At 38.6% G+C, this 222,622-nt stretch overlaps 2 protein-coding genes and 1 long non-coding RNA gene across 7 annotated transcripts; all 3 read left to right on the forward strand.

Moving 5' to 3' along the window:
* Positions 1 to 59,587: 59,587 nt before the first annotated feature.
* LOC127434268 (uncharacterized) lies at positions 59,588 to 130,245 on the forward strand. The gene is made up of 3 exons (XR_007896011.1): positions 59,588 to 59,833; positions 62,914 to 63,042; positions 129,910 to 130,245. It is a non-coding gene; the product is annotated as an uncharacterized LOC127434268 (long non-coding RNA).
* A 107-nt stretch (positions 130,246 to 130,352) lies between these two features.
* On the forward strand, positions 130,353 to 215,107 carry LOC127434263 (phospholipid scramblase 2-like). 5 transcript variants are annotated; one of them, XM_051686867.1, is made up of 13 exons: positions 130,353 to 130,565; positions 191,028 to 191,199; positions 191,332 to 191,509; positions 191,608 to 191,683; positions 196,386 to 196,558; positions 204,454 to 204,574; positions 204,660 to 204,736; positions 211,770 to 211,858; positions 212,170 to 212,212; positions 212,360 to 212,580; positions 213,035 to 213,196; positions 214,210 to 214,368; positions 214,714 to 215,107. In XM_051686867.1, the coding sequence occupies exons 8-13, from the start codon at positions 211,781 to 211,783 to the stop codon at positions 214,741 to 214,743; spliced, it is 693 nt and encodes a 230-aa protein (XP_051542827.1). In that variant the 5' UTR covers positions 130,353 to 130,565; positions 191,028 to 191,199; positions 191,332 to 191,509; positions 191,608 to 191,683; positions 196,386 to 196,558; positions 204,454 to 204,574; positions 204,660 to 204,736; positions 211,770 to 211,780; the 3' UTR covers positions 214,744 to 215,107. The 5 variants fall into 5 exon arrangements, with proteins under 5 accessions (XP_051542827.1, XP_051542828.1, XP_051542826.1 ...); XM_051686868.1 differs by lacking the exons at positions 130,353 to 130,565; positions 191,028 to 191,199; positions 191,332 to 191,509; positions 191,608 to 191,683; positions 196,386 to 196,558 and having other exon boundaries at positions 202,853 to 204,574; XM_051686866.1 differs by lacking the exons at positions 130,353 to 130,565; positions 191,028 to 191,199; positions 191,332 to 191,509; ... (2 more) ...; positions 204,454 to 204,574; positions 204,660 to 204,736 and adding an exon at positions 211,064 to 211,127.
* Positions 207,715 to 208,092, forward strand: LOC127434211 (octapeptide-repeat protein T2-like). Its single transcript, XM_051686775.1, has one exon. It carries the CDS (start codon positions 207,715 to 207,717, stop codon positions 208,090 to 208,092), a length of 378 nt encoding a protein of 125 aa, XP_051542735.1.
* Positions 215,108 to 222,622: the final 7,515 nt, after the last annotated feature.

Consider the following 222,622-nt stretch of genomic DNA (forward strand, 5'->3'; position numbering starts at 1 on the left):
AAAAAAAAAAATATATTTTTTTTTTTCAAAACTATAAAAACTATCATTGAAGACAGTCATTCCACACCCTGGAAAATGACTCTCAATACACATTTGTGCAATGGTGGAAAAGAATACATTACATCAGATCATTTGATTTTATTTATCCATTTGTGGCCTCAACGCAACTTAATGTTGCATTTGTGTCACTCATTTAATGAGTGAGAGGAGACGAGAAAGAAGGACAGAGCGGGAGAAATGATGAGATGGGGATGTAGCGAGCAGCTGTAGGGGAGATGAGACCTTCCCACAGAGCTGTCCCTGTCCAATCAAACGGACACACACTCATACACACACACACACACACACACACACACACACACACACACACACACTGGATGGTGTCCCTCTCAAATGGTCCCCTCTTTTTCCACACCCACTCTCTCTCTCTCACACACACCACACACACGCACACAAACACACACACAGTATCTTGTGAAGGTGGTGGTCGTCGCTTTGAAGTATCACTTCAATTACGGGGTTTAACCCCACAGGTCAGCCCTTGATTATTTACACAAAGCCGGTGTAATTCTGTTGGAAAGTGTCGCTTTCAGGGTCATTACAAAGCAGGGCCGAGCACTGGTGGAATAAGTGTCACAACTCTCCTCTTCTGCTTTTGACCTGTTTGTGATAGGGTTAGACTGCATCTGAAAAGCTGCGACCTGCTAAGGCACACACATACCAATTACACCCATAACATGTGTACGTTAATAAAATAAACCTTAGTAAACAGACAATACTCATGTTGATTGGTGTAAACCATGAGTATAAAGGTTTTGTGTACAAAGGGAATTGCAAATGCATTATCCAAGCATCCAGGTCTGCATTTGCATATTTGCATTCAAGGTGCAAGGAAAGTATTTTAATAACTTTTACTTGATGGTTACACCACATGACATATTTTAAAGTAATTTAATCACTTTTTTAGTTTTTGTTTTTGTTTTTACTTTTGTGAAACCAACATGGAGTCAAAGATTACATTTCTACAAACTTTACATGTGTTTTAAACAAGATTTATAAAATATTTATACATTTTATTACTTTGGCCACTCTTATTTGTCAATGACCCCTACCATTAGAAAAAAAGTTTGGGGCTTTTCACCGGTAGTGGTGAACCTGCAGCAAGCATTTAGCGACAATGAAGAGTTTGCCATAAAGCACCTTTGCACGTGAAAATTAATAAGTGGTGAATTTGCGGCAAGTTTGCATCAAGTTTGTGGCATCTCTAGATTTTTTTGTAAGTGATTACAATTTTGATTTCATGAGAACACATTCTTGCTGAGCAAGTTAGCTAAATGTAGTTAAATTATTGTTATGTTTATAGCTATCTACTTAACTACCTTCAAGCTGCTGAGTAAGCTTAAGTTAGTAAACAGTGTCGGTATGCTTATAGCTTGCTACTTAGCAGTCTTCTATTTACGCAAGCTTGATTTCATGGGTCATTGTTGTGTGAAATGTGTTCAAAGTTAGTTAAACTATCAGCATGTTAATAGCTAGCTACCTGAATAATAATACAGCTGGTGTAATGTCACAGATATGAGTACTGAGGTTTACTGTGTATACAAAGGGACTGTATGGTTGCCATGAATTGACCAAGCTTCTATACAAGGCTGATTTCATGGGAATCTTGCTAAGCAAGGAAGGTAAAATTAGTTGAAAATGTTTATAGCTAGCTACCAAGCTACCTTCTAACACAAGCTTGATTTCATGCATCAATGAGTTCTGAAATGTATTAGAATGCACGTGAAATATGTTTTTTTTTAGCTACCAAGCTGCCTACTAGCTGTATAAGCTTGACTGCATGAAAATCTTGCTGAGAAAGATAGCCAAGGTTAGTTTAACTGTCAGTATGTTTTAGCTCCCTTCTAGCTTCACAAGCTCCTTTTCATAAGAATCTTGCTGAGTGAGTTTGTTATGTACCGTAACGCATTAACTAGGCTGCAATACTATTCCAATCCACTAGGGAACACTGTGCAGCGTAAATATAGCCTGTCTGCAAGAGAGCAAGAGTTGAAGTGCTAGAAGAAGTGTGATGGAGTGAATAAACGTGCAGACGATGTTTAACCAGGAGTCTTCTACTTTTATTCATTTGACGGGTTAAACATTACAAAATTGGCGATGATGTCTGCTTCCATACCCATGCCTGCATCCTTTCTTCCAACGGTAGGAGAACCTGCAATACCATTTACATAGAAGAAAATCTTCCAAAATAACTTGCTAGTCATAGGAGCACATGATGACGCATGTACTGACAACAGACTATGGGCAGTTCTTTTACATTGCCTTGGAACGAAGAGCCAGAGACTTTTCTATACTCTGCCAAACAGAGGTACGACATATGATGAGGCCATGGCGGCTCTTGAAGCTTACTTTATGCCCAAAGTTAATGTTGTTGCCACTTGACATAAATTCAGACAGCGAGCACAGCGCTCTGATGAAATCGTAAACCAGTACTTAGCGGAATTACGTCAACTAGCTGTTGATTGTCAGTTCAGAGGAATGGAGGCTGAAATGCTGCGGGACCAATTAATTGAACACGCTTTTCTCACTGTTGTGAGAGACAAACTGTTACTTGAGCCTGAACTTACATTGGAACGTGCCTCTACATTAGCACTTCAAGTTGAATCGGTGGTAAAAAATGCCACACTTCTTTCGGATGCTAGTTCATCTTCTGTTCCTGTTCAAGCCATTACGAGGACAAAGACAAATTACAAATGAGGTAAACAAAGATATGAAAGAATGCCAGCGCAAAATGTGAAACCACAGACTTCAAACAAAAGACGTTGTTTTCGCTGTAGATCTACAACTCACTTGGCCAATGCACAAAACTGCCCTGCTGCATTAGCCACATGTAATCACTGTGGAAAGAGAGGACATTTTGTGAAGGTATGTAAATCTTTATCCGTCAAAAAGTGAAAGAAATCGTTGTGCCTGAACTGACTGTGCTATTTGTAAATCAGTCTCATGACAAAATTCGTTGCTGAGTTGAGATGGAAGCACCAAAATGAAATGTAATACCTGTTGAATTGATTGTTGATACAGGATCAAGCTTGTCCATACTGCCAGAGACACTGTACATGAAACATTTTGTGAACTGTGAAATGACGGAGCCTCAGATTAGGTTAGTCACTTATTCACGAGAACACTTACCAGTATTAGGGTGTTTTACTGCCTCCGTGTCGCATGATGGTGCTACAACAGGTGCAACATTCTATGTAGTCAAAACAGGATCACCTTTATTGGGAATGGACTTAATCAAAGCCTTGAACTCTCACATTGTTGGTGATAGTGTCATCACATCATCGTCCCCTACTATTTCACCTGTGTTAGAATGCTCAGTACAGTAGTCAGCCCTTCAGGATGTGTAAAGGGGTTTGTGCATAAAGTACAAATTGATAACTCAGTCAAACTAGTACAACAAAAGATACACAGATTACCACTGAGCATACGTGAGGAGGTTTCTAAAGAAATCAGTCGCTTACTGAAAGACGGAATAATTTAAAAGATAGATGCTTCGCCATGGGTGTCACCCATCGTTGTAACCAGAAAGAAATCTGGAGAAATTCACATATGTGTGGACTTGAGAGAGTCAAACCATGCAGTAATTATAGACTGTTACCCATTGCCTCATATGGACGATCTTTTTTTTACTGAACTTAGAGGTGCTACATTGTTTTCTCAAATTGATTTGCATGTGCATATCACCAACTTCCCTTACATGAGGAGAGTCGAAAACCTGATCGCATTCATCACTCACGATGGGTTATTCAGATTTACGAATGTTCCTTTCGGGTTAGCTTCAGCACACTCAGCTTTTCCAAAAATTATGAAAACAGTACTTGAGGGCTTACCAGGAGTACAAAATTACTTGGATGACCTCATTGTGTATGGACAGGATAAAACCACTCATGATTCCAATTTACATGCAGTTCTGAGCCAGCTCACTAACATTGGTCTGAAACTAAACATGCAGAATAGCAAATTCGTCCAGAGTAGGATTCTTTATCTAGGCCATGACATTTCAAAAGACGGATTGCACTCTAACCCTGATTCAGTTGAAGCCATTGCAAATGCTCCTGCACCAACAAACATGCTTGCACTATGGTCTTTCTTAGGCCTTGCATCTTGGTTTAGCAAGTTTATTCCAAATTATGCAATGGTTGTAGAACCCCTGCGTGAGCTCCTTAGAACATCACAGCATGTGTTATTCACATGGACTGAAGCAGCTGATGCAAGTTTTCAAATGCTGAAACAGCTGTTACTCCACAGCTCAGTCTTGGCTCTGTTTGACCCTTCCTTACCTATGTACGTGTCTACTGATGCTTCAGATTATGGCATTGGACTAGACAGAATGTCCGATCTCGTACAAACTAAAAGGAAATACAGTACAGTTGAGAAAGAAGCATTAGCTTGTGTCTGGACAGTAGAACGTTGGAGAATTTACCTCTAGGGAAGAAGGTTTACCTTGAGAACTGACCAAGCACTGACCACACTACTGGCCACTAGAGGAATTAATAGAGCAGAAATGAGAATAGCTCGTTGGTCAGCCAGATTGTTTATCACGTTTGCCGCTGCCCATTTCTGGTGCTGACCATGAAGATGAACCAGGGCTTATTGCAGAGATCTCAACAGACCTTTCAAGAGCCATTCCTGTTAAGGAGCTCATTGAGACCTGTGAATCTTGCCCAGAACTGTCGAAGCTATGTGCTCAAATCAGGCAGGGATGGCCTCAAATTAAAAAAAAAAGAAAAAAGTTGATTCGAGCATTATGGCTTACTTTCAGGTGAGATATGAGTTTAGCTGTAGATGACACATATATCATGAGAGGTCAGAAACTGGTTGTGCCAGTTGCTTTGCACCCTAAGTTTGTTCACTTGGCACATGAAGGGCACCAGGGAATGGCAAGGACCAAACAATGCTTAAAAGTACTGTACTGGCGGCCACGTATAGACTCTGATGTGCATTTGATTATTTCATCTTGTACTGCCTGCCAGTCCTGTGATAAAACTGCCCGAACTTGCCCCGTTCCATTACAGCCAGTGGATTTGCCAGACAGTCCATTTCAGAAAATCGCAATAGACATTGTTGGACCTTTTGAGAAAGCCACATATGATTGCCACTTTGCCATCACAATGGTGGATTATTATAACAAGTGGCCTGAGGTTGCATTCAACTCAAATGTTACATGTTGTGGGAGAAGGAAACCCACTTAATTTTGTTAGTGATAATGGTCCTCAGATGACTTCTAAAGCATTTGCTGATAGAAGATTTTGCTGAAAGAGGAATAAAACACATTGATTCAAGTGTTTACTGGTCCCAAGCGAATGGTGCTGTGGAACGATGGAATTGTGTTTTGAAGAACTGTATCCAAGTAGCTTAAACAAAACAAATTCCTTGGACAAAAGCAGTCACGGATTTCCTCCAGAATTATAGAGCTACCCCACACACAACAAAGGAAGTTTCACCATTTGAGCTGATGAAAGGAAGGAAAATGTGTACAAAGTTGAACATCACACCTGTTACACCTGTGCCTTGTGAGAATGTGAAAATGGGCATACGTGACCATGTTCAAATGTGGAGATCGTGTACGTGTAAGAAAACCCATGCATGTACCAAAAGCTGGAATGAAATTGGCTGCTCCCTTGTCAGTGTATAAGAAACTCGGACCAAGCACTTATGTGTTGAGCGATGGTAAGAAGTGGAATGCAGCCCACTTGCCTCTTGTTCCAGAGAACACACAAAATGCATTGGAGGATGTTCAGGTTAGCTCAGGAACTGAGAATGTCTTGCCTGAACCAGTTAGGAGTACACGGGCTAGACAGCCTCCTGTGTGGATAAAAGACTATGTTACTAATTGAAAAACTTTCGGATATTAATATTATAACAATCACGGTTGAAGTAAGCTTGTTTAAAACGTTATTGTGTTGAATTCTTGTTATTGAGTGTACGCACAGGATTCATTATGTTGATATACAATAGTACATGCTAGGAAAGTACATTTATAATGATGTCACTGAAGTTATAATTCAACAATAGGTTGATGTTGAGTTAAACTGAAAGATTATTTTACTATGAGTAGAACTCTTTAAAAGTAAAATGGGAATGTTATGTTCTGTAAGGTATTTCCTAGGCTGCAATACCATTCCAGTCCACTAGGGAACACTATGCAGGGTAAATATAGCCTGTCTGCAAGTGCTCGAAGAAGTGTGATGGAGTGAATAAAGTGCAGATGATGTTTAACCGGGAGTCTTCTGTTTTATTCATTTGACTGGGGTTAAACATTACAGAGTTATCTAAAGTTAGTTGAACTGTCGGTATGTTTATAGCTAGCTACCTAGATACATTTTAGCTGCGCAAGCTTGATTTCACACGTTGTTTAGGAATATGTCAGAACATTATTCATAAAGCTATACAAGGATGTGTTGCATTCTCAATGTTACCACAAGGGGGTGCTATAGCAGATAACAGCAAAAACAGTTTTTTTCTATGGTCAGTTTGCTCCTTCAGGTCAGCTACAGTCAGAGTAATGCAATAGTTTGCAGAGAATCATGCTGAGCAAGTTAGTTAAGGTAAAACAAATAATAATTACACATCCAGTTTTTTGGCACTGCCATTTTAAAGGAACAGTATCACCCGCTTGAGTACCGAGGTTACTGAGATAGGAGATGAGAATGACCACAAGGATGTGTGCATGCAAGGATGCATGCTATGTACAACAGGGCAGCGTTCTTGCAACGAGTTGACCAATCATTCACATCTGTGTTTGCCCACTCGCATATTGTATGTTTCTGGCTTAATCCGCATTCAGTGAGTTTTTTTTTTTTTTTTTTATCAGTCCAGTACTCTTTAAAATTGATCTAGTGCACTGGTATTGAATAATGGACCAGGTTGGTGTGTACTTACCCTATCTATAATATCTGAACATCTCCTCACAGCTGGGGACAACCTATTTACCACTTTTATTTTTCATGAGGGCAAGAGAGAACTACTATAATACACAAAAAAGAAAATAAACGACTTTCTCTGTTAGTTTATTCTGTGCTAGTTCACCTGTATCAAATCGAGATGCGAGACAAACAAATGGACGCCGTCATCAAGCAGAGGGATCTGTCTTTCTCCCTCATCTCTCCTTTTCTTTATCTATCTCTCTCTTCCCCATTCATCTCTTTCACTCCCTCTTGAATGCTTTCATAGCCACGGAAGTTGTAAGTGGCAGCTCAGGTGGAAAAATGTTTTTGGAGTAAAAAATGTATTCAATAAATAGAGGGAGCAGCATGGGGTTGGCCCAAGTGTGCATGAAACGGTAGTTTGGAGATTGGAATAATGGAACCAGGAAGGGTGATGGAGCATGAGTGTACATTAAACAGTGGAGCTCCGTGCCCGTGACAGCCAGGCCTCCGCTGGGAATACAGCCACTAACTATCTTCATATTCTTTCAATTTCAAATAACGGCCTCCACTTTCATCAGGGTGCTTTTTTTTCTCCCCTCACTCTCATCTCTTTCACTTTGTTCAATTGTATTGATGTGAATATTGAGAGAAAGTCTTGTTGTCATCATGAAATCGGAATGGCTCCGTGCTGCTCTGGGTTATTCATGTTTCATGACCCCTGTTACAGTGTTGTGATGTGTTCAATGTTCTTCTCCATTGTGGAAGTAAAACACAGTACTGATATCATTAAGACTGTGCATGCAAACAGAGCAACACAACGAAACCATATCTCACACATTATAATTCAGAAAGCCATTTACACTGCAAATGCCCAGTGCGTTTTGACATATGGTTTGAATGCACCATTATTTGACAGATGCCACATTCTTATTTTTGTTGCACTGTACATCTACTGCTGCCATGTTTTTTCAATACCAAAATTGGACACAAAGAAACCCATGATCCCAACCTACTATTTTTTGTCTAACCACATGTATCAGCAGTTATAGGTAATATTCTGTGTAAAATTGTGTCTGTATTCTAATAGTACTAGCAAAGTCCAACTGAATATCAAAATAAAGTAGGAAATAAAGTCTATGTTCCATTGTAATGGACTAGACTTGAGCTTACAGCTGATTGGTCCTTGGTTAGTAACCATTCTGAGGTGATATGCCATGACGTTGCATCGTATGTCATTCATTGTTGTCTTGTACCTCTCTACAACGTTTATGAAAAATAATGGAAAAATTAAATGAAAAATGTGTTAATAAAAAATATGAAAAGTATGATTTTGCAAATTGAAAAGTTAAATAGCAATTAGATTATATTCTGGGTTCCTATTTGTAACAAAACATGCAATGTTCTGGGAACGTTTGTTTATGTTTAAAAAACTCTAAAACCTAAAAATAAATATTAGTTACATTGTTTATATATGTTATATAAGGAATAATGTACAGTCAGATGGTTGTTATCACAAAACAAACCCAGACAGGGCGAAGCAAAGAAGGGGTTTATTTTGCGGAAACAACCGGCTGACTGTACACTATCACACTTATGGCTACTAACCAAATAAATAACTACATGAACATAAAATATTGATTCACATTGAAATTATGTAGTTATGCAAACAGACATAAATCACTGAAGAGCTGAAATCCACTTCCAGTTTGCGCCAAAGTTCTGCTGGTGTTTATTTTGTAATTAACAACTGTCTGACTGCTCATTATGAATTTTATTGCAAGACTGCTTGCCAAATAAAGTAATAAATGCACATGAAACATTGATTTGAGTTTAAATGATTTTATTAGCTTTCTTGTAGAGATCGCACAGTGATCCGAGAAGCAGGAACGTTGGCTCGCAATTCCCAGATGAGCAGATATTGCTCAGTAACATCTGCACATCCACGTGTCAGACCACTAGATGGTGCCATTGACCAAACCAGTTCACTATTAATATGGTGGAGGGAGAGGGTTTATCCACTTTGCTACAGCAATCGTGAAGCCGCATTTACATGATTTGCTGCTTTGAACTCCACATGAAAAGCACTTTCAGATAACATCTTGTTTTGCTTTTAGCACTGGCACTGCTCACATCAATAGCTGGGTTTCCATCCAACTATTTTTATGCACATTTTGAAATTGCATGTAAGAAATCCTGTGGGAAACGCTTGATAAACTTTCTAAATTAGCATTTAATAAACTTAATAAAATGACATTGGCCTACTTGCTCCAATCTTGCAAATAAAACTCTCCCTGAAGCAAGGAGGTCATTCAGCTGCTCCATCGTGATAAGGTCGGCCCCCTCATGATAATGCGCATTACGTAGTGGTTGGAAACGCACATCAATTCGTATTTTCTTAAGTCTAATTTTTAGAAATGCGCTTAAAAAATGCTAAACATTTCAATGGAAACCAAGCTAATGATACTTCATCCGAATTGTCTGGAACGCGATGCTGGGGAAATGGTGATGCTTCTTTCCAGCGGGTCATGTGAATGCGGCTTATCACAAGTCCCATCTGAGATTGTTTTGTACAAAAAAAAATATGGTTAAGAGGTCCTTTCTCCATCCCCAGATAACTGGCATAAAATTGCTGTTGTGTGTGTTTGTAGCGTGTGTGTCAGTGTAATGTCCCCGGACACATCGCAGAGGTTCAGCCCTACCCCAACCACTCTGTTCAGCACTCACACGGAGATTATTAAAATGTCAGAATCTAATATAAAAAATTGTAAATGCATTAATCGTTATTAAGAAAAATTAACACAAAAAACATTTCAAATGAATCACGTGTTAACACGTTAATTTTGATGGCTCTATTAAATATGCAGCCCTGTTGACTGTATTACATCATTTAAAACTAAAATGACGAGTTGACTACAACTCGCTTTTGGCACCACTCTATGGATATTTCACCCTGAAACTGGAGTTTGCACATGCCCATTCGTTCTACAACACTTCCACCTTTGGCCTCTGGGGGCAGTGGTTTGAATTTCAGTGAGCACAGACCAATTTCAGCTGAAGAACTTTTGACCTTCTGTCACTAAATTCACAGTGATATCAGTTTGGACGAACAACTATTTTTGTCACGCTACACAAGTAAAACAGTTTAGTTTCTCTGTCCATATAAATATCATATGTGTAAACAGATTATAATACATATAGAAATAATTTCTGACTATTACATTAAAGCCAGCTTTTTACTTTGATGTTAAAATATGTTCTCAAATCTCGGGTTAAGGCTTGTAAACTAATACCACGATCCACAATTTTAGTTTGTGGGCAAGAAATGTAGTAATGTAATAAGTTATGTTGTCGTTCGGCTCTAAAAACAGTGAAAACGTGGGCCAGATCTGACAGAGGTCCACAGATCCCATGGCCAAAGCAGTACATTTTGGTGATAATGCACTAAGGGTAAACATGGTCATGTGCTTTCCTCTACAATAGACAGTAATTCAATTAGATATGCAGCGTACATGCATATTTTAGAACAGTGTTTCCTAAACTGGGGTATGCGTACCCCTGGGTGTACGTGAGGTGACAATGGGGGTACGAGAATAAAATTCATTTTCATTTCATCACAGTCTAAAATAACATTCAAACCCAGTTCATGTATTTCTCACTGGCAAAAATAATTGTGTGTGCGCTCTAGTGTAGAAACACCAAAATGGTTGTGTCATAAAGGTCAGATAAATATGCAATGAATAACCCTATCTTTTGTGGTTAAAAAAAAAAAATGCATCTACTCATGTTTTACCAGACTCACACATGTTAGTCGTCCACAATTTATTTTGTCTATTTTTTTTTTTTTTTTCGCAGTTTAAAATGTAATTTGTATTTAAGGTTAGATGCATAGGTAGTTTTTATTCTGATGGTATAAGTTCAAAAGCTTTGATGACAGGTGTCAGACATGAGGTGTGGCCAGATAATTTCCCACGTTCACATGCAGTAATTAACACTCACATAGAGACCTGTTTTTCCATTGTTGCATGATGTTTTTCAGCAAATGAGCTCAACCTTTCTAACAGTGTCAAATGTGACATAAAAAAGCACCTTGAGCAGACCGCGCAATTGCACAGATACTTACCCACAATGCTCGAATTCGGCCGGCAATGCCGTACCAACAATAATGCGCAAGTCTAGGCACAGAACCGAACGCTAATCTTGCGTACTGCAACATGATGAGGGGGGAGTTTTCAAGTTATGCAGTTATATCATATCTAGCATTCCCATCTCAGTCGGTATATGATTAATATAACATGTATAAAACATACAAATATAACATATTTAATATAAGGGAGATGTTTACAAAGATAATTGTGTTAAATATACATATTTTCAAAATACCTTGTGTGAATGTTGTCTATGCGTTAGAGAGGGGGTACGTCAAAGGATGTTGAATGTTTGGAGGGGTGCCACTGTAGAGATTAGAGAAACATTATGTCAGACATCTCTCCTTTGCAGTGACATGCACACATGCAAGCCAAGCATTCATTTAACACCTTCAAACAGAACATATCTGCTGTCTTACCCCCTCTCACATTCTGAATGTTTATGCATAATTGAAAATCATTATGTAAAACATTTAGCATGTTCTAGAGCGGCCTTTGTATGTCTTGGGGAAGAAACACTTGAGTGTTGAACGCTTGAACGCATGAGTCCTTCATTTAATCATCCATCCTCTGTGGTCCTCACACTCTGTAATCTGAATGACACAATAAAGGACATTTAGCCTTTACAAAGGCCTACCAGTCAGAACGCCTGCCCTGCCTCCTTATCTCTCAAGTGCAGCCATTAGCATTGCCTCTTCTTATTGGACAGGACGCATCGTATCAAGAGCATAAGTGTAGGATCGTCTGGTACACAAAGCACTGCCTTTTCACCTCGTCAATGTTCTATTTACCTTTGAGGGTCAGAAGATGTGACCTCCAACCCCCATTTATCTTTCTCACCTTCTCTGGAAAGGTGACTATTTCAGGATGAATTTACAACTTACAACAACATCCATGATGAATAAGGCCTTCCCGCTCAGGGAAACACAACAAAGCTTTTCAATTTGCCGCATCTGCACCGTTTCAATAATTCATGGCGTTTGGTGGCATTTTAATGTTTTATAAGTAAATTGTGTACTCTTATGGAACATGGAATGGCATTTAATTTACAGCTGTTGGATGTTCACTTTATCTTTCATAAACAAGCTAAACACGGATGCTGCCGTAATATGCTTTTCCACAGCCTGTTAACCCTTCATTTTGCCCGCCTGACAACTAAATGTCTTTAGTTGCTTCGGTGCATTGCTTTATAAGAAATTGTTTCTAACCATTTGAGTTGGCATTCTCAGTTGGTCTCCACTCAGGGGCGATTTATTATTATTGGGGGGCATAAGAGGGGCCACAATTTAAAAAGAGGGGCCAACCTTATGTTGTGTATTTTTATACAAATCTAGATACCCAAATACTTTGTAGTTCAGTGCGCTTTAAAATCAACAATAAACAGTGAAACATCTAATCATCTTGACCATTTGTATTATTATTATTATTATTATTATTATTATTAATTCAAGGTGCTGTGGGAAATCAAACATAGTTATTTAATGATTTAAGCCATCTCTATGAATATCTAAGGGAAAAGAGGGCCAGTTTGTTTACTAATATGAAACCTTAATAGAACAGAACATATATTACACAGGTCAATTTTGTCCATCATTTGCCCATACTACTTCGATGTCCAGACTTTAAAGCCCTTTATTCTGCTTGCCTTTTTATTTACCATAATTCTTCAGTTTTCTCATGGGCAGCTATTTTCTATGGATAGAAGAGGCATAAGAGTACAGCCCCTGTCATGTGAGAAGTCACATGACAGGAAGGAAGTGAGTAGGACTGGATAAAAAGGAGTCAACATGGCATAAGTGGTATTACCTATCCCTGGGATGTGCTTGGACTCTGGAGTATTTCTGTGGATTATACCCTGTGGATTTACTTACCTTTGCCAATACTATTCACAATGTGGATTATGTTCACCTCTAATCCAGACTCTATTGGATTGTAAATACACTGGTGAGCTAACATTGGGACTTCAGACACTAACCCAAAACAAAAGACTGTTCTTCGTATATACTTAAGCTGTATATCCTCGGTGTTCATTTTAACAGTCTGTGGATACATTTTAAAATTGTGAAGTGTTTGTTGTATGTTGTTTATACTTTTATAAATACACCTTCAACTGGTATTTCTCTTGTCTCTTTTGTTTTCACATAAGCACACTCGGTTCAATCAGGATCCTCATTTTAGTTTGTGTAACACGGTCGAGAGGCTGATCGTTACAACATTGCAGGGTAAACTTTGATAACCGTGAATGAGAGACCACGCCAAATATAATTTACTTACCCATTTGCTCCAACATCAAAAGAAAAATGCCACTATTGCATTTCCAAAATTTTCCAAATTAAGAAAAAAATATAGAGAGTGACTGACGACGACAGTTGTATTAGAAACCTCATCGCATCCGTGGTAATTCAATTTTAAATCTAATTCCAGGGTAATTTAATAAAAAGTATAATGTTACAAATGTACACTAAATAATAATAAAAAAGCAAGTGTATATAAAAAAAAAAAATCTATATTTATGCTGTTATATAAGGCGGAAACATGAAGTCTGTGAAAGGGGTCCATTATGATCAAAGAAGATTTTTCAAATCAGCAGTAAAATCTGACAACAACGGTATCATAAATTGTCTTTCTTTAGCTCAAATCACACTAGAAAACACGATTATTCAGGCTGGTCTGGCTACCCTTACAAAAAAATCTAGAGATGCCGCAAAATAGCTGCAAACTTTTCACCAATTCGGCACTTATTTTCACATACAATGAACTTGTTATTCACCGCGAATGTTTGCCAGAAGTTTGCAGCTCTTCACTGGTAGTGGTGAACCTGCAGCAAACCTTTGGGGACAATAAAGAATGCTGCAAAGCTAGTTCGCTTGTGAAAATTACTGAGTGGCAAATTTGTGGAAAGTTTGCAGCAATTCTGAAACAACTGTAGTTTTTTTTTTTTTTTTTTTTAGGGTAGTGCACAGGCTTGTTCTCAAGTTGACTGAGAGGCAATGTCTGTTTCTAAAAGGTGATTGGCCCTTTTACCTGAAAGATAAGACTTCCTTTTGTTCATCTGCCATATTGTGTGTTCTGATTTCTCCCATTCATTTTAATTCAAGTGCTCTGTCTCGGGCTAAATAGTCTCCAATTATGCATTCTGCGCTATCCTGTCTCACGTATCGGAGGTAGTTTTGATGCGCGAGCATCTGCCAGAGAAAGGATAGAGCAGAGCGAATTACTTGTGTGAGTGGTTCTACTCGCTTGAAACCAGGTTTCAGTTGTGACGTGCAGATGCGCATTTCAGACCAGAGGCATATTTCCAAACGTCAGACAAATATCATTCATTTTGTTTTGGTGGCCTGTATTTTCACTCGGGTGGCTGCCGAAAACATCACCAGCAAACTGCTAGCTACAGACTGAAAGACAGTATACCAAAGTCTAGCGACAACAACAGGAAACATTTTGAAAATAATGAAATGACAGTGAACTTGATGTTTGAATTGGTGAGTGAAAATCTAGGGAAGGGAGGTGGGTATTTATTTATTTATTTTTATTTTTTTTTTGGCAAGTTTCTTAGTGGCTACTAGTTACAAATCAAAAAGGGACATGAAAAATTCACACAGTAGTTGCACTGGGGTCTCGATAAGGAACTGGCTTTTATTACTGTAGTTTAAGGGCGTTTTCACACCTGGCTCGTTTGGAGCATTTATTTCGGAACCTGGCGCGTTTTCTCCCTTAGTTTGATTCGTTTAGGCATATATGAACACAACAATCACACTTGGATCCGCACTGAAACCGACCGATTGCAAACGAACTCTAAAGCGGTTCTTTTGTGGTGAGAATGCAAACCGAACCAAACAATATCCCTATAAAAACCATGAACATAACTGAGGGATCTTTGGAGAACACATCTGTAGATCAGCACTTCTCTGTAATTCAGCAAAACTTGGATAGATGCCAAAAGGCTGTATATTAGATACAATTGCATGTTTAAAATAGGAGCTGTGTTATAATTCCTGAGGTAATTTTAGTATGATTGTTTCTCTCTTTTGGATAGCGGCAGAACACTGGTAGGAAGGCGTTAGCAACTTTTTGACAAATTAAAAACATATTTACGCTGATTTACTCTGCTGTGTGTGTGTGTGTGTGTGTGTGTGTGTGTACGTGCAAGAGAGGGAGAGAGAGAGAGATCTGTGAGAACAGACACAACAAAAGATAATGCATCTATGCAAACTTCTGCAGTTAATCCAGGATGGGCTTCAAAGACATTAGTCATTAATATTACAGTTCATAAATCTTTTTCTTTTTAAACCACTGGACCTTAATTCTTACTTAATTTACAAATTTAAAACCATGACTTGCACTGCACACAAATTAATAATTCTGGCATTATATTCATGTTGTTTAGCCAGAGGGGAACTGGCCCCCACAGTGAGCCTGGTTTCTCTCAAGGTTATTTTTCTCCATTAACCAACATCTTATGGAATTTGGTTTTCCTTGACACAGTCACCTTTGGCTTGCTCATTTATCTACTTATCTACTTATTTATTTTTATATACATTTTACAATCATATTTAATCAAACTACACTATGATGACTAAGACTTTATAGATATTACAGTTTCATTTTCTGTTAATGCATGATTTTCTGTAAAACTGCTTTGAAATGATGTGTGTTGTGAAAATAGTTATACAAATAAAAATGACTTGATTGAGGCACGTTTCAATGGAGAAATAATGTAAAAGCAACTAATGACGGATAAAAACAACCATGACAGAAACTTTACAACTCACCATCTGAGTGATGGATAATTTGTATTTGGAGCACAACCTCTAATTAGCGATGCTTGAAAATTCTGTAGAATTTGTAATGGTTGACACTTTTTTTTTTTTACAGGCATATAATTTTAACTGGTATATCAATGAATGAGCTTAATCCTGGAACAGCGAACAAACATAGTGACCAATAAAGGGACAGCTTGCTCACATGTGACTTTTATTGACATAGTTTGGGTCCATTTTGAAATGTTGCCTTGTGAAAGTAAACTGAACCAAAAAGAAAATGCAACATTGTAATAATTTAGTCCCCGTTTTGGAACAAAGCAAACGGTCTACAGGTCTGAAAATGCCCTAAGACTAACATAATTTAAAGTGAATTTAATATTTAGATTTTTTTTTTTTTTTTATAGCAAAATCTTATAAATTGATGTAAGTATAGCACCTAGGCACACTCAAAAGTGCCAGCATACGCTCAAACTAAAGTAGTGAAATTACTTAAAATCCACTCCTGAGCCTATTTAACTGTGAAACTGTAATAAAATAAATTATAGTATAATTTTCTTCATTAAAAAGTGAATTTACTATGTCATCCAATATATTAAGACATACAATGCGGATGTGAAAATGTACTGCATTTTAGGAATGACCCAGCTGGGCTCCAGAGATCTCTCAGCATTTGCCTACTGTGGCGGTGGGCACTGGTGATCTCATTCTTGACACAAGGCCAGACTTTAGTGAGATGAGCAACTCCATATTAATGCAACGATTAGCTACTATCTCACATGATTTTAATAACTTATCATTTAGGATGTTGTTGAAGATAAAAAAGCCATGTATATAACCGAGGGCACAATGTCTGTATCTCATTCTTTGCGTTTCACGATTCCATCATTTGTGTTTGTGTTCAGCTCAGTGACTGATTATCATTACCTTTTCTTGCAAATATCTGGCTCATTATGACTAGCTTGCTGCCAATGCGAGCGCACCAAGCCCATCTCTCTGGGAGAGGAGGAGAGATAGGCCCAGCCTAGCCTCCTGCATTTGGCTATTAAACACAATGAATGCGCTGCTTTGTTATTAACATCTGTTCATCAGGGATGGAGGCTGGATAATCACCCCTCACACCTTCTGTTTCTGCTCTCCAACTCCAGCAATCAAGACCATCATTTGGCAGCTGGTTGAAGCCACTAATGCTTCTCTCTGTTCCCTATGTTCCCTCATTTCTCTCTCTCTCTCTCTCTCTCTCTCTCTCTCTCTCCCTCTCATTTCCTACAGCGCAGTTTTTTACCCTTCCCATCCCTCTTTGTGCTCTGCTGTTCTGTTTACATGCACAGATTTTTGTAAATATGATTGCAGATTCCCAAAATACTGTTTATATCTACCCTTATACAGTTCTCAACTCGTTTTGCTTTAGGACTAATATTTTACATTGGACCTCAAGTGGCGCCCAACACAGTACCAGAATTGTTATTGTAAAAAAGCAAACTGTCCCTAAAATCTAACATTGTAATGTATTAATATTATCACAATCTGCAAAGGTCAAACAATGTGAAAAATAAAATTATTAACATGACATAACAACAGTGCTATGTATAGCAAAATTGACAATTTACCAACATAATCGCACAGGACTTCGTCATGTTAAGACCAAATGTCCAGTACCCTGACATCGGCCACCACTATACCAGGTTACTGACAGTCTCCCATCAGACATTTTGTCATCAGTTCAAGGATATTTACTTCTCTTGCGGAGTGACTGAGAGCATGTTGCATCAGCAATGTGGGAGACCTGGGTTTTTGTCCCATGTTGAAACCAGGAAGTAATCGCGTTTGCATAACCAGTAACGAGCACAATTCAGAGGTTCTGTTTTCCCTCTAAGATTACATTTTTACTCCACTGACGGTTAGGTCTACCCTTACAAAAAATCAAGAGTTATGGCAAACTTGCCATGGTGCGAAAGTTGCGAGGCGTGAGCGGAAGGTGAAACTGCGAGTGCAAGGTGATCGTCTGTGTTCCACAACTGCTGCTGAGTCCTTGAATAATGTATAACGTGCAAGTAAGGGCAGACAGTGGACTTTCTGGTGCCCCCCAAGGTATTTGGTGCCCTATGCAGTCTGCGTTATATGGGGCAGCGGTACTGACCAAAGCAAATTGTGTTTTCGCACCACCCACCATCCTTCAAATATGACAAAAGTAAAATTCACTTTTAAAATGTATAATCTTTCTCTTTTTGGAAAACTATTGATGACTTATCTTGCACTCAAGGGCATTTCCAGAGTTTTTGTCCAATATAATTATAAATTATATATGGCAAAGGGAAGTAACATATCATGGTTTACGGCTGTGATGTAAACTAAAGGCTATTGGCTATTTAAAAAAGGGATGAAAAATATGTCCCACCCCAGTTGCCTGTTTCAGTAAGAAATATGTCAGCGCAGGAAACTGTGCTTGTCAATGTCTAGTGATTTCATGGGGCCTACAACTTAGTAATTATGTTACATATAACCTACTGTCTCACAAAAATATGTGCAAATTTTGTATGAACAAATCGTAGGCCATCTCTGTTCTGTAGCCCCTGTGTGTCAAATTTTTTAGAGCACTGAATCGAAAAACAAACTAATATATGACACATGCACAATCCCTTCTTACAGAAGTTTTATGATTAGAATTGTTTACTCGTCGTGACATTTCAATTTAATTTTGGATTGCGTCAAGATTTGAGTCATGCATTCTTTGGCAGTAACCGGGGGCAGACTGGGACCAAAAAGTGGCCCAGGACTTTCTGGCCCAGAGCGGCCCACCACCCTCGGCCCACAACAAGCCACATCATAACACACCAGCTCATTGATGTATAGAAATTTTTTTAAAACCACTTTCTAGCATAAAAATGTAGCACAATTCAGAAACATAAATGCTTCTAAATTAACACTGAACAGATATCAAGTCTTTTTTAGACACAAAGGCAAAGAGAACAGTGTAACAAAGAACATTTGTAATTTAAAAAGACAGCATGGTCACTAGTCAGGGGGCATTATCTGGGTGCAATGTAGGAGAGCTGCACCACTCAGTTGTACCACTCCTGATTCAGGACTGAAACTTTATATTTAGCACTATAACATGGATTCACAGATGAATACTATCATCATGACATTAAACTTGCCTATGATCATGTCTGCAGGGTTCAGGGCATCTTCTGGGAGCAGGTTGAGAGAGAGAGAGAGAGAGAGAGAGAGAGAGTATGAAAGGATTCCTGTGGAGGAGACAGAAAAACATAGATTAGTGATTATTCAACATTATCTTCAAAAAGATATTTGTTAGTGAAAAGAAAACAAGACAATAAAGAAGGTTAATCATAATGACTACCTTTTTTGTTAATTAGATAAGCATTTTCTGTAGTTCTTCACTTCTCTCAGTAATGCCATCTATGATCAGATCACTATCCAAGCCCTTAAAATATCTCTTTCAGAGGCCATGAGCATGAAAGTATCAAGATGCTGTTGTGAGAGAGAACTCCTGTGCCTACTCTTGATGAATTTTAGAGTGGAGAAGCTCCATTCGCAAGCTACTTGGGTGACTGACAGTGTAAGAAAGAACTTGTAAGCAAGTCCCAAAATTTTATATGCATTGGTCAATAGGTTGTATTGACTAAGAATATGGTAACACCAAACTGGACAGTTCTTGCAAGATGAACAGCTCTTGTTCACTATCTCCACCTCAATGTCTCCTTCAGGCACATCCTCTGTTGTCCTGGTAGTGTATTCATCAAATGTTGATCTTTTCAATCTAGGCCACTGTTCAGCCAGACTTGAGCTCACTTTGTAAATTGGTCACTGTTGCTGAACTGTCAGACTTTAGCAAGCATTTGCTTAGTTCTTGAAGTGCTGTCTGTGGAAGACCACTGGTGTTGGATGTGATCTGGTTAAAGTTTTTTGGGTCCAGTAGAGCCAAGTCAGCATAAAAAGTGCCATTACTCAAAAATCGTCGATGGAGGCTCTCAATAATTGATAATTAAATTATACAATCCTGTATGCACTCTCTGCATCAGTAAAGGTTTCATGTTCAGCCATCTCTCCAGGCATAGTTTTCTTCCACCATATCCTTTTTGATGGCAAAGTGCCCTGAAGCTCTAGCTCTGTTTCTGCATCCCACTCCAGTGTCTTCCTGTTGGCCCACTGAACAAATGTGTCTGCAGCTGCTTTGACACATTCAAAATCCATGCCATTCTTTTCAGCTGTTCCTCTGTGGAGACAATCATACGATGGGCAGAGAGGATATCCATGCCACTTGTCTACAGGTATTTAGACACTGGAGAGGTTACATCAAATATCCTCAGGAAGATCTGGGCTGTGAGGATATTCTCATATTTCAGGAGCCCTTCGATAAAGCCTTGTGCCTTGACCCGTGCATTTGTGTTGAAATTTGTCTGGTCTTTATGGCTGAAAGGGTGAAGAGGAGATCAACATACATTGCAGTGTCTGGCTTACCAAAATGTCCAAATACCTTCCTCAACATGCTGTCTTCGGACCACCACCGTTGGCCCCTCAAGTGGGGGTGAGGCGTCTGTGTTTCGGGTCATTACTTTTCCTTCTCCCAGATGTTCATCCTCTGGTATGATTCTCAAAGGAACACAGCAGTGTTATTCAAAAGGGAAAAAAGTGATCCACTTTCCAACACACTCTCTGTAGTGTCTGCCTAAACCAGATTCAACATGTGAGCATAGCACCATACATGCACCTAATTAGAAGATTTTGCAGAAAGCAGGGCAGAGAAGCCCTTATGCTGCCCCTGCATACTTGCAGCTTCATCAGTAGAGTTGCCGATCCATGTGTTCAAGTCTAGCTTCATCTTCTCCAGAACATCAGTCAACACCTGGATGAAGTGCTGCCCTGTGGATGCCTCACATTTCACTACTGCCACACGCATCTCTTGGATGTTGTCATTGACATATCTGACAATAACAGAACACTGGTCTTGTGTTGTAATGTCCTGTGTTGTGTCAATCTGCACAGAAAACATGCCTGCTTTCTTAATTTGACTGGCTATGGTGGTTTGCATTGTCTGATGGATTGTGGTAATGATGGTATGGTAGTTTTGGACAACAATGTGATGAGAGCATCTCTGCCCCCTCTTGACACAGACTTGTGGAGTGCTTGGCTTTTCTGTATACAGTCAACAAGATGCTCATTCATACAAATTTCATATTTTCCCAACAGGATGATCATCTCTAAAAAGTTGCCATGGTCAAGATTGCTGTCACCAAGGGTGCACACTGCTTCAGAATTAGTGCCTCTGTAACTTAGACCTCTTTTGCCAGTGACTTTAATAACATAAATTCGCTCTAGCACTTGCCTTCTACGTACTTTGTTCTCTGTGAGCTGATAACTGACTCCCCATCAGTAGGCCCTCAAGGTTACTTTTGGAGGCCACCAGAAAATAAGCCTCAGCACAACCTCTTTGCATTTTGCTTTTCTCATGCTCTTCTATTCTTTGATGCACATGTTTCCATTCTACCATTCCAGATATAAAGGGGCTGGTGACTGTTGGCTTTGCAAATGCCATACAAATGAAGCAGAATAAAGCATTACTGTCCTCACTGTATGACAAACACCTTCTGTTGGTGCCATCTTTACAGCAGAAAACCTTCTGAACCAAAGCTTTGCTTGAATTTTGTTAGGGTGGAACTTAAAAAAAATATATCTAGGTTGTCTGATTTTGGTTCCTTAAAGAAATCAAAGCTGGGTATGGCTCTGGCTCAATCTGTCTTAATAAATCTGAATGAATAATTAGTATAACAAATAAAATAAAAATGTCTGGCATTAATTATTTTTTAATTTTAATTAATTTTGTCATTACTGACATTTCTAGCTACATAACAGGGTAGGCTATAGTGTTTATTTGTTTGTTTCCTTTACATGGGGGCAATTTACAATATAGGCCTATCTATGTGTTGGAACAGTGTTAGCTAGGCCTAGAATGCAAAAGGGGGTCAAATTGTATCATATTCATAAAATCTTCCCAAAAGCCACATGGACAAAAAGGTGTAAACTTATGTAAGATGTGCTGGCCCTATCTGCAATGATCATAGCCACAAATCTACAAAAGGTGCTAGCAAATTGAACTTTCTTTCTTAAACGCACATTAGTTATAGTTAGTTACATTGAGTTTAATTTTATATATTCAATGAAAGTGAGCAAATTAACATATTTTAAACATTAAAACATTAGTGTATCATCAAAATCTTAAATTATGTCATAAGTGAAAGATAAATATAAAACAAGGTACCCATTTTTGGAAGAAAACAATGAAATTCAATAGGGGTTATTTTATTTTTTATACCTTATGCATTCACATGCGTTTTTTGGGTCATGCATTCTAGGCAGGGTCTCTGCAGGTTTGAAAGAATGAATTGTAAGACTTCAAGACTATTTAATGCCAAATCAAAATAAAAAGGGGGGTCACGTGATGCCATGCAAGAAGCAGATGTGTGAGCGACGAGCTCTGCGCACTTTGCTAATTTTTTTATTATTTTCATGTTATAATCCGGTGAAATTTGATACACCCAGTTACACATTTGCTCTGTGAGGCAAAACATGGCAAAGAAGTCAAAATCCTCGGGCTCTGGAGACATTAAAAGACACTTACGTGTTCAGGATGAAAGCCCCAACACGCCTACAGACCGGGGACTCGATTTGGATGGCGTGGCGGGACAGGAGATCCAGCGTCAGTTGTCCAACATGTCGGTGATGTTGACGAAGGTTCTTGCTGCCTTGGAGGATCTCGTTGTAATACGTCGATCGATTATGGCAATGGAAATAAAATTCTCTGATTTAGTTACAAGAGTGACTGATGTTGAGAGACAAATCGATTGTCTGGAATCTTCGGAGAGGGAAATAACCGCTAATCCGCCCACGACCAAAGTTGATTTGGAACATCTCCTTGAAAAGCTTGAAGATCTTGAGAATAGAAGCCGCAGGAATAACGTTCAAATTGTTCAAACGTTCAAATTGCATGAGGAGGGCAGAGATATAGTGAAATTCCTAGACGAGCTTTTCCCGAGTCTGCTCGACATAACAGGCCACAATGCAGAAATCAAGCGAGCTCACAGAGACCCAGCTCACAGATTTGCTGAGGGAGATAGGCCCGATCGATTCTGGCCAGATTTCTGAGATCATCCGATAAAGATCTTGTGGTGTGCCAGGCGAGGAGCAAGGGGAAGCTTTCTTGGAAGAACCATAATATTTTCTTGTTCCGGACTTTGCGAGTTCGATGAGAGAGAGACGCGATCGGTTCAAGGAATGTAAAAAACTCTTACATCAGCGAAAGATCACTTTTGCTCTGATGTTTCTGGCCAAACTGAGAATAGAAACGAAGGACGGTCACAAAGTATTTACATGTCCCAATCAGGCATTGTCTTTTATTGAATCAATGGGAGAGTAAACCATTGGGTGTTTCTCATGTGAGAGGGTCGACTCGCTGTACTTACTCTGGCTTTTAAGGAAGTTGGGCATCATTTTGGTTTCTTTGATCTTTTTGCATTGGCTCCGCCGAGCGCCTGGAGTTTGTTTTGTGAATAACACTTTTCCTTAAAGAAACTTTTGCATTGAAGTTCCTGGCCAGTTTCAGAGTGGACACTACGGTTGACCACAAAATATCTACATGCTCACACAAAGTATGTCTTTTATAAAGTTGACGGATTGTGTAAATCATGGTATATACTTTTATGCGGCCTTCGAGTGAATTGACTCGACCATCCAGGGAACCAGGATGCCGGTTTTGTTTCTTTTTGTATTGGTTCTGCCTAGCGGCTGGAGCTTGTACTATTGAATAACACTCCTTTGGAACAGCTGTGGATTAATTTGTTCGTTCTTCAGGCTTATTCCTCCTACTGGCTGGAGTTTGTTTTGTTGAGTATTTTTACAGGACATTGGAATGTTTATGTCATCCGCTGAACTCATAACAGCTGGCTCACTGAAAATTCGTTTGTCTGTACGAGGAATCTGAACGGTTTTATATCGGCTGGAATTTTTTTTGTGGAAGATCACACCTTTGAGACAGTTCTGTGAATGAATCTACACGTTCTTTGTGTTCATTCTTCCTATTGGCTGGGGTTTATTTTACAAAGTATTTTCTGTTATGTAATTAAATTGAGCAATCCGATGGTAAAGTTATCGTGGGGGCTCGTGGGCGTTCATGGACCTTTTGAATTTAGAGGGATTGATGCCAGTTGGTGCTGTTCTGCGCGGGGTTAAAGCGCACGTTTTTCTTTTTTCTGTTTGTTTTAGAAAACAATTTACTATTCAGGGGGAAGTTCGGGTTTTGATTGTTTCACTAATGTTGTTTTTGACACACAATTTATTTTTTCTACTATATCAAAATGTCAAATGTTAATATGAGTGTACTATCTCTCTCCACATGGAATGTGAATGGGTAAAAAGAAGGAAGGTTATTTCTTTTCTTAAACGTAAGAAATATGATATAGTGTTTCTTCAAGAAACACATCTTTCCCCGCAGGAAGCTGAAAATGTGGGAAGATATGGGGTGGACTTTTTTTTTTTAGTGCTGGCTCAAGTAAGAGCAAGGGAGTCATTATATTGGTAAATAAACATTTACAATTCAAATGTCTCAAACAGACTAAAGATAAACTAGTGAGAGTCATTATTGTTTTAGCTGAAATTCAAGGGCAAAGGTTGATTTTGGTTAATAATTATGCACCTAACGCTGATGATCAGGGCTTTTTTATAGATCTTGAAGGGATGCTGCAAACCGCTGGCACCCCTCATGATATAATATTGGGAAGAGACTTTAATCTTTTGATGGACTCAGTCCTTGATCACAGTGAAGCAAAAGTGTGTAAACCCCCTAGAGCAGCACGTTTCACAGGATGTGTTAAAATCTTGGTCTTACGGATATATTTTGAGACTTTTGAACCCATCTGGTAGGTACTATAATTTTTTTTCATCAGTCCATAAGATTTATTCTAGAATAGATTTTTTTTTTTTTATATCCAAATCCCTCATTTCATCTGTTGTTGATTGCTCAATTTGAAATATCTTAGTCTCAGATCATGCCCTGGTGAGTTTAGAGGTGTTGCCATATACAGAGAAAAAGAAATCATATAGTTGGCGCCTTAATGTGTCCCTTTTGCAAAATCCTGATTTCCAACAAATGTTAAAGACTGAAATCAATATTTATTTGGAGACCAATTGGTCCTCAGTATCCTCTGTGGGCGTGGCTTGGGAGGCACTTAAGGTGGTTCTTAGGGGTCGGATCATACAGTATGCCTCATTCACCAAACAATCCAAAGCACAAGAACTTGTGGAGTTGGAAGGAAATATTAAAAGTGCTGAGGCTGAGCTGAAGCGCCATATGTCATCGGATGGCCTCAGAGAATTGACCCGATTGAAATATAGAAATAATACTATTTTGTCACAGAAAGTGGAGTTTTGGTTATTCAGGGCAAGACAGTCATACTTTGAGTCGGGGAACAAAGCAGGAAAACATTTGGCTAGATATATAAAGCAGAGAGAGAGTCTTTTTCTACCATTCCCTCAGTGAAATCTGCTAGTGGTGAAATATTTACCTCAGCCATTGATATTAATAATGCTTTTAAAGAATTCTACTTTGATCTCTAGAGTTCCACGTCTTTGTTTACTGATGAAGATATTAGGAACTTTTTGGAACAATTAGATCTCCCTAAACTGACGACTGAGCAAAAAAATTCTCTTGAATCTGAGATAACCTTGGAGGAGCTTGATGAGGTAATTAAGGCCTTGCCTACAGGCAAGGCTCCAGGGCCTGATGGCTTTTCCTCTGAGTTTTTCAAATCTTATGCTACAGAACTGGCTCCACTTTTGTTAGAAGTTTATACGGAATCATTAAAGAACGGAAAACTTAATCCAACCATGACGCAAGCTCGGATCAGTCTAATTCTTAAAAAGGACAAAGATCCAAGCGAGTGTAAAAGTTACCGCCCAATTTCCCTGATCTAGTTAGATGTAAAAATTTTGTCCAAAATTCTGGCTAATCAATTAAGTAAAGTTATGACATCACTTATACATATAGATCTTCTGATAATATTAGGCATCTCATCAGTATCATGTGGTCAGTAGCAAATGATCAATCTCTGGTCGCTGCCATCTCACTTGACGCAGAAAAGGCATTTGATATGGTAGAATGGGATTATCTTTTTAAGATTTTGGAAATGTATGGGTTCAGGAGTACATTTATTGGTTGGATTAAGTTACTTTATCGACACCTTATAGCAGCGGTACAAACAAATGGGTTAATTTCAGATTATTTTACTCTGGATAGGGGCACCCAGCAGGGTTGCCCTCTTTCCCCATTATTGTTCTGTCTTGCCTTGGAACCATTAGCAGCCGTGATAAGAAAGGAGGATGATTTTCCAGGGGTGATTGCGGGAGGTGTGGCACATAAGCTTCTGCTTTACGCAGATTATATTTTATTATTTGTCTCCGACCCTACTAGATCTATGCCTTGCCTCCACAGAATTATTAACTCCTTTTCCAAATTCTCAGGACACAAAGTAAATTGGTCTAAATACGAAACTTTGGTTTGACAGCATACTGTCCAGTAACGGCCTTCCAGCCGGGTGCCTTCCAGTGGCCCAAACATGGAATTAAGTATTTGGGAATTTTATTCCCAGCAAATTTGTCTGCTGTAGTCAGAGTTAATTTTGATTCCTTAATAAAAAGGTTTTCGAATGATGTGGAGAGGTGGGCTTCATTACACTTATTGATGATTGGGAAGGTTAATGTTATTAAAATGAATTGTATTCCAAAATTCAACTACCTGCAACAGTCTCTGTCTACAGTCTACAGGTGGAGTGGTGGTGGCATAGTGGGCTAAAGCACATAACTGGTTCAGTCCCCCACAGCCACCACCATTGTGTCCTTGAGCAAGACACTTAACTCCAGGTTGTTCCAGGGGTATTGTCCCTGTAATAAGTACACTGTAGGTCACTTTGGATAAAAGTGTCTGCCAAATGCATAAATGTAAATGTCTCTCCCTGTAGATGTCCCCCTCTCTTATTTAAAGCAATTTGATAGCATAGCGAAGTCCTTCATTTGGAATGGTAAGCGCCCCAGGTTAAATTTCAATAAGTTACATAGGCCGATTGACAAAGGTGGGTTAGGCCTACCCAAGATTTTGTTTTATTATTATGCATTTGGTCTTAGACATTTGGCTTATTGGTCACTTCCACCTGAGAGAGCCCCTCCCTGGTTTTGTATTGAAAAGGAAGTTCTTGCCCCTATTTTGCCACTGCAAAGTCTTTCGATTAAACTAGCCGGAGAGGTTAAGTCATACCCCGTTATTTAGCATTCGATATGGACAAAAGTGTCCGGAGTGTTTAATTCTGATATTTATTTAAATGTAGCCTCGAGCATATGGCTGAACCCTAAACTATGTATTAATAAGTCCCCTTTCTGTTGGTCAGACTGGATTGTGAGGGGGGTTAATACACTTGGTGACCTATATGAGAGTGGAGTATTGAGATCTTTTGAAAACTTGATTCAACATTTTGGGATTCGCAGATCTCAATTTTATAAGTATTTACAGCTGCTTCACCTGCTCTGCACTGTTTTTGGGAGTAGCACGTACCCCCCAGAGCAGCAGATACTCTGGGAGTGGTGATTGCTGCTTTTGGGAAGGGTCATGAAGAATCAGTGTATTACTCCCTGCTAATTCAGAGTCTGGGGGATGGAGCTTTAAATTCTCTCAAAAGATTATGGGAGGAAGATTTAAATTTGTTATTGGAGGAGGGAGTGTGGGCTAGGATTCTAAAAAAACATCAAGTCTGCATCTAGAGATGCAAGGGTTCGCCTTATGCAATTTAAGATTTTACATAGATTTCACTGGACCCCCTCTAGATTGTATAGGCTTAGTCTTAAGAACACACCCATCTGCTGGCGATGCCATTCTGAAGATGGAGACACCACCCATTTTTTGGGGGATGTCATAAGATCCAAGAATTTTGGCTGAAGGTGAAAAGTCCTGTGTGTGATGTGTTGTGCACTCAGGTCTCGTTCTGCCCCAGATTCTGTATTTTTGGAGATGGGGAGGTCATGGATTTGGAAGATAAGTACATGAAGCACTGGGTTTTGCCCAGTGTGATGATTGGTAGGCAGGTTATTTTGAGGAGCTGGAAGTCGGATGAAGCACCCTCGTTCCCGGAGTGGTGTGCGGAGATGGGGAGGGTGGCTGCCTTCAAGGAGGGGTCGAGCATAAGGATGGGAGTTAGGGATTCTTACAATAAGAAATGGGGCAATTACTTAGCATTTTTGGGGGAATTTCGAGGAGGGGCGGTGGAGGGAGTAATTTAGAGTATAGTTTTTTTTTATTTTTTTTTATTTTATTATACTTGATTATTATATTTAATTTTTTGTTGTTGTTTTAGTTTTGTGTTTTTTTCTGTGTGTATGTATATTCTACTGACCACAGGGGTGTTCGTGGGGGGGTCAGGGTGGGGTGGGAGTTTGGTAGGGGGAGGGGATATAGTGGGGGTTTAATGTTTAAAGTGATTGATTCAATATATATATATATATATATATATATATATATATATATATATATATATATATATATATATATATATGCTGTTGTATTTTTTGTGTTACTTTATGAATCAATAAAAATGTTAATAACAAAAAAAAAAAAAAAAAAGACTTTTGGACACTAACAAATTCTTTAAAAACACATAAAATAATTAATTAGCAGGTCAATACAAAACCACAGAAGTTCATTAGATGTCTGTTCTTGGCAGATACCTTAAATACTTTAACAGGTATGTTAAAAAGGTGACTGACACTAACATTCTAACAAACATCTTTTGAGTTTTAATGAAAAAAAGTCAAGTCATGTAGGTTTGCAGCAGCATGAAGGTGAGTGTATGATGAAATAATTTTCAGTTTTGGGTGAACTACTACAAGTCAATAGCTACTCACCATTTACATTAAAAAATGTCAGTTTCATTTTGATAAAATATGTTAAAAAAAAAAATGCTAACAGAAAATCATGAAAGAGAACCTTGCTGCATAATCAGTTATGATGTATATTGAAAACAGATACTATACTATACAGTTTAAGATAGATAATAATACATTTTCATATTTATGCAGTTTTATGATTATTTTTGTATATTATTACATATTAAAATTGACTAATTTACATGGTAGAGAAAATACCTGTACATCAGATGGACCTCTAGAGAGATTAAAGATGTGACAGTTGTTTAAACTTTTCTTTACCCTGGCAGCCAGCAGCTGAATAATTCTGGTATCTTTACAATTCTGTCTTTCTTTTCAAAGATGCTATATTATATGGCACCACGATGTGAAAGGCGGCAAAACGAGAGACCTCACGCGCATTATAAATAAGTAACTAGTAACTAACTTACAGGATAAGTAAGTTGTGGCTTCACACTTTACTAGTGTGAAGCCACAAGCTAAGGCTAGTACTGATTTCACATAAGCTTACTGGTTCTGACTGATTGCAATGCTCCTCAATAGGCTCAGGTAGGGAGGAGGAGAGATGTCGGTCATCATCAGCAGATTCTGAATCATCACTGACACTGTTCATTGGCCCAGCCTTGCTGTCCTTGGCTGTAATGCTCGGGCCATCAGTGCCTGCGGAACTGGAATTTGCCTTCACACAAAATCTGTTAATTTAAAGCATCTCACAGCATCTGCCTCTAATGCCTTTAACTTTTTTTGCAGAGCTTTTCAGCTCCACCTTTTTGTTTCTCCCCTTTTTCATCCATGGAAAATTGTTTGTTAAATTACTCTTGCAGCGCTGTTTGAATGTACTGAGAACAGATCAGTATTACTATCTGTGTGAATTTGATGGGAAAGGGGGCGTGTTTCAAGATACGCAATGGAGTGGACCAAACTACAATATGAGCGAGGCGAGGTCAGGTGATATTTGGGCAATAGATAAAAGGATTTTGAGGGAGATGGGACAAACAACACCCAAACACCCCCCATCTTTGAATTTGAGAAAAGGTGTTGAGCACGGAGGGGTGATGTTTCGCTGGCCACTTTCGGCATATCATGGCACCATTTTGCGGCCTGCTTCAGCTTATTGCGACCACCTTCATCGCATCATGGCCCGGTTTGGCGGCCGGCCCACTGGGAAAAGTCCCGGTTCTCCCCATGGCCAGTCCGCCCTTGGCGGTAACGCTTACACACAAACACACGTTAGCAGTTCACACAGTTGGCTTGACTAAGAAACTTGTCTTTCTGATGGTGGTAAGCTGTTAGTTTTACTGATGGGGTCTCTGCACTTCTCACTGGGTGGTGCAGCAAAACTTGCTCCGCTGTATCAGGCGCAGATGTTGTGAGGAGCAAAGCAGCTACAGGCATGTGTGCAGCGTTCAGAAATGGAGAGCGATCCCCTCTGAGATGCCAGATGACATTCAGGTCAATTTAGCAGTTAAATAAGAGTGAGTCCTCAGAGGGAAGCTTGTTACAGTTATTTCTGAGGTACTTTTAACAACATTTCTCTGTGCACTTCCAAGGTCAGTTAAAGCATCACTGCGCATTGAGCTATGAAACTCCTCGAAATTAAATCATCATGGGTTTGTACATGCTTCAACACTGCTAATGTTTTAGAATTTAGACCAAATCCATGACAATTTTGCGAGATGAACCTCTGACGGAAGGTCTATTCACACCGAGTCCATAAAAAAATGAAACACCTTTAACGCTAGAACCCAGAGCCTCTACTGCAAAGGCCGAGACAGCTACCAGTAGACCACACAGTCAGATGTTTAACATCAGAACTGATTGATGTACTTCTCCACACACCAACATCTCATGACCGATAGTAGCAGATGTAGAGATTAAGTTGGAATAATGTACATTAAGAAGAACAGTTGGCATACAATAGGATGCATAATATTAAATAATATTAATAATATTAAAACAGAAATGTTACTGGGTGAGTTTAGTGCTAATCCAGGGTTTGTTTATCCAAGTTTTATTTTAATTTGAGTTGTGTTGCACCACTTAATTTTAAATGCGGTTTAACAAATCAGAGATCAAACTTTTAACCCGTGATTAAAATGGTCACCTGCAATTAATTTTGTCCGCCATGATGGATTCTCAAGTTAGCAGCTGTAGATTGTTAGTACACAGGGCCAATCAAGGAGTCTAAGAAAATGTCACAGCAGTGTGTACAATGTCACAAGCTTTAAAATATGGCCTCATAATTTAAGAAAAAAGGACCACACGGGTCTTGGATCGACTGCCTCCCCTCGTCAGCGCCACTATTTTGACCAGAAATTAACAGCCCATGCTGCCGACTAAAACGAGTATAAGAGAGGAGGGGAGCAATAACAATCACCTGTCGCTTGTAACGGCTCTCATTAAATGCTGAAATCACGTTCTACTCTCGCTTCTCCTCGAGAGACCCATCTCTGTCCGGCGTCTCCGCATGTAAAGGATGGGGAAGCGGGTAATCGCGCCAAGAAGAACCACCGCACTCGCACATCGAATTTGAAAGCACACATTGTGGCCAATGGCCCAACATTTCGGACCACAATAAACATAAATAATATGATAAACGTCTCGCAGAGGGCTGACTGCATATCCACTGTTCGTTTACCTAGTCATTCATGTTAAATTTTAGGTCTGTTTAGACCTACAATTTAAGTCACCTCAGCTGCAAGTTTAAAGTGAATTCCTAACTGAGATTTAAATAAGAGTTTAAAGTATTGGAGCAACAGGATTAAAGTTAATTCAGATTTACTGTAAAATTTAAATCAGGATTAAATTGATGGTTAAAATGTAACTCTGATTATTTTTAAACAAGGTTTAAAGTCTGGTGCAACAAAATTATCAGATAAACCTTGATTTAATCTAAATCTAAGATTAATCCTTGTTGGTGCAACCCACCCACTGAGTGCACCTTTAAAGACCATGGTATTTACATGGTACATATAAATTATTATTATTTTTTTTAATTTTTTTTAAATGGTATGACCATCCTTGCTGTATACAGTATATGCAATGATATATGCTATTTCAAAACATCATATTTCTTATCATGTCCACTTATAATGTCAATTTCCACAAATATGGACCTCACGTTTATCAGCACACCGACACGTGAAAAATGAATTATTTTTTAAAGCGGCATATCAGATGAAACTAGAGATGCTACTCTTTACAACCAAACAGATTTCAGTGAAACAAATTTAGAGAGGTTTCTTACCAGAGTCACTTGTGTTGGCTCTGTGCCCATAGAAGCACTTCACGGAAATCGACGTCATGCTGTTGTGTCACATGATGTGGTGCGGCAGAAGTTTAACCCTTAAATGACAGTGTAGAGTGTTGTGAACAGTATTCAGTGGGTTTAAATTTATTTAAATTAAGTGTTGCGTATAATGAAGTCAAAATACATTATCAATGTATGTGGACACGGGGTCGCACAAGGTTATAGTACATTACTGTTCCATTCAAATAAAGTGGTATATGAATATGGTAATCAAACGGTACCATGGTATACAGTATGCAAAAATATTATGGTATTACATCTGATACCATCACCGAACAATAGTAACACCACTGTAATTTTGTATCTGCACGTTTTATCAGTCTGTGGTTTTGTCACACGGCACAGTGTTTTCGTATTGAGCTTTTGCAAAAACATATGATATGTTTCATGCCAGTGCTCTCACATCGCGGGCAGGTCTGAATATCGCCAAACGTCAGCTCCAGCCTGCCTGCTTGGCGCTCTGCTCTTCCTTCTGTTGTACACAGGAAGAGCTTGACTCCGACATCTGTGTCTCTGTTCATTATGTCTAAATCAGCACTCTGCGCTCTGACAGAGGAGAGGAGAGGAACAGACTATGACGTCTTCTCCCTTTGTTTGGGGCCGCCGCGGCCCAGCACCGTCACTGCCACGCGTGGGGGACCGGGAGAGTAAAGCCGTTCTCTCAAGGACGTCTTCAAACACCTGTCAGATCTTTCCACCAGCACTCCTGAAACCTATGCCATGCACCATGCTGATTTGTCACTCAAAATGGCTGACATGGCTCCTGTTATTGTATGAAAGGTTGATTTTTCTCATCTCTCTCTCCTTTTTGACTGTTTTATTTTTATTTATTTTTTTTTTGCTGGTATTACATTGCACCAGCCTGGCAGGGAGAGGGAAAGTGTGCATGAATCTCATAGGTGACCATATGCAGGATGACTGCAGTGTTTTACCATATGCTCATGGCATGCACATGTGTGAGGGGGCTGGGGCAGTGCTGTATGGTGGAATATGGAGCGGATCTAGCGAGTTTTAAATGTATATATCAGGATGTTGTAATAATTAGGACAAGATGGTGAAATTGCAAGAAATCGTACAAGTTAGTTTGTACAGAAATGTATGACTTTTACTCCATTAGAGAAAACTAAACGAACAATGTTTGAAATGTTTGTGTTATTTTAATTACAAGTTTAACCCCTAACCCAGTCCTAAACCTAACCATAAAATCTAACCCCTAATGCTAAACCTAACCATGATTTTAATTAGGGCTGTCGATTTAACCCGTACATTTACTGCAACTAATTATATTTGTAAAATAAACCGTTAAAAAATTAAGCAATTAATGATGCCTCTGTTTCATAATTAAAGTTCATATTTTCCTACCATCTAAGCAATTCAAGCTGTAAGGACTTCAGGTTTTTATGAATCGCATCGGCAGGAGTGGTCAGTGCGCCTCAACAAAACTCTCATGCAGCGCAGCCACATAATGAGAATCAGGACATGTTCGTAACAGCTAAGCTAGTATTGACGCTGACTACCACCCCTGGAGTTGCAAGTTCGAATCCAGGGCATGCTGAGTGACTCCAGCCAGGTCTCCTAAGCAACCAAATTGGCTCGGTTGCTAGGGAGGATGGAGTCACGTAGGGTAACCTCCTTGTGGTCGCTATAATGTGTGGTTCTCGCTCTCGGTGGGGCGCGTGGTGAGTTGTGCGTGGATGCCGTGGAGAATAGCATGGGCCTCCACCAGGGTTGGGGAGTAACGGAATACATGTAATGGGATTACGTATTTAAAATACAAAATATAAGTAACTGTATTCCAATACAGATATACATTTAAATCATTGGTATTTAGAATACAGTTACATTCAAAAAGTATTTTGATTACTGAAGAGGTTACTTTGCATTTTATTGTCATTTGTTTCATTTAATATTTAGTCCTTTCAGATGGAAAACATTTATCCATATAAATGATGTGATCCAAAGTGGATTTGAACAGCGGTGAAACACTTTCTTATGATGTGTTACATTCATACGAGCAGACAGAGAAGTAAGTTTGAAGCAAGTTTGGAGCAGAAGAAATAGAAATAAACCTTGTGTAAATTGTCAGCTTTATGCTAAGCTAAAATGCTATTTCTAGCCATTTTACATGCACATGTAAGGCACGATCATATTTTTTTTATCAAGAAAATTCACGTTAGATCATAATTTCTTTTTTCTAGTAAGACCTTTGATATTAGGGCAAAAATCCTTAAAACAAGATACATTTGATTTATCTTGTTTTAGAAACACTTCATAAGATATTTAGGTTTATCAGAGAATGTATTTTTAATGTGTATTTTGTTTTACTGTACTGAATGAGTTTTTATAGTCAAAACAAGTGAAAAAATCTACCAGTGCTGAAGAAGTAATCCAAAGTATTTAGAATACATTACTGACCTTGAGTAATCTAACGAAATACGTTACAAATTACATTTTACAGCACGTATTCTGTAATCTGTAGTGGAATACATTTCAGAAGTAACCCTCCCAACCCTGGCCTGCACACGTGCTACATCTCCGTGGTAACATGCTCAACAAGCCACGTGATAAGATGCACGGATTGATGGTCTGAGATGTGGAGGCAACTGAGATTCATCCTCCGCCACCCGGATTGAGGCAAGTTACAACACCACTATGAAGACTTTAGGAATTGGGGATTCCAAATTGGGGAGAAAAAAAAAATAGATTTTCAAAGTTTCTAATACTTTTAACATGACACAGCATCCTTAAAACACAGCACTGATGATGCTGAAAACCAGTGAGATGCTTCAGAAGTGTCTGTCTAATGCATTTGGATATAGACCTACAACATTATTAGAAAAAGTGCTGAGGGAACGCAAGAATGTGTCCTGTGAGTACAGGACAGATTCACAAACTCAGTTGCAAAATGAATTGCTGTGAACTGTAAACTTGTTCAATGGTATGGGAATTAAACAATATATTGATTTCTAAAGCCACTTTTTGCATTGTCTATTCAATCATTTAACCGTCTGCCAAAATAATGCAATCTTATTCAGTATGAATTTCTAATTTATATGTTACAGGCTATTTATAATTATTTGAAATAATATTATTTAAATTGAATTATTTTTATTTGGGGGCCTTTTTCAGCTAATGTTGATATGCGATTAATTTCGCCATGTAAAAAAACTTTTGTGTGCCACAAAAGAAAGAAAAGATCAGGTTTGGAATGAGATAATGGAAGTGTATGATATTGACATACATCAGTCATTTGTATTACATTAATAATATAGTATTAGCAACTAAATTTGATCACAGATGTTTTCTCTCTTAAAGTAAAGTGTTGGATAGGAGGCTAGCTCAAATCTGATGCCTGTATCTTATCGATTTTGTATTCTGTTTATTTATTGGTTGGTCTCTGTGCAAATACAAGTCAAAACTTTTCATACAAGTCAAGTTGTATGACATCATACAATTTTACCATCTCATATAAGTTGTCAAGAGACTATGTTGTAAGATTCCTACCAAAAAAATCAGGCACTGGTGAAACTAAACATCAACACATCAATATATTGACATTTTTGCATTTTATATGTTTCTTACCTTATGGTGTAGTTACGGCATCTACCAGCTAACCAGCCAAAACTTGCCTTCTTGGTTAACATACTAATGAGACTGAGTATGCTTGACGGTGAGAAAAATCCCAAACTATAAAATCTTGTTGATCTGAAAATTGCTTGTGTGAAGGAAAGAGAATGAAACAAAATTAATTACGGAAACTTGGAAAGTCATACTATGAATTAGGTATTCAGCCCAAGCAGACTTGGATTTTAAAACTCCAATATCTTGTGTTAGTCTGACAAAGGAGCTAGTAAATTGTCTTTGTTAGAGAAATAGCCAACCCACATGATTTGTAATGCAAATGTTACTCAGAAGAAACTAAATGCGCTACTTTCCATAAAAAGTAACAATAAAACATAATCAGTCACATTTACTAGAAGCTTCCTGTAATTTCACTAAGTACAACATGTTCCTGGATCAACATTCTTGATGTTCCTAGAACAAGACTCCAATCAATCAGATTTTAGAGAGAGGAAAAGGGTTGAAGTTGGGACTTTAACAACATTCCATTCAACGATCATTTTCCTCTCTAGTAGCTTGACTGGAATGTTGTTCCAGGACCATCAAAAGATGTTGATCCAGGAACACATCCTACTTGGCAAAATCATAATGTGGCATGTTACTTTTTCAAGTTTTCCCAACACTGAGAACAATTAGCCATCAAACATGATGAAATCACTCTCAACACTCCAACACATTCTCTTCTTCTTCTTCTTGGATGGAGCAACATTCAAATTTCCGCTAATGACAGCATTGTCTAGGCATGAAGCATTCATTTTTAAATTAAGTCCTTATGGTTATTTTTGCTTTTCCAAACTTGTAGGTGAAAGAATTTGTGTATGCACATTGTTTGAGTGTGTTTGTGTGTGTGCATATGTCTTACCCCCCTTGTTTGTTTGTGTTCATTTTTTAATTGAAAAATGCTGATTCAAATTGTCTCCATCTGTTTTGTGAAAAGCAGCGTGACCACAAATAATTATGACCTTTTGGAAAATCATTTATTGGCACTGACTAACTATAACCAAATAGCACATTTTACTTCAAAAGTTTGTCAGATGTTAAATAACTGTAGGAGTATTTTTTTCTTTTTCTGACTATAATCAGAAAAAGGCTTTATAGGGTTGAAGTTCAAATGTATTTTTAAATGTATTATTAAAATATATATTCATACTGGATATTCATATGTACTTTTAACCATAGATATACATACAGTTCGTAGATGCCTCACTCATGCTGGTTCGCATACGTCAACAAGTAGAGCTGTTTAAATGCAAATGAATGGAGAAGAAGCCTCAGACCGCTGCATAAACTGCTTTTGTGTGGAAACACAAATCAACATGTAATAAAATGACTGACTGGATGCTAATTTTCAGTATGTTTGCCATGATAAATTTATTTGAAGAGGACTTTATTTGCAGTTTGCTATGAAAAAAATAAATAAATAAATATGTCAGGAATGTATCATCTAAAATACTGCCCAATGTTTATGGAAAATCATATAATCTGAAAGTTGGCTGGAAAAGACTCCAGACTGTTACAGACCGTATCTGTCAGTTACCATCACCATGTTCCAATATGGTGGACACGCTGATGTATCGTGGCCCATAGAAACAGCTGCTAATGAGGTATATACTGTACATATATATCTGTTTTTAACACATTAAAACTATTTGAATGTTAACATAAGCTGCATAGACCCAACACTGTGCAGAAGTATTAACATGACATATGTTGAAAAGGAATATTAACCATTTTAAAATGGATAAACTACTGCAGAAATGTTATTTTGGCAGCCTAACACAACAAAACAGCAACCACTGGTCCACATATTTATTTATTTATTTTGTATTTTTTTGTATTAGCCAACATAAGTGAATTTGTTGCAAAATACTGTAGTTTGATTGGACGAATCAACAACAACAGATATGTTCCACATTTTCTCCTACCTTTTTAAAGTTAATATCCCTCTTTATTTTGCTATCCTGCAGATGCAAATGATAAGTTTAATTGTGGTATTTGCATTTAGCATTGTTTTCCCCAGCTATCCGCGATATATCAAAACAGGCCCGTGACCCATTTTTGGGTTGCAACCCACCAGGTGGGATCCTGCTCTAAACAGTGATATCAGTAGACCTTTTCGCTCCTGTGTTAGGCAACATTTTAACATCCTCAGTAAATTGACTTCCACGCTGCTCTGCATTTCCATAAACACGCCGCTCACGTTTGACTTTTACCTCCAAATAGCCGTTTTTCTTTTAACATGCTTCACAAGCCGCACATTTACCTCCACTTGCCTAGGCTGTAAATTAGATTGTTTAAAAGTCGTTCTGCCCCACCTTAATTGACATCGTTTCCCTCACATCTTGACCTAACTGCCCATGGCATTGTTCATTACCTCCGTCTCCCTCGCTTTCGCTCACAGCCACTGCATTTCACATGTATTCACCTCACATCACCTGTGAGATGGCGAAAAAGAGAGAAAACCTCTCCATTACTTCTACATCTCATCTCAGTCTTAATGGACAGCATTCAGCTATTCTTTCTCCATAACATTAACATTCGCCTGCCTGATACGAATGGTAAAATAAAACAAGAACGGTCCATTTTCTTAAGAGAGTGTGAGTGGTGCTTTACAGGCCTTTAGTGGTACTTTAAAAAATTGGCGGTTTATTGATCAATCCATTGCATTTTTTGTAAACCACGGTTGTTTGATCTGGTATATATATTCCGTCTTTATTTAGTAAAAAAAAAAAAAAAAACATTCGAACATAGCCCTTGACATTCGGAAGTGTTCAACACAAAGCTGGATGTTAAAGTGGGTCCTCTCAATCAAATAGTTTAAAGCATAGCATTTCCAGGTATATAGAGGCTGGCAGCGTATGGGCATATAACCTTTGTTCTGCAGCGCCTCCTAGCAACATTTAATACAATGATGTACAATTGCTTAAATACCCAATACTCCAAATAAAACCCTCCCCAAAGCAAGGAGGTCATCCAGTTGCTCCATTATAACCAGTGTTAGGTGTAATACATTACTAAGTAATTAATTACTGTAATTAAATTACTTTTTCATTGAAAAAGGTAAAGTAAGGAATTACTCTTAATTTTAAGTAATTGAATTTGTTATTTCTGATGTAATTGTGTTAAATACTGTATAGACTATAGAACAATTCTATATAAGACAATTGTGAATTTAAAATCGAAATTTAATGGCTTATGTTAAAAAGTATATTTTCTGATTTAATGCAGCCCCCTTAAATTCTTTGGCCAGTTCATTAATAATTTATTTGATTTTATATGATTTATTTGAAAGAATTAAAAGAACAATTTCATGTCTATCCTTGTATTTTTCATCTGGTCGAGGTTTATAAAGGTTTTAGAAAGTAATTAGTAATAAGTAATGCAGTTACTTTTTAGAAAGAGTAATTAGTAGAGTAATTTAATTACACTGTAGAAGATGCAATTAGTAGTTAGTAATTAATTACTTTTTTAGAGTAACTTACCCAACACAGCGGGCTCCCTCAAAAGAATGCGCATAACATAGTGGATGGAAACGTGCAATGATTCGTATATTCTAAAGTCCAATTTTTAGACATGCGTTTAAAAATTGCAAAACATTTGGATGGAAACCTAGCTTATGATATGCTGATCTGATCCCTAGAACTGACCCTTCTGATCCTTTTCCAATGCAAGTCAAATTTATTTATTTTATTTTTCTCTCTGCCATTTTTAGGCAAACTTAGTAAGTCAGATTGCTTAGGAAAGTCCTACACTGCAAAAAAAATTGGAAGCACAATGACATAAGATTATAAGTCTTGTTTTCAGTGAAATTTTGTGGGGTTTAAAAAAGAAAAAAACTATTTGCCATTAGGGTAAGAAAATTATTTTTTTATTCCTTCGAATTGTTTGACTTTTTTTTTTTTTTTTTATCCCATTGGCAAATAATTTGTTTGTGTCCTAAACAACCACTGGGATGTGCCACGATCAGGAGCGCATTAACACACAGGCTGACATGGGCTGAAGCCCAGGGGGCCACAACTCCCTTGGGGCCCAGCTTGCGGTGTCCGTCGTCTCATTTTCCTCTATCGTTGTTCACGGGAGGAGCGCGTCTAAACGCTTTCAGTGGTAGAAGCAGTTGTTGACACGGAGACGGTGCGCAACCGTGAAATGCATCCATGTAGCACATGTTCAATGCACAGCTACCATCAGGCTTAACTTGTGCAGCTTTTGGCTGTCATAAAACTCAAAGGCATTAACACAACTAACCTCTGGCCATCACTTCATTTCATCTACCCACTCCTTAGAGGGATAGTTCACACAAAAATGAAAATTCTCTCATCATTTACTCACCCTCATGCCATCCCAGATGTGTATAACTTTCTTTCTTCTGCAGAACACAAATTATGATTTTTAGAAGAATGTTTCGGCTCTGTAGGTCCATACAATGCAAGTGAATTGGTGCGAGAAAAAAAAAGCACATAAAGGCGTCAAAAAGTAATCCATAACTCTCCAGTGTTTTAATCTATATCTTTAGAATTGATATGATAGGTGTGGGTCAGAAATAGATCAATATTTAAGTCCTTTTTCCCTGCACAGTAGGGGGCGATATGCATGAAGAATGTGAACCACCAAAAACATAAGTGGAAGACCGTGAAAATGAAAGTTAAAGTGGAGATTGACTGAGCAGGGTGGAAAATTTACAGTAAAAAAGTATTTATATATTGATCCGTTTCTCACGGATATATATATATCTTATTTACATTGGGACAATGAGAAATAAACAATCCAATTTGGAATGCCCAATTCTCAATGTGCTTTTAAGTCCTCGTGGTCGCGTAGTGATTTGCCTCAGTCCGTGTGGCGGAGGACAAATCCCAGTTGCCTCTGCGTCTGAGACCGTCAACCCACGTATCTTATCACATGGCTTGTTGAGCGCATTGCCACGAAGACATAGCGTGCTTGGAGGCTTCACGCCATCCACCGTGGCAACCACACTCAACTCACCACGAGCCCCACCAAGAACGAACCACATTATAGCGATTACGAGGATGTTACCCCATGTGACTCTACCCTCCATAGCAACCTGGCCAATTTGGTTGCTTAGGAGACCTGGCTGGAGTCACTCAGCACGCCCTGGGATTCGAACTAGCGAACTAGCGAACTCCAGGGGTGGTAGCCGTAAATAGCAGGATTTTTTTTTAAATACAGCCATGTCATAATTATTCAACCCCTATTGCATGTAGCTGTTTCTTAAATATGTAAGGCTACACAAGTAATTGTTTTAAAACAAAATTAAGTCACCAATCTGCAATGGCACTTATTTAAGTTTTAAAATGTAAGTTTAGCGTTGTAAGCAAAAATGTATTGCTATGCAAAAAAATGCAATTAAAAATAAGCTGTCTCAAAAGTTAATAGAGGAGATTATTTCATTACACAAGAAAGGTCATGGCTAAAAGTACATTTCTAAGGCACTTCAATTTCCAATAGACAAAGTTGGCAGCACCATTCATAAAATTCTTTTAAATATGGTACAACAGCAGCCTTATTGGGGTGTGGAAGAAAGCAAAACTTCACCAAAGGGAAATGTTGACTTGAATATTCAAGAAGTAATTAGGAAAGACCTGTGGAGTCCTGGAAGAAGGTTTTATAGACATATGACACTAAACTGAAAATGAGTTTTAGTCCCATGGGTCAGCAGTACGTCTGGAGTAAGATGACAAGGTGATGACAAGAATGACACCATCCCCACAGTCAAGCATGGAGGTGGGTCAGACCTGTTATGGGGTGTTTTGCGGCTGCAGGAAACGGCTATCCTGACTATGTGACTGACACCATGGATTCTTTCAGGTATCAGGCCATTTTGGCATGAAAAATGTGATGCCTTCAGTGTGTAAATTGAAGCTCGGTGATCACAGGACTTTCCAGCTAGACAATAACATCAAGGATACATCCAAGTTGTCCAAAATCTGGTTCAGGGATAGGTCATGGAATGTCCTTAAATGGCCCTTTCAGTCCATCATTAAAATCTCATTGCAAACCTTTGTTGGGATTTCAAGGAAGCAGTGGCAGCACAGAAACCAAAGAATGACAATGAGCTGGAAGCTTTTGCTCATGAGAGTGTAAAAATTCTAATAGAGAGGTGTCCGAAGCTTGAGAACACTTACCTGAAATATTTATTTGCTGTTATTAAGGATAAAAGATGCTCCACAAATGATTGACTTTGGGGGTTGAATATTTTTGGCATGACATTGTGGAGATAATTAGTTATTTTTATTTTAAAATTTGGGTAAACTGAACTCTTTGTTCTCAAAATCACTCAAATGTGTATTAAAAACTTACTTTGACTGTTTACTGAGGTTTTAGTTGATGTGTTTTAATTCACATCACCAAAATGTATTGCTGGTCAGGGGGGTTGAATAATTTTGATTGCAACTGATGTAGTACAGTGTAGTACACATCTGCTCAACAAGCTGCACAATGTAAGGTATCATTCTATCTGTAGCCGAAACAGTGCGGGACGAGTTTGTCTAGAATTAAGAACAATAATATGTATGTAATAACAGGGATGCTTGCCCTAGCAAAGACAGAAGTTTTGGTTTGCCTGTAGTGCTGCACTAAGGTGTTAAAGTGATGCCCTTATATGCTTGGCTCCTACTACCAAGAGGAAACACGGGCAAAGCCTAAAACACATACTTAGTCTGCCCTTTTCCGGTGTCACACGGATAAACAAGGCCGTATCAGCGAGATGGATAACAGGGACCAGATAGATTTACCTCAGGCACTACAGTGACCTGCTAAACTCAGGAGGGGTTCTAAAGAGTACGTCCTGTCTTCGCCTAACCTGAGAACAGCGAGGGGCTAAACATGTTCCACCTCAGCGCTTTCAGCGTGCTAAGAGAGCCATTAGAGTCAAGACACGAGCGTGGGCTAAAGAGAATAGAGACAGGACCTCAGGCTTGCGCTGGTACAAGCCGGCACTCGCCCAGAGCGGCAGACGTGGAGACTAAGAGACTTCATGGCCTGCTGGAGTTGACCCCACCGCGGGAGGCCGCGTAACGGGGGGCTGCAAGTCCACTACATGTCATCAAAGAGAATGAGAGAAAATGAATACCTCAGCTGAAAACGTACTTACACTCACACACTCTAAGACATGTTATATTTTAACACACATGTTGAATGAATGTTAGTGTGGGTGTTTGTCCATGAGCGATGGCTTCCTCTTCGCAGGGCGTCAGCATGGGGCCAAATTCTGTTGTCTGTTTGGATGTGATAGATGACTCCCTCCTAACAGGAAACAGGAAATAAAGCACAGCACATTATGGCCAATCATACCAAACATGCAGCTCCTCTCAGAAAACACAGGGGTCATTATGTCAAAACGGATGCCTTTTCCATTTTGAAAAGGAGATTTTTGAAGTCAATTTTAAAGTAAATGTTAAATTTTTAAGACTTACATTGCATCTCAAACTAAATAAAAATATTTTAACATTCATTCAGAAAGGTAACAGGGTTGATAGTCTTAAAATACAGTAAGGGGCCTTTAACACTGGCAGTTTAGTCTGAAACGGAGTATGGTTCACATGAAAAATTGGGAAAATTAAAGCAGTTTTTTGGACCGAGGAGCGGACCACAGTACTGAACTCAAGACTACCTGTTGGAGGTCTTAGTTCAGTTGCAATTGAACTGTGACACGGTTCTCATGAGTATGAACGCAAACTGTACTAACCTGTACGCATGCGTTTTTGCTGATTTAAGCATGACGACACCATTCGTTGCACAAAGACAAAATTCCATGCACCATGAGTGGCAGAGGAACATAAGCAGGGCTGCAACCAGCTGTCTCATTTGCATGCAGTAGATAGTCACCTTCTCCTGGACATGCACATACACTGAATTACAGCATGCAAGTGTCGTTCACGATATGGCACCAAATTTTTGTAATTATTTTTTTTTAAATGAATAAATATGGCGACCGGCGTTGTCTTCCCCATTTGTTAGAATTTTGTCAAACACAAACAATTTGTTTAACTGTCTAACAGTCCCTTAGAAATAGTAAATGCGTCCCTTCTTTCAGGCACTTTTCCGAAGTCCCTGAAAACCGTAGTTGTTTAGCACCTCCTAAAAAAGTGCAATCTGGAAAACTCCATATTAAACACAAGGCTCAAAGTCCCACAAGGCTCAATTCTTGCACTGCTCCTGTTCAACCTGTATATGCTCCCACTAGGCCAAATTGTGAAAAAGAACCAAATTGTGTACCATAGCTATGCAGATGACTCCCAGATCTACCTAGCCCTGTTACCAAATGACTACAGCCCCATAGAGTCTCTTCGCCAGTGCATTGACAAAATTAACAGTTGGATGTGCCGAAACTTCCTTCAGTTAAACAACACAAGACAGAGGTCATTATTAGGGGTGTGCAGCAAAGTCATTATCTGTATCTGTATTTGTATTTGTTCATATGACACAATTATCTGTATTTGTCGGGTGTGGACGGGGCTTAAACCGGAAGTGCATTAAAACTAAATTAAACGCCCATTTTTAAATGTTACTCTTACGTTTATAGTTTATATTAATAAAATATGCCTTGTGTATGCCTTTTCATAATAATAGCCTAATAATAATAATAATAATAATAATAATAATAATAATAATAATTATTATTATTATTATTATTATTTTACAATTATAATTTAATTAAATTATAATTTATTTATTTTTTCTTACCAGATAAAGCTGAATTTGTAGGCTACATTAACTGTGGAATATGTTGTTAACTTTGGTTTCTCCTGGTATTTCTGATATTAATATCTGCCTGAAACAGAATTTCCGTTTGTCTGTGCATGTATTCTGTACATTATTCTGGAGGCAGGAGGTATCAAGCAAAATGTGAAATGTCAAGCACACATTTTGCAGTGAATATATAAATACAAATTCAAGCATTAAAAGAAATATAATAAATCAATATATTCTATAAACAGGTGAAAGTCCCTTAAGTCTATCAGAAATGTTTACGATAGGACACCATTATTTAGTTAAATAATAATAATAGGTAACATTTTATAATAACTACATGGTATAAAGTATTTGTAAAGCATTAGCTTATAGTCAATTGATCATTTATAAATGATTGTTCCTACATTAATAAGCTGCATACAAATAGTTTGTTATTTGTTTATATTCAATTTATCAAATTATTTATTATTGTTCATTTATAGTTCATTTATAGGCAATTTGATAAAGTTTTTTTTTTTGTTTGTTAGTTTTTTTACATGAACAAGGCATGAATTCATAGTAAATAAAGAAATTATATATGTACTTAATTTGATTTACATTTAAATGTAATTGATGTATTTGTTACTGTTTTAGTAACACTTACTATTAACTTAATATATAGGTCGTAATAAAGCATTGACTAATTGCTAACTAAGCATTTTGCATGACCTAATCTAAAGTGAGAACTGTATATGCCTAATTAAACATTTATTAATGATCCTTTAGTCTGAAAATAACCATCTCCACAGCATCTCAATCACAAATGCTCAAAACAGACACTAAAGCTTAAAAAAAACAGACACAACACAAAAGAACAGGAACAATAGTGAGAGAGGAAAATCAACAGTTTATTAAAAGAGATCCTCTAACTGCTCAAACACCACTGTAGTTTTTTCCATCCTATTAAGCTAAGCAGACTTGTTCTCATTATTGCCCATTAAAATTACTGTTTAATTCAGTTTCACCAGTGGACCTATAATAAATATTTCATTACATTTAATCCAATTCCAGAAGGAAAGTCCAAAAATCCCACTACAGTCTGTGCTCTGGAAACAGCCAGCGTGTCACCACGGTCACATGACAGTGCAAAAAAAAAAAAAAAAAAAAAAAAAAAAAGACATAGGAAAGTGTATGTAACGTTATTGACTTTAAAAGACATTTTGCCAATTCAGTGCCTATTAAACTTCATTAGAGAAAGTTTCCTTACTATGCTGCTGAAGTGTACAAGCGATGTCACGCCGTACATGTTACCTTTCTCAGCGCTGGGCCGGATGGATCAAAACAGTAGTTTGTGGTTACTGTCCTTAGATTTGAATGCTGATCAACAAAGAATTCAGCTTTCAGGATTCAGGCCGGGAGGTGACCCCTTCAGGAAGACACATTTGTCTCGCTAAGATTTTTTTTTTTTTTTTTTTTTTTTAGCTAAATCACCACTTTGATGACAAGTTTCAATGAGCAAAATTAGATATTCAATACATCAACCACTTTTATTCAAATAAAAGGCAAATGTTTAAGTTTGCAAGGCATAAAAAATAAGACCCGATGAAGTATTTTTTTCCTAATTCTGCTTGTTTTCCCAAATTCTGTTTTCCATTCTGTTTTTTTTTTGAATCCATGTTTAAAAGATTAATTATTATCATTTTTTACCAAAAATATGACTAATCAAATGAATTCATAAAGAGTTCATCAAATGAAATTATTTTATCATATAAAGTGTTTGATGAATCTAAAACAGTTATTTTTTGACAAATAACATGAGCACAACAAATAATCACTGTATAAATTAAAAACTTACAGTACATTCAGTACAACAGCACACTTGATGGAGAAATTTGCTAAAGTATAATTATTCCTGATATTATATTAATAATAATAATAATAATTATTATTATAATTATTAAAATGAACATTACATTTTACTATACAGAAGTAATATATTTTTTGTTATAATTTCTTCAATTTCACGCATACATTTAAACAGAACTTTTATTTTGATGAATCACTATGTCAGTCTCTATATCTGTTTGACGGAAGTTTCACACTTCTGGATAAGCAGTGTAGTCCTTAAGAGGCTGCAATTTCATTAAATAAATAGTCTGGAATGTGCTGCACACTTCGCATTAAATGAGCGTTTCGCTCTCTGTAATCTAATATACAGACTACAGAAGTCATAATGTGATGTTTTTAGCAGTTTCCACGCCTTCACACATCACTACTATCAAACTGCCTATATATAAACTTATTAAACAATAATAAATAATTAGCTAAAGTGAACAGAAACAAATAACATACTATTTATATGTAGCTTATTAATGTATTAATAATGTAGGAACAATCATTTATAAATGATTAATTTACTATAAACTAATGCCTTACAAATATTTTTTTACCATGTAGTTATTACAAAGTGTTACCTAATAATAATAATAATAATAATAATAATAATAATAATAATAATAATAATGTTAAATTTATACAGCGCCTTTTCAGAGCTCAAGAACACTTAAACTTCTCAAATTTAGCACAGTTTAAAGCAGAACAAGAAGAAAAAAGACGGAGCAAGTTTCAGTTTCTTTGTTTTACATAAGCAGGAACAATACTAATAGATGAATACTCTTTGGAGCATTAAACCTTTATGGAGCATTTGAACTTTTTTCGGAATAAAGTCTTAACCAGTTAATTATCTTAATCACTGATGTGGACATAAATGTGGTCAACTTTAAGAGACGGAAAGACGAGCTCAGACATAAAATCATCACTTCAGGTCATGAATTGAACATTGCACACAGGTTTAAGCCATAAATAAATTCATGAGAATCACGCGTGAATCGTGTGATACATTAACACAGACATTTCAAGAAGTGGAAAGCGTATATGATGTGGTATCTTAGTTAATGTTACAGTTGACAAGCTACAGATACGCACAATTTACAAAGACCGCAAACGGAGCCGACACCGCGGCCATCCGATCTGAAATCACACCGTGCGCATTTTCATTCATAAGGTTTACACTTTAGAAATATTGGCTGCACAGATTCATAAATTCATTGTAATTTAGAATATGTAGATTTTTTTAAATGTTGCTTTATGCTTGTGTTTCTTGGATAATCAGTCAAACAAATATTTTTTTAGATTATTCGGATGAATCAGTTATTCATTTTGAAGTCATTATTCGTGCCTTTCCGAATAGGGTATTCGGTTTCGGGCACATCCTTAGTCATTATATTTGGCAACAAAGGGGAAATTCCCAGGTGAACACATACCTTGACTCCAGGGGTCTAAAGACAAAATATCAGGTCAGGAATCAGGTGTCATTTTGGAGTCAGACCTTAGTTTCAGTAGTCAAATCAAAGCAATAGCTAAATCAGCCTATTATTATCAAAATATAGCGAGAATTAGATGTTTTGTATCCAGTCAAGACTTAGAGAAACTTGTTCATGCATTCATCACCACTGAGTTGGACTACTGCAATGGACTCCTCACCGGCCTTCCCAAAAATACCATTAGACACTTGCAGCTCATTCAGAATGCTGCTGCCAGGATTCTGAACTGAACTAAAAAATCTGAGCAGTCCTCAGGCCAACTTGAAAAAAAAAAAAAAAAAAATTATAAATAAATAAATAAAGTACAATGTGCAAATGTGAATGTATATTGTGATAAATATCGATATCGAATGATTTGAAAAATAAGATCATGATAAAATTTTTGGCCATAATGCCCAGCCCTATGAAAAGGTGATACTTAAGATAAAATTCTAACCTTAAATAATGACTTTCTATTAGGCAATTTAATAATGTTTCTGCAATGTCTACTTTTTAGTAATTGTTCCTTTACTATTCAAAAGGCAACAGGGTTGACATTTTAAGCTGTAAAAACAGTCACTCATGAATGCTCACTGGGAGCCAAAGCAGATCACTTGTGCAGTGAGGAAAAATACAAAATAATAGAAAACATGTTCTACAGTTGTTTTTTCCTAGGCTTACTGTCCTGAATGTGGTGCTGTAGTGTTGACACACCAAAGGTCAGCTTTTAAAAAACGTATAAAAAACCCTGTGAGCACAAAGAGCTCCCTGATACTGTGTTGTTGACTTTAACACACATCGGCCCCTGGCTCCTGAACCCGCTGGCCTTGAAGGAGGAGCCCAACAATGTTTCTTGAGTGAAGTTCTCTCAGCAGGTGGAACTTCAAACAGGTCTCTGACCAGGGCCACCTCTGGAGGCCAGCCAGGGATCGAATGGCTGCAGTGGGGGCTGTCCTCAGTTTGACCTGCTTGGGAAAAAAAAGCAAGGCTTGTTCCACACAATTGCAGCTCCCTACGTAAAAATAACATAACGTCTGGGAGGGTGCACCCTGAATCACTAGTACCCCCCCACCACACACACACACAAATGCCCCGCTTCATTGGTTCCCTCCTTTGAAATAGAAATGCTTGAGCTGTATCTGAATGTGTTGGAAAATATGTAGACCAGCGTGTGAAAGTGATGTTTGTGACGTCAAAGGTGTGAGATAATGACAGTGAGACAGTGTGTTTGATCCTAAAGGTTGTGTTTGTGGAAAGAGGAGGTGACATGAGTTAATAATCTGAGATGTCGAAATTGTACAAGTTAGCTTGTACAAAAACGTGCAACTTTTACTCCCATATGTTATTATGATTTTTTTGAAGTTTAACCCCTAACCCAAACCTAAACCTAGCCATAAAGTCTACCCCCTTTACCCAAACCTTTCTATGATTTTAAAAAGAAAATCACAGTTTTGTACCTTAGAAGAAAGAGAAACACTGGGGTCTGGAATGAGAAAAGTGAAGTGTATAACAGGTTATTGACATACATCAGTCATTTGTATTGCATAAATAAATATGATTTGATTAATCACATTTATGCACAGACATTGCCTATCCTAAAATAAAGTGTTGAATAGAAAGGTAGCTAAAATTTGATGCCTGTCTTGCATTAATATTTGAAATTCTGTTTGTTGATTGGTTGGTGTCTATGTAAATAAAAGTCATACCTTTTTGTACAAGCAAAGTTGTATGATATCTTAAGTTTTTGTCATCTCGTATAAATTATTACGAGTTGTCTTGAGACTATGTTGGTCTATGTTGGTCAAATCAAACTCTACAGTATTTTGGTACAAATTCACTTGATTGAAACTTGCCAAATTAGGCAGATGCAAATGTAAACAGGTTGTTTGACATGTCCCCATCTTCAAAAACCATGAACAAAACTATGCAATGTAAGAGAAAATACGATCCAGACTACATAAAATATAATACAATAAACAATTTTGGTACTGTGTTGGGTTGCCACATACAAAACACAGTTAAGAAATACTGATTTTGTTCAGTTTAGCATCAATATTTTCATGTTAGGTAAAAAAACAAAACAAAACACAAACAAACTTCATAACCATAAGGCACATATTTAAGATGGCCATCTTAAAAGAGCCCATCTGTCTTCTTGGATTCACGACCCAAACTTGACCCTCCATCTCTGACAAAGTCATCAGAATGAAAACATCCTGCAGAGGGGATAGCTGTTCAATGCCTGAAACATGCTCAGGAACAAGTCTTTCCATCTCATTGGCTGAGTTTCAAAAGGCCCAGCGGAATGCAAAACATGTCTTCAATGTGCTGAGCAGACTCCAGACCAGAGCCTACATTACTCACTAACTCATCACTGCTGGATCTTCTGAAGAGAGATGGATGAGTGGATGCATGCTTGAATAAAGTGACAATGTGATCTTAAATATAGTAACGAATGAGTCAGTGGTAAAATGGGTTAATTTGGGCATGTCCACTCCTGAAGTAACTGCATCAGTTGATTAGTTAACTGGCCATTTAACAGCTTTAGTAGATTCAACACATGACAACTCATAATAATTAGTACCAGATTGCGAAATCATAAGATATCGGACGACTTAGATACAATACAACTTTTACCGACCGAACAATAAACAGAATTTAAAATCAATATAATACAGGCATCAACTTTTAGTTAGCCTCCTATCCAACACTTAATCATTTTAAGAAAGATACGTCTGAGAAATTTGTTTTTTCCATAAAAAATATTTATTTATGTAATACAAATGACTGATGTATGTCAGTAGTAATATGCCTCATTTGTCTCGTTCCAAACCCCGATGTTTTCTATCTTCTGTGTTAGACAGAAGTGATTTTCCTATTAAAATAATTGTTAGGTTCAGAGTTTTGCTTAGGGGTTCAACTTTAGATTTAGGTGTAGGTCTGTGTTAGGGGTTAAACTTTGGGGGAAAAAAACTCATAACATTGTTCGTTGGTTTGTTTGTTTTACTCTTTGGAAGTAAAAGCCATAAATTATTATTTTGTTTTTTTTGGAGGATTTTCTCCCCTTTTTCTCCCAATTTGGAATGCCCAATTCCCAATGTGCTCTAAGGCCTCGTGGTGGCATAGTGACTCGCCTCAATCCGGGTGGAGAAAGACGAATCTCAGTTGCCTCCGTGTCTGAGACCGTCAACCCGCGCATCTTATCACGTGGCTTGTTGAGCGCATTACCGCGGAGACATAGCGCATGTGAAGGCTTCACACCATCCATCGCGGCAACCATGCACAGCTCACCATGCGCCCCACCATGAGCGAACCACATTATAGTGACCACGAGGTGGATACCCCATGTGACTCTACCCTCCCTAGCAACTGGTCCAATTTAGTTGCTTAGGAGACCTGACTGGAGTCACTCAGCACGCCCTGGGATTTGAACTAGCGAACTCCAGGGGTGGTAGTCAGCGTCTTTACCACTGAGCTACCCAGGCCCTAAAGCCATACATTTTTGAACGAGCCAACTCTTCACCATTTTGTACTATTGTTACAACCTCAAATTACCTCTTAAGTTTATGGATCAAATAATATATATTTTTAATTGAATAATTAATGTAGAAAAAAAAACATCAACAACTGAGAGATGTGTCTAAATTATGTTATCTAGTAATCCACATTATGACACAATTTAGTTGATAGCATAACTTGTATAGAACCTGGAACAGTCCTTTAATGTGCACATAAAAGTTGGTAGATGCATTAATGTCTGTGCATACTTTTTGTACTGCATACTGTGCATGTTCAAGCTACAGTTCTGTAGACTCTATCACAGCTGTGTTTGGTGTATTATTATGATGTAGGCTTATAGAAATGCCATTGAACGTTTCGTTGTCTAATTTCTTTCTAATTCAGCCATTTGCACTCTACTTATTCTGCAAGAGTCCTGTGTGTGTGTGTGTGTGTGTGTGTGTGTGTGTGTGTGTGTGTGTGTGTGTGCGGCACGCGTGTGTGCGCGTGTGTGTGTGTTTTCGGAAACACAATATCCATTTAAAAGTGTGCTGATATCAAAGGCCTTGTACAAATGTTCTCATCAATGTCGGCAGACAAAGAGCAAGAGACACCAGCGTCCTGGCTGTGATAGTGAGTTTCATCAATACAGCAAAAGATGAAAAAAAGACGCAGATCCACAAACACTCATACATGCCCCGTCTTTATGTTAGCAAATTGCATATTTTCTAGGAAAAAGGAATATGAAGAGAGATAATGACTGTGCATAACTTGTATAGAACCTGGAACAATCCTTTAATGTGCACATAAAAGTTGGTAGACGCATTAATGTCTGTGCATACTTTTTTGTACTGCATACTGTGCATGTTCAAGCTACAGTTGTGTAGACCTTATCACAGCTGTGTATGGTGTTTTATTATGATGTAGGCTTATAGAAACACCACTGAACGTTCCGTTGTCTAATTTATTTCTAATTCAGCCATTTGCAATCTACTTATTATTCTGCAAGAGTCCTGTGTGTGTATGTGTGTGTGTGTGTGTGTGTGTGTGTGTGTGTGTGTATGTGTGTCGGCGTGCGTGTGTGCATACATGTGTGTGTGTGTGTGTGTTTCAGAAATTCAAAATCCATTTAAAAGTGTACTGATATCAAAGGACTTGTACAAGTGTCCTCATCAATGTCGGCAGACAAAGAGCAAGAGACACCAGCGTCCTGGCTGTGATAGTGAGTTTCATCAATACAGCAAAAGAGGAAAAAAAAACGCAGACCCACAAACACTCGTACATGCCCTGTCATTATGTTAGCAAATTGCATATTTTCTTGGAAAAAGGAATATGAAGCGAGATAATGACTGTGAAGAATAAAGACTCAATAAAAGGCCATTTCATCGTGATCGACAAGGAACCTATTTGAGATGATGCAGTGTGGAATTGAGGAAAGCGAGTGAATGCTATTTGATCTGATGCTGATTATCCAGCAATTTGAATTGGTGATATGAACTCACGATAATCTTCTGGGCGGCTATTTGACACAGAGGAGAGGGGTCATAGTCCCCAATGAAAAATGTCTGGGTTTCAAAGAACCACAGCAGGTACGAAGGTCACCCTGACGACCATCTCCGGTCCTGAAAGGCCTTGGCATTGTGAAGGACACCAGTTAGCGAGCAAAGCACTGGTGATTAGAGTCTGCCTTTCTTATCCAATCCTGGAATACTCACCAGGCCAGCTCCGGTCTAGGTTGTCATTTGAGCTCCCATTCCTGAACACCGGAGTTCCCAGGGGCTGAATTGGCCAAAATTGCTCCTCTGGTGACTCCCATTTTCTGAGCATAGTTGATTTTAGATTCTGTTAGAGCTTCAAGGTCAGTTTACTGCAGTGGTGACTGCTTTTTTTTCTTTCTTTTTTTTTTTTTTTTAAATGTGAAGCATTCCCTGCTGAAAAGACCAGCATAAATTTCCAGGTGAGTCCAGGTTAGTTACTACTGGTTTGGTACTTGTCTAGGGTTTGGGTAGTCTTGCATAACCACAACTTTGACTACAATGGCAAAGGTCTAGACCATACAGCAACTTAAATTATTCAAGAACTGCCAACTTAAGGCTGAAACATACTATACGCAAGTATGTACATGCGGTACTCAAGGGGACAATAGAGTTACCTTCAAACTTCTTATTCAGGTAAGTTACTATACACATACTGACTTTAACTTACTTGCTCAGCAATATTCTCTGCCATGACAGTAGCTGAGGTAAAAAAGAAAACTCACCATAGAAGCTGATAGTTCAGACTAATCTTGCTATAGCACCCCTTGCGGCAGTGTTGAGAATGCAACTTGTGTAATGTGAGCCAGCTGGAAGGTGAAAGCTGTGCAGTGTGTGTAAACCTCACTCCCCTGGCCTCAAGTGACGGACTAGTGACTGACGCTAGAGGCTGTAGCCTTTAGCCTCCTCATTAGTGCGTCCGCCTTCCATGCCGGCTGACGCCATTTCGAATTCTGCTTGTAGTGGGTCGAGAAGGACCGGTTACAGTGGTGCCATGACCCGGATGAGAGTGAGGTTTAGGGGGTGAGTGTAACGGGAGCCATCTGGTACATGATAGCTGTACAGTGTGTGTAAACCTCACTCCCCTAGCCTCAAGTGGCGCTCAACCGACTGATGCTAGCAGCTGTAGCCTTTAGCCTCTTTGTTAGCATGCCCGCCTCCCATGATGTCAATGTTGGTTTGAATTCCACTCGGAGCGGGGTCGAGTGGATACGGTTACACTTGCAATTGCTTTACTTGCTGCTACATGCCTCAAAAGAAACTCTGAATATCTTTAAAGGATTTGATGTCACAAACCTGGCAAACTTTGGTTAATCCAGTGGCAATCTCATCTTTAAAAGTGTTTGTTTTATCAACCCGGAACTTGTCAACACAACTGTTTCCAGGTGGACTGATAAAAAGGAAGGTCCATCAAAGCAGCCAATCAAACTGCTGCATATTAGATAGAGAAAGTCTGTTCACTTTGTGTGCCATGTGCATCAGACAGTTAGTGCATGGACTGTAGGTGGTCCAGGTGATTGAAAAAAAAAAAACTGTATGCAGATCTGAGTGCCTATGAGCAAATATGTCAGATTTCAATTAGTGTTCTTCTGAAAGGTCCTGCAATTCTAATGCCTTGCTAATAGCCTTGCTGTTCACCAGCACAACATAACTGGTAAAGCTAGTCAACCAAATATGTTCTTTCTGCTGAAGCTGGTTGACAAATGAAGTCTTGCTGGTTCAGCTAATTAAACCTAATGGGGATACCAGCATCCATTCCTTTCTGCAGGGTTGTTCCATAACCCCAAAATCTGGCAAGGACCTCCATCATCACACTTGTAGTCTCCCCTAATCCATAAAACCTTAGTTGTGGTAGAAGATACTGCAGCCCACAATGAGCCTGAAGCTCCTGTGAAGCAATGCAAGAAAGCACAGTAACCTCAGGAGGCAAAATGCTTCTGTTATCTGTCCAAAAAATGAGTAGCTGATGGTATGCAAATACGGTCACCATGTTGTTGTGTCCTATGGTTTTTGCCACCCTGGTGAGTGTTTATGGCTTTGCAGTTCTGCAGTGCTAGTTAACTAGCCCGCTTCATCTGTTTCCTCAAGCCAAGAAAAGATGATGTTCATAAGGGCAGTAGTCTGATTATTTTTGCAAGGTATCTGGTGTTGGAACCAATCAAATGTGTCAGACAAAGATAATGCTACATCCTCACCTTTCCATCATGTGGCTAGCACAAAGAAAATGCAAGATTATTACTTTCAATTGGAAAATCCCATTTTAAAAGATTGGTGAAACTCATTCTCGTGTGAAATTAGGATGTTGGATTTTAGCTAACACCCACACTGACTTAAAAAAGGAGCTGTCAGGCTCACATTACTTTACCCATCCATAAATTCAGGAGGAGAATTATCACTTGATAGCAAGCATGTGGCGATTGAGGGACAGTGCTCTTTTATATTGCGCGGCAGAACAAGCAGTCCATAAAGATGTCAAGACATTGTTAAATATTCATGGAGACAAATGAAGTAATGAATTAATGGACACATGAGTAATGGTTGGCTAATGTGATTAGACCAGACAAGTAATGCCCTTTACAAGATCAATCTAGCTCAGAGCATTAACCTGCAATGCATCTTCAACTTCTGCCTCACTGTGATTTATACTGTGCTCTGAGCGTTTGAAAAGTCTACTGAGGAACAATTCAATTTTTTCTGCTAAAAGGTGTTGTGTCAAATATGCTATTACTTACTAAGCGTTGTATTACTTCTATTACTTAAGTTGCATGGTAAAAAGAGCTAATACAAACTATAATGTAGGTTTTTCTTTAATTTGGGCACTGTGGATTTCTAAAAAGTCTGGTTAAAACATTTTTCACACTCAATAATTATTTAAATTTGTCTACCAGTGATTGAACAGGCATCACAGGAGATTTATATAGTTTTTGTCAAAATTGTTTAGTGTGTTGAAAATGACGCCACAATTGACTGACAGTTGTATTTTTTTCAAAACATAATTTTAACACTTTAAAATTTTAAATATTGAAATAGTTTACTTATATCCAGAAGTGGGTAGAGTAGCCAAAAACTGCACTCAAGTAGAAGTAAAAGTACTAACATAAATAATTACTTAAGAAAATATCCAATTAAAAGGGTACTCAAGTAGTGCGTAACTCATTACTTACATTTATGCATTTGACAGATGCTTTTGTCCAAAGTGACTTACAGTGCCCTTATTACAGGGACAATCCACATGGAGCAACCTGGAGTTTAGTGTCTTGCTCAAGGACACAATGGTGGTGGCTGGGGGGATTGAACCAACAACCTTCTGCTTACCTGTTCGGTGCTTTAGTCCACTACGCCACTAATGTCTACATAACAGACATTAACTCCTCTGTATTCCATTAGATAATACACATTTAACATGCATTACAGAATTATTATTAATGGAAATTCTGTCATCATTATCCATCATGCTGTTCCAAACCCGTATGACTTTCTTCCATGCAACACAATAAGGAGATATTAGACAGAATGTCTAATAGTCACTATTTACTTTCAGTGAATGTTTTTTTTTTTTTCTCCATATTTTGAAAGTGAATGGTGACCGAGACTGTCAGTCCCTATCATTCTGTCTAACATATTTTGTGTTCCACATATTACAAAGGGTCACACGGATTTGGAACAACATGAGGGTAGGGAAATGATGACAGAATATTACATTATGGCTGAGCTATCACTTTAAAGGGATAGTTCACCCAAAAATGAAAATTCTCTCATCATTTACTCACTGTCATGCCATCTCAGATGTGTATGACTTCCTTTCTTCTGCAGAACATAAATTAAGATTTTTAGAAGAATGTTTTAGAAAATTGTGATGCTCCAAAAAGCACACAAAGGCAGCATAAGAGTAATCCATAAGACTCTAGTAGTTAAATCCATGTCTTCAGAAGTGATATGATAGGTGTGGGTGAGAAACAGATCAATATTTGTCATTTTTTGCTAGACATTCTTCTCCCTATGGTGATATGCAGAGAAGAATGTGAATCACCAATACACAAGAAGAAGAATGTGAAGGTGATCTGTTTCTCTGTTTCTCATCCACACCTATCACATTGCTTCTGAAGATACTGATTTAACCACTGGAGTCTTATGGATTACTTTTATGCTGACTTATGTTATTTTGTTTAGCTTTAAAATGTTGTCACCCATTCAGTTGCATTGTATGGACCTACAAAGCTCAGAAATTCTTCTAAAAATCTTCATTTGAGTTCAGCAGATGAAAGAAATGAGGGTGAGTAAATAATGAGAATTTACATTTTTGGGTGAACTATCCCTTTAAGGGCTTTTGTCAGATCTGGATGAATTTGTCAATAAGAGAGGTTTGGAAACATTTCTAGTAATTATTACGGTGAAAATGTCCCTCAAGGACATTATATATAATGCTGAAATATAAACGAAAGCAAGATAATGCTTTATTAATGCCTACTTTCGCTATATCATAGATTTTAAAGTCCTGTGTGGATTCTTATTTCAGTGTAGTTAACAGTTTTCAGTGTTGTAAGTATTTAGATCATTAGTTCTGTACAGCAGTACCTCTGCTCTCTAAATGCAGTGTACGCAGCCTGCGCAGGGCACCAACCCTGGTCGTGGAACACTCGCTGTGTCTGAAACTGTGCCCTCTCCACATATAGTGCACTATTTCGGGTGTCTGCCATTTTGTAGGAGTGTCTGAATTCTGAGTGAGCCACTCACTTCCTACTTTTGTTCACTCATTCTTAACCACAATGAACTCTAATTTCAAGTGTACATTTGATGTACATAATCCACCACGGTGAAGACGTACAAGCTTGGAGTTTACTGCTTCCTTCACTCCTGCAATGTTTTATTTCATGCTGAATGTATTAAATTACTTTTTGACAAATTATTACTTGATTAAAATAACATAGTAACATATAGAGAGGCAAAACATACAGATACATTTTAAAATGTACTCCTTATTTGATAAAACGTGTTTACTCTTATATTAACACACAGTATATATTAAGAATGAAGATTTATTGTATTAATATATTATTTAATAAGAATAACAAGTAAGACCCAAGTATTTTAAAAGTTCATATGTGATGTTGTTTCTGCGACAGCCCCAGAGCTCCGACACAGTGTATACGTCAGCATCCGAATTCAATCAGTCATTTCATTCACTCACAGCTGAGATATAGTGCACTCACTGCCATTCACTATATAGGAAATAGTGAAAAAGTGAATTATTTCAGACACTTTGCCATATGATTGCCTCACGCCCGCACATCTTTCACTGTGCGGAGTGAAGAAAGTGTTTCACTTTGAAGAGCTTGATGCTGCAGCAGTGATCAAGTGACAGTCTGTGACAGCACGCACAGCTGTGTGAACTTCCACTTTCGTAAAAGTCCCATTCAATAATCTCTCAATAAATTACACATTAACTAAAATTAAACCCAGTAATGTAACGACAGGAATGCTGCCCATTGTAAAAAGATTAAAAAGTACCCACTTTTAAACCTACTCTAAAATATTGTTTTTAAATATATATATATATATATATATATATATATATATTTTTTTTTTATGTAACGGAGTAAATGTAGCGCGTTACTACCCACCTCTGCTTATATTTAACTTTTTGTTTAGTTGATCATAGTTTTAAACATGCAACAATTCATATTTTTATAATGTATTCATACTTTAATATTAAAAGTCTGGGTCTGGAACAAAAGCTAAAGCAGTAATCTATACATAAAAGACATTTAAAAAATACCAAAAATAAATGATGAAGGCATGGTGAAAAGTTTCCTATTTAGTAAAAAAATTAATATATATATATTTTTTAATGTTTGTTTTAATAAAAATCAACCCCTGTGCATGATTGCATCCGCTACAACTTTTCTAAGCGATTGAACTTGATTGTTGTCTGGTGGATGAAAAAACATTAGAAAAAGTTTTTGAAAAATGTAAAAATCTGTTTATAAGCTCTGTTGTGTAGAAAATTCAATGGAGGGCCATAGATATTCCAGATCTTTGCAGGTGATGGTAATGTAAATATAATGTTCAAATACATCCATTAGAGTGTTCTATTATTGTATGTTTGATCCTTTAGAGAATAACTGCATTTAAATTATTAATAAATACACATTTATATATTGTAATTTATATACATATTTATGTATTTGTTTTTATACTTTTTTCCTGTTGGAATGTGTGTAAAGAACCTTCATTCCACAGTGTGATCAAAGTGCTGCTCTCATACGCACTCTAGAAGTCAACAGTGGTATTGCAGAGCAATATTTTTCCTTGACAATCTATCCCCTAATGCAACAAAGGGGGTTGGACCACAATGCCATAGGGTTACTAGTGTTTATGTGTTTATGGTATGCTCAGAGGGCCAAAATAAGGTGAAAGTGTTATGATACATGATGAGTATTGCATTAGATTATTACAATACAACTAATAAATATAAATCAAGATAAGATGTACTGTAAATAATCATGATAGCTGTTTGGCAACATTGTGTTTAATTAGCGAGTGTCTATGGCTTGTAGTGTTTCTGAGGCTGTCTCTTGGTTTAAACTCCCCTGTTCCCCTGTAGCTTTATTAAGCCGGACAGCTGAGCTCTGTCTATTCCTCAAACAGACCTCAGCACCCCCCACCCTCCTCACACACACACACACACTGAGCAGCTGCACACACTATCTCAGTTATGCCCCTTGCTTTGAAGTTCACTTTGTGTCGTGCAATGATCAGGGGCCACAGGGAAAATATCAACTCCAGTAATGACACAAGAGAGTTTATTTACATGGGTAGAGGGAAAAGACACTTGTTTGAAGGCTTCAGAGAAAACAACATCCTTGCATTTGGACACAGCGGGGTTCCCGTCTGATTGACTGAGTGGACAAAGTTCTCGTAGTCCTCTTATTGTTCGACGGCTTTTGAAATTCTCCCGGTCTGGGAATGAAACGCCTGTGGCAGAGGATGATAAATTAGAGGTACATACATTTTCCAAAAATCAGTCGGTGCATGGCTCTGTATGACATGATATTCTGCAATTTTATAAAGACAGATGTCTCAGATTAATTTCCAAAAAAAATTAAAGGACAATAAAAGTGTCACGCTCCAGAATCATATATTCATTGGCACAACTGTGTGCTATTGATATAGTTCATCCTGTCTGCATCTGCAGCATAATACACAGCTTTATTTCAGTCAAACTAACCCATCAGTGAAGTAATTCAGGAGAAAATACTTTTTTAAAACACATTAAAAAAGTGTCTTGTGTTATACTGGGTCATAAACAATACAAGTAAATATGCAGCTTTATGTTCCTCTTATTGAAAAAAGCAATCATACTCAATATGCATTTCCTGTATTCAATATAATCATATCACCCTGATGTTGGAGCTAAATCAAGAATATTGTCACATTTGTGCTGCTACATGAAATGTAAATGAAAATGCAACATTATTCAAATGAAGCCACTTTAATATGCTTAAATCTAAATTACCAGAGCGATCAGTTTCTAAAATGCTGTCATCACTATATAAATGGCTCATAAAATTCAAAATATACCTCAATACTTTTTGATATTTGTTTACCTCATTTTATCTTCCCAAATGAAACAGTTTCAGTGACAACATTTAGATGTAATCATGTGTAAATATCAATACATTACCTTTCATTTAATATTCTATTATAAAAATATATTGCAAACATCACTATAAATATTACCCAAACTTTGTGTTGGCGATCTGAACAAACCCCTAACTTTATTTTAAGGGCCAGGGTGTTATTACTTTCCTAAGAAAGATGAGATGGATGTGTAAAAATTCCTTTTTTTTTTACCCTAAAAGCGGACCATATGAATCATTCACTACATACATGTTTTGAAGCAATATGAAAGATTTGTGTGGGAAAAGACTGAAATCAAAGTCTTTATTCATTTAAAATCTTTCCATTTGTTGTAGCCCTCAATCAAATAAAATGTATGCTTGCTTGCACATCAAGAGGTGTTTCACCAGGTTTGACATTTATTTATTTTAAATAATAATATTTTTTGTTTCTTTTTATTTCTGTAGTTTTTTTTTTTTTTTTTTTTTTTTAGCTCAACAGCCCCAGTCCCCATGGATATTCAGCAAAATATCTTATTTTTGTGTTCCATTCAGGTAAATCATTTTATGTTATTTTATGTAATTACTTTTGATTTGTAAGGAACAATTAAAGGAATAGTTCACCCAAAAATGAAAAGTGTCTCATCATTTACTCACCCTCATGTCATCCCAGATGTGTATGACTTTCGTTCTTCTGCAGAACACAAATGAAGATTTTTAGAAGAATATCTCAGCTCTGTAGGTCCATACAATGGGTGCCAAAATGTTGACACTGCAAAACGCACATAAAAGTAAACCATATGACTCCAGTGTTTTAATCCATATTTTCAGAAGTGATACTGTATGATAGGTGTGTGTGAGAAACAGATCAATATTTAATGTATTTTTTGCTAGAAATTCTTCTCCCTGCCTAGTAAGGGGCGATGTGCATGAAGAATATGAATCACCAAAAACACAAGAAGAAGAATGTGAAAGTGATCTGTTTCTCTGTTTCTCACCTGCACCTATCACATCACTTCTGAAGATATTGATTTAACCACTGGAGTCGTATGGATTACTTTTATGCTGACTTATGTGATTTTTTGGAGCTTCAACATTTTGGCACCCATTGACTTGCATTGCATGGACCTACAGAGATGAAATATTCTTCTAAAAATGCTGAAGAAAGAAAGCCAGACACATCTGGGATGGCATGAGGGTGAGTAAATGATGAGAGAATTTTCATTTTTTTGGTGAACTATTCCTTTAAGGTTGAATAGATTCTAGAAAGGTGCACTCTGTACTTTTTTCTCATTATAAAAGTGTTTACCCTTCAAAATATTTAAGGTACTTTTGAAACACGTTTATAATCATTTACACACACATGAGATGCAGACTCCATTTGCATCATTCTTTAAAATGTCCGGTCTCTTTATTCTCCATAAGGGTGATATCAGCTAACATGCTGAGATCACTTGACCAACACTATATCGCTTACTTTAATTCAGTAACCCCTGTTTACAAGCTACTAACAGATTTTGCAAAGATGTGTCACAAATACGCCTGCGAGGGTATTACTACGACGTTTGCCGAAAACTTTTGCTAATGTGTGCTGCAGCCACACAAAAAAGTCACTAGAGACCAAGACTGTGATATGCTCGAAGAATGTGAATCGCCAAAAACAAAAGAAGTATGTGAAAGTGAAAGGGGAAATTGATAGTAAAAAGAGACTTAAATATTGATCTGTTTCTCACCCACATCTGTCATATCGCTTCAGAAGATATGTATTAAACCACTGGAGTCATATGGATTACTTTTATGCTGTCTTTATAAATTGTGGTACCTATTCACTTGCTGACCTACTGACCTACAGAGCTGAAATATTCTTCTAAAAATCTTTGTTTGCGTTCACCAGAAGAAAGAAAGTCATACACATCTGGGATGGCATGATGGTGAGGAAATGATGAGAGAATCTTTATTTTTGGGTGAACTATTATTTGAATAATTTAACTGAAAATAGATCCAGGCCAAAATGTCTCATCATATCATTTGCATAATTCAGACATGCATAAAAGATATACAGTATACCTAAACCTTGCAATCATCATCAGTACATCATATCTACTTCTTATTTCAAAAATAACATAATTTAAAATTTTTCAGCAAAGACCCAGAACTTTGAACTATGGATGTAATTGATTAAAATTTGTAATCAGATTATGACATGCAGATTAATTAATCAAATTAATTGTAATTAATTGGATGTCAATATTTTCTGAGAAAGGCCCCCCAAATAAACATAATTCTATATAAATAATACATAACTCAAACTATTATAAATAAACAAATATCTATTTTTAATTGTCAGTCTATATATATATATATATATATATATATATATATATATATAGATATATATGCATCAAAAGGACACTTTTGGAGCATCTCGCTGGTTTTTAACATCATAAACGTTGTGTTTTTAGGATGCTGCGTCAAAATTGAAACTTTGACAATTGCATCTGGAGATCCCTGCATTCTGTTGCGCTTTGTCCTGCTGTCAAGAACACTTCCGGCATGAGCGGCTCTCATTCAATGGCTGTGCTGCTTGTGAGGTTTGTTGAGGCACGCTGACTGCCCCCTGCTGACATGGCTCATAAAAACACAAAATTACATGTATTTCATGCTTGAATTGCTGGAATGGTCGAAAAATACTTATATATATATATATATATATAAATATTATAGTATATATATGTATATATTCATTTCCGTGCGGGTCACGAGGCATAATTAATTGCATGATTGTTTTAGCACATTATTTTTTATAGAATTAAACGCACTAGATTAATGCATTAAATCAACAGCCCTACTTTAAACATGTATCTCTTTAGTTTTCTTGGCATTTTTTTTTTACAATTTGAAATTCTTCCCGAATTTGGTATCAATGAACACTTTCCAAAGACATGCAACTGCCCATGTGATCTGCACATGTACCTCTAGTCTTCATGTCCTGCGGCAGAAGGACAAATGCTTTGAAAAACATCTCATCTTCAGAGTTGAACTTGCAGCCCTTGCTCAAGCAATCCTCCGCCTGGGCCTAATGGCTTTTATCATAAATATCAAAGCTGGAAAGGTTATGTTTAGATGGATTCTTCTTTTTGTCCTTTTTAGCCGTGTGCAGAGTGCGTTTGACTGATACTGTGCTCAGGCTAATAGACGCCGCCTGATGGAGGAGGTTTTGGTGCGACTGCGTTAACAAGCAGGTTACATGTGGAGGTAATTCACTGCACGTGAAATATCAGTGCTCATGTAAAGGTTACTTCAATATAACTTTCCTCTAATGCAGCTTTGTCTTTTTGAGAGAGTGTGTCTCGCTGTTATTTTATCGGGTAAAAGAGTGCAGTCGGATACATGTGGATTTTATGTGTACACTTGTACTTTTAGTTAGGGCAAGGTGACTATTTTAACATCACATGCTGATCTATTACATGTCATAAAATCATTGATAATCCATTATTAAGACTTCATTGCCTTAGCATGATACCCATCGTTGCTGCAGTATGCCTGTCAAACCCAGTGCTACATAATTACATTATTCCATAGCAATACTAAAGCAAGCCGTTCCCTCAGGGAAGCTCTCCAGATTAAATCAATATTTGACCCCGTGACCATTATTCACCATGACCAAGCTCACTCCAACCAGCCATAACAGCGATCCACAGAAATTCACACTGAAACAACCACTGGGCGTGTCTTGAGAAGCGGATCGCGCAGTGGCCATTTTTTGCAGGTTGAATTGCCATCACACAAAAACAGTACCTTTCCTTGCATTCCAGCTGCCAGGTGCCCATTAGCAGAGACCTTTAGGGACATAGTAAAGTCTCCTGGGCAGGCCTTTCCACCGCATGGAGTAAATGGGTCATTAGAAATGACACTAAAGCATGATGCTGATTACCGGCCGCACTCTTCTCTGCCCACCGATCCTGACCACATGACATCTGACCTCTCCACCACTCCGGCTGCATTAGGGGTAAATGATGAGGAAAAAGACGTGACCTTTCCGTGTTCGGCAGAGACTGATGATGTCGAGGTGACGAAGTATAAGATGACTGTGTATGCTGGACGATGAGTGACACGTCCACACACTTTGATCCTTAACTTTTGAATATGTTTTGCTGTGGAATAATGATATTGCTTAATATCAGAGTTTTAAGTTAACTTTCAACATTTTGTTAAAAATTTTAACACAGGTTGTTTTTTTATTGTTTTTTTTGTTTTTACCTCATAAAAATGTTGTGACTGTGGTGACATTTTAGCAAAATGACATTATGTGGTTCCTAACGCGTATCGCTGCAGTTTTAAGGTGAAATGTCTACTGTGTGGCACTAAAGAGAGTTAAATGTTCTCCCAAACAGATGAGGTTTTGAAATGGGTCATGAAATGCTCTTTTTATAGTTTCATTATCTTCCCTGAGGTCCACTGATAATGTTAATAAAGTTTTTTTCTCACCAAAACAGTTATAATTTTGTAATATATGATCATTTTCCACCCTGTCTCTGACCATCTTTCTGAAAAGCTCGAGTTTTGCCTCAGCTCCTCCTTTAAACTTAAATGTAAATGCCCTCTGTTATGATTGGCTAACAGCGTGCTGCCCCTCAAATTCAGCCATTTTTTAAACTCAATCAGAAAAGAATGAACAAGCACCTCAAACAGGTGTCCCTTTCCATTTTGTGTTGGTGCTACTACTGCCAACAACACAAAGAAACGTTTCAGAAAGTTTGTGTTGACGCACCCAGTGTAGACAGCCTCAAGCCACTGCATCGTGACAACGGACGCGCCCGGTGTAGACAGCATGTCAGCATCATAAACAATCATGACATTTGAAATATTAATGAATGGAACTGTTTACTTATGTTTTTGATCGAGTCGAGTAGTGTTAACTGTCCCATATCCTTCAGTGAAAATTCCTTCGTTTTATGACTGCTTCACAAGACACACACATCCAGTTTGTCATCCTGCATTGAGGTGCACATCACCGTAAACAAATCAAAACGGTCAAAGACGTCCATCTAGTGCATGTTGACATACACCAACAATTAAAAATAGCGCTGATAGGCGAAAGAACAGTTTGTTGAGCAGTTTAAGCAACAAAACAACAGCTGATGAAACACATCTTCTCTTCAGAGTTGAAACTTGACACTGTGTCTTTCAGAAGCATGCCAGAGAGATGACAACAGTCAAAGATGTCTGTGTAGTAAATGTTTGTATAGTAAAATAATTCAAAATAGTCCAGATGGGTCCCTTTTCATGTTCAATAGTTAGGTCACAGACAGTAGGCCTTTTGTCCTTCTCTCTGTCTCTGTTTACGAGCCAAGTGAGCACCAGTGGGCGGGGCCATGGGTGAGATGATTTTAAAATAGGTGTTGATGTGGTGGCTGTAGAGGCCGTCTTGAATTAATGAGTACCCCAAGTGATGTAGGGTTGTCACGGAAGTAAAGAATGAGGCGTTTTGGCTGCTTGGTTTCAATAAATGCTTTTATTGCAATGGGTTTTACGTTTTGAGTTCTGGAATTTACAGTATTTGTTTATAGTAGAATGACCTCTTATATGTCAAAATATCAAGGAAAATTTGATTCCTCATGACATGACCACTTTATTATTGAGTTAAATCAACAAAACCAATCTCCCTACCCTAAACCTTAAACCTAAACCTAACCGATAGTGCCATAAAAGCTAATGTGAAAGGAAAAACACAATCATGTGTAATTGTTAAGTGCTTTTTTAGACTGATCTTACAGTGAAATCGGAAACAGTAGGTTGACTTTTTTTCAGCTAAAATTGGTCTGTGTTTACCGAAATGTGAAACTCTGCCCCCACTGGCCAAAGTGGCAAGTGTTATTGGGCTTATGGGCACATTTAAGCTCCATTTTCCGGGTGTAATGTCCATGCCAAATACAGTGAAGAGGAATGCATGTTTTATAAACTGGAGCCCCCAAACCTACATTTAACCATCAGTGGTGTGAAAATCTCATGTTAGAGGGAAAAATGCATCCTCCAAATCCCACTCGCCACTAGTTATGCATGCATGATTATGTCTTGATTAAAATGTAATTTATGACAAAAAACATTTGCTCTCACCCGGAGCTTATAGAAACCAATACTGACAACATGAGGGTAATGCACAGACATAAGCTCTAAGTCTACATAGAGGCTATCACATTTTTATCATTTCACATGTTATAAAAACAATTGGTAAAAGTTTGCTTTTTATCAAATGTGCTCTGTCAGTGTTCAGAGATTTCACACTCATGGTCTGATAAGCTTCCGTGTTTCTCGCACCACTTAATATTTTTTTCCACCATAAAAGCAGATCTTCTTCTGTTGGTTTGCATTACTCCAAGAATAATCAAATACCAATGGAGTAGAATTCAATAAGAATCTAAATATTACAAGTATTGACACATTTGGCTTTGCTTTCAAAAGCACAGACACCATGATATATTTTTCTGTCATCCAACACCTTGATGACACACAACCACAGCACCCCCAGTGGATTCAAATGTAACTGCAGGATTTGGTGGGAGATTCAAAGGGAAAGGACAATGTAATTCATCTTTGCTTATGGCAGGCAAATGTGGAAAGGAAAATCAATTTGTAATATTTAAATAGTATATTTTATATTAGACTAGCTGGTGCAGAAAGATTACTCGATTAGTTGAGTAAGATCCTTAACTTCAGTGCGGGATTCGTACCTGGGTCTCTCACGCTGCTGACTCAGTGCACTTTCAGTCGCACCAGAGGGGAAGGTAAACATACTGGAGCCGATGCAAAACTGTCTTATAGGAGATTGCGCTTGTCAGTGAGTCAGCATAATGTGGCCGACCCTATACCGGAACTCTCTGAAACAACATGCCGACTTCCCGTGTGATCATGTTCCCGACTTCAGTTCAAATGTCAGCTTGTGTGCAGTTTTGGACTCGTACCCCAGTCCTTCACCTTGCAAGTGCCACGCACTTGATCATGCTTGATTAAGCTTGTAAATGTAGTTGGTTATGTAATACAAACATTAAAATGTATCGCCTATCAAGTCATGTACAATAGTAAAAGTGTTTTGATGTCACAAGATAGAATTGTGTGAGATACAGGGTGTAAAGTAAATGTTTATGAACTGATAATTTGCCTTTTTACTCATGATATGTGTGAAAATGAATAGAAGTCTTTGTTGTGCAAAACTGCTGCGATACGCACAACGAGCCACATTATAATAATTTTGCAAACATTTTGTTATAGTAACGTGATTTCTTGAGACCAGGTTGTTTTTGTGTGAGGTGTGTGTATCTGAAGTGGTTTCTGTTGATGCTTGTCACACTAACCGTGCAGTGGGTCCCTTGAACTGGGTGTGTGTGCACTTGTGTGTTTGTGTGAATAAGTGTGTATCTGTCTGTCAGGAGAATGGAGTCAGACAGGTGATGTGGGTGAGTGTTCCATTAAGCTGATACTGAATGCCTTCCCAGCATGCTTCTGCCTGCGTTCCAGGGCCAGGCCTGTCATAGCCAGGGGCCAGAGTGATGGAACGCTCCCACTATGATGCATGCCGCCCTGGTTCTCACCCGTACCACTGGTGCACCACCACTGGAGACCAACGGACATCATAATGTAGTCCAGATGTACACATATTGTATATGTGTGTGCATGTATACAAGGATCACAAAATTATTCTAGTTTCTACCTTTGAGTCAGGGGAGTGGTTGAAAGCGATTATGATATTTCCCTTCTGTCCTTGACTGTCAGTCTCTTGGGTTCACCCTGTTTCCATTACAGCTACAGCACTTACGCCAATTTTTCAAGCCTGTCAGGCAGTTACATGTTGTGGTCGATGACCGGCCAAAACTGGCCCAGTGGACGCTCGGACTGACCACTCAGCATAAAGAAACACTGCAGAGCAAGACATCAAATCCTAATGGATGAGTTTGGTTGTAGTTTTTATATGCACTGTGCACTTGCAAATCACTATGGCTATAAATGTACACATCAAGGTTACTGTAATAAGAAACTAAATACAAAAACAAATGCCATATGAGCGAAAGAAAAAAAAATTTGTTAACAGAAAAAAAAAAAAAAGGAGTTTGCAAAAGAACATAAATTAAACCGAAGCTTTACATTTGCACTAAAATATGAATGGAAACTCAATACAGGGAAAATGACTTGTGTAAAACTGGTAACCTGCAATTTTTTGTTGGTGTTACCTATTTTATTTTTCAGGTCGTTTTAGTTATTTTAACCAATATTTTTCACTAGAATTAAACCAGTTAATTTTTAAAACTATAATAACCCTGGTACATCGCTCCAAACGTTTTATTGAAATACGAAGTGTATTTTGCTTTTGTGAGTTTTAAAGCTCCCATGTTTATTTTGTGCAATTACTGTGATATTAGTATGAGCATTTCCCTACTAAATGAGGTGGAGCAGTTTTGTTTATGCTAAGGGAGAAATATTAATCTTTAATACTTCGCATGGGATGGGGTTGGCAGATTGACCCAGTAAGAGTCGTGTTCGGGTGGGGATGGGGGGTCTCCATGAGAGATAGAGCTGTGCTTTCTGACAGATGTAATAGTTGAAGTGATTTAGCCGCTAAGAAGACAACACACTCATTAGAGAGCCATCCCTCGAGACCGATTAGATCAAGAGAGACACAATAGCAACTTCAGTAATTGATACCAAGTTTGAGCTATGACACTTATTTAATGATTTTCCAGACAGTTATAAAAAAACAAAAAACACACACACACACAAAAAGCAGGTATAAAATGAAGAGCACAGTGAGATGTTTTTACACAGATGTTTAGAAATGAATTTTATGTAATTAATACTATAAAAGCGATTGTCTGATCAGAGGGGTGTACCCTGGGATAATATTGCATCTTAAAAATCATATTAGCCCCATTGTTAGTCTCATATTTGCATAGTGCTGATTAAATGAGCAGGAAACAGACAAGCTGTCATCTTCAGATTTTACAATTTCCTTTTATGATGTGGTAGACAAGATACAAGAATATGAGATGGATTCAAGCTCTGAAGCAAGACACCTTGGATTCGCTGATTCATTGCATGTATTTGATATATGATGGTGTTGGTCACATTTTATGTTGGTATTCATGTTAACATGTAATTATATATCAAGAACTGAGTAACAACTGAGGAATAAACTGCAGATTCTAATTAGCTAACCCATTTCATTTTTTTTTTTTTTTTTTTTTTAAAGTAATGAGTTTGTATGTTTTCTAAGTAAACGCACTTATTTGTCTCAAGTTAAACTATTTAAGTGCAGTTTGCTAGTTGCAAGTAGACTAAACTCATATCTGTGATTAAAGTGTCAATGTTTTAGTTTTATTTCATTTTATTTAATTAAAAGTCATAGAGAACATTCTTCTCAGTCCTTCGTGGGCCACACAAATCTGCACTTTAAAGTATTTTATACAATTTATTAATTTATCATTTTTTCAAGCGGAAAGGCTTATGGGTATTATGCACAGTTGCAATTTTGTACTTGCTAATTTTGTTTTAGTAAAGCATGAAGCCAACGTTTAAGGAACATATACATTTCATCGCTGTCTGATGAAAAACACGTATCTCCAAAAAACACATTTTTCAAGAGCATGGAAAAACTTTTTTTCTCATAAACAATATACTTGTTAAACAGACAGCCTGATTAAACATCTTTTCATTGATCATTTAGATGCACAATTCAAACAGTAGGAAGAAGGGTCGGATTGGCCACAGGGAGAACCGGGACTTTTTCCGGTGGGCTAGCCGCGAAACGGGGCAGAACAGGTCCGAATAGGCTGTGATAAGCTGAAACGGGCCTCCACGTTATGCCTAAATGGGCAGCGACAAGCTGAACAGGGCAGCAAAATGGCGCCGCGATATGCCGAAGAGGGCCACGAAATGCATAAAAGGACAGCAACACCCCTCCCCAACCACCCCACCCCGCTCAACAACTTTTGGACCAGTTTCTATGTAAATTCGATGGCCGATTTCTCTTCCCAGTCCGCCCCCGGTAGGAAGACATAATTCGGCGCATTCTGTCTATGGTAAAAAGTCAACATTTCCAAAAGTGGACATATTTGGGTTTTTTCATCGGACAGCGACGATTTGATGTATTATGATTCTAAAATGTGACATGTCAACAATGTTTAATTAGGACCACTTTATTGTGTTTATTAATGACAACTTGTGTAATGGTAACTTGACTAGTAACCTGACTCAAACTAAAACTAGTGAGAATAGTGAAACAATTAAGCTTAAGTTGTCTATTTATTTATTTATTTATTTATTCAAATTTGAGATAACAATTAGTATTTCCAGTGTACTAATGAATATTGTGTAGTTCATATACTGCAGCTGCTTGTAATGACATCTAGTTATTGCTATTGTAATTTATTATATTTACGTATATGTATTATCTGAAACATGGAAACTGAGTCTTACTATGATGTCAGTGTGTGAATGATTTAAAACAACATTTATAACAGTCATCACCAACAAAAAGTAACCATGGTTTTTGGACATGTATCAAGGAAATTCCGTTAAGTTCTTTGAATTACCTTGGAGTTCCATGTAAATGGGTTGCACATGAATTTGGTAATCCTTCATGCTAAAGGTAGACCGATTTATCGGTTTTACTGATTAATCGGTGCCGATAGTTGCTTTTTGGAACTATCGTCATCTGTAAAAATCTATGCCGATAGTTGCCGATATTTTTTATTTTATTTATTTATTTTTTTTCATCATTTTGTCATTTCAAAAAATTTGTTCCCAGTCTGTTTTGGGATTGTTTATACTTAAAAGTCCCGCGTTATGCACCAAATCTTCATTTTTGATTGGGATTTTGTTTGAACAATAAACTGCATCTGTGATTTTATTCATTTAGGACTCTTTGTCTGTGCCCATCATTGTAAGGAAATAATAAGAAATGTTTTTGATATTATATAAATACATTTTAAATGAATCGGTTATTGGCCTTTCCCACCATCTTAGTTATTGGAAAAATCCACGATCGGTCGATCTCTGCTTCATGCTATATCAAAGTAGCCTACCATGGTATTACCATTCTATATAAACACTGCATAATATTACCACAGTACATGTTTTGCAATGGACTGTACTCTGAATAGCTAAATAAAAGCACTCTTTTTTTACGTTAAAAATTAGACCTTAAGTTGTAGAGATTACCTAGTAAATGTATGATATATCAAGCCTGCTTCATGTTTTTATTTTACATTTCAGATGGAGATGTGCTCATATTTTTTGTAGCATCACAGTCTGTTTACTGTAGCTGTTAGTTGTGTTTGGGTCAGGGTGACCAGAAATCTTAGTAGGTTACATCTGTGTATTATGAAAGTAGCTTGAGGACAAAAAGGGTGGAAAAATGCAACAGTTACAGACTTATTATTTTACAGTAGAAGTAGATCTATAAGCATCTACATGGACTGATGTTTTCATGCAAGAAGTCCTTTAGCATTCTGATGCTTATATCAAAAGTGAGTTGCAGTTATTACAGAGATAATCAATAGTAGCATTGCTTCTTTTAGTTAACTACTACCCAAAACTGTTTGAGAGATTACTTAGCACAACACTATGATTGTCCTTGTGAGTAGTCACTGGATACTATGCTTATCATTCAGACAACCTTCCTTCCTGTGCCAAAAGTGAGCTCATCCTGCAATATGCCATTCTCTATGTAAATAAATATTTTAATATGTGTGTTTTCCAAAATAAACGCTAGCCACATTACCATGTGTTCCCCTGGCAGGGTAAGTCTTTGAGCTTATGCATTGGGATTTGGGTTTGGTACAGTTCTCACCGCAGCAGGAGACTGTGGCAATCCGGCTGGGTGGGTAATGATATCAGATGCCTCTCTTCACAACAACAGGTGCCTTGGCATGGCCACTGTCCACCTCCACGCTGGGGTAATGACATCAGCAGCAAGCACTGTTTAATTATAGTCCTCTAAAGCTGAACACTATAGCACTCTGATATCTCAAAGATCAGCTATATGGCTTTTAGCATGTGCTACAGCATTAGCATGTCCATATACAACGTCCAGAACATGCTAATTTCATTTCCCCTTAAATCCAATATTCTCTAGCTATTGCTAAATTAAACCAGGCTAATTAAACAAAATCAAGCCTTTTGAAAAAAAAAAAAAAAAGAAGTTACCAGCAAAGGAACAACAGTAGCTACACTACACATTTTTACCAAAAAAAAAAAAAAACAAAAAGAAAAAAAAAATAGTTGCAGCTTTTAGCATGTGCTTAAGTTTTAGCATGTCCATATACTTCATGTCCAGAACATGCTAATTGCATGCTATAAGCTACTTGAAATATTTGAAGTGTAATTACAGTAAAGATCCAGTACATAAGTTACTAACATGTAAGGGATAATCCACGGCTAGGTGTGTGTGAAATTATATTTTTTTGGGGGGGGGGGGATTTTCTCCCCTTTTCTCCAATTTGGAATGCCCAGTTCCCAATGCGCTCTAAGTCCTTGTGGTGGTATAGTGACTCGCCTCAATCCGGATGGCAGAGGACGAATCTCAGTTGCCTTTGCGTCTGAGACAGTCAATCCACGCATCTTATCACGTGGCTTGTTGAGCATGTTACCACGGCGATGTAGCGCGTGTGGAGGCTTCACGCTATTCTCCGCGGCATACACGCACAAGTCACCATGTGCCCCACCAAGAGCAAGAACAACATTATAGTGACCACGAGGAGGTTAACCCAACGTGACTCTACCCACCCTAGCAACCGGGCCAATTGGTTGCTTAGGAAGCCTGAATGGAGTCACTCAGCATGCCCTAGATTCAAACTTGTGACTCCAGGCGTGGTAGTCAGCGTCTTTACTTGCTGAGCTACCCAGGTCCCCACGTGAAATGATTTGAATGCATGACGTGGAGGTGAAGAGGGGATTATTCCATTTATACCATGGTCACATGCCAGCATCAATTAATTAATGCTGACATTGATTTTTACAGATAGATAAAAGTTAACTTTATCCACATAAGAGTTCTGTCCTAGAGTTCTGCCCATTCAAAATCAGACACAGCGATAAAGTAATGCGATAATATTACATTTATTTGATTTAATTAAATAAAAAGCTGTATGAATAATTGGAAAAATGGACATGAGTTTTTTAGAGACCACACGCTCTGTAAAAACTCAAAATTTAAATGCACAGTCCAGAAATAATAATAGCCAAATAATGCAGAAGGGTTGGCACTCTTAAGAACATCTAACATTAAATTTATATTCTTTGTCATTTTCACATAAATCAGGAAAAAATGGCGTTACAGACATATTAGTTGCAAAAGTCGCACTTACTGTACATGATGGGGGAAAAACATCCACAAACTTTGACCTCTGAGACATCGGTACCCTGATAGCACATGTACATCTCCCAGACGTCTATTTGATGTGTGTTTACATCTGGAAGACGTATTTTTTTTTTACGTTGTTTGCTCATCTGCAATATGTCTATAGGACGTTTCCTCTCAGATGTCAATAAGATCTTGTCCTTAAGACATTTATGATTTAGAATGTTTGTAAATCTGATCTTTTTAAGATGTTTAGAAGATTTTAATTAGATTGAGATGCTTTCCAGATGAAAAGATCTAAAACAGACATCTCGGAAATGTACGTGTACTATCTGGGTATGGTATCCATTAAGGCTGCACGATTTATTGAATTAAGATTAAATCGCCATATGGCCTTGCATGATTGCTAAATCGTAATGGCTGTTTTAAATTGTCTGCATTCAGTGCTTCAGTCGGCAATGTTGTAATCACTGGCGCTCTCTAGCGGGTGTGTCCTGAGCAATGCAGCAATACTAGATGATGTTTATCATATTACAATTCAAATTGTCTTGCCTCGTTTTGCTGGACTGTGAAAGATGCCTTTGATGTGTCCCGGTTTTCTTCTGTCCTCCTCCATGCAAAACATTGCTGTATGTCAAACCATACTTTCCTTACAAACCATATGGGTGTGAGGAAATTGCAGGTGCATTCTGAATTATCTCTAGGACACATAATACAGTATAACGTTATATTAGCCTTCTTTGATAAGCATAATTGTAATGGCAATAGAAAGACGATATGTTCTTATTAAACAAATTATTTAAAAAGACATGAGTAATATAATGTGACCATGCAGTTTAAAACTTAAATAAATATGCCTAATAAATGTTTAAAATTTGGTTAGAGGAGATTAGAGTAAGACTGTGCCTCCTTCCTCCAATGGATGTTTCAAATCTGCTCGCCGATAGTCTTTTTAAATGGCAGTAACAAATAGCATGATGCATAACGGCAGTAAGGCTACAAGTACACAGTGCCTTGAACTTTAACCAGATGATTTATTAATACGCTATATGGCCAAAAGTTTGTGAACACCATATATGCTTGATGAACATTTGATTCAAAACCTTAGGCATCAATTTCCCATTTTGCTGTAATAACAGCTTTCAGACACAAGGCTATCAGTGAAGTCAGGAACTGATGTTGGGCAATGGGGCCTGACTTACAGTTGTTGTTCCAGTTCACCCCAAAAGTGATCAGTGGGGTTCAGGTCTACCCTCGAGAGCCGTACTTTTAATTTTTATGATTATATATTTATATAGTTAACGGGATAGTTCACCTAAAAATGAAAATTCTCTCATCATTTACTCACCTTCGTGCCATCCCAGATGTGTATGACATTCTTTCTTCTGCTGAAGACAAATCATGATTATATCTAAAAAAAATATCTCAGCTCAGTGGATGAGAGACAGATCAATATTTAAGTCCTTTTTTTACTATAAATCTCCACTTTCACTTTCAGATGTGACAGTGAAACTAAAAAGTGGCCACATGTGACTACAGATGTGAAAGTGAAAGTGGAGATTTATAGTAAAAAAGGACTTAAATCTTTGTCTGTTTCTCACCCACACCTATCATCTCGCTTCTGAAGATATAGATTCAACCACTTGAGTCTTATGGATTACTTTTTTGCTGCCTATATGTGCTTTTTGGAGCTTCAAAGTTCTGGTCACCTTTCACTTGCATTGTTTGGACCTACAGAGATGAGATATTCTTCTAAAATCTTAATTTATGTTTTGCAGAAGAAAGAAAATCATACACATCTGGGATGGCATGAGAGTAAATAATGAGAGTATTCTTATTTTTGGGTCAAATCCCTTTTAGTCATTATTTTAAACATAAGGGGTGCTACAGTTTGATTTTCTGATATAGATCAGTTCTGTTGTCACTGTGATTGTCAACTAACAAACACCATGAGTGTTCAACATCACATACACTAGAGATGTATTCATAAACAAGAGCAATATATCCAAAAATAGCACCAAAAGTCCTTCAGTAACAAGTCATAAAGATTTGTTCACCTCCCTTACCGTTTTGCACCGAAGTAAATCACTAAAAAGCACCGTAACTGTTGTTTTTTTCCTGTAAATAATGTTGTCATGACAAGTACATAGTATATCTGATGAGCTATTTAATAGATTGGACGGATTCACGCCGTGTTGAGTAAGTGAGATTGCGAGCGCGCATGTTTAATTGACAAACCGCACATGAGCGCACATGTACTGTGTATGAACGCATCCAGACCGACCGCCACTCTCATAAAAACAGCCATGCTCAGATATTATTTGTTGTTTTTATTTATTATTTGTAACATCCTCTTGCAGCTGAATTCCCTCTCTAATGTGATTCAGTAATGTTGAGAACTAGCATAAATCCTCATGAAAACGGACACCTCACAATTCATCTAGATTTGATAGGCTGCTGATAAACATATTCCTGATGATGATATCATAACGCGGGCCGCAAAAGATCGCTCGAGGGCTGCATGTGGCCCATGGGCTGCGTGTTGAGCAGCGCTGTTTTAGTGTGTGATAAATGCCCAGAACATACAGTATGCCCAGAACATGCTAATAGCTAATATGTCCAGAGCATGCTAACAGCGCCCATCCACATTTTCAGCCACCTTGCTTCCAGAAATGTTTTTAACTTAGGGATTTAATAAAATCCTTCATTAACGAGTTCTCCACCTGTCGTTGAGATTTATTTTTAAGTCACAGCAAAAGGGAAGAAGAGACTAGAATGTCTCATTCTGAGTATACATCCAAATTCAGAAGAGAATCACATTTTCTATACATATAAAATGAGCGAGTCACTGTCATAGAAATATGCCCAACAATCATCAAGGACACAGTTAATGCACATTTTCTATTCTTCTAATTCTTTGCATACAGTACATTTACACTACCAACTTCTTATGAATGTGCTGTCTTTGTTTATATCGCTGGTGCTTGACAGGGTATGGACTATATAATAGGATGCAGGCGGTGGAAATCCCAGAGAAGAACTTTGGAATTCAGTTGCACTTAATCCAGCTCATTTGCGCATTGCACGGTCGATTTCACCAACCCTACTTGCGCCTAGACTTAGTGAATGCTTGCACGAAAACACTAAAATTTCATGGCCATGCCCACTGATTTTGCACTTATGATTTATGGCATAACGCTGCACTTAATGCACGCACTCTTAAAATAGTCTTCAAAATTGATCAAAATAATTTTTAGCACGCAGATATACACATTTAAAATTTACAGTCTTTCTGTTCACTCATCTTGTACCCATGGGGGTATAAAAATGTCTCTCTTATAAAATGCATTTTAAATTAGAATGTCCCTCTAAATTATAAATTTAACCTGCCATGAAGTAGCAAATCATTGTTTATGGCTATAATGCAAACTAAAGCCTGGGGACATTAAATCAAATATTTTCTAAAAAAGCAAAAAATATGTTTTATATGTTTGACCTGAACACAGTTTTTGATTCCAAACCAAATATGGCCATCTTCAATCTCGGCCATTTAATCTGCTGTTCATGCCCCCTGTCTACTCTGTCTCCATTTTGTTTCTCCATTTTCCCTCTGATATTGGCTGGGAAAGCAGGAGGTTGTTGTCCAGATGCACAGGGGGTTGTGTGACTGTGTCTGTCTCCGTGCTGATGGCTGCTAATCCCTTCAAACAGGCCGGCATGGGCCAGACATAGCTGAGGGCTACAACAGAGCCATAATTACACACGACCTTCCATTATTGCAGCAGTGCAGGAAATTACAGTAGCTGTGCCTTTTTACATGCAAAAGAGCTCAAATGAGGGACACAATGACAGTGGATGAGATGGGCTAACTGCAAGGCTGGACTGTAGCCATGCCATGAGTTCAAGTTTCAGATTTATGGATTTTAAAATCTGGGTTAATATAAGCAGGCATTTCAGTTTGAGGAGAGAATATCATATTAAATACGGTTAGTTCAGATTCTAAATTATGTTTGGAGCCAAATTTGAAGTAAATGTTAAACGCACACATTATGTATGTTAATGGCCCAAGTTGCTATGTTGCTTAACAACTGTAAACAGGTAGGCTAATGAGCTAAATCATTCTGCATAAAATTGTTTATTTCTGTTATTAAAATTAACACATATTTATTGAACAGTTTAGTGTTTCATGCTGTTGCTGACGTTTTATTTAATGCCGCCTCCGGCATCACATCATTCGGTACAGTGAATTTAACATAGTTAAGGCAACCCAGTCAACAAGTCATGATAATAGTATGAGATGGTGAAATCATAAGAAATCATACAGGTTGGGGGGCCTGGGTAGCTCAGCAAGTAAAGACGCTGACTACCACCCCTGGAGTCGTGAGTTCAAATCCAAGGTGCTGAGTGACTCCAGCTAGGTCTCCTAAGCAACCAAATTGGCCTGGTTGCTAGGGAGGGTAGAGTCACATGGGGTAACCTCCTCATGGTTCGCTCTCAGTGGGGCACGTGGTGAGTTGTGCATGGATGCCGTGGAGAAGAGCGTGAAGCCTCCACAAGCCACGTGGTAAGATGCCCAGATTGATGGTCTCAGACGCGGAGGCAACTAAGATTCATCCTCCGCCACCCAGATTGAGGCGAGTCACTACACCACCATGAGGACTTAGAGCGCATTGGGAATTGGGCATTCCAAACTGGGGAGAAAAAGGGGAGAAAAAAAAAGAAATTAGGTTGGCTCATAAGGAAAGGTATGATTTGTTCTCCCATTGAGAAAAATATACGAACCAATTACCATTTTCCCTAAGTTTAACCCCAAAACTAAACCTAAACCTGACCATTAGATGTAACCCCATACCCAAAACCTAAACCAAAAACATTATTTCAATAGGAAAATCACTGTTGTGCACCACGGAAGAAAGAAAACATCGGGTTTGGAACGAGACGAGGGAAGCATAAGGTTATTGGCATACATAAGTCATTTGTGTTGCATAAATAAATATGGAATGAGTCTCCGAATTATTTCACAGACAATGTTCCTTTCTTAAAATGATGTTTTGAATTGGAGGTTAGGTAAAATCTGATGCCTGTATTACAGTATAGATATTTGAAATTCTGTTTGTTGATTGGGAGTTCTCGTGAGACTATGTGGGTCAGGGCGGCTTTGGAACTTGTTAACTTATGGCCTCGAGTGGCTTATTGCTTTATTAACCTACTTCTTCTTGGTTGTTTTCGTTTGTTTTTTTTTCTGCAAGTGAGAACAAAGCAAATTTCCTCTGTATTAAAACTGTGAGTTTACATAAAGAGGTATTACTGAGAAGCAAAATGACTTGATTTAGTAAATTTGCTGCATTGAGGAGGGAAGCGTGCGCATGTCTGTGTGTGTTTATGTGCATGTGCAAGCTTGTGTGTGTATGTTCGTGTGCGTGTGTATTTAGGCACAGCATTTGGATGACCATATGGAACTCTTTGTGGCGCCAGGAGACCATGCGGCTTGGAAACCTGATCACCATCTCCCTGGTGACAGCTGGAGTCTTTACACCATCAGAACATTTGTAGACTTCTAATTTGTCATAACCACCTCCTGTGGCAAAGAAATATGCTGCAGAATTAGGTAAGGCTGAAATTTAGAGCAGAAAGAAGGGTTCAGCTGGAGAAAGAAAAGTTTGACAGGCATAAGTGTGTTGCAGGGGAAAGATAATGCAAATGTCATATGTGGACAGGAATAGTTTTACATGAGGAGGTTAGCTAAATTCATGTTTCACTGACGTACTTTATGCACTTAATCTAGTCTGAATCTAACACTGTTTTTCTTACATAACAACTACATTTACATGCTTATTCTAGGGCTATCAAATTGTGTTGTAGCTCAACTGATAGAGTGTTGCACTTGTAATGCAAAGGACTGGGGTACGAGTCTTGAAGAGCATTTGAGTTGACACGAAAATGATGTGGTTACTACTGCAATTATGTTATTAATCTAATTTTTCTTTATATATTAACCTATCGGTTAGGTTTAGGTTTAAGGTTTAGTTTAAGGAGGTCAGTTTTGTTGATTTAAATCTCGATAGAACATTAACCTTTAAAACCTCATCTGTATGGGAGAATCTTTTACTTTTAGTGCCACACAGTGGACATTTCACCTCTGAACTGCCCCATTACATTTAATTGACCACGTTGTTTGCCAAAAATGTTGCCACAGTCAAATCATTTTTGTGAGAATAGGCTGAATATACCACATCTATAAGTCTGGTTTATTTCAAATTCTTCTCAGTAATAACTACAGAGATCTCAGTCCTGTTCGAATCAGTACATGAAATCACAGACATTCTCTGTTAATAATTGTAACTCAAACATGCTTTAAAAAAAGTTGTCCTCCTCGAATCCCATACTAATATCAAAGAACTGGAGAGATATAGCTACTTTAGTTATTCAGTTTCTCTTCTGTCCAAGTACAAGCATCAAGAACATCTCTCTGAAAATAAGCGCTAAAAGATCAAATCAATTATTTAGACACAGATACAAGGGAACAAGAAACAAAAAATTCACTGAAATCTAAAACATGTCAGCATACCGAATGCCAAACAAAAGGCAAGCCGTGCAGTGTCCTCTAGAGAAAGACATTTCTCAACGGAACACACCCTCACCTTTTTGCCAGCTAGAATATTAAGACAAAAAGAAGGTCCTGGTCTGGTCATAGTTTTATCCCGATGCTTCTGAAAAATGTCCCTCCATTCACACACACTTTTTTTTGGTATACTTCAATCACATGTAAGCGTTCTCCTGGTGCCCCTAAGAATGTTTTGAGAGAACATGTCTGTGAGTAAATATCAGATTAATATTTCATGCCTGTATGTTTTTTCGGCCTCTTTTTCCCACATGTATCATCTGGTTATTGCCCTTCCATTTGTCTGAATAGAGCGTGTAGCTTTTATGCTCTTCGGCCAAAACACGTCTACCTACTTCAGGTCTCAAACCCCTGAAAGTCTGGGACACAATGTTAACGGCATTGTTTTAAAGCTAGTGTGAGACAAATAACTCTGGCTATGTTTGAAATGGAGTACAAGCTTACTTGCTGAATAGTGTGAAGTATACCGTGTACTGCCTAATATTTTAAAAATAGAGTGCATTATGCATGTTACAAACAATTGTATGCTACAGTGTTGTTATATGACCTCGTTACATTGCTTGTTAAATTCAGAGAAAGGCTTCCAATTTTCATCTTGGAAATAAAAACAGAATGAGTCAAGATAGATATTGCATTAAAAATCATGACTGATATTGCTGATTCATCACACTGGAAATGCAAGAATTTGTTGGGCATCAAGATATTCTGTGCATACAGAAAATGTGCATACAATACACAGTATACCAACATGACCTCATGAGTATATATATATATATATATATATATATATATATATATATATATATATTATATAAATGTACACACACAACAGTTAGTTCCGGTCCTCAAATCTGATTGGACGAGAGACATTTCATGAGTACTGATGGTCTCACACCATCAGCACATGGACGCTTCACTGTTTGTATCATTCCACTTGTGTTCGTGCCATTCTAAACTAAGTGTAAGTGTAGTGCAGATGTGTTATCTGTCTCTTTAAATTGAATTTTGTGACACTACATATTTTAGCCAGCAGGTGGAGGCAAAAGACCATTTTTGTGTGTAAAATGAGCCAGTTAGTGACGTGAAGTCAGTCAGGATCACTCAGTGTTTACATTCAACAACACTCTGTGATCGCTCTTATTACTACTACACTTCTAAAGCTAGGAAATAGCTTTAAACGGCTTTAAAATAACAACTTCAGCATTAAGGCTCTGATTAATTACACAAACTCAAGGTGCTTACCTCTTACTGGAGTTTCCACATTGGAGAGGACATACTGTTCAAAATGGCGGAGATTTTGGTTTTTATAGTGAATGACTCTTGTGCACTGGCTACCGCGAAATAGGGAGGAATACCCCCACTTGGACGGCTATTTTTCCACTGAGAAAATAGGATGAATTTCACCAAAATGACATTATCTTAAAAAAGCTGACTAACAGAATACAGCATCATCAACAGGTGATCGCACACGCTCGATCTCTCTCTCTCTCTCTCTCTCTCTCTCCCTCTCCCTCACACACACACACACACACACACACACACACACACACATACATCCTTGTTTCTTCAATAACATGTTGGAAACAGCCCAAGCAGTGATACTAGTAGTTCTAAAGTGATGTTTTTTGAGAGGCTTGGACACATCATTTGTTTTGAACCAGCAATGTCAGATTCTGATCCATGGCGTAAGAAAGTAGTTCCATGCACAAACGTGTTTTTTTATGACCGTACTCGGTATTTCCTAATTTTAAAAAATTTACTTGTTCATTGAACTTTATTATTAAATTGTTTTACATTATAGAATAATAGTAAAGTCATCTTAACTATGGACGAACAGAAATGGAACTATAGGAATTGTGTTGTGACTAAAAAAATCTAAAATAAATCAAAACTATGTTATATTTTAGCATCTTCAAAGTAGCCAGCCTTTGCATAGAATTTGCAGAAATGTACTCTTGACATTTTCTCAACCAACTTCTTGAGGTATCACCTTGGGATGCTTTTTAAACATTATTGAAGGAGTTCCCATCTATATGCTGGGCACTTAGTAGCTGCTTTTCTTAATTATTCGGTCCAAGTCATCCATTTCAAAAACTTTTTTTTTTTTTTTTTTAAATAAAATTTTAGTTTTGTAATTAAATAAATTATTATGTTGGCACAATTATATTTTTGCCTACAAAACAAATTTCAAACATTTAAGCATATGCCATCAAATCAAAATGTTTTTAAGATCATGAGAAACATTTCATTCAAGTGACCACAAACTTCTGAATGGCACTGTGTGTGTATATATATATATATATATATATATATATATATATATATATATATATATATATATATATATATATATTTAAGCAACATCACACTTGCTACATGGCCCTAAATCACAGCAGTGATGATGTAGGGCCATATCGCACTCTTGCTCGTGTGATGTTGCTTAAATATATATAGAACAGTTCAATTAACAAGTACATTTTTTTAAATGAGTTAAAACTGAGTATATATTGTAGCGGGGTGAGCAAGAGACAGACACAGTGGGCATGGCGTCAAGCCTCAGAGAGGCAATAAATGAAAATAATAATAAACATAAAAATGTCCATAAAAGGAGAAAAAAAAGTGTCCAGGGGGAATGATGTTCAAAATCAAGGGGGAATCTGGCATCCTCGCCATGAGTCGGGGCTCCGTGAAGTGCTGGGATGTGTCCGTGGAATGGCCCAGGCATGAGTGGGGTCTGACCACTGCACGCGCTCCCCTCCTGGATCCGTGGAGCATGGGGCGGCGGCGTAATAAGCGGCCTGTCTTCCCAGGCCCACGGCAGGTGAGAGGGGAAGGTGGCCCGGCATCTAGCACGTCGGCCGTGATGCGTGCTGTTCTCCCCCAGCAACACAACTAACTCGCGCCAGGGGTCTGAGGAGCGGGTTCAGTGATGCATCTAACTCAGCCAAACCCTCCCCGCTCTGATCCTGGGCCTGCGAGGATTCCAGTGTGTGCACACATGGAGAATAGAAGCCGGCTCCCTGAAAAGAGGCATGCTCTACGTTAATTTGGCAGCGGTGGTAAGGCCAAACACACATCAGGTGTGCCTCATTCCCCCGCTGCCCAGAGGAGGCTTATTAACTATGCGCCACTTCTCTCTCCTGCCCACTCCCATTGTGAGCCTGGCTGAAGGATGGCTCTCAGAGGAGGGGCGGTGATATATATATATATATATATATATATATATATATATATATATATATATATATATATATATATAATGTTTATTATACTAAAATTTAAAATATTACAAAAAATATGACAAAAAATACTAAAATTTGGGTCTGTAATGCTCACACAGGGCTATCAGAAGACTTGGATTATAGTGCACAAATAATATTTATTACATTTATGATTTTTTTATTTAGTTTTTGTGGTTTATATATATATATATATATATATATATATATATATATATATATATATATATATATATATATATATCGTGGCGGAACGACCCGCCCCTCCCTCTCGTCATAGATTAACTGATTGTAATCTACCAGTTACATTTTTATATTGTTGAATTTTTCTATTTAATGGTATGGTTAAGGGATCTAAAATATCTATAAAATGGTAAAAATGTACAAATATCTTTACAATGGATTTGTAAATATTGTACGTTCCTTAAGCTGTAATTGTATAAAAATGTTTCCATTTTAGAAGCTGTCAGTATGTCCATAATTTACTTTGCAGCATGAATCCAAACGCAAAAAAATATGTATGTTTAAATGTTATACAAACAAATAGCTACACATAATAATAAAATCAGGCTGAGTACACATACTATTTACTGCAGAAAGAGTAAGAGTAGAATGGCAGAATGCAGTTTCAAACAGAGGCCATATTAGGCGTGGTATTGCAACTAATGGCAACGGACATTGTTTCTTCAAAAGAACATTTTATCATGCTCAAGGCCAGGGAATGTGTAAATGCAAGTGAAGAGTGCAATGCTTGTTTAATTGTACAAAACAATTAGGTGGCATTTTTCAAGCCCTTAAAATAACCAGCACTTAGAACCTCATAATTACTTTGAAACATTTGCTTTAATAGACATTAAAGCAGCACAAAATGGTTTTGCAGAGGAACTTTAACCGCTTTCTCTCTCATAGCGTGTTCATAGGTGAAATGGCTGCATGGATTGTGCTGGTAATGCTCTTTAATTCTGATGGTCAGAGCTCTGTCAATCAATGAAGTTGGACTTACTGTGCCATTACCTCAAAGGAAATGTTCTTTTAGCCAACACAGTTTTCAAACAATGTCTATATATATATATATATATATATATATATATATATATATATATATATATATATATATATATACACACACACACACACAGTTGAAGTCATAAGTTTACATGCACTTAGGTTGAAGTCATTAAATCTAATTTTTTTACCACTCCACAGATTTCATATTAGCAAACTATAGTTTTGGCAAGTCAATTAGGACATCTACTTTGTGCATGACATCAGAATCAGAATCAGAATCAGCTTTATTGCCAAGTATTCTTACACATACAAGGAATTTGTCTTGGTGACAGGAGCTTCCAGTGTACAACAATACAAAAACAATACAAAAACAGCAGCAAGACATAGATAAAATAAAATAAAATAGTTATACACATACGTACATACACACACACACACACACACATATATATATATATATACACACATACACATACGTAGTGCAATCTAATACAAATCTGTTATCTGTTATGTACAGTGCAAATACAAATCTGCTATGTACAGTGCAAATGTTTTTTTATTTGTTTTTTTCCCCAGAGGAATGAAATGGCAGAAGAGGTTGGATGTGTTGGATAAATATAAAAAAATAATAAACTGTGTATTGCACATAGTTATTGCTCAATGGGGCGATTTAACTGTTCATGAGATGGATAGCCTGAGGGAAAAAACTGTTCCTGTGACTGACAGTTCTGGTGCTCAGAGCTCTGAAGCGTCGGCCAGAAGGCAACAGTTTAAAAAGGTAGGGGGCAGGGTGAGTGGGGTCCAGAGTGATTTTACCAGCCTTTTTCCTCACTCTGGAAGTGTATAGTTCTTGAAGGGGTGGCAGGGGGCAACCAATAATGCTCTCAGCAGTCTGAATTGTCCTTTGTATTCTTCTGATGTCTGATTTTGTAGCTGAACCAAACCAGACAGTTATTGAAGTGCAGAGGACAGACTTAATGGCCGCTGAGTAGAACTGTATCAGCAGCGCCTGTGCAGGTTGAATTTCCTCAGCTGGCAAAGGAAGTACAACCTCTGCTGGGCCTTTTTCACAATGGAGTCAATGTGTGTCTCCCACTTCAGGTCCTGTGAGATGGTAGTGCCCAGGAACCTGAATGACTCCACTGCTGCCACAGTGCTGTTTAGAATGGTGAGGGGGGTCAGTGTTGGGGTGTTCCTCCTAAAGTCCACACTCATCTCCACCGTTCTGAGTGTGTTCAACTCAAGGTTGTTTTGACTGCACCAGATGCCAACTGTTCAACCTCCCTTCTGTATGCAGAATCATCGTCATCTCGGATGAGGCCGATGACAGTGGTGTCGTCTGCAAACTTCAGGAGCTCGACAGAGGGGTCCTTGGTGATGCAGTCATTGGTGCAGAGGGAGAAGAGTAGTGGGGAGAGCACACATCCCTGGGGGGCACCAGTGCTGATTGTACAGGTGCTGGAAGTGAGTTTCCCCTGTCTCCGCTGGTAATCCACTGACAGATAGACATGGGAACAGAGAGTTGGTGTAATTTATTCTGGAGTATAGCTGGGATGATGATGTTGAAAGCTGAACTGAAGCCCACAAAAAGGATCCTTGCATATGTCCCTGGTCTGTCCAGATGTTGCAGGATATGATGCAATCCCATGTTGACTGCATCATCCACAGACCTGTTTGCTTGATAAGCAAATTGAAAGGGATCTAGAAAGTGTCCAGTGATGTTCTTCAGGTGGGCCAACACTAGTCTCTCAAATGATTTCATGACCACAGATGTCAGGGCGACAGGTCTGTAGTCATTAAGTCCTGTGATTTTTGGTTTCTTTGGGACAGGAATAATGATTGAGCGTTTGAAGCAGCATGGGACTTTACACTGCTCCAGTGATCTATTGAAGATCTGTGTGAAGATGGGGGCCAGCTGGTTAGCACAGGATCGAAGACACGCTGGTGAGACGCCATCTGGGCCTGAAGCTTTCCTCGTCTTTTGTTTCCAAAAGACGCGGCTCACATCATCTTCACAGATCTTAAGTGCAGGTTGAGTAGCAGGAGGGGGGAGGAGGGGGGTTGCAGGAGGTGTTGGTGTTTGTGTGAAGTGAAGGTCAGAGTGGGTGTGGGGTGTGAGATTGGGCCTTTCAAATCTGCAGTAGAACACATTCAGATCGTCAGCCAGTTGTTGGTCCACCACAGGGTTGGGGGTAGGAGTCATGAGTGAGTAGTTTTTACAACAATTGTTTACAGACAGACTGTTTAACTATTAATTGACTATATCACAATTCCAGTGGGTCAGAAGTTTACATACACAAAGTTAACTGTGCCTTTAAGCAGCTTGGAAAATTCCAGAAAATTATGTCAAGCCTTCAGACAATTAGCCAATTAGCTTCTGATAGGAGATGTACTGAATTGGAGGTGTACCTGTGGAACTATTTTAAGGCCTACCTTCAAACTTAGTGCCTCTTTGCTTGACATCATGGCAAAATCAAAATAAATCAGCCAAGACCTCAGAAAAAAAATTGTGGACCTCCACAAGTCTGGTTCATCCTTGGGAGCAATTTCCAAACACCTGAAGGAACCATGTTCATCTGTACAAACAATATTACACAAGTATAAACACCATGGGACCACGCAGCCATCATACCGCTCAGGAAGGAGATGCATTCCGTCTCCTAGAGATGAACAGAGTTGGTTGAGAAAAGTGCAAATCAATCCCAGAACAACAGCAAAGGACCTTGTGAAGATGCTGGAGGAAACAGGTAAACAAGTATCTATATCCACAGTAAAACAAGTCCTATATTGACATAACCTGAAAGACTGCTGAGCAAGGAAGAAGCCACTGCTCCAAAACCACCATAAAAAAGCCAGACTACAGTTTGCAAGTGCACATGGGGACAAAGATCTTACTTTTTGGAGAAAAGTCCTCTGGTCTGAAGAAACAAAAATGGAACATTTTGGCCATAATGACCATCGTTATGTTTGGAGGAAAAAGGGTGAGGCTTGCAAGCCGAAGAACACCATATATATATATATATATATATATATATATATATATAGCAATATCACACAAGCAAGAGTGCGATATGGCCCTACCTCAGCACTGCTATGATTCGGCTGCAGGCACGAGGCTGCAGGCCAAGTGCTGATTTAGGGCCATATAGCACGGCTGCAAGTGTGATATTGCTTATATACAACAGTTCAATGAACAAGTACATTTAAAAAAAATAAATAAAAAATAGGAAAAACTGAGTAGGGTCACAAAAAAGTGCATGGAACTACTTTCTTATGCGGCGGATCAGAATCTGCCTTTGCTAGTTCAAAATAAATGATGTGTCCAAGACTCTAGAAAACATCACTTTAGAACTACTAGTATCACGGAAACTAAATAGCCATCCAAGCTGGGGTATTCCTCTCTATTCCACCGTAGCTAGTGCGCAAGAGTCTTTCACTATAGAAACCGCAATGTCCTCTGCCATTTTGTCCTCTCCAATGTGGGTAAGCGCCTTGAGTTTGTGTAATTAATCAGTCTGTTGTGTCTCTCAGCTGTGCTGAGCCTTAATGCTTTTAAAACCGTTTAAAGCTATTTCCTAGCTTTAGTAGTGTAGTAGTAATACAAGCGATCACAGAGTGTTGTTGAATGTAAACACTGAGTGACGCTGACTCACTTCACGTCACCAACTGGCTCATATTACACATAAAAATGGTCTTTTGCTGCTACCTCCTGGCTAAAATATGTAATGTCACAATATTAAATGTAAAGTGACAGATAGCTCTTAACACATCTGCACTGCTCTTACACTTTAGTTTAAAACGGCACGAACACAAGCAGAATGATACAAACAGTGAAGCGTCTGAATGCTGATGTTGTGAGACCATTAGTACTCATGAAACGTCTCTCATCCAATCAGATTCAAGGACCGGAACTAAATGTTGTATAAATATATATATATATATATATATATATATATATATATATATATATATATATATATATATATACAACGTTGGGGAGTAACGGAATACATGTAACGGGAATATGTTTTTAAAATACAAAATAAAAGTAACTGTTCCACTACAGTTACAATTTAAATAATTGGTATTTAGAATACAGTTACATTCAAAAAATATTTTGATTACTGAAGAGATTACTTTGCATTTTATTGTCATTTGTTTCATTTAATATTTAGTCCTTTCAGATGGAAAACATTTATACAGTGGTGTGAAAAAGTGTTTGCCCCCTTCCTGATTTCTTATTTTTTTGCATGTTTGTCACACTTAAATGTTTCAGATCATCAAACAAGTTTAAATATTAGTCAAAGATAACACAAGTAAACACAAAATGCAGTTTTTAAATGAAGGTTGTTATTATTAAGGGAAAACAAAATCCAAATAAATGATGTACAGTACTGTACCACTGTACATATAAATGATGGAATCCAAAGTGCATTTGAACAGCGGTGAAACACTTTCTTATGATGTGTTACATTCATACGAGCAGACAGAGAAGTAAATTTGAAGAAATAGAAATAAACCTTGTGTAAATTGTCAGCTTTATGCTAAGCTAAAATGCTATTTCTAGCCATTCACACCAGGCATGATCATATTTTTTTATCAAGAAAATTCATTTTGGATCATAATTTCTTTTTTTCTAGTAAGACCTTTGATATTAGGGCAAAAATCTTATTCTTGATAATTATTTTTTTTTTATTGTTTTCCTGTAAAAATATCAAAAAATCCTTAAAACAAGATACATTTGATTTATTTTGTTTTAGAAACAACACTGCATAAGATATTTAGGTTTATCAGAGAATGTATTTTTAATATGTGTATTTTGTCTTACTGTACTGAATGAGTTTTTATAGTCAAAACAAGTGAAAAAATCTACCAGTGCTGAAGAAGTAATCCAAAGTATTTAGAATATATTACTGACTTTATGTAATCTAACAAATACGTTACAAATTACATTTTAAAGCATGTATTCTGTAATCTGTATTGGAATACATTTCAAAAGTAACCCTCCCAACCCTGTATATATATATATATATATATATATATATATATATATATATATATATATATATATATATATATATACACACACAGAAGGAAGAACTGGAAGCACAAGGACACAAACAACGGGTCAAAGTGGCCCAGATTCAGGCTGCAATGGTTTTGGCAGTGGACCAACCTTATGAGACAACTTAGAGGGTCCTAATAGCCACGGCATCTCGCCAAAGTGCTATGCAGGGAGAGAGAAATACAGAAAGGCTCACCGTTCGTAGCCAGTCCACCATGGAGATAACTGACTTATTTGTGCTATTTTCTCCACAAGCCTTTTTTGAGCCTAAGTCTCCCACAAGGCTTCAAAGATGAAATAAAGAAAGTTATGTACGTATGTTTTCTTCTACAGAGATAAAGGCAGTGGAAGCACACCAGAACGTCTTTTTGTTAAAGAGGCGGCACTTAAATCTTTAAGCACGGTAGGAATTGTTCTCCAGTTGTTTTTTGTTTGTTTTTGTTTTTTTTCTCCACGGTGATCTCATTCGTATTTGTAGGTGTACACATGCAGTTTGTTAGACAATGGAATGCACAATATCAACATACTGACAGCTTCTTAAACATTAAACTTTTTACGTAAATTATTAGAGGCAGAAATCTTTATGAATCCTCTGACGAATGGTAGGAGCTGGATTTCCCTTACAAAAAATCTAGAGTTGCTGCAAACTTGCCACATATTCTCCTCTTACTTTTTTCACATGCAAATGAGCTTGTGATTCGCTGCTAATGTTTGCCAGAATTTTCAACAAGTTTGCAGCAACTCTAGATTTTTTGTAAGGGTTGCCAGAACCTTTATGAGGAGACCGCTGCAGGAGACTGAGATCAAAACCCAGACACAATCCCATGACGTATGCGGTTGCTCAACTGATAGAACGTCGCACTAGCAATGCAAAGGACCGGAATAAGAGTCCTGAAGAGCACGCAAGTTGACACGTGAGCTGAAAGTGTCAAAGAAGCACCACAAAATGACATGTTTTCTTCAGCAATTGCGTTTTCATCTCACATTTGCTTTTCTGACACTATCAGTTAAGTTTAGGTTTAAGGTTTAGGGTAGGAAGGTCGGTTTTGTTGATATAAAACTCGATAAAGCATTAACATTAAAAAATTTCACCTGTAATGTCACTCTGCAAAATGTCGCCACAGTCACGTTCATTTTATGAGACCAGGCTGGTTTTTGCTGCTGTCTATACAATATGTTGATATTGAACGTGATAGTGTCTATCCAAGCATAACCAACCAGACGTGCAAATCCGATTGTGATATTGCATCCATGGCATCACTGTTAAATCACTCCTTCTTCTGGTAATGACTGATGCTGGCACTCTGTTGCTGGGTAGAGTGTTTTGTCATGGTCAGTCTCTTAAAGAAATAAAAAAAAAACAAAAAACTTCCCTTAGCTGTGCTACACAAAAGCCAAAATGGAAAAAGCAAAATGAAAGACAGGCTTTCTAAAAAAAACAACAACAAAAAAACACATTCGGTATTAAGGCAAAAGTCTGGCTGACTGTACCCGTGATATGTAGTAGTGTAAGAGGAGAGAAAAAGGGCTATGGATTTAAATCCATTCGTCGATAAAGGTCACTACTCCAAAGGGTTTTATTTCACTGCCACACATCAAAGTGTAAATCTGTGATTGCCACCACTGAATGGAGAGACAACAAGGCCGGGTTTGTGGATCGTTTCTATGGCGCAGTGTGTGAGGAGAAAGCCCACAATGTGCAGGTTTTCTATCAGGGGCCCCCAGATCAATGGGCAGCCTGACCTTTGCATTGTGTTGCCGGCTTTGCCCATGATGTCATGCCATCTATCCACCGCTTTTCTTAAAGGGCCAGAGAAAGGGAGGCACGGTCCCACACTGTCATCCCACCACGAGACTGAAAAGACAGCCGCAAGGCATTATCTGCAAATATAACCACCTGAAACAGCATAAACACCTCATCTCTGCAGATTAAGGCAGCTGATATGCATTGGATTATCTGATGCTGTCTTGATTTAATTGAAAATTTGGTCATTATTTCCATATCTTCAAGTCATTCCAAACCCGTTACTGTTATTTGTTTATTAATAAAAAAATTTTTTTATTGTGGAATGCAAAAGTAGACGTTCATGATTAATTTTAATGCAACTCTTTCCATACAATGACAGTTCATATTGGCCATGGCTATCTAGCTCCAAAAAGGACAAAAAATTCAAAAATGGCACATTGTGGGGCCTGGGTAGTTCAGCGAGTATTGACACTGACTACCACCCCTGGAGTCGCGAGTTCGAATCCAGGGCATGCTGAGTGACTCCAGCCAGGTCTCCCAAGCAACCAAATTGGCCCGTTGCTAGGGAGGGTAGAGTCACATGGGGTAACCTCCTTGTGGTCATGATTAGTGGTTTTCGCTCTCAATGTGTCGCGTGGTAAGTTGTGCGTGGATCGTGGAGAGTAGCATGAGCCTCCACATGCTTTGAGTCTCCGCGGTGTCATGAACACTGAACCACATGATAAGATTTGCGGATTGATGGTCTCAGAAGCGGAGACAACTGAGACTTGTCCTCTGCCACCCGGATTGAGGTGAGAAATCGCGCCACAATGAGGACCTACTAAGTAGTGGGAATTGGGCATTCCAAATTGGGAGAAAAAAAATGGCACATTGTGTGTGGTTTATACATGTGAAAACAAATAGCATTTTGACATCAATGATGTTGATGTGCCATTTATTATTCTGGACATGAATCTGGGGAAGATTATAAGTGAATAACAACACATTCCTTACACAAAGCTGTTGTATGGCTTCAGAAGACTTGGAATGTACTGCACAAATTGTATGGATGGTTTTCTTTTGTTGTGCATTTATAGTGTTTTGTTTTGTTTTTTTTTTTCTTTATGGAGTTTGACAGACATAGTCACTATAACCTATCATTGTACATTCAAAAAATATTTTAGGTAAATTAAATTAATAAAACTTTTTTATTCAGGTTTTATTCATTTCATTTAGTTAAAGATTACTCAATTCAGTTTGATGAAATTTTGTTATGAAATTTAACTGTGCTAAAAAAAATGCTCTTAAAAATAGGCTAATTTTTTTTGAATATATGAAGTGAATATTCTGGTTACACTTTAAAATAAGGTTCCATTTGTTAACATTAGTTAACAACGTTTGTTAAAATGAACTAACAATGAACATTACTTTTACAGCATTTATTAATTGTGATTAATGTTAATTTCAACATATACTAACACATTTTTAAAATCAAAAGTTGTATATATTAACATTTGTTAATGCTATATAAACTAAAATAAGCTAACAATAAACAACTGTAATGTTATTAACTAACATTAACATAGATTCATGATTACTGTAAAAAATATATATTTTTCATAATTTGTTCATTATACCTAATACATTTACTACTGTTAACAAATGTAACCTCATAACCTTATTATAAAGTGCTACCAGTATTCCTTTAAAGCGATGCATTGGCTTAGACAAGGGTCAGCAATTAACAGGGTCTTGGGGAAAATTTGCCCAGTGAAATAAAAAAAATAAAAAAATGTAAATTCAAAATATGGGGACAAAACATGCCTCCGTAATGAGTTCCTGTATAGTTCTTAATATTCTACTGTAGTTAAAAAAAAAAAAACAGAAACATAAAATCATCACAATCTTCAATTGAACGATTCGAGATAAAATATTTTAATCCATCTGTTTTCAGTTGACAAAAGAAAATTTTCGTGCTGCCAAGGCAGATCTTCAGACCACTGACCCACAAAGACATGCTCAGAAATATTCCGAAATGAATTGATATTGAATTGATTCATTACTAGAATATAGTTTAATTCAATCTAATTAGGGAATCAGTTGCAAAACACAGCACTACAAATATTAGTTGATGTTGATTTAATTTTATTGGTAACAGCCTACAGTATCTCATTATTCAAATTGAATTAATGGATTAAATTAAAGTATTTGACATAAAAGTATGACACAGAGTCATTTTATAAGGTTAAAAAAACATATAAAGGTAAAAACAAATGTCCCTGAAAATCAATTGCCACTTAACAGAAAAGTTAATTTCTGACACTGGATTAGACTGTGCTACAGTTTTCTCAGAAACTCCATCGTGCATTCTGCATTGAACATGCAATTGATGCAGAACATTAAAATACTCCACTCTAATGATATGACAAGCATTGAGATATTTAGATGCAAAGTATGCATTTAAAAGTGCCTCGGCACAAGTCGTAAATCAAATAAGGCCAATGGCCTTTTTAAGATGTTCGTCAGGGACTGATCTGCCTTTTGAGTTAATATACGCCAGAGCAGAACTTAAGAGGATAAAAGGGGTGAGCTTTTCATTGTTCGGCCCTGAAAGATCTTCTTTGTAGTGTAGAGAGCCGATGGCAGCTGGTAGGGTCCTCTCCACACACTGAAGATAGAGAACTTTCTCAGAGTAGCCAAGTGCATTGGAATGGAAATCTAAAGAGGTAGGCGTGAACCATTTGTTTAGCCATGTTTGTGTTTGCTGTCAACATGGCTGTCTGTTTTGTGGGGCCACCGCTTTTGCCTACACAAAATAAATGTGTGTGTGTCCACCCTTTTCACTTGCAGACATAATCGAGGGGGATCCGGGCAGCGCCGCTGTAAAGGACCGACTCGCCTGAGTCTTTGCAATGGCGACAGATGTTGTAATTGCCAGCTGATGGATGGGCTGTAGATAAGGTCATTACAGCCAGAGATACAGGCTGATTTGGAAAAGAAGGAACGGGCCTGTGTCACGACTGGATGGTCAGGTCAGGTCAGTTCTCTGGAAGGAGGGAGATTGATAACGCAATTGGCTACATGTTGAGAAAGATGCAGTTTCAGGACTCTGGTGGGGTCGAGAGCTCGGTCACAGGGTGGAGAAGGGTGCAGGATACGGTCAGCCCTTAAATTAGACACACCCTCCCCCTATTGTGTGTGGAAAATACACAATACTCACGCAGTCTATTTTGTGCAGACAACAATTATCACGCTCAAGAGTGCAATGACTGAAATTAAATGCAGTTAGTTACCCTTAAAGATTGTGGTGGCCCCAAAATGTATTTGGACACTTAAGTCACACTTAAAACTGTCTGAAAGTTATCGCATTAGATAACATGATATCAAACCAAGTGGCATCTGCAAACAATAGATGCAATGACTTTTAAACAACTGGTGTCAAAGTCAAGTGAAGGTTTGAAGTCAGTTCCCCTCAAGTTCACACAAGTGTCCTAGCAGAGGAAACACAGGTGGAGTTCATCACATGTTACATCACTATGAACATATTCTGCTAAGATCTGGAAAACAGAAAGTGCTTAAATCAACATGATCACATGGGAAGTCGGCACTCTTGTTTCTGAGAGTTCCAGTACTCTAGGATCGGCCACATTATGCCGACTCACTGACAAGCACCATCTCATATCAGACATTTTTGCATCGGCTCCAGCATGTTAACCTTCCCTTATGGCACAACTGAAAGCACGTTGTGTCAGCGGCATGAGAGTCCCGGGTTAGGATCCCATTTTGAAACCAGGAAGTAATTGCATTCTCATAATCAGTGAAGAACATGATTCGGAGGTTGCATTTTTCCCTTTAACATTACAGTTTTACTCTACTGATGGTTAGGTTTAGGTTTAGGTTTGGGGTTTGGGTTGTGGGTACAGTTTATAAAATATGCATTCCTCTTCACTGTACTGCAGCCTGTACAGCTGAAAACAACTCACTTCACAACTCGCTTTTGGCACCCCTCTGTGGACATTACATCTGGAAAATGGTGCTCACACGTGTCCATATGCCCAACAACACTTATCACTTTTGCCACTGGGGGCAGTGTTTTGAATTTCAGTTAGTTCAGACTGATTTTAGTGAGATCAGTCTGTCCAAATACTTTTTGTCTTCATTTTCAACACTTATATATATATATATATATATATATATATATATATATATATATATATATATATATATATATATATATATATATTTTTTTTTTTTTTTTTTTTTTTTTTTTTTTTTTACGAGTGTTGGATATAATCTGATTACAAACAAATTATTTTTGCAATCCAATTACTTTTTTAGTCAAAAAAGTAGTGTGACGCATTACAATTGGGACAACAACATTAAACAAGGTGGGAAATATAGTCATACTTTTGAATTCATTGAGTGAAAAAGCAAAACCCTAAAAAGTGTTTTAGAAAGTAATTTAAAAGCAAAGTAATTAGTAATGTGATTACATTCCCATGAAGTAATCAATAAAGTAATCTGATTATATTTTTTTAGAAAAAAAGTGTGTAGTGGATTAGTATTTTTGAGTAATCTACCCAACACTTTGCTGTGCTTTGTTGTTATCTAATACAATGACCAAATTCATACACTTTTAAGTGTCAAAATATTTTTTTGGAGCCACTGTATATGTGTTTCATACAAATTTAGTTGTAAAAAGCTGATTAAAAATATACAGTAAATATGATTATGTTCATTCATATTTAGTAAGCACATGCTCTTGATCAACTGGTCAATGCCTTGCAATCCACAAAGCAACAATATTGGTCAATGCGGCTGAACTTTCTAGAAATTCTAAACTGAATTTCCATTGGTCTCAAATGGACACCATTCACATTAACAAAATTGCAGTAAACAAACTGTGTAAGCGTCAGTTAATTCTACACTTACATCTACTCCTCTTCTTAAAAAGAGCAAGAGAAAGGGAGAGAGAAACACAGGGAGGTCTATTCTCAGGGGGCACATTCAGGGTCATTTGAGTTTGTGTCACAGTTACACAGGGTGTCACTCCACACCAAAGTGAATTGTCAGTTTGTTTATACAAGCTGTGGGATTGCGTAAGATGTTTGCTCCCCCTGAACGCTCCCCAGAGGTCAATTAGGACAGATGAGCTTTTCTCCACACAAAGGAAACTGGTAGCCTTACAGCAGTTAGGGGAGGCCCATAATTAACAGTTATAAAGTACTTTGGTTTGTTAATTGAATTAGTTAATCCTTTTTTCTGTGATCTTCAGCTGAAGGGGGGGATAATAGGAGCCCTCTTGTACTGTCACACACGTGGCGGCTCGTCTTCGGCACAAAATGCTCCAATGAAAACCATTCAGAGACAGAGACAGAAAATGACAACGCAATTCTCAAGCAGCCTTAGATCTTTTCTTTAATAAAGAGGCTTCCCAGAAAAGACACCATCTACTGTATATACGAGTGTACTCTTATGAATTCATAAAATTAAACTTAAGGAGATGTAGGCTAATGAGGAGTCAGACAGTCATTTTTACAAAGTAAACACCAACAGAACTCCGACGCAAACCGGAGGTTGATTTCAGCTGTTCAGTGATTTATTTCTTCTCACATAACTACACAATTTCAGGGCAAATCAATGTTCCATGTCCATTTATTTTTTTATTTGGCAAGTAGTCTTGTAATAGGCTGAATAGTGAGGAGTCAGATGGTCATTTTCACAAAATAAACACCAACAGAACTCCGACACAAACCGGAGGTTGATTTCAGCTGTTTAGCGATTTATTTCTTCTCAAATGACACAATTTCGACGCAAATCAATATTTTATGTATATGTATTTATTTATTTGGTTAGTAATAAGCGGATAATGTACAGTCATCCGGTTGTTATCGCACAATAAACCCCTTCAGGGTGATACAAGAATCTTCTGCTTCTCGTCGGGTCCTGATCATCCTGTCGGGGTTTATTGTGCAACAACCAGCTGACTGTACATTATCCCTTACTTATTTAAAGGTGCAGTATGTAAGATTCAGAAACCCTTGTTATTAATGACACCTGTGGCCGTTAAGTGAACTGCAGCCAGCTGCCTGTTGCTCGTGATCACGCGCACACACTCCATAGGGACGCGAGCATCGACCAAAACAAAGAGAATGAACGTGATTCACCAGTATCATGTTGACAGATAAGGTAGCATAATTAACATTACACATTTATGATTGTTTTCCTACAAACTTTGAGACTGTATATTATATTTGACTCTCCAGTGCTGGAACAGGGCTAAAACAAAGTGTGGATATAGGTCTGGCTATGCGAGACTATAGTTTGAAGTAATCACTTTTCTTTGCATGATACATTGACTGCATTTATACGATAACCTCTGTCGGCGTTAGTTAGTTAGCCAACTTTATCAATAGCTGTTAGCTAAATTTGGTGGATGATGACAGCAGCTGTTTATAAAATAGACAGTACATTATAAATATGACACAATTCAGTACTGATGTGATTCCATCACAACTGTCATTTTGATATATCGATGAGCTATTGTTTTATAATTATAGACAGTATATATTTTCTGTATAACCAAGTTACGTTACACTAATGAATGGGTCTTTTTGCATTATCTTGAACATTGTCTAGCATTCATTTCATGTGTTATTGTAGTTAAACTTGCTGAATAATTACAGATTAACACTGACTTTAACCTGGCTTTTAGTATAAAGAGAAGATCGTTGAAATTATTTGAAAGTTTCGAAGCAAGGTAGCTTGCAATTCGTCAGTGTTAGAGGTAAGATCAAGTTAGCTAAAATGACACAGATCAATCCTTATGGCACTATATTTCACATGCTTTGCAGTTATGTAAGCTTACCTGTCCAATAAGAAGAACGCCAATTCAGGGTCGGTTTTGATCCCCAAAACCGAACGAAGTTCCCTCCAGGAATCAAATGCCTTGCCGATGTTCACTCTAGTTTTTGCTCGACCACGATCACGTTCCCGCTTAGCCAGATGGGATTCAGTAGATAAATGTTTTTTTTTTTTTTTTTTTTTTTTGGCTTACTCAGAGTTTGTGTAGGAGTCGGTGTTGTTCTGGGAGCCAGACGTTTGCAGGATTCCATCTCTAAGATAACATTACCTAGTGTTGCAGACTGTCTGTTGACGCTGTTGACATGGAAGAGAAGCTATTACTGTCTGAGGCAAGGCTCTCGGGAGCGCGCATAAACGTCACATCCTTTGGGTTTTCCCGGAAAAAGCGACCCGCTCCCTTTGCATGAAAATCAGTCTACAGGCTTTAATATGCAACCTAGGAAGTCAGGGAAGAGCTCATTTTTTAAGTTGCGTTACAAGCCGTTCACACATTGGCAAAAAAAAAAAGGCTAATATTACATGACAAATGTTACATATTGCACCCATAACATGCCTCAGTGAAAGATTTACCATCTGTATAGTAAAGTGAAACTACACCTCTCAGGGAAAAAAAAAAAAAAAAAAAAATATATATATATATATATATATATATATATATAATATTATTTTATTTTTTTCTGAGCGGCGCAGTTTCACTTTACTGACACAATGAATAATCTGTGTTGTTTGTCACTGATATACATGAGAAACTAAGTAAGAAATACTTTTATATATATATAGAAATAGTTCTATTATCCATAATTATTATAAATATTATAAATTGCTTTGTAATATTTTTAATACATTTTGGACCCTGTGTAAATGTCAGTTAGCAAGTTAAGACTAGCTAAAACTGCATGAGAGTAGTAATGTCTCCGGATAGACTAAACAACCTGGCTCTTTTCTCATTTCAGAGATCTGGTGTCTTTGCTAACAAGAAAACTCGTAAATGTATTAATATATATTTTATTTTGTTAGTATGCATTGTTTTTTTATTATTATCATTATTATAATTATTACTTGATTCAAAGTATATTTGTGTTTAAAATGAAATGTGAATTTCTAATACACATGTAGCACTGTTATCACTGTTATAGCACAGTCCATCTATAAAATGTTTATATCCCCAGATATAAGATTTAGAGATAGTAAAATATTCTCATAGTGATAAGATACATTTTAATTGTTATGTGTGATTATTGTCCTTTGTTACACTTTGTGCATTTGCTGAACAACATCCATTATTAATTTATCATGTACATATAAGCATATAAACCACTTATGTGTGAATAAAAGCATAACATTCAGACACTGTTCCAAAAATAAAGAGGAGCTTGTCAGTTATTATTATTATTTTTTTGCCCCACCCATATCACAAAGGCAACTTTGAAGATGTCAAAGCTAGGGCCTTAATCTGGTGCCATGTTCCCTTTCCGGCCCCCCCTTGGCCCCTTTCTAGTGTACACTATCCCTATCATCTCGCCTTCAAAAGTATATCTCTGCAATCTCTTCACAAATTATTCAAATGTGCCTGTCTAGCTGCACACTTATTTCACAGCTCCACTTGAAGCACAGGTCTGAACGAGTGCATGAAATCCTCTGTAATTTCTACACTGGCCCACCGGCCCCCGTTCACTGCCACAAACCTTCAGAACCTAAAACATGCACATTCGTAATCAGTGTCCCACATGCTTGTATCTGGATCCCATTACATGATCCAATTCACTGTGGAGGCTGCAAGCGGGTGTCCATGAAAAACTTCCTACTTTTAACTCTTGCACATGGAGCTGAGTTGCAATCTTGAAGAAAAAAAAAATGAATAAAACCCAAAATCACGAGCCTGGTGTCAAAATATGCATAGAAAGTGACATTGTAAGGCTCCACAGGTCAATCTTGGCCATTTTACATAGCTTAAATTTACAGGGTGGAGAGTACATGAGGGGAATAAAATATCAACACCATTAGGGATGTCTTGCTCTGTCTTTATAATTATGTAAATATTTGCTTGTCGTACTATTAGCACCTTTATATTAGTTTTTCATCACATTAAATGAGCAACACAAGCCCAATTCAGTGTGTCTAACAATTTAGTGTCAAGGGAATTTAACGTTTTCACACTTCCTATGCTGCTACACCTCTGAAAAATGGCTATGATTATGAAAAGTAATTTTGAGTTTTTCTTCTCAAAATGTTTGTTAATGCCGTTAGCCATGCTATTTAACTTTTCTGTGCATCCTGTCATGCCAAAGCATGTGCCTAACCAGTGTTAGGAAAGTATCTTTGAAACTAGTAGCCTGCTCTAAATAATAACTGTATTTTTCTGCACAAAACAATGATAATTTTTAAATGAATGAACAGTTCTCAATTACAGTGACAGCATAAATCTGAACCAACATAGTCTCAAGACAACTTGTAATAATCTGTGAGAGATTGAAAAAATTGTAAGATATCGTATGACTTGGCTCGGACAAAAAGGTAAACCCTTTATTGAATTTCAAATCAGTACAACACAGGCATCAAGAAAGGAAACAAATTTGGTTACTCATTACATATTTATTTATCCAATACATATGACTGATGTATGTCAATAACATGTATAACACATTTTCCTTGTCTTATTCCAAACCTCAATGTTTTCTTTAATTTGTGGTACACAAAAGTTATTTTCCTATTCAAATCATTTAATAAGGTGGAGTAATGGGAGTAAAGTTTCACGTTTTTGTACAAAAGTTGCACAGAATATTCTAACATTTTTGTTCTCTTGTACTAGTATTATGGCTTGCCATGATACTGGGTTGACTTAAACGGAGTTAATACTAAAAGCACTAAAACACAACCTAATTTAACAAAATATAACATGTCAAAAACATAGTAATTAACAGCAACTGTAGTATAGAGATTGATTGTAGTATTGGAGTCAGCTCTGGTGAAGAAATCAATTGCAGTATGAGAGACCACTCTAGTATAGGAATTCATTGTAGTATTGGAGTTGACTCTAGTGTAGGAATCAACTGTTGTATCAAGTTGACTCAAGTGTAGAAATCAGTTGTAGTATCAGAGTCGACTCTAGTGTAGAAATCAACTGTAGTATAAGTGACGACTCTAGTGTAGAAATTATTTTGTGGTATAGGATACAATTCTAGTGTGTATCACAGTATCGTATTCGACTCCAGTGTAGAAATCGTTTGTAGTACTGAAGTCAACTACAGTATATGAATTGATTGTAATATCAGAGTCAAATTTAGTGTAATCAATTATATTGCAGTCAACCCCAGTAGAGGAATAAATAGTAGTATCAGAGTCAAATTTAGTGTAGGAATCTATTGTAGTATCGGAGTCGACTATGGTACAGGAATTCATTATAGTATCTTAGTCGACTCTAGTGTAGGAATTGATTGAAGTGTCAGTATTAACTAGAAATCAATTATAGTATTGAAGTTGACTCTAGTGTAGGAACTGATTGTAGTATCGGAGTCAACTAGGAATTGATTGTAGTATTGTAGTCAATTATAGAATAGGAATCAATTGTAGTATCAGTTGACTCTAGTATAGGAATCAGGTGTAGAATCATAGTCGACTCTAGTGTAGGAATAAATTGCAGTATCGTAGTTGACTCTACTAGAGGAATCAATAGTAGTATCGGAGTCGAATTTAGTGTAGGAATCGATTGTAGTATCGGATTCAACAATTGTATAGGAATCCATTATAGCATTGTAGTTGACTCAAGTGTAGGAATTGATTGTAGTGTTGGAATTAACTAGGAATCAATTGTAGTATTGAAGTCAACTCTATTGTAGGAATCGATTGTAGTATCGGAGTCATCTAGGAATTTATTGTAATATTGTAGTTAACTATAGTATAGAAATCGATTGAAGTATTAGAGCTGACTCTAGTATAAGAATCAATTGTAGTATCATTATGGACTCTAGTGTAGGAATCAACTGTAATATCATAGTCAACTCTGTAAAGGAATAAATTGTAGTATCGAAGTCGACTCTAGTGTAGGAATAAATTGCAGTAACGTAGTTGACTCTCGTGTAGGAATACATTTTAGTATCGGAGTCAACTCTAGTGTAGGAAAAAAGTTTAGTATCATAGTCAAATCTAGTGTAGGAATAATTTGCAGTATCTTAGTCAACTTCAATTGTAGTATCAGAGACGATTCTAGTGTAGGAATAAATTGTAGTATCAGAGACGATTCTAGTGTAGGAATAAATTGCAGTAACGTAGTTGACTCTCATGTAGGAATACATTTTAGTATCGGAGTCAACTCTAGTGTAGGAAAAAAGTTTAGTATCATAGTCAAATCTAGTGTAGGAATAATTTGCAGTATCTTAGTCAACTCTAGTGTAGGAATCAATTGTGGTATCGTAGTCAAATCTAGTGTAGGAATTCAATTCCAGTATCATAGTTGACTCTAGTATAGGAAAAAAGTTTAGTATCGTAGTCGACTTTAAGTGTAGGAATCAATTATAGTATCAGAGTCGAATCTAGTGTAGGAATCAATTGTAGTATCAGAGACGATTCTAGTGTAGGAATAAATTGTAGTATCAGAGACGATTCTAGTGTAGGAATAAATTGCAGTAACGTAGTTGACTCTCATGTAGGAATACATTTTAGTATCGGAGTCAACTCTAGTGTAGGAAAAAAGTTTAGTATCATAGTCAAATCTAATGTAGGACTCATTTGCAGTATCTTAGTCGACTCTAGTGTAGAAATCAATTGTGGTATCGTAGTCAAATCTAGTGTAGGAATCAATTGCAGTATCATAGTCGGCTCTAGTGTAGGAAAAATGTTTAGTATCATAGTCAAATCTAGTGTAGGAATAATTTGCCGTATCTTAGTCGAATCTAGTGTAGGAATCTATTGTGGTATCGTAGTCAAATCTATTGTAGGAATTCAATTTCAGTATAATAGTCGACTCTAGTATAGGAAAAAAGTTTAGTGTTGTAGTCGACTTTAAGTGTAGGAATTGATTGTAGTATCTTAGTCGACTCTAGTGTAGGACTCATTTGCAGTTTCATAGTTAACTCTAGTGTAGGAAAAATTTAGTGTCATAGATGACTGTAAGTGTATGAATCAATTCTAGAATCAGGGTTGACTCCTCTTTAGGAATAAATTGTTTTAATGGGGTTGACTCTTGTTAAAAAAAATATTTAGATGGAATACTTTTAATCGCTTATTGCATTATCGTGTTGCATCTTGTTAGAATTCGGTGTAACATATACTCAAGGAAAGTTCTATAAAGTGTGCCATGACTGGAATTCTCCTTCATATTATCAGCTTAAAGGTTGTTTATTTGCTAAAAAGAGTGAGAGGTGGAATAATAGGTGATTTCTGATTGCATGGTAATCATGCAGTTCCCCCCCCACCTCCCCCGGTCTCTCCTTGGCGGAATGGGTTAATTAGGCTGAGCATAAATCATAGGCACACCTGTTACGCTGCTCGTTTTGATCTGGACTACACACAAATGCATACGCAATCGCACAAACACAGGTCCCTCTAACAGGCCCAAATTAGACATCACGCAATTAAACCCACCTGTCTCAGTGTACAGAATTTGCCTCTGCATCTTCAAATGAAATACTCAAAAGCATTCAAGTGTCGCCTTGTTTATCAGTGTCATTTTCTTCTCCTGCAACTGTACACCGGTTATACGTTAGAAATGCACAAATCTTCATTCACATTGAATTTGTGCATTTTGTTACATAACATTCCGTTTGTTATTTGGCTTAATTTTGGGGTTGAGAATCGAGAAAGTTTCAATTGAAATCAAAAAACAGAATGTTAAATTTTTTTTGTTTGTTTGTTTGTTTCGTTTATGGTTCTTTAATGTCTGGATTCTTCTGCGGATGCAAACAGAACCCCATACTAAAATATTCTATCAGCGTTTTCTTATCTGTTATTTAGAGGCAATGCTGCGCTGTTTACTGAATCTCTGCTACTTCAAAGGAATTAATAAACATACAGTGCGATGAGTGTAGGTATTCAAACAAATTACTCTTATGATCCGATTCTATGTAATGAATCAGTCAAAACAACTCACAAATCTGTCACAAACTCATGAGTTGAAAGTTTTAATCAGTCTGATCTCATGAAAATGATGTGACATTATGTGGCTCCTTACACATGTAGTATCGCAGGAGTTCTGAGGTGAAACAATCCTTATAGAATTGTTAGAAAACCAGAATTGATAGCTGAAACCTGAATTTATTTGAACTTCTTACACTTCTCATCCCTGTTCATTTTGCATGTAAAAAACCAACAACATTTTTAAACTTCAGCATGTTTTTTCAATAAATCACTTTTCCAGTATTTTTATAATTATTATTTTCCAGTGAGGCTGGGTGTCTTGTGTCAGGGATTTTTGAACCCAAATGAGATGGCATGTGAAATGAGGGCCCCTCAGAGGTTCCCACTGCGAGCAAAGATGGCAGACGGCAAGAGTTCTGAAAAATGTAATTAAACAAAGATAAGATTAATACAATCAGCTTGTGGAATGATGGAAAGGTGGTGTTGTTACAGAAGCGTTGGAGGGCCCCAGGCCTGAGTTGAAACTCTGACCCACTGGAGGGATTTTGGGATAGTGGAGGGCTTCTTTGAGCACCTTCAGGTTGAGTCGGTTCCATGGTTAGAATTTTTAAATTAGCAATGAAAAGACAATCCACATTTGGAAGGATTAGGTGCCTGCTGGCAGCTAACGGTGCCCAGACACTGAAACTGGCATGGGCATCTGTCGCACTGTACCCATGGCTACATGGAAAAAGTCAGTCACAGTCATTCACTCTCTGAAACACAATTTTTAAGTAGAATTTAACATAATTTCAAAGGAATAGTTCACCCATAAATCAAAAATCATTAATTATGCTACAAACATGGCAATATTTTTTCAGTAGCGTGACAGTAGCTCAGCGGTTTTTAAAAATAGTATGCTAGTAACTAGCAGTAAATATTTTCTAACCAGTAGAAGTGTAGCGTGACAAAGCACTACATGGCTATTTTATAATGCTACATTGTACATTTACATCTATGCATGTAGCAGGTACTTTTATCCAAAATAACTAACAAATTAGGAAATAACATGAGCAATTAATCATAAATAGTCAATCAAAATAGTACAACAGTGAGCAAAATAATGCAGAGTACATTGTGCTTGGAACCGAGCAAGATGTGGCAATAATCAAAAGCACTTGTCTAGTAGCATTGGGAAGTCTGATTCATTTGGGCAGATCAGTTTGTTCAGATGTTTCATTTCAACAAATCTTTCAATTTCCATCAATTCATTTGAGTCATTGCTTAATAGTGTTCTCAGAGGTATTTTTGCAGAATTTTACATTGTCTTGTCTTGTAGCAAAATAATTATTTAGTGAAATACTGCTGTTTATTATTGAATATCCCGATTTTGCATTGAATAAACTGTAAACACCTTTACGGGTGTTCTGGCAGCTTCTCCAATGTGTGCAAGCGTTGTGCGCATTATTGTTTACATTTTGACATTAAAACTAGAGAATAACCTGATGATTTCAGATCTCATGTAAACCGTTTTTGTTTGTCAGATTTTATAAATAAGCTGATTATTGGTAGTTATCAGAGTATTTGTGTCCATGCATGTACACGTGTAAATTTACGTTTTCGAATTTGATGTTGTCGCCCTAATTGAGAACTACTGTGTGTTCGTTTGTTTGTTTTGCCAGATTAGTTTTAGATTTTATAAAATAAATAGTAATATTCTGATAGTTATGTTATTTAAAAGATAGCTACATTAGCTAATTTTTGGGTAACACTTTACATGAATGTTCATGTTTTTAACGTTTTTTAAAGGGGTTTGTAAATGACTAAATATTCATTTACAAATGCATTACAAATCATTAATATGTGTTAATAACAACATGCATAAAAGGGTGACTTTCATGGAATACCTGCCAAATAGTGAACCATTGTACCTCACATGTTATAAATGCCCAATAACACTTATTAAACATTAGCTACCTATGCAAATGTAAAGTGGACACAAATTGAGGATTTATTAAGGATTTCCCACCTTTTAATCTCACAATAATAATCTTTTTTTGCTTCACTGTGACAATGCAAATAAGGAATTAGGGCATTTTATGTTTTTGATTAATATAACATTTACATGTTGTCTTATAGTAGATGCTTGTTATCCAATGTGACAGAAAATCCATACAGATAAGTATGAATAAGTGTATTTATTATTTATTTATTACATGTAAGTTAAAATGCTCACTATTTAGCAAGTATTGCATTAAAGTCACTCTTTCTATCCATGTTGTTATAACTGCATATCAATGATATATAATGCATTTTTTAAATGACTTATTAGTCCTTAATAATCACATTTTTAAACCCTTAACAAATTGACATTAATGGAATGGAACATTAATGTAAAGTGTTACCACTTTTTGTAAGTAACTTTTATGTTTACATTTGTTGCTAATATTTTGTTAATAATTTTCTCAAGAAAGTTGCTTGACTGTAGCATAACTACTGTAAATGGTAGCTTTTCCAGGTACTGTAGCTTTCCCAACACTGGGATAAACATATAGCACTGTACATTTTCTTTACATGTATGTACAGTATTTCTTTTTTAAAAATGTAAAAAAAATTCAGTTCCTGCAGGTTCATTTGATGCTTCTTTAATTACTGTGTATTCTCCAACAATAAACAGCAAGTGCTAATCCAAAATCCAATGCCCCTTTGTAATGTCATTTTAGCATGGCTAAAAAAGTTTTTAGTTGCTCTGCTATTGGGTTCTGCTTGTCTGGGGCTGCAGACAGAGACCCACTGATTGTCATTAGCATTCCCTCCCATCGGGCTAATTTAAAGAGACAGCGTTCAGGTCTGTAGGTGAGCTGTGATGGTGGGGCTGTGCCCCCGTTGTGAAGCTCTCTGGCCGGCTCAACACAAGAGAAAACCGCCTGGAGTTCCTCCGACCCACCGCTGCCTGACAACGCATCCTTTTTGTTCCCTGCGTTGTCCCGGGTTCGAAAGGCAGTGGTGAACAAAAACGATCTCAAAAAAGTGCAATCCGATTAAAACAATCTCCTTGTCTTTTGATTAACGTTTATTTGCATGATAATAAACGCGAGATGATATGACGGTGGTGGCTGAGAGTCAGGCCTTTTTGCAGAAAGTGATGGCGTGTTTCAAGACCGGGTGTTTTTTTTTTTTTTTTTAGTTTCCCGTGTGCCTGTCTCTCTGTCCAGCTGTGTGGATTGTCTTAAATGTGTTGTCTCTTGCATGGTAACTCACTAATAGGAACTTTAAGAGGCGTCTCCTGCTGTAGCTAGAACCAGGATCAGCGCAGGAGGAGAGAACAATATCTCCACGGAAACAGGCCGATGACAGCCTCCATGTCATGGGGAGATGGCATGGAGCATTAAAGATCACACCGTGCATCCAGCTCGGCTGTCTACCCAACATGCCTCTGTGTGCGTGAGTCCATTTCGAGCACTGGTAATGAAATGAACCAAAACCTCCACTTCAAACCACTGTTCTTTATCACTGCGATTGCATTATCAGGGCTCGGCAGTAAGGATTGTTTCTAATAGCCCAGTCAGGCCTGTAGTTAAAAAAAAAATACATATTTCATTAAATTATTGGTTTTCTTTACAAAAAAGATAAAATAAATAAATCTAGATTTTAATTTGCAATATCAGCTCTGCTGTAACTCCACGGAAGCAATAAATTCGGAATCATTTTTTTATTTATTTATATTTTTTAATGATGGCATGCAATTTCAACTATGACTTATTGCTTTTATAATTTGCATGCAACCCATCCTCACTAATGCTTCAAAGACTATCACAAGCTCACAATTTTTACAACAATTTGTCCACAATGTGAATATAGCCACAAGCAATTTCAAATCCGATCTGGGCCACTTTCAAATGCGGAAATAAATCGTAAAACGTATCAGTTTTTTTCCAAAATGCCTTCAGTGTGAACAGCCAGGTTGGATTTTCCCCATACAGGCCTGTTACAGTTTAAAACATTTAATTGTGCATCTTATCTTAACAAAATAAGTTCATTTTAGGAAGAATAAAATAAAATAATAGGCTTCAAGAGTGGGGTTCAGCTATTCGTTTGGATGTAAATAGTAAAGTATGTGCATGAAAAGATACCAGACATACGTAAATTAATGTAACAGTGTTCTTTACTCACTTTTATCACTCGCACAGAAAGCACAGGTTTCTAGTTTCTTCATTTCTCAAATTGTGAATGCAAGCCAATCCATGCAAATCTGGGAAAAAAAAAAAAGATAAACAACACCTCTTAACTTATGTGTATGTAATGCCATTTTTTCCTGCTGCCTTTCGATTTTATGCTACGTTTCAATCGTAAATAATATTACAATCTTGAGCTTCAGCTTCAAATTAAATTCCACCATACGACTGCAAATACTACATTATCCATTAAGAAGTCTCCATCACTTGCTGATATATTATTAGATAAACCATATTAAAAAAAACAAAGTCTAATATTTATAATATTTACTTAATTTAAGTACAGCAACTATACATATTCTAATGACGAATATGCCAGGGTTTGTTATACGCATGCGGGTCAATTTAGGAGCATATTCAGACCAGTGTCGGGTATGGGCTTTATTTAAAATGTCATCTGAACAACCTTACAAAAAAAAAAAAAAAAAAAAACAAACAACACCTTCATGACAAGTTTTAATCTGCAGATTTCACAACGACAATGTCCTATACATCTAAGCGAACCAAATATTTAGGTTTCCAAGGTATAAAAAGACAAGAATCAGATCAAACGAATGTAAGATTTAGTGACAACGCAGAACTGGCCCGACAGGGCAAGTGACAGTTCCATCAACTGGCCCAAAACTCTCTCACACTGGGCTCGGCCTGCCGGGCCATCCTTATTGTTGAGCTCTGATTATAATGTGACAAGTTTGTGTAGCTATCAGAACAAAGCACTTTTGGCACAGCGAGGATGTGTGTATGTGTATGTGTGTGTGTGTGTTGTGAGCTGAGACTGAGATACAAGCGACAGGGGAGATCACCGCTTGGTATTTCTGCAAAGCTCCAGAGAGGAACATGCCTCAAGCTATCGTCATGTTACAGACAAATGAAGAAGGGGCGATGTGTGATCTCTGCAAATTTGCTCTCGCTCTCTCCCTCGTTCTCTCATTTTCTCTTTTTCTTTTGCTCGTTCTTTCCCTCCCTCACCACAATGTTTGACTCTCAAGTGGCACAGAAATCAAACAATTAGCAGGAGGGAAATAAAGGTCTTGCTTTGCCCTCTGGCACTTGTAAACATGGCAACCATGTTTGAAAATGTTGCAAGGTTTTGCCTCTCTCACTCTCTATATCTCTCTTCATCTTTTACTTCCCCCCCCCCCCCCCCCGTTTCTCTTTGCCCTCGAATTTATCACTGTCTTTTGCATTTGTACATTTTATTTTATTTTACTTTAAGGGTCGCTCTACAAATCGGGTGCCATTTGTGTACCTCATATGCATGTATGAAAATTATTCCATCAATCAAAAAAGCTTTGTCAAAATGGGATCATCATCCTTTCAAGAAGTGATCGCTTCAGCATCAATAAACAGAATTGTAAAATAAATGGCTGTTTTCAAATACATTTTCCCAAACAAGTCTTCCATTGGTCGGCAAACAGATAGTTCCGCCCCAAACTTTCACCACTGATTGAGCCAATGTTACTATGACAACAGCAAACAGCAATGTTTTGTTGGTGCAACAGTGTTTACACTTTTTGTGGAATCAACCTTCAAACAGCTAAGTTATAGTTCACATATGTTTGAAAATGTGTGATAAGATTAATAAAAGATTATTCTACTCTTTTTTTAGCACTTTATATAATTTTATTTCTGTAGGTGCTGTTCCTAAATTGTCAACCCTGTTTCCATGATTTTGTTACCGTGAGCAAGCAATTGAGCATTGAAAGGTCAGCATTAAATATAAAAGAAGTATCAGCATTAAATTGTAATTCCAAGAAGCACAATACAGTTTCATGATCTTGAGCACAAGGCTTGTAATGTCAAATTAAACTGTAAAACTGTCAACCCTGTTGCCTTTCTGAAGGCATAATTTTGTCCTTAACATACATTTCAATGTATTAATTTAGCTTAAGATGGCACATAAGTAATGGCTTTAGTATGATAATGTCTTAATTTAAATACTAGCATTTGTGTGTTTATTATTTTTCTCTTATGTTACTTTTTATAATACTTGCCCAAAGACTACAGTTGAACATTTGACTCAGATTTACATAATTATGCAATGTTGTCATGTGCAGTGTCCTTGTAAATCAAAATTGTGTAAAGTTAATTAAATTGATAATATTTTATAATATTTATAAGAAAAACAACAATAACAACAAAACAATCTTCAATCAAAGAAGTTGTGTGAAAAACTTGGGTGGGGGTTGGGGGGTCTGGGCTTTTTTTAGTTGGGTTACAAAGTGTTCATTTAGAGTAAACAGAAGTCTGTCTAAGTGAGTTTCTTAACTCTGAGACCCCCTCACAGCGAGGAGTTAGCGTGTACATAAAAGAGCAGGTCAGCTCAGAAACATTGCACTCGGGACTTTGAACGGGCCGTAGCTGAACATTACACGCTACAAAATGAACTGAGGCTAAACTAAATATACTTGTACAAGAGCAGACAGCATTTCTCACTCTCAAAATGAAATTTATGGTTATTTCTTTGGTCAGTGCATTTAGTATTTATTGTTTGTTTGGCTCTACGTATTGCTTTTAGCCCACAATAAGGGACATTTGTGATGCTGCGCCATTTCTGTGCATAAAATGTGATAACAAACATGATATTTTTTAACAGAAGTTATTTCCAAATATAATGTGATGTTTTTTTTTTTTTTTTTTTTTTTTTTGTTGTTGTCAAAAAATAAATAAATAAATAAAATAAATAAAATAAAATAAAATTATAAACTATTCATTTCTGAGATAACCTAAAACAAATGAAAAGGTTTGCCCCATTGCAATTGCTGATATACAAGTGTTTAAATAGTAGAGGTTTAAGAAAAAAAAAAATGAAAATTATAAAAGATCAATAAAACTGATTTTTGATCTTTATAAAGGATAAAATAGTTTTAGAAGGATGCAAAAAAAATTAAAACTGAAAAACTTAAATATCTAATACACAGCCAAATGATCTACAAAGCAAAAATTTTAAATTTAAAATGAAAACAAGCCGTTTTAACATTAAATTAAACATTATAGACCTTAAATAGTCTTAAACTAACATCCAGAATTATTTGTTTTTCTCTTCTTATTGACAGTAAAAATGATTAAATGAAAATCACAACAATTCATTTTCTGGTTAGAATTCTTAATTTGTCTTTTAGAACCGTAACGTTTGTAGAACTTAAATTTCAAACCTCGAAGATGTAAATAAAACCATTTGTCAAATACATACAGTACAGGTGTTAACCATGAAACTTTTCTCATGAGAGCAAAAGAAAGGAAATTTGAGGAGCACAGTATCTCTTAATGATCCGCACTACACACACATATTGCTGAAATTAGATTTGCAGAATAAAACATTGATATTAGCTGATAAGGGACAGAGATGGAAGATTTACTGCTATGGCCATGTACAAGTAATCCAATTCTGAACAGAGATAAACTAGGATTTATATCTCAATTTGTGGAACGATAGATGATCAGCCCAATGAATATAAGGGGATTTTCAGAGCAGGTATTACAGCAGAAAGGTGTCCTCGCCCAGAACAGACTTATTGAAACATTGCTCAGGGATAGTAATGGTTTGAATCCAGTGTGTGTGTGTGTGTGTGTGTGTGTGTACACTTATCCTAGTGCAGTTGGTTCATCTCAGGGAGGTTTTGAGGGATTGTCTATATTACATTCTGACTGCAGTAATAAACTGCGTGCACCTCTGCTGTGTTAGGTTCATTTTGTAATAGCTTTGATCTTTCCAAGTGCCATCCCAGAAAATACAGTTGGTCATAAAATTAGCATTTTTGTGATTGCAGTTGGAGCTGCGGGAAATGCCATAAAAATGCAGATCCATCCAATTCAAAAAGCAAACTAAGGCCCATCCATAAATTTCAAGGTGGAACATTTGCTGAGTTATCTCATAAGCGTTATCTCATAAACATACAGTATGTAAGGGGAGTCTACATTTCATTTAATATATTACTATAACACAGCTCTCTGAAATACTCCATTCTGATTGGATGATCGCGGCATTCCGCCATCAAATGTTTTTGTATAATGACCACTAAACTGTATGTATTTGACCGTTGTCCCCTGCAACCAATTCCTTACATTCTGCAATAGTTCCATGTTTGTGGTTACACCCTGCAGTCCCTTTCTTCTCACATTATCAAATAATTTCAACTCAGAAACATTTGTTTATGTTTTTTATATTATTTAAGAAATAAATATTTAAAAAATAAATTTAATAATAAATAAATATTGATTTATCATTTATTAAATAAATGAATATTTAATAATTTATTTATGTATTCAACCTCTTTAGAAAGATGATAATGGCTGTAAACTTAAAGGAAATACACCTGCTAACAAAAAAGTTTGTTTTGAAGTACCTTGGAAATGTAAATAGCATGATATATACTGTAATTATGCTAATCATTCCATACCATGATTTTCATTGGCATTGTGTAGTCAAATATTTTGTATAATTATGCTATGCTAAACTGATGTTTATAATTTAATACCTTTTAATAAAATAAATATTTATTCATTTATTTAATAAACCTCTTTAGAAAGATGACAGTGGCTTTAAACTTAAATAAAACTTAAACAAAATACACCTGCTACTAAAACAATATATATAATGTATTACCATGTTTTTTGGATGTGTATCATGGTCAGGGTTGGGGAGTAATGGAATACATATTTACGTATTTAAAATACAAAATATTAATAACTGTATTCCACTACAGTTACAATTTTAATCATTGGTAAATAGAATACAGTTACATTCAAAAAGTATTTTGATTACTGAAGAGGTTACTTTGCATTTTATTGTCATTTGTTTCATTTAATATTTAGTCCTTTCAGATGGAAAACATTTATCCATATAAATGATGTGATCCAAAGTGCATTTGAACAGCGGTGAAACACTTTCTTATTATGTGTTACATTCATACGAGCAGACAGAGAAGTAAGTTTGAAGTAAGTTTGGAGCAGAAGAAATAGAAATAAACCTTGTGTGAATTGTCAGCTTTACGCTAAACTAAAATGCTATTTCTAGCCATTTTACATGCACGTTACCAGGCACGATCATATATATATATTTTTTTATCAAGAAAATTTATTTTGGATCATAATTTCTTTTTTTCTAGTAAGACCTTTGATATTAGGGCAACAATCTTATTCTTGATAATAATTTTTTTATTGTTTTCCTGTAAAAATATTTTAAAAAATCCTTAAAACAAGATCAATTAGATTAATCTTGTTTTAGAAACAACACTGCATAAGATATTTAGGTTTATCAGAGAATGTATTTTTAATGTGTATTTTGTTTTACTGTACTGGCAGAGTTTTTATAGTCAAAACAAGTGAAAAAATCTACCAGTGCTGAAGAAGTAATCCAAAGTATTTAGAATACATTACTGACCTTGAGTAATCTAACGGAATACGTTACAAATTACATTTTACAGCATGTATTATGTAATCTGTAGTGGAATACATTTCAAAAGTAACCCTCCCAACTCTGATCATGGTAATAACTTGAAGTTCCTTGGAAATGTAAATAATTATTTAAAAGTAATAATTTAGTACCATGGTATTGAGCGGCATTCTGCGGTCAAATATTTTGTATAATGACTAAACTGAATAGAATCTCATCCCTGGCAACCAGTTTTGTACACTATAGTCTCTGAAAGCACTTTACAGTCACTTTCTTCTCACATAATCAAATCATTTTAGCTTAAATCTGTATTTCATGTTACATTTATTTATCGCTAATTAGCAGTGTAATAAGCAGGATAATGCCAGTTATTATGGTAAATAAACCCCATCAGCATGATAATTATGACCAACTGACTGTATATTATCCTTTTCTTGTGTCCCTTCAAACCAGGCAAAATGAAAATTCCAATAGACAAATCCCAAATGCCAAAGAACATTTCTATCTTCACAGTTGTTCTATGTTGACAGTCCGCCATACTTTTGCCAGCCACAGCTAATCCATTCTCTGGCCTGACCTCTCCGCAGTCCCTGCAGGCTTTGGCATGGCTGTGAGCACAATGAGTGGGAATACAACAGGCACAGACAGACTGATAGATGCTCTGTGTTCTACTGCCCTCCAATGGCGACGGCATGCGCTTAGCCCCCGCTTGCATGTTCTGCTGCAGGACAGTTTGTTAGCTTGATTAGCAGCAGTAGACCTGAAAGAGCTGCCCGTGGTTGGCCGAGAGTACGATCCCATTGCCCCTACAGTCAGTTAGGGAGCTGCAATGTCAGACAACGATGCCAAATACTGCGGTCCAATGACAACGACTTTTGTCCTGAAAGTACCGTTACAGCCAAGGAAAGTGTGTGAATGTTTAACAGACGCAAATAAACCTGTGTGCTATGGCGGTAACTGTCATAAACACGTCTATTCATTTAGTTACACATGCAGATACACACTCGCAGAGAAAGAAACTGAGGCAGACAGTATGCAGAGGCCCAGATGGCTGGTTCACAATGGCGGGGCAGGGCACCCTTTGATAGGTTTGAGTGATTGATTTCAGGCTTGACTGGCTCTGATAGAGTCACCTCAGGAGGTGCCTGGCAACCACAGCTTCTCCCCACAACTTTCCATTGAAGGCCCCGGGCCGGCAATCGCACTGGATGCCCAGCTTACTCAAAGTCAGCTCCCTTTAAACTCAAAATATGCCCAATCCTGCAACCACCCTGGTCACAAACATCTACTTCCTGTGCTGCATGCTTGGTGAATTCTACAAACAGATTGTTCTTTGATAAACTGTCTCATGTTTTTAATAAAATTAAAAAAAAGAAAATATTATTAAATGATTTTTTTGGACATATACCATGGTAGTATCACAGTATTCAAGTAACTTGAAGTAAAAATAAGTATTTTGTCAAGTTAGCAAAGAATGTACACAAAATATTTCCTTCATTGTAATTGTATTATATTAGATTTTTTTTTTAAGTAAAAAGAAAAATATAAAGTCTTTATTTAAAAAAAAAGAAAAAAAAAGACTGCTAACAAGAAAAACCCATTGTATTTCCATTTTATACAATTTGTCAAAGTGCCATTGTATTACCATGATTATATATATATATGGACATAGTTCTGTGTTTAAACCATTTATTTATTTTATTTTATTTATATATTTTTTTTATTTGTTATTGTAATTCCAGGGTATTCTTTGAAGCACCTTGAAATACAATGGCATGGTGTACTTTGAAGTGAAGATTATCCTTTGTCACAAAGTTAGCAAAGAATGTACACAAAATAGTTTATTGATTCTAAGACTTATTTATATATTTTTACCTGCTAACAAAAGTTGATTATGGTAATACTTTGGTATTCTTTAAAGCACCTTGGAGAACAATGTAATTGTATGATACATATTCAGTACCATGGTATATATCAAAGTACAATGCTATGTTCTGGAAAGTTTACCATGGTGATACCATGTTTTTGGTGAAGTTCCATAGTAATGTGGTGATATTCTTTGAAGAACCTTGGAGTGCCATTTAAATAACTTGGTGTTTACACATGGTAATTATTCAGTGCCATGGCATTACCATATGCCAATGTCACTGTCCCATGGTAACGCCATAGTACTGTTTTGTTCAGGCCAAGTGAAGCTTTGTGAAGAATGCTGATTGTGGGTCCATGGTGTTTTAATTAAGGATGAGTAAATGAGTGAAAACACTGATTTCTAGTCTCCTCAGGTTGCTACACCTCTGAGGTGGTAATTGAAATGACATGGAGGCGGTTGGTGTCTTCTCTAACACTGGGGTGTTATATCCAGCATGGTGCCATGGTGGGTTTAGCCTGCCTGCATCCAATCACGGCTAACTGCGGTGAGGGTGATACGTAGTGAGGACACAATTCCCCCCGCGGCTATATCTTCCACACTTTCATGCTACTCTCTATCGCTCTATGACACTCTGACAAGACTGTACAATCAATTAAGCATTATGAAACAGCTCTCTGATCCTCATTCAGAGCAATACGAGTCCTCTTCCACCACTAACAGGGGTTAAACTCAGCCTTCACCCTGTAGCCCGTCAGCGCAGATCACAAAGAAAGATGCATTGCTGCTGTAATTACATGCATACGGGTCTTGCAAATCCAATTATGTTTGCACTCCTAATCACATAGCCTAATTGTACAAAGTAAATAAATCAAGGCCGTCCCTCACCACTGCAATGGGATCAGCATACTAATAGTGCCGTATTAATCACCTTGATCACATCAATGGCAGGCAGGTAGAGTTCAGCCCTGTCCCTCATTTAAATAATTAACATCTTAAAACTGTTTCCCTCTCTCTTCGTTTCCCTCTACATAATGCAGCTTTTAATTGCCAGATTATTTATGCGTTGAAGTTAAAGGCATGCATAATTTATCAGATAGTTTTACACACGTTTATGAAATTGTCTAGCTGAATTACAAATGTTAAGTTTATTTAGTATTAAATTTTAATGGCTCTTGCAATAGCAGAGATTGTTCCTGAAATTGATTTGGATAATTGTGTCCTCCAGCTACTGCATGATGACAGAAGTGTGATTTTCCTCGAACTGCACCGTAGACTCCACACACAAAGCAATTAACCTCTTTCTAAGAAACTCTCTAATAATGCGCTTTTGCAGTCATTGTTTCTAACCTCGCATTAGTGTTTATTCAAACCTATAAAGAGAAAATCATGACAGTGGCATGGTGCTTGTTACTGCTCAAGCAGCAACAACTGATAATTGGCAACTGGTCTGTCGCAGGTCTGTTCTGATAGGGTCGCGGTCAGCAAAGAAAACCAATGCTAAATGTAAATAATGCAACTAATCATAAAACTGTGTGTAGTTATCAGAGCAAAGTCAATAGACTTATCAACTTTTGAAAGGGAGAAAACATTTCCTATATCTATTGTTGTTAACAACAGTTAACACGCTCAGTCCAGTCAAACGCTACAGTATTTTGGTGCAAACTCAACTGTCACTTTGTAGAAGTTATCTCTAAAACCAGTAACAAAACAAAAGTAAGGGGGCCTGGGTAGCTCAGCAAGTATTGACGCTGACTACCACCCCTGGAGTCGCGAGTTCGAATCCAGGGCATGCTGAGTGACTCCAGCCAGGTCTCCTAAGCAACCAAATTGGCCCGGTTGCTAGGGAGGGTAGAGTCACATGCGGTAACCTCCTCGTGGTCACTATAATGTGGTTCTCGCTCTCAATGCCATGGAGAATAGCGTGAAGCCACACGCGCCACGTCTCCGCGGTAACGCGCTCAACAAGCCACGTGATAAGAGGCTCGGATTGACTGTCTCAGACACGGAGGCAACTGAGATTAATCCTTCACCACCCGGATTGAGGCGAGTCACTATGCCACCATGAGGACCTAGAGCGCATTGGGAATTGGGCATTCCAAATTGGGGAGAAAATCACAAAAAAAAAAAAAAAAAAAAGTAAAAGGAAGTAAGACACAGACCTCATTAATCACAAGTTAACTAGCAATGAAGAACAGACTTATCTGACTGTGAATTCAGCAAAAGTAGGTTTAAAGTTCTTCAGCTGAAATTGCTCTGTGCTCACCGAAATTTGAAGCACTGCCACCAGTGGCTGAAGCTGGAAGTGTTGTTGAACGCATGGGCACGTGTGAGCTCCAGTTTCTGGGTGAAATGTCCTCATAGTGGCGCTAAAAGCGAGCTGTAAAGTGAGTTGTATTTTTAGTTATGTATTAATTATGTAATACAGTCAATAAGAATGCATATTTTATTAACTCTAAACACTAATCCCAACCCTAAACCTAATCCTCAGTGGAGTAAAAAATTTAATCTTAGAGAGAAAATGCAACCTCTGAAATGCTTACGGTAAGCTTTCTTTCAATCCAGGTACTTACTGTATATGCACATTTTGGGATATTGCATTAAAAAATGTTGGATGAAAACATCGAGATGCAAATAAAATCTCCAAAATGCGCATAAAAACGTATATGATCACTTGAGGTGGATACATTTTTATTCAATAAGAAGACGTGCATAAACTATGATGGAAACACATTTACTGAATATATTCCAATAAAATTTATATAGTAATATACTGTTGATGCACATCAAAAAAGTCATGTGACATTACCTCAACAAGCCATGTGAATACATAATTCGCTCAAAGTATATCATCAATATAATCACATCACATCTGAAATGTTGCTCTGGCTATTCGGAAATGCCAAAGTTTTGCATCAAAGTGATTGTCTACTATTTCTTCCCAGAACTGTCTGACACGCTTTCACTCCCAGATATAAGAAATCTGCCAGGGAACGCCAGTAAACATTAACTTCGTCAGAACATTTTGTCTGCACACTCTAAACCGCAAGTAGGAATTTATTACATTTAATGAAAGAGCTACTGTGGCTTCAACTTCCATTTAAATTTTTGTTTTGTGCCAATTTCCTGAGAAGTGACCATTTTGGTCTCTTAAACGCATTGGAATCGCCATTAAAATAGCAATGGAAGCTGGCATGGTGTTAAATCACCAACCGACAAACGAAATGGAAATCCGGGATGGAAAGCTGCTTTATTCCCAAATAGTTTTTGTGATATTCCAATTTTTCATATAAATTACATTCGTAACTTGGATGGAAACATGACTAGTATGTAGGTGAACACAATTACTTCCTGGTTTCCATTGGACCAGAACTCATGTCTCTGACGCTGCTTGTGCAATGAGCCATCATTGGTGCAATGGGAAAAGGTAACGCGTTTGAAAAGATGCAAAAAATATCTGTTGGGATGTGCAACTTGTCAGTAACTCAGTAGATGTTGGTTGATGTACCAGAACATTCAGTAGCAACATGTTGATTTTCCATGTGATCATGTTGAACATGAAACATGGTTAATGCTGACCACAATGTGTTTTGTGCAGTAAATGATTGGCTGCCCAGAGCACGAAACCAATGATGCAAATCCAGTTGAGGAATACTGTTAGAGAACGTTATATTTTTAGCAGGAATAAACAGCTATATCTCATTGAACTGCTGGTCTGGGTTTGTTGCAATACAGACCCTCTCTGAAGTAGATTAGCAGTTTCTAAGTGAAATATAGCAGGAATTCTACACGCTTATCTATGACATAGACAGAGGGAGGGAAATATACATGTTGGGGTGAAGGAGGACGCAGAGCAACGCCGCCCACCTGCAGAGTTTGGCATGTGCCCTGCGAGTACACCCCGTTGCTTGAGGGTCAAAGTAAATAACTGAGGCTGAAGGTACAGCCCCCTCACTCTCTCATGGAGCTCATTTCAATGCCCTGCCTCTTGCCTTGACCACACCCACTTACAGACAGACATTCTATCCAGCCAGTACACCTCTTTCCAGAGCTCCTCTACTCTTTCAAGACATCAAAATGCCTTTGTGAGCAGGTATTGGTTATGGCTGGGTTCCATACAAAGTTTTACATCAACCAACCTCAAATGATACATAGATCTAAGTCACTGTGATTTTAAAAGTGAGAGATATCCCATAAAACATATCCCAAAATGGAAGCGATGATGGACAAAGCAGCTATACTTCCCACATATGTTGGGAGGGTGGCGAAAATTTTATGGACAATAAAAAAACAACAGGCAACAATGATCCTCGCTGAGCAGAGCCAAAGAGGAACACATGATCATGATTTGCAATGGCAAAGTCAAGCAGCTCAACAATTTCAAAGTACACATATATTTAGTTTTTGAGTTTATGAGTAACTTATAAAGCCATGTGTCATTTTTTGTTTTCACTGGGTATCTAACACTGGGTTTCTACTTATACTAATAAAGGTTTACATCAAAAGTTTAATATGTTACCATTAGTTAATGCATTATGAACTAAAATGAATAAAAATTAACAATTGTAAATTTATTAATTAACATTAACCAAGATTAATAAATGCACAATAGATTTGTAACTTTTGTATTGTAAAGTGTTAACAAAAATATATACATAAAATGAATACAAACAAAACTTTTTAAAAAAGGATCAAAATTAAATATAAACTATTTATGAACAATTAAAACTAACTTAACTAAAACAAATCAACAAAAAATAAAATAAAAATACAAAACAATATAAACATTTTGTAAACTTTCTGTAAACAGTATAATATATATATATATATATATATATATATATATATATATATATATATATATATATATATATATATATAACATTTAAATATAATGCATGGTTGGAAATAAAAGGCCATGATGATTTTTATTTTTTGCTGCATCTTTGATAAGTTAATTAGACATTGTTGTTAACTTATCAACTTTATCTAACATAGTTTTATAGGCAATTTTGAAAATATGAATATTGCCATGTGGCAACTCTGTACCACAAATGGAATAGCACTAATGCATTTTCTCATTGGGAAGTTTTATAGATAGTGGCATCTTTATATTATTGCATTTATTTATTTATTTATTTGGAAACGTTTGCCATAATATAATTGCATTTATGGATAAATAACACAATCATGTTTTGTATTTTTTTTTTCTTTTTAGACAAAAATGACCACCGCAATGTTTTATGGAAAAGGCGAGAAGAGTGCACAGTGCTCACTTCTAATTGACAACAGTAAGGATGAGCTAGACTTTAGTGACAGTGAAAATTATATTGAAGAACACATGATAATGATTCACTCAATTTTAGTTTGTAGGAGTTTCAAGGGTGTTTTTTGAGCTATCTTATGTCAGAAAATCAAATGGGTAAAAATATCCCATCATGAGAACATAATGCATACTAGGTAGGGATAAATAGTAGGGAAAAAAATTGCATTTTCCAAAGTTTAATAACTACAGATGCCAAGATCATAATAAGAAGACTTTCTTAACATTTTCTTATGTTATGCACTGTGGAAGACAACACCACGTTCAAACCTCTCATTCACTGCACCCGTTACCATATAGTTCATACAGCAAATATCAATTAAACTCCAGTGATGGGTTGGATGCAGGGTGAAAAGCTGTTGTAAAAAATGTGCCCCTGTGTATTTCTCTTCTCCATACACACATACACACAAACGGACACACTAATGGCTACCCAGCGAGCGGTATGGGTAGCGTTCCTCTTCCTTTGCCTCCTGCTGGAATTCCCAGCCCTCTCTGCAGGTAGCCAGCCACAGCCGAGCCGGAGAACATGTGTTTTCCTCTCCTGGTTGGGTCATCGTGGGGTTGTTCATTCAGTGCTGGTGATATAGTGGCCGAGACCCGCCGCTGATCACTTATCTAAAGTCTGGCCTGGGCTGAGTCGGGGCCGCTCCAACTAGGCTTCTCTATGCATGATGGATTCCACTCGTGCTTGAGAGTAGATCCAGCCAACAGAATTCTGACAACAGGCCAGACGCGTCCTCCCTACGACTGTGCAACTCAATCAGTGGCACATGCCAACTTCAGCTTCTGAACTCAATAAAATAAAAAGTTTTTCAACCTTTTTTTTTTTTTTTTTTCAAAAAGGTTTGAACTTTAACCACAAAGTTATGAATGTTGGTTTGAAGCAACAGGAGAATGTTGAGAACTTCTGAAGAGGACCAACAGACACATGATATTCCTGTTTCATAGCCTGTTTATATTCTCACCCAGAACAAGGGAAATTGGCTTTTCATTCGGCATTTCGAGTTTGCTTTAGGAGAAAAACATTTTCACTGTGTAATGTAAAGACTGGCGCAATTGCAACAACACTTGAAATGATTTCTGTCATGCTGGCCGCTACGGCTTCTGTTGTGGTTTTCAACCAAAATTGATTAGAATCCAAATATTTATTTAGTATTCTTTCATCAAAGTAATAACATCTCTATGGGATCTCTGGAAACTGGATCATTTTATTGTGTATGCAGGGGAGTGGTGAAATATAATCAGATTTCTCTCTCTTAAGGTCTCTGATTGGAAACAATAATATGATCCACAAGTAAAGAATTATAGATCATCGATGAATTAAATTTGATAAAAATTACATTGATCATACTGTATTAACAGTGGTGGCTGGTGCTTTTCAAAAGTGGGGAAACACAGACTTTTGTTTTGGTGTCTGCAATATTTCTCCCTAAGCTGCTCAATATTTTATTAATTTTGGGGATATAGTTAATATTAAGGAAACATATATTTAAAAAAAAAATGTAATTTTATATGGGCTACTGTGTACAGTGCTTGTTATGATTTCAATGCTGATCAATTCCCCACACAGGAAAAAAATGGATAGATTATTTTAGCTTATTTTAGGGAAGCAAGTTGCTTATTTTGGCTTGTTTTTCTAGACCAGATCGCTAGTTTCTGTTGCAAGATTTGGCAACACTGCAACTAGTACTGTATATCACCCATCCTTAGCAAAGAGTACTGTCATTTTAAAAATAACATTGTTAACCGGTTCTAACTGGTTACCATTTGGAAAAGAGGAAACAGAAAGCCGGAACTGGAACGAAAAAATAGCATTTCTGCTAAGAGCAAACTAAAATGAAAACCATTTAACTTTTAATCTCTAAATTTCCATGTAAAACAAACTGAATGGCATTACTTTACTGAACATGCATGATCTATTAACAGGGTTGGGAGGGTTACTTTTGAAATGTATTCCACTACAGATTACAGAATACATGCTGTAAAATGTCATTTGTAATGTATTTCATTACTCAAGGTCAGTAATGTATTCTAAATACTTTGGATTACTTCTTCAGCACTGGTCGATTTTTTCACTTAAAAACTCTGCCAGTACAGTAAAACAAAATACACATTAAAAATACATTCTCTGAAAAACCTAAATATCTTATGCAGTGTTGTTTCTAAAACAAGATAAATCAAATTGATCTTGTTTTAAGGATTTTTAGATATTTTTACAGGAAAACAATACAAAAATTATTATCAAGAATATGATTATTTCCTTAATATCAAAGGTCTTACTAGTAAAAAAGAAATTATGAAATAATTAAATAAAAAATAAAAAAATAAATATGATCGTGCCTGGTAACATGTGCATGAAAAATGGCTAGAAATAGCATTTTAGCTTAGCGTAAAGCTGACAATTTACACAAGATTTATTTCTATTTCTTCTGCTCCAAACTTACTTCAAACTTACTTTTCTGTCTGCTCGTATGAATGTAACACATCATAAGAAAGTGTTTCACCGCTGTTCAAATGCACTTTGTATCACATCATTTATATGGTTAAATGTTTTCCATCTGAAAGGACTAAATATTAAATGAAACAAATGACAATAAAATGCAAAGTAATCTCTTCAAAATACTCAAAATACTTTTTGAATGTAACTGTATTCTAAATACCAATGATTTAAATTTTAACTGTAGTGAAATACAGTTACTTATATTTTGTATTTTAAATACGTAATCCCGTTACATGTATTCCGTTACTCCCCAACCCTGTCTATTAAACATTAATTCGCTAACATATTGAAATGCACAAAGAGTAATATGTAATTTGTATCTATTATTTGTACGTTTTAAATTAATCGTTGCATGTTTTCTTTTTAAATTTTAGGGGAAGCTGTACTTCCCGTGTAGTCTTAAAGCAATCAGTTAGTTCAAGTTCATTTCATCGGTCAAGCAACATTCCAAGAGCTCTGATATATTTAGTTTAAAGCTACACTATGTAAGATTGTTTTATTAGAAATGAACAAAATTTCATTATTGAGCAAGTACACCAACACTCCATTTTCCAAACCATGTATATGCCTTACCCCAAATCACTACAGTAAGCCTAAAATAATGATTTATGTTTTAGAGCTGTCGGGATGGATTTGGCGGGAAATTGCATACTTCCGTTAGTCATCTGTGTGTGTTACGTCATGTCTGTAAATAAAGAAAAGAAAGTCCAGCAATACAGCGCATGTATATATGTGCTGTGATAGGTGTGGTAATAGTTTGAAGCTGACTATGACTATGGATCATTCAAAAAGGCAACCCTCTGGGCTATCACACGTTTTCAAAATAAAGAAACCTCGAACCGAGAAGAGTCTGCAAGCAAAAAGGGAAAGTGACAGAGCCCGTAATAGATATAGAGTTAGAGTTTTTCTCGCTCGACAGGTAACATTTTTTTGGACCGATAAAATTAAGAGACAGGTCTGGACCATTTTATTGGACCGTCTCTTAGTGCAGTAGTTCGTTAGATAGCGTTAGCCACTCAAATGGGGCATTTTATTATGGATTGTGGTTCTAAAGTGCTTTCAACTTCATTTTCAAGGAAGGACATTGGGGGGAAAAAATAACTTTATGCTAGTAACAACGGCAATCTCTAAACCAGTTACTACCTTGGTCTATTTGCCAACTAGCTAAGTTATAATTTCCACTGTTTGCACTGTTTCCACCATTTGAGTTTATCTGATATGACTTACAATCTTTATGTCTAATGTCATCATTGCCTAACTTTTGTAATGCTATTTATTTTAAAACAATTGTTTTCAACAAGACAAAACAATAGCGTTAGATATGCTACTTACCTGCTATTGAGACATATTTTTCAGATGTCCATCTTTTTCTTCCTTTCATTATTTCATTTTTTTGTATTTTATTTTAGGGGAGGGGGTGAGTTTTGTTGTTGTTAGTGACATTTGCTCTGATAAGTTGAGCACCTGTAACCATGGTTACACTGGTGGTATTCAAACCATCAGATTCATCCGCGCAGAATAGCAGAGCCAAAGCCCGTCTGACGTAATTACCAAAACAATGTTCCTCCGCAAATAACTTGCAGTTCTATGCTTCAACTGCTAGAGGGCCAAAAGTTACATAGTGTATCTTTAACAGCACTTAAACTGCACTTTGTGGCATTCCAGACAGGCTCTCAGGCTGTGTGTTGCTCAGTAACATGCAATGCTGTATCCTGATTTGGCTTCTTTTGGAACCATTTTTTTGTTAGCAGGGCAAAAACAGACAAAATAACTGGCCACATCTTGTCTAAAATGTAGAGTACTCAAAATCCTTGTTTATAGAACTGTTGTAAAAAAATCAATATCACACTCACAATTGTGTTGTTGCACTAAATATAACCCCAGCTGTGGTGATATTACCTGCGGCCAAATCACAGCTGTGCTATTATGCAGTACAATAGCACAATAGAGCACAACAGTCAGGTTCCAGAAGTAAAAACCCCATTCGTGTTTTTCTATAGGTAAATTTATTTTTAATGATACCTTACAAACTTTTAAAGACAGACCTTCCATGAGCTCCAAGGTTGCTAATTTATGGTATATGCTTCTGTTGAAGCCATCAGTCCACATAATTTAAACTTCACTGTATAAAAATCATGCTTAATTACTGAATTCCTTCTGAAAAAAAAAACAGCACTATCCATGATCCAACAGAGAAAGATCCACCAATTAGAGAGTCACAGCCATCAAAGCGCGCCAAACAAGCTCTTCAGCGACCGCCCATGACATACTGTGAATGATGCAATCGATTCGGTCTCCCTACACACTCTAACTACTTATAAATTTGCAAATATCTGAATATTTTGCATTTAAATTAAAATATATTGTTTCTACACTTATAAGAAACAACTTTAAATCAATAGTTTTACAGTTTTACATCATTTTTATCATCATATCCTTCATGGGATTGTAGTATATTCCCTCATTAAAAATGGTAAGTACAGAGTCTTGTATTTTTGTCTTGTCTGATTTTCAAACACATTTTCACTTTAAATTTAAGTTTAAAAATCTTGATTCACCTCGGAACTGGATGGTATGGTTTGGTTCATGGCTAAGAATGCTTTTATGAGGGATTTTATGAAATTTCAATGGAAAACATTGATGGGAAAAAATACTTCCGGAACCCCAATGGCTGAAAAGGTTGGCGGGCACTCTTGCGCTCTATTGCAAATGTGATATTGATGAAATGTTTTGCATAACAAGCATGAATTCTAACATTACACTGTAACATTATGCTCCAATGACAATATATTGCAAATATAATATTTCCATAGTTTTGTAATTTTTTTAATAATTCACAAATTATATTTTCATAATATTTTCTTGATACATATATATATATATATATATATATATATATATATATATATATATATATATATATATATATATATTATTGTATTTTTTTATTATTAATGTAATAACTATATTGTTGGTCAGTACCGTTCTGTTGCGACTCAGTTTATCTAATAAATGAGGGTTAAGCACAAAGGTTGGAACTTGCCATAGTGGAGGAAATCACACAATATTTACAACCTTAACTTCAGAGGAAGTAAGATCTCTGCCTTATGATCAGTATTAGATAGGGCCCAGGCCTTGTACTTTAATGGGAAATCTAAAGTAAAGATGCATATACTGGATTATCAGCTGGAGTAGATGTCTAACACTGATTCGATAAAGCACATTAGAAGAAGCATAGATCACCATAGATCACTACATACCTGTGACAAAGCAACCCGTCACGACACAATGCTGCCGACTAGCATGGCTTTACATGGCCCTCCCTTTAGTCGTTGTGTCTGAGAGGTGATGAAACCCAAGGGGATGTGTCAGGACCCCTACTGAGAGATGACAGGAGTTAGGGAGGAGAACAAAAAGAGGTGGAACAGTATGTAAGAGCAAATGACCCTTTGCAATTGTCCTCGCTGTACAATGGAGCCATGTGACATTTTTGCAGCACCCTTAAAACTCAAAATGTGGCAAACACACATAGAGGCTCTCTTGTGACAGTGCCTATTTAGTGTTTATCAGGTGCAGCAGTGGGCCTGACGCCGCGCTGAGTAAGATTCCCAGTGGGTGGGCATCCTCTCGGGCCACCGCAGTGCGGGACGCCCGCCATTGCTGAAAAGCCAAGACAAGAGATTAAGGGGGAACGAGTTGCATCTCACTCCATAAAGAGACACTCTAGAGTTTTTCCTTCATTACCACTAAAGGAATAAAAATGGGAAAGTGGGAAGACAAAGTACTAATGGAGTTGTGAAAGCCACCCTTGCTGTCGGGATGCACTCAGCCCTGATTGTGGTGTGCCACTGATATGGTTACAACGTCCTGGTCTGGCGCGACATTTGGATGTATTCTGGTGCCATGTGTGAAATGTGAGATAATAGGAAGAGTGGTGGATAAAGGGTAGAGCCCTGGCAGAGAGGATTTTGGATGGCAGCGCGGTATCCAGGGCTACTCAACGAGTGCCGCCCCACACTGTGAAAAGCGTATTTATCAACTTAATAGCAGGTGTCTGATTGAACAAGAGCACTGAGGCGAGTTTGATTAGAGAATGGTGTAATCCCCCACTCTTCCTGTGCTCTTTCATCCCTTCTTCCTCTTCCTCCCTCAAACGCTGCTTACGAACGATGTCTTGAATTTTGAAAGATAAGGTCTCAAAGGGGAACAGTTGGGCTTCCTAAGCTACAAGCTACTCATGATTTAAAGTTGTTAAACTGATGTCAAGCTACCCTTTAAAGTCAATGTGAAACATGATCGCAAACCAGTTCGCAGCAGTTACATGGTAAAATGTCCATTGTGAGGTGCTAAAAGCGAGTTACATTAATGCTCTATTGAGTTTTAAATCAACAAAACCTGCCTCCCCACCCTAAATCTTAAGCCTAATGCTGTCATAAGATAGCATTGTGTGAAGAACAGGGCAAAAAGTAAGTGTATATGAATTGACAATCTGCCATTATTCCGATAATCATTGTTGTAGCGCCTCTCATTTCACCAGGAAATTGCCACGATACGTACAACGAGGCACGTAAAATAGTTTTGCAGAAATGTATGTATTGTGATGTGATTCTATGAGACCAGGTTGTTACTTACTTAATCTGACATAATTTTAAATGAAACAGGACTTGATTTGATCCACCAGGAATTGATTGGATTGTTACAGGCTACTTACAAAGAGTAGCTAACTACAGTGAAGGCAATTAAATATATACTAGAAAATACCATAATTTATAACTGATTTTAAAACAGTGACGAACAGCACCATTTAAATAAATATTTCGCTACACAAAAAATGCTGCACAGCAGCGCATGGATTAGAAAGTATCAGTGAATCTTTTTTCTGAACAAGTTCATTTACACAAACTGTGTGAATGAACCAATTCAGTGATTCAAATGAATCATTCACTAAACTGAAACATCAGTATGTTTCAGGAGAATGTTTGATTACAGGCAGTGAAGCTGCATGTAATAAAATGCGGCACAAATACAACAATTTAGAATTTTGTTAGTTAACACTTCAGCCAACTAAAATTTTAAACCTAAGTTTAATCGCTGACTTTTTAGAGTACTTTTTTCTATGTATAACTAATATCAATTTGGTGCCAAAGTTACAACCTACAATAATAAGTTCATTTTTTGACCACTTTTAATTTACTTGGGAGGTAAATCAAACTGAAAACTCAGAAAATGACAGAAATTATTGTGACAAATATGTTGCTATACCATAATGATGAAAACATTTTTAATGTGTTGAAAAAAGCTATTTAAGAAAATGGGGCACTACTGTGAAGATACTAAAAAAATAACTATCGTCGCTACTTTAAGTTAGTTACTCCCAACACTGCAGGGTAAAATTTGACCATGTGCTTTCGATCAAAGAAGCATTGATCTAGATGTTAAGCCAAGAGGTGCATACCAGAAAAAAGAAAAGAAAAAAACAATAAACCGATGCTGTGTCCAAAATCGCCTCCTATCCACTATATAGTGAGACTATTTTGGGTGTCGGACATTTTGTAGTATTGTCCGAATTCGTTCCCTACATCTCGTTCCTTACATTTGTTCACTCGTTCTTACCCAAAATGCAGTCGAAGTACACACGCTGATGCGATCTTGCCAATAATCCAACGTGGGGATGACTGATGTGCAGGGAGAGAGGGCGAGTGGGTGAGCTAGAGAGACAAAGGGAGCGTGAGAGATGCCAGTTCAGCTTAATTTCATTCCTGCAATGTTTTATTTCATGCTGGCTGTAGTGTTTTACTTTTTGACAAATCAAAACTTGATTAAAAGTAAAATAATAAAATATAGCCATCAAAAATCATACAGATAAATTGAACAATTTGTTATTTATTTATATAGATGAAAAATTTGATATGGTTATATGGTGATTTCTTTCTTCACTAATTCACTGAGGTGATATTATTGTTAACTCAGAAGAGGGCGTGGTCGGGCCGCGAGGATGCACGCCCAGCACTGAGTTGCCCAATCAGCGGGAGAGAGATAAACAAGGAGCCGGGGACGCCAGAGAGAGAGAGAGAGAGAAAGAGACATGGAGCTGTGTGTGTGTCGACTTCTGTTGTTATGATTCAGTTCTGAGTTTTATGTTGATTAAAGTCTTGTTAATTGTTAATCCAGTTCCCACTTCCTCCTTTATCCCGAACCTTGTTACACAGGTGCTGAAACCCAAGAAGGGAGGAAGAGCACGCTGTCCGGGAGAACTAGCCGCTGCCGTCCACTAGGAGGCAGAGGAACCGCTGCCATCCACCAGGAAGGGGAGGAGCCGTTGCATCTGCCAGGGGACAGAGGACCCACTGCCTTCCGCCGGGAGGCGGAGGAACTGCTGCCGTATGCCAGGGGACTGAGAAGCTGCTGGCAGCAGCCAGGAGGTGGAGGAGTCCACTGTTGTCCGCCAGGTGGCGGAGGAGTGGCTGAGGACCAGGTGGGTGGCGTGCCCGCGGGCACCGGAGTTTTTTTTCTTTTCTCTCTCTCTTCCCTCTCTCTCTCGGGCTCTCCCACTCTCGTTCTCTCTCCCCTCTCCTTCCCCTTGTCCTACCCAGGTTTCCAGTAGGCAGGGAAGACCAGCCTGTAACGGAATTGCTGAGGGGGGGGGTAAGTCAGACCGGAAGTTTCCCTGGCCTGAATCGGGCGGTAGGTGTATGTGAAGATGAAGAGGGCATGGCCGGCCATGAGGATGCACGCCAGGCGCTGAGTTACCCAATCAGCGGGAGAGAGATAAAGGAGGAGCTGGGGACGCCAGAGAGACTGCAAACACCGTACAACAACCAGCACTATGATCAACTGTCCCGTCACCAGTTCTTGAAGTGAACAGGTCAGTAGCCTACTCTCTTCTATCCCAACTAGTGTGACCTGTCCCGATAAAACTGGGACAGTCCCGATTTTCGAGCCGTGTCCCACATCCTGACGGAGTTACAGTTGGGACTCTTTTTGTCCCGATAATCAGTCTTAGCCTAATGTTTTATTATCATTGCTGTAATGTGTGCTTTTCCTGTCATGACACCTGTTAAACTTGCAATGAATAATGAGAGAATTGATAATTCTCGCTGTCTCAACGGAGCTTTTTCCAATGTGATAAACTTTCCCCTTCACCGCCTACTCCCACCACCACTGCTTCTGTCTGTCAGTCCATAATAAAAGTTTACTCACATATTGGAAGCCAAAAGTCAGAGAGGAATGAAAAAAATTTATCCCCTTCCTAATATTAATCACCTGACAGTGTCAGTAAAATTGTTCATATGAGGATGTAGAGCAAAGTAATAATTGCTAGAGCTTCTCATTGATTTTAATCTCGTCCGATACGGTCATATCAGTCATTTTTCCTGACTTTTTACGGGCTGCACGTTCCCTTATATCAAATGTTCTGAAAGAATAACCCCAGGTAAAGCTAATACAATGTGAATTGACATGCTGGTATCTGGGAGCACTTTAACTCTTGTTGTTTGGATTCTAAAGTTCTCTGAATGTCTGAAGTGAATGTTGGTCAATGATAAGACACCAGAAAATGAAAAGACACATTTCACAATTTAAGATAACACTGCCAGTTGAGTTGGATTGATGCATGTTTTTCTCAAGCATATTATTCTGTAAAGCATTTATTTATCTGAAGAGAAATAAACAATTGTTTTCCCCTTCTGTCACTCACTCGACGTTGTGTCGATATAGTGACACTAGGGGTCGCCCTTGGGAGCCCCAAACACCACTGATCTTTGAGAAAAGGCCAATGGGAATTGGTGAATGGAATTTGTATGCCACTCCCCCAGACATACGGGTATAAAAGGAGCTGGCTTGCAACCACTCATTCAGATTTTTTCTTCAGAACCGAGCAGTTGTGTTTCAGCGAGCTGAATTCCTCCACTGATCCATTCACCTCTACAAAAGCTGTTGGATTTATGGCGCATTACAGTGGCTTCTCCCTCCCTTGCACCGGTTGAGTGCAGAGAACGCCCCTGGGTGCTTCAGCAGCCTAAAAGAGTATATTCTTCTTCTAAAAGAGTATTTTTCCCTAATAAAAGAGTGGCACTCACGGAGAGCGTCTTTTTAAAGATGCCTTTCCATTTGTGTATATTTCTTGGTTGCGATCGTTATTTCTCTGCTTCCCATGGCCACGATCGCTGCCTCACGTGCTGGGCGCTGCCCACACGGGGACAGCATTCTCAGACGGGTCATGTTCTCACTGCGAGAGCATGATTATGGCAACGTTGCAGTCACGGCTTTCCTTCTTCAGAGGGCAAGCCACCCCAGCGGCTCCCCACCGCGGTCCTTCTACCTACGGGTTTGAGGCTGTATCAGTTAGCACTGGGAGTGATTTGGGGATTTCAATGGGAGCTGCTCTGGGGGATTTAACCTCCTTGCGCCTATCAGGAACCTGATGATCAAGTTGTGCTTCCCTAAATACTGTCGTGAGGAGCGTGAGGTCTGAGAACCAGGTCTGGGTAGGTCAGTAGGGCGCTACTAGGACAACCTGCTCCTTGTCCTCCCTGACCCCCCTCCCGCGGACCTCCCATTCCCCAGCACGCTCGTTTGCCACAGTGAGTTCTGCAATGGGACCGCCGGCTCATCTCAGGGTGAGTTCGCGATCTCATTCGCGGCTTGCGAAGCGGATGAGATTTTGATTACAGCATCAGAGAGCGGGCTGGTTCAGTCTGACGCCATGCGCAGCTGACAGCCATGCTTGCCCGGGCGACTGCGAGTGTCGGGCTGGAGTGGAATCCTCTGCTCCCCCCTGAACCCTCGCAGCTCAATGATTGGTTCAGGGGCCCCGAGTGCTGCTCACAGCCACACTCTACCCCCGTACCTTTCTTCCCGGAAGTGAGCTCACGCGATTGTGGTGGGCACCTTTTACTGCCCGGACCTGGTCTCTGAGCTTCTCTGCTCTCACTACCCTCAACGGTGGGGCTGCCAGGGGGTACTCAGCGATTCCCCAGGTGGATAAAGCGATCACGGTGCACCTGTGCCTGCAGAGCGCCGCCACCTGGCAGAGCCGTCTGAGACTCCCATCCAAGGCCTGTAGGTTTATGTCGTCACTGGTGACTAAGGCTTACAGTGCCGCTGGACAGGCTACCTCTGCTCTGCATGCCACGGCTCTCCTGCAAGTTCACCAAGCCGAGGTGCTCGTGCAGTTCTGACCCGAGATCGATGCAGGAGCTGCGCTCGGCGACCAATCCCGCCCTCCGGGCGACGAAGGTCATGGCGTGGTCTCTCAGGCAGGCGACGTCCACCCTGGTCGAGTCAATGGAGGCTGACATGGTACAATTCCTTGATGCCCCCATCTCCCTGGTTGGCTTATTCGGTGACACTGTCGGAGACTTTGCCCAGCAGTTTTCGACGGTGAGGCCATCCAAGGGCATCCCTCTGCAGCGACACCAGGGGGACGGCGTGGAGCCGCCCGCAGGAAGCAGATGCCACCCGTCTCACGGCCAGCCGCCAAGAACCCAAGGAAGGCTTCAAAGCGCCCCTGAGACAGGCAGCCCAGGAAGTCGGAGACCCGCTACACAGGAGCTGGTAAGAGCACCACTCCTTCCCCCAGTGGAGGGCTGGGGGGAGAATCCTTGTTTATCTTTTCCTGTCATTTCGCTGCACGCCCAAAGGGCTGCATTACCCACATTTTCAAGAAAAGAGCCTTTCCTCACTTCCTGGGTCACACAGTCGGTGTCCACAGCCGTCGTTATCATGACTGCCGGGCACCGTTTCTTTTGGCAGGAACGGCGCCTCGCCCGGCTGTGGCACAATCCCACCCTCGTCACGACAGTCTTGACGGGTCGTGAGGACAATTCCCCACCTCCCCATCCCAGACCGCTCCTATGGTGGGTGTAAGGAGCCAGGTAAGTGCTTCGATGTCCCTGGACTCAGCAAGGCCAACATTGGCACCTCAGGCTCCACCCTGTTGTGAGGCCCCACCTGCCATTATGTCCAACGCGATTGTCCCCTTGGTCCCCCTCACTCTGAGCTTGGGGGCATGGCTCGTGCTCCCCAACCCGTCGCGGTGGCTGATCAGGACCATCCGACTCGGCTACGCAATTCAGTTTGCCAAGTGCCCGCCCAGGTTCAACGCCGTCCGCTTCACTTCGGTGAAAGGCGAGAAAGCTGCTAACTTGAGCGTGGATAGAGCCTGTTCCTCCAGCCGAGATGAGGAAGGGGTTTTGCAGCCCCTACTTCATTGTACCCAAAAAAGGCGGTGGGTTGCGGCCAACCTTGGACCTGCGAGTTCTGAACCGGGCCTTGCACAGACTCCCGTTCAAGATGCTGACACAAAAAACACATTTTGGCCTGACCTGAAGGATGTGTATTTCCACGTCTTGGTTCTACCTCAACACAGACCCTTCCTGCGGTTTGCTTGCGAGGGCTGGGTGTACCAGTACAAGGTCCTCTCTTTCGGTCTGTCCCTGTCACCTCGTGCCTTCACGAAAGTCGCAGAGGCAGCCCTTGCCCCGTTAAGGGAAGTGGGCATTCGCATCCTCAACTATCTCGACGACTGGCTGATTCTAGCTCACTCGTGGGACTTGTTTTGTGCGCACAGGGACCTGGTGCTCAGGCACCTCAGCTGGTTGGGGCTTCGGGTCAACTGGGAAAAGAGCAAGCTCTCCCCGGTTCAGAGCATATCTTTTCTCAGCATGGAGTTAGACTCAGTCTCAATGATGGCGCACCTCACGAGCGAGCGCACGCAGTCGGAGCTGAACTGTCTGAGAGCGTTTGAGCGGAAAACATCGGTCCCACTGAAATTATTTCAGAGGCTCCTGGGGCATATAGAATCCTCAGCCGCGGTCATGCCACTCGGTTTGTTGCATATGAAACCGCTTCAGCACTGGCTTCAGACTCGAGTCCCGAAATGGGCATGGCGCCACTGCGCATGCTGTGTGCTCGTCACGCCAGTCTGCCGCCATCTGTTCAGCCCTTGGACCGACCTGGCATTTCTACGGGCAGGGGTTCCCCTAAAGCAGGTCTCCAGGTGCGTCGTGGTTACGATGGGCGCTTCCAAGCATGGCTGGGGCACCGTGTGCAACGGGCACGCAGCTGCTGGTCCTTGGACTGGTCCACGACTGCGTTGGCACATCAACTGCCTCGAGTTTCTGGCAGTTTGCTCACCCTGCGGAGGCTATTGCTGTTGATCCAGGGCAAGCACGTGTTGGTCCAGACGGACAACACAGCAACAGTAGCATACATCAACTTCTGAGGCAGTGTACGCTTTCATCACATGTTGCAACTTGCCCGCCGTCTCCTCCTCTGGAGTCACCAGCGACTCAAGTCGCTGCGAGCCACTCACGTCCTGGGCAACCTCAACAGCACAGTGGACATGCTGTCATGGCAGGTCACACTCAGGGGAGAGTGGAGACTCCATCCTCAGGTGGTCCAGCTGATCTGGAGTCGATTCGGTCAAGCGCAGGTGGACCTGTTCGCTTCCAAGGAATCCTCCCACTGCTGCTCTGGTATTCCCTGACCGAGGCTCCCCTCGGCACAGATGCACTGGCACACAGCTGGCCCCTGGGGCTACACAAGTATGCATTCCCCCCAGTGAGCCTACTTGCACAGACGTTGTGCAAGGTCAGGGAGGACAAGGAGCATGTTGTCCTAGTAGCACCCTACTGGCCTACCCAGACCTGGTTCTCGGACCTCACGCTCCTCACGACAGTATTTAGGGAAGCACAACTTGATCATCAGGTTCCTGATAGGCGCAAGGAGGTTAAATCCCCCCAGATCGCATCTTATCCCCTCGTGGGACCTCTCCATGGTCCTTCGGAGCCTACAGGGAGTTCCATTTGAACCCCTAGAGTCAGCTGAGCTAAAGGCATTCTCTTTGAAGACTGCCTTCCTGACGGCGCTCACCTCCATCAAGAGGGTAGGGGACCTGCAGGCATTCTCTGTCAGTGAAATGTGCCTGGAGTTCGGTCCAGGTTACTCTCATGTGATCCTGAGACCCTGACCGGTCTATGTGCCCAAGGTTCCCAAGACCCCGTTTAGGGATCAGGTGGTGAACCTACAAGCGAAGCTGCCCCGGGAGGAGGCAGACCCGGCCTTATCTTTGCTGTGTCCGATGCGTGCTTTGAGCATCTATTTGGATCGTATGCAAAGCTCTAGATGCTCTGAGCAGCTCTTTGTCTGCTTTGGTGGACAGCGGAAAGGGAGCGCTGTCTCCAGACAGAGGATCACCCACTGGGTAATTGACATCATCGCTATGGCATGTCATGCCCAGGACGTGCCGCCCCCCTTGGGGCTACGAGCCCACTCAACTAGGAGTGTGGTGGCCTCCTGGGATCTGACCAATGGCGCCTCTTTAGCAGACATCTGCAGAGCAGTGGGCTGGACAACACCCAACACCTTTGCAAGATTCTATAATCTCCGGTTTGAGCCGGTCTCGTCCCGTGTGTTGTCAGGTACGAACAGGTAAGTTCCGGGACAGCTGGCCAGGTGTATCACTTGCGCATAGTGCCTTTCCCTTCCCCTGAGGTGAAAACGTGCGCTTTTTACCTCCAGTCGTGTTAACAAAGTCATGGACCCTGGATATCCTTCCTCCTTAGCCCTGTGGCAGGCGAGTTTACAGAGAAACTCACTGCCGACCCAGTGCATGTGCTAATTAGGCCCTGTACTGGGGTAGGTGCTCCACATGCGCTGGTTGCCCATACATAACCCCAAAGGTAAACTTCATCTTCCTCGGGCAGAGGTCTCTCTGTCCCCAGTCACCGTGTTTGTAGAACTCCTCCCCTCTTGGGTAGAACCTACCATGGGACTTCTCCACATGAGATACTTCCGACAAGACTTGGTAAGAAAATGCCCCTCTGGGCGGGGTGTGATCTCCTTGAGAGGGACACCCCCTGATGAACGGACCCTCTATGGCCCCCAGCTGAATGATTTCGTTCCTTTTGGGGAGAAAAAATAAGAGAAGAGGCCGCGGCTGGGTCAGATGGTCACTAATTTTGGGCAGTCGACTTGTCCCCGAGGTGCAGGCAACTGTTTGACACCTGTAAGAGTGTTGGGGGAGGTTTCGTGACAGCCGGATGTGCTGGCTACGAGGCACACAGAGTTCTGCCCATCTCGCACCGCCAGTCCACGTAACACAGTTCAGTTAGTCGTGGCGTTTGTATAGGGACCCCTAGTGTCACTACATCGACACAATGTTGAGTGAGTGACAGAAGGGGAACGTCTCAGTTACTTTTGTAACCTCCGTTCCCTGATGGAGGGAACGAGACGTTGTGTCCCTCCTGCCACAACACTGAACTGCCCTCTGAAATGGCTGTGACCTTGTCTCAGCTCCTCAGCACAAAACCTGAATGAGTGGTTGCAAGCCAGCTCCTTTTATACCCATATGTCCGGGGGAGTGGCATGCAAATTCCACTCGCCAATTCCCACTGGCCTTTTCTCAAAGATCAGAGGTGTTTGGGGCTCCCAAGGGCGACCCCTAGTGCAGCTCTGCATTTTGGGACATATTTTCCAGAAGAATAAATCAAATTGCATATCATGAACGGAATGTCCATCCTTTTAACTGTAGAGAGTAAGCATTACAATCACCAGTGCAGTTGTATTTTGGCTAATATTCCTATAAATTTCTTCTAATAATCCCAGTACATCTACTCAAGTATAATATTCTTATATAATCAGCACAACTACAGTAAATAAATTTTTAGGTAGATCAACATATGACGCACCCAGCTCTGCAGTTTCTACAGACATCACTTATAATCATGTTTTGGAGTTAATAAAATTAATAGACCCATCAACTTTTTAATTTTCAAAAAATCTTCTCCATATAGCATATTTATTTCCTTTCATAATGTAATGCATCCATTTTTAATGAATCTAGCCTATATGTCTCTTAAGAAAAGTATCAAAATTATTTTTTGGGAAATCATAATAACATTTTTATATCAAGTAAATTAAGTAAGTTTAAATTTTAAATTAAATAATAAAATTACTTTTGGCAGTCCCAATATATGACTATACTGAGTACACAAAACTGAAATCCATGCACAATCTTTATGTGTAGGACTAATATTAAGTAATATCTTTAATATCTTATTTACTGTCTCAAAATAAAACAGCTGCCTACTTGATAGAATTACGTCATGCTACGGCCAGCTTTGTCTCTCCAAAACTGCACAGAACTACCGTGTATTTAATGTTCCTAAAGAGACAGTAACCATATTAGCAGTGTCCATAGCATTTATGTAGTGTTAAGAGACACTACATGCATAAAAATTATACTGAAAATATACAAAATGCAAAGAAATACAAGCTATTTGGAGTCTTCTGTGTTTTGCAGTATTTACATTTAATAACAATTAATCAGTTATTTAACTAAACATTTGACTATTGAAATTCCTGAAAATATACATATTATTATTATTATTATTATTATTATTATTATTATTATTATTAGGGACATTGAGTTACGCTTCATGCCACCCTTGAGTTAGTATGTGTCCCATATGGGTCACCCCAGTCAAAAAAGTCTGGACACGCCACTAGGAAGATGTGAGGAAAGTCTGGAAGAAAATGCAGGACTGATGAATAAGTCAGGTGACTCTATCCTCGCCACTGTGTAAATGAGAGCCAATTAAACCAGCAGCTTTGGCCTTGGCGCTCCCTGCGGCTGCACACATACTGAGAGACCAGCCCGCTGGCAACCACTGATATACACAGAGAAAGAGAAAGATGGAGACTCTTGCTGAGTTCAACACAGCAGTGCTCCAGCGAGTTTCAGACAACAGTGGAGGGGAGATGGTAAAAGACCCACCAGGGCTGCCCGTGCAATTCTGACCTTTGTCTTCTATGCAACTGCTACCAAATTTAGAGCAATATGATTGTACACTATTTTTCCTTATATTGTTAAAACTCATTCCAATGAATCGTAGGGCACTTCATCAATAGCCTTTGCAAAAACACGTTATTTGCTTTCTGACCTTCAATTACCCAGACCCAACCTTGTGAGAAAGCCCTTCGTTAAACTATAGGCGCAGCGCAGAGTTTGGATTAGGCCAACAGGACCGAGCTTTGTCGCAGCTGGGGTGCAGAGCCCTGACTAATTTAGCCAATTAGACAAAGGCATGATTAAGGTGGCCAGATTGAGAAAGAGCCACCGTTGGACTTTAGCCAGGACTCTGGGGTTAGCACCCCTGCTACAGAGCTTAAAGAACTCTGAGATTCTCTAATGACCAGCAGGCACTGGAACAATATAATGATCCCTGAGAGAAAGACAGAAAGAGATGATCATAAGACATGTGCCTATTGTTCTATAACGATTTGATTATGATCTGATCAAGGGTCATTGACCACACAGCTTTAAAGATTATGATAAGCTAAACTATGTAAAAAAATAAAATAAAATAAAAATAAAAATAAAATAATAATCTAAAAAAGTAAATAATTAAAAAGTCACAAACAATGACCACATATCCAAATATATCAGAAATAAATGTTCATAATGAAAAGTGCCACAGCAGAACCACATTAAAGGGATAGTTCACCCAAAAATGAAAATTCTCACCCTCCTGGCAGCCCAGATGTGTATGACTTTCTTTCATCTGCTGAACACAAATGAAGATGTTAAGAAGAATGTTTCAGCCCTGTCGGTCCATACAATGCAAGTGAATGGGTGCCAAAATTTTGAAGCTCCAAAATCCAAATAAGGGCAACATAAAAGTACTCCACATGATTTGATAGGTGTGGGTGAGAAACAGATCAATATTTAAATCCATTTTTATTATAAATTCTACTCCCTGCTCAGTCAATCTCCACTTCAGTTTCACTTGCACATTCTTCTTCTTCTGTTTTTGGTTATTCACATTATTTAATGCATATCGTCCCTACTGTGATAAACAAATACAAATATAAACACTGCATGTAAGCAAATAAATAAGATAGCATATCTAAAAAAAAATGAAAAATTATATTTTATTAATTTAATTAATTAAATGACATGACAATTAATTCATAACATTTATCACAATTAATTGCATATAATCAATATTAACTAAGTAAAGCCCACAAATAAAGATAATTCAAAAACACATACATAATAATTCATAATAATTAGAAATACAATCAGTGTTGGGTAGATCACTTCTGAAATGTAATCCAGTTATGATTACAAATTACACAATTGCAAATGTAATCAATAATGTAATCTTTTTTTAGATTACACATTTCAGGTTATCAGTCTGATTACTTCTAGATTATTTTAGATGAGTAATTGCATGTTTAAATAAATCTACTTTTTTATGTATCAAGTACCTAATGTATTAAGTTAACACTCCTTTCTTTAAATATTAGTAAACATAGAATTGAATAGTCATAATATACACTGGTGGCCAAAAGTTTGGAATAATATACAAATTTTGCTCTTATGAAAAGAAACTGGTACTTTTATTCACCAAAGTGGCATTCAACTGATCACAATGTATAGTGTAGGGCTTTACTGTTTGTTTAGATCAGTGTTACTATCAGAAATAATTAATAATTATTTCTGTAGTTATTAATTAATATTTAAATTAATCAATTGAATCTAACTCATTAAGTTCCAGTAAATGTAGTGTGCTACGTTTAGGAGCAAGTTTGGTTATTAGCAATAATTAATAATTATCAAAGATAATTATTAACTATTAAAATCAATAGAACATTGATGAGAATCAATGTTAGCTTTTTAAAATCCTTTAAATCAACAATTATCAAAGATAATCGTTAATTGTTAACATCGATGAAACATTAATTAAAATTAACACTAGCTTATTGATCATTCAAATTCAACAATCATCAAAGATAATTATCAATTATCGAAAATCAATAGAATATTAATAAGGATTAACATTGACGGGGCACCACCCTGAAATCAGGGACTAATAACCAAATAGTAAAACAGTCTCAATATTAGATTGTTTTCTTAGGAAAATCGACATCCTAAGAATATCGATTTTCGGGAAAAAAAACAATGAATGAAGGTTTGAATCCGAGAACTGACATCCCGTCAGCATGACACAGGCGTATGCAAAACAAACCAAAACACTTCTCTTTGTAATATAAACAAAGTTTATTTATGCAGTAATATCAATTAATAATTAATACAATGCAGTCAATAAACTTCCGACTTACAACTACAAACTAAACAGTGATATGATTAGATATGGAAATAAAATAATCCTATAACACATAAGGTGTGTGTGTGTGTCAGTGTGGTTAGTAAGAGAGAGAGATTAGAGAGTGTCAGGTGTATTTTGTTTATTCATGTCTTTTATTTTGAAAAGTTTAGTTCCTGTTCCCTAGTCATGTGATGTCTTGTTTTCCCTCCATGTTCAGGTGTCATGTTTTCATTGGTTTATTGTTTAATTATCTTGTTATCAGTTCTGTTTGTTCATTGGTTTATGTTCTCCCATATCTTGTATTTAAGCCCTCATGTTTTCATTGTCTAGTTGTCAAGTATTGAATGGATGTGATCGTTGAATGGATGTGACGTAGATGTTTAAGTCAAGCCACGTTTATGTCAAGCCGTGTTTAAATCAAGTCAAGCCATGTTCATGTTTATGTTTAGTTTAGTTCACGTGTAGTCAGGGTTATTGGTTCTCACTTTGTAAATAAACTGCACTTGGGTTCTTCATCTCATCATCGTCTTCGTCATTGCCATCATTGTCAGCAGCCAACATCGTTACAGAGAGAGAGAGAGAGAGAGAGAGATGATTAAGGACAGCCCTAAAGCCGATTTCGCGATAGTGGGAGAGAAAGCAGCTGTGTTCATCACTCAGAGACGCGGTTTTACGAGTGGGGCTCATAAAAGTCCTGCGTTATTTGACTCTTTAATGGATGAACTCAGTTTCTGTCTCACCCACAATGGCGAAATTGCACAATCCAATTTGGTTGGACCACAATACAGCAAAACAAATTTGTGATAATTAATACCCTGAGTATTAATAATGAGCAGACATGGCGGTCCGTAAACTGTACAAGCAAAAACCTTGAAATACAAGAATAACACACTATAATATTCTATCTCTGCCCAGACATAAACCTCTTACTTGAATCCCATGAGGACACAGGTAAAATGTGTTTTCCTCCGTCCTTTAACTCTGACCCGGTTCCTTGAGGCTCGGGTGATGACGGGAGGCCGTTTCCTCGCTCTGTCGGCGGGCACGGCTGTTGATTCTCGGCGGGCTGGTGGAGAACTCAGAAATGTCGACTTGATTGAAGATGGAAGAGAAATCTTTAATCTCTTCACTTTTGTAGGCAAACGGATGAAGATGCGAATTGCTCGGCGGTCTCCTTCGGATCTGTTAGAATGTTCGGTTGAACACAGAGTAATCTCAACTCATCCAGCGAGATGGAGATTGTATGGCCACAGTTTCAAGTCGGACATTACTTCCTTGTGCCACGAGGTTGCACCTGAGAGCAGCAAAGAGCTACGTCTATATTCGGTGAACAAAGTCGCTGGAAGTAACTCACGAAACATTTCAGAGGTATTTCAACTCCTGATGATGTCATGTTTGAGGGACGTTCTGTTGTGTGCCTCATCCAATAGGAGTTGAGAGTTCGATCCTTTAGTGAGCAAGGCTTCATGGATTTGTAGTCTGTTTTGGACTCCCTTTGTTTGATTTTGGTGCGATTTTTATCAGTAAGATTTACGACTTGGAAGGTGGGGGCTTGAGTTAGGTTTTTACGACTGTATTAGGCCTGCCTTTGTCTTCTATCTGAATACATGAGGCCCAACAATAGTCAGGACATTAATAACGTGAAAAATTACTATTACAATTTGAAAAAAATATACTTCAATATACTTAAACTACTTCAAAGAGTTTTCATAAAAAAATCCTCCACGTGCAGCAATCACAGCTTTGCAGATCCTTGGCATTCTAGCTGTCAGTTTGTCCAGATACTCAGGTGACATTTCACCCCACGCTTCTTGTGGCACTTGCCATAGATGTGGCTGTCATGTTGGGCACTTCTCACGCACCTTACAGTCTAGCTGATCCCACAAAAGCTCAATGGGGTTAAGATCCATAACACTCTTTTCCAATTATCTGTTGTCCAATGACTGTGTTTTTTTTTTTTTGCCCACTCTAACCTTTTCTTTTTGTTTTTCTGTTTCAAAAGTCTTTTTCTTTGCAATTCTTCCGATAAGGCCCATACCCCTGAGTCTTCTCTTTACTGTTGTACATGAAACTGGTGTTGAGTGGGTAGAATTCAATGAAGCTGTCAGCTGAGGACATGTGAGGCATCTATTTCTCAAACTAGAGACTCTGATGTACTTATCCTCTTGTTTAGTTGTACATCTGGCCTTCCACATCTCTTTCTGTCCTCGTTAGAGCCAGTTGTCCTTTGTCTTTGAAGACTGTAGTGTACTTTGTATGAAATCTTCAAAAATCTTTTTTTAGCAGTTTCAAGCATTGTATAGCCTTCATTCTTCAAAACAATAATTGACTGACGAGTTTCTAGAGAAAGCTGTTTCTTTTTTGCCATTTTTGCCATAATATTGACCTTAAGACATGCCAGTCTATTGCATACTGTGGGAACTCAAAACAAACACAAAGACGATGTTAAGCTTCATTTAACGAACCAAATAGCTTTCAACTTGTTTGATATAATGGCAAGTGATTTTCTTGTACCAAATTGGCAATTTAGCATGATTACTCAAGGATAAGGTGTTGGAGTGATGGCTGCTGGAAATGGGGCCTGTCTAGATTTGATCAAAAATGACTTTTTCCAAATAGTGATGGTGCTGTTTTTTACATCAGTAATGTCCTGACTATACTCTGTGATCAGTTGAATGCCATTTTGGTGAATTAAAGAACCAATTTTCTTCCGAAACAGCAAAATCTGTATATTATTCCAAACTTTTGATATTAGAGACATTCACTTCATAGGATCCTCCTCAATCTATCCTGATTCCGGTTTCCGAGCCTTCCATGCCTGAGTCCGCTCCACGGCATGTCACAGCCATGCCTGAATCTGCTCCATGCCAGGTCACAGCCATGCCTCAGCCTGCTCCATGCCATGTCACAGCCATGCCTCAGCCTGCTCCATGCTATGTCACAGCCACACCTCAGCCTGCTCCATGCCATGTCACAGCCACGCCTGTGTCTACTCCATGCCATGTCGCAGCCACACCTCAGCCTGCTCCATGCCATGTCACAGCCACGCCTCAGCCTGCTCCATGCCATGTCACAGCCACGCCTCAGCCTGTTCCATGCCATGTCACAGCCACGCCTCAGCCTGCTCCATGCCATGTCACAGCCACGCATCAGCCTGCTCCATGCCATGTCACAGCCATGCCTGAGCCTGCTCTATGCCATGTCACAGCCACGCCTCAGCCTGCTCCATGCCATGTCACAGCAACACCTCAGCCTGCTCCATGCCATGTCACAGCAATGCCTCAGCCTGCTCCATGCCCTGCCATGTCACAGCAACACCTCAGCCTGCTCAACTCCATGTCCCAGTCAAGTTTGAGTCTGCTCCACGCTATGTTCCAGTCAAGTCTGAGTCTGTTCCATGTCATGTCCCAGTCAAGTTTGAGTCTGCTCCACGCTATGTTCCAGTCAAGTCTGAGTATGCTCCACACCATGTCTTAATCAAGTCTGAGTTGGTTCCACGCCATGTCATAACCTTGCCTTCCACGACTCCCTGCTTGAAGCCCTTCTCGGCCCTTGTCTCCAAGCTGAATTATCCACCACTGATGTCGGTGCATAGGGTCACGAAGACCCTTCCTCACAGCTTGTCAGTACTCCTGCCTGCCATGGCCAATGAGCCAATGCCCACGCCTGCCATGGCAAAAAAGTTGCCAGCCTTGGCCGTCCCAGAGCCTGCACTGCCAGCCTCGTTCGTCCCAGAGCCTGCATTGCCAGCCTCGTCCTTCCCAGAGCCTGCATTGCCAGACTCGTCCGTCCCAGAGCCTGCACTGCCAACTTCGGCCTCCTGGAGGACGAGGAGGAGAAAGGCTTCTGTTTCCAAGTCTCTGCCCATGTACATGACCACGGAGGTCATCTCCGAGTCTCTGCCCATGTTCAAGACCATGGAGGTTGTTTCCAAGTCTCTGCCAGTGTTCACGACCACAGAGGTCGTTTCCAAGTCTCTGCCCATATACACAACCACGGAGGTCGTTTCCAAGTCTCTGCCAGTGTTCACGACAACAGAGGTCGTTTCCAAGTCTCCGCCAGTGTTTACAACCACAGAGGTCGTTTCCAAGTCTCTGTCAGTGTTCACGACCACAGAGGTAATTTCCAAGTCTCTGCCAGTGTTCATGACCACAGAGGTCATCTCCGAGTCTCCGCCTATGCCCACTAGCACAGAGGTCGTACCTGAGTCTCTGTCTACGCCCATGACCACAGAGGTAATTCCCGAGTCTCAGACCATGCCCATGACCACAGAGGTCACTCCCAAGACTCTGTCCATGCCCACGACCACAGAGGTCACTCCCGAGACTCTGCTCATGTTCATGACCACTGAGGTCATTTCCCAGTCATCTTGGACTCTTAGCCTCGAGCCTGCCAAGGCTCCGGCTTCGCCCTTCAAGTCTCTCACGGCTCCACCATCCACGGCTTCGCCCCTCGAGCCTCCCACGGCTCTGCCCCTCAAGCCTCCAATGGCTCCGCCTGCCACGGCTCCGCCCTTCGAGCCTCCCAAGTCTCCGCCTTCCACGGCTTTGCCCTTTGAGCCTTCCACAGCTCTGCCTACCACGGCTTCGACCCTCGAGCCTCCTATGGCTCCGCCTTCCACGGATCCGCACTCAGAGTCTTCCACGGCTCCGGTCTGTAGTCTGTGGTCACCACTCAGGCCTCCTGATCCTGTTTCAGCTCTGTGACCATCAACCAGACCTCCTGATCCAGTCTCTACCCTGAGGTGGTCTCCTGGGTCTCCTGGCCATCCGCCTGATCTGCTCTGGTCTTCTGGGACTCCTGGCCATCCGACTGATCTGCTCTGGTCTTCTGGGTCTCCTGGCCATCTGACTGATCTGCTCTGGTCTCCTGGGTCTCCTGGCCATCCGCCTGATCTGCTCTGGTCTTCTGGGTCTCCTGGCCATCCGACTGATCTGCTCTGGCCTCCTGGCCATCCACCTGATCTGCTCTGGTCTCCTGGGTCTACTGGCCATCCGCCTGATCTGCTTTGGTCTTCTGGGTCTCCTGGCCATCCGACTGATCTGCTCTGGTCTCCGGGCCATCCACCTGATCTGCTCTGGTCTTCTGGATCTCCTGGCCATCTGCCTGATCTGCTCTGGTCTCCCTGGCCTCCTGACTGTCTGCCTGATCTGCTCTGGTCTTCTGGGCCTCATGACCATCTGCTTGATCTACTCTGGTCTTCTGGGTCTCCAGATCATCCGCCTGATCTGCTCTAGTATCCCTGGTCTCATCGCCGTCCACCTGATCTGCTATGGCTCCCTTGGTCTCCTGGCCGTCTGCCTGATATGCTCTGGTTTCCTTGGTTCCCTGGTTGACTGCCTGATCTGCCCTGGTTTCCTTTGTCCCCTGATCGTCTACCTGATCTGCCCTGGTTTCCTTGGTCCCCTGGTCGTCTGCCTGATCTGCCCTGGTTTCCTTGATCCCCTGGTCGTCCGCCTGATCTGCCCTGGGTTCCCTTGGTCCCCTGGTCGTCCGCCTGATCTGCCCTGGTTTCCTTGGTTCCCTGGTTATCTGCCTGATCTGCCCTGGTTTCCTTGGTCCCCTGGTCATCTGCCTGGTCTGCCCTGCTTTCCTTGGTCCCCTGGTCATCCGCCTGACCTGCCCTAGTTTCCTTGGTCCCATGGTCGTCTGCCTAATCTGATCTGGTCTCCTGGGGCCTTTGGCCACCTTCTGCTGTAGACTCTTTTTTTCTCCAGCTCCATCTTGGCCCTGCCTCCCCTTCCTGCCCTTCTTGGGAGTCAGGAGCTGCCCGTTAATGGGGGGGAGGGGGTTATGTTGCAATTCACTGTTGTCTGCCCTGTGTTTAGCCTCTGTCATCTGCTTCCCCCTGGACTACACTTCCCATAATTCCCTGCTCTGATCACCTACAGCTGTTCCCCATTGTTCCTCACCTGTGTTTCATTAACTCGTTAGTCTTTTTGTATATAATGCCCTGATTTCTGTTCAGTCCTTGTCAGTTGTTGTGTTTTGACCTCCTGTTCTTGACCCGTTCCCATTGTTCTTGTTTTCTCTGTTCCTGTGTTACTTTGTTTATTTTATTAAATAATTTTAAGCTGTGTTTAGATCCTGCTCCTGTGACCTCCCTCATTGTAACTATATATATATATATATATATATATATATATATATATATATATATATATATATTTACAAGTTCAAATATGCAAGCATAAATAGGACAGTTATAGTAACTGTGCATAGTGTACAGAGTTTAAAGTATAAATGATGATTGCAGGTATGTGAATATACAGTACATACCCTTAAAAAAGCTACCATTGTAGCCCAGGTTTCACCAAAATACCATTGCTACTACAGTTTATATTTATATCATCTTGATGTTAACCACCATTGCCACCAAGAAAAGAAATTAAGCATAAAATCAGTAAGATTCTGAAAGCTCCTTACCCTGTTTAAAGCAATTCCCAAATGAACTCATTATGATTTCACAGTATTAACAATAACTGTGCCAATATGGTATTTTGTCAGAAATTATGGTGTTACGGTGATGAATCTTTGTAAGACTAATGCAAATGGTTGTGCAAATTAGCAGTGAATGTCCTTAGATTACATGTATGTGTCCATGGTGTACTGTATGCATATGATGTGAATGAAGCAGGATTGAACGGCTTTACTCTGTGTAAAAAACTGTGTCTGTGTGCTACTGACTACTCTCTACCACCTCAGTAGATCGCACAATTACCTTTGGCTTTGGAAGACGGAAGTGTTCCCATTCTGTCAGCAATGCCTCATGAATAATGAATGGCTGACATTCTGTTACTCTTACCTGCCGCTTGTAACCAGTCAAACTGTAAAAGGTGTTTATCTGTGCGCGCTGCCACTCCAAATGTTAGATATTAAAATTTAATGGGCATGATTAAGATACTTTGAAACCCTGGCAAATGGTATATTTAAATATTAAGCCACATGTAATTAAGATGAGAGAAATATTCTTCCCTGTAGTTAGGGGCAATTATAACAATTTCCATCAAGGGATTTCCCAGCTTGACTTTTTTGTTCTGAGCTATGGTGATTAACATTATGGCTAATTGAAGTCATTTTCTTAGACCGGGGTAGTTCGCTCTCTCTTTGATCCTGGAGGGAAACTTAGCACTCAGAGCGCTTCAATCGGAATTTCAATGGAAGATTTCCATTTTCTGCCTCACAAGTGGCCCCATTTAACTGTCTATTGGAGTGTTTCCTCCAATTAGCTGTAGAGGTCAATCTTACACTCGGACGACAGCTTGCGGCCTGGTGCAGTGATGCCGTTCTGACCAACCAAACATCCTCTTCCCAAAACCGGAGAAAAACAAAACAAAACAAAAAACAAAACAAAAAACACTTCAATGTCCCTTATAAGGACTCAGTATACACATACTGATTCCTGGTCCCTCAGGACAGCCTTAATCACTAAATGTATATGGTTTCATCAAATCATAAGTAAGCAATATCGTAAGCAGAGGTGGATAGAGTAGCCAAAAACTGTACTCAAGTAAAAGTACAATTACTTGAAAAAAAAAAAATTACTCAAGTAGAAGTAAAAGTAATGATGTTAATAATTACTTGAGTAAGAATGAAAAAGGATCCAATTAAAAGAATACTCAAGTAGCGAGGAACTAGTTACTTTCACATGTAACATAATGGAGGTTTAATCTCCAATATTCCGTTGCATAATACACATTTAACTTGTATTACATAATAATAATAATAACAATTTAATAATAATAATATTCATTATTATTCATTATTCAGCTTCATGTTGTTCCAAACCTGTATGACTTTCTTTCTTCAATGCAACACAATTAAGGAGATGTCAGAAAGAATGTTATCCTCAGTCACCATTTACTTTCACTGCATATTTTTTTCTTCCATGTTTTAAAAGGGAATCATGACTGAGTCAGTCTCTAACATTCTGTCTCACATCTTTTGGGTTCCACAAAATACAGAAAGGCACACAGGTTTGGAACAACATGAGGGCGTGAAATGATGACAGAACATTAATTTATGGCTGAACTATCACTTTAAGGACGCTTGTCAGATTTGGACGAATCTGTAAATTAGAAAAGAAGTTTGGAAACCAGTTTCTAGTAATTATTATGGTGAAAGATTTGAACAATATTACACAAGCACAATCATACTGTGTATAATGCTGAAAAAAAAGAAGCAAGATCATGCATTTATTAATGGCTACCTTCGCTATTCCACAGCATTTTAAATTCCTGAATGGATTCTTAGTTCAGTTACAGTATTTTCAGTGTAGAAAGAATTTAGATCATAAGTTCTGAACACTAAGCGTAAACTGCACCTTATCTCTGTATTTGGAAGCTTATTTAAGTTCAGAGTTGTTCTCTGTTGTCCATGAGAAAAACGCGCTTCATGTGTCAAATGTACAGTTGCTGTGCATGCGCAGAGATGCGCCCCAGTAGTCACGCACGCATGTGATAGGCAGAGCAAAATACATTATACTCAATGCGGATGTTTACATGGATTTATACAGTAGGCACTGATATATTTCAGCACTGATATAAATATGTAACAGAGATGGACTGGGAAGAAAATTCAGCTCGGGATTTTACATAGAAACTGGACCAAAAGTTTGCTGGGTTACTGTCCTTTTCTGCATATCACTGCCCCCTTCCACATATCGTGGCGCCGTTTTGTGGCGCGTTCTGCATAACGCGGTGGCCCATGCGGCCCCATTTCGCAGCCGGCCCACCGGGAAAAGTCCCGTTTCTCCCAATGGCCAGTCCACCACTGATATGTACTCTATACTTAGAAACTGATGTCATAAGAGCCCATGACCATCACCACAACACAGACAATCTCATGTTATCACAATCGGCAAAACTCCCCACAACGAGTTTTCTTACGTTGGAGCTGCAATTCTAATCTTGAAATGTTCGCTTGTCTTGGTGTAAAATGAGGTCTTTTGAATGCATTGATTAACAACAATTGCTTAAGTGTTTGTTTGGCATGCTTGCTGCTGCAGCCACGATCTCGTCTCGAGTGACAAAGTGCAACTGTGAAGTTCCGCTGTCGTAAAAGTCCCATTCAAAAATCTCTCAATAAATTACGCATTTATTAAAACTTATTTCATTAAAACCAGTTATGTATCGAAAGGAACGTTGCCCATTGTAGCTGAGCTACACATACACTAACAGTCTGATTGGAACATCACAAACACAGACTTGCAGAAACAAACAGTGAAGTGTCCCAGTGCTTTTATTCTAAATATCAGCTCTCAATATCAGCATGCTGCTTGTCCAGTCAGATTAGAGGACTGCGTAAGTGCCACTTCTGGGTGGGACGGGCCCTACCACTTTTTGCCTTTGCCAATTTTGTCCCCATACTGATATATATATATATATATATATATATATATATATATATATATATATATATATATATATATATATATATATGTGTGTATGTATATATACCATGGCTCTGTTGAATGCTTGATTCTGAGTGGTTGACGGACTTTCTAAGGTGTGCAATTATTTTGCAGTAAACACACGGCTATGAAGTAGTTCCAGTTCTTGACTGCATAATGGTTCCATATCACTTCGCTAAATTATTTCAGTTATTTCAAAGAGCAGTACAGGCTACCACAGAAAAATAACCAACTAAAACAAAGACATTGCTTAAGTAATTTGGATAAGAAGGACAAACAATGTCTACAATATCCTTAATGTATTTCAATTTCAGTTGAAAAGCACCCTTGCACTCCCTCTCTCTCTCTTTCGCTCTCGTCTCACCCACACCAATACTCACACACGCTGACATACTGACACGCATACTGTACATATGCACACACATGCATGCGTGAGCACACACACACACACACACACATAGACTCTATGATCAATAAAAAACTTTATAAATACACAAGTTTCTATATAACCCAAAATAACTTTTAAAATCTGAGGAAAGCACCCTCACGCTCCCCCTCCTCTCTCGCTCTCACACACGGACGGACAGATGGACACACATACACATACTCTTGAGCCGGACACATAGCCGTGATGTCAACAGACCCCAGCGCCTTAATAAAACAGTTGTGTAGCAACAGGAAGGCAAAACCTGTACAAGAATGGCTACACTTAGAAGTATACCAAAACTTACATCTTGGTGATTTTGAAGCAATGTTTCTGCTGACGAGAGCCGCAAACAGGTAATCCAACACGCAATCTCTCTGTTTTCATTCTTTTGATCGCTTTCACTCATGCACACACACACACACAAACACTACCTTGTTACTCCAGTAAATGCTCCAATAAAGCAGCGCAAGCCTTGCAAGTCTGTGACTTTTTAGAACTTGCAACGATGGCTTGGACTGTATCAAAAAGGAAGCTTAACATTGTCTTTGTGTTTGTTTTTGAGTTGCTACAGTATGCAACAGACTGGCATGTCTTAAGGTCAATATTAGGTCAAAAATGGCAAAAAATAAACAGCTTTCTCTAGAAACTCATCAGTCAGTCATTGTTTTGAGAAATGAAGGCTATACAATGCTTGAAATTGCCAAAAAAAAATAAAAAAAACGGAAGATTTTATACAAAGGTGTACACTACAGTCTTCAAAGACAAAGGACAACTGGCTCTAACAAGGACAGAAAGAGATGTGGAAGGCCAGATGTACAACTAAACAAGAGGATAAGTACATCAGAGTCTCTAGTTTGAGAAATAAACACCTCACATATCCTCAGCTGACAGCTTCATTGAATTCTACCCGCTCAACACCAGTTTCATGTACAACAGTAAAGAGAAGACTCAGGGGTGCAGGCCTTATGGGAAGAACTGCAAAGAAAAAGCCACTTTTGAAACAGAAGAAGAAAAAGAAAAGGTTACAGTGGGCAAAGAATCTTATGGATCTTAATCCCATTGAGCTTTTGTGGGATCAGCTAGACTGTAAGGTGTGTGAGAAGTGCCTGAAAGACAGCCACATCTATGACAAGTGCTACAGGAAGTGTGGGGTGAAATATCACCTGAGTATCTGGACAAACTGACAGCTAGAATCCCAAGGATCTGCAAAGCTGTCATTGCTGCACGTGGAGGATTTTTTGATGAAAACTCTTTGAAGTAGTTTAAGAAGTTCTGAACATTTTTAATTGTAATAGTAATTTTTCACATTATTAATGTCCTGACTATACATTGTGATCAGCTGAATACCACTTTGGTGAATAAAAGTACCAATTTCTTTCCATAAGAGCTAAATCTGTACATTATTCCAAACTTTTGGCCTCCATATATATATTCATATTATTAATATATAGAGAGAGATATTGTCATTTTTTTCTCGGAAAGTCTTAAAAATTCCCACCACTGTGTCATTCCAAATGACATTGGAAATTTAATGTTAAACGTTTTTTAAATAAAATGCTCAACTGCTTTGTCCTGCTAAGACTAATTTCATACCTAACATTTTATGTACCCTAAATACACACAATTAAATAATATTTTTACAGTTTTTGCAAAATTATGCAAAGTTACAGCCTGATTTTAAATTATGCCCAATAAAAATATTCTGCTAACAAGTGATATTTAACTTGAATTTTCTTTTTTCTTCAAATGTCTCTTGTCTTACATTTCATCTAAAGCATGTTCTTCATTGACACTTTTGTTTAGAATGTACATAAACTTTTGAAAAAATCTTTAATGGGGCAAAATTGTTTGGGGTGGTAGAAATGACGCCACAACTGTGGGATAGTCGTAATCTTTGTAATCTTTTCTATACATAAAAGGCATTTGAAAAGTACCAGAAATTAACAATGAAAGCCTGTTTTAATGTGACCTTTGACTAAATAAATAAATAAATACAAATAAAACTAAAATATAAACATTGAAATCTGTTATTTTTAATAAAAATCAAGCCCTGTGACATGCATACTGTATATGATACATTTAAATTTAAACATTTAAATAATCATCATAATCATTTTATTGCTTTGGGGTAAATAAGTGAACAGTAAACAATGATAAACAAATAAAGGAATAAGTGAACATTTTATTATACTATATAGTTTAATAATATATAACTATTTTATAATAACTTACAGATAGAGTTTTATGCCATATGGACCAAAGGAAAAACTCATATTCCATGTTGTGCTTCAGCGAACCACAGCTGTGCTAAGAGCCCTTATGCATGGAGGCTATGAATTTTCCAGATGACCACAGAACTGCAGTGTTAACAGAGAAGTGGCGTATGCAAGGGGCTAACGTATAGCAAAGCTAATTGTGAGCGACATTGTCAATCAATCTGATATACCGTTGACCACTACTGGGATCCGGGTTTTGGCCTGATAGCGTACTGTGAAATAAGTCCATTAAAGTTATGCATGATATTTTCACAAGACATGCTGGGTGAAATAATGTGAGCGAGAATGTGTGCGTGTTTAAATGTGCATGTATGCAGTTAACTTAAAGGGATAGCTCACCCAAAAATGACATTTCTGTTATCAAATTTCTGTTATCATATAGCCTCATGTTGTTCCAAACTGGTTTGACTGTCTTTTTTCTGTGGAACACAAAAGGATTTAGGCAGAATGACAGCCTCATTGCAGGGAGAAAAGATGCAATGAAAGTGAATGGTGACTGAAGTGTGTGTCACCTACTAAAGAAGCATTTTACAGACCGACGCCAGCACAGAATGAACTCAGCAGTTGTCCTCTCGCAGAATGTTATTACAGAAGGAAGCAAGGTCAGATTGCAAGGATGATACATGGGAGGTGCTTTTGAAATAAGTATAAGTCCCTATTTTTGCATGAACATTGTGTATTGACCTTGGCATTTCTGACAATAACATCCATCAAACACGTGAACCCCTTCCAAACACACAACAGCAGTCCACGCTGAGGCCAAATGAATCGGATTAAGGAACACCGGTGGATGGATGCCTGACATCCAGCGATAGCAGAATAAACAGTCAGTTTCTCAGGCTCTCGGGACAAAAGTAAGGCCACTTGATGAAAATAATACTTTGTTTGATGGCACAGGCGGGATCGATTAAATGAAGCTATTAGATTGTAGTACATACAGTGATGTAAGGCAGGCTGTTTATAACATTTTATTTTCCAAAGGAAATTTCCTTATGAAAGCACAGTGACATCGTAAACCAGACACGAAATATCAGTAGTTTAATAACACATAATGATATTAAATTAATATTTATTGAAGAAAAACAATCAGATATCTCAGAAAAAGTACACATATCTCAGAAGTTTATGGCTTTGAATAACGGTCAACTCTCAGGATATAGGCAACCACTTCCTGGTAAGATAAATACAACATAAATGGGGGTTTATAAAATAAAATAAATAAATGTATTTCATAAAATGTATTTATTTAATCTGTTATAATATAGAATTTAATATTTATGTATTTTGTTATAATATATAATTATGTGTATATATATATATATATATATATATAAAATGAAACTTACAATTTTGATCATTAAATGTAACTTTTATTATTTAAAAACATTGTATTCTATATATATAAATAGATAGATAGATATATTACATTACATGGGCTATAGTGCCGCCCTGGTACTGTAGTCGCTGGTTAAATATTATTACTAAAAAAACAGATATAATTAAACTATACACCTATTAAAAAACAAGTTCTACCACTTCACATTTGTATTCATTTGGAGCACAGTATCATTTCTGCCTCACGCTGAGTGTGTAAATATGTAAATGGACTCTGGTGATGTTAGAGGGTGTTGACAGCACATTGCAGTGTGTGTACAGTATGTCAGTGTAAACAGCACAGCGATGGCTCAGTGCTGCATGTGTGTGTATGCACGTCTCAGGAGAGCCGGGCTGGGATTGACCTCTGCCTGTCTTGCTGTGCAGTTTTGAAAAGTGTTGAAATCAGGAGAATAGTGAAGCATTGTGCTGGCAAACAGTGTTGTGTCTCTCTTCCTCTTCCTCTGTCTGTGTGCTGGACTGAAGAGCACATGTTTGGCAGGGACCCATGATTAAGCTATATTATTCTCTATTGATCACTGCTACAGGGCTGTCAGAGTAAAGAGGTTCACTTTACAACTCTAGCAGGCTGTAGTATGAAATATTTTCCTCTTTTTAGTATTTAAAAATCAAGGCTGTTTGAGTATAGCCAACATGATAAAGAAATGCATTTGATTACTTCTTTATAGTGCATCAAAGATATTTTAATATTTTTAAATTAAACAATAAATTATTTTTTAATTAAAAAAACAAATATTAATATTATTATTATTACATTATTATTATTATTATTATTATTATTATTATTATTATTATTATTATTACTACTAATAATAATTTGTGTTGTTTTTTATTGCAAACTAATGTTACATTTAAGGGGTCAAAAAATAAATTATATGCAAATTATTGGTGTTAAAATGTCTATATAAGTAAAATTACTATTTTATATTATGTTCTATTACAATGTAAAAGGATTATAAAGGTATTGCAAAATCTAATAGAAAAAATAACTTATTTTATTTTATTATTTACATTTTTTTAGTTATTTTTTTCAAATATGGTTACATGTCAAGGTCTACACAAATGCTGCTGTGTTTTTTTTTATTTTATATACTATTAATATTGTATTATTTATTGCAAAAGGTACACAGCAAAACAACAATAATATGATGTATTATTATCATTTAAAATCTAATTTAAAACATGATGTTGAGCAAAACAGCTTCCACACTAAAATGCAAGCATTTGAGAAAGTCTGATCACAACCAATTGCAATCACTAAAATTCAAGGTTAATATTTCATAACTATGTTTAATTACATAAAAAAAGTTATATATGCTTAATTCTACAAAATAAGTATATATGCAGATTTCATATAAACTCAGCAAAAAAAGAAACATCCCTTTTTCAGGACACTGTATTTTAAAGATAATTTTGTAAAAATCCAAATAACTTTACATATATTTATTGTAAAGGGTTTAAACAATGTTTTCCATGCTTGTTCAATGAATCATAAACAATTAATGAACATGCACCTGTGGAACGGTCGTTAAGACACTAACAGCTTACAGACGGTAGGCAATTAAGGTCACAGTTATAAAAATGTAGGACACTAAAGAGACCTTTCTACTGACTCTGAAAAAACACCAAAATAAAGATGCCCAGGGTCCCTGCTGATCTGTGTGAACGTGCCTTAGGCATGCTGCATGGAGACATGAGGACTGCAGATGTGGCCAGGGCAATAAATTGCAATGTCCGTACTGTGAGATGCCTAAGACAGCACTACAGGGAGACAGGAAGGACAGCTGATCGTCCTCACAGTGGCAGACCACGTGTAACAACACCTGCACAGGATCGGTACATCCGAATATCACACCTGCGGGACAGGTACAGAATGGCAACAACAACTGCCCAAGTTACACCAGGAATGCTCCATCAGTGCTCAGACTGTCCACAATAGGCTGAGAGAGGCTGGACTGAGGGCTTGTAGGCCTGTTGTAAGGCAGGTCCTTACCAGACATCACCGGCAACAATGTTGCCTATGGGCACAAACCCACCTTCGCTGCACCAGACAGGACTGGCAAAAAGTGCCCTTCACTGACGAGTCATGTTTTGTCTCACCAGGGGTGATGGTCGACACACGTTTATCGTCGAAGGAATGAGCGTTACACCGAGGCCTGTACTCTGGAGCGTGATCGATTTGGAGGTGGAGGGTCCGTCATGGTCTGGGGCAGTGTGTCACAGCATCATCAGACTGAGCTTGTTGTCATTGCAGGCAATCTCAATGCTGTGCGTTACAGGGAAGACATCCTCCTCCCTCATGTGGTACACTTCCTGCAGTCTCATCCTGTCATGACCCTCCAGCATGACTATGCCACCAGCCATACTGCTCGTTCTGTGTGTGATTTCCTGCAAGACAGGAATGTCAGTGTTCTGCCATGGCCAGCGAAGAGCCCAGATCTCGTTCCATTGAGCACGTCTGGGACCTGTTGGATCGGAAAGTGAGTGCTAGGGCCATTCCCCCCAGAAATGTCCGGGAACTTTCAAGTGCCTTGGTTGAAGAGTGGGGTAACATCTCACAGCAAGAACTGGCAAATCTGGTGCAGTCCATGAGGAGGAGATGCACTGCAGTACATAATACAGCTGGTGGCCACACCAGATAATGACTGTTACTTTTGATTTGACCCCCACTTTGTTCAGGGACACATTATTCCATTTCTGTTAGCCACATGTCTGTCGAAACTAGTTCAGTTTATGTCTTAGTTGTTGAATCTTTTTATGTTCATACAAATATTTACACATGTTAAAGTTGCTGAAAATAAAAGCAGTTGAAAGTGAGAGGATGTTTCTTTTTTTCTGCTGAGTTATATATATATATATATGTATGTATATATATACAGTGGTGTGAAAAAGTGTTTGCCCCCTTCCTGATTTCTTATTTTTTTGCATGTTTGTCACACTTAAATGTTTCAGATCATCAAACAAGTTTAAATATTAGTCAAAGATAACACAAGTAAACAAAAAATGCAGTTTTTAAATGAAGGTTGTTATTATTAAGGGAAAACAAAATCCAAACCTACATGGCCCTGTGTGAAAAAGTGATTGCCCCCTAAACCTAATAACTGGTTGGGCCACCCTTAGCAGCAACAACTGCAATCAAGCGTTTGCGATAACTTGCAATGAGTCTTTTACAGCGCTGTGGAGGAATTTTGGCCCACTCATCTTTGCAGAATTGTTGTAATTCAGCCACATTGGAGGGTTTTCGAGCATGAACTGCTTTTTTAAGGTCATGCCACAGCATCTCAATAGGATTCAGGTCAGGACTTTGACTAGGCCACTCCAAAGTCTTCATTTTGTTTTTCTTCAGCCATTCAGAGGTGGACTTGCTGGTGTGTTTTGGATCATTGTCCTGCTGCAGAACCCAAGTTCGCTTCAGCTTGAGGTCACGAACAGATGGCCGGACATTCTCCTTCAGGATTTTTGGTAGACAGCAGAATTCATGGTTCCATTTATCACAGCAAGTCTTCCAGGTCCTGAAGCAGCAAAACAGCCCCAGACCATCACACTACTACCACCATATTTTACTGTTGGTATGATGTTCTTTTTCTGAAATGCAGTGTTACTTATACGCCAGATGTAATGGGACACACACCTTCCAAAAAGTTAAACTTTTGTCTCATCAGTCCACAGAGTATTTTCCCAAAAGTCTTGGGGATCATCAAGATGTCTTCTGGCAAAAATGAGACGAGCCTTAATGTTCTTTTTGCTCAGCAGTGGTTTTCATCTTGGAACTCTGCCATGCAGGCCATTTTTGCCCTGTCTCTTTCTTATGGTGGAGTCATGAACACTGACCTTAACTGAGGCAAGTGAGGCCTGCAGTTCTTTGGATGTTGTTGTGGGGTCTTTTGTGACCTCTTGGATGAGTCGTCGCTGCGCTCTTGGGGTAATTTTGGTCGGCCGGCCACTCCTGGGAAGGTTCACCACTGTTCCATGTTTTGTGGATAATGGCTCTCACTGTGGTTCTCTGGAGTCCCAAAGCTTTAGAAATGGCTTTATAACCTTTTCCAGACTGATAGATCTCAATTACTTTCTTTCTTATTTGTTCCTGAATTTCTTTGGATCTCGGCATGATGTCTAGCATTTGAAGATCTTTTGGTCTACTTCACTTTGTCAGGCAGGTCCTATTTAAGTGATTTCTTGATTGAGAACAGGTGTGGCAGTAATCAGGCCTGGGTGTGGCTAGAGAAATTGAACTCAGGTGTGATAAACCACAGTTAAGTTATGTTTTAACAGGTGGGGCAAACACTTTTTCACACAGGGCCATGTAGGTTTGGATTTTGTTTTCCCTTAATAATAACAACCTTCATTTAAAAACTGCATTTTGTGTTTACTTGTGTTATCTTTGACTAATATTTAAACTTGTTTGATGATCTGAAACATTTAAGTGTGACAAACATGCAAAAAAATAAGAAATCAGGAAGGGGGCAAACACTTTTTCACACCACTGTATATATATATATATATATATATATATATATATATATATATATATATATATATATATATATATAATGTATGCGGATTTAAAAAGCCCAAAAATTGATAAATTAGTAACTAAGTTTAATGATATTAAAAATATGAAGTTATATTAATATATACTAAATAAGCTTAATTCTATAAAATTATTATATATGCACAATTCAACAAAGTGTTTTAACGATTTTTTTTTTTTTTTTTTTTTTAAATAAAAAAACTATTAACAATGGATAATTTTTATAATTTTATAAATAAAATCTTTCAGTCTCTTTCTCAAGCACACTTGTTTTCATTCATAAAGGCCTTATGGATGTACATTCCATTCTGTTCTATGCACAGATCAAATACTGACTAAAATCCACTTCAAACACACCAACAGCTGTATATTCTGTGTGACACATCCACAGATCCTTTATACCTTATATCCTGTCAATTATATAAAAATGCTTTATTCAAACTAGAAAAAAGAGAACCTCATTTTATGAAGAGTTACTAAAGGTTCTTCACATTTCGAACTAAAATGGAGAGTGGATATTCATTTTGTCTTCTATTAAGCGTATGAGACTTCACCAAATGAAACATGGTTAGACAGTGCCCCCTAGCTGCAGTGGTCAGAAGCTCGGCCGTCTGAGAGCCAGGCCTGGACCTGTCACTCCAGAATTTTAATAGAAACCAAGCATGAAAGGGAGAATTCTTTAAATGCTTCATCAAGTGTGACCAACCAGCATCAGCAGTAACCCGTGTTATACAGGCCACAGTTATGACCCCCTCAAAGGGCTGGCCCAGAGGAGGCGGGCGACAGGGAGGGCCACACACCCTCAGAAGTTTCCCTCCTCTCCCTTGAAGAATGGCCAGGCTGTCCCAGCAGGAGACGCACAAGGCCTGCTTTGAAATAACACCTTTGCGATCCCCTATGTTGTGGATGGAGCGTGGTTTGCAGATGGCATAGAAAGAGCCACCACAACAATTTCTGGATGTACACAAACAAGAGAGAGAGAGAGAGAGAGAGAGAGAGAGAGAGAGAGAGAGAGAGAGAGAGAGGCCTTTTAACTAATGTCAAAATATCATCCACTATTAGGGAAAAAAGTTCTTCTCAGAGCTGATAATGACTGCTGTGGACCTCCTGTCTGTTACTTGGGAGTCTGTTCAGATTTTAGGGCTTGATTTTCCTTCAAAATGACAATACTAATAGGCTACTTAATGTTCCACTTAAGAACATTCTCTGCCTACATACAATTATCAGCAGTTTGCCATGATTCAGATTTGGTACTTCAAGGCAACTTGGCACTTCTCATAAAGAGTAGGGGTGTAACTCCGATGTCCTGTCCAAATTTTCCCCACTGGACCTTCTCAATCATGGCCTTCTAATGATCCCCATCCATGAATTGGCTACATCACTCTACTCTCCTCTCCACCAATAGCTGGTGTGTGGTGGGCATTCTGGCACTCTATGGCTGCCGTTGCATCATCCAGGTGGATGCTGCACACTGGTGGTGGTTGAGGAGATTCCCCTTGTACTATGTAAAGCAATTTGAGTGCCTAGAAGCACTATATAAATGTAAGGAATTATTATTATTATTAAAAGAACACTTCACACGATACACAAGATTCTCTGAAAATGAGTCTTAAAGGAATATTCCGGCATTTGTGGGATGATGTTGATTACCACAAAAAAATTAATGTGACTTGTCCCTCCTTAAAAAAAATTAAAAAAAATAAATAAAAAAAAAGAAAAAGAAAAAAAGGCAAAAATCTGTGTTACAGTGAGGCACTTACAATGGAAGTGAATGGGGGCCAATCAGTAAACATTGAGACACTCATTGTTTCAAAAGTTTGGCCACAAGACAATAGGCTTGTTAACATGTCTTAGTGTGATAAAATTGCTAATTACACGGCTCTCTGGAATACTCAAATCTGATTGGTCAATGGCGCCATCTAGTGGTCTGATATTTCTCAGTAACATCCGCACATGCATGTATCAGACTGCTCATCTGGGTATTGTGAGCCATCTATACTGTTTTTCGGATCACTGTGCGATCTCTACAAGAAAACTAATTAAATTTTTCTTCAAATCAGTGTTTCATGTGCATTTATTAATTTATTTGGCAAGTTTTCTTGTAATAAGATGCATAATGAGTATGTCAGATGTTCATTAATTACAAAAAAAAAAAAAAAAAAAAAAAACAATAGAACTCTGCTTCTTAGTTGCCATGATGACTTTACACTGTAAAGCCTAAAACAACCACACAAATGACACAAATTATTTAAACAACTACAGCTTAACTAATTCACAAGTTTTAACAGAAGAATTAATGTAAGTGCTTTTATGAAATTATAAGCTTCACATTTCTGCCTTTAAAACCTCCAATCCCCTTCACTACTATTGTAAGTGCCTTACTACAACCTTGATTTTTTTTTTTTTTTTTTTAAGTAAAGGAGGGATAAGTCAAAATTAATTTTTGTGGTAATCAATAGGCTTGGGAAAGATGCCTTTTTCATGCATCGAAAATCATAACATTTTCTGATAATTTTTTCAGATATACTGCAAATAGGGCAAGTAGTTGCACAGTTTTTTTGTCTCTTCATGCATATTTCTCAACACAACTTTTTTTCAAAGTTTGAGCGGCAGGGTAACTTAAAGGAGGTCGCACACTGGACGCGTCTAGCAGATAACATGGAGTGTTCTAAAATTAGAAACAATTATTTTTTTTGAGCGCCGCCACCACTCATTTTCTGTCTTGGCCGCCCAGCTATGACTCCGTAAACTGCTCAAATTTCTGCAGCACTGCGGAGTGCAACTCAGAAAGTTTTCCATTAAATTTGACTTAAATCATTATCAGAGGACATAGATTATTTACTCTAGCCATCACTGGATGATATATTGTGTACATGTATCTTTCATATAGCCTATACAATGTATTTTCATTTACAAGTATGTCTTTTTGTGGTTCGACAGCTTGAATGAAATCCATTCAAGGCTACATACAGAGAAATGTCATAATAAACGTCTCCATTTCTAATCGTTCAGTTTGCGCAGTTACACTAGTTTCATACACTAACCTGCAAACTCATAAACGTCACTCTGTTCATTCTTCAAGATGCACAAAAACCTTTGTAACTTTTGTGTGTATGGTGACTAGAATTACAGCTTTGGACTGACACCTGCACTGCATTGACGTGTCCTTCAGTATAAATTACAGTAAATGTTATATCACCCCCTTGTGGTCTCCCAAAGCTATTATGCCAGACTACATTAAACGGAAGGCCATGTTGATAAACTGGCTGGTATTGGGCCATTTTTTCGAGATTATTGGCATCAGCCAATAACTGTGTATGCAGATGAACAGAAGTATTACCTCCCCCTTGTGTTTCAAAATATACTGATGTCAATAGAAAAAAGAGGATAATGAGTAAATATTGTCTAAAATAATTGTCCAAAATAATAAACAGCTGTTTATTATAGACTATACACTAAAAAAAAAATTCCTGAACCATGAGATCATTGTGTGCAATGACTAAAGTTTGATTTCAGGGTCATTTGATGTATTATTTAAATACATTTTAAAATATTGCAAATTAATGTAGCTAATGAGAATCTCTAATATTATCACATTTAATTTGAGACAAAATATTTATATAATATAATTTATTTTCAGTTTTGTTCAAGGCGATTAAATCAAACGTTTTTCAATAATAGGTGAAAGGATAGTATTTAAAACTCACTGATTTTTTTTTTTAAGTGGGGGGAAACAGATTTGTCATAAATAATTTTTCACATTGACCAATCCAATCACAGTGGAGATTCATTGTTTATAGAATACTTCAGATGTTATGTTATGAATTTTATATTTTGAATATACATTATTTTAATTTGTTTCACAAAAATGCATTTTTCTGTCTCAAAAGTAATTTAATAAGTTGACAAAGGCTGCTCCATAACTACAGTATTGCCCCTCTACACTATATAAAGTTCAAGTGTGGGATAAAAGGCCCCCAATTGTTTTTTTTTTATTTTTTTTTTATTTTTTTATTTATTTATTTTTTTTATATGTATTTTAATCAAAACAACCTTCCATTGCTATTTATTTATTTATTTATTTTTACACAAATGATGTTGCTCCATCAGTATTCCATAAAAAGAAATGCTTCAATGTTTATATACTTTGCAACCAAAAAAATAAATAAAAAATACAAAAATGTAAAATAATGCCCTACATCTTATTTGCATTCATTAAGTTGTACTATGCATTCGCATTTTACTGGTCAAGTTGCTCTTTAAATATTAGTATCGGCCATTAAAATCTCATATCAGTCGTCCACTAGTTTAGATGTTTTATTCATTTATTTATTAATTTTTTAAGACAAAGATTAAGAATACAAATTAGTTTTTTGCAGTACAGCTCCTCTCTCACCCTGTTTATTGCTATTTATTGCACAGGCAGGAAGGAAACATGCTCACTGACTGTAATTAGCATTAAGATCTGGGAAATGTTGACAGCACTGATAGCGCACTGGGTGTTGGGCATCACTAATGGTGGTTTGTGGCAAAATGAAAGAACAGATCGTGATGTGGTGGGCTTGTGGTGTTTGTGCAGAGGTGAATAAATCACTACAGGCCCAGTGCTGGTGACAGGGCTTCCCCCTCCATCCGTCTGAGCAGGACAGGGAGAAGCAGAGCACTGAACTTCTAACCTTACATTCTGAAATCATTTCTAGCTGCGGCTGACAATCGGTAACCACTTTTTGACAGTGTGCTCCTGATGGCCGGCAGCATGTTCCCGTGCCACAGCGGGTCCCCTGCAGTCGAAAAGCCCTTTGCAAAGGCGATCTGCTTTTGGCTTGTTTTCCTTTCCATCGACTTTGGCAGGCTCTGAGGAGTCTGTGTATTTTGATACTCTCCCCACTTCATTTGTACCTGTCCTTGTGAATGGATTTTCCCAGCCACTTTTTCATTCCGCCATCACATTTTATCTACGCCAGCAATTTCCTATTTTTTTTCTTTTTGAGAGTTGCAGAAACATCCAATCCTGGTCATAACTGGGTTCCTATTATTATTTTCAGCATTTGCCTTCCAGCAAAATAATACAAACTCAACATATTCTCAAAAAACCGTGGGTTTTCTGGGTATTTGCCAGGGTGTTGCTTTATGACTGCTAAGGTATTCAGAGCAGTTAGCTCGGTGGTTACTAGTGTGTTTTGGGTGGTTGCTAGGCAATTTATTTCTGGCCCAACTCAAATGAGGCCACCCCAAAGTCTTTATGATATTCTGTTCCCTACAAATATGAGAGACCAGGCTAGTTGCTACACATGGCTATACATATTGCCATGCTATACATATTATGAGGACTACATATCAGTAACAATAATATTTGGAGTCAAAAGTCCATTTACACAAAAAAGTTTGTTTGCTGTAGCAGAGGTTTTGTATGTTGGTTTAAATCCCTCTTAAATTATAATATTTTTTGGTAACACTTTACATTAATATTCCCTTTGGTAAGGGTTTATAAAGGGGTTCATAAATGACTAATAATTTATTTACAAATGCATTACAAATGATTGATATGTGGTTAAAATAGCATGCATAAAACAGTGATTTTCATGCAGTACTTGCCAAAGAGTGAGCCATTTTAACTCACATGTTATAAATACTTAATAACACTTTTTCAACATTAGTAACCTATGAAAATACACCTTAATGTAAAGTGTACGCATATGAAGAATTTACAGTATAAAGGAGTTTCCATCATCTGTACATACAGTTCAGTATGGTTTAATGGTCATCAGGCTTTATTATATATTATATGCTGTGAATGAGCATGAAGAGCTGAAAAGTGTTTTTGCAGAGGAGTTTAGGTAACTAGGACTAGGTAAGTTGGGACTGCACTCGGAGTAGCACCATTCTTTTCATATAAATATTACAATAAAAGTGACAACACAAGTGAGTCAAGACTTTACCATCGTGAATAGAAAAACAAAGCATACTTTAGCAAATTGGCATAATCCCTCCTTTAATCTCAGTATAACAGTCTATTTTGCTGCATTTTGACATAAAACACAAATAGGACATTTAATGTTATTTTTTTACATTTATGTTTTGCATAATTATTTAGGTATGAATATGTGTATTTATTAAGCATTTATAACAAATTAAAATGCTCACTAATTGTCAAGTATTGCACAGAATTCACCCTTATTATTCATGTTGTTATAACTGCATATAAATGACATAAAATGCATTTGTAAATGATTTATTAGTCATTAATAAATCCCTTTATAAACCCTTTACAAGAGAAGCATTAATGTAAAGTTTTACTGCTATTTTAGCTAACTATCATTATATTTGCGTTAAAGGTAAAGGTCAAATATATATATATAGGAGGCAGATTTTTTTCTGCAAGGTTTAAATGTGTATTTTTGTGTACAAAGGTATTTTTCATAAAAGTCACATTGGTGGCTGTTGTTACATGTGTTTTTATAAAGGACATACATTTCTACAATTTATAAATTGCAATATTTGTTGGCCAAAACAATTCCATATTGTTTCATATTTTTGTATGTTACCTTTTTACATGTATGTGTTTCGTGAATCATTTTGTGCTTCATAATTGTTTTACTTTTTAAATTTTGCTAAAAAAAAAAAAAAAAAAAAAATACAATAATATGCTGTTTCATGCAGGAGTAGATTTAAAGAGAGAGGTGGATTTTGTTTTGATGGTGGGTGGGTGACGGAGGAACGTGTTCCCCTCCTATGTTTACATGAAACCTATTCCATTTTATGGGAATTTAAACCAGTTTTATCATCAGCCAGGTTAGAATGGTAAGTCTGATCACTTAGTAAGGTAATGTACGGTCATCCGGTTGTTATCACAAAATAAACCATGACAGGGTGATCAGGATCCAGACTCGAATCGGAGGGGTCTTGTATCGCCTTGAATGGGTTTATTTTGCAATAACAACCACCTGACTGTATATTATCCTGCTTATTACATGGCTACTAACCAAATAAATAAATACATGGGCATTTAAATTGCTTTTCATTGAGATTATGTAATTATGCAAGAAGAAATAAATCGTGTTGCTGTTTATTTTGTAATTAATGACCATCTGACTGCTCATTGTGTTTCTTATCAAAAGACTACTTGCCAAATAAATAAATAAATGGACATGAAACATTTATTTGAAATTATTATTATTATTTTATTAGCTTACTTGTAGAGAACGCACAGTGATCCGAGAAGCAGAAGAGATGGCTCGCAGAACCCGAATGAGCGATCTGATACGTGGATGTGCGGTTGTTACTGAGCAATATCAGACCTCTAGATGGCACCATTGACCAATTAGAATCGAGTGTTCCAGAGAGCTGTGTAATCAGAAAAGTAATAGAACACCTTTCCTTAACAAGCCATTTGAGGTAGCATTAATGTCTGTATCCCAAACAGTGTGGGAGCTACACACCACAGTTTTACATATAAGCCCTAACCCATGAACAGTAGTAATAGTTTTGCTTGCTTTAACAAGCACCACTAATCATTTGATGATCTTGACCTGTGATCTTGATCAACTTAAATATTTAGCACAGCCCCATCATTGCCTGTGCCTTCTGCACACAGCCGTGAATACTGTCTTTGTGCTGTAAGCATTTTGTGTGTGTATTTGGCGAGGCTGTTGGTCCCTGCTCCATTCAGCAAACTTCACACCGATCTCAGCCTCTTCTCACCCAAGAGGGATTCCTCCTCACAGGGCATAAATTAACCTCACAAAGCCAGGAATTCATTTCATCTCCTATTAGCACATGTTCTTTCCTAACACAATGAGAAAAGAGTCACATCATTGAAGAAGAAGAGGACTGCATGTTTTTCTCACACCATAACGATATTTTCACGCCCTTGTATAGTAATAAAACATTTGCCTGTTAATTTACCTGGGGACACTATATGTTATTTTAATGAGTGTCACCAGAGCCTTGGTTAATGTGTCTATGTGTTTGGGTGGAAAAGGAACATCTTACAGTGGAGGTGATTCGACTTACAAGATGCTTCGTCAAACCAACACACTGTCCTACTTCTCTGAGACATTACTCACGCAAATCTAAACAGAAATGCTCACAGTAGCTACGTTTACATGTAGGCTAATAATTCATTGCTAATCCAAATGATAGATCAATCGGAATGAAAAACATCCGTAACATGTAAACACTTCAAACGGGGGAAAAATATGGAAGCCAGATCCTGCCACGGAATAAAAAATAAAAAAAAGGAATTCTGATTTTATATCTCACAGTTGTGACTTTATTTAAAAAAAACTGTGACAATTCTGGACCAACACGACGCACAATTCTGAGAATTAAAGTCGAAATTGCTTAATATAAACATACAATTGCATTATAAACTCACTTTCAAAATGACTTTATTTCTAACAGTTTAGACTTTATTTCTCATAATTGCAACTTTATTTCTCACAATTTTGATTTTACTTCTCACAATTGTGACTTTATTTCTCGCAATTGCAAGTTTATTTCTTTATTATAAAATCACAATTGCATGATATAAACTGCCAGTTTCTTGATATAAAATTGCAATTGTGTGATATAAACTAATTTTTTTAGAAATAAAAAGTCTCAATTGCAAGAAATAGTCACAATTGCAACTTGTGTGATATAAAATCGCAACTGTTACATTTTTTATAATCACAATTTTTTGAACTTTCTTGCAATTTCAACTACTCACAATTTATTATCACACTTGTGAGTTTATATCTCACAATTTTTACTTTATTTCTCGCAATTGCGAGACTAAATCGCTTTTTTATCTCTTAATTATGAGAAATAATCACAAGTGTGGGATATAAACTCACAACTGAGACTATATCTCGCAATTGAGAGTTTATTTCGCACCATTGAGATTTATTTCTTGCAATCGAGACACTATGTCTTGCAACTGTGAGATATAAAGTCGTAACTGCGTTATATAAACTCACCATTGCATTATTTAAACTTAACTGTGAATTCATATCTTGTAAATATGAGAAATAAAGTCGCAATTGCGAGATATAAAGTTTAAATTGCCTTATATAAACTCAAAATAGGGAGATATAAGGTCTATAAAACCTCGCAATTGCTAGCTTATTTCTTGCAATTTCAGCTACACACAATTGCAACTTTATTTCTCGCAACTGCAACTTGCGTGATAAAAACTTTATTTTACTATAAATGTATATTTTATATCTTGTAATTCTGAGATATTATCATAATTGTGTGATATAAACGTGCAATTGAGACTTCATATCTCGCAATTGTGTGTTTATTTCTCGCAATTGTGAGTTATAAAGTAGCAATTGCATTATATAAACTTGCCATTGCGTTATCTAAACTAAATTATGACTTAATATCTCGTAAATATGAGAAATAAAGTCGCAATTGTGAGAAATAGTCCAAATGTCAACTATTGCAACTTTATTTCTTGCAATTGCGAGTTTATATCTTGCAATTTCTACTTTATTTTTTTGCAATTGCAACTTGCGTGATAAAACTAAATTGTTATTTTATATCTCATAATTCTGATAAATAATCACTATTGTGTGATATAAACTCGCAATTGAGACTTTACAGTATATCTCACAATTGCGAGAAGTCAGAACTGTGAGATATAAAGTCAGAATTACCTTTTTTATTTTTGTATTATTAATTAATTAAAGAAATAGTTACCCCCCAAAATAAAACTTTCTCATTTATTCATTCTTGTGTCATTCCAAACCCATATGGCTTTCTTCCATGGAACACAAAAGGAGATGTTAGGCATAATGTTAGCCTCAGCTTCTATTAAAGAAACAAAGATGCACTTCAAGTGAAAGGTGACCATGGCTAACATTCTGCCACACTTCTCTTTTTTTCCTTTTGTTTTCACAGAATAAAGACAGTCAAATGGTTTTGGGAAAACATGAGAATGAGTAAATGATGACAGAATTTTCACTTTTGGGTGAACTATCCCTTTAAATAATACTTTAAACTAAATAATAATTGTCATGTTAACATTTAAAACAAATGACTTTCACAATCAGAATAAAAAATACATTGCACACATGCACTGTGCAGTGCAAAACTCTCTCCCACTAATTGCTATGTACTGTCTTCCAGAGATGAGATTGAATTGAATGTGAGCAACAAAAATCTGTGTAAATACATAAATACAGTCATTATCATACACAAAGTATATGTTACCTTTTGAGCTATGGAGATTTTGCAAGACTTTCACACTTAATTTGGTTGAAGTGATATTTTGACATGTAGAATGCCTTAATGGTGTCACACCTAATCGTTGAAGTGTTTTACAAACGTTTTAATAGTCTTGGAAAAACATCGTAATAGCAGCTACAATTTCATTGTACACGGATGTGCACAGGACCATATGGCTGCGTACATATTTCCTCATTTCATACATGTTTCTTTTTGACATCAATAATTCCTCGACATCCAGTAGCGTCTGGATCGCTTCCAAAGCAATTATAAAGTTGCCGTGGAAACCGAGGCCGCCTGCCAAAACCAAGCATACTGTCTGTGCTCGGCAAGAAAGAAGACACCAAGACAAAGAGAGAACAGATACAATGCAAAGATCAGAATGACAGCATATCTGTGTATCGCCTTTATGATAATTCCTGAACGTGCATAATGTTGTTTCATGAGACTAGACTTACTAAGCTCACAGAAACTCGACAGAATTTCACTTTTCTTCCTTAGGGCGGCAAGAGGTGTTGTTTGGGGCTAAAGTAATGTATTGTAACCTTATGTTAAGCTAATGAACAAGAAGATGAAGGCCCAGTAATGGATACACTTTTACATTCATCTTTTTGAGGCTCATTATGGGGTTTTGTGACAACCTCGTTAGGACTGGCCGCCAGATTACCCAAGTGAATAAAGCACAGAACCCTCATATGCTCAAATACACACAATAAACACACACATTCACACTGGCTCACGGTGTAGCCTGCAGTATGTAGTCAGACAATATCTCATGCTTTTAAAGGCACCCAATGACTCTGAGTGTTTGTTCAGTTGCTGTTTTGGTTCGGCTTCCATCTCAGAGATGTTGCATAATGTCGTTTGATCTTAACATGACACAGAGGGGACTGAATTGTCCTCCAAATGATGCCAACATACGGCGGATACCTTGACAGCTTTATTAATAATTTATACTTTTACACGATTCATTTATTTATCTATGCACCTGTGAATACAGAATGGAATATGCTAAAATATTTAGTGGCACTTTGCATAAAAGTGTACATACAGTACACTTTTCGTCTCATAGATGCTGCTCGATCTTACATTCTCATTAGAGCTAAATGAAGAGATCAATATTTGCATTCCAGGAAACCAGTCATCATTTAACACAACCTTAATGAGCTCGTAAGTTTCATTTACATATTTGCACTTGTCTGGTGGAAAGAAGATTTCACATTTATTTGTGTATGTAAATGTGTGTTTTTATTTGTGTATGTGAATACAGTGGAATACTGAAAAGACTGTCAAAACATGCCTTTTCTCCAATTTTTCACTTACTGTACATTTAAACTTTTACATTTTCGTGTGGGTTTGTTTGCTTGTTAGGGTTTCTGTTACAGTTGCAAAAAGATGCCAAAAAATTCATCCATTCTCTCTCTCTCTGTCTCTCTCTCTCTCTCTCTCTAACATAAGTGTTGTAGCACAAAGGCCAGTCATAGACCAAAATATGCTAGGCTAGGTTCACACTACCCTACCAATTTTTGTTTGCTCATGTGTAACAAAGATGACATGCGCATGTGATCATCAACCATCATTTTGGATCAGACATTTTTAATTCCGATCTGGGCCACTTTGGCTCTGTTTACACAGGCCAATTCTGATTCATTTTTTTATATCTGATCTTTAGGACTGACTGTCTGCGTTGCTATTTTGTGAGTAATGAAATCGGATCCATTTGTTCAGAAAGTCTTTATGTTTGAAAATGCCTCCTTCCCTACTATAGAGTTTGCCAAATCTGTACATCAAATGTATTTATTTATTTATTTATTATTATTATTATTATTTCTTTTTTTTTAAATAAACGGATTTGAGTCTTATATGGTAAGAAATGTTATTTTTGCTGTGTGTCTGAACCAGTGGGTGAAACTGGCTTGTTCATACTGGTCTCATAGAATCACTTTACTATACCAAAATTTTTGCAAAGTGATTTGATTTTTGTTTTACATGACTCGTTGTACATATCGTGGTTTCCTGGTGAAACACATACTTTTCGCCCTGCTCCTCACAAAATGGTTTCATATGACATCAGAACTTTTACTTTAGTGCATGACTCATTTTAACGTTAGCATTACATAACCAGCTACATTTACAAGCCAATTCGAGCACTATCAAGTTGCACGGTAGCTTAAAGCATTGCACTTACAATGAGAAGGAGCAGGGTACAAGTCCAAATGAACATGCGAGTCGACACGTGAGCTGGAAGTGTCGTAGAAACACCACAAGATTATGTGGTTGCTTCAGCAATTGTTTTACATCACACGTTTGCTTTTATGACACTATCAGTAAGGTTTAGGTTTAAGGTAGGGAGGTCTGTTTTGTTGATTTAAAACTCGATAGAGCATTAGCCTTAGAAATGTCATCTGTTTGGGAGAACATTTAAAGGAATAGTTCACCCAAAAATGAAAATTCTCTTATCATTAACTCGCCCTCATGCCATCCCAGATGTGTATGACTCTTTCTTCAGCAGAGCACAAAGATTTCTAGAAGAATATTTCAGCTCTGTAGGTCCATAAAATGCAAGTGAATGGGTGCCAAATTTCTGAAGCTCAAAAAAGCACATATAGCCATCATTAAAGTAATCCATACGACTCCAGTGGATTAATTAATGTCTTCTGAAGTGAAATGCTAGGTGTGTGTAAGAAATAGATCAATATTTAAAACTTTTTTTTTACTTAAAATTTTCTCTTCCTGCCAGCTCATTGACAAGTGTGGAGTTCAAACTGCCTCTTGATGTAAGCGCGAAAGCCTTCTCTGCATAGATATTCATACAAAGATAACTTATTAGCAGCTATTCCTATGGACCGCGATCAGTGACGGCTGGTCAGTAGGGGGTGCTGGGGCGCCACCCTCTTGAAGTTATCCAGAGAAGAAGGCTACTTAAACATGTTAAACATAGGTTAATTATATATTGCAAAATAATTATGAAATACAATTTAGTCGTACTATGCACCTGAAAGTCATGTGTTAGCATTTATTAAAACATTTTTTTGATCATAAAATGTATTTGGTTAATTTCTCTATGAATACATAGGCTATACTTACAGTGTGCAGGGCACTGGACAAATTCCTTAAACTTTAGGCAAGCAGGTGACCTGAGGCTGCTCTCTAATTGGTTGCTTCAGATTTTCCCACGGGGCGCAGCACCCTGGACACTCCCACATTTGTTGGTATCGTATCAGTACTGTTTACATTTTTTTGGCCTCATGTGATTGGACGATTCACTTTCCCGCTCAGCAGCTCATTAGTTGACTGACTGTTAGATGGTTAGCTGACTAATTGTTAGATTGTTAGTTGAGATTATTAGATTGTTAGTTGAGATTGTTAGTTGACTGATTGTTAGTTGAGATCGTTAACACCGCTGAAGTTGAACCGCCAAGTTTCAGGTTGGTGCAGCATTTCTTCCAAATGAAAGAAAATTCAGTTTTATCTTTACAAAAAAATCCTTTCACAAGGTGTTCACCTGAGGAAAAAAAAGGATAAAGAAGCTTGGACTGGACCGGCCCGATTGACAAATTCAGCAGTCATCAAGTGATTGAGGATGAGCTTACACCAACGCTTTCTCCAGCTCGTGTTATGGCAAACAGAGTTAGCTAGCTGGATGCGGTGTAAGTAATGCCTTTTATTGTTTTCCCTGTATGCAATTTCTGTATGCTGCTCTGCAGATGTCTGCTAAAGAGGCACCATTGGTCAGGGTCCAGGAGGCCGCCACACTCCTAGTAGAGTGGGCTCGTAGCCCCAAGGGGGGCGGCTTGTCCTGGGCGTGATATACCATCGCGATGGCGTTAATGACCCAGTGGGCGATCCTCTGTTCAGAGACAGTGCTCCCTTTCCGCTGTCTGCCAAAGCAGACAAAGAGCTGCTCGGAGCTTCTAAAGCTCTGCATGCGATCCAAATAGATGCATAAAGCATGCACCGGACACAGCAACACCAAGGCGTGTCTGCCTCCTCCTGGGGCAGTGCTTGCAGGTTCACCACCTGATCCCTAAATGGGGTCATGGGAACCTTGGGCACATAGCCCAGTCGAGGTCTCAGGATCACATGAGAGTAGCCGGACCGAATTCTAGGCATGTTTCACTGACAGAGAACGCCTGCAGGTCCCCTACCCTCTTGATGGAAGTGAGCGCAGTCAGGAGGGCAGTCTTGAAAGAGAGTGCCTTTAGCTCAGCTGACTCCATGGGCTCGAATGGAGCTCCCCGTAGGCCCCGAAGGACCACAGAGAGGTCCCATGAGGGGATGAGGCACGATCTGGGGGGATTCAACCTCCTAGCGCCTCTCAGGAACCTGATGATCAAGTCATGCTTCCCAAAATACTTACCGTCTAATGCATCATGATGTGCTGATATAGTGGCTACATACACCTTCAAGGTGGAGGGGGACAGCCACCCCTCCAGCCTCTCCTGCAGGAAGGAAGTACCAATCCGACTGCGCATCTCTGAGGGCCTTCGCGTCGGGAAGAACACCACTTAGTGAACAGACGCCACTTCAAGGCATACAGGTGTCTCATAGAAGGAGCCCTGGCCTGAGTGATTGTGTCTACCACTGCAGGTGGTAGGCACTTAGGTCTTCCGCATCCCTCCAAGGCCAGACATGGAGGTTCCAGAGGTGTGGTTGTGGGTGCCAGATTGTGCCCCATCCCTGAGAAAGAAGGTTCTTCCTCAGGGGAATTCGCCAGGGAGGGGCTGTCATGAGGAGTGTGAGGTCCGAGAACCAAGTCTGGGTGGGCCAGTAGGGTGCTGATAGGACGACCTGCTCCATGTCCTCCCTGACCTTGCACAACGTCTGTGCAAGTAGGCTCACTGGGGGAACACATTCTTGCGCAGCCACAGGGGCCAGCTGTGTGCCAGCACATCTGTGCTGAAGGGAGCCTCAGTCAGAGAATACCAGAGCAGGCAGTGGGAGGATTCCCGGTTAGCGCTTGACCGAATCGACTCAAATCAGCTGGACCACCTGGGGGTGGAGTCTCCACTCTCCCCTGAGTGTGACCTGCCACGATAGCGCATCCAGGATGTGAATGGCTCGTAATGTCTTGAGCCGCTGCTGACTCCAGAGGAGGAGACGGCGGGTGAGTTGCGACATTTGATGAGAGTGCACACCACCTTGGTGGTTGATGTACGCTACCATCGCAGTGTTGTCCATCCGGACCAACACGTGCTTGCCCTGGATCAACAGCCAAAGCCTCCGCAGGGCGAGCAACTCGAGGCAGTTGATGTGCCAATGCAGTCACAGGCCAGTCCAAGGATCGGCGACTGCATGCCCGTTGCACACGGCACCCCAGCCACGCTTGGAGGCATCCGTTGTAACCACAACGCACCTGGAGACCTGCTCTAGGGGAACCTCTGCCCGTAGAAATGCTAGGTTGGTCCAAGGACTGAACAGACAGCAGCAGACCGGCGTGATGAGCACGTGGTGTGCCCTGTGATGCCATGCCCATCTCGGACTCGAGTCTGAAGCCAGTGCTGAAGCGGTCTCATATGTATCAACCGAGCTGCGTAACCGCCGCTGAGGACACCATATGCCCCAGGAGCCTCTGAAACAATTTCAGTGGGACCGCCATTTTCCATCTGAACACTCTCAGACAGTTCAGCACCGACTACACGCGCGCGCTCGTGAGGCGCACCATCATCAAGACTGAGTCTAACTCCATGCCGAGAAAAGAGATGCTCTGAACCGGGGAGAGCTTGCTCTTTTCCCAGTTGACCCGAAGCCCCAACCGGCTGAGGTGCCTGAGCACCATGTCCCTGTGCAAACACAATGTGTCCCATGAGTGAGCCAGAATCAGCCAGTCGGCGAGATAGTTGAGAGTGCGAATGCCTGCTTCCCTTACCGGGGCAAGGGCTGCCTCTGCGACTTTCATGAAGGCATGAGGTGACAGGGACTGACCGAAGGGGAGGACTTTGTTCTGGTATTCCCGGCCCTCTAAAGCAAACCATAGGAAAGGCCTGTATCAAGGTAAAACCGAGACGTGGAAGTACGCCTCCTTTAGGTCTACCGCCGCGAACCAATCTTGATGTCAGATGCTCGCTAAAGTGTGTTTTTGCATCAGCATCTTGAATGGGAGTCTGTGGAGTCTGTGGAGTCATGGCCCGGTTCAGAACTCACAGGTCCAAGATTGGCCGCAACCTACCACCTTTTTTGGGTATGATGAAGTAGGGGCTGTAAAACCCCTTCCTCATCTCGGCTGAAGGGACAGGCTCTATCGCGTCCTTCCGTAGAGGGACACAATCTCCGCACGTAAGGCAGCGGTGTTCTCGCCCTTCACCGAGGTGAAGTAGACGCCGCTGAACCAGGGCGGGCGCTTGGCGAACTGAATCACATAGCCGAGTCGGACGGTCAGGGTCAGCCATCGCGACGGGTTGGAGAGCGCAAGCCACGTGTCCAAACTCCGGGCGAGTGGTCCAAGGGGACAATCGCATCAGACATACCGGCGGGTGGGGCCTCGCGGCATGGCAGAGCCTGAGGCGCCACGTCGAGGGGGCTTGAGCCCCGAACCTGTGGCCGTGCTGTGTCTGGGGACATCGAAGCACTTACCTGGCTCCGGATACCCACCATAGGGCTGGTCAGGGAGGGGGGAGGAGGAAAATTGTCCCCGCAGTCCGTCAGAACCGGCCTGGCGTGGCGTGTTTGTGCCACAGCTGGGCGCGCAGGAGTGGGGGGGCTGCACCTGGAGTGCCATACCTGCCATAAAGGAACGGTGGCCGGTGGTCGTGATAATGACGGCCATGAGCACCGGATATGTGACCCAGGAAATGAGGAAACCGCTCCATTTCTGAACATGTAGGTGCCGCAGCACTACGGGCATGCAGCAAATCAAAGAAAAGGCAAAGGATTCTCCTCCCGACCATCCACCGGGGGATGGAGTGGTCTGCTTACCATCTCTAGGCCTGCAGCAGGTCTCCATGTGCCTGGATTGCCCGTCTCAGGGGTGCTTCGAAGCCTTCCTTGGGATCTTGGCTGTCGGCCATGAGACGGGTGGCGTCTGCTTCCTGCGGGTGGCTCCACACCGGGGCCGGGTTTTAGGGCAGGCTGCGGTGGAGCCGGTGTTGTTGCAGCAGGAGGACGCCCTTGGCGACGAGCAGACGGGGTGTGGGGTCTTGGGGCCTCGCGCTGAGGCAGGATGTGCTGAATAGCTTCCATCTGCCATTTAATCACCGAGAACTGCTGGGCGAAGTCCTTGATGGTGTCGCCGAACAGGCTGTCCTGGTAGGCGGGGGCATCAAGGAACGGTACCTTGTCAGCTTCCCACATCTCAGCCAAGTTGAGCCATAGGTGGCGTTCCTGGACCACCAGGGCGGGCATCACCTGCCCGAGAGTCCGCACCATGACCTTCGTCGCTTGGAGGGTGAGGTCGGTCACCAAGTGCAGCTCCTGCATCAATCCCGGGTCAGAAATACCCTTGTGCAGTTCTCTTTGTGCCTTGTCTTGGTGCACTTGCATGAGAGCCATGGCGTGCAGGGTGGAGGCGGCCTGTCCAGCAGCACCGCAGGCCTTAGTCACTAGAGATGACGTAAACCTACAGGCGCTGGATGGGAGTCTCGGGTGACCCTGCTAGGTGGCAGCGTTTTGCCGGGCACAGGTGCCTTATCCACCTGGGGAATCGCCCGTGTACCCCCTGGCAGTCCCACCATCAAGGGTAGTGAGAGTGGAGGAGCTCAGAGACCGGGTCCGGGCAGTGAGAGGTGCCCGCCGTGACCTCATGAGCAACTCATGCACCTCAGGGAAGAAAGGGACCAGGGTGAGGCGCGGCCGTGAGCGGCGCTCTGGGCCCAGGAACCAGTCGTCAAGCTGTGAGGGTCCAGGGGATGTGGAGGGTTCCACTCCAGCCCGATGCACGCAGCAGCCTGGGCAAGCATGGCTGCCAGCTGCGTGTCAGCCTATGACTGGGCGACCGCACCCGAAGGTATGAGCCCAGTCGAGTCCTCAGCATCAGCCTGCTCTCCGATGCTGCAATCTAGAGCTCATCCACTTCGCGAGTGCCGAATCGAGATCACGAACTCGCCCTGAGATGAGATGGCTGTCTCATCCCAGCGGGGCAAAGGAGCGTACTGGGGAATGGGAGGTCTGTGGGGAGTTACCTGGCACAGTGGCTCCCATTGGGGTCCCCAAATCACCCCCAATGCTAACCGATGCGGCCTCAAACACGTAGGTAGAAGGACCGAGGCGGGGAGCCACTGGGGTGGCTTTTTCTTCTAAGGAAGGAAAAAACTGTGACCGCAACGTTGCCATGGTCACGCTCTCGTAGTGAGAACATGACCCGTCCACGAGCGCTGTCTCAGCGTGGGCAGCGCCCTAGCACGTAAGAATGCAATCATGGCCATTGGAAGCGGAGAGGTAACGACCGCAACCAGGAAATACACACAAACGAAAAGGCATCTTTAAAAAGACACTCTCCATTAATGCCACTCTTTTAGAAGGGAAAATATATTCTTTCAGTAGGAAGAATATACTCTTTTAGCTGCTGAAGCGCCCAGGGGTGTTCTCTGCACTCCACCGGTGCAAGAGGGGGAGAAGCCGCTGTAATGCGCCGTAAATCCAACAGCTTTTCAAGGTGAATGGAACGGCAGAGGATTCAGCTCACTGAACACAACCGCTCGGCTCCGAAGAGAAAATCTGAATGAGTGGTTGCGAGCCAGCTCCATTTATACTCATATGTCCGGGGGAGTGGCATGCAAATTCCACTCACCAATTCCCATTGGCCTTTTCTCAAAGATCAGAGGTGTTTGGGGCTCCCAAGTGTGACCCCTAGTGTCACTACATTGACACAACGTCGAGTGAGTGACAGATAGGGAACTGTATTTCTCCTGAGGTTACCTGTGGGTTTTTCTTTGTATCCCGAACAATTCTTCTGGCAGTTGTGACTGAAATCTGAAGTATCTAGCCTGCTCTGTGCATCCACGTGAGAGCTAACAAACTCATTGACTATTTATGCACAGACACTAATTGCAATTTTAAAGGCCACAGGTGTGGGAAATTAACCTTTAATTGTCATTTAAACCTGTGTGTGTCACCTTGTGTGTCTGTAACATGGCCAAACATTCAAGGGTATGTAAACTTTTGATCAGGGCCATTTGGGTGATTTCTGTTGTCATTATGATTCAAAAAGGAGCCAAACAACTATGTGATAATAAATGGCTTCATATGATCACTATCCTTAAATAAAAGACCACACGCACGTTTTTTTTGCATGATCAGTCATATTTTCAAAATCAATGCCAAAATTTCACAATTTCTGCTAGGGTATGCAAACTTTTGAGCACAACTGTATATAGCTTTAACTTCAGGATATATTCTTTGCTACAAGATTTAAGCAATAATATTTTAAAATCATCAAAGACAAACACATGAGAAGAAATGTACAAGTGCCCATAGAAGGTAAAACAGGACAATGCAGTTTATCTGGAGGCATTTTCATCATCCCAGCTATACTCCAGAATAAATTACACCAACTCTCTGTTCCCATGTCTATCTGTCAGTGGATTACCAGCTTTCTGACGGACAGGCAGCAGCTTGTAAGACAGGGGAAACTCACTTCTAGCACCTGTACAATTAGCACTGGTGCCCCCAGGGATGTGTGCTCTCCCCACTACTCTTCTCCCTCTACACCAATGACTGTATTGCCAAGGACCCCTCTGTCAAGCTCCTGAAGTTTGCAGACGACACCACTGTCATCGGCCTCATCCGAGATGACGATGAGTCTATATACAGAAGGGAGGTTGAACAGATGGCTGTCTGGTGCAGTCAAAACAACCTTGAGCTGAACACACTCAAAACGGTGGAGATCATTGTAGACTTAAGGAGAAACACCCCAACACTGGCCCCCCTCACCATTCTAAACAGCACTGTGGCAGCAGTGGAGTCATTCAGGTTCCTGGGCATTACCATCTCACAGGACCTGAAGTGGGAGACCCACATTGACTCCATTGTGAAAAAGGCCCAGCAGAGGTTGTACTTCCTTCGCCAGCTGAGGAAATTCAACCTGCCACAGGCACTGCTGATAAAGTTCTACTCAGTATTCATTGAGTCTGTCTTCTGCACTTCAAGAACTATACACTTCCAGAGTGAGGAAAAAGGCTGGAAAAATCACTCTGGACCCTACTCACCCTGCCCACTACCTTATTGAACTGTTGCCTTCTGGCCGATGTTTCAGAGCTCTGAGCACCAGAACCGTCAGACACAGGAACAGTTTTTTCCCTCAGGCTATCCATCTCATGAACAGTTAAATTGCCTCATTGAGCAATAACTATGTGCAATATATAGTTTAGTCTTTCCTATATTTATCCAACACATCCAACCTCTTCTGCCATTTCATTCCTCTGAAAAAAAAAAAACATTTGCACTGTACATAACAGATTTGTATTTACACTGTACATAACAGATTGTATTAGATTTGCACTACCCATGTGTATGTGTGTATGTATGTATATGTGTGTCTTTACGTATGTGTATAATTCATTTTATTTTTTATTTTTTATTATTATCTATGTCTTGCTGCTGTTTTTGTATTGTTTTTGTATTGTTGTACACTGGAAGCTCCTGTCACCAAGATAAATTCCTTGTATGTGTAAGCATACTTGGCAATAAAGCTGATTCTGATTCTGATTCTGATTCTGATTTTCATCAGAAATAACAACCTCATTTGTTTTTTCCCACAATTTATTGTCTTTTTGATGTAGCATTGTTAGCTTCATCTGTTCTTCAGCAAGGTATTTTTATTATTCGTGTTGCACTGCACTATACAAAATATTTTCTAAAATGCATATAAGCTTGTCCCAAAAAACATCCCAAAATGCTGTAACACTTTTTTGTCCTGAAGATGGCAGAAAAGGCAATGTCATTCAGCGGTCTGAGGCATCTCCTCCATTCACTTGCATTCAAACCGATTCAAACAGCTCTCCTTTTTCACTATTCCAAGATGGTGCCCCTTTTGACACTTCAAACTAGCCAAATGAGGCATCTGTGTTTGATTATCTATGCTCCTCTGTTGTAAACAACACTGCACTTCCGTATTTTTTCGTATTTCTCACTTCGTCTTCTACAGAAAACTGTCAGTGGTAAGATGACAAGGTGTTTGTCCTCAATATGGCTAAATTTCTACTGTGCCACACACAAAAAAATCAAAAGACTCAAGGCTAAATATATTGGCAGAAAATGCGTAGCTGTTTTTTTAAGTACTGGACATAAGTGGAATCTGTTTTTTCCACAGTTTAGTTCAAACATAGAACATGTACATCTGCTGTAGCCAATTCCTTTACTAATCCTACTCAAAAATGTATTTCTTCAGTTAAAGGGGTCATGACATGCCTTTGTTATAAAAAATAAATAAAAAAAAATAATAATAAAAAAAAATCTTAATATTTTGGTGCTGCTTCTCCTTTAAGACTTGACAGTAAACGGCCACTGTTGTGATTGGCTCTCTGTTATTGATTGACCTGCTCTCTCCTTGTCATCTCACTGCTCACTGCTCACTGCTACTGGGCGGGGCTGCGGAAGTGATAAGGCAAAATAGGCATTGACGTGTTATTGTGGAGGCAGTTAGATGCAAATGTCTACCACAGCGTGACATCACAATATGGAGGAAGTAGAGAACGAGTCATTTTGGCTGCTTGGTTTCAACAAATGCTCTTTTTGCAGTGAGGAGGAAGTTTTGAGTTCTGAAACTTACAGTATGTTTTTATAGTACAATGACCTCTTACATGTTAAAAGTTTAAGGAAATCTGATTCCTTGTGTCATGACCCCTTTAAATAATATATGAGTAACTTAAATTAAATAACTATAATACTCAAATACTTGAATGTCATCCTGGACTCCATAACTGAACCAGGATTTGTCTGTTAGTCTAAAAACAGGGTGAATTATATAAAAAAATGTTGCCACATCCTCAGCACCAGCAGAGGGGATTTTTAGCCATCTTTCTCAGAAACAGTGGAGAGAATTTTTAGCCAGACAAGTTTAATTATGACCTCATAATTTTGATCATGGGCAACTTTGGAGGGGGCGAGGGACAAACATTTTTCTCCTTTCTACCAAGTGGCCGGATTACAAATTCGCACTCTAACAATGTTCACTCTTTCACTGCACAACTAATGCAATGTTCTTTTAAAGATTTTGTTACCTATATTACAATTTTTATTTAACAATATTTATAAAAACTAATATAATTATTTTGTAACTTGCATTTTTACTAAAACATGCCGTTCACATGTACAAATTCATGTTCATGTTGACAAGCAATATACTTCAGACTTACATTTTCAAGAACATTTATCTCATTTGCACTGTCTACATTTGCAACAGACAAACACACAAATGAACAGACAACATTTTCAACCCCACCTCATAAAACAGCTTATAGGTATTAGTTAAAATCTAAATATTATCATCAATAACAATACTGGATACAAGAACATAACATTTCAGTGCATTAATACAAAACATTTCAGCACCAAAACATACACGCACAGACCGAACTGTCCCGTGCATCAGAGAACATTCTCACTATTCACAAGACTTTTCAACAATCAGTCAGGCATCTCAATCATGCATTTCTTCAAAGTTTCTCCCTCTTATAACAACTTTTTCGTTTTTCGCAAGCATGAGCGAAACAGCATTAGATGTCTTTGGTGATTCCCTCACTGTCACGGATTTCGTAAAAACTTTTGATGCCTTTTACCCTTGTATTGTACACTTTACATCTGTGAGGAGAGCAGCTCTGGTGTATGTATCTCTCATATTGTGCATCTCTTTAACCACTTGATCAATGGTGTATTTGCTAATCAGATTGAAATCTTTAATGACAGATTTCGTATCTAGGCAAACAGAAGACATGGGTTCCCCCTCCGTACAATAACAATAGCACGCACTAGCTCACTGGCAAGCTGAGGTAAAATGTAGCTCAATTTACCTTATAAATGATGAACAAGTGTAAGATGTTGCATGCTAGAATCCTACAATAATCAGCAGGTCTGCTAAGAACAAGCGATATCTTCTGGTCAATAGTTGTAATAACTTCATAGCATGAACGCAATCTTTAAATAATCCCTTGTTCAGAGAACTAAAATCAATCCTCAGTCTTGTCTGACAGGCCATCAACGATACAGACGGCTGTATATGGCCCGTGGGCCGCCAGCTGCCCATCTCTGGTCTAAGCATATCAGATTCAAAGGTAACAGTACACAGAAGTAGTTTTTATAGTTCTGCTAAAGCACCACTGAAATTACACACACTTCTGGGTTCTCTATTCATATACTGTTAAGCACATCATACATCTTATACAATTTTATACATTCTCAGCTTGTCATACAGCTACATATTTTTCATAGTTTATGAGCTTTGGAACTGAGTTTTTCAGAGTAGCTTACTACCATACTACTCGTACTATTTCTGTAGTATACAGTACAGTATAGATTTGTAAATAGTACGAGTAGTATGGTAGTATGCCATTCCAAATTCAGCCATGCCCAATTGTCTGAGGTTTTCTTAACTGACTGTGCCCCTAGCTATAGAGTTGGCTCAATACTGCACTCATGTGGTCACCAAGAGTTTTCTTCACAGAAAACCTGTTAAGATCTTTTGTAGATCATATTTTACACTAAAATAAATAAATTATATGTTGCACAAATAAACTGGCACCAATGTTTTTTTTTTGTTTTCTTTTTTTGTTTTCTTTTTTTTTTTTTTTTTTTTTTTGCATTGTAAACATTTTTTTCATGACTAATCACATTTTCTCAATGGCGATTCTCATGATGATGGCCCTGCTGCTACTACTTTGCCCCATCATCACATACCCTCCAAAATAAAAACACATTTAAGATGGTGAAACAATGTTCAAGATATTGTTTCTCTAAACTGACACCCTTTTGTGTGTGTGTGTGTGTGTGTGTGTGTGTGTGTGTGTGTGTGTGTGTGTGTGTGTTTTGCATGTTTGCAACTTATAAAAAATAATTTAGAACAAAAATGTATCTGCACATTGGGTTATTTTTTCTATTGCATTTAGATCTAGATCATGTCTGTGAGAGCAGGCCCAGTGCGTTGTGGTCAGAGGACAGATGACTGCAACTAAAATAATGTGAAATAATGTAATGCTTATTATTACTGTAGGTCACTTACTATTAGTATCATAAAAAATAAATAAATAAAACAGACTCAAGCTAAATTCAGAAAATCAGTGGAAAACAAGGTTACAGATGTATGTTTTCTGGCATGTTTCTACCTCCAAATCATTCACATGTTGAATGAAACCATATATGCAGACAAATAATTGTTTTATATGTGGCAAAGTCTGATGTTACTGTTATAAAGGACAATTTTCTGTTTGTTAGAAACTTGTGTTACAAGTTTTATTTAATGAGATTCTATTCAAATTCAACAAATAGCAAACTCATAGTAACTAATCTTAATCTATTAATGTGTAACCATTGGTTGAAGAAATGGGGCTCTATTTAGCAGCCGTGCACTGCGTCTCATAAAATTTTTGTGAGAGAGCTATTTCTAAGCAGAATTTTTGTGCCAGTACAACGTACAAGTGGGTGTTAATGGGAGGGTTTGTGCTATCTGTGGGTGTATGCGCACTAACTGTGGGCGTATTGTACGTTTGTGAAGTGATGCAAATCACAAGTTGCTATTTTCCTGAGTAATAGGCCATTGCACTAATATTTCTGAGAACCATGTCTATTCTCGGTGCAAAGTCTAATTTTGTTCCCACATTTGCAGTTCGGGGATTCCACCAGCAGATGATATCAAAGAGCTATCGATTTTTGTGTCAGTAGACCAGTTTGATTTATTATACTTGCATTTAGAGCTGGTCGACTGTTTTAGATTTTATTGATTAATTAAAATTTACATTTTGACACAATTTTTATTTATTTTAGTCGAGGTTTTGCATAAAAATATTAGAAAACACTATAGATTGATACTGTACATTATCAATTCTCCAAAGGCCAAATAAGGAAGAGAAAAATTTTTTTCAAAGCACTTGGCTTGATGCCGCCTCCTATCTGATCAGCTGCAAATTTGTGCATGTTCCAAATGAACATAACATACTGTAGGTAAACAGTATAGAGACTGATAAAAAAAAGATGTTGTGTCAAATTATTGTACAGTGTGATTGTAGCTCAACTTCGTCCAGTATGTATGAATACATTGGCTTAATCAGACCATAACTGGCCCTGGCATTGTGTGCATGATGATGAACAAAATGGTCTCCTTGCTTTTCTTTAAATATCCATAATAAAACTTAACGGACGCGACAGTTACAGTTCGTTTATATCAAATCCTTTCGATAGTTTATAAATGGGAGAATCAAACATCCACTGCTCCTATTACCATGATGATTCAGAAAGATCGCGAATTATTTCCTTGATCTGTTAGGTGTTTCAAATGTACTGCATCTATAGGAAACATTTGGGAAGGGATAATTTTGACGAAAACTGTGTCACAGAATGTCAGAGACAGGACCAAGTTGCAGAGTTCAAAAACAGGGATTTATTAATTACAAGAAAAAGAGCAAAAACAAACTAAAACTCCAACGAGGGGGAAAAAATAAACATAAACTACCCGAAGGGGAAAAAGGGTATCCAGGCTGGGGTAGGGAAAACAGGGCACAGGACTGACCGTACTGGGCTACGGGAACCAGGGAAGGAGTAAACAGACTGGCAGAACCGACATGAGAGGAACAAACAGACTGGAAACAAGACGAACTGGCACTGGACAGCAAACACGAGAAGACTAAAATAGGGAGAGAAATCAACAGGTTAACAAGACAGGGCAGGTGTGACTAATAAATTAATAATGGCCAAACAAGGAGGCGGGGTATGACGTAAGACGGAGAGACACGCAGCGATACAGAAACAAAACAAAGCCACGTGCTCTCACAAGACAACAAAACACCCAAATGGCATGAGAGCACATCGCCAAGACAATAAGGAAATATACACCCATGCCAACAGACAAACAAGACGAGAGAATGTGCAGCAACACCAAACAAAGTGATGCCAAGCATTCTCAAACCTGAGCATACATCTACACGCAACAGGCGACAAAAACTAGACAGGACACCTGTGCGAAAGTTCGGCCACACACAAACCCGAAACCTCAGACCGAAGTGAACGAACCTCAGCACAACGTGAAGACAGCTCACGATCCGGGCATGCAGCGCAATGCGAGCGCGACATGAGGCACTCCCGTGTTCACGAGAGACAGACATAAACTACTGACATGAGTGCATGCTCCTAAGATGACATGCGCGATGCACCCACGTCAATAACAGACAGACATTGAGCATGAGTGTCCGGATCCCGACACAGACCGAAGCTGAACCAGACCGAAACCGAACCAGACAGGAAATCAGGACCCAGACACCATATTCCAGACATGAAATAAGACAGACCGAATAGCACATGGCAGGGAATACAACCGAAACTGTGCGCTCACACAAAGACAGACGACGAAGCACAAGACAGACATGGGATGATGATGCCACAGTCCTGTCAGACAAAACCCCAGACTGACAGAGTGACAGGACCATGACACTTTGTGATTTGGATTGTAATGGTAATAATTTATCAATTAATTTTTCTGCGTTGCTCAACGTGTAACCCAAACACCTGCTAGAGGGCGCCGTGTGGGGTTTTGATTATACATGCAGTACAAATGGTTTGATATACTAGTAATGAGTACTTACTAGATAAACTTGATCATTTCTAGATATTGATTTGTAGATTACCTTCTAGATAGACTTGGTTTAGATACAAAATAATATCTACATTGGCTAAAAAGTATTTAGCAGTTTCCTTATTTGTTACTATTATTTCTGAACATCTGGGTTATTTTAAATAAATCTGTTGTACTTCCTGTGTGGTGCAATTTTTATTATTATTATTATTATTATTATTATTATTATTTTATTTTTTTTATTTGTTTTTGTGTGTGTGTGTGTGTGTGCATTTTTCTTGCAAACCGATGTTTTCTATAATGAATAAAAATGTGACTTCTCTAACCAGGTGTCCATGCATTCTAATAAAGAACATGTTATTCACGCTCCATTCACTCCAATTCAAACACATCAGAAATGCAAGATTATGCGAAGAAATTTCATACGAAGCTGTAGTGTTGGGTTAGAGTCCACCTTAGTCGAGTCCGAGTCAAGTCCGAGTCTTTAAACAATCAAGTCTGAGTTGCGTCCGAGTCCAAAAAGGGCAGAGTCGGACTCAAGCCTGAGTCCACAACAGCCTGAGTCCGAGTCTGAATGAATCTGTTCATGAATCTGAATTAAAATTGTAACCGTAAACTCAACATCAATATTTTAAGCTTATTTTAAACTTCACATCTACTTCAAAGTGGTTTCAGAATGAAAGCATATGCTATAGGTTTATGAAGACAAAACTGTCCTTCAACACAATTCTTAATGCATTCTGTTGACATTTCAATTATTTGTTGCTTTTTCCCCTCCACTCAAACATAGGCTAAAGAAAGTGAAAGCTGCATTAGTCATTACAACCAAGGTTATGTTTCGAATTTTAATTTAGTTTTTATTTCTACTTCATTCTAAATTTGTCAATTCAATTTAATTTAGTTTTATTCAAAATTATCCCTATCTAAAGAAATAATAGTCTATACTGAGATTTCTTTCTGAATCTTTTTTTCTCTATCTGCCGAATAATTTGGGAAAATATATTACATCCAAATGAGTCGACACAGTAGTAATTAGCACTTGCTGAGAAGTTACGTCTCACGATTTGACTGCAAATGCTACATCCAAAAACACTGGAAAACAGTGAAACAACTCTGGCTATGTCTACGACTTCAGGGGCTAATACAGCTGTATGCAGACAGAGATGTGTTCATTAATTTCTGTTTTGTTATTTATTTATTATAATTTTTTTCATTGCATCACAAATGTCATGGACTCAGCTGGACTCTGAAAAAAATCCCAAGTCCCAAAGGCTGGAGTCCGAGTCAAGTCCAAGTAAAAATGCATCCGAGTCCATGACGAGTCTGTTGGGCCTCATGTATTCAGATAGAAGACAAAGGCAGGCCTAACACAGTCGTAAAAACCTAACTCAAGCCCCCACATTCCAAGTCGTAAATTATACTGATAAAAATCGCACCAAAATCAAACAAAGGGAGTCCAAAACAGACTACAAATCCCATGAAGCCTTGCTCACTAAAGGATCGAACTCTCAACTCCTATTGGATGAGGCACAAAACAGAACGTCCCTCAAACATTACATCATCAGGAGTTGAAATACCTCTGAAATGCTTCCAGGATTTGCTTCCAGCAACTTTGTTTGCAGTGTGAAGACGCAGCTCATCGCTGCTCTCAGGTGCAACCTCGTGGCACGAGGAAGTAACATCCAATTTGAAACTGTGGCCATACAATCTCCATCTCGCTGGACGAATTGAGATTACTCTGTGTTCAACCGAACACTCTAACGGATCCGAAGGAGACCGCCGAGTAATCCGCATCTTCACCCGTTTGCCTGCAGAAGTGAAGAGATTAAAGATTTCTCTTCCCTCTTCAATCAAGTCGACATTTCTGAGTTCTCCGCCAGCCCGCCGAGAATCAGCAGCCGTGCCCGCCAACAGAGTGAGGAAACGGCCTCCCGTCATCACCCGAGCCTCAAGGAACCAGGTCGGAATTAAAGGATGGATGAACACACATTCTGCATCCTCATGCGTTTCAAGTAAGAGGTTTACGTCTGGGCAGAGATAGAATATTATAGTGTGTTATTCTTGTGTTTCAAGGTTTTTGCTTGTACAGTTTACGGACCGCCATGTCCGTTCATTATTAATATTCAGGGTATTAATTATCACAAATTTGTTTTGCTGTATTGTGGTCCAACCAAATTGGACTGTTGTGCAATTTCGCCATCACGGATGAGACAGGTAAACTGTGTTCATCCATTAAAGAGTCAAAGTACGCGGGACTGTTTACAAGCCGTCCACCGCGTCTCTGAGCAATGAACTAACAGCTGCTTTCTCTCACACGATCGCGAAATCGGCTTTAGGGCCGTCACTTCTCTCTCTCTCTCTCATACTAACCACACACACACACACACACACACACACACACACACACACACACACACGACCCTCACAAACATTCTGGCACACATTTTTGGCTCCTAGATAGCTTAATGCTAAAGCCCAGCTTTGTCCCAAAGCTATCGTACAAGCGGATATACGCAGTAACTGGTAGATGCCATTGACTGGTTTCTCGCCGCCCCCATTCGCGGTCATATTCCCTGGCCAGAAGTCTCGGGTGACATACTCTCCACGAGAGTCACGTCCGCCATTTTGTGCGCATCCCTCCTTACACACACACACACACACACACACACACACACACTGTCACACACACACCTTATGTGTTATAGGATTATTTTTATTTCCATATCTAATCATATCACTGTTTAGTTTGTAGTTGTAAGTCGGAAGTTTATTGACTGCATTGTATTAATTATTAATTGATATTACTGCATAAATAAACTTTGTTTATATTACAAAGAGAAGTGTTTTGGTTTGTTTTGCATATGCCTGTGTCATGCTGACGGGATGTCAGTGCTCGGATTCAAGCCTTCATTCATTGTTTTTTTTCCCGAAAATCAATATTCTTTGGATGTCGATTTTCCTAAGAAAACAATCTAATATTGAGACTGTTTTACTATCTGGTTATTTGTCCCTGATTCCAGGGTGGTGCCCTGTCAATGTTAATCCTTATTAATATTCTATTGATTTTTGATAATTGATAATTATCTTTGATGATTGTTGAATTTGAATGATCAATAAGCTAGTGTTAATTTTAATTAATGTTTCATCGATGTTAACAATTAACGATTATCTTTGATAATTGTTGATTTAAAGGATTAAAAAAAGCTAACATTGATTCTCATCAATGTTCTATTGATTTTAATAATTAGTAATTATCTTTGATATTGCTGATAACCAAACTTGCTCCTAAATGTAGCACACTACATTTACTGGAGCCCCATATGAGGTTTTAATAAGTTAGATTCAATTAATTAATTTAAATATTAATTAATAACTAAAGAAATAATTATTAATTATTTCTGATAGTAACACTGATCTAAACAACCAGTAAAGCCCTACAAGTCCAAGTCCATTAAAATTGGACTCGTGACTTGGATTCAAGTACCCCAACTCTACGAAGCTGCATACCAAAGTTCAAGCTTGGTGAACTCAAAACTGCGAATCTGGATGTCAAGAGGGTGCATGACCAATATAAGATCGAAACATCACACAATGACCTCTTGGTTCAATTCAAAGGATACATATATATCAAAGCTGTGTGTTTTTATTGTTACTGAAAAGTGAGTAGACAGTAGGCTATATTTTTAAATCTTTAAGATAATTTTATGTTATTTGTAAAGTGTTATTTGCTGAAAACAGAAGCTCTCCCTCATGACATCATAGCCAAAAAAATTGTGTGCTCAAAGCCTAGTGTGACCGCCCTTAACGCCTAAAACTTAGCACATGCGTGCACAAAAATACCAAACTTCATGGCCATGCCCACTGACTGCACTTAAGCAGCGTGTTCTCTGCCAGCGGCACGTGACCGCTTGACATGTGGGTGACTAGCGCGGAGGCTGAAGAAATGGGAGGTGACCGGATTCGGCTCGGTGTTCACCTGTGGAGCATTTGTGTCTCAGCCCTGAGGCCCGCACAGTGGTTTTCTTCTGTGCTGAGGATGAGAACGGACAGCGAAAATTTCGCCAGCTGTCAGGTCGAGGCCTTCCCTCCCAGCGGACAGGTTTCCAGGCCCTCGTTAACCTTAAAAAGTTACCTGCTTGAGGTTGTTACATGTGTAGTGGAGAAGCTGCACTTGGATTGGCTGGATGAGACTCAATTAGAGGACTGTAAGTCCATCCTGGAAGACAATTTTTATCAGGCCAATGAGTGATGACGCCTCATAGGCCACTCCCTTTTTCCCCGGACCTCCATCAGGTGATTTCGAAGTCCTGGGATCAGACATGTTCTGCCAGAATCACAAAAAGTCTTTTACATTTTCTAAATTTTCTCTCAGGGTTTACCCCTGAACCCCCATACTGTAACCTATATTTTCTCAGTCAAACGTATTCCTATGTCCCATACAAAGGTATCTGAATGTAAAAATAATAAAAAATATTCAGAATGTAAAAATATTCAAACGCAAAAACTAGACTGCTGTCACCCAGCTTGAAAACAAATGTTGATCTTATCTTGTAATATTAATATCCAAGTGCCCTTGACTAATGAACTCAATGAAATATATTAGCCTAATCTTTTGGTAGAAAACATCCTTTACACCCACTTCTTTGGCTTTGTCTCTGGGCCAATGTCCACATCTCTGCTTTGAAGAGACTATTTTGACTGTTTATTTATTTTGCATTTTCTATTGCTGTACTATTGTACTATTGTTGCCAACGTGGAAAGTTATAATAACTTAAAAAAAAAGTCAAAAAATTCAAAGCCATACTGACTACTTATACCGTGCAAGTTATTATTTTCCGGACCTTTGCTGGGAAGGAAATGTAGAAACCGGACCTCTTGAAACTTTAATTGAATACCCCTGCCCTAGACTACATTACTGATTGGAAACTAGAGTTTCAAAGTAGCTTGCAACACTGCTGCCATTAAAGAAGCCTAAATCGTCCTTGACATCTTGGTTAATTTTATTTTCAGCATATACTAATACGTTTAAAAAAGCATATGTTAACTATAGATAATGTAATATGAACTAACATAAACTAACAATGAACTATTGTACATTTATGAATTAACATTAACAAAAATGAATAAATGCTGTACAAATATTTTGTTCATTGATTGTAAATGATGTCTACAGTAATGCATTAAGTAATGTTAATGTAACCTTTTTGTAAAGTGTTACCCATTTTCTCTTTCTTTATTAACAGCCGGAGTTTGCCCATATTGAAACTGCAGCAAGGAATTTGCTATCTCTCATAAGAGGATCTGTTGGTCAGGAACAAGTGCAGGGTCAGAGGCAATCCAGGGTCTGACTCCCAATCAGCCTTTCAGACAGAGTCAGGAATTGAGGCAGGCCAGTGTTCAGCAAGAGATGACTAGGTTTCAGATTATTTTTAATATTATAATGATGTTATTGCAATACAAGTGTTTATGGATCCTGTAAGTACAGTATTTCATCACCAGCTTTTGAATAATGTTTACAGGTCCTTTCCTGGTTTGTTCTGAATGTAGATTTCCTACTCCACTGACGAAAGTTGTTGCAGCCTCCACAAAAACTACTAGTCTGCAGTTTTACTTACTCCCAACACCAACAGACAGGACCCCACAAGGATCTCAAGAGCTCAAGTTGTAAATGGCAGGATTTGGTAAACACCATATTGCTTTACCTGATAACAGCAACCAAGCAGAGGTGAGAATTTCTAAAATAAGGTCTTTGTAAGCAGTAACAATGTTGTGGATGTCTGCACGACATTGTTGAACCATTTTTTTTTTTTTTTTTTTCTGTAGATTTCAGCATCTCTGACAGCAGAGTATCCTAAATTGGACAACTTAATGGGTGGATGGCTTCTGTACAAGGTGTCAGGTCAGCAGTTATTAGATTATACATTGTTTGACTCCTGTACATCCTTGATGTCTCTTAACATGTCCCCATTGTTTGTTTAAATTTTGTTAGCCAGTGCTGCTATATTGCCAGCTCAGTGCACTGTAAAGAACATATACAATGGACATATGCCTTTTTTCATTTATTTGAGAAAGTGGCCAAAGAAAGTTGACTGTGATTCCACCAGAATCTGAGGATACACACAGCGAAGCTGCTCAAGAGCTCATCTAATAATGGAAGGCATATGCTTTTTATTGTTCCACTTGAGGATGAAATTGACACTGCATTACTTCCTTTTGATGCCCCAGAGTTCAGCAAAATGCCAAAATCACAATGCAAAACATGTGGTGCAACTTTTCTATTGCAAGTTCTGGCTTTGCATGTGGAGTCTTGTAGCAAGCCAGGCAGTGACCAAGTAAGTTAATGTAATACGCATTAGCTGTGTTAAACTTGCCATTGCTGTTTTTTCCCTTATTTGAATTGATGTACTTAAATTTAATATATTTAAATTAAATTGAATTAGTTTTCTATGAACTGTGGTTTCACACATTAAGAGTGGACAGGTGAGGGTTTGTTGTATTTTCTGTTTAGGAGGCAGAAAAAGAAGATGATCCAGATGATTGCTTGGAAGGCAGTCCTCAGAATTATTCTAAGTACTAATTATCTCATTCAAAAACTTTTATTTACATAATTTAATAACAGTTCTAAAATTGTTGAGCTTAAGCGATATTTAAGATTTTAGGCTGTGTGTTTTTGTGTATTGGTTTGATTTCATGATGTAATATGTATTTGATTATATGCTAATTTTATTATTTTAAATGGATTCTTTGCATTGCCAGTAGCATAGTTTACCATGCGAGTAATGAAGCCATACAAATTCCATGTACTGTACAACATTTTGTATCTATCTGAATACAATAATATACAGTAGATTATTGGGGAACAGCTGTTGACTGCCAGATGTAAAACAGTAATTTGGTTGTGTTTATGATATTTACCAGATGAGTTGACCATTATTAACCTAATGTGACTTGCTTTATTTTAGGTTCCCCCCACATCAAATAAAAGATGCCCAATATGCCAAGTGATGTACCCTCCTGACTATATTGAGATGCATGCCAGTGTTTGTGGAGCAAAGTTTGTACTTGAACATAAAGAGTTTCCTTTATTACCTCCAAGAAGGCAAAAAGGAATCCGCACACCAGGCCATAAAAGTTGGGGGGTAAAAAGGAAAAAAAACGAGGTTCAAAGTCCAAGATCCATTGAGAAAAATGTTTTACTGAAGATTTACCATGTATAGTAACAAAAGTGTACAAAGCATGCACAACCAAAAAAGTGAATATGTGCAAAAAAAATAAAATAAATAAATAAATAAATAAATAAATAAATAAATAGAAAAGAAAAGAAAATGTAGTAAATGTTTCAGTCCATTATGGACTATCTTCAGTGCTTAGCATCTTCAATGTAGATAGCATATATATATACACACACACACACACACACTACCATTCAAAAAGTTTGGGTCACTTGACTGAAATGTTTCTCATAATCTTAAAAATCTTTTGATCTGAAGGCGTATGCTTAAATGTTTCATATTAGTTTTGGAGACAAAAAAATAATTGTGCCAAAATATAAATTTATTTAATTACAAAACTATAATTGTATTAAAATATATATATATATATATATATATATATATATATATATATATATATATATATATATATATATTTTTTTTTTTTTTTTTTTTTTAAATGGATAACTTGACCGAATAATTAAGAAAAACAGCCACTAAGTGCCAGCATATAGATGGGAACTCCTTCAATACTGTTTAAAAAGCATCCCAGGGTGATACCTCAAGCAGTTGGTTGAGAAAATGCCAAGAGTACATTTCTGCAAAATCTAGGCAAAGTGTGGCCACTTTGAAGATGCTAAAATATAACACAGTTTTTATTTATTTTGGATTTTTTTAGTCACAACATAATTCCCATATTTCCATTTCTATTATTTCATAATTGTGATGACTTTACTGTTATTCTAAAATGTGAAGAAAAATACAATAAAATAAAGAATGAGTAAGTGACCCTAAACTTTTGAACAGTAGTGTGTGTGTGTGTGTGTGTGTGTGTGTGTGTGTGTGTGTGTGATATATATATATATATATATATATATATATATATATATATATATATATATATATATATATATATACATACATACATACACACACATACACACACACAAATCAAGTGCAACTTTGATTGCAGACACTGATTGGAGACATTGGATAATGATCAGGGATAACAAGAGACTAGTAAATCACTTAACCAATAAATGAATGGTACACAAGTACCACCCACATAGTAGGTGGAGTAATCCATTGTATACACAACAGCAACAACAACAGGTGGATGGGAATGAAACCTACGGAAAACAGGAAAGATTTAAGGTCTCATTAAGGCCAAGAGGTTCTTCTGTTTTAACTAGAAAAATCCATCGACTTTCACACTGCAGTAATCTTTGTTCCAGATTCGATTACCTGCGGGACAAGTTAACTATCAATGCCACAAACAGAGAGACTGTGGACAGGGTGATTGGCTTCCTTAAAATGTCTGGCAACCGGAGATTTGGGGTCACCTCTATAGATAGAACTATGATGTTCATTAATGCGGGTGCAGAGTTGTCTATTGGTTTTGCCAATGTACTACAAGCCACACGGACAAGTCAAATGGTAAACAATGTTAGTAGAACTACAATTAATAAAACGAGTAATTCTATATTGCTTTTTGGTAACAAAACTAACAAAAGTGTTAATCTTTTTGGAGTTGTGACAAGAACGACGATGTCTGCAAGGAAAAATACATTTGGACCTTCCAGAATCTTATCCCGTCAAACTGTTATTGTGTTACAATCAGCGTGAACCAATCTGTTCCAGATGGTTTGTCCTCTAGAATGAACAAAAAGAGGCATGTTAGTAAATAGATCCTTGCCTACATTATCAACTGTTAACCTATGCCAATATTTTTTTAATTATATCCTTCACTTTAGCACTAATGGGACTGTATGTTGTGGAACAAATAATGCATGAAGAATGACTGTTCTTTGGTACCCTCTTAGCAGAAAAGTCAACTGTGCGAGATCTCTCCAAGGCTGTATCTAACCACTTTCTTGGATATTGTCTTTGAATACACTGATTGTACAAGAATTTGGTTTGGCACTCAGAATTCTCTAAATTGCTGCAAATTCTGCACAGTCGTAAAAACTGGCTATAAGGTATACTGTGTTTCAGAGATCTTGTGTGGAAACTCATTGCATGCAAAACACTGTTTTTGTCAGTAGGTTTTACATAGAGTGAAGTGGAAAGTGTTCTGTTCTCAAGTAAAACCAATGTGTCTAAAAAGTTTATAGATCTCCGATTGAATTCAAGACAGAACTGGATGTTTACATGCAGGGAATTCAAATAGTCTTGAAAAGAGAACAATTCTGCCTCACTACCATTAAATGTAAGAAATATCTCATCAATGTAATGTCGGTAAAATATAACAATAGAAGAAAAAGGTTATTGTTATGGATATGTAGATAGTTTAGGTAACCCATAAAAAAGATTGCAAAAGTTGCCCCCATTGCTGTACCCTGAAATTCATCCTGAAACCTAAAATAATTATTTGAAAGGACCAATTGTGCCATTTCTACCAACAGATCAGTGGGGGGCAATTTGTTCTCTTGTGTTATGGAAAAATTGTATATTGGTATAGAGACTAGTCACATCAAGAGTTGCCAGATAGATATTATCATCAACAATTAGAACCAGAGACAGTTGTTCTAGAAAATCACTTGTGTCTCTAAGATATGATGGCAGTTGAGTAACTAGAGGTCTAATATGGGCATCAATAAAGTTGGAAAGAGGCTCAGTCAGTGATCCTATTCCAGACACTATTGTGTAACCAGGAACATTAGTGAGGGATTCATGTACCTTAGTTCAAATGTAAATGGCAGGTGTTGTAGGGAATTCACAGGTTTGATATGTTTTTTCAACATCACTGATCCATCCAGATTCAAAAGCATTTTGAAGAAATTTGTCAATGTCAAGTTTGAAGCTTTTCGTAGGATCAAATTTTCGTTTTTTGTATTTTTTGCCTTTATTACATCCATCCATTATTTCTTAGTGTTATTTGCAAAGAGGCTGTACATGGATTGAAACCTAATGATATTATTGGCCTCTTTGGAGAAATGAACCTCATTCACCCCTTCCCCCTTAAAGGTGCTATAAACAATTTTAGCTGTTCTGGAACTTCCACTACATTACAGTAGCCGTTGAATTAGCCACACCCCCGCACTCCAAAGATACACACACAGACACACACAGACACACACACACACTTTTGAAATCAGAGATGGAGTATATGTAGGGCACAGAAGTACTTCCCCATCCAACCCTAAGCTTTTCATGGGAGCAGGACATCGTACTGACACTTAGTACAAGCATATATGGGTTTCCTTTTGAATGTGCACAATGATTGACAGGCAGAAAGTGTTCTCAATGTTATTATTGGTTTTCTGCATGGCATTTTATTAAAATCAATTGCAGCTCTTTTTTTTTTTTTTTTTTTTTTTTAAACCAGAACCATTTAATTTTAACAGATTTATTGTCTTTTACAAATATGTATTTACATTTGTCTTTCAGCCAATGTCCTGAATGGGATGTGTCAGACAAGGAGGGGCTGTCTGTTGAGGTAGAGGATGTTGAGATGGAGGCAGAGACCGGGCCATCAGGCACAGCTTCCCAGATTACACTCAACCAGAATCTGCAAGCTAGTTCTGCAGCATCACTGTCTGGTTATACTGATTCAGAAGAGGGTTTGTAGAATATTACATAAGATGTTTCTGAATTATATTTGAGTGTGTTTTCATAATAGAAACCAACACCGGCAAACCTTACTGGAAATATGTAAAGGTGTTTACAATGCAAATGGTCTTGTGGTCCTCATTTAAACCCTTACCTGACTCTTTAAGATAGGTTTTTTTTTTTTTTGTAGATTGGAAAATGGTACCAGACCCTTTAAAAGCAGCTGGCTTGTACAGGCAGTCTGTTCTCAATGTTCATGCATCTGGAAAACCACTCCACTTGCATGTTGACCTTACAAGCAGCATCTTGGACCAAGAAGCATTTTTACAAAGCATGCAATGTGAAATGGGCATCTCCTCTAAAAACCAGACTTGAAGGTCTATACCTAAGTTTTTACCTTAGTTTTGAATGTACAGGTGCATCTCAATAAATTAGAATGTCGTGGAAAAGTGCATTTATTTCAGTAATTCAACTCAAATTGTGAAACTCGTGTATTAAATAAATTCAATGCACACAGACTGAAGTAGTTTAAGTCTTTGGTTCTTTTAATTGTGATGATTTTGGCTCACATTTAACAAAAACCCACCAATTCACTATCTCAAAAAATTAGAATATTTTGACATGCCAATCAGCTAATCAACTCAAAACACCTGCAAAGGTTTCCTGAGCCTTCAAAATGGTCTCTCAGTTTGGTTCACTAGGCTACAAAATCATGGGGAAGACTGCTGATCTGACAGTTGTCCAGAAGACAATCATTGACACCCTTCACAAGGAGGGTAAGCCACAAACATTCATTGCCAAAGAAGCTGGCTGTTCACAGAGTGCTGTATCCAAGCATGTTAACAGAAAGTTGAGTGGAAGGAAAAAGTGTGGAAGAAAAAGATGCACAACCAACCGAGAGAACCGCAGCCTTGTGATTGTCCAGCAAAATCGATTCAAGAATTTGGGTGAACTTCACAAGGAATGGACTGAGGCTGGGGTCAAGGCATCAAGAGCCACCACACACAGACGTGTCAAGGAATTTGGCTACAGTTGTCGTATTCCTCTTGTTAAGCCACTCCTGAACCACAGACAACGTCAGAGGCGTCTTACCTGGGCTAAGGAGAAGAAGAACTGGACTGTTGCCCAGTGTTCCAAAGTCCTCTTTTCAGATGAGAGCAAGTTTTGTATTTCATTTGGAAACCAAGGTCCTAGAGTCTGGAGGAAGGGTGGAGAAGCTCATAGCCCAAGTTGCTTGAAGTCCAGTGTTAAGTTTCCACAGTCTGTGATGATTTGGGGTGCAATGTCATCTGCTGGTGTTGGTCCATTGGGTTTTTTGAAAACCAAAGTCACTGCACCCGTTTACCAAGAAATTTTAGAGCACTTAATGCTTCCTTCTGCTGACCAGCTTTTTAAAGATGCTGATTTCATTTTCCAGCAGGATTTGGCACCTGCCCACACTGCCAAAAGCACCAAAAGTTGGTTAAATGACCATGGTGTTGGTGTGCTTGACTGGCCAGCAAACTCACCAGACCTGAACCCCATAGAGAATCTATGGGGTATTGTCAAGAGGAAAATGAGAAACAAGAGACCAAAAAAGGCAGATGAGCTGAAGGCCACTGTCAAAGAAACCTGGGCTTCCATACCACCTCAGCAGTGCCACAAACTGATCACCTCCATGCCATGCCGAATTGAGGCAGTAATTATAGCAAAAGGAGCCCCTACCAAGTATTGAGTACATATACAGTAAATGAACATACTTTCCAGAAGGCCAACAATTCACTAAAAATGTTTTTTTAATTGGTCTTATGATGTATTCTAATTTTTTGAGATAGTGAATTGGTGGGTTTTTGTTAAATGTGAGCCAAAATCATCACAATTAAAAGAACCAAAGACTTAAACTTCTTCAGTCTGTGTGCATTGAATTTATTTAATACACGAGTTTCACAATTTGAGTTGAATTACTGAAATAAATGCACTTTTCCACGACATTCTAATTTATTGAGATGCACCTGTATATTGTACAGACAGTACATTATTTGAAGTAAATAAATGCAATATTTATTTCCTAGGGGATCCTGCTATTGGAGAGGGTGTAACCCATTTAATATTTTCTATGATTACACAGATGAAATATGTTTTTTCACCTTAACTTTGGTATGTCCTGCCTTTATCCATCTCTGAGATTGTGGTGCCTACTCTTTGTCTCCTACAGTGTCTGACCACAAAACAGTGTTTACTTTTTTTTCAGGAAATGCTCATATTACAAGTAGGGATGCAACAATACAGTTAGCCCATGGTTCAGTACATACCTCGGTTTTTTAACCATGGTTTTCGGTTCGGTTTGGTTCTAATGGCTTGGCACATCAGAGTGTTTTTTGTTATTCTATTCTACAGGAACAGTAAGAGGTTAAGGAGAAAAAGAAAAAAAAAATGATTGCAATGCTCTTTCTTTATTTTACTTAAAAAAAAAACAAAAACAAAAAAATTCCACTTGTATACATTCCTAGTGTATTGTACAATATAAAATAAATATATATAAAAATTAACACTGGCAGCTCACAGCTGCTGGTAGCCCATATACAAACTGAGAAAATTCTCTCACTCGCAACAAAGGTTCCTGGGACACAGAGGTGTCGTTGTGCAGCTTTTGCTACATGGGGTAACTTGCATTAATTTGTTTTCCACCACATTAATTGATCAGCATCCACATGAATACTGTCTGCTAACTTGTATGTGGTGACTTCCTCCTCAATGATCTGGGGAAAGGGCCTGGTCTGTTGTTCCTCTTCTGAAAATCTCTCCAAATACCTCTGACATTGCTGTCTTCTTCTTGGGAAGGGGAGAGGATGGATTTTTATCTCTGTGGAGGGCACAGGATTCTGTACTAGACCCTGTGTATCAAAGAGAATGATCCTTTAGTATAATTACACCTCCCCCACACAGATGCACACACATGCATGCACAGCTCAGAACCACAACCATCTCCAGTGTAACATACACTATATGGCCAAAAGTTTGTGGACACCCCCTTCTAATTAACGAATTTGTTTACTCCATTAAATCCAGTAAAGAAAAATCTTAATGTTTCTTTATGTAATGGCTTTGGCTTTGTGTGCTCCCAAATTTGTGGTGTAGGGCTTTACTGGTTGTTTAGATCAGTGTTACTATCAGAAATAATAATTATTTCTGTAGTTATTAATTAATATTTAAATTAATCAATTGAATCTAACTCATTAAAACCTCATATGGGGCTCCAGTAAATGTAGTGTGCTACGTTTAGGAGCAAGTTTGGTTATTAGCAATAATTAATAATTATCAAAAATAATTATTAATTATTAAAATCAATAGAACATTGATGAGAATCAATGTTAGCTTTTTAAAATCCTTTAAATCAACAATTATCAAAGATAATCGTTAATTGTTAACATCGATGAAACATTAATTAAAATTAACACTAGCTTATTGATCATTCAAATTAATTTCATCAAAGATAATTATCAATTATCAAAAATCAATAGAATATTAATAAGGATTAACACTGATGGGGCACCACCCTGAAATCAGGGACTAATAACCAAATAGTAAAACAGTCTCAATATTAGATTGTTTTCTTAGGAAAATCGACATCCGAAGAATATCGATTTTCGGGGAAAAAAACAACGAATGAAGGTTTGAATCCGAGCACTGACATCCCGTCAGCATGACACAGGCGTATGCAAAACAAACCAAAACACTTCTCTTTGTAATATAAACAAAGTTTATTTATGCAGTAATATCAATTAATAATTAATACAATGCAGTCAATAAACTTCCGACTTACAACTACAAACTAAACAGTGATATGATTAGATATGGAAATAAAAATAATCCTAGAACACATAAGGTGTGTGTGTGGGTGTGTGAGAGAGAGTGAGATGATTAAGTGACAGCCCTAAAGCCGATTTCGCGATAGTGGGAGAGAAAGCAGCTGTGTTTATCACTCAGAGACGCGGTGGACGGCTCGTAAAAGTCCCGTGTTATTTGACTCTTTAATGGATGAACTCAGTTGCTGTCTCACCCGCGATGGTGAAATTGCACAACAATCCAATTTGGTTGGACCACAATACAGCAAAACAAATTTGTGATAATTAATACCCTGAGTTTTAATAATGAGCGGACATGGCGGTCCGTAAACTGTACAAGCAAAAACCTTGAAACACAAGAATAACACACTATAATATTCTATCTCTGCCCAGACATAAACCTCTTACTTGAATCGCATGAGGACACAGGTAGAATGTGTTTTCCTCCGTCCTTTAACTCTGACCCGGTTCCTTGAGGCTCGGGTGATGACGGGAGGCCGTTTCCTCGCTCTGTCGGCGGGCGGTACGGCTGTTGATTCTCGGCGGGCTGACAGAGAACTCAGAAATGTCGACTTGATTGAAGATGGAAGAGAAATCTTTAATCTCTTCACTTCTGTAGGCAAACGGACGAAGATGCGAAATTCGGATCCGTTAGAGTGTTCGGTTGAACACAGAGTAATCTCAACTCGTCCAGCGAGATGGAGATTGTATGGCTACAGTTTCAAGTCGGACGTTACTTCCTTGTGCCACGAGGTTGCACCTGAGAGCAGCAAAGAGCTACATCTATATTCGGTGAACAAAGTCACTGGAAGCCACTCACGAAACATTTCAGAAGTATTTCAACTCCTGATGATGTCATGTTTGAGGGACGTTCTGTTGTGTGCCTCATCCAATAGGAGTTGAGAGTTCGATCCTTTAGTGAGCAAGGCTTCATGGATTTGTAGTCTGTTTTGGACTCCCTTTGTTTGATTTTGGCTCGATTTTTATCAGTAAGATTTACGACTTGGAAGGTGGGGGCTTGAGTTAGGTTTTTACGACTGTATTAGGCCTGCCTTTGTCTTCTATCTGAATACATGAGGCCCAACAGTGGTAACTGTAGCCCTTTTCTGTTCCAGCATGACAATGCCCCTGTGAACAAAGTGAGGTCCATAAAGAAATGGTTTACGGTGTCTTGTGTGGAAGAAATTGACTGACCTGCACAAAGCCCAGACCTGAACCCCACTGATCACTTTTGGGGTGAACTGGAACAGCAACTGTAAGTCAGCCCCCATCGACCAACATCAGTTCCTGACCTCACTGATAGCCTTGTGTCTGAATGAAAGCAAATACCTGCAGCCATGTTACTACATACAGTAGAGTGGAAAGCCTTCCCAAAAGAGTGGAAGCTGTTATTACAGCAAAATGGGAAATTGATGCCTATGGTTTTGAAATCAAATGTTCATCAAAAACATATGGTGTCCACAAACTTTTGGTCATATAGTGTATCACAAATGTGAAATTATTTTTATCTGTGAAAAGGATACAAGATATGTAACAACCATCTAAATAGATATAAAACAATCAAAATCCCACACGGTTAACAAAAAACATAATCAAATAATACCTGCTGTTCATGCTCCAGAATTTCTCGGATGATATTCCTGTAGAGTTTATCTCGAGAGTCATCATCAAGGTAAGGCAGGGATTTAAACCTGGGGTCCAGGGCTGTGGCCATATCATGAAGATTAGAGTCAGTGTACCTCCTTGCCAGGTCATTTGAAATGGCTGCTTTGGCTTCTTTGACTGTTGCACTGTCCTGGTCTCCTGGTGCCGTGGATTTGAGAATCATCTCTTTCAGGGGAAGGATCATCGATATAGTGGGGGTTGTTTCACTGCTCATGAGAGTTGTCACTGTTTTCAGTGATTTGAGGACCTGAATCAGTTCTTCTGCCAGTTTCTGTTCACTGTCATTCAACATTGTTATGTTCTTGACAGACACCTTCAGATCTTTGTCCAGTATGGCAGAATAGATGGCGGGCTGCTGTTCTGTGTATCTTTCGAACATGTCATGTATTGTATTCCACTGAGTTGTGACATCATAGATTAACTTGTGTCTGGGCAAGTTTAACATTTCCTGCTTCACAGTCAAAACATGGTGGGCTTTGGTGCTTTTGTGAAAAAAAAGTCACTATTTTTATGACCCTCCCCAGGAGGTGGGACACCGTGTTGATTGACACTACTTTCTTGGCTGCGAGGTTTACAACATGCGCAAAGCAACATATCTGTGGCCCCAGCCCATCAGCTTCATGGATTGCATTCACAATATTTGCAGCATTATTTGTGGTTACTGGGAGTAACATGTTTGGCCTCCCCAGCTTCCACATATTCACTGCATTTATCAACTCTTCTGCCAAATGAGTGCTTGTATGACTTTCATACAGGGAATGGGTTTGGAGTACTGTGCTCTTCATTTCCCAATTTGATATGTTGTGAACAGTCACAGTGAGGTAACACTCTGTTGCCTGTGAGGTCCAACTATCTGTAGTCAGAGCAAGGCTCTGTGCTTTAGCCAATTCGTCTACGATACTGTTGCGTGTCTTTTCATAGAGGTCGGGTATTACCTCGGCGCTGAAAAATGTGTGAGACGGTACTTTGTAACGCGGATCGAGCGCTTTCATTAGGTGGCGAAAGCCCACATTTCCAATCACCAAAAACGGCTACAAATATTTGGCAAGAACACCCCCACTGCCTTTGTTATTTTTTTGTGTTTCTCAGAACCAGTTGAGTATGTATGCTGGAAGGAATCAGAGAGGGACTGTTGCTTTTTGGATGACTGTATTACCTGCTCTACTGTCCTGCTTTCAGACAGTGATATCGCTGGGTGATGGCGCCGCAGATGATGGAATTGTTGGAAGTGTTTCCATTTGAGTAGGCGACACGTGTAAAACAATGCTTGCACACAGTCATTTTTTTGTTTACCATTTTTTTTTCTTCCTCTGCGTTATCCTCAATGGCAAAACCGAAATGTCCCAACACCACAGATTTGAAAGACGGTGGTGCTTCCTCGTACTGCAGCCTCACTTCACTGCTAAAGTTTTAAATCTGACACCAGCATTGCAAGCATGGTTAAGCACCCCCTAACTTTAGTGCATAGTGATTGGATATTTACTTGCGGGGAGGCATTTCCTCATCACAGCACTTAGACTCATGGGTACACTCAAACAGAGCCAATTCGGAGAGAAATAAAACGCACAGAAATTATTTAACGCGAAACCGAAAAAAACGCAGTTCACAAGCGCGTATTGAACCGTGGATGTCGTACCGAATGGTTCAATATTATATCGAGAATTGTGGCATCCCTAATTACAAGGCTTTTTGACGGAGAGCCAGATCATCTTGTACCATCTTCATCCGCACATCTGGTGGATTGTGACCCATTCCTGATGGCTAGCAGAATGATTCGCCAGTCATTTCAGGCGGCAGTGTTGAAACAGCTGTTGTACAGATTTCAGACTGTCCAGATTTTGATTTGCGTCAGAAAATTATGCTGGTATGTATTCTGCATTTTGAGATTTAGTGTTTCAGTGGTTTATGAAACAGTATTAATTGGTCAAAATTGCTTATTATTTGATAATCATTAATATAATTAATAAATCAGAATTTTTCTTAAGCCACCTATATAATAATGTGACTTTCAGCTTGAAGGGGACTCTGAACTAACACCTGAGAAGGTGAGCATTGATGATTTGCGTTTCTCATGGGATCTTCCTTCAGTGACCAGTGTCAATCAACGATGGCTCTTTGAGAGTCTTCTACATCATGCTGTACTATGCACTCAGACAAACCTGTTGAACATTCTTGACTCCTCTTAACCATTTGATGCATTTTTCGAACACAATGCTGTGGCCACTATTTTGTCATCGTCCAGATGTGCTTCCAGTCATTTTTCCACACAAGTTAAATGATGTGTTGACCCCAGATGTACATAATTTTGCTAATCTCAATTAAGTTGAATTCTGGATTTCAGAGAATGAAAGACTTAACAAAACAGTACTCGAGGTGGCTTGCATGTTTGTTTGTTTGTTTTGTTTTTTTATCTGTAGTGTGTCCTAACCTGCATCAGCTGGCCTGCCATGGTGGGAGCCAAGGACTCTGGTGATGAAGAATGCTCTTTGGAAGATAAGAGCCGGGTTGCTGGCTACCTTCGTCAATTCATTAAAAATGGTACAGGATTTCTTTCAATGAGTGATTGATAGTTAATAGACTCATGCATATACACAAATTTTGAAGTGCCTCTACCTTTTCACAGCATCCAGCCCTGAGCTGAAGGCTCTAATCAAGTTTTGGGTGGGTTGGGAGGTTCCTACTGCTTCCCTCACACTGGAGGTAACTGTAACCTCCCAAAGGCATCGACATGTTTTGAGACCTTGCGTCTTCCAGCACGATATCGAGACTTCCCAACATTTCAGAAAGAATTGCCTGCATCAATTCAGTGGATACAGAATTTGGCCTAGTGTAATTCTGTGGGTTCAAACTTGTATTTCTTGTTTTCCTAAATCAATATCTAATTTTGAGTTGATGGATATTGAGGTGGGCCTGTTGACAAAATTTCAGTGTATTTTTGTTTGAAACACTGTATATTTTTTTTCTATTTACTTGTGCAGTCAGACTCTTCAGCATTTATGTTTGGTTTATTAGAATACATGTTTAAAATATATACAATGGTTGATGTGGCTGAAAAGAGTACAACTGTTTGGTTTACTTGAAGAAATGTTTCAGTTATACAGTGGTTCAAAAGAATACTGAGAGAACTGTTTGCCCAGTATGTGTTGTATGTACTGAGTAGTTGCGAAGTAGATATCGGTGCCGTAGGACTCTGAGGGTCCCATTGGATCAGTGGCCTCTTTTTGTGCTGCTAGTTCTTCTGGGCTCAATGGGTTTTCAGCTGTGGGAACATTGACTCCTTGTTGTGGGTCATTAAGCAGGTCACAGTCTTCCCAGTCAAGCTGTTCAAGGTACAATTCCTAAAACAGAAAAATAAAACCGATTAATTATTATTTTGCATAAAATCACATATGCTTATGTCAGATAACTGTGACATTGTTTGCTCCTGTATAACATACACATTATGGCTATAATAAATTACATGCTTTCTTTATAAAAACAAATTATGTAATGGTGCTAATCTAACTTAAAGCTTAACAAATTTTGACTGGGTCAGCTGCTACAAACAAAAAGCAAACGGCAAAACTTATAGTGTGATGAATTCCAATGCAGGTGCAAATTAATTATGTAAATGCCTGTAATCCCTGCAAATAAATTATGTACATTTTTGCCTTTATCTTAAAACAGTACAAGATCAATTGTAACAATTGAGATTCATTGTGTTTGATGAGGAAGTTTTGCACTCTCATACCTCAGCATTTTCAGGCTCTGCCACTGCATGCTGAATGTTTCCCATCTCCCATTGCTGACTGGGTGTCAAGTTTCCCTCATCCATCACAAAATGTGTCCAGGCTAACTTGTAATCTGGGTAGGAAAACATAATGGCAACTAAAAAGGTGTACATGGCTAGACAGGTCAAGGAACCCATCTTCCAGTAAGTGCAGCACACTGTAGTAAATGTTTGTGACAGCACACCACACGTATTTCCACAGCTTCTCAATTCTGAAAAGTATAAGATACATTTCATTAATAATTTAATTTAAAATAATTACATTTTCATACATACTGTTTGGTGCAGATACAGAATTACATTTTACAAACCAAACAAAAGTAAAACTCCTACAAACAACTACAGCCACAACAACGAGGAAGATCATCTTACTGTACCCCGCATGGTGAACATCAAGCATGTTATAGCAACATTCTCAATGCTATGGTCACCTCTTACTCTGAAAAATAATTATTAACAGTGTGCTAATAACAAAAATGTATAAGTGAATAAATGCAGCATTTAGAGCATTTTCCCTTCCTTTTGTATTATCTAGATTCATATCTTAACATGCATGTACACTTTATTCATACACCCTATCAAAACCTCAGATAACTGTAACACAGAAAACACTTCAGATCAGTACTGCTATGCTAGGAGCAACAGCAGAATTTGTAGGGTTAGCAGGGAAAACTGAACTACCTCATACATTGCTATAGTATACAAGTGTAAGTGTTCCTCTAAACTTCAACATTAAATGAATAGTTGACTGTAACAGGGTTAAAATGGGCAAGGAGACAGGAACCGGCTGAACAATCAAAGTAATATTTAATTTAAACAAAAAGACACAAAACACATACACACATGGCAACTGCGTGTGGCTCTCTCTCTCCCGAACTGTTGCATCCGGCTGCATTTATCCCTCTCCTCGGCTGATTAGCCAGATTGGACTATGCGTGCCCGGCCCCGCCCTCCTCCTCGTCACACTCCTCCCTCCATTGCCTCAGGCCAGGGAACTCCTGGCATGACGTACCCCCTCCCCTTTCTGGTGGGGTGGGGGGGGGTTGCCCATCTGGCTGCGCCTCTGGAGCTGGGGAGGGGGACAAGGGGAGGGAAGAAAAAAAAAAGAGGAGGAGAGGGAAAGTGCGAAGTGGAGCGACAGTGACAGAGAGAGGAGAGAGAGAGAGAAAAAAAATTGCTCGCCAGTTCCCAGACACACCGTCGCCTGATCCTCGACCACTCCTCCACCCTCTAGCGGACGACAGCTGCTCCTCCCCAGGTGGACAGCAGCAAGTCCTCCAACCCCTGGTGGATGGAACGCCCCTCCACGTTCTGGCGGCCGGTAGTGAGCCCCTCTGCCCCTGGCAGCGGCTCCACCACTCCACCACTCCTTAGCACATAGCAGGCAGAATGCTCAAACGAATGAGAGGCAGGCAGTCAGAACGCTCAAATGAACGAGAGGCAGGCAGGCAGAACGCTCAAACGAACGAGAGGCAGGCAGAACGAATGAACAAGAGGCAGGCAGAACGAACAAACAAACGAGAGTCAGGCAGGCAGAACAAACAAACAAACGAGAGGCAGGCAGGCAGAACGAACGAATGAACGAGAGGCAGGCAGGCAGAACGCTCAAACGAACGAGAGGCAGGCAGTCAGAACGCTCAAATGAACGAGAGGCAGGCAGAACGAATGAACAAGAGGCAGGTAGAACAAACAAACGAGAGGCAGGCAGGCAGAATGAACGAATGACCGAGAGGCAGGCAGAATGCTCAACCAAACAAGAAGCAGACAGGCAGAACGCTCAAACGAACGAGAGGCAGGCAGGCAGAATGCTCAAACGAACGAGAGGCAGGCAGTCAGAATGCTCAAACGAACGAGAGGCAGGCAGGCAGAACGCTCAAACGAACGAGAGGCAGGCAGGCAGAATGCTCAAATGAACGAGAGGCAGGCAGTCAGAACGCTCAAATGTACGAGAGGCAGGCAGGCAGAACGCTCAAACGAACGAGAGGCAGGCAGAACGAATGAACAAGAGGCAGGTAGAACGAACAAACAAACGAGAGTCAGGCAGGCAGAACAAATAAACAAACGAGAGGCAGGCAGGCAGAACGAACGAACGAACGAGAGGCAGGCAGGCAGAACGAACGAACGAACGAGAGGCAGGCAGGCAGAACGCTCGAACAAACGAAAGGCAGGCAGGCAGAACGCTCGAACGAACGAGAGGCAGGCAGGCAGAACGCTCGAACGAACGAGAGGCAGGCAGACAGAACGCTCAAACGAACGAAAGGCAGGCAGGCAGAACGCTCGAACGTAAGGCAGGCAGGCAGAATGAACGAATGAACGAGAGGCAGGCAGGCAGAACGAACGAGAGGCAGGCAGGCAGAATGAACGAACGAACGAACGAGAGGCAGGCAGGCAGAACGAACGAACGAACGAGAGGCAGGCAGGCAGAACAAACAAACGAACGAGAGGCAGGCAGGCAGAACGAACAAACGAATGAGAGGCAGGCAGGCAGAACGAACAAACGAACGAGAGTCAGGCAGGCAGAACGCTCGAACGAATGAGAGGCAGGCAGACAGAACGCTCGAACGAACGAAAGGCAGGCAGAACGAATGAACAAGAGGCAGGTAGAATGAACAAACGAACAAGAGTCAGGCAGGCAGAACAAACAAACAAACGAGAGGCAGGCAGGTAGAATGAACAAACGAACGAGAGGCAGGCAGGCAGAACGAACAAACGAACGAGAGGCAGGCAGAACGAACGAACGAACGAGAGGCAGGCAGGCAGAATGCTCAAACGAACGAGAGGCAGGCAGTCAGAATGCTCAAACGAACGAGAGGCAGGCAGGCAGAACGCTCAAACGAACGAGAGGCAGGCAGGCAGAATGCTCAAATGAACGAGAGGCAGGCAGGCAGAACGCTCAAACGAACGAGAGGCAGGCAGAACGAATGAACAAGAGGCAGGTAGAACGAACAAACAAACGAGAGTCAGGCAGGCAGAACAAATAAACAAACGAGAGGCAGGCAGGCAGAACGAACGAACGAACGAGAGGCAGGCAGGCAGAACGAACGAACGAACGAGAGGCAGGCAGGCAGAACGAACGAACGAACGAGAGGCAGGCAGGCAGAACGCTCGAACGAACGAAAGGCAGGCAGGCAGAACGCTCGAACGAACGAGAGGCAGGCAGGCAGAACGCTCGAACGAACGAGAGGCAGGCAGACAGAACGCTCGAACGAACGAAAGGCAGGCAGGCAGAACGCTCGAACGTAAGGCAGGCAGGCAGAATGAACGAATGAACGAGAGGCAGGCAGGCAGAACGAACGAACGAACGAGAGGCAGGCAGGCAGAACGAACGAACGAACGAGAGGCAGGCAGGCAGAACAAACAAACGAACGAGAGGCAGGCAGGCAGAACGAACGAACGAACGAGAGGCAGGCAGGCAGAATGCTCGAACGAACGAGAGGCAGGCAGACAGAACGCTCGAACGAACGAAAGGCAGGCAGAACGAATGAACGAGAGGCAGGTAGAATGAACAAACGAACAAGAGTCAGGCAGGCAGAACAAACAAACAAACGAGAGGCAGGCAGGTAGAACGAACAAACGAAGGAGAGGCAGGCAGAACGAATGAACGAGAGGCAGGCAGAACGAACGAACGAGAGGCAGGAAGGCAGAATGAACAAACGAACGAGAGGCAGGCAGGCAGGCAAAATGAACGAACGAACGAACGAGAGGCAGACAGGCAGGTAGACATGAACAGAACTATAGATGGCTTAACAATAGACCATCGGATGGACAGACGGACAAACATATAGATAATATTTCTGTAATAATTTCTTAACTTCCACGTGCTGTTGCTATGCAGCCTCCTTAAACCTTTATTTTGGTGACAGTTTATATTAGGGTGGAGCTGTTTGAGTTGACTATAGTACTTTTAATGCAGTGAGATGCTCTAATCTAATCTCTTCTTCTGTCCACACATTTTTTATTTTTTTATTTAGATTAATCTTTCAGCCTTAAATATAACAAAGCCTGGAGGGGCTCGGGCTGAAAGATGGTGGGGTGTTAACAAATGCTGATGTAATGTGGCTAACTGTCAAGAATACTGAGTTGAGCCAAACCAACTCTCAAACATGGTGATTACTGAGCAACTAAGTGCACAAACTCACCCGTTCACCACTCAAGAAGTGATGACCTGTATCCCAAGTCAACATAACAATGGTTGTATCTCGTTTGGAAGGCTGCATCTAGGTAGGACGTGTCCTTTGAAGGCAGCAGTATACTGAGTGTCCTCTTTTAAACAAGCCTCGTTTAAACGAGACAGCCTTCGTAGGACAAACGGAAACGGAACGTAACATGGTTAACAAGCGGGAGCGCTTTGAGTGAGAAGGGAACAAAGTCCCTTTAGAAGGGAATGTATGAGGTACATTAGAGAAAAGAAAATAGATTTTACAGGTGTACTTTTAGTCTATAATTATTTATTTTAATTATATATTAATATAATTATACATATTATATACTCTGCACCCATCTACTGAGGTACTTCAACTTGGGAATTAACATTCCTTGCATTTAAACATCATATTTACGGGCAAATTGGCGTAAAAATCTTGCCATAAGTCACATGACTCACAAGTGCTATGTATTTGTTCATATTGGATGTTGTATTAGTTCGATCCTGTGGCATTTGTAAAAGAGATTACATTTATTCATGAAATATGATGTAGGTTCATATGAAACAATGTTATGTCTGTGTAAAACACAGTGTCTTTGTTTGTCAAACTTGTGGGACATTTTCTCTCAAATGGCCCATTGTATTTGCAAACCGTTTTCAGTTTATTTGAGACTCGAGTTTTCCTTTGCGAAGCGGGTTGTGTTTGTTTGCAAAACGCTCTATTTATTTGTTTGTTTCGTTTTGGCACAAATTTGGCCCCATACTAAGGGTAACGTAGAATATCCATCCAACTGATAAAATAAACCTCGCTGTGGATTAATGAAAGTCCGTCTCCGCGTACAGTCAACGCTGTCTGTAGTTTGTACGAATTTACCAATCCTACAATGATGAAGGTATGACTTATTAACATTAACCAGGCTGACATTCATTTGCAACCGCGGTCTTTTAAATATTAATGAGCCACGCGAGAACGCTACATTGCGTAATTAATATTCATAAGCCTACCCCTTCCCATAGTAGGACTAGTTCATTCGCTTCCTTGAAAGCTTGACAAAAGCGTAAAGACGTAAGAGCATTCTTGGACCATGTGAGCAGCATTTCAGCCAATGAGATGTGTTGTTTAACATGGGGCCGAGACTTTCAAGTCAGCCCGTTATTCTCCTCATAAGAAGACGCAGGTGAGTTTTGATCTCTGAACAGATTTAGAGAACACGTCTGTTAAGCGTCATGATGTTTTTACACACGTGTTGGGATTTGTATCTGTGTGAGTGATAATTCGGTTCAGTTGTTATAAACAGAACAGCTTTGAGCGCATGAGCTGGAGGAAATCAACTGTTGTCTCTCTGGTATTATTCTAATATTACGATCCTGTTAAAACGAGAACAGATTTCTATTCAGAATTCTTATTTTCAAGCTATTCATAACATTAATACAATGAACTATATTTAGAGTTAAATATTGTTGGGGGGGTGGGGGGGGAGTGAATATGCATTTGTTACATTAATGTTATTTAAGTGAACGGCAAAAAAAATAAAATAAAATAAAATAACAAATGACACCTTAAAAGAAACGAGGACTAGTTACAGCATCTAAAATAAACATATACAGCCATATTCATTTTGACATAAAATCTTAAACCTAAAAAGGTCAAAGGCCATGTTATTTGTGAAAACCCCACCTGTAGTTGATGCTAAAATCTCATTGACCCATATCCACATATATATATATATATATATATATATATATATATATATATATATATATATATATATATATAATTTTTTTTTTTTTTTTTTTTTTTTTTCTCTTCCCCTCCACAGATAAGGCGACCATGCAACATATGAATATGTACATGGTTCCCAATCAAGGGATACCAGGCTGTCCTCCTGGATTAGAGTACCTGACACAGGTGAGATGACAGCATCAATATAATGTTAAAGAAATTAATTTTATCTATTGAATGGGTGTTTCTTCAAGGTCAGGCAATTTCATGGCCCAGGGGTTGATTTGTATTGAAACAAACAGTTTTCAGATTCTTCTTCTTTTTTTTTTTTTTTACTTTCTAGAAATTCACAGTACTAAAAGTGCATGAAGTTGAAGAAACACCCATGATCAGTATGTCAGTCAGTATTCAATATGTACAAATACTTCCATCCAAACAAATACCTTTTGATCATTTACATGCAAATCATTAAAAAACATCTTTTTCTATTCTCGCAGGTAGATCAACTTCTGATAAAACAGAAAGTTGAGATTATAGAAGGTATGTTACTTACACATGGCAATATATTTGTCCTAATGTTATGCTTGAGGTCATTTAATAACAAATAATAATACTTAATAATTAAATAGAAGTAATTATTAATTCATCAGTCCTGTACCGATCCTCTATTTGAATGATTTTGTACAGCTCTGGCAGGCTTTGAGAGCAACAATAAATATGAGATCCGTAACACGCTGGGTCAGAATGTGTACTACGCGGTGGAGGAGAACGACTGTCTGACGCGTCAGTGTTGTGGACCGCTGCGATCTTTCACCATGCGCATCCTCGATAACTTTGGACAGGAAATCATCACAGTCAACCGTCCACTCAAATGCATGTCCTGTTTCTTCCCATGTTGTCTGCAAGAGGTGATCTGCTTGCAGTTTTCTCCTTTTTGTTGTAAAAGAGAACAATTACATTTATTAATGTGTAGCACAGAGCCACCCTTTAAAGACCCCATGAAATGACTTGACGAGTGCAGTTGTCTTTCCTGTGTTGATGTATTTCCTGCTGAATCAGGAAGTTGTGGCTATTGTTTTTAAATAGCCAATAGCATTGGTCCTTTCTCCAGGAACAGAAATACTGTACATCTGATATGCAAATATCTTCCAAAAGTTAATTTGTTCAACTTTTAGAAGTACACTAGCATATAGATGGCTTAAAAGCATATAGACATGGACTAAAAGCCACAAAAGTCCAACTCATAGGGTCTTTAAACCAAAAGTAACTGCATTGTTTTCTCTTGATGTTTAATGTCCAAACATGTCTATTAGGATGTTTCTGAACCACATTCTTTCTTCTCATCCTCTCCTTCTGCCTCAGTTGGAGGTCCAGGCTCCTCCAGGAAACACAGTGGGATATATATTGCAGCAGTGGCACCCTTTCTTTCCCAAGTTCACCATACAGAATGAACACAGACAGCCGGTTCTCAAGCTCCAGGGGCCTTTCTGTGGCTGGAGCTGCCTGCCAGATGTGGATTTTGAGGTATTTCTAGACAAACACGCTGTGATCAAACTTTTATGAAAGTAAAGGGACATTAAAGGAATGGTTTATCAAAAACTGAAAATTCTGTTATAATTTACTCACCTCATGCCGTTCCAAACCTGTAAAACATACTATATTCAATTGATCTATCTATCTGTCTGACTGTCTGTCTGTCTGTCTGTCCATCCGTCCACCCATCTAACTTTATCCATTCGTCTAACTTTATCTATCTGTCTGTCTGTATGTCTGTCTTTATCCATCTGTCCGTCCAAATTTATCTATCTATCTGTCTGTTTGTCTGTCTGCCTGCCTGTCTGTCTGTCTAACTAACTTTATCTATTGACTGGTCAGTCGGCCGTTCAAACGTCTGTCTGTCTGTCTGTCTGTCTGTCTGTCTGCCTGCCTAACTTTATCTGTTTGTCTAACTTTATCTATTTGTCTGTCTGTCTTTATCTGTCCGTCCATCTAACTTTATCTATCTGTCTGCCTGTCTGTCTGTCTAACTTTTTCTATCTGTTGGTCAGTCGGACGTTCAAATGTTGTCTGTCTAACTCTGTCTGTCTATCTATCTATCTATTTGTCTGTCTGTCTTTCTGTCTGTCTTTATCCATCCATCCTTCTAACTTTATATATCTATCTGTCTGTTTGTCTGTCTGCCTGCCTGTCTAACTCCTATCTATCTATCTGTCTATCTGTCTGTCTGTCTGTCTAGCTATGCAAACATGCAATACAGAAGCATTTTGACGAGCGTTGTTAGACTTTTGGACTCCACTGTATATGTTCAAAAATCTTTATGTTATGGTGCTGTCTACTTTCTGTTTGGCTTTGTCTATGAATGTCCACTAGAGGGAAGTGTTATACAGGGTGTTCAATATTCCAAGTACATTAGCATGCATATGGGGTAATATTTTATTATTGGGAGATTTCAGTGATTTAGCCATGATTGAGTTTATACATGACATTGTTAAACATGACTAAATAATAAAAAAAAAAATGTTTATGTCCCTTGACAGATTTTGACCATGGATGGGGTCAGTATCGGGAAGATCAGCAAGCAGTGGACTGGGCTTCTCAGAGAGGCATTCACTGATGCGGACAACTTTGGAATTCAGTTCCCGATGGATCTTGATGTGAGAATGAAGGCTGTGATGATCGGAGCCTGCTTTCTTATTGTGAGTATGGGCATACAAAAAAATTAAATTTCATTCTTAAAGGGATAGTTCACCCAAAAAATGAAAATGATATCATCCTTTTCTTTCCATCTTGTTGTTTCAAACCCGTATACCTTTCTTTTTTCTTAAGCAGAAAGTTAGCCTCAGTCACCATTCGATTTCAATGTATGAAAAAAAAAAAGATGCTGTGAAAGTGAATGGTGACTGAGACTAACAATTTGCCTAACATCCCCATTTGTGTTCCGCCAAAGAACAAGAATTTAATACAGGTTTGGAACAACACGTTTTAGGTGAACTCCCTTTAAGTCTTAGTAATTAATTAATTGTAATTTTTTCCCTTCACAGGATTTCATGTTTTTTGAAACAAACCACTAGCTGCTAAGTGGAGGCATGTCTGGTTCGTGGACATCGAGTTCTGAGAAAACAGATGAAAAAAGAAGACCTGACATTTACCTTTGCACAACATACATCTGTGAAAGCAAAATTAATGCATGTGAAGAATAATAATGATGAGCTTTTAGAGACTTTGTAAAGTTGCTTCAGGTGTGTGATATAACTGGTTGTACTTACTGGCTGTGTTTATTTTTTTATATACACATTATAGATTATTGTAAATATTTCCTGCCATAAATAGCATCTTAATGTAATAGTTCACCCACAGATGAAAATTCTGGCATCATTTACTAACTCTCATGACATTCCAAAAACTATATGACTTTCTTTTTTCAATGGAACATGAAAGGAGATGTTTAAACAATGTCCTGGCTGCTCTTTTCCATACTATGTAAGTGAATGGGGACTGGGGGCTATCGAGTTCCAAAAAATTACCATAAAAAAAAAAAAAAAAACATATATATAGACAGACAAAAGTTTGGAATAATGTACTTTGCTGTTTTGGAAGGAAAATGGTACTTTAATTCACCAAAGTGGCATTCAACTGATCACAAAGTACAGTCAGGACATTACTGATGTAAAAAAACAGCACCATAACTATTTGAAAAAAGTAATTTTTGATTAAATCTAGACAGGCCCCATTTCCAGCAGCCATCACTCCAACACCTTATCCTTGAGTAATCATACTAAATGGCTAATTTGGTACAAGAAAATCACTTGCCATTATATCAAACACTGCTGAAAGCTATTTAGTTTGTTAAATGAAGCTTAACATTGTTTTTGTTTTTGAGTTGCCACAGTATGCAATAGACTGGCATGTCTTAAGGTCAATATTAGGTCAAAAATGGCAAAAAAAGAAACAGCTTTCTCTAGAAACTCATCAGTCAATCATTGTTTTGAGGAGTGAAGGCTATACAATGCTTGAAATAGCCAAAAAAACTGAAGATTTCATACAAAGGTGTACACTACAGTCTTCAAAGACAAAGGACAACTGGCTCTATCAAGGACAGAAAGAGATGTGGAAGTCCAGATGTTCAACTAAACAAGAGGATAAGTACATCAGAGTCTCTAGTTTGAGAAATAGACACCTCACATGTTCTCAGCTGATAGCTTCATTGAATTCTACCCGCTCAACACCAGTTTCATGTACAACAGTAAAGAGAAGAGTCAGGGGTGCAGGCCTTATGGGAAGAATTGCAAAGAAAAAGCCACTTTTGGAACAGAAAATCAAAAAGAAAAGGTTACAGTGGGCAAAGAAACATAGATGTACAATTTTTAACCTGGAAGATAATAAAACAACATGATCGCACGGAAAGTCGGGATGTTGTTTCCGAAAGTTCCAGCACCCTTGGATCTGCTGCATAATCAGTGACGAGCATGATTCGGAGGTTGCCTTTTCCCCTCATACATTAAATTTTTACTCCACTGATGGTTAGGTTTGGGTTGGGGGGTTCAGTTTATAAAATATGCATTCCTCTTCACTGTGTTACAGCCTGTATAGCTGAAAACAACTCGCTTCACAACTAGCTTTTATATTGTGTTATTTTTGGGGGAAGATTTGTGAGGCTCAAATACCAGAACTGTTCCTGTCTTGTTATTAAAAGGACAAATTGTTTGGGTCAATCATATTCAACAAGAAAAACTTGCTGCATGATTTCCTGAATATAATAAAAACGAACAGAGCCAAATCCAGCTGCCAAACAGGATGCTGATGTACTGGTTTGTCCTCGGATGCCCTGTGAATCATGGGCAAAGTTTGGATTCTGTGCAGTCCATTTGATTGCAAGGTTTGCAAAGAACAAATAATACTTGAGGCCTTTAAATTGTATTTTAAATGCTCAGGTGACAGTATTGAGCAGTTTTGTAATGCTTTACCACAAACCGCTATGACTTACAAAAATTCTGAGGAAAGATTGATGCACACTCTGTACCCTTTGGAGAGCCAGACTTTCTTTCTGTTAAGGGGTATTTACTTACTGGCTAAAGTAGGAAAATGCAAAAACTGTGTCATGGCTGTGTGTAATCATGTGCAAAGACCCAGATTTCATGGTTTGTGCATTTGTCTTTTTGTAATTATGAGTGTACTTGACTACATGCTTCTGAATTTACAAAACCATACATTTTAGGCCTGCATTGAGAGCCATCTAAAAATTTACAATGGATCTAAATGGTTTATTCATTTCAAAGTACTTTTGAGGAACATTAGATTTTTCAGAAGAACATCTCGCCACAATGCTAGGGTGTTCTGTGTGGTTGGTAGGGTGTTGCTAGTTGGTGGTTACCGGCCCAACTAAAAAGTGCCCATCTCCATTATCTTTTCTCTATGATATTCTGGTCCTATATGGGTGGGACGCTGATATGGTTCCTGTAGCTTAATAAGAAGAGCATGTTGCTAGCTACATTAAGGTCGTGAGTTTGAACAGGAAGTCAACATGTTGCCACAAAATGTTCTGGCGCCCTGACATCGACCCCGTTCTGCCGAGTTACTGACTAGTGCCATTTCTCCTCAGACATTGTTGCATCAGTTCAAACATGTTTGCCTTCTTCTGTGGTGCTGATGTGTTGCGCAAGCAACCTCCGAGACACGGGTTCTGGTCCCAGGAAGTAATCTTTTTCACATAGTCATTGATAAGCACGATTCAGAGGTTGCATTCTGATCAAAAGTATCAAAAGTTCCCATCAAATCACATCCACACTAATCTGTTTAAGTTTAAAACTTCTGTTTTTATTTTGGAACATCATTGTTTTCCAAAGTATAAGGCTATGCAGGGAGTTTTCGAAAGTCTCCATTTTCATTGGAGGAAAATGCCATTCCTTTGTGGATGAAAGTCGTCAAGTCATTTTTATTTATAGTGCCTTTTACAACACACATCAACAACACATTTCAAAGCAGCTTTACAGAAAATCATGCATTAACAGAAAATGACATTTTAATATCTATAATGTCTTAGAGTCATCATTGTGTAGTTTGATAGAATACGATTGTGAATTGTGTTTAAAAATAAGTAATTAAATAATAATTGCATTTAGAAACCCAGTCATAAATGTAGCAAAAAGCCATAAATGTAGCAAAATCTATGCCTTTTCAAACAAAATTGGCTTAATATTACATTTTTACTCCACTGACTGTTAGGTTTAGGGTTGGGGTTTGGGAATACGATTAATAAAATATGCATACCTGTTCACTGTATTACATCCTTAACTTATACAAGTTAATATCATTAATACAACTAGAAATACAACTCACTTTTCGTACCACTGTGGACATTTCACCCAGACAGTGAAGCTCACTCGTGCCCATACTTTCAACAACAATTCCAGCTTTGGCCACTGGGAGTAGTGATTTGAATTTCAGTCAGTATAGACCAATTACAGCTGAAGAACTTTCAACCTACTGTCACTAAATTCACAATGAAATCAGTATGGATTTGAGGTACAATTTATGCCCATAGAACAAAACCCTACCCCTACAGTATGTATGAGAAATAGAATAAGTTATCCTTGTCTTAGCAAACACCACTAGTTAAGTAGTGTTGAGATGTTCCAAGTTCAGTACTGAGCTGTTTTCTCCATCCCATTCCATGAACATGCTTCATTTTTTTTTTCTGTATGACAGTTCAATTATATATATATATTTAATCTTTTAATATTTATTTATTCTCACATCAAGAAAAACAGACATTTTTGTACATACAGTACTGTATACCTCTGTTAAAGCTACACTGGATTTGAGTTTAGGGCTTTGACCCTGACGGGAGAATGGTGTAAACTAGGGTTGCAATTTTTACATCATTAACATTAATGAATGAAAATCGATTAATCATTTACAATAACAACAATAAACTGTAAGTGGTGAACAGCTTGAAATAAAAAATAAAAATAAAAAAAAACAACAAGATGCATATTTTTCTTCAATCGAAGCTTTATTTATACAAAGTTTGAATTTTGACTGAACAACTGTTCTGCAAACTTGAAAACATAAACATTTAATCGGAAAAAAATTCCTTATGCCACCGAAGTATGCACATGTTGGCCACTCTTTAAATATCAGATAAAGATTTGAGTTTGTTAAAACTTCACATTATAGATAGTGGGATATTTAAGACCTTATTTTTTTATTTTAAATTAAGTCAAATAAAAACACACTGTGTGAAAACAGTTAATAAAATACCTATACACTGGTGACATTGAATGAACCTGCATGCTCTCCCTATGAGAACGTCCCAGCGTTCATGGTCAGTGTGGATGAAACAGGATCACCAGCGGATCAATAATGCTTGTTGTAATGTACTTTTAACTCACTGCCATGGTTTATGCAGCAAATGTAAAGTTCACCAATAAAGAAATGCTCCATGTTTACACTGAGCTAGTGATGTAGAGTCGACTCCAAAAGAGTCAGTTCCTCGACTCTGACTCGTCCTAGAATCAGAGTCGACTCTTATACAGGAAACGATTCTTTTGATTAACTCCTTATCTATTTCTAGAGATGGAGCCGGGACCCCTGTTACATATTGTATTAAATTGAATGTTTCATTTTATGCCTATAAAAAACGTGTATGGTAGGCTACCATATTATTGTATGTACTGTACATACTTTATGATGTTTATATTGCAAAGCCATTGACATTATCATTAAATAATGTACAGCAGGGGTCTGCAACTTTTCTGACGTGAAGTGACATTTTTCATTTTCATTTTTAATCACTGTTCCATACCCCCTCCTTAATAAAAAGAAAAAGACAGTTAGATAGACAGACAGACAGACAGACAGACACAGATGGACAGATAGATAGATAGACAGACAGACATACAAACAGACAGACCCTGTCCATGCAGAATATTTTTTTTTATAAGGTTACTAATATGGAGTCTTCAACTCATGTGACTGATCGATTTTATTCATATATTTTAAAATTCAATTCCATTAGGCGTAAAACTTTGCAATGAGGAAAACAATGACTGAGTGCACCTTAAATTATGTTGTTTTGAGGGTCAATGTCTTGTGTGTGTGGAACGTGAAGGACCATGTATGCCAGCTTGATAATCTCAGCTGTAACTATTTAATTACACCAGGCAATTAGGCTATTGTCCTGAAAGCAAAACGCAACTAGTAATGAAAAAAAAAAAAAAAAACTGTAGGCTGTCATCTGCTCAACTGCACAACGCGAACAATGCAAAGCAGACGCGTTTAGTCACGCGACCCCCTACTGCAGCGCTGCTGTACCAGGGCTGGGTTTCCCAAAAGCATCACAAGCTTAAGTTGATCATAGATACCATTGGCGCCAATGGTTTCTATGATCTACTTAGGCTTACGGTGGTTTTGGGAAACGCAGCCCTGGTCTGTGTCGTGCTTTGAGCGGCTCGTGATGAGCATGGGCGTGTGAATGGTTTGTCTACACTGCACGCTTCTGCTGACTAGCTCAGTTTTGTCACACTTTAATAGTGTTTAGCGTTCCAATCAGTTCATAACTAAATAAACAAGATGCGCGAATATGAGCAAGGAATAAAAAGAAAGAGCAAGATTTGGAATGCAGTGGTGAGGAACTTCAACATGTCGATGGTTTAAAATACATACACTTATCTCTATTACTTGCATGTGAGTGATTATTAGAAGTGCCAATGGTGGATCAAACAATAATTTGCGGACCCCCTGCGGTACAAAAGCGGACACCCTGTTGAAGACCCTTGGGATAGACAGTCTTTTCTTTATCTGCTTGCAAGGTTACTGAATGCATTTGTGCTAAAACTGATTAATCACTGATCGATAAGATTAATCATTGAAATTATGAATGACAAATAATCGATCATCGATTATTAATTAACATCCCTAGTGTAAACAAACCATTAATTAACTGGTCAAATCCTGAGAACAGGGATGGTTTGAAGCTGCTAAATGTTTACTTTACTTGCGATCATTGTGAGGAGAAGACTGGGGGTGAACATCTGGCTTGTGTCTCCATTTTTATTTATTTGACAGTGAAAGGGGATGTTTGTATAGAAGTGTCAGAGCTGACAGTATATATATGCATTTACTCTCATCTAAGACCACCCTAGAGTCAAAATCTAGAGTTCTGGCAAATTTGCCACAAATGTTTTCACATGCAAATGAGCTTGTGATTCGCCCCATATGTTTGCCAGAAGTTTACAGCTCTGAATATGCAGTGGTGAACCTGCAGCAAACCTTTGGTGACAATAAATAGTGGTGGTGATTTTGATTCAGTTCAGTGACTTGATTCTTTTGATACCGTTCACCAAAAAGATTTGTTCATATTCGTTCATTGACGCAAGTTACACCTTTGCTAAAAAGCAGTCATTCTTGCCCAGAACAAGTCTAATTATTCTATAATCAAATTTGCTTATCTACAAGCACTGAGAGACTTCAGCACTGCAGAGTGTTTAAGAATCATCATAAGCATTTACCCACAAATGAGAACAAATCATATCTATCATATTCTGAAATGCTGAGCACAACTTTTTTTTATCAATCTATAAAAAAATAAATAAAAAAAGACAACAATACAAGCCTAAAAATTATTATGATTTTCAATAACGTTCATATGTCATTGTAATCTGTGATCATCACTCACTTTAATTCATAATTCATCCAGCCCCTTTTCCTGTTTAACGAGATTGACAAACTAAACGAATGACGTGCCACCTCTCGTTAGCCACGGTCAGCAGATCATCGTTCATGATGACTGATTCATTCACGTCGTTCACAAACAAGTTTACCAGTACATTCAGTTCGTTCACAACCAACATGACTGACTGGTCCAGTGAGGGGTGTATTCATTTAGCAGGTCAAACCAATGATATGCACCTTCACAGCAAGTACCCAAATGCTCTTTTGCTCGTGCTAAAGTTTACAAATGTATGAAGATTCTTTAAAATTTGAATTTAAACATAATAACCATTTTCACAATAAATAGCAGGCCTTATTTTCCTACATTTTGTCAAATGCTGGGCTTAACATTTACCAAGACATAGAAAGAGTTCAAGAAAATCCTAATAATATCTTATTCTGTGCACCAAAGCACAACATTTCCATTCATAATTCATGTCATTTTGACTGTGTGGTCTTCGGTCATTTTTACACATTCATAAATTGGAGATTATGTGTATACCTATAAACTTGTCTTAGTGCATTTCATCCCTGTGCCTCCTTGTTTGTGTGATTGACTTACATGCCGAACTGAACAAACCACATGCCTCCTTTCTTTAATTCATTAAGCAGATCTTCATTTACAAACAAAATTATTGAGTGATTAATTTACTTTCTAAACGTGTTTACCAGTACATATAGTTCGTTCGTGAATGAGACGTCTTATCTCATTCAGGGGCGTATTTGTTCAACTTTAGTGAATGATATGCTCCTTCACAGCCTGCACTCGAATGCTATTGGTTAATGTTATAGTCAGTCTTTACAGGCATGAAAAGCCACCAAAGCAGTCTCACTCTTCAAACCAGAGCTCATTGGCTTCGAAAGGGAGGGACTTCAGTGAACGAGAAATATGAGTTAGTGTATGGAGGTGAACGAGAACGATTCGTTCACTAAAAGATTTGTTCAAAAACACAGATTCCTTCACAAACGAAACATCAATAACAATGTACAAATTGACGCTACTGGCGAACACTTCTCTGGCAAACCTGTGGCAACAATTAAGAGTTTGCCACAAGGCTCATTTGCATGTGAAAATAATGAGTGGCAAATATGAGGCAAGTCTGCCACATGGGTTTGCCAGAACTCGATTTTTGTAAGGGAATATAGTTCAAGGTATAGTTCAAATAAAAATAAAAGTTCTGGCTTAATTTATTCACTCTCATGTCTTTCTATGTTATATTTATATTTCCTGTATGATTT

The sequence above is a fragment of the Myxocyprinus asiaticus genome, chromosome 44, assembly GCF_019703515.2.
Source record: "Myxocyprinus asiaticus isolate MX2 ecotype Aquarium Trade chromosome 44, UBuf_Myxa_2, whole genome shotgun sequence".
NCBI lineage: Eukaryota > Metazoa > Chordata > Actinopteri > Cypriniformes > Catostomidae > Myxocyprinus > Myxocyprinus asiaticus.

What these genes read in the sequence shown, in the direction of transcription:
- LOC127434211 (XM_051686775.1), top strand. Translation starts at nt 207,715, where the DNA reads ATGAACGAGAGGCAGGCAGTCAGAACGCTCAAATGTACGAGAGGCAGG.
- LOC127434263 (XM_051686865.1), top strand. Translation starts at nt 211,177, where the DNA reads ATGATGTTTTTACACACGTGTTGGGATTTGTATCTGT. An exon ending in GTGTTGGGATTTGTATCTGT is followed by an intron (nt 211,214 to 211,769) that starts GTGAGTGATAAT and finishes TCCCCTCCACAG; the next exon opens with ATAAGGCGACCATGCAACAT. An exon ending in TGCCAGATGTGGATTTTGAG is followed by an intron (nt 213,197 to 214,209) that starts GTATTTCTAGAC and finishes GTCCCTTGACAG; the next exon opens with ATTTTGACCATGGATGGGGT.